The sequence below is a fragment of the Leucopleurus acutus genome (assembly GCF_964270905.1).
Source record: "Leucopleurus acutus genome assembly, chromosome: 4".
In the NCBI taxonomy this organism is placed as follows: domain Eukaryota; kingdom Metazoa; phylum Chordata; class Mammalia; order Artiodactyla; family Delphinidae; genus Leucopleurus; species Leucopleurus acutus.
In genome coordinates this window covers 91094109-91382466 of record NC_139146.1, presented here as the reverse complement: position 1 = coordinate 91382466, position 288358 = coordinate 91094109, and positions in this window count along the sequence as shown.

Genomic DNA, 288358 nt, shown 5'->3' with positions numbered 1-288358 from the left:
GGTCCTATAGCTTAGGGAAATTGAAATCAAAAAGACACAGCCACCCCAAAGTTTGGGACGGCTCTGTTTACAAGAACCCCGTTTACGGTACAAGTTCAATATCACAGAAAGCGAAAAATGGATAAAGAAGTTGTGGTACTTACGTACAATGCAATATCACTCAGCAATGAAATCTATGTCATCAGGCCCGTAGCAGCATAATGAGTGGATTCAGGTACGATGATTCTAAGTGAAATAAGTCACACAGAAAAAGAAACATCATAAGATATCACTACTACACGGAATGTAAACTTGGCTACACATGAACTGAATTACAAAACAGAACAGGGAGTCAAATGTAGAAAACCAACTTATGCTTGCGTAAGGGGAAAGGTGAGTTGGGGTGCTGCATAAAACCAGAGATTGAAATTAGCACAGATACCGTTCCATAAGCCAAATATGTAATAGACAAGAGCTACTCCTTGCTCAACGAAGTGGACTCAACACCCCATATTAAATGCCTAACAATATACCTGACTAGTAAGAATCTTAAAACCTATGGATTTATATGTCTCCGAAAGAGAATCACGCGTGTGTACAGCGGCATAAACGCAGCAGTGATAGGATTGGTGAGGTTCGGTGAGCAAATGCAGACCCTTTGAAGTCATATTGCATGGTACCCATTCCATGGGTCTCAACTCTCCATGTTTAAGGGATTCTTCCTTCAGCTAAAACATTCATGTAGAACCCAGAGTATGATCCACCATGTGATTGGGAAACGTGTTCAAATGTGTCTCAGTTTTCGTCCCATGGTACTCGGGTGCAACATTCCAGACGCTTTCCTAACACTCTCCCCACTTGGACAGTCAGTGCCTTTAACCTCCTGTTTGGCCCAGTTTGCAATTTCTGTGGAAAATGAACAGGAATAGGGAGAACCAATGAGAGACTAGGTGGAGGTGTCTGGACGGGCAAATTTAACTCTCATTTCCCACCAGGAAGAGGAATTAACCAAAGGCTCAGCATGCCGTGCCGGAACCAAACTAGGGCCTGAAGCAATCCTGCGGTGTTGCGGCCAGCTCACAAGAAAGCGAGTTGAAGAAAGGAGCTCAGGGGCACTGTAATTCACAAACCTGCAGAGTTATAATGACAGCTATCTTTCAAAAATATATTGAAGTAAGGCGGCCAATAGTAGTTGAAAGCGGGGCAGAATTGCAGGAAACCGATTTCAGGAGGTACACTGGAATTACATGTAAAGCATAGGAAAAGAGGCAGAACGTCCACAATGATGCACTTGGCCAAAAAGTGCGTATGCGTTTTTTCCTGAATATATTCAGGAAAAAACGCATACGCCCTTTTTGGCCAACCAAGCAAGCTTGCAAAGGAAATCTGCACTACAATGAACCCTCACTGCCCCCCGGTCAAAAGGGACATCTGAAAAACGTGTAAAATCCAGAAAGGCAGGACAGGCCATGGAGAACTGGGAGCCTTGTTATGCTGATGGGCGGGATGTAAATTGCCAGCAGCCACTCTGGAGAAGTGTATGGTGTTTCCTGAAACATCCAAAAAACAAAGCAACAGAGCCTAGGGCACTTCCACTTATGGTCCTATAGCTTAGGGAAATTAAAATCAAAAAGACACAGCCACCCCAAAGTTTCGGCCGGCTCTGTTTACAAGAACCTTGTTTACGGTACAAGTTCAATATCACAGAAAGCGAAAAATGGATAAAGAAGTTGTGGTACTTACGTACACTGCAATATCACTCAGCAATGAAATCTATGTCATCAGGCCCGTAGCAGCATAATGAGTGGATTCAGGTACGATGATTCTAAGTGAAATAAGTCACACAGAAAAAGAAACATCATAAGATATCACTAATACACGGAATGTAAACTTGGCTACACAGGAACAGAATTACCAAACAGAACAGGGTGTCAAATGTAGAAAACCAACTCATGCTTGCTTAAGGGGAAAGGTGAGTTGGGGTGCTGCATACAACAAGAGATTGAAATTAGCACAGATACCGTTCCATAAGCCAAATATGTAATAGACAAGAGCTACTCCTTGCTCAACGAAGTGGACTCAACACCCAATATTAAACGCCTAAGAATATACCTGACTAGTAAAAATCTTAAAACCTATGGATTTATATGTCTCCGAAAGAGAATCAAGGGTGTGTACAGCGGCATAAGCGCAGCAGTGATAGGATTGGTGAGGTTCCGTGAGCAAATGCAGACCCTTTGAAGTCATATTGCATGGTACCCATTCCATGGGTCTCAACTCTCCATGATAAAGGGATTTTTCCTTCAGCTAAAACATGCATGTGGAACCCAGAGTATGATCCACCGTGTGATCGGGAAACGTGTTCAAATGTGTCTCAGTTTTCGTCCCCTGGTACTCGGGTGCAACATTCCAGACGCTTTACTAACACTCTCCCCACTTGGAGAGTCAGTGCCTTTAACCTCTTGTTTGGCCCAGTTTGCAATTTCTGCGTAACATAAACAGGAAGAGGGAGAACCAATGAGAGACTAGGTGGAGGTGTCTGGACGGGCAAATTTAACTCTCATTTCCCACCAGGAAGAGGAATTAACCAAAGGCTCAGCATGCCGTGCCGGAAACAAACTAGGGCCGGAAGCAATCCTGCGGTGTTGCGGCCAGCTCACAAGAAAGCGAGTTGAAGAAAGGAGCTCAGGGGCACTGTAATTCACAAACCTACAGAGTTATAAATGACAGCTATCTTCCAAAAATATATTGCAGTAAGGCTGCCAAGAGGAGTTGAATGCGGGGCAGAATTGCAGGGAACCGATTTCAGGAGGTAGACTGGAATTGTATGTAAAGCATAGGAAAAGAGGCAGAACGTCCACAATGATGCACTTGGCCAAAAAGGGCGTATGCGTTCTTTCCTGAATATATTCAGGAAAATACGCATACGCCCTTTTTGGCCAACCAAGCAAGCTTGCAAAGGAAATCTGCACTACAATGAAGTCTCACTGCCCCCCGGTCAAAAGGGCTACCTGAAAAAAGTGTAAAATCCAGAAAGGCAGGACAGGCCATGGAGAACTGGGAGCCTTGTTATGCTGATGGGCGGCATGTAAATTGCCAACAGCCACTCTGGAGAAGTGTATGGTGTTTCCTGAAACATCCAAAAAACAAAGCAACAGAGCCTAGGGCACTTCCACTTATGGTCCTATAGCTTAGGGAAATTAAAATCCAAAAGACACAGCCACCCCAAACTTTGGGCCGGCTCTGTTTACAAGAACCTCGTTTACGGTACAAGTTCAATATCACAGAAAGCGAAAAATGGATAAAGAAGTTGTGGTACTTACGTACAATGCAATATCACTCAGCAATGAAATCTATGTCATCAGGCCCGTAGCAGCATAATGAGTGGATTCAGGTACGATGATTCTAAGTGAAATAAGTCACACAGAAAAAGAAACATCATAAGATATCACTACTACACGGAATGTAAACTTGGCTACACAGGAACAGAATTACCAAACAGAACAGGGTGTCAAATGTAGAAAACCAACTTATGCTTGCTTACGGGGAAAGGTGAGTTGGGGTGCGGCATAAAATCAGAGATTGAAATTAGCACAGATACTGTTCCATAAGCCAAATATGTAATAGACAAGAGCTACTCCTTGCTCAACGAAGTGGACTCAACACCCCATATTAAACGCCTAAGAATATACCTGACTAGTAAGAATCTTAAAACCTATGGATTTATATGTCTCCGAAAGAGAATCAAGCGTGTGTACAGTGTCATAAACGCAGCAGTGATAGGATTGGTGAGGTTCGGTTAGCAAATGTAGACTCTTTGAAGTCATATTGCATGGTACCCATTCCATGGGTCTCAACTCTCCATGTTTAAGGGATTCTTCCTTCAGCTAAAACATGCATGTGGAACCCAGAGTATAATCCACCGTGTGATCGGGATACGTGTTCAAATGTGTCTCAGTTTTCGTCCCCTGGTACTCGGGTGCAACATTCCAGACGCTTTACTAACACTCTCCCCACTTGGACAGTCAGTGCCTTTAACCTCCTGTTTGGCCCAGTTTGCAATTTCTGTGGAAAATGAACAGGAATAGGGAGAACCAATGAGAGACTAGGTGGAGGTGTCCGGACGGGCAAATTTAACTCTCATATCCCACCAGGAAGAGGAATTAACCAAAGGCTCAGCGAGCCATGCCAGAACCACAGTAGGGCCAGAAGCAATCCTGCGGTGTTGCGGCCAGCTCACAAGAAAGCGAGTTGAAGAAAGGAGCTCAGGGGCACTGTAATTCACAAACCTGCAGAGTTATAAATGACAGCTATCTTCCAAAAATATATTGAAGTAAGGCTGCCAAGAGGAGTTGAAACCGGGGCAGAATTGCAGTAAACCCGATTTCAGGAGGTAGACTGGAATTGCATGTAAAGCATAGGAAAAGAGGCAGAACGTCCACAATGATGCACTTGGCCAAAAAGGGCGTATGCGTTTTTTCCTGAATATATTCAGGAAAAAACGCATACGCCCTTTTTGGCCAACCAAGCAAGCTTGCAAAGGAAATCTGCACTACAATGAAGTCTCACTGCCCCCCGGTCAAAAGGGCCATCTGAAAAAAGTGTAAAATCCAGAAAGGCAGGACAGGCCATGGAGGACTGGGAGCCTTGTTATGCTGATGGGCGGGATGTAAATTGCCAGCAGTCACTCTGGAGAAGTGTATGGTGTTTCCTGAAACATCCAAAAAACAAAGCAACAGAGCCTAGGGCACTTCCACTTATGGTCCTATAGATTAGGGTAATTAAAATCAAAAAGACACAGCCACCCCAAAGTTTGGGATGGCTCTGTTTACAAGAACCTCGTTTACGGTACAAGTTCAATATCACAGAAAGCGAAAAATGGATAAAGAAGTTGTGGTACTTACGTACAATGCAATATCACTCAGCAATGAAATCTATGTCATCAGGCCCGTAGCAGCATAATGAGTGGATTCAGGTACGATGATTCTAAGTGAAATAAGTCACACAGAAAAAGAAACATCATAAGATATCACTAATACACGGAATGTAAACTTGGCTACACAGGAACGGAATTACCAAACAGAACAGGGTGTCAAATGTAGAAAACCAACTCATGCTTGCTTAATGGGAAAGGTGAGTTGGGGTGCTGCATGAAACCAGAGATTGAAATTAGCACAGACACCGTTCCATAAGCCAAATATGTAATAGACAAGAGCTACTCCTTGCTCAACGAAGTGGACTCAACACCCAATATTAAACGCCTAAGAATATACCTAACTAGTAAGAATCTTAAAACCTATGGATTTATATGTCTCCGAAAGAGAATCAAGTGTGTGTACAGCGGCATAAACGCAGCAGTGATAGGATTGGTGAGGTTCGGTGAGCAAATGCAGACCCTTTGAAGTCATATTGCATGGTACCCATTCCATGGGTCTCAACTCTCCATGTTTAAGGGATTTTTCCTTCAGCTAAAACATGCATGTGGAACCCAGAGTATGATCCACCGTGTGATCGGGAAACGTGTTCAAATGTGTCTCAGTTTTCGTCCCCTGGTACTCGGGTGCAACATTACAGACGCTTCACTAACACTCTCCCCACTTGGAGAGTCAGTGCCTTTAACCTCTTGTTTGGCACAGTTTGCAATTTCTGCGTAACATAAACAGGAAGAGGGAGAACCAATGAGAGACTAGGTGGAGGTGTGTGGACGGGCAAATTTAACTCTCATTTCCCACCAGGAAGAGGAATTAACCAAAGGCTCAGCATGCCGTGCCGGAAACAAACTAGGGCTGGAAGCAATCCTGCGGTGTTGCGGCCAGCTCACAAGAAAGCGAGTTGAAGAAAGGAGCTCAGGGGCACTGTAATTCACAAACCTACAGAGTTATAAATGACAGCTATCTTCCAAAAATATATTGCAGTAAGGCTGCCAAGAGGAGTTGAATGCGGGGCAGAATTGCAGGGAACCGATTTCAGGAGGTAGACTGGAATTGTATGTAAAGCATAGGAAAAGAGGCAGAACGTCCACAATGATGCACTTGGCCAAAAAGGGCGTATGCGTTTTTTCCTGAATATATTCAGGAAAAAACGCATACGCCCTTTTTGGCCAACCAAGCAAGCTTGCAAAGGAAATCTGCACTACAATGAAGTCTCACTGACCCCCGGTCAAAAGGGCTACCTGAAAAAAGTGTAAAATCCAGAAAGGCAGGACAGGCCATGGAGAACTGGGAGCCTTGTTATGCTGATGGGCGGCATGTAAATTGCCAACAGCCACTCTGGAGAAGTGTATGGTGTTTCCTGAAACATCCAAAAAACAAAGCAACAGAGCCTAGGGCACTTCCACTTATGGTCCTATAGCTTAGGGAAATTGAAATCAAAAAGACACAGCCACCCCAAAGTTTGGGACGGCTCTGTTTACAAGAACCCCGTTTACGGTACAAGTTCAATATCACAGAAAGCGAAAAATGGATAAAGAAGTTGTGGTACTTACGTACAATGCAATATCACTCAGCAATGAAATCTATGTCATCAGGCCCGTAGCAGCATAATGAGTGGATTCAGGTACGATGATTCTAAGTGAAATAAGTCACACAGAAAAAGAAACATCATAAGATATCACTACTACACGGAATGTAAACTTGGCTACACATGAACTGAATTACAAAACAGAACAGGGAGTCAAATGTAGAAAACCAACTTATGCTTGCGTAAGGGGAAAGGTGAGTTGGGGTGCTGCATAAAACCAGAGATTGAAATTAGCACAGATACCGTTCCATAAGCCAAATATGTAATAGACAAGAGCTACTCCTTGCTCAACGAAGTGGACTCAACACCCCATATTAAATGCCTAACAATATACCTGACTAGTAAGAATCTTAAAACCTATGGATTTATATGTCTCCGAAAGAGAATCAAGCGTGTGTACAGCGGCATAAACGCAGCAGTGATAGGATTGGTGAGGTTCGGTGAGCAAATGCAGACCCTTTGAAGTCATATTGCATGGTACCCATTCCATGGGTCTCAACTCTCCATGTTTAAGGGATTCTTCCTTCAGCTAAAACATTCATGTAGAACCCAGAGTATGATCCACCGTGTGATTGGGAAACGTGTTCAAATGTGTCTCAGTTTTCGTCCCATGGTACTCGGGTGCAACATTCCAGACGCTTTCCTAACACTCTCCCCACTTGGACAGTCAGTGCCTTTAACCTCCTGTTTGGCCCAGTTTGCAATTTCTGTGGAAAATGAACAGGAATAGGGAGAACCAATGAGAGACTAGGTGGAGGTGTCTGGACGGGCAAATTTAACTCTCATTTCCCACCAGGAAGAGGAATTAACCAAAGGCTCAGCATGCCGTGCCGGAACCAAACTAGGGCCTGAAGCAATCCTGCGGTGTTGCGGCCAGCTCACAAGAAAGCGAGTTGAAGAAAGGAGCTCAGGGGCACTGTAATTCACAAACCTGCAGAGTTATAATGACAGCTATCTTTCAAAAATATATTGAAGTAAGGCGGCCAATAGTAGTTGAAAGCGGGGCAGAATTGCAGGAAACCGATTTCAGGAGGTACACTGGAATTACATGTAAAGCATAGGAAAAGAGGCAGAACGTCCACAATGATGCACTTGGCCAAAAAGGGCGTATGCGTTCTTTCCTGAATATATTCAGGAAAAAACGCATACGCCCTTTTTGGCCAACCAAGCAAGCTTGCAAAGGAAATCTGCACTACAATGAACCCTCACTGCCCCCCGGTCAAAAGGGACATCTGAAAAACGTGTAAAATCCAGAAAGGCAGGACAGGCCATGGAGAACTGGGAGCCTTGTTATGCTGATGGGCAGGATGTAAATTGCCAGCAGCCACTCTGGAGAAGTGTATGGTGTTTCCTGAAACATCCAAAAAACAAAGCAACAGAGCCTAGGGCACTTCCACTTATGGTCCTATAGCTTAGGGAAATTAAAATCAAAAAGACACAGCCACCCCAAAGTTTCGGCCGGCTCTGTTTACAAGAACCTTGTTTACGGTACAAGTTCAATATCACAGAAAGCGAAAAATGGATAAAGAAGTTGTGGTACTTACGTACAATGCAATATCACTCAGCAATGAAATCTATGTCATCAGGCCCGTAGCAGCATAATGAGTGGATTCAGGTACGATGATTCTAAGTGAAATAAGTCACACAGAAAAAGAAACATCATAAGATATCACTAATACACGGAATGTAAACTTGGCTACACAGGAACAGAATTACCAAACAGAACAGGGTGTCAAATGTAGAAAACCAACTCATGCTTGCTTAAGGGGAAAGGTGAGTTGGGGTGCTGCATACAACAAGAGATTGAAATTAGCACAGATACCGTTCCATAAGCCAAATATGTAATAGACAAGAGCTACTCATTGCTCAACGAAGTGGACTCAACACCCAATATTAAACGCCTAAGAATATACCTGACTAGTAAAAATCTTAAAACCTATGGATTTATATGTCTCCGAAAGAGAATCAAGGGTGTGTACAGCGGCATAAGCGCAGCAGTGATAGGATTGGTGAGGTTCCGTGAGCAAATGCAGACCCTTTGAAGTCATATTGCATGGTACCCATTCCATGGGTCTCAACTCTCCATGATAAAGGGATTTTTCCTTCAGCTAAAACATGCATGTGGAACCCAGAGTATGATCCACCGTGTGATCGGGAAACGTGTTCAAATGTGTCTCAGTTTTCGTCCCCTGGTACTCGGGTGCAACATTCCAGACGCTTTACTAACACTCTCCCCACTTGGAGAGTCAGTGCCTTTAACCTCTTGTTTGGCCCAGTTTGCAATTTCTGCGTAACATAAACAGGAAGAGGGAGAACCAATGAGAGACTAGGTGGAGGTGTCTGGACGGGCAAATTTAACTCTCATTTCCCACCAGGAAGAGGAATTAACCAAAGGCTCAGCATGCCGTGCCGGAAACAAACTAGTGCCGGAAGCAATCCTGCGGTGTTGCGGCCAGCTCACAAGAAAGCGAGTTGAAGAAAGGAGCTCAGGGGCACTGTAATTCACAAACCTACAGAGTTATAAATGACAGCTATCTTCCAAAAATATATTGCAGTAAGGCTGCCAAGAGGAGTTGAATGCGGGGCAGAATTGCAGGGAACCGATTTCAGGAGGTAGACTGGAATTGTATGTAAAGCATAGGAAAAGAGGCAGAACGTCCACAATGATGCACTTGGCCAAAAAGGGCGTATGCGTTCTTTCCTGAATATATTCAGGAAAATACGCATACGCCCTTTTTGGCCAACCAAGCAAGCTTGCAAAGGAAATCTGCACTACAATGAAGTCTCACTGCCCCCCGGTCAAAAGGGCTACCTGAAAAAAGTGTAAAATCCAGAAAGGCAGGACAGGCCATGGAGAACTGGGAGCCTTGTTATGCTGATGGGCGGCATGTAAATTGCCAACAGCCACTCTGGAGAAGTGTATGGTGTTTCCTGAAACATCCAAAAAACAAAGCAACAGAGCCTAGGGCACTTCCACTTATGGTCCTATAGCTTAGGGAAATTAAAATCCAAAAGACACAGCCACCCCAAAGTTTGGGCCGGCTCTGTTTACAAGAACCTCGTTTACGGTACAAGTTCAATATCACAGAAAGCGAAAAATGGATAAAGAAGTTGTGGTACTTACGTACAATGCAATATCACTCAGCAATGAAATCTATGTCATCAGGCCCGTAGCAGCATAATGAGTGGATTCAGGTACGATGATTCTAAGTGAAATAAGTCACACAGAAAAAGAAACATCATAAGATATCACTACTACACGGAATGTAAACTTGGCTACACAAGAACTGAATTACAAAACAGAACAGGGCCTCAAATGTAGAAAACCAACTTATGCTTGCTTAAGGGGAAAGGTGAGTTGGGGTGCTGCATAAAACCAGAGATTGAAATTAGCACAGATACCGTTCCATAAGCCAAATATGTAATAGACAAGAGCTACTCCTTGCTCAACGAAGTGGACTCAACACCCCATATTAAACGACTAAGAATATACCTGACTAGTAAGAATCTTAAAACCTATGGATTTATATGTCTCCGAAAGAGAATCAAGCGTGTGTACAGCGGCATAAGCGCAGCAGTGATAGGATTGGTGAGGTTCGGTGAGCAAATGCAGACCCTTTGAAGTCATATTGCATGGTACCCATTCCATGGGTCTCAACTCTCCAGGTTTAAAGGATTCTTCCTTCAGCTAAAACATGCATGTGGAACCCAGAGTATGATCCACCTTGTGATCGGAAAACGTGTTCAAATGTGTCTCAGTTTTCGTCCCCTGGTACTCGGGTGCAACATTCCAGATGCTTTACTAACACTCTCCCCACTTGGAGTGTCAGTGCCTTTAAACTCCTGTTTGGCTCAGTTTGCAATTTCTGTGGAAAATGAACAGGAATAGGGAGAACCAATGAGAGACTAGGTGGAGGTGTCCGGACGGGCAAATTTAACTCTCATTTCCCACCAGGAAGAGGAATTAACCAAAGGCTCAGCGTGCCATGCCGGAACCACACTAGGGCCCGAAGCAATCCTGCGGTGTTGCGGCCAGCTCACAAGAAAGCGAGTTGAAGAAAGGAGCTCAGGGGCACTGTAATTCACAAACCTGCAGAGTTATAAATAACAGCCATCTTCCAAAAATATATTAAAGTGAGGCTGCCAAGAGGTGTTGAAAGCGGGGCAGAATTGCAGGAAACCGATTTCAGGAGGTAGAATGGAATTGCATGTAAAGCATACGAAAAGAGGCACAACGTCCACAATGATGCACTTGGCCAAAAAGGGCATATGCGTTTTTTCCTGAATATATTCAGGAAAAAACGCATATGCCCTTTTTGGCCAACCAAGCAAGCTTGCAAAGGAAATCTGCACTACAATGAAGTCTCACTGCCCCCCGGTCAAAAGGGCCATCTGAAAAAAGTGTAAAATCCAGAAAGGCAGGACAGGCCATGGAGAACTGGGAGCCTTGTTGTGCTGATGGGCGGGATGTAAATTGCCAACAGCCACTCTGGAGAAGTGTATGGTGTTTCCTGAAACATCCAAAAAACCAAGCAACAGAGCCTAGGGCATTTCCACTTATGGTCCTTTAGCTTAGGGAAATAATAATCAAAAAGACACAGCCTCCCCAAAGTTTGGGACGGCTCTGTTTACAAGAACCTCGTTTACGGTACAGGTTCAATATCGCAGAAAGCGAAAAATGGATAAAGAAATTGTGGTACTTACGTACAATGCAATATCACTCAGCAATGAAATCTATGTCATCAGGCCCGTAGCAGCATAATGAGTGGATTCAGGTACGATGATTCTAAGTGAAATAAGTCACACAGAAAAAGAAACATCATAAGATATCACTACTACACGGAATGTAAACTTGGCTGCACAGGAACTGAATTACAAAACAGTACAGGGTCTCAAATGTAGAAAACCAACTTATGCTTGCTTAAGGGGAAAGGTGAGTTGGGGTGCGGCATAAAACCAGAGATTGAAATTAGCACAGATACCGTTCCATAAACCAAATATGTAATAGACAAGAGCTACTCCTTGCTCAACGAAGTGGACTCAACACCCCACATTAAATGCCTAAGAATATACCTGACTAGTAAGAATCTTAAAACCTATGGATTTATATGTCTCCGAAAGAGAATCAAGCGTGTGTACAGTGGCATAAACGCAGCAGTGATAGGATTGGTGAGGTTTGGTGAGCAAATGCAGACTCTTTGAAGTCATATTGCATGGTACCCATTCCATGGTTCTCAACTCTCCATGTTTAAGGGATTCTTCGTTCAGCTAAAACATGCATGTGGAACCCAGAGTACGATCCACTGTGTGATCGGAAAACGTGTTCAAATGTGTCTCAGTTTTTGTCCCCTGGTACTCGGGTGCAACATTCCAGATGCTTTACTAACACTCTCCCCACTTGGAGAGTTAGTGCCTTTAACCTCCTGTTTGGCCCAGTTTGCAATTTCTGTGGAAAATGAACAGGAATAGGGAGAACCAATGAGAGACTAGGTGGAGGTGTCTGGACGGGCAAATTTAACTCTCATTTCCCACCAGGAAGAGGAATTAACCAAAGGCTCAGCATGCCGTGCCAGAACCAAACTAGGGCCTGAAGCAATCCTGCGGTGTTGCGGCCAGCTCACAAGAAAGCGAGTTGAAGAAAGGAGCTCAGGGGCACTGTAATTCACAAACATGCAGAGTTATAAATGACAGTTATCTTCCAAAAATATATTGCAGTAAGGCTGCCAAGTGGAGTTGAATGCGGGGCAGAATTGCAGGGAACCGATTTCAGGAGGTACACTGGAATTGCATGTAAAGCATAGGAAAAGAGGCAGAACGTCCACAATGATGCACTTGGCCAAAAAGGGCGTATGCGTTTTTTCCTGAATATATTCAGGAAAAAACGCATACGCCCTTTTTGGCCAACCAAGCAAGCTTGCAAAGGAAATCTGCACTACAATGAAGTCTCACTGCCCCCCGGTCAAAAGGGCTATCTGAAAAAAGTGTAAAATCCAGAAAGGCAGGACAGGCCATGGAAAACTGGAAGCCTTGTTATGCTGATGGGCGGGATGTAAATTGCCAACAGCCACTCTGGAGAAGTGTATGGTGTTTCCTGAAACATCCAAAAAACCAAGCAACAGAGCCTAGGGCATTTCCACTTATGGTCGTATAGCTTAGGGAAATAATAATCAAAAAGACACAGCCTCCCCAAAGTTTGGGATGGCTCTGTTTACAAGAACCTCGTTTACGGTACAGGTTCAATATCGCAGAAAGCGAAAAATGGATAAAGAAATTGTGGTACTTACGTACAATGCAATATCACTCAGCAAAGAAATCTATGTCATCAGGCCCGTGACAGCATAATGAGTGGATTCAGGTATGATGATTCTAAGAGAAATAAGTCACACAGAAAAAGAAACATCATAAGATATCACTACTACACGGAATGTAAACTTGGCTACACAGGAACTGAATTACAAAACAGAACAGGGTGTCAAATGTAGAAAACCAACTTATGCTTGCTTACGGGGAAAGGTGAGTTGGGGTGCGGCATAAAATCAGAGATTGAAATTAGCACAGATACTGTTCCATAAGCCAAATATGTAATAGACAAGAGCTACTCCTTGCTCAACGAAGTGGACTCAACACCCCATATTAAACGCCTAAGAATATACCTGACTAGTAAGAATCTTAAAACCTATGGATTTATATGTCTCCGAAAGAGAATCAAGCGTGTGTACAGTGTCATAAACGCAGCAGTGATAGGATTGGTGAGGTTCGGTTAGCAAATGTAGACTCTTTGAAGTCATATTGCATGGTACCCATTCCATGGGTCTCAACTCTCCAGGTTTAAGGGATTCTTCCTTCAGCTAAAACATGCATGTGGAACCCAGAGTATGATCCACCGTGTGATCGGGAAACGTGTTCAAATGTGTCTCAGTTTTCGTCCCCTGGTACTCGGGTGCAACATTCCAGACGCTTTACTAACACTCTCCCCACTTGGAGAGTCAGTGCCTTTAACCTCCTGTTTGGCCCAGTTTGCAATTTCTTCGGAAGATGAACAGGAATAAGGAGAAGCAATGGGAGACTATCTGTAGGTGTCTGGACGGGCAAATTTAACTCTCATTTCCCACCAGGAAGATAAATGAACCAAAGGCTCCGTGTGCCATGCTGGAACTAGATTAGGGCCTGAGGAGATCCTGCGGTGTTGCGGCCAGCTCACAAGAAAGCGAGTTGAAGAAAGGAGCTCAGGGACACTGTAATTCAGAAACCTGCGGAGTTATAAATGACAGCTATCATCCAAAATTATACTGAAGTAAGGCTGCGAAGAGGACTTGAATGCGGGGCAGAATTGCTGGAAACTGATTTCAGAACGTACACGGGAGTAGCTCTTAAAGCATAGGAAAAGAGACAGAACTTGGAAAATAATGCACTTGGCAAAAAAGGGCATATGTGTTTTATCCAGAGCTCTCATAACTGAGGGGAGGAGATTCCCAGCAGGCTCCAAGTGCCACCTGAGGGCTCACATTGCCAAGGCAACGTGAGCATGCCAGGCAGGAGTTACCTCACAGCAGAGGTCCCACCTCACAGAAGGGTGAGAAACCCAGCCAACATCAGACTCTCACCAGAGGGCCCACATCACCAAGGGGATGGGAACCAGGCAGGAGTGTCTTCACATCAGTGGGGCCACATCATCGAAAGCTGAGGTACTCAGCACATGTGTCCTCAAACCAGAGGACCCACATCACCAAGGACCTCGGAGTGAGGCAGGCAGGAGTAGCCTCACAACACTGGGCACATAGAATAAAAAAGTGAGGAATCCAGCAGTTGGAACCTCCCAGCAGGCGGCCCAGAGCACCGAGGCTATGGGATCCAGGCCACAGTGAACTCACAGAAGAGGGCCCATGTCATGAAACTGAGCAACCCAGCCATTGGGACCTCAGAGCAGGAGGCCCACATCCCCATGGGGATGGAATTCTGGTAGGAGTGTCCTCGCACCACTGAGAACGTATCAGAAAATTTTGGGCGATCAGCAGTTAGGGCCTGACGCCAGAGGACCCTCATCACCAAGGGAAAGAGGAAAGAGGCTCCCAGCAGGCTCCAACTGCCACCAGAGGGCTGACGTCGCCAAGGCGATGTGTGCCAACCAGGCACGAATGACCTCACAGCAGAGGGCCCACCTCACAGAAGGGTGAGGAACACAGCCAGGATCAGACTCTCACCAGAGGGCCCACATCACCAAGGGGATGGGAACCAGGCAGGAGTGTCCCCACACCAGTGGGACAACATCATCGAAAGGTGAGGATCCCAGCACATGTGTCCTCAAACCAGAGGAACCACATCACCAAGGGGTTCGGAATGAGGCTGGCAGGACTGGCCTCACAACACAGGGTCCATAGAATATAAAAGTTGAGGAATCCAGCAGTTGGAACCTCCCAGCAAGTGGCCCAGAGCACCGAGGCTATGGGATCCAGGCCGCAGTGAACTCACAGCAGAGGGCCCACATCATGAACCTGTGAGCAGCCCAGCTGTTGGGACCTCAGAACAGAAGGCCCACATCCCCATTGGGATGGGAACCTGGCAGGAGTGGCTTTGCACCACTTAGCACATATCAGAAAATGTTAGGAGCCCAGCAGTTAGGGCCTGATGCCAGGGGGCCCTCATAACTGAGGGGAGGAGACTCCCAGCAGGTTCCAACTGCCAACAGAGGGACCACGTCTACAAGGTGGCATGCGCCAGCCAGGCAGTAGTGACCTCACAGCAGAGGGCCTATCTCACAGAAGGGTGAGGAACCGAGGCAGGATGAGACTCTCACCAGAGGGCCCACAACACCAAGGGGATGGGAACCAGTCAGGACTGTCCTCCCACCAGTGGGGCCACATCATCGAAAGGTGAGGAACCCAGCACATGTGGCCTCATATCAGAGGACATACATCACAAAGGGGATGGGAGTGAGGCAGGTAGGAGTAGCCTAAAAACAGAGGGCCCAAAGAATAAAAAAAGTGAGGAATCCAGCATTTGGAACCTCCCAGCAGGCGGCCGAGAGCACAGAAGCTATGGGATGCAGGCAGGAGTTAACTAACACCAGAGAGCCCACATCATGAAACTGTGAGCAACCCAGGCATTGGGACCTCAGAGCAGAAAGCCCACATCCCCATGGGGATGGGAACCTGACAGGAGTGTCCTGGCATCACTGGGCTCACATCAGAAAACGTGGGGAGCCCAGCAGTTAGAGCCTGATGCTAGAGGGCCGTCATCACCGAGGGCAGGAGGCTCCCAGCAGGTTCCATGTGCCAACAGAGGGCCCACGTCGCCAAGGTGATGTGTGCAAGTCAGGCAGGATTGACCTCACAGCAGAGGGCCTACCTCACAGAAGAGTGAGGAACCCAGCCAGGATAAGACTGTCACCAGAAGGCCCACATCACCAAGGGGATGGGAACCAGGCAGGAGTGTCCTCACACCAGTGGGGCCACATCATTGAAAGTTGCCTAACCCAGCACATGTGACCTCAAACCAGAAGACCCACACCACGAAGGGGTTGCGAGTGAGGCAGGCAGGAGGAACATCACAACACAGGACCCATAGAATACAAAAGTTGAGGAATCGAGCAGTTGGAACCTCCCAGCAGGCAGCCAAGACCACAGAGGCTATGGGATCCAGGCCACAGTGAACTAACACCAGAGAGCCCACATCATGAAATTGTGATCAACCCAGCCGTTGGAACCTCAGAGCAGAAGGCCCACATCCCCATGGGGATGGGAACCTAAGAGGAGTGCTTGAGCAACACTGGGCTCACTAAGAAAAGTTGGGGAGCCCAGCAGTTAGGGCCTGACGTCAGAGGGCCCTCATCACAGAGCTGAGGAGGCTCCCAGCAGGGTCCAATTGCCACCAGAGGGCTCATGTCAACAAGGCGAGGTGAGCAACCCAGGCAAGAGTTACCTGATAGTAGAGGGCCCACCTCACAGATGGGTGAGGAACCCAGCCAGGATCAGACTCTCACCAGAGGGCCCACATCACAAAGGGGATGGGACCCAGTCAGGATTATCCTCACACCAGTGGGGCCTCATCATCTTAAGGTGAGGAACCCAGCACATGTGTCCTCAAACCAGAGGACCCACATCACCAAGGGCCTTGGAGTGAGGCAGGCAGGAGTAGCCTCACAACACAGGGCACATAATATAAAAAACGTGAGGATTCCAGCATTTAGACCTTCCAGCAGGCGGCCCAGAACACCGAGGCTATGGGATCCAGGCCACAGTGAACTCACAGCAGAGGGCCCACATCACAAAACTGTGAGCAACCCAGGAGTTGAGACCTCAGCGCAGAAGGACCACATCCCCATGGGAATGGGAACCTGGCTGGAGTGTCCTCGCACCACTGGGCGCACATCAGAAAATGTGGGGAGCCCACCATTTAGGGCCTGACGCCAGAGGGCCGTCATCACCGAGAGGAGGAGGCGCCCTGCACGCTCCAACTGCCACCAGAGGGCTCACGTCTCCAAGGTGACGTGTGCCAGCCAGGCAGGAGTGACCTCACAGCAGAGGGCCTACCTCACAGAACGTTGAGGAACCCAGCCAGGATTAGACTCTCGCCAGAGGGCCCACCTCACCAAGGGGATGGGAACCAGGCAGGAGTGTCCTCACACGAGTGGGGTCACATCATCGAAAGGAGGAACGCAGCACATGTGGCCTCAAGCCATAGGACAGTCATCACCAAGGGGCTGGCAGTGAGGCAGGCAGGAGGAGCCTCACAACAGAGGGCACATAGAATAAAAAAGTTGAGGAATCCAGCAGTTGGAACCTCCCAGCAGGCGGCTCAGAGCACCGATGATAAGGGATCCTTGCCGGAGTGAACTCACAGCAGAGGGCCCACATCTTGGTACTGTGAGCAAGCCAGCCGTTTTGACCTCAGAGCAGAAGGCCCATATCGCCATGGGGATGGGAACCTGGCAAGAGTGTCCTCACTCACTTGGCGCACATCAGAAAATGTGGGGAGCCCAGCAGTTATGGCCTAAGGCAAGAGGGCCCTCATCACCGAGGGGAGGAGGATCCCAGCACACTCCAACTGCCACCAGAGGGCCCACGTCGCCAAGGTGACGTGTGCCAGACAGGCATGATTGACCTCACAGCAGAGGGCCCACCTCACAGAAGGGTGAGGAACCCAGCCAGGATCAGACTCTCACCTGAGGGCCCACATCAGCAAGGGGATGGGAACCAGTCAGGACTGTCTTCCCTCCAGTGGGGTCACATCATCGAAAGGTGCGGAACCCAGCACATGTGGCCTCAAATCAGAGGACACATATCACAAAGGGAATGGGAGTGAGGCAGGCAGGAGTAGCCTAAAAACAGAGGGCCCAAAGAATAAGAAAGGTGAGGAATCCAGCAGTTGGAACCTCCCAGCAGGCGGCCCAGAGCACAGAAGCTATGGGATGCAGGCAGGAGTGAACTAATACCAGAGAGCCCACATCATGAAACTGTGAGCAACCCAGGCTTTGGGACCTCAGAGCAGAAGGCCCACATCCCAATGGGGATGTGAACCTGGCTGGAGTGTCCTCACACCACTGGGCGCACATCACAAAATGTGGGGAGCCCAGCAGTTAGGGCCTGACGCCAGAGGGCCCTCATCACCCAGGAGAGGAGGCTCCCAGCAGGCTCCAAGTGCCACCAGAGGGCTCATGTCCACAAGGCGAGGTGAGCAAGCCAGGCAGGAGTTACCTCACAGCAGACGGCCCACCTCACAGATGGGTGAGGAACCCAGCCAGGATCAGACTCTCAACAGAGGGCCCACATCACCAAGGGGATGTGAACCAGGCAGGAGTGTCCTCACACGAGTGGGGTCACATCATCGAAAGGAGGAACACAGCACATGTGGCCTCAAGCCATAGGACAGTCATCACCAAGGGGCTGGCAGTGAGGCAGGCAGGAGGAGCCTCACAACAGAGGGCACATAGAATAAAAAAGTTGAGGAATCCAGCAGTTGGAACCTCCCAGCAGGCGGCTCAGAGCACCGATGATAAGGGATCCTTGCCGGAGTGAACTCACAGCAGAGGGCCCACATCTTGGTACTGTGAGCAAGCCAGCCGTTTTGACCTCAGAGCAGAAGGCCCATATCGCCATGGGGATGGGAACCTGGCAAGAGTGTCCTCACTCACTTGGCGCACATCAGAAAATGTGGGGAGCCCAGCAGTTATGGCCTAAGGCAAGAGGGCCCTCATCACCGAGGGGAGGAGGATCCCAGCACACTCCAACTGCCACCAGAGGGCCCACGTCGCCAAGGTGACGTGTGCCAGACAGGCATGATTGACCTCACAGCAGAGGGCCCACCTCACAGAAGGGTGAGGAACCCAGCCAGGATCAGACTCTCACCTGAGGGCCCACATCAGCAAGGGGATGGGAACCAGTCAGGACTGTCTTCCCTCCAGTGGGGTCACATCATCGAAAGGTGCGGAACCCAGCACATGTGGCCTCAAATCAGAGGACACATATCACAAAGGGAATGGGAGTGAGGCAGGCAGGAGTAGCCTAAAAACAGAGGGCCCAAAGAATAAGAAAGGTGAGGAATCCAGCAGTTGGAACCTCCCAGCAGGCGGCCCAGAGCACAGAAGCTATGGGATGCAGGCAGGAGTGAACTAATACCAGAGAGCCCACATCATGAAACTGTGAGCAACCCAGGCTTTGGGACCTCAGAGCAGAAGGCCCACATCCCAATGGGGATGTGAACCTGGCTGGAGTGTCCTCGCACCACTGGGCGCACATCACAAAATGTGGGGAGCCCAGCAGTTAGGGCCTGACGCCAGAGGGCCCTCATCACCCAGGAGAGGAGGCTCCCAGCAGGCTCCAAGTGCCACCAGAGGGCTCATGTCCACAAGGCGAGGTGAGCAAGCCAGGCAGGAGTTACCTCACAGCAGACGGCCCACCTCACAGATGGGTGAGGAACCCAGCCAGGATCAGACTCTCAACAGAGGGCCCACATCACCAAGGGGATGTGAACCAGGCAGGAGTCTCCTAAGACCATTGGTCCCACATCATCGAAAGGTGAGGAACCCAGCACATGTGACCTCAAACCAGACGACACACATCACGAAGGGGCTGGGAGTGAGGCAGGCAGGAGGATCCTCACAACAGAGGGCCCAAAAAATTAAAAAAGTGAGGAATCCAGCAGTTGGAACCTCCCAGCAGGCGGCCAAGAGCACAGAGGCTATGGGATCCAGGCCTCTGTGAACACCAGAGAGCCCACATCATGAAAATGTGAACAACCCAGCCGTTGGGACCTCAGAGCAGAAGGCCCACATCTCCATGGAGATGGGATCCTAAGAGGAGTGCCAAAGCATCACTGGGCTCCCTAAGAAAAGTTGGTGAGCCCAGCAGTTAGGGCCTGACGCAAGAGGGCCCTCATCACCGGGGGGAGGAGATTCCCAGCACGCTCCAACTGCCACCACACGGCTGACTTCACCAAGGCAATGTGTGCCAGCCATGCAGGAGTGACCTATCAGCAGAGGGTCTCCCTCACAGGTGGGTGAGGAACAAAGCCAGGAACAGACTCTCACCAGGGGGTCCACATAACCACGTGGATGAGAACCAGGCAGGAGTGTCCTCACACTAGTGGGGCCACATCATCGAAAGGTGAGGAACCCAGAAAAGGTGGCCACAAACCAGAGGACCCACATCACCAAGGGGTTGAGAGTGAGGTAGGTGTCTGGACGGGCATATTTAACACTCATTTCCCACCAGGAAGAGAAATTAACCAAAGGCTCAGCGTGCCCTGCCAGAAGCAGATTAGGGCCTGAAGCAGTCTTGCGGGTTTGCGGCAAGCTCACAAGAAAGCGAGTTGAAGAAAGGAGCTCAGGGGCCCTGTAATTCACAAACCTGGAGAGTTATAAATGACAGATAACGTCCAAAAATATATTGAAGTAAGGCTGCGAAGAGGACTTGAAAGCAGGGCAGAATTTCAGGAAACCGATTTCAGGAGGTAGACTGGATTTGCATTTAAAGCATAGGAAAAGAGACAGAACATCGACAATGATGCACTTGGCCAAAAAGGGCGTATGCGTTTTTTCCTGAATATATTCAGGAAAAAACGCATACGCCCTTTTTGGCCAACCAAGCAAGCTTGCAAAGGAAATCTGCACTACAATGAAGTCTCACTGCCCCCCGGTCAAAAGGGCTATCTGAAAAAAGTGTAAAATCCAGAAAGGCAGGACAGGCCATGGAGAACTGGGAGCCTTGTTATGCTGATGGGCGGGATGTAAATTGCCAACAGCCACTCTGGAGAAGTGTATGGTGTTTCCTGAAACATCCAAAAAACAAAGCAACAGAGCCTAGGGCACTTCCACTTATGGTCCTATAGCTTAGGGAAATTAAAATCCAAAAGACACAGCCACCCCAAAGTTTGGGCCGGCTCTGTTTACAAGAACCTCGTTTACGGTACAAGTTCAATATCACAGAAAGCGAAAAATGGATAAAGAAGTTGTGGTACTTACGTACAATGCAATATCACTCAGCAATGAAATCTATGTCATCAGGCCCGTAGCAGCATAATGAGTGGATTCAGGTACGATGATTCTAAGTGAAATAAGTCACACAGAAAAAGAAACATCATAAGATATCACTACTACACGGAATGTAAACTAGGCCAGACAAGAACTGAATTACAAAACAGAACAGGGCCTCAAATGTAGAAAACCAACTTATGCTGGCTTAAGGGGAAAGGTGAGTTGGGGTGCTTCATAAAACCAGAGATTGAAATTAGCACAGATACCGTTCCATAAGCCAAATATGTAATAGACAAGAGCTACTCCTTGCTCAACGAAGTGGACTCAACACCCCATATTAAACGCCTAAGAATATACCTGACTAGTAAGAATCTTAAAACCTATGGATTTATATGTCTCCGAAAGAGAATCAAGCGTGTGTACAGCGGCATAAGCGCAGCAGTGATAGGATTGGTGAGGTTCGGTGAGCAAATGCAGACCCTTTGAAGTCATATTGCATGGTACCCATTCCATGGGTCTCAACTCTCCATGTTTAAGGGATTCTTCCTTCAGCTAAAACATGCATGTGGAACCCAGAGTATGATCCACCGTGTGATCGGAAAACGTGTTCAAATGTGTCTCAGTTTTCGTCCCCTGATACTCGGGTGCAACATTCCAGATGCTTTACTAACACTCTCCCCACTTGGAGTGTCAGTGACTTTAACCTCCTGTTTGGCCCAGTTTGCAATTTCTGTGGAAAATGAACAGGAATAGGGAGAACCAATGAGAGACTAGGTGGAGGTGTCTGGACGGGCAAATTTAACTCTCATTTCCCACCAGGAAGAGGAATTAACCAAAGGCTCAGCATGCCATGCCAGAACCACACTAGGGTCCGAAGCAATCCTGCGGTGTTGCGGCCAGCTCACAAGAAAGCGAGTTGAAGAAAGGAGCTCAGGGGCACTGTAATTCACAAACCTGCAGAGTTATAAATGACAGCCATCTTCCAAAAATATCTTAAAGTAAGGCTGCCAAGAGGAGTTGAAAGCGGGGCAGAATTGCAGGAAACCGATTTCAGGAGGTAGACTGGAATTGCATGTAAAGCATAGGAAAAGAGGCAGAATGTCCACAATGATGCACTTGGCCAAAAAGGGCGTATGCGTTTTTTCCTGAATATATTCAGGAAAAAACGCATACGCCCTTTTTGGCCAACCAAGCAAGCTTGCAAAGGAAATCTGCACTACAATGAAGTCTCACTGCCCCCTGGTCAAAAGGGCCATCTGAAAAAAGTGTAAAATCCAGAAAGGCAGGACAGGCCATGGAGAACTGGGAGCCTTGTTATGCTGATGGGCGGGATGTAAATTGCCAACAGCCACTCTGGAGAAGTGTATGGTGTTTCCTGAAACATCCAAAAAACCAAGCAACAGAGCCTAGGGCATTTCCACTTATGGTCGTATAGCTTAGGGAAATAATAATCAAAAAGACACAGCCTCCCCAAAGTTTGGGATGGCTCTGTTTACAAGAACCTCGTTTACGGTACAGGTTCAATATCGCAGAAAGCGAAAAATGGATAAAGAAATTGTGGTACTTACGTACAATGCAATATCACTCAGCAAAGAAATCTATGTCATCAGGCCCGTGACAGCATAATGAGTGGATTCAGGTATGATGATTCTAAGAGAAATAAGTCACACAGAAAAAGAAACATCATAAGATATCACTACTACACGGAATGTAAACTTGGCTACACAGGAACTGAATTACAAAACAGAACAGGGTGTCAAATGTAGAAAACCAACTTATGCTTGCTTAAGGGGAAAGGTGAGTTGGGGTGCGGCATAAAATCAGAGATTGAAATTAGCACAGATACCGTTCCATAAGCCAAATATGTAATAGACAAGAGCTACTCCTTGCTCAACGAAGTGGACTCAACACCCCATATTAAACGCCTAAGAATATACCTAAGTAGTAAGAATCTTAAAACCTATGGATTTATATGTCTCCGAAAGAGAATCAAGCGTGTGTACAGTGGCATAAGCGCAGCAGTGATAGGATTGGTGAGGTTTGGTGAGCAAATGCAGACCCTTTGAAGTCATATTGCATGGTACCCATTCCATGGGTCTCAACTCTCCATGTTTAAGGGATTCTTCCTTCAGCTAAAACATGCATGTGGAACCCAGAGTATGATCCACCGTGTGATCGGGAAACGTGTTCAAATGTGTCTCAGTTTTCGTCCCCTGGTACTCGGGTGCAACATTCCAGACACTTTCCTAACACTCTCCCCACTTGGAGAGTCAGTGCCTTTAACCTCCTGTTTGGCCCAGTTTGCAATTTCTGTGGAAAATGAACAGGAATAGGGAGAACCAATGAGAGACTAGGTGGAGGTGTCTGGACGTGCAAATTTAACTCTCATTTCCCACCAGGAAGAGGAATTAACCTAAGGCTCAGCATGCCGTGCCGGAACCAAACTAGGGCCTGAAGCAATCCTGCGGTGTTGCGACCAGCTCACAAGAAAGCGAGTTGAAGAAAGGACCTCAGGGGCACTGTAATTCACAAACCTGCAGAGTTATAAATGACAGCTATCTTCCAAAAATATATTGAAGTAAGGCTGCCAAGAGGAGTTGAAAGCGGGGCAGAATTGCAGGAAACCGATTTCAGGAGGTAGACTGGAATTGCATGTAAAGCATAGGAAAAGAGGCAGAACGTCCACAATGATGCACTTGGCCAAAAAGGGCGTATGCGTTTTTTCCTGAATATATTCAGGAAAAAACGCATACGCCCTTTTTGGCCAACCAAGCAAGCTTGCAAAGGAAATCTGCACTACAATGAAGTCTCACTGCCCCCCGGTCAAAAGGGCCATCTGAAAAAAGTGTAAAATCCAGAAAGGCAGGACAGGCCATGGAGAACTGGGAGCCTTGTTATGCTGATGGGCGGGATGTAAATTGCCAGCAGCCACTCTGGAGAAGTGTATGGTGTTTCCTGAAACATCCAAAAAACAAAGCAACAGAGCCTAGGGCACTTCCACTTATGGTCCTATAGCTTAGGGAAATTGAAATCAAAAAGACACAGCCACCACAAAGTTTGGGACGGCTCTGTTTACAAGAACCTCGTTTACGGTACAAGTTCAATATCACAGAAAGCGAAAAATGGATAAAGAAGTTGTGGTACTTACGTACAATGCAATATCACTCAGCAATGAAATCTATGTCATCAGGCCCGTAGCAGCATAATGAGTGGATTCAGGTACGATGATTCTAAGTGAAATAAGTCACACAGAAAAAGAAACATCATAAGATATCACTACTACACGGAATGTAAACTTGGCTACACATGAACTGAATTACAAAACAGAACAGGGTGTCAAATGTAGAAAACCAACTTATGCTTGCTTAAGGGGAAAGTTGAGTTGGGGTGCTGCATAAAACCAGAGATTGAAATTAGCACAGATACCGTTCCATAAGCCAAATATGTAATAGACAAGAGCTACTCCTTGCTCAACGAAGTGGACTCAACACCCCATATTAAATGCCTAACAATATATCTGACTAGTAAGAATCTTAAAACCTATGGATTTATATGTCTCCGAAAGAGAATCAAGCATGTGTACAGCGGCATAAACGCAGTAGTGATAGGATTGGTGAGGTTCGGTGAGCAAATGCAGACCCTTTGAAGTCATATTGCATGGTACCCATTCCATGGGTCTCAACTCTGCATGTTTAAGGGATTCTTCCTTCAGCTAAAACATTCATGTGGAACCCAGAGTATGATCCACCGTGTGATCGGGAAACGTGTTCAAATGTGTCTCAGTTTTCGTCCCCTGGTACTCGGGTGCAACATTCCAGACGCTTTACTAACACTCTCCCCTCTTGGAGATCAGTGCCTTTAACCTCCTGTTTGGCCCAGTTTGCAATTTCTGTGGAAAATGAACAGGAATAGGGAGAACCAATGAGAGACTAGGTGGAGGTGTCTGGACGGGCAAATTTAACTCTCATTTCCCACCAGGAAGAGGAATTAACCAAAGGCTCAGCATACGAACCCGGAACCAAACTAGGGCCTGAAGCAATCCTGCGGTGTTGCGGCCAGCTCACAAGAAAGCGAGTTGAAGAAAGGAGCTCAGGGGCACTGTAATTCACAAACCTGCAGTTATAAATGACAACTATCGTCCAAAATATATTGAAGGAAGGCTTCCAAGAGGAGTTGAAAGCGGGGCAGAATTGCAGGAAACCGATTTCAGGAGGTAGACTGGAATTGCATGTAAAGCATAGGAAAAGAGGCAGAACGTCCACAATGATGCACTTGGCCAAAAAGGGCGTATGCGTTTTTTCCTGAATATATTCAGGAAAAAACGCATACGCCCTTTTTGGCCAACCAAGCAAGCTTGCAAAGGAAATCTGCACTACAATGAACCCTCACTGCCCCCTGGTCAAAAGGGCCATCTGAAAAAAGTGTAAAATCCAGAAAGGCAGGACAGGCCATGGAGAACTGGGAGCCTTGTTATGCTGATGGGCGGGATGTAAATTGCCAACAGCCACTCTGGAGAAGTGTATGGTGTTTCCTGAAACATCCAAAAAACAAAGCAACAGAGCCTAGGGCACTTCCACTTATGGTCCTATAGCTTAGGGAAATTAAAATCAAAAAGACACAGCCACCCCAAAGTTTCGGCCGGCTCTGTTTACAAGAACCTTGTTTACGGTACAAGTTGAATATCACAGAAAGCGAAAAATGGATAAAGAAGTTGTGGTACTTACGTACACTGCAATATCACTCAGCAATGAAATCTATGTCATCAGGCCCGTAGCAGCATAATGAGTGGATTCAGGTACGATGATTCTAAGTGAAATAAGTCACACAGAAAAAGAAACATCATAAGATATCACTACTACACGGAATGTAAACTTGGCTACACAGGAACAGAATTACCAAACAGAACAGGGTGTCAAATGTAGAAAACCAACTCATGCTTGCTTAAGGGGAAAGGTGAGTTGGGGTGCTGCATACAACAAGAGATTGAAATTAGCACAGATACCGTTCCATAAGCCAAATATGTAATAGACAAGAGCTACTCCTTGCTCAACGAAGTGGACTCAACACCCCACATTAAACGCCTAAGAATATACCTGACTAGTAAGAATCTTAAAACCTATGGATTTATATGTCTCCGAAAGAGAATCAAGCGTGTGTACAGCGGCATAAACGCAGCAGTGATAGGATTGGTGAGGTTCGGTGAGCAAATGCAGACCCTTTGAAGTCATATTGCATGGTACCCATTCCATGGGTCTCAACTCTCCATGTTTAAGGGATTCTTCCTTCAGCTAAAACATGCATGTGGAACCCAGAGTATAATCCACCGTGTGATCGGGATACGTGTTCAAATGTGTCTCAGTTTTCGTCCCCTGGTACTCGGGTGCAACATTCCAGACGCTTTACTAACACTCTCCCCACTTGGACAGTCAGTGCCTTTAACCTCCTGTTTGGCCCAGTTTGCAATTTCTGTGGAAAATGAACAGGAATAGGGAGAACCAATGAGAGACTAGGTGGAGGTGTCCGGACGGGCAAATTTAACTCTCATATCCCACCAGGAAGAGGAATTAACCAAAGGCTCAGCGAGCCATGCCAGAACCACAGTAGGGCCAGAAGCAATCCTGCGGTGTTGCGGCCAGCTCACAAGAAAGCGAGTTGAAGAAAGGAGCTCAGGGGCACTGTAATTCACAAACCTGCAGAGTTATAAATGACAGCTATCTTCCAAAAATATATTGAAGTAAGGCTGCCAAGAGGAGTTGAAACCGGGGCAGAATTGCAGTAAACCCGATTTCAGGAGGTAGACTGGAATTGCATGTAAAGCATAGGAAAAGAGGCAGAACGTCCACAATGATGCACTTGGCCAAAAAGGGCGTATGCGTTTTTTCCTGAATATATTCAGGAAAAAACGCATACGCCCTTTTTGGCCAACCAAGCAAGCTTGCAAAGGAAATCTGCACTACAATGAAGTCTCACTGCCCCCCGGTCAAAAGGGCCATCTGAAAAAAGTGTAAAATCCAGAAAGGCAGGACAGGCCATGGAGGACTGGGAGCCTTGTTATGCTGATGGGCGGGATGTAAATTGCCAGCAGCCACTCTGGAGAAGTGTATGGTGTTTCCTGAAACATCCAAAAAACAAAGCAACAGAGCCTAGGGCACTTCCACTTATGGTCCTATAGCTTAGGGTAATTAAAATCAAAAAGACACAGCCACCCCAAAGTTTGGGCCGGCTCTGTTTACAAGAACCTCGTTTACGGTACAAGTTCAATATCACAGAAAGCGAAAAATGGATAAAGAAGTTGTGGTACTTACGTACAATGCAATATCACTCAGCAATGAAATCTATGTCATCAGGCCCGTAGCAGCATAATGAGTGGATTCAGGTACGATGATTCTAAGTGAAATAAGTCACACAGAAAAAGAAACATCATAAGATATCACTACTACACGGAATGTAAACTTGGCTACACAGGAACTGAATTACAAAACAGAACAGGGTGTCAAATGTAGAAAACCAACTTATGCTTGCGTAAGGGGAAAGGTGAGTTGGGGTGCTGCATAAAACCAGAGATTGAAATTAGCACAGATACCGTTCCATAAGCCAAATATGTAATAGACAAGAGCTACTCCTTGCTCAACGAAGTGGACTCAACACCCCATATTAAATGCCTAACAATATACCTGACTAGTAAGAATCTTAAAACCTATGGATTTATATGTCTCCGAAAGAGAATGAAGCGTGTGTACAGCGGCATAAACGCAGCAGTGATAGGATTGGTGAGGTTCGGTGAGCAAATGCAGACCCTTTGAAGTCATATTGCATGGTACCCATTCCATGGGTCTCAACTCTCCATGTTTAAGGGATTCTTCCTTCAGCTAAAACATGCATGTGGAACCCAGAGTATGATCCACCGTGTGATCGGGAAATGTGTTCAACTGTGTCTCAGTTTTCGTCCCCTGGTACTCGGGTGCAACATTCCAGACGCTTTACTAACACTCTCCCCACTTGGACAGTCAGTGCCTTTAACCTCCTGTTTGGCCCAGTTTGCAATTTCTGTGGAAAATGAACAGGAATAGTGAGAACCAATGAGAGACTAGGTGGAGGTGTCCGGACGGGCAAATTTAACTCTCATATCCCACCAGGAAGAGGAATTAACCAAAGGCTCAGCGAGCCATGCCAGAACCACAGTAGGGCCAGAAGCAATCCTGCGGTGTTGCGGCCAGCTCACTAGAAAGCGAGTTGAAGAAAGGAGCTCAGGGGCACTGTAATTCACAAACCTGCAGAGTTATAAATGACAGCTATCTTCCAAAAATATATTGAAGTAAGGCTGCCAAGAGGAGTTGAAACCGGGGCAGAATTGCAGTAAACCCGATTTCAGGAGGTAGACTGGAATTGCATGTAAAGCATAGGAAAAGAGGCAGAACGTCCACAATGATGCACTTGGCCAAAAAGGGCGTATGCGTTTTTTCCTGAGGAAAAAACGCATACGCCCTTTTTGGCCAACCAAGCAAGCTTGCAAAGGAAATCTGCACTACAATGAAGTCTCACTGCCCCCCGGTCAAAAGGGCCATCTGAAAAAAGTGTAAAATCCAGAAAGGCAGGACAGGCCATGGAGGACTGGGAGCCTTGTTATGCTGATGGGCGGGATATAAATTGCCAGCAGCCACTCTGGAGAAGTGTATGGTGTTTCCTGAAACATCCAAAAAACAAAGCAACAGAGCCTAGGGCACTTCCACTTATGGTCCTATAGCTTAGGGTAATTAAAATCAAAAAGACACAGCCACCCCAAAGTTTGGGACGGCTCTGTTTACAAGAACCTCGTTTACGGTACAAGTTCAATATCACAGAAAGCGAAAAATGGATAAAGAAGTTGTGGTACTTACGTACAATGCAATATCACTCAGCAATGAAATCTATGTCATCAGGCCCGTAGCAGCATAATGAGTGGATTCAGGTACGATGATTCTAAGTGAAATAAGTCACACAGAAAAAGAAACATCATAAGATATCACTAATACACGGAATGTAAACTTGGCTACACAGGAACAGAATTACCAAACAGAACAGGGTGTCAAATGTAGAAAACCAACTCATGCTTGCTTAATGGGAAAGGTGAGTTGGGGTGCTACATGAAACCAGAGATTGAAATTAGCACAGACACCGTTCCATAAGCCAAATATGTAATAGACAAGAGCTACTCCTTGCTCAACGAAGTGGACTCAACACCCAATATTAAACGCCTAAGAATATACCTGACTAGTAAAAATCTTAAAACCTATGGATTTATATGTCTCCGAAATAGAATCAAGGGTGTGTACAGCGGCATAAGCGCAGCAGTGATAGGATTGGTGAGGTTCCGTGAGCAAATGCAGACCCTTTGAAGTCATATTGCATGGTACCCATTCCATGGGTCTCAACTCTCCATGATAAAGGGATTTTTCCTTCAGCTAAAACATGCATGTGGAACCCAGAGTATGATCCACCGTGTGATCGGGAAACGTGTTCAAATGTGTCTCAGTTTTCGTCCCCTGGTACTCGGGTGCAACATTCCAGACGCTTTACTAACACTCTCCCCACTTGGAGAGTCAGTGCCTTTAACCTCTTGTTTGGCCCAGTTTGCAATTTCTGCGTAAGATAAACAGGAATAGGGAGAACCAATGAGAGACTAGGTGGAGGTGTCTGGACGGGCAAATTTAACTCTCATTTCCCACCAGGAAGAGGAATTAACCAAAGGCTCAGCATGCCGTGCCGGAACCAAACTAGGGCCTGAAGCAATCCTGCGGTGTTGCGGCCAGCTCACAAGAAAGCGAGTTGAAGAAAGGAGCTCAGGGGCACTGTAATTCACAAACCTGCAGAGTTATAATGACAGCTATCTTTCAAAAATATATTGAAGTAAGGCGGCCAATAGTAGTTGAAGCGGGGCAGAATTGCAGGAAACCGATTTCAGGAGGTACACTGGAATTACATGTAAAGCATAGGAAAAGAGGCAGAACGTCCACAATGATGCACTTGGCCAAAAAGGGCGTATGCGTTTTTTCCTGAATATATTCAGGAAAAAACGCATACGCCCTTTTTGGCCAACCAAGCAAGCTTGCAAAGGAAATCTGCACTACAATGAGCCCTCACTGCCCCCCGGTCAAAAGGGCCATCTGAAAAAAGTGTAAAATCCAGAAAGGCAGGACAGGCCATGGAGAACTGGGAGCCTTGTTATGCTGATGGGCGGGATGTAAATTGCCAGCAGCCACTCTGGAGAAGTGTATGGTGTTTCCTGAAACATCCAAAAAACAAAGCAACAGAGCCTAGGGCACTTCCACTTATGGTCCTATAGCTTAGGGAAATTAAAATCAAAAAGACACAGCCACCCCAAAGTTTCGGCCGGCTCTGTTTACAAGAACCTAGTTTACGGTACAAGTTCAATATCACAGAAAGCGAAAAATGGATAAAGAAGTTGTGGTACTTACGTACACTGCAATATCACTCAGCAATGAAATCTATGTCATCAGGCCCGTAGCAACATAATGAGTGGATTCAGGTACGATGATTCTAAGTGAAATAAGTCACACAGAAAAAGAAACATCATAAGATATCACTACTACACGGAATGTAAACTTGGCTACACAGGAACAGAATTACCAAACAGAACAGGGTGTCAAATGTAGAAAACCAACTCATGCTTGCTTAAGGGGAAAGGTGAGTTGGGGTGCTGCATACAACAAGAGATTGAAATTAGCACAGATACCGTTCCATAAGCCAAATATGTAATAGACAAGAGCTACTCCTTGCTCAACGAAGTGGACTCAACACCCCACATTAAACGCCTAAGAATATACCTGACTAGTAAGAATCTTAAAACCTATGGATTTATATGTCTCCGAAAGAGAATGAAGCGTGTGTACAGCGGCATAAACGCAGCAGTGATAGGATTGGTGAGGTTCGGTGAGCAAATGCAGACCCTTTGAAGTCATATTGCATGGTACCCATTCCATGGGTCTCAACTCTCCATGTTTAAGGGATTCTTCCTTCAGCTAAAACATGCATGTGGAACCCAGAGTATGATCCACCGTGTGATCGGGAAACGTGTTCAACTGTGTCTCAGTTTTCGTCCCCTGGTACTCGGGTGCAACATTCCAGACGCTTTAGTAACACTCTCCCCACTTGGACAGTCAGTGCCTTTAACCTCCTGTTTGGCCCAGTTTGCAATTTCTGTGGAAAATGAACAGGAATAGTGAGAACCAATGAGAGACTAGGTGGAGGTGTCCGGACGGGCAAATTTAACTCTCATATCCCACCAGGAAGAGGAATTAACCAAAGGCTCAGCGAGCCATGCCAGAACCACAGTAGGGCCAGAAGCAATCCTGCGGTGTTGCGGCCAGCTCACAAGAAAGCGAGTTAAAGAAAGGAGCTCAGGGGCACTGTAATTCACAAACCTGCAGAGTTATAATGACAGCTATCTTTCAAAAATATATTGAAGTAAGGCTGCCAAGAGGAGTTGAAAGCGGGGCAGAATTGCAGGAAACCGATTTCAGGAGGTACACTGGAATTACATGTAAAGCATAGGAAAAGAGGCAGAACGTCCACAATGATGCACTTGGCCAAAAAGGGCGTATGCGTTTTTTCCTGAGGAAAAAACGCATATGCCCTTTTTGGCCAACCAAGCAAGCTTGCAAAGGAAATCTGCACTACAATGAAGTCTCACTGCCCCCCGGTCAAAAGGGCCATCTGAAAAAAGTGTAAAATCCAGAAAGGCAGGACAGGCCATGGAGGACTGGGAGCCTTGTTATGCTGATGGGCGGGATGTAAATTGCCAGCAGCCACTCTGGAGAAGTGTATGGTGTTTCCTGAAACATCCAAAAAACAAAGCAACAGAGCCTAGGGCACTTCCACTTATGGTCCTATAGCTTAGGGAAATTAAAATCAAAAAGACACAGCCACCCCAAAGTTTCGGCCGGCTCTGTTTACAAGAACCTAGCTTACGGTACAAGTTCAATATCACAGAAAGCGAAAAATGGATAAAGAAGTTGTGGTACTTACGTACACTGCAATATCACTCAGCAATGAAATCTATGTCATCAGGCCCGTAGCAACATAATGAGTGGATTCAGGTACGATGATTCTAAGTGAAATAAGTCACACAGAAAAAGAAACATCATAAGATATCACTACTACACGGAATGTAAACTTGGCTACACAGGAACAGAATTACCAAACAGAACAGGGTGTCAAATGTAGAACACCAACTCATGCTTGCTTAAGGGGAAAGGTGAGTTGGGGTGCTGCATACAACAAGAGATTGAAATTAGCACAGATACCGTTCCATAAGCCAAATATGTAATAGACAAGAGCTACTCCTTGCTCAAAGAAGTGGACTCAACACCCCACATTAAACGCCTAAGAATATACCTGACTAGTAAGAATCTTAAAACCTATGGATTTATATGTCTCCGAAAGAGAATGAAGCGTGTGTACAGCGGCATAAACGCAGCAGTGATAGGATTGGTGAGGTTCGGTGAGCAAATGCAGACCCTTTGAAGTCATATTGCATGGTACCCATTCCATGGGTCTCAACTCTCCATGTTTAAGGGATTCTTCCTTCAGCTAAAACATGCATGTGGAACCCAGAGTATGATCCACCGTGTGATCGGGAAATGTGTTCAACTGTGTCTCAGTTTTCGTCCCCTGGTACTCGGGTGCAACATTCCAGACGCTTTACTAACACTCTCCCCACTTGGACAGTCAGTGCCTTTAACCTCCTGTTTGGCCCAGTTTGCAATTTCTGTGGAAAATGAACAGGAATAGTGAGAACCAATGAGAGACTAGGTGGAGGTGTCCGGACGGGCAAATTTAACTCTCATATCCCACCAGGAAGAGGAATTAACCAAAGGCTCAGCGAGCCATGCCAGAACCACAGTAGGGCCAGAAGCAATCCTGCGGTGTTGCGGCCAGCTCACAAGAAAGCGAGTTAAAGAAAGGAGCTCAGGGGCACTGTAATTCACAAACCTGCAGAGTTATAAATGACAGCTATCTTCCAAAAATATATTGAAGTAAGGCTGCCAAGAGGAGTTGAAACCGGGGCAGAATTGCAGTAAACCCGATTTCAGGAGGTAGACTGGAATTGCATGTAAAGCATAGGAAAAGAGGCAGAACGTCCACAATGATGCACTTGGCCAAAAAGGGCGTATGCGTTTTTTCCTGAGGAAAAAACGCATACGCCCTTTTTGGCCAACCAAGCAAGCTTGCAAAGGAAATCTGCACTACAATGAAGTCTCACTGCCCCCCGGTCAAAAGGGCCATCTGAAAAAAGTGTAAAATCCAGAAAGGCAGGACAGGCCATGGAGGACTGGGAGCCTTGTTATGCTGATGGGCGGGATGTAAATTGCCAGCAGCCACTCTGGAGAAGTGTATGGTGTTTCCTGAAACATCCAAAAAACAAAGCAACAGAGCCTAGGGCACTTCCACTTATGGTCCTATAGCTTAGGGTAATTAAAATCAAAAAGACACAGCCACCCCAAAGTTTGGGACGGCTCTGTTTACAAGAACCTCGTTTACGGTACAAGTTCAATATCACAGAAAGCGAAAAATGGATAAAGAAGTTGTGGTACTTACGTACAATGCAATATCACTCAGCAATGAAATCTATGTCATCAGGCCCGTAGCAGCATAATGAGTGGATTCAGGTACGATGATTCTAAGTGAAATAAGTCACACAGAAAAAGAAACATCATAAGATATCACTACTACACGGAATGTAAACTTGGCTACACAGGAACAGAATTACCAAACAGAACAGGGTGTCAAATGTAGAAAACCAACTCATGCTTGCTTAAGGGGAAAGGTGAGTTGGGGTGCTACATGAAACCAGAGATTGAAATTAGCACAGACACCGTTCCATAAGCCAAATATGTAATAGACAAGAGCTACTCCTTGCTCAACGAAGTGGACTCAACACCCAATATTAAACGCCTAAGAATATACCTGACTAGTAAAAATCTTAAAACCTATGGATTTATATGTCTCCGAAAGAGAATCAAGGGTGTGTACAGCGGCATAAGCGCAGCAGTGATAGGATTGGTGAGGTTCCGTGAGCAAATGCAGACCCTTTGAAGTCATATTGCATGGTACCCATTCCATGGGTCTCAACTCTCCATGATAAAGGGATTTTTCCTTCAGCTAAAACATGCATGTGGAACCCAGAGTATGATCCACCGTGTGATCGGGAAACGTGTTCAAATGTGTCTCAGTTTTCGTCCCCTGGTACTCGGGTGCAACATTCCAGACGCTTTACTAACACTCTCCCCACTTGGAGAGTCAGTGCCTTTAACCTCTTGTTTGGCCCAGTTTGCAATTTCTGCGTAACATAAACAGGAAGAGGGAGAACCAATGAGAGACTAGGTGGAGGTGTCTGGACGGGCAAATTTAACTCTCATTTCCCACCAGGAAGAGGAATTAACCAAAGGCTCAGCATGCCGTGCCGGAAACAAACTAGTGCCGGAAGCAATCCTGCGGTGTTGCGGCCAGCTCACAAGAAAGCGAGTTGAAGAAAGGAGCTCAGGGGCACTGTAATTCACAAACCTACAGAGTTATAAATGACAGCTATCTTCCAAAAATATATTGCAGTAAGGCTGCCAAGAGGAGTTGAATGCGGGGCAGAATTGCAGGGAACCGATTTCAGGAGGTAGACTGGAATTGTATGTAAAGCATAGGAAAAGAGGCAGAACGTCCACAATGATGCACTTGGCCAAAAAGGGCGTATGCGTTTTTTCCTGAATATATTCAGGAAAAAACGCATAAGCCCTTTTTGGCCAACCAAGCAAGCTTGCAAAGGAAATCTGCACTACAATGAAGTCTCACTGCCCCCCGGTCAAAAGGGTTATCTGAAAAAAGTGTAAAATCCAGAAAGGCAGGACAGGCCATGGAGAACTGGGAGCCTTGTTATGCTGATGGGCGGCATGTAAATTGCCAACAGCCACTCTGGAGAAGTGTATGGTGTTTCCTGAAACATCCAAAAAACAAAGCAACAGAGCCTAGGGCACTTCCACTTATGGTCCTATAGCTTAGGGAAATTAAAATCCAAAAGACACAGCCACCCCAAAGTTTGGGCCGGCTCTGTTTACAAGAACCTCGTTTACGGTACAAGTTCAATATCACAGAAAGCGAAAAATGGATAAAGAAGTTGTGGTACTTACGTACAATGCAATATCACTCAGCAATGAAATCTATGTCATCAGGCCCATAGCAGCATAATGAGTGGATTCAGGTACGATGATTCTAAGTGAAATAAGTCACACAGAAAAAGAAACATCATAAGATATCACTACTACACGGAATGTAAACTTGGCTACACAAGAACTGAATTACAAAACAGAACAGGGCCTCAAATGTAGAAAACCAACTTATGCTTGCTTAAGGGGAAAGGTGAGTTGGGGTGCTTCATAAAACCAGAGATTGAAATTAGCACAGATACCGTTCCATAAGCCAAATATGTAATAGACAAGAGCTACTCCTTGCTCAACGAAGTGGACTCAACACCCCATATTAAACGCCTAAGAATATACCTGACTAGTAAGAATCTTAAAACCTATGGATTTATATGTCTCCGAAAGAGAATCAAGCGTGTGTACAGCGGCATAAGCGCAGCAGTGATAGGATTGGTGAGGTTCGGTGAGCAAATGCAGACCCTTTGAAGTCATATTGCATGGTACCCATTCCATGGGTCTCAACTCTCCATGTTTAAGGGATTCTTCCTTCAGCTAAAACATGCATGTGGAACCCAGAGTATGATCCACCGTGTGATCGGGAAACGTGTTCAAATGTGTCTCAGTTTTCGTCCCCTGGTACTCGGGTGCAACATTCCAGACACTTTCCTAACACTCTCCCCACTTGGAGAGTCAGTGCCTTTAACCTCCTGTTTGGCCCAGTTTGCAATTTCTGTGGAAAATGAACAGGAATAGGGAGAACCAATGAGAGACTAGGTGGAGGTGTCTGGACGGGCAAATTTAACTCTCATTTCCCACCAGGAAGAGGAATTAACCTAAGGCTCAGCATGCCGTGCCGGAACCAAACTAGGGCCTGAAGCAATCCTGCGGTGTTGCGGCCAGCTCACAAGAAAGCGAGTTGAAGAAAGGAGCTCAGGGGCACTGTAATTCACAAACCTACAGAGTTATAAATGACAGCCATCTTCCAAAAATATATTGAAGTAAGGCTGCCAAGAGGAGTTGAAAGCGGGGCAGAATTGCAGGAAACCGATTTCAGGAGGTAGACTGGAATTGCATGTAAAGCATAGGAAAAGAGGCAGAACGTCCACAATGATGCACTTGGCCAAAAAGGGCGTATGCGTTTCTTCCTGAATATATACAGGAAAAAACGCATACGCCCTTTTTGGCCAACCAAGCAAGCTTGCAAAGGAAATCTGCACTACAATGAAGTCTCACTGCCCCCCGGTCAAAAGGGCCATCCGAAAAAAGTGTAAAATCCAGAAAGGCAGGACAGGCCATGGAGAACTGGGAGCCTTGTTATGCTGATTGGCGGGATGTAAATTGCCAACAACCACTCTGGAGAAGTGTATGGTGTTTCCTGAAACATCCAAAAAACCAAGCAACAGAGCCTAGGGCATTTACACTTATTGTCGTATAGCTTAGGGAAATAATAATCAAAAAACACAGCCTCCCCAAAGTTTGGGACGGCTCTGTTTACAAGAACCTCGTTTACGGTACAGGTTCAATATCACAGAAAGCGAAAAATGGATAAAGAAATTGTGGTACTTACGTACAATGCAATATCACTCAGCAAAGAAATCTATGTCATCAGGCCCGTGACAGCATAATGAGTGGATTCAGGTACGATGATTCTAAGTGAAATAAGTCACACAGAAAAAGGAACATCATATGATATCACTACTACACGGAATGTAAACTTGGCTACACAGGAACTGAATTCCAAAACAGAACAGTGTGTCAAATGTAGAAAACCAACTTATGCTTGCTTAAGGGGAAAGGTGAGTTGGGGTGCTGCATGAAACCAGAGATTAAAATTAGCACAGACACCGTTCCATAAGCCAAATATGTAATAGACAAGAGCTACTCCTTGCTCAACGAAGTGGACTCAACACCCAATATTAAACGCCTAAGAATATACCTGACTAGTAAGAATCTTAAAACCTATGGATTTATATGTCTCCGAAAGAGAATCAAGGCTGTGTACAGCGGCATAAACGCAGTAGTGATAGGATTGGTGAGGTTCGGTGAGCAAATGCAGACCCTTTGAAGTCATATTGCATGGTACCCATTCCATGGGTCTCAACTCTCCAGGTTTAAGGGATTTTTCCTTCAGCTAAAACATGCATGTGGAACCCAGAGTATAATCCACCGTGTGATCGGGATACGTGTTCAAATGTGTCTCAGTTTTCGTCCCCTGGTACTCGGGTGCAACATTCCAGACGCTTTACTAACACTCTCCCCACTTGGAGAGTCAGTGCCTTTAACCTCTTGTTTGGCCCAGTTTGCAATTTCTGCGTAAGATAAACAGGAAGAGGGAGAACCAATGAGAGACTAGGTGGAGGTGTCTGGACGGGCAAATTTAACTCTCATTTCCCACCAGGAAGAGGAATTAACCAAAGGCTCCGTGTGCCATGCTGGAACTAGATTAGGGCCTGAGGAGATCCTGCGGTGTTGCGGCCAGCTCACAAGAAAGCGAGTTGAAGAAAGGAGCTCAGGGACACTGTAATTCAGAAACCTGCGGAGTTATAAATGACAGCTATCATCCAAAATTATACTGAAGTAAGGCTGCGAAGAGGACTTGAATGCGGGGCAGAATTGCTGGAAACTGATTTCAGAACGTACACGGGAGTAGCTCTTAAAGCATAGGAAAAGAGACAGAACTTGGAAAATAATGCACTTGGCAAAAAAGGGCATATGTGTTTTATCCAGAGCTCTCATAACTGAGGGGAGGAGATTCCCAGCAGGCTCCAAGTGCCACCTGAGGGCTCACATTGCCAAGGCAACGTGAGCATGCCAGGCAGGAGTTACCTCACAGCAGAGGTCCCACCTCACAGAAGGGTGAGAAACCCAGCCAACATCAGACTCTCACCAGAGGGCCCACATCACCAAGGGGATGGGAACCAGGCAGGAGTGTCTTCACATCAGTGGGGCCACATCATCGAAAGCTGAGGTACTCAGCACATGTGTCCTCAAACCAGAGGACCCACATCACCAAGGACCTCGGAGTGAGGCAGGCAGGAGTAGCCTCACAACACTGGGCACATAGAATAAAAAAGTGAGGAATCCAGCAGTTGGAACCTCCCAGCAGGCGGCCCAGAGCACCGAGGCTATGGGATCCAGGCCACAGTGAACTCACAGAAGAGGGCCCATGTCATGAAACTGAGCAACCCAGCCATTGGGACCTCAGAGCAGGAGGCCCACATCCCCATGGGGATGGAATTCTGGTAGGAGTGTCCTCGCACCACTGAGAACGTATCAGAAAATTTTGGGCGATCAGCAGTTAGGGCCTGACGCCAGAGGACCCTCATCACCAAGGGAAAGAGGCTCCCAGCAGGCTCCAACTGCCACCAGAGGGCTGACGTCGCCAAGGCGATGTGTGCCAACCAGGCACGAATGACCTCACAGCAGAGGGCCCACCTCACAGAAGGGTGAGGAACACAGCCAGGATCAGACTCTCACCAGAGGGCCCACATCACCAAGGGGATGGGAACCAGGCAGGAGTGTCCCCACACCAGTGGGACAACATCATCGAAAGGTGAGGATCCCAGCACATGTGTCCTCAAACCAGAGGAACCACATCACCAAGGGGTTCGGAATGAGGCTGGCAGGACTGGCCTCACAACACAGGGTCCATAGAATATAAAAGTTGAGGAATCCAGCAGTTGGAACCTCCCAGCAAGTGGCCCAGAGCACCGAGGCTATGGGATCCAGGCCGCAGTGAACTCACAGCAGAGGGCCCACATCATGAACCTGTGAGCAGCCCAGCTGTTGGGACCTCAGAACAGAAGGCCCACATCCCCATTGGGATGGGAACCTGGCAGGAGTGGCTTTGCACCACTTAGCACATATCAGAAAATGTTAGGAGCCCAGCAGTTAGGGCCTGATGCCAGGGGGCCCTCATAACTGAGGGGAGGAGACTCCCAGCAGGTTCCAACTGCCAACAGAGGGACCACGTCTACAAGGTGGCATGCGCCAGCCAGGCAGTAGTGACCTCACAGCAGAGGGCCTATCTCACAGAAGGGTGAGGAACCGAGGCAGGATGAGACTCTCACCAGAGGGCCCACAACACCAAGGGGATGGGAACCAGTCAGGACTGTCCTCCCACCAGTGGGGCCACATCATCGAAAGGTGAGGAACCCAGCACATGTGGCCTCATATCAGAGGACATACATCACAAAGGGGATGGGAGTGAGGCAGGTAGGAGTAGCCTAAAAACAGAGGGCCCAAAGAATAAAAAAAGTGAGGAATCCAGCATTTGGAACCTCCCAGCAGGCGGCCGAGAGCACAGAAGCTATGGGATGCAGGCAGGAGTTAACTAACACCAGAGAGCCCACATCATGAAACTGTGAGCAACCCAGGCATTGGGACCTCAGAGCAGAAAGCCCACATCCCCATGGGGATGGGAACCTGACAGGAGTGTCCTGGCATCACTGGGCTCACATCAGAAAACGTGGGGAGCCCAGCAGTTAGAGCCTGATGCTAGAGGGCCGTCATCACCGAGGGCAGGAGGCTCCCAGCAGGTTCCATGTGCCAACAGAGGGCCCACGTCGCCAAGGTGATGTGTGCAAGTCAGGCAGGATTGACCTCACAGCAGAGGGCCTACCTCACAGAAGAGTGAGGAACCCAGCCAGGATAAGACTGTCACCAGAAGGCCCACATCACCAAGGGGATGGGAACCAGGCAGGAGTGTCCTCACACCAGTGGGGCCACATCATTGAAAGTTGCCTAACCCAGCACATGTGACCTCAAACCAGAAGACCCACACCACGAAGGGGTTGCGAGTGAGGCAGGCAGGAGGAACATCACAACACAGGACCCATAGAATACAAAAGTTGAGGAATCGAGCAGTTGGAACCTCCCAGCAGGCAGCCAAGACCACAGAGGCTATGGGATCCAGGCCACAGTGAACTAACACCAGAGAGCCCACATCATGAAATTGTGATCAACCCAGCCGTTGGAACCTCAGAGCAGAAGGCCCACATCCCCATGGGGATGGGAACCTAAGAGGAGTGCTTGAGCAACACTGGGCTCACTAAGAAAAGTTGGGGAGCCCAGCAGTTAGGGCCTGACGTCAGAGGGCCCTCATCACAGAGCTGAGGAGGCTCCCAGCAGGGTCCAATTGCCACCAGAGGGCTCATGTCAACAAGGCGAGGTGAGCAACCCAGGCAAGAGTTACCTGATAGTAGAGGGCCCACCTCACAGATGGGTGAGGAACCCAGCCAGGATCAGACTCTCACCAGAGGGCCCACATCACAAAGGGGATGGGACCCAGTCAGGATTATCCTCACACCAGTGGGGCCTCATCATCTTAAGGTGAGGAACCCAGCACATGTGTCCTCAAACCAGAGGACCCACATCACCAAGGGCCTTGGAGTGAGGCAGGCAGGAGTAGCCTCACAACACAGGGCACATAATATAAAAAACGTGAGGATTCCAGCATTTAGACCTTCCAGCAGGCGGCCCAGAACACCGAGGCTATGGGATCCAGGCCACAGTGAACTCACAGCAGAGGGCCCACATCACAAAACTGTGAGCAACCCAGGAGTTGAGACCTCAGCGCAGAAGGACCACATCCCCATGGGAATGGGAACCTGGCTGGAGTGTCCTCGCACCACTGGGCGCACATCAGAAAATGTGGGGAGCCCACCATTTAGGGCCTGACGCCAGAGGGCCGTCATCACCGAGAGGAGGAGGCGCCCTGCACGCTCCAACTGCCACCAGAGGGCTCACGTCTCCAAGGTGACGTGTGCCAGCCAGGCAGGAGTGACCTCACAGCAGAGGGCCTACCTCACAGAACGTTGAGGAACCCAGCCAGGATTAGACTCTCGCCAGAGGGCCCACCTCACCAAGGGGATGGGAACCAGGCAGGAGTGTCCTCACACGAGTGGGGTCACATCATCGAAAGGAGGAACGCAGCACATGTGGCCTCAAGCCATAGGACAGTCATCACCAAGGGGCTGGCAGTGAGGCAGGCAGGAGGAGCCTCACAACAGAGGGCACATAGAATAAAAAAGTTGAGGAATCCAGCAGTTGGAACCTCCCAGCAGGCGGCTCAGAGCACCGATGATAAGGGATCCTTGCCGGAGTGAACTCACAGCAGAGGGCCCACATCTTGGTACTGTGAGCAAGCCAGCCGTTTTGACCTCAGAGCAGAAGGCCCATATCGCCATGGGGATGGGAACCTGGCAAGAGTGTCCTCACTCACTTGGCGCACATCAGAAAATGTGGGGAGCCCAGCAGTTATGGCCTAAGGCAAGAGGGCCCTCATCACCGAGGGGAGGAGGATCCCAGCACACTCCAACTGCCACCAGAGGGCCCACGTCGCCAAGGTGACGTGTGCCAGACAGGCATGATTGACCTCACAGCAGAGGGCCCACCTCACAGAAGGGTGAGGAACCCAGCCAGGATCAGACTCTCACCTGAGGGCCCACATCAGCAAGGGGATGGGAACCAGTCAGGACTGTCTTCCCTCCAGTGGGGTCACATCATCGAAAGGTGCGGAACCCAGCACATGTGGCCTCAAATCAGAGGACACATATCACAAAGGGAATGGGAGTGAGGCAGGCAGGAGTAGCCTAAAAACAGAGGGCCCAAAGAATAAGAAAGGTGAGGAATCCAGCAGTTGGAACCTCCCAGCAGGCGGCCCAGAGCACAGAAGCTATGGGATGCAGGCAGGAGTGAACTAATACCAGAGAGCCCACATCATGAAACTGTGAGCAACCCAGGCTTTGGGACCTCAGAGCAGAAGGCCCACATCCCAATGGGGATGTGAACCTGGCTGGAGTGTCCTCGCACCACTGGGCGCACATCACAAAATGTGGGGAGCCCAGCAGTTAGGGCCTGACGCCAGAGGGCCCTCATCACCCAGGAGAGGAGGCTCCCAGCAGGCTCCAAGTGCCACCAGAGGGCTCATGTCCACAAGGCGAGGTGAGCAAGCCAGGCAGGAGTTACCTCACAGCAGACGGCCCACCTCACAGATGGGTGAGGAACCCAGCCAGGATCAGACTCTCAACAGAGGGCCCACATCACCAAGGGGATGTGAACCAGGCAGGAGTCTCCTAAGACCATTGGTCCCACATCATCGAAAGGTGAGGAACCCAGCACATGTGACCTCAAACCAGACGACACACATCACGAAGGGGCTGGGAGTGAGGCAGGCAGGAGGATCCTCACAACAGAGGGCCCAAAAAATTAAAAAAGTGAGGAATCCAGCAGTTGGAACCTCCCAGCAGGCGGCCAAGAGCACAGAGGCTATGGGATCCAGGCCTCTGTGAACACCAGAGAGCCCACATCATGAAAATGTGAACAACCCAGCCGTTGGGACCTCAGAGCAGAAGGCCCACATCTCCATGGAGATGGGATCCTAAGAGGAGTGCCAAAGCATCACTGGGCTCCCTAAGAAAAGTTGGTGAGCCCAGCAGTTAGGGCCTGACGCAAGAGGGCCCTCATCACCGGGGGGAGGAGATTCCCAGCACGCTCCAACTGCCACCACACGGCTGACTTCACCAAGGCAATGTGTGCCAGCCATGCAGGAGTGACCTATCAGCAGAGGGTCTCCCTCACAGGTGGGTGAGGAACAAAGCCAGGAACAGACTCTCACCAGGGGGTCCACATAACCACGTGGATGAGAACCAGGCAGGAGTGTCCTCACACTAGTGGGGCCACATCATCGAAAGGTGAGGAACCCAGAAAAGGTGGCCACAAACCAGAGGACCCACATCACCAAGGGGTTGAGAGTGAGGTAGGTGTCTGGACGGGCATATTTAACACTCATTTCCCACCAGGAAGAGAAATTAACCAAAGGCTCAGCGTGCCCTGCCAGAAGCAGATTAGGGCCTGAAGCAGTCTTGCGGGTTTGCGGCAAGCTCACAAGAAAGCGAGTTGAAGAAAGGAGCTCAGGGGCCCTGTAATTCACAAACCTGGAGAGTTATAAATGACAGATAACGTCCAAAAATATATTGAAGTAAGGCTGCGAAGAGGACTTGAAAGCAGGGCAGAATTTCAGGAAACCGATTTCAGGAGGTAGACTGGATTTGCATTTAAAGCATAGGAAAAGAGACAGAACATCGACAATGATGCACTTGGCCAAAAAGGGCGTATGCGTTTTTTCCTGAATATATTCAGGAAAAAACGCATACGCCCTTTTTGGCCAACCAAGCAAGCTTGCAAAGGAAATCTGCACTACAATGAAGTCTCACTGCCCCCCGGTCAAAAGGGCTATCTGAAAAAAGTGTAAAATCCAGAAAGGCAGGACAGGCCATGGAGAACTGGGAGCCTTGTTATGCTGATGGGCGGGATGTAAATTGCCAGCAGCCACTCTGGAGAAGTGTATGGTGTTTCCTGAAACATCCAAAAAACAAAGCAACAGAGCCTAGGGCACTTCCACTTATGGTCCTATAGCTTAGGGAAATTAAAATCCAAAAGACACAGCCACCCCAAAGTTTGGGCCGGCTCTGTTTACAAGAACCTCGTTTACGGTACAAGTTCAATATCACAGAAAGCGAAAAATGGATAAAGAAGTTGTGGTACTTACGTACAATGCAATATCACTCAGCAATGAAATCTATGTCATCAGGCCCGTAGCAGCATAATGAGTGGATTCAGGTACGATGATTCTAAGTGAAATAAGTCACACAGAAAAAGAAACATCATAAGATATCACTACTACACGGAATGTAAACTAGGCCAGACAAGAACTGAATTACAAAACAGAACAGGGCCTCAAATGTAGAAAACCAACTTATGCTGGCTTAAGGGGAAAGGTGAGTTGGGGTGCTTCATAAAACCAGAGATTGAAATTAGCACAGATACCGTTCCATAAGCCAAATATGTAATAGACAAGAGCTACTCCTTGCTCAACGAAGTGGACTCAACACCCCATATTAAACGCCTAAGAATATACCTGACTAGTAAGAATCTTAAAACCTATGGATTTATATGTCTCCGAAAGAGAATCAAGCGTGTGTACAGCGGCATAAGCGCAGCAGTGATAGGATTGGTGAGGTTCGGTGAGCAAATGCAGACCCTTTGAAGTCATATTGCATGGTACCCATTCCATGGGTCTCAACTCTCCATGTTTAAGGGATTCTTCCTTCAGCTAAAACATGCATGTGGAACCCAGAGTATGATCCACCGTGTGATCGGAAAACGTGTTCAAATGTGTCTCAGTTTTCGTCCCCTGATACTCGGGTGCAACATTCCAGATGCTTTACTAACACTCTCCCCACTTGGAGTGTCAGTGACTTTAACCTCCTGTTTGGCCCAGTTTGCAATTTCTGTGGAAAATGAACAGGAATAGGGAGAACCAATGAGAGACTAGGTGGAGGTGTCTGGACGGGCAAATTTAACTCTCATTTCCCACCAGGAAGAGGAATTAACCAAAGGCTCAGCATGCCATGCCAGAACCACACTAGGGTCCGAAGCAATCCTGCGGTGTTGCGGCCAGCTCACAAGAAAGCGAGTTGAAGAAAGGAGCTCAGGGGCACTGTAATTCACAAACCTGCAGAGTTATAAATGACAGCCATCTTCCAAAAATATCTTAAAGTAAGGCTGCCAAGAGGAGTTGAAAGCGGGGCAGAATTGCAGGAAACCGATTTCAGGAGGTAGACTGGAATTGCATGTAAAGCATAGGAAAAGAGGCAGAATGTCCACAATGATGCACTTGGCCGAAAAGGGCGTATGCGTTTTTTCCTGAATATATTCAGGAAAAAACGCATACGCCCTTTTTGGCCAACCAAGCAAGCTTGCAAAGGAAATCTGCACTACAATGAAGTCTCACTGCTCCCTGGTCAAAAGGGCCATCTGAAAAAAGTGTAAAATCCAGAAAGGCAGGACAGGCCATGGAGAACTGGGAGCCTTGTTATGCTGATGGGCGGGATGTAAATTGCCAACAGCCACTCTGGAGAAGTGTATGGTGTTTCCTGAAACATCCAAAAAACCAAGCAACAGAGCCTAGGGCATTTCCACTTATGGTCGTATAGCTTAGGGAAATAATAATCAAAAAGACACAGCCTCCCCAAAGTTTGGGATGGCTCTGTTTACAAGAACCTCGTTTACGGTACAGGTTCAATATCGCAGAAAGCGAAAAATGGATAAAGAAATTGTGGTACTTACGTACAATGCAATATCACTCAGCAAAGAAATCTATGTCATCAGGCCCGTGACAGCATAATGAGTGGATTCAGGTATGATGATTCTAAGAGAAATAAGTCACACAGAAAAAGAAACATCATAAGATATCACTACTACACGGAATGTAAACTTGGCTACACAGGAACTGAATTACAAAACAGAACAGGGTGTCAAATGTAGAAAACCAACTTATGCTTGCTTAAGGGGAAAGGTGAGTTGGGGTGCGGCATAAAATCAGAGATTGAAATTAGCACAGATACCGTTCCATAAGCCAAATATGTAATAGACAAGAGCTACTCCTTGCTCAACGAAGTGGACTCAACACCCCATATTAAACGCCTAAGAATATACCTAAGTAGTAAGAATCTTAAAACCTATGGATTTATATGTCTCCGAAAGAGAATCAAGCGTGTGTACAGTGGCATAAGCGCAGCAGTGATAGGATTGGTGAGGTTTGGTGAGCAAATGCAGACCCTTTGAAGTCATATTGCATGGTACCCATTCCATGGGTCTCAACTCTCCATGTTTAAGGGATTCTTCCTTCAGCTAAAACATGCATGTGGAACCCAGAGTATGATCCACCGTGTGATCGGGAAACGTGTTCAAATGTGTCTCAGTTTTCGTCCCCTGGTACTCGGGTGCAACATTCCAGACACTTTCCTAACACTCTCCCCACTTGGAGAGTCAGTGCCTTTAACCTCCTGTTTGGCCCAGTTTGCAATTTCTGTGGAAAATGAACAGGAATAGGGAGAACCAATGAGAGACTAGGTGGAGGTGTCTGGACGTGCAAATTTAACTCTCATTTCCCACCAGGAAGAGGAATTAACCTAAGGCTCAGCATGCCGTGCCGGAACCAAACTAGGGCCTGAAGCAATCCTGCGGTGTTGCGACCAGCTCACAAGAAAGCGAGTTGAAGAAAGGACCTCAGGGGCACTGTAATTCACAAACCTGCAGAGTTATAAATGACAGCTATCTTCCAAAAATATATTGAAGTAAGGCTGCCAAGAGGAGTTGAAAGCGGGGCAGAATTGCAGGAAACCGATTTCAGGAGGTAGACTGGAATTGCATGTAAAGCATAGGAAAAGAGGCAGAACGTCCACAATGATGCACTTGGCCAAAAAGGGCGTATGCGTTTTTTCCTGAATATATTCAGGAAAAAACGCATACGCCCTTTTTGGCCAACCAAGCAAGCTTGCAAAGGAAATCTGCACTACAATGAAGTCTCACTGCCCCCCGGTCAAAAGGGCCATCTGAAAAAAGTGTAAAATCCAGAAAGGCAGGACAGGCCATGGAGAACTGGGAGCCTTGTTATGCTGATGGGCGGGATGTAAATTGCCAGCAGCCACTCTGGAGAAGTGTATGGTGTTTCCTGAAACATCCAAAAAACAAAGCAACAGAGCCTAGGGCACTTCCACTTATGGTCCTATAGCTTAGGGAAATTGAAATCAAAAAGACACAGCCACCACAAAGTTTGGGACGGCTCTGTTTACAAGAACCTCGTTTACGGTACAAGTTCAATATCACAGAAAGCGAAAAATGGATAAAGAAGTTGTGGTACTTACGTACAATGCAATATCACTCAGCAATGAAATCTATGTCATCAGGCCCGTAGCAGCATAATGAGTGGATTCAGGTACGATGATTCTAAGTGAAATAAGTCACACAGAAAAAGAAACATCATAAGATATCACTACTACACGGAATGTAAACTTGGCTACACATGAACTGAATTACAAAACAGAACAGGGTGTCAAATGTAGAAAACCAACTTATGCTTGCTTAAGGGGAAAGTTGAGTTGGGGTGCTGCATAAAACCAGAGATTGAAATTAGCACAGATACCGTTCCATAAGCCAAATATGTAATAGACAAGAGCTACTCCTTGCTCAACGAAGTGGACTCAACACCCCATATTAAATGCCTAACAATATATCTGACTAGTAAGAATCTTAAAACCTATGGATTTATATGTCTCCGAAAGAGAATCAAGCATGTGTACAGCGGCATAAACGCAGTAGTGATAGGATTGGTGAGGTTCGGTGAGCAAATGCAGACCCTTTGAAGTCATATTGCATGGTACCCATTCCATGGGTCTCAACTCTCCATGTTTAAGGGATTCTTCCTTCAGCTAAAACATTCATGTGGAACCCAGAGTATGATCCACCGTGTGATCGGGAAACGTGTTCAAATGTGTCTCAGTTTTCGTCCCCTGGTACTCGGGTGCAACATTCCAGACGCTTTACTAACACTCTCCCCTCTTGGAGATCAGTGCCTTTAACCTCCTGTTTGGCCCAGTTTGCAATTTCTGTGGAAAATGAACAGGAATAGGGAGAACCAATGAGAGACTAGGTGGAGGTGTCCGGACGGGCAAATTTAACTCTCATATCCCACCAGGAAGAGGAATTAACCAAAGGCTCAGCGAGCCATGCCAGAACCACAGTAGGGCCAGAAGCAATCCTGCGGTGTTGCGGCCAGCTCACAAGAAAGCGAGTTGAAGAAAGGAGCTCAGGGGCACTGTAATTCACAAACCTGCAGAGTTATAAATGACAGCTATCTTCCAAAAATATATTGAAGTAAGGCTGCCAAGAGGAGTTGAAACCGGGGCAGAATTGCAGTAAACCCGATTTCAGGAGGTAGACTGGAATTGCATGTAAAGCATAGGAAAAGAGGCAGAACGTCCACAATGATGCACTTGGCCAAAAAGGGCGTATGCGTTTTTTCCTGAATATATTCAGGAAAAAACGCATACGCCCTTTTTGGCCAACCAAGCAAGCTTGCAAAGGAAATCTGCACTACAATGAAGTCTCACTGCCCCCCGGTCAAAAGGGCCATCTGAAAAAAGTGTAAAATCCAGAAAGGCAGGACAGGCCATGGAGGACTGGGAGCCTTGTTATGCTGATGGGCGGGATGTAAATTGCCAGCAGCCACTCTGGAGAAGTGTATGGTGTTTCCTGAAACATCCAAAAAACAAAGCAACAGAGCCTAGGGCACTTCCACTTATGGTCCTATAGCTTAGGGTAATTAAAATCAAAAAGACACAGCCACCCCAAAGTTTGGGCCGGCTCTGTTTACAAGAACCTCGTTTACGGTACAAGTTCAATATCACAGAAAGCGAAAAATGGATAAAGAAGTTGTGGTACTTACGTACAATGCAATATCACTCAGCAATGAAATCTATGTCATCAGGCCCGTAGCAGCATAATGAGTGGATTCAGGTACGATGATTCTAAGTGAAATAAGTCACACAGAAAAAGAAACATCATAAGATATCACTACTACACGGAATGTAAACTTGGCTACACAGGAACTGAATTACAAAACAGAACAGGGTGTCAAATGTAGAAAACCAACTTATGCTTGCGTAAGGGGAAAGGTGAGTTGGGGTGCTGCATAAAACCAGAGATTGAAATTAGCACAGATACCGTTCCATAAGCCAAATATGTAATAGACAAGAGCTACTCCTTGCTCAACGAAGTGGACTCAACACCCCATATTAAATGCCTAACAATATACCTGACTAGTAAGAATCTTAAAACCTATGGATTTATATGTCTCCGAAAGAGAATGAAGCGTGTGTACAGCGGCATAAACGCAGCAGTGATAGGATTGGTGAGGTTCGGTGAGCAAATGCAGACCCTTTGAAGTCATATTGCATGGTACCCATTCCATGGGTCTCAACTCTCCATGTTTAAGGGATTCTTCCTTCAGCTAAAACATGCATGTGGAACCCAGAGTATGATCCACCGTGTGATCGGGAAATGTGTTCAACTGTGTCTCAGTTTTCGTCCCCTGGTACTCGGGTGCAACATTCCAGACGCTTTACTAACACTCTCCCCACTTGGACAGTCAGTGCCTTTAACCTCCTGTTTGGCCCAGTTTGCAATTTCTGTGGAAAATGAACAGGAATAGTGAGAACCAATGAGAGACTAGGTGGAGGTGTCCGGACGGGCAAATTTAACTCTCATATCCCACCAGGAAGAGGAATTAACCAAAGGCTCAGCGAGCCATGCCAGAACCACAGTAGGGCCAGAAGCAATCCTGCGGTGTTGCGGCCAGCTCACTAGAAAGCGAGTTGAAGAAAGGAGCTCAGGGGCACTGTAATTCACAAACCTGCAGAGTTATAAATGACAGCTATCTTCCAAAAATATATTGAAGTAAGGCTGCCAAGAGGAGTTGAAACCGGGGCAGAATTGCAGTAAACCCGATTTCAGGAGGTAGACTGGAATTGCATGTAAAGCATAGGAAAAGAGGCAGAACGTCCACAATGATGCACTTGGCCAAAAAGGGCGTATGCGTTTTTTCCTGAGGAAAAAACGCATACGCCCTTTTTGGCCAACCAAGCAAGCTTGCAAAGGAAATCTGCACTACAATGAAGTCTCACTGCCCCCCGGTCAAAAGGGCCATCTGAAAAAAGTGTAAAATCCAGAAAGGCAGGACAGGCCATGGAGGACTGGGAGCCTTGTTATGCTGATGGGCGGGATATAAATTGCCAGCAGCCACTCTGGAGAAGTGTATGGTGTTTCCTGAAACATCCAAAAAACAAAGCAACAGAGCCTAGGGCACTTCCACTTATGGTCCTATAGCTTAGGGTAATTAAAATCAAAAAGACACAGCCACCCCAAAGTTTGGGACGGCTCTGTTTACAAGAACCTCGTTTACGGTACAAGTTCAATATCACAGAAAGCGAAAAATGGATAAAGAAGTTGTGGTACTTACGTACAATGCAATATCACTCAGCAATGAAATCTATGTCATCAGGCCCGTAGCAGCATAATGAGTGGATTCAGGTACGATGATTCTAAGTGAAATAAGTCACACAGAAAAAGAAACATCATAAGATATCACTAATACACGGAATGTAAACTTGGCTACACAGGAACAGAATTACCAAACAGAACAGGGTGTCAAATGTAGAAAACCAACTCATGCTTGCTTAATGGGAAAGGTGAGTTGGGGTGCTACATGAAACCAGAGATTGAAATTAGCACAGACACCGTTCCATAAGCCAAATATGTAATAGACAAGAGCTACTCCTTGCTCAACGAAGTGGACTCAACACCCAATATTAAACGCCTAAGAATATACCTGACTAGTAAAAATCTTAAAACCTATGGATTTATATGTCTCCGAAATAGAATCAAGGGTGTGTACAGCGGCATAAGCGCAGCAGTGATAGGATTGGTGAGGTTCCGTGAGCAAATGCAGACCCTTTGAAGTCATATTGCATGGTACCCATTCCATGGGTCTCAACTCTCCATGATAAAGGGATTTTTCCTTCAGCTAAAACATGCATGTGGAACCCAGAGTATGATCCACCGTGTGATCGGGAAACGTGTTCAAATGTGTCTCAGTTTTCGTCCCCTGGTACTCGGGTGCAACATTCCAGACGCTTTACTAACACTCTCCCCACTTGGAGAGTCAGTGCCTTTAACCTCTTGTTTGGCCCAGTTTGCAATTTCTGCGTAAGATAAACAGGAATAGGGAGAACCAATGAGAGACTAGGTGGAGGTGTCTGGACGGGCAAATTTAACTCTCATTTCCCACCAGGAAGAGGAATTAACCAAAGGCTCAGCATGCCGTGCCGGAACCAAACTAGGGCCTGAAGCAATCCTGCGGTGTTGCGGCCAGCTCACAAGAAAGCGAGTTGAAGAAAGGAGCTCAGGGGCACTGTAATTCACAAACCTGCAGAGTTATAATGACAGCTATCTTTCAAAAATATATTGAAGTAAGGCGGCCAATAGTAGTTGAAGCGGGGCAGAATTGCAGGAAACCGATTTCAGGAGGTACACTGGAATTACATGTAAAGCATAGGAAAAGAGGCAGAACGTCCACAATGATGCACTTGGCCAAAAAGGGCGTATGCGTTTTTTCCTGAATATATTCAGGAAAAAACGCATACGCCCTTTTTGGCCAACCAAGCAAGCTTGCAAAGGAAATCTGCACTACAATGAGCCCTCACTGCCCCCCGGTCAAAAGGGCCATCTGAAAAAAGTGTAAAATCCAGAAAGGCAGGACAGGCCATGGAGAACTGGGAGCCTTGTTATGCTGATGGGCGGGATGTAAATTGCCAGCAGCCACTCTGGAGAAGTGTATGGTGTTTCCTGAAACATCCAAAAAACAAAGCAACAGAGCCTAGGGCACTTCCACTTATGGTCCTATAGCTTAGGGAAATTAAAATCAAAAAGACACAGCCACCCCAAAGTTTCGGCCGGCTCTGTTTACAAGAACCTAGTTTACGGTACAAGTTCAATATCACAGAAAGCGAAAAATGGATAAAGAAGTTGTGGTACTTACGTACACTGCAATATCACTCAGCAATGAAATCTATGTCATCAGGCCCGTAGCAACATAATGAGTGGATTCAGGTACGATGATTCTAAGTGAAATAAGTCACACAGAAAAAGAAACATCATAAGATATCACTACTACACGGAATGTAAACTTGGCTACACAGGAACAGAATTACCAAACAGAACAGGGTGTCAAATGTAGAAAACCAACTCATGCTTGCTTAAGGGGAAAGGTGAGTTGGGGTGCTGCATACAACAAGAGATTGAAATTAGCACAGATACCGTTCCATAAGCCAAATATGTAATAGACAAGAGCTACTCCTTGCTCAACGAAGTGGACTCAACACCCCACATTAAACGCCTAAGAATATACCTGACTAGTAAGAATCTTAAAACCTATGGATTTATATGTCTCCGAAAGAGAATGAAGCGTGTGTACAGCGGCATAAACGCAGCAGTGATAGGATTGGTGAGGTTCGGTGAGCAAATGCAGACCCTTTGAAGTCATATTGCATGGTACCCATTCCATGGGTCTCAACTCTCCATGTTTAAGGGATTCTTCCTTCAGCTAAAACATGCATGTGGAACCCAGAGTATGATCCACCGTGTGATCGGGAAACGTGTTCAACTGTGTCTCAGTTTTCGTCCCCTGGTACTCGGGTGCAACATTCCAGACGCTTTAGTAACACTCTCCCCACTTGGACAGTCAGTGCCTTTAACCTCCTGTTTGGCCCAGTTTGCAATTTCTGTGGAAAATGAACAGGAATAGTGAGAACCAATGAGAGACTAGGTGGAGGTGTCCGGACGGGCAAATTTAACTCTCATATCCCACCAGGAAGAGGAATTAACCAAAGGCTCAGCGAGCCATGCCAGAACCACAGTAGGGCCAGAAGCAATCCTGCGGTGTTGCGGCCAGCTCACAAGAAAGCGAGTTAAAGAAAGGAGCTCAGGGGCACTGTAATTCACAAACCTGCAGAGTTATAATGACAGCTATCTTTCAAAAATATATTGAAGTAAGGCTGCCAAGAGGAGTTGAAAGCGGGGCAGAATTGCAGGAAACCGATTTCAGGAGGTACACTGGAATTACATGTAAAGCATAGGAAAAGAGGCAGAACGTCCACAATGATGCACTTGGCCAAAAAGGGCGTATGCGTTTTTTCCTGAGGAAAAAACGCATATGCCCTTTTTGGCCAACCAAGCAAGCTTGCAAAGGAAATCTGCACTACAATGAAGTCTCACTGCCCCCCGGTCAAAAGGGCCATCTGAAAAAAGTGTAAAATCCAGAAAGGCAGGACAGGCCATGGAGGACTGGGAGCCTTGTTATGCTGATGGGCGGGATGTAAATTGCCAGCAGCCACTCTGGAGAAGTGTATGGTGTTTCCTGAAACATCCAAAAAACAAAGCAACAGAGCCTAGGGCACTTCCACTTATGGTCCTATAGCTTAGGGAAATTAAAATCAAAAAGACACAGCCACCCCAAAGTTTCGGCCGGCTCTGTTTACAAGAACCTAGCTTACGGTACAAGTTCAATATCACAGAAAGCGAAAAATGGATAAAGAAGTTGTGGTACTTACGTACACTGCAATATCACTCAGCAATGAAATCTATGTCATCAGGCCCGTAGCAACATAATGAGTGGATTCAGGTACGATGATTCTAAGTGAAATAAGTCACACAGAAAAAGAAACATCATAAGATATCACTACTACACGGAATGTAAACTTGGCTACACAGGAACAGAATTACCAAACAGAACAGGGTGTCAAATGTAGAACACCAACTCATGCTTGCTTAAGGGGAAAGGTGAGTTGGGGTGCTGCATACAACAAGAGATTGAAATTAGCACAGATACCGTTCCATAAGCCAAATATGTAATAGACAAGAGCTACTCCTTGCTCAAAGAAGTGGACTCAACACCCCACATTAAACGCCTAAGAATATACCTGACTAGTAAGAATCTTAAAACCTATGGATTTATATGTCTCCGAAAGAGAATGAAGCGTGTGTACAGCGGCATAAACGCAGCAGTGATAGGATTGGTGAGGTTCGGTGAGCAAATGCAGACCCTTTGAAGTCATATTGCATGGTACCCATTCCATGGGTCTCAACTCTCCATGTTTAAGGGATTCTTCCTTCAGCTAAAACATGCATGTGGAACCCAGAGTATGATCCACCGTGTGATCGGGAAATGTGTTCAACTGTGTCTCAGTTTTCGTCCCCTGGTACTCGGGTGCAACATTCCAGACGCTTTACTAACACTCTCCCCACTTGGACAGTCAGTGCCTTTAACCTCCTGTTTGGCCCAGTTTGCAATTTCTGTGGAAAATGAACAGGAATAGTGAGAACCAATGAGAGACTAGGTGGAGGTGTCCGGACGGGCAAATTTAACTCTCATATCCCACCAGGAAGAGGAATTAACCAAAGGCTCAGCGAGCCATGCCAGAACCACAGTAGGGCCAGAAGCAATCCTGCGGTGTTGCGGCCAGCTCACAAGAAAGCGAGTTAAAGAAAGGAGCTCAGGGGCACTGTAATTCACAAACCTGCAGAGTTATAAATGACAGCTATCTTCCAAAAATATATTGAAGTAAGGCTGCCAAGAGGAGTTGAAACCGGGGCAGAATTGCAGTAAACCCGATTTCAGGAGGTAGACTGGAATTGCATGTAAAGCATAGGAAAAGAGGCAGAACGTCCACAATGATGCACTTGGCCAAAAAGGGCGTATGCGTTTTTTCCTGAGGAAAAAACGCATACGCCCTTTTTGGCCAACCAAGCAAGCTTGCAAAGGAAATCTGCACTACAATGAAGTCTCACTGCCCCCCGGTCAAAAGGGCCATCTGAAAAAAGTGTAAAATCCAGAAAGGCAGGACAGGCCATGGAGGACTGGGAGCCTTGTTATGCTGATGGGCGGGATGTAAATTGCCAGCAGCCACTCTGGAGAAGTGTATGGTGTTTCCTGAAACATCCAAAAAACAAAGCAACAGAGCCTAGGGCACTTCCACTTATGGTCCTATAGCTTAGGGTAATTAAAATCAAAAAGACACAGCCACCCCAAAGTTTGGGACGGCTCTGTTTACAAGAACCTCGTTTACGGTACAAGTTCAATATCACAGAAAGCGAAAAATGGATAAAGAAGTTGTGGTACTTACGTACAATGCAATATCACTCAGCAATGAAATCTATGTCATCAGGCCCGTAGCAGCATAATGAGTGGATTCAGGTACGATGATTCTAAGTGAAATAAGTCACACAGAAAAAGAAACATCATAAGATATCACTACTACACGGAATGTAAACTTGGCTACACAGGAACAGAATTACCAAACAGAACAGGGTGTCAAATGTAGAAAACCAACTCATGGTTGCTTAAGGGGAAAGGTGAGTTGGGGTGCTACATGAAACCAGAGATTGAAATTAGCACAGACACCGTTCCATAAGCCAAATATGTAATAGACAAGAGCTACTCCTTGCTCAACGAAGTGGACTCAACACCCAATATTAAACGCCTAAGAATATACCTGACTAGTAAAAATCTTAAAACCTATGGATTTATATGTCTCCGAAAGAGAATCAAGGGTGTGTACAGCGGCATAAGCGCAGCAGTGATAGGATTGGTGAGGTTCCGTGAGCAAATGCAGACCCTTTGAAGTCATATTGCATGGTACCCATTCCATGGGTCTCAACTCTCCATGATAAAGGGATTTTTCCTTCAGCTAAAACATGCATGTGGAACCCAGAGTATGATCCACCGTGTGATCGGGAAACGTGTTCAAATGTGTCTCAGTTTTCGTCCCCTGGTACTCGGGTGCAACATTCCAGACGCTTTACTAACACTCTCCCCACTTGGAGAGTCAGTGCCTTTAACCTCTTGTTTGGCCCAGTTTGCAATTTCTGCGTAACATAAACAGGAAGAGGGAGAACCAATGAGAGACTAGGTGGAGGTGTCTGGACGGGCAAATTTAACTCTCATTTCCCACCAGGAAGAGGAATTAACCAAAGGCTCAGCATGCCGTGCCGGAAACAAACTAGTGCCGGAAGCAATCCTGCGGTGTTGCGGCCAGCTCACAAGAAAGCGAGTTGAAGAAAGGAGCTCAGGGGCACTGTAATTCACAAACCTACAGAGTTATAAATGACAGCTATCTTCCAAAAATATATTGCAGTAAGGCTGCCAAGAGGAGTTGAATGCGGGGCAGAATTGCAGGGAACCGATTTCAGGAGGTAGACTGGAATTGTATGTAAAGCATAGGAAAAGAGGCAGAACGTCCACAATGATGCACTTGGCCAAAAAGGGCGTATGCGTTTTTTCCTGAATATATTCAGGAAAAAACGCATAAGCCCTTTTTGGCCAACCAAGCAAGCTTGCAAAGGAAATCTGCACTACAATGAAGTCTCACTGCCCCCCGGTCAAAAGGGTTATCTGAAAAAAGTGTAAAATCCAGAAAGGCAGGACAGGCCATGGAGAACTGGGAGCCTTGTTATGCTGATGGGCGGCATGTAAATTGCCAACAGCCACTCTGGAGAAGTGTATGGTGTTTCCTGAAACATCCAAAAAACAAAGCAACAGAGCCTAGGGCACTTCCACTTATGGTCCTATAGCTTAGGGAAATTAAAATCCAAAAGACACAGCCACCCCAAAGTTTGGGCCGGCTCTGTTTACAAGAACCTCGTTTACGGTACAAGTTCAATATCACAGAAAGCGAAAAATGGATAAAGAAGTTGTGGTACTTACGTACAATGCAATATCACTCAGCAATGAAATCTATGTCATCAGGCCCATAGCAGCATAATGAGGGGATTCAGGTACGATGATTCTAAGTGAAATAAGTCACACAGAAAAAGAAACATCATAAGATATCACTACTACACGGAATGTAAACTTGGCTACACAAGAACTGAATTACAAAACAGAACAGGGCCTCAAATGTAGAAAACCAACTTATGCTTGCTTAAGGGGAAAGGTGAGTTGGGGTGCTTCATAAAACCAGAGATTGAAATTAGCACAGATACCGTTCCATAAGCCAAATATGTAATAGACAAGAGCTACTCCTTGCTCAACGAAGTGGACTCAACACCCCATATTAAACGCCTAAGAATATACCTGACTAGTAAGAATCTTAAAACCTATGGATTTATATGTCTCCGAAAGAGAATCAAGCGTGTGTACAGCGGCATAAGCGCAGCAGTGATAGGATTGGTGAGGTTCGGTGAGCAAATGCAGACCCTTTGAAGTCATATTGCATGGTACCCATTCCATGGGTCTCAACTCTCCATGTTTAAGGGATTCTTCCTTCAGCTAAAACATGCATGTGGAACCCAGAGTATGATCCACCGTGTGATCGGGAAACGTGTTCAAATGTGTCTCAGTTTTCGTCCCCTGGTACTCGGGTGCAACATTCCAGACACTTTCCTAACACTCTCCCCACTTGGAGAGTCAGTGCCTTTAACCTCCTGTTTGGCCCAGTTTGCAATTTCTGTGGAAAATGAACAGGAATAGGGAGAACCAATGAGAGACTAGGTGGAGGTGTCTGGACGGGCAAATTTAACTCTCATTTCCCACCAGGAAGAGGAATTAACCTAAGGCTCAGCATGCCGTGCCAGAACCAAACTAGGGCCTGAAGCAATCCTGCGGTGTTGCGGCCAGCTCACAAGAAAGCGAGTTGAAGAAAGGAGCTCAGGGGCACTGTAATTCACAAACCTACAGAGTTATAAATGACAGCCATCTTCCAAAAATATATTGAAGTAAGGCTGCCAAGAGGAGTTGAAAGCGGGGCAGAATTGCAGGAAACCGATTTCAGGAGGTAGACTGGAATTGCATGTAAAGCATAGGAAAAGAGGCAGAACGTCCACAATGATGCACTTGGCCAAAAAGGGCGTATGCGTTTCTTCCTGAATATATACAGGAAAAAACGCATACGCCCTTTTTGGCCAACCAAGCAAGCTTGCAAAGGAAATCTGCACTACAATGAAGTCTCACTGCCCCCCGGTCAAAAGGGCCATCCGAAAAAAGTGTAAAATCCAGAAAGGCAGGACAGGCCATGGAGAACTGGGAGCCTTGTTATGCTGATTGGCGGGATGTAAATTGCCAACAACCACTCTGGAGAAGTGTATGGTGTTTCCTGAAACATCCAAAAAACCAAGCAACAGAGCCTAGGGCATTTACACTTATTGTCGTATAGCTTAGGGAAATAATAATCAAAAAACACAGCCTCCCCAAAGTTTGGGACGGCTCTGTTTACAAGAACCTCGTTTACGGTACAGGTTCAATATCACAGAAAGCGAAAAATGGATAAAGAAATTGTGGTACTTACGTACAATGCAATATCACTCAGCAAAGAAATCTATGTCATCAGGCCCGTGACAGCATAATGAGTGGATTCAGGTACGATGATTCTAAGTGAAATAAGTCACACAGAAAAAGGAACATCATATGATATCACTACTACACGGAATGTAAACTTGGCTACACAGGAACTGAATTCCAAAACAGAACAGTGTGTCAAATGTAGAAAACCAACTTATGCTTGCTTAAGGGGAAAGGTGAGTTGGGGTGCTGCATGAAACCAGAGATTAAAATTAGCACAGACACCGTTCCATAAGCCAAATATGTAATAGACAAGAGCTACTCCTTGCTCAACGAAGTGGACTCAACACCCAATATTAAACGCCTAAGAATATACCTGACTAGTAAGAATCTTAAAACCTATGGATTTATATGTCTCCGAAAGAGAATCAAGGCTGTGTACAGCGGCATAAACGCAGTAGTGATAGGATTGGTGAGGTTCGGTGAGCAAATGCAGACCCTTTGAAGTCATATTGCATGGTACCCATTCCATGGGTCTCAACTCTCCAGGTTTAAGGGATTTTTCCTTCAGCTAAAACATGCATGTGGAACCCAGAGTATAATCCACCGTGTGATCGGGATACGTGTTCAAATGTGTCTCAGTTTTCGTCCCCTGGTACTCGGGTGCAACATTCCAGACGCTTTACTAACACTCTCCCCACTTGGAGAGTCAGTGCCTTTAACCTCTTGTTTGGCCCAGTTTGCAATTTCTGCGTAAGATAAACAGGAAGAGGGAGAACCAATGAGAGACTAGGTGGAGGTGTCTGGACGGGCAAATTTAACTCTCATTTCCCACCAGGAAGAGGAATTAACCAAAGGCTCCGTGTGCCATGCTGGAACTAGATTAGGGCCTGAGGAGATCCTGCGGTGTTGCGGCCAGCTCACAAGAAAGCGAGTTGAAGAAAGGAGCTCAGGGGCACTGTAATTCACAAACCTGCAGAGTTATAAATGACAGCTATCTTCCAAAAATATATTGCAGTAAGGCTGCCAAGAGGAGTTGAATGCGGGGCATAATTGCAGGGAACCGATTTCAGGAGGTAGACTGGAATTGTATGTAAAGCATAGGAAAAGAGGCAGAACGTCCACAATGATGCACTTGGCCAAAAAGGGCGTATGCGTTTTTCCCTGAATATATTCAGGAAAAAACGCATACACACTTTTTGGCCAACCAAGCAAGCTTGCAAAGGAAATCTGCACTACAATGAAGTCTCACTGCCCCCCGGTCAAAAGGGCTATCTGAAAAAAGTGTAAAATCCAGAAAGGCAGGACAGGCCATGGAGAACTGGGAGCCTTGTTATGCTGATGGGCGGCATGTAAATTGCCAACAGCCACTCTGGAGAAGTGTATGGTGTTTCCTGAAACATCCAAAAAACAAAGCAACAGAGCCTAGGGCACTTCCACTTATGGTCCTATAGCTTAGGGAAATTAAAATCAAAAAGACACAGCCACCACAAAGTTTGGGACGGCTCTGTTTACAAGAACCTCGTTTACCGTACAAGTTCAATATCACAGAAAGCGAAAAATGGATAAAGAAGTTGTGGTACTTACGTACAATGCAATATCACTCAGCAATGAAATCTATGTCATCAGGTCCCTAGCAGCATAATGAGTGGATTCAGGTACGATGATTCTAAGTGAAATAAGTCACACAGAAAAAGGAACATCATATGATATCACTACTACACGGAATGTAAACTTGGCTACACAAGATCTGAATTACAAAACAGAGCAGGCTGTCAAATGTAGAAAACCAACTTATGCTTGCTTAAGGGGAAAGGTGAGTTGGGGTGCTGCATAAAACCAGAGATTGAAATTAGAACAGATACCGTTCCATAAGCCAAATATGTAATAGACAAGAGCTACTCCTTGCTCAACGAAGTGGACTCAACACCCCATATTAAACGCCTAAGAATATACCTGACTAGTAAGAATCTTAAAACCTATGGATTTATATGTCTCCGAAAGAGAATCAAGCGTGTGTACAGCGGCATAAGCGCAGCAGTGATAGGATTGGTGAGGTTCGGTGAGCAAATGCAGACCCTTTGAAGTCATATTGCATGGTACCCATTCCATGGGTCTCAACTCTCCATGTTTAAGGGATTCTTCCTTCAGCTAAAACATGCATGTGGAACTCAGAGTATGATCCACCGTGTGATCGGGAAATGTGTTCAACTGTGTCTCAGTTTTCGTCCCCTGGTACTCGGGTGCAACATTCCAGACGCTTTACTAACACTCTCCCCACTTGGACAGTCAGTGCCTTTAACCTCCTGTTTGGCCCAGTTTGCAATTTCTGTGGAAAATGAACAGGAATAGGGAGAACCAATGAGAGACTAGGTGGAGGTGTCCAGACGGGCAAATTTAACTCTCATATCCCACCAGGAAGAGGAATTAACCAAAGGCTCAGCGAGCCATGCCAGAACCACAGTAGGGCCAGAAGCAATCCTGCGGTGTTGCGGCCAGCTCACAAGAAAGCGAGTTGAAGAAAGGAGCTCAGGGGCACTGTAATTCACAAACCTGCAGAGTTATAAATGACAGCTATCTTCCAAAAATATATTGAAGTAAGGCTGCCAAGAGGAGTTGAAACCGGGGCAGAATTGCAGTAAACCCGATTTCAGGAGGTAGACTGGAATTGCATGTAAAGCATAGGAAAAGAGGCAGAACGTCCACAATGATGCACTTGGCCAAAAAGGGCGTATGCGTTTTTTCCTGAATATATTCAGGAAAAAACGCATACGCCCTTTTTGGCCAACCAAGCAAGCTTGCAAAGGAAATCTGCACTACAATGAAGTCTCACTGCCCCCCGGTCAAAAGGGCCATCTGAAAAAAGTGTAAAATCCAGAAAGGCAGGACAGGCCATGGAGAACTGGGAGCCTTGTTATGCTGATGGGCGGGATGTAAATTGCCAGCAGCCACTCTGGAGAAGTGTATGGTGTTTCCTGAAACATCCAAAAAACAAAGCAACAGAGCCTAGGGCACTTCCACTTATGGTCCTATAGCTTAGGGAAATTGAAATCAAAAAGACACAGCCACCCCATAGTTTGGGACGGCTCTGTTTACAAGAACCTCGTTTACGGTACAAGTTCAATATCACAGAAAGCGAAAAATGGATAAAGAAGTTGTGGTACTTACGTACAATGCAATATCACTCAGCAATGAAATCTATGTCATCAGGCCCGTAGCAGCATAATGAGTGGATTCAGGTACGATGATTCTAAGTGAAATAAGTCACACAGAAAAAGAAACATCATAAGATATCACTACTACACGGAATGTAAACTTGGCTACACATGAACTGAATTACAAAACAGAACAGGGTGTCAAATGTAGAAAACCAACTTATGCTTGCTTAAGGGGAAAGGTGAGTTGGGGTGCTGCATAAAACCAGAGATTGAAATTAGCACAGATACCGTTCCATAAGCCAAATATGTAATAGACAAGAGCTACTCCTTGCTCAACGAAGTGGACTCAACACCCCATATTAAATGCCTAACAATATACCTGACTAGTAAGAATCTTAAAACCTATGGATTTATATGTCTCCGAAAGAGAATCAAGCATGTGTACAGCGGCTTAAACGCAGCAGTGATAGGATTGGTGAGGTTCGGTGAGCAAATGCGGACCCTTTGAAGTCATATTGCATGGTACCCATTCCATGGGTCTCAACTCTCCAGGTTTAAGGGATTTTTCCTTCAGCTAAAACATGCATGTGGAACCCAGAGTATAATCCACCATGTGATCGGGATACGTGTTCAAATCTGTCTCAGTTTTCGTCCCCTGGTACTCGGGTGCAACATTCCAGACGCTTTACTAACACTCTCCCCACTTGGAGAGTCAGTGCCTTTAACCTCTTGTTTGGCCCAGTTTGCAATTTCTGCGTAAGATAAACAGGAAGAGGGAGAACCAATGAGAGACTAGGTGGAGGTGTCTGGACGGGCAAATTTAACTCTCATTTCCCACCAGGAAGAGGAATTAACCAAAGGCTCCCTGTGCCATGCCGGAACCAAACTAGAGCCGGAAGCAATCCTGCGGTGTTGCGGCCAGCTCACAAGAAAGCGAGTTGAAGAAAGGAGCTCAGGGGCACTGTAATTCACAAATCTGCAGAGTTATAAATGACAGCTATCTTCCAAAAATATATTGCAGTAAGGCTGCCAAGAGGAGTTGAATGCGGGGCATAATTGCAGGGAACCGATTTCAGGAGGTAGACTGGAATTACATGTAAAGCATAGGAAAAGAGGCAGAACGTCCACAATGATGCACTTGGCCAAAAAGGGCGTATGCGTTTTTTCCTGAATATATTCAGGAAAAAACGCATACGCCCTTTTTGGCCAACCAAGCAAGCTTGCAAAGGAAATCTGCACTACAATGAACCCTCACTGCCCCCCGGTCAAAAGGGCCATCTGAAAAAAGTGTAAAATCCAGAAAGGCAGGACAGGCCATGGAGAACTGGGAGCCTTGTTATGCTGATGGGCGGGATGTAAATTGCCAGCAGCCACTCTGGAGAAGTGTATGGTGTTTCCTGAAACATCCAAAAAACAAAGCAACAGAGCCTAGGGAACTTCCACTTATGGTCCTATAGCTTAGGGAAATTAAAATCAAAAAGACACAGCCACCCCAAAGTTTCGGCCGGCTCTGTTTACAAGAACCTTGTTTACGGTACAAGTTCAATATCACAGAAAGCGAAAAATGGATAAAGAAGTTGTGGTACTTACGTACACTGCAATATCACTCAGCAATGAAATCTATGTCATCAGGCCCGTAGCAGCATAATGAGTGGATTCAGGTACGATGATTCTAAGTGAAATAAGTCACACAGAAAAAGAAACATCATAAGATATCACTACTACACGGAATGTAAACTTGGCTACACAGGAACAGAATTACCAAACAGAACAGGGTGTCAAATGTAGAAAACCAACTTATGCTTGCTTACGGGGAAAGGTGAGTTGGGGTGCGGCATAAAATCAGAGATTGAAATTAGCACAGATACTGTTCCATAAGCCAAATATGTAATAGACAAGAGCTACTCCTTGCTCAACGAAGTGGACTCAACACCCCATATTAAACGCCTAAGAATATACCTGACTAGTAAGAATCTTAAAACCTATGGATTTATATGTCTCCGAAAGAGAATCAAGCGTGTGTACAGTGTCATAAACGCAGCAGTGATAGGATTGGTGAGGTTCGGTTAGCAAATGTAGACTCTTTGAAGTCATATTGCATGGTACCCATTCCATGGGTCTCAACTCTCCATGTTTAAGGGATTCTTCCTTCAGCTAAAACATGCATGTGGAACCCAGAGTATAATCCACCGTGTGATCGGGATACGTGTTCAAATGTGTCTCAGTTTTCGTCCCCTGGTACTCGGGTGCAACATTCCAGACGCTTTACTAACACTCTCCCCACTTGGACAGTCAGTGCCTTTAACCTCCTGTTTGGCCCAGTTTGCAATTTCTGTGGAAAATGAACAGGAATAGGGAGAACCAATGAGAGACTAGGTGGAGGTGTCCGGACGGGCAAATTTAACTCTCATATCCCACCAGGAAGAGGAATTAACCAAAGGCTCAGCGAGCCATGCCAGAACCACAGTAGGGCCAGAAGCAATCCTGCGGTGTTGCGGCCAGCTCACAAGAAAGCGAGTTGAAGAAAGGAGCTCAGGGGCACTGTAATTCACAAACCTGCAGAGTTATAAATGACAGCTATCTTCCAAAAATATATTGAAGTAAGGCTGCCAAGAGGAGTTGAAACCGGGGCAGAATTGCAGTAAACCCGATTTCAGGAGGTAGACTGGAATTGCATGTAAAGCATAGGAAAAGAGGCAGAACGTCCACAATGATGCACTTGGCCAAAAAGGGCGTATGCGTTTTTTCCTGAATATATTCAGGAAAAAACGCATACGCCCTTTTTGGCCAACCAAGCAAGCTTGCAAAGGAAATCTGCACTACAATGAAGTCTCACTGCCCCCCGGTCAAAAGGGCCATCTGAAAAAAGTGTAAAATCCAGAAAGGCAGGACAGGCCATGGAGGACTGGGAGCCTTGTTATGCTGATGGGCGGGATGTAAATTGCCAGCAGTCACTCTGGAGAAGTGTATGGTGTTTCCTGAAACATCCAAAAAACAAAGCAACAGAGCCTAGGGCACTTCCACTTATGGTCCTATAGATTAGGGTAATTAAAATCAAAAAGACACAGCCACCCCAAAGTTTGGGATGGCTCTGTTTACAAGAACCTCGTTTACGGTACAAGTTCAATATCACAGAAAGCGAAAAATGGATAAAGAAGTTGTGGTACTTACGTACAATGCAATATCACTCAGCAATGAAATCTATGTCATCAGGCCCGTAGCAGCATAATGAGTGGATTCAGGTACGATGATTCTAAGTGAAATAAGTCACACAGAAAAAGAAACATCATAAGATATCACTAATACACGGAATGTAAACTTGGCTACACAGGAACGGAATTACCAAACAGAACAGGGTGTCAAATGTAGAAAACCAACTCATGCTTGCTTAATGGGAAAGGTGAGTTGGGGTGCTGCATGAAACCAGAGATTGAAATTAGCACAGACACCGTTCCATAAGCCAAATATGTAATAGACAAGAGCTACTCCTTGCTCAACGAAGTGGACTCAACACCCAATATTAAACGCCTAAGAATATACCTAACTAGTAAGAATCTTAAAACCTATGGATTTATATGTCTCCGAAAGAGAATCAAGTGTGTGTACAGCGGCATAAACGCAGCAGTGATAGGATTGGTGAGGTTCGGTGAGCAAATGCAGACCCTTTGAAGTCATATTGCATGGTACCCATTCCATGGGTCTCAACTCTCCATGTTTAAGGGATTTTTCCTTCAGCTAAAACATGCATGTGGAACCCAGAGTATGATCCACCGTGTGATCGGGAAACGTGTTCAAATGTGTCTCAGTTTTCGTCCCCTGGTACTCGGGTGCAACATTACAGACGCTTCACTAACACTCTCCCCACTTGGAGAGTCAGTGCCTTTAACCTCTTGTTTGGCACAGTTTGCAATTTCTGCGTAACATAAACAGGAAGAGGGAGAACCAATGAGAGACTAGGTGGAGGTGTGTGGACGGGCAAATTTAACTCTCATTTCCCACCAGGAAGAGGAATTAACCAAAGGCTCAGCATGCCGTGCCGGAAACAAAGTAGGGCCGGAAGCAATCCTGCGGTGTTGCGGCCAGCTCACAAGAAAGCGAGTTGAAGAAAGGAGCTCAGGGGCACTGTAATTCACAAACCTACAGAGTTATAAATGACAGCTATCTTCCAAAAATATATTGCAGTAAGGCTGCCAAGAGGAGTTGAATGCGGGGCAGAATTGCAGGGAACCGATTTCAGGAGGTAGACTGGAATTGTATGTAAAGCATAGGAAAAGAGGCAGAACGTCCACAATGATGCACTTGGCCAAAAAGGGCGTATGCGTTTTTTCCTGAATATATTCAGGAAAAAACGCATACGCCCTTTTTGGCCAACCAAGCAAGCTTGCAAAGGAAATCTGCACTACAATGAAGTCTCACTGACCCCCGGTCAAAAGGGCTACCTGAAAAAAGTGTAAAATCCAGAAAGGCAGGACAGGCCATGGAGAACTGGGAGCCTTGTTATGCTGATGGGCGGCATGTAAATTGCCAACAGCCACTCTGGAGAAGTGTATGGTGTTTCCTGAAACATCCAAAAAACAAAGCAACAGAGCCTAGGGCACTTCCACTTATGGTCCTATAGCTTAGGGAAATTGAAATCAAAAAGACACAGCCACCCCAAAGTTTGGGACGGCTCTGTTTACAAGAACCCCGTTTACGGTACAAGTTCAATATCACAGAAAGCGAAAAATGGATAAAGAAGTTGTGGTACTTACGTACAATGCAATATCACTCAGCAATGAAATCTATGTCATCAGGCCCGTAGCAGCATAATGAGTGGATTCAGGTACGATGATTCTAAGTGAAATAAGTCACACAGAAAAAGAAACATCATAAGATATCACTACTACACGGAATGTAAACTTGGCTACACATGAACTGAATTACAAAACAGAACAGGGAGTCAAATGTAGAAAACCAACTTATGCTTGCGTAAGGGGAAAGGTGAGTTGGGGTGCTGCATAAAACCAGAGATTGAAATTAGCACAGATACCGTTCCATAAGCCAAATATGTAATAGACAAGAGCTACTCCTTGCTCAACGAAGTGGACTCAACACCCCATATTAAACGCCTAAGAATATACCTGACTAGTAAAAATCTTAAAACCTATGGATTTATATGTCTCCGAAAGAGAATCAAGGGTGTGTACAGCGGCATAAGCGCAGCAGTGATAGGATTGGTGAGGTTCCGTGAGCAAATGCAGACCCTTTGAAGTCATATTGCATGGTACCCATTCCATGGGTCTCAACTCTCCATGATAAAGGGATTTTTCCTTCAGCTAAAACATGCATGTGGAACCCAGAGTATGATCCACCGTGTGATCGGGAAACGTGTTCAAATGTGTCTCAGTTTTCGTCCCCTGGTACTCGGGTGCAACATTCCAGACGCTTTACTAACACTCTCCCCACTTGGAGAGTCAGTGCCTTTAACCTCTTGTTTGGCCCAGTTTGCAATTTCTGCGTAACATAAACAGGAAGAGGGAGAACCAATGAGAGACTAGGTGGAGGTGTCTGGACGGGCAAATTTAACTCTCATTTCCCACCAGGAAGAGGAATTAACCAAAGGCTCAGCATGCCGTGCCGGAAACAAACTAGTGCCGGAAGCAATCCTGCGGTGTTGCGGCCAGCTCACAAGAAAGCGAGTTGAAGAAAGGAGCTCAGGGGCACTGTAATTCACAAACCTACAGAGTTATAAATGACAGCTATCTTCCAAAAATATATTGCAGTAAGGCTGCCAAGAGGAGTTGAATGCGGGGCAGAATTGCAGGGAACCGATTTCAGGAGGTAGACTGGAATTGTATGTAAAGCATAGGAAAAGAGGCAGAACGTCCACAATGATGCACTTGGCCAAAAAGGGCGTATGCGTTCTTTCCTGAATATATTCAGGAAAATACGCATACGCCCTTTTTGGGCAACCAAGCAAGCTTGCAAAGGAAATCTGCACTACAATGAAGTCTCACTGCCCCCCGGTCAAAAGGGCTACCTGAAAAAAGTGTAAAATCCAGAAAGGCAGGACAGGCCATGGAGAACTGGGAGCCTTGTTATGCTGATGGGCGGCATGTAAATTGCCAACAGCCACTCTGGAGAAGTGTATGGTGTTTCCTGAAACATCCAAAAAACAAAGCAACAGAGCCTAGGGCACTTCCACTTATGGTCCTATAGCTTAGGGAAATTAAAATCCAAAAGACACAGCCACCCCAAACTTTGGGCCGGCTCTGTTTACAAGAACCTCGTTTACGGTACAAGTTCAATATCACAGAAAGCGAAAAATGGATAAAGAAGTTGTGGTACTTACGTACAATGCAATATCACTCAGCAATGAAATCTATGTCATCAGGCCCGTAGCAGCATAATGAGTGGATTCAGGTACGATGATTCTAAGTGAAATAAGTCACACAGAAAAAGAAACATCATAAGATATCACTACTACACGGAATGTAAACTTGGCTACACAAGAACTGAATTACAAAACAGAACAGGGCCTCAAATGTAGAAAACCAACTTATGCTTGCTTAAGGGGAAAGGTGAGTTGGGGTGCTGCATAAAACCAGAGATTGAAATTAGCACAGATACCGTTCCATAAGCCAAATATGTAATAGACAAGAGCTACTCCTTGCTCAACGAAGTGGACTCAACACCCCATATTAAACGACTAAGAATATACCTGACTAGTAAGAATCTTAAAACCTATGGATTTATATGTCTCCGAAAGAGAATCAAGCGTGTGTACAGCGGCATAAGCGCAGCAGTGATAGGATTGGTGAGGTTCGGTGAGCAAATGCAGACCCTTTGAAGTCATATTGCATGGTACCCATTCCATGGGTCTCAACTCTCCAGGTTTAACGGATTCTTCCTTCAGCTAAAACATGCATGTGGAACCCAGAGTATGATCCACCTTGTGATCGGAAAACGTGTTCAAATGTGTCTCAGTTTTCGTCCCCTGGTACTCGGGTGCAACATTCCAGATGCTTTACTAACACTCTCCCCACTTGGAGAGTCAGTGCCTTTAAACTCCTGTTTGGCTCAGTTTGCAATTTCTGTGGAAAATGAACAGGAATAGGGAGAACCAATGAGAGACTAGGTGGAGGTGTCCGGACGGGCAAATTTAACTCTCATTTCCCACCAGGAAGAGGAATTAACCAAAGGCTCAGCGTGCCATGCCGGAACCACACTAGGGCCCGAAGCAATCCTGCGGTGTTGCGGCCAGCTCACAAGAAAGCGAGTTGAAGAAAGGAGCTCAGGGGCACTGTAATTCACAAACCTGCAGAGTTATAAATAACAGCCATCTTCCAAAAATATATTAAAGTGAGGCTGCCAAGAGGTGTTGAAAGCGGGGCAGAATTGCAGGAAACCGATTTCAGGAGGTAGAATGGAATTGCATGTAAAGCATACGAAAAGAGGCACAACGTCCACAATGATGCACTTGGCCAAAAAGGGCATATGCGTTTTTTCCTGAATATATTCAGGAAAAAACGCATATGCCCTTTTTGGCCAACCAAGCAAGCTTGCAAAGGAAATCTGCACTACAATGAAGTCTCACTGCCCCCCGGTCAAAAGGGCCATCTGAAAAAAGTGTAAAATCCAGAAAGGCAGGACAGGCCATGGAGAACTGGGAGCCTTGTTGTGCTGATGGGCGGGATGTAAATTGCCAACAGCCACTCTGGAGAAGTGTATGGTGTTTCCTGAAACATCCAAAAAACCAAGCAACAGAGCCTAGGGCATTTCCACTTATGGTCCTTTAGCTTAGGGAAATAATAATCAAAAAGACACAGCCTCCCCAAAGTTTGGGACGGCTCTGTTTACAAGAACCTCGTTTACGGTACAGGTTCAATATCGCAGAAAGCGAAAAATGGATAAAGAAATTGTGGTACTTACGTACAATGCAATATCACTCAGCAATGAAATCTATGTCATCAGGCCCGTAGCAGCATAATGAGTGGATTCAGGTACGATGATTCTAAGTGAAATAAGTCACACAGAAAAAGAAACATCATAAGATATCACTACTACACGGAATGTAAACTTGGCTGCACAGGAACTGAATTACAAAACAGAACAGGGTCTCAAATGTAGAAAACCAACTTATGCTTGCTTAAGGGGAAAGGTGAGTTGGGGTGCGGCATAAAACCAGAGATTGAAATTAGCACAGATACCGTTCCATAAACCAAATATGTAATAGACAAGAGCTACTCCTTGCTCAACGAAGTGGACTCAACACCCCACATTAAACGCCTAAGAATATACCTGACTAGTAAGAATCTTAAAACCTATGGATTTATATGTCTCCGAAAGAGAATCAAGCGTGTGTACAGTGGCATAAACGCAGCAGTGATAGGATTGGTGAGGTTTGGTGAGCAAATGCAGACTCTTTGAAGTCATATTGCATGGTACCCATTCCATGGTTCTCAACTCTCCATGTTTAAGGGATTCTTCCTTCAGCTAAAACATGCATGTGGAACCCAGAGTACGATCCACTGTGTGATCGGAAAACGTGTTCAAATGTGTCTCAGTTTTTGTCCCCTGGTACTCGGGTGCAACATTCCAGATGCTTTACTAACACTCTCCCCACTTGGAGAGTTAGTGCCTTTAACCTCCTGTTTGGCCCAGTTTGCAATTTCTGTGGAAAATGAACAGGAATAGGGAGAACCAATGAGAGACTAGGTGGAGGTGTCTGGACGGGCAAATTTAACTCTCATTTCCCACCAGGAAGAGGAATTAACCAAAGGCTCAGCATGCCGTGCCAGAACCAAACTAGGGCCTGAAGCAATCCTGCGGTGTTGCGGCCAGCTCACAAGAAAGCGAGTTGAAGAAAGGAGCTCAGGGGCACTGTAATTCACAAACATGCAGAGTTATAAATGACAGTTATCTTCCAAAAATATATTGCAGTAAGGCTGCCAAGTGGAGTTGAATGCGGGGCAGAATTGCAGGGAACCGATTTCAGGAGGTACACTGGAATTGCATGTAAAGCATAGGAAAAGAGGCAGAACGTCCACAATGATGCACTTGGCCAAAAAGGGCGTATGCGTTTTTTCCTGAATATATTCAGGAAAAAACGCATACGCCCTTTTTGGCCAACCAAGCAAGCTTGCAAAGGAAATCTGCACTACAATGAAGTCTCACTGCCCCCCGGTCAAAAGGGCTATCTGAAAAAAGTGTAAAATCCAGAAAGTCAGGACAGGCCATGGAAAACTGGAAGCCTTGTTATGCTGATGGGCGGGATGTAAATTGCCAACAGCCACTCTGGAGAAGTGTATGGTGTTTCCTGAAACATCCAAAAAACCAAGCAACAGAGCCTAGGGCATTTCCACTTATGGTCGTATAGCTTAGGGAAATAATAATCAAAAAGACACAGCCTCCCCAAAGTTTGGGATGGCTCTGTTTACAAGAACCTCGTTTACGGTACAGGTTCAATATCGCAGAAAGCGAAAAATGGATAAAGAAATTGTGGTACTTACGTACAATGCAATATCACTCAGCAAAGAAATCTATGTCATCAGGCCCGTGACAGCATAATGAGTGGATTCAGGTATGATGATTCTAAGAGAAATAAGTCACACAGAAAAAGAAACATCATAAGATATCACTACTACACGGAATGTAAACTTGGCTACACAGGAACTGAATTACAAAACAGAACAGGGTGTCAAATGTAGAAAACCAACTTATGCTTGCTTACGGGGAAAGGTGAGTTGGGGTGCGGCATAAAATCAGAGATTGAAATTAGCACAGATACTGTTCCATAAGCCAAATATGTAATAGACAAGAGCTACTCCTTGCTCAACGAAGTGGACTCAACACCCCATATTAAACGCCTAAGAATGTACCTGACTAGTAAGAATCTTAAAACCTATGGATTTATATGTCTCCGAAAGAGAATCAAGCGTGTGTACAGTGTCATAAACGCAGCAGTGATAGGATTGGTGAGGTTCGGTTAGCAAATGTAGACTCTTTGAAGTCATATTGCATGGTACCCATTCCATGGGTCTCAACTCTCCAGGTTTAAGGGATTCTTCCTTCAGTTAAAACATGCATGTGGAACCCAGAGTATGATCCACCGTGTGATCGGGAAACGTGTTCAAATGTGTCTCAGTTTTCGTCCCCTGGTACTCGGGTGCAACATTCCAGACGCTTTACTAACACTCTCCCCACTTGGAGAGTCAGTGCCTTTAACCTCCTGTTTGGCCCAGTTTGCAATTTCTTCGGAAGATGAACAGGAATAAGGAGAAGCAATGGGAGACTATCTGTAGGTGTCTGGACGGGCAAATTTAACTCTCATTTCCCACCAGGAAGATAAATGAACCAAAGGCTCCGTGTGCCATGCTGGAACTAGATTAGGGCCTGAGGAGATCCTGCGGTGTTGCGGCCAGCTCACAAGAAAGCGAGTTGAAGAAAGGAGCTCAGGGACACTGTAATTCAGAAACCTGCGGAGTTATAAATGACAGCTATCATCCAAAATTATACTGAAGTAAGGCTGCGAAGAGGACTTGAATGCGGGGCAGAATTGCTGGAAACTGATTTCAGAACGTACACGGGAGTAGCTCTTAAAGCATAGGAAAAGAGACAGAACTTGGAAAATAATGCACTTGGCAAAAAAGGGCATATGTGTTTTATCCAGAGCTCTCATAACTGAGGGGAGGAGATTCCCAGCAGGCTCCAAGTGCCACCTGAGGGCTCACATTGCCAAGGCAACGTGAGCATGCCAGGCAGGAGTTACCTCACAGCAGAGGTCCCACCTCACAGAAGGGTGAGAAACCCAGCCAACATCAGACTCTCACCAGAGGGCCCACATCACCAAGGGGATGGGAACCAGGCAGGAGTGTCTTCACATCAGTGGGGCCACATCATCGAAAGCTGAGGTACTCAGCACATGTGTCCTCAAACCAGAGGACCCACATCACCAAGGACCTCGGAGTGAGGCAGGCAGGAGTAGCCTCACAACACTGGGCACATAGAATAAAAAAGTGAGGAATCCAGCAGTTGGAACCTCCCAGCAGGCGGCCCAGAGCACCGAGGCTATGGGATCCAGGCCACAGTGAACTCACAGAAGAGGGCCCATGTCATGAAACTGAGCAACCCAGCCATTGGGACCTCAGAGCAGGAGGCCCACATCCCCATGGGGATGGAATTCTGGTAGGAGTGTCCTCGCACCACTGAGAACGTATCAGAAAATTTTGGGCGATCAGCAGTTAGGGCCTGACGCCAGAGGACCCTCATCACCAAGGGAAAGAGGCTCCCAGCAGGCTCCAACTGCCACCAGAGGGCTGACGTCGCCAAGGCGATGTGTGCCAACCAGGCACGAATGACCTCACAGCAGAGGGCCCACCTCACAGAAGGGTGAGGAACCCAGCCAGGATCAGACTCTCACCAGAGGGCCCACATCACCAAGGGGATGGGAACCAGGCAGGAGTGTCCCCACACCAGTGGGACAACATCATCGAAAGGTGAGGATCCCAGCACATGTGTCCTCAAACCAGAGGAACCACATCACCAAGGGGTTCGGAATGAGGCTGGCAGGACTGGCCTCACAACACAGGGTCCATAGAATATAAAAGTTGAGGAATCCAGCAGTTGGAACCTCCCAGCAAGTGGCCCAGAGCACCGAGGCTATGGGATCCAGGCCGCAGTGAACTCACAGCAGAGGGCCCACATCATGAACCTGTGAGCAGCCCAGCTGTTGGGACCTCAGAACAGAAGGCCCACATCCCCATTGGGATGGGAACCTGGCAGGAGTGGCTTTGCACCACTTAGCACATATCAGAAAATGTTAGGAGCCCAGCAGTTAGGGCCTGATGCCAGGGGGCCCTCATAACTGAGGGGAGGAGACTCCCAGCAGGTTCCAACTGCCAACAGAGGGACCACGTCTACAAGGTGGCATGCGCCAGCCAGGCAGTAGTGACCTCACAGCAGAGGGCCTATCTCACAGAAGGGTGAGGAACCGAGGCAGGATGAGACTCTCACCAGAGGGCCCACAACACCAAGGGGATGGGAACCAGTCAGGACTGTCCTCCCACCAGTGGGGCCACATCATCGAAAGGTGAGGAACCCAGCACATGTGGCCTCATATCAGAGGACATACATCACAAAGGGGATGGGAGTGAGGCAGGTAGGAGTAGCCTAAAAACAGAGGGCCCAAAGAATAAAAAAAGTGAGGAATCCAGCATTTGGAACCTCCCAGCAGGCGGCCGAGAGCACAGAAGCTATGGGATGCAGGCAGGAGTTAACTAACACCAGAGAGCCCACATCATGAAACTGTGAGCAACCCAGGCATTGGGACCTCAGAGCAGAAAGCCCACATCCCCATGGGGATGGGAACCTGACAGGAGTGTCCTGGCATCACTGGGCTCACATCAGAAAACGTGGGGAGCCCAGCAGTTAGAGCCTGATGCTAGAGGGCCGTCATCACCGAGGGCAGGAGGCTCCCAGCAGGTTCCATGTGCCAACAGAGGGCCCACGTCGCCAAGGTGATGTGTGCAAGTCAGGCAGGATTGACCTCACAGCAGAGGGCCTACCTCACAGAAGAGTGAGGAACCCAGCCAGGATAAGACTGTCACCAGAAGGCCCACATCACCAAGGGGATGGGAACCAGGCAGGAGTGTCCTCACACCAGTGGGGCCACATCATTGAAAGTTGCCTAACCCAGCACATGTGACCTCAAACCAGAAGACCCACACCACGAAGGGGTTGCGAGTGAGGCAGGCAGGAGGAACATCACAACACAGGACCCATAGAATACAAAAGTTGAGGAATCGAGCAGTTGGAACCTCCCAGCAGGCAGCCAAGACCACAGAGGCTATGGGATCCAGGCCACAGTGAACTAACACCAGAGAGCCCACATCATGAAATTGTGATCAACCCAGCCGTTGGAACCTCAGAGCAGAAGGCCCACATCCCCATGGGGATGGGAACCTAAGAGGAGTGCTTGAGCAACACTGGGCTCACTAAGAAAAGTTGGGGAGCCCAGCAGTTAGGGCCTGACGTCAGAGGGCCCTCATCACAGAGCTGAGGAGGCTCCCAGCAGGGTCCAATTGCCACCAGAGGGCTCATGTCAACAAGGCGAGGTGAGCAACCCAGGCAAGAGTTACCTGATAGTAGAGGGCCCACCTCACAGATGGGTGAGGAACCCAGCCAGGATCAGACTCTCACCAGAGGGCCCACATCACAAAGGGGATGGGACCCAGTCAGGATTATCCTCACACCAGTGGGGCCTCATCATCTTAAGGTGAGGAACCCAGCACATGTGTCCTCAAACCAGAGGACCCACATCACCAAGGGCCTTGGAGTGAGGCAGGCAGGAGTAGCCTCACAACACAGGGCACATAATATAAAAAACGTGAGGATTCCAGCATTTAGACCTTCCAGCAGGCGGCCCAGAACACCGAGGCTATGGGATCCAGGCCACAGTGAACTCACAGCAGAGGGCCCACATCACAAAACTGTGAGCAACCCAGGAGTTGAGACCTCAGCGCAGAAGGACCACATCCCCATGGGAATGGGAACCTGGCTGGAGTGTCCTCGCACCACTGGGCGCACATCAGAAAATGTGGGGAGCCCACCATTTAGGGCCTGACGCCAGAGGGCCGTCATCACCGAGAGGAGGAGGCGCCCTGCACGCTCCAACTGCCACCAGAGGGCTCACGTCTCCAAGGTGACGTGTGCCAGCCAGGCAGGAGTGACCTCACAGCAGAGGGCCTACCTCACAGAACGTTGAGGAACCCAGCCAGGATTAGACTCTCGCCAGAGGGCCCACCTCACCAAGGGGATGGGAACCAGGCAGGAGTGTCCTCACACGAGTGGGGTCACATCATCGAAAGGAGGAACGCAGCACATGTGGCCTCAAGCCATAGGACAGTCATCACCAAGGGGCTGGCAGTGAGGCAGGCAGGAGGAGCCTCACAACAGAGGGCACATAGAATAAAAAAGTTGAGGAATCCAGCAGTTGGAACCTCCCAGCAGGCGGCTCAGAGCATCGATGATAAGGGATCCTTGCCGGAGTGAACTCACAGCAGAGGGCCCACATCTTGGTACTGTGAGCAAGCCAGCCGTTTTGACCTCAGAGCAGAAGGCCCATATCGCCATGGGGATGGGAACCTGGCAAGAGTGTCCTCACTCACTTGGCGCACATCAGAAAATGTGGGGAGCCCAGCAGTTATGGCCTAAGGCAAGAGGGCCCTCATCACCGAGGGGAGGAGGATCCCAGCACACTCCAACTGCCACCAGAGGGCCCACGTCGCCAAGGTGACGTGTGCCAGACAGGCATGATTGACCTCACAGCAGAGGGCCCACCTCACAGAAGGGTGAGGAACCCAGCCAGGATCAGACTCTCACCTGAGGGCCCACATCAGCAAGGGGATGGGAACCAGTCAGGACTGTCTTCCCTCCAGTGGGGTCACATCATCGAAAGGTGCGGAACCCAGCACATGTGGCCTCAAATCAGAGGACACATATCACAAAGGGAATGGGAGTGAGGCAGGCAGGAGTAGCCTAAAAACAGAGGGCCCAAAGAATAAGAAAGGTGAGGAATCCAGCAGTTGGAACCTCCCAGCAGGCGGCCCAGAGCACAGAAGCTATGGGATGCAGGCAGGAGTGAACTAATACCAGAGAGCCCACATCATGAAACTGTGAGCAACCCAGGCTTTGGGACCTCAGAGCAGAAGGCCCACATCCCAATGGGGATGTGAACCTGGCTGGAGTGTCCTCGCACCACTGGGCGCACATCACAAAATGTGGGGAGCCCAGCAGTTAGGGCCTGACGCCAGAGGGCCCTCATCACCCAGGAGAGGAGGCTCCCAGCAGGCTCCAAGTGCCACCAGAGGGCTCATGTCCACAAGGCGAGGTGAGCAAGCCAGGCAGGAGTTACCTCACAGCAGACGGCCCACCTCACAGATGGGTGAGGAACCCAGCCAGGATCAGACTCTCAACAGAGGGCCCACATCACCAAGGGGATGTGAACCAGGCAGGAGTGTCCTCACACGAGTGGGGTCACATCATCGAAAGGAGGAACGCAGCACATGTGGCCTCAAGCCATAGGACAGTCATCACCAAGGGGCTGGCAGTGAGGCAGGCAGGAGGAGCCTCACAACAGAGGGCACATAGAATAAAAAAGTTGAGGAATCCAGCAGTTGGAACCTCCCAGCAGGCGGCTCAGAGCACCGATGATAAGGGATCCTTGCCGGAGTGAACTCACAGCAGAGGGCCCACATCTTGGTACTGTGAGCAAGCCAGCCGTTTTGACCTCAGAGCAGAAGGCCCATATCGCCATGGGGATGGGAACCTGGCAAGAGTGTCCTCACTCACTTGGCGCACATCAGAAAATGTGGGGAGCCCAGCAGTTATGGCCTAAGGCAAGAGGGCCCTCATCACCGAGGGGAGGAGGATCCCAGCACACTCCAACTGCCACCAGAGGGCCCACGTCGCCAAGGTGACGTGTGCCAGACAGGCATGATTGACCTCACAGCAGAGGGCCCACCTCACAGAAGGGTGAGGAACCCAGCCAGGATCAGACTCTCACCTGAGGGCCCACATCAGCAAGGGGATGGGAACCAGTCAGGACTGTCTTCCCTCCAGTGGGGTCACATCATCGAAAGGTGCGGAACCCAGCACATGTGGCCTCAAATCAGAGGACACATATCACAAAGGGAATGGGAGTGAGGCAGGCAGGAGTAGCCTAAAAACAGAGGGCCCAAAGAATAAGAAAGGTGAGGAATCCAGCAGTTGGAACCTCCCAGCAGGCGGCCCAGAGCACAGAAGCTATGGGATGCAGGCAGGAGTGAACTAATACCAGAGAGCCCACATCATGAAACTGTGAGCAACCCAGGCTTTGGGACCTCAGAGCAGAAGGCCCACATCCCAATGGGGATGTGAACCTGGCTGGAGTGTCCTCGCACCACTGGGCGCACATCACAAAATGTGGGGAGCCCAGCAGTTAGGGCCTGACGCCAGAGGGCCCTCATCACCCAGGAGAGGAGGCTCCCAGCAGGCTCCAAGTGCCACCAGAGGGCTCATGTCCACAAGGCGAGGTGAGCAAGCCAGGCAGGAGTTACCTCACAGCAGACGGCCCACCTCACAGATGGGTGAGGAACCCAGCCAGGATCAGACTCTCAACAGAGGGCCCACATCACCAAGGGGATGTGAACCAGGCAGGAGTCTCCTAAGACCATTGGTCCCACATCATCGAAAGGTGAGGAACCCAGCACATGTGACCTCAAACCAGACGACACACATCACGAAGGGGCTGGGAGTGAGGCAGGCAGGAGGATCCTCACAACAGAGGGCCCAAAAAATTAAAAAAGTGAGGAATCCAGCAGTTGGAACCTCCCAGCAGGCGGCCAAGAGCACAGAGGCTATGGGATCCAGGCCTCTGTGAACACCAGAGAGCCCACATCATGAAAATGTGAACAACCCAGCCGTTGGGACCTCAGAGCAGAAGGCCCACATCTCCATGGAGATGGGATCCTAAGAGGAGTGCCAAAGCATCACTGGGCTCCCTAAGAAAAGTTGGTGAGCCCAGCAGTTAGGGCCTGACGCAAGAGGGCCCTCATCACCGGGGGGAGGAGATTCCCAGCACGCTCCAACTGCCACCACACGGCTGACTTCACCAAGGCAATGTGTGCCAGCCATGCAGGAGTGACCTATCAGCAGAGGGTCTCCCTCACAGGTGGGTGAGGAACAAAGCCAGGAACAGACTCTCACCAGGGGGTCCACATAACCACGTGGATGAGAACCAGGCAGGAGTGTCCTCACACTAGTGGGGCCACATCATCGAAAGGTGAGGAACCCAGAAAAGGTGGCCACAAACCAGAGGACCCACATCACCAAGGGGTTGAGAGTGAGGTAGGTGTCTGGACGGGCATATTTAACACTCATTTCCCACCAGGAAGAGAAATTAACCAAAGGCTCAGCGTGCCCTGCCAGAAGCAGATTAGGGCCTGAAGCAGTCTTGCGGGTTTGCGGCAAGCTCACAAGAAAGCGAGTTGAAGAAAGGAGCTCAGGGGCCCTGTAATTCACAAACCTGGAGAGTTATAAATGACAGATAACGTCCAAAAATATATTGAAGTAAGGCTGCGAAGAGGACTTGAAAGCAGGGCAGAATTTCAGGAAACCGATTTCAGGAGGTAGACTGGATTTGCATTTAAAGCATAGGAAAAGAGACAGAACATCGACAATGATGCACTTGGCCAAAAAGGGCGTATGCGTTTTTTCCTGAATATATTCAGGAAAAAACGCATACGCCCTTTTTGGCCAACCAAGCAAGCTTGCAAAGGAAATCTGCACTACAATGAAGTCTCACTGCCCCCCGGTCAAAAGGGCTATCTGAAAAAAGTGTAAAATCCAGAAAGGCAGGACAGGCCATGGAGAACTGGGAGCCTTGTTATGCTGATGGGCGGGATGTAAATTGCCAACAGCCACTCTGGAGAAGTGTATGGTGTTTCCTGAAACATCCAAAAAACAAAGCAACAGAGCCTAGGGCACTTCCACTTATGGTCCTATAGCTTAGGGAAATTAAAATCCAAAAGACACAGCCACCCCAAAGTTTGGGCCGGCTCTGTTTACAAGAACCTCGTTTACGGTACAAGTTCAATATCACAGAAAGCGAAAAATGGATAAAGAAGTTGTGGTACTTACGTACAATGCAATATCACTCAGCAATGAAATCTATGTCATCAGGCCCGTAGCAGCATAATGAGTGGATTCAGGTACGATGATTCTAAGTGAAATAAGTCACACAGAAAAAGAAACATCATAAGATATCACTACTACACGGAATGTAAACTAGGCCAGACAAGAACTGAATTACAAAACAGAACAGGGCCTCAAATGTAGAAAACCAACTTATGCTTGCTTAAGGGGAAAGGTGAGTTGGGGTGCTTCATAAAACCAGAGATTGAAATTAGCACAGATACCGTTCCATAAGCCAAATATGTAATAGACAAGAGCTACTCCTTGCTCAACGAAGTGGACTCAACACCCCATATTAAACGCCTAAGAATATACCTGACTAGTAAGAATCTTAAAACCTATGGATTTATATGTCTCCGAAAGAGAATCAAGCGTGTGTACAGCGGCATAAGCGCAGCAGTGATAGGATTGGTGAGGTTCGGTGAGCAAATGCAGACCCTTTGAAGTCATATTGCATGGTACCCATTCCATGGGTCTCAACTCTCCAGGTTTAAGGGATTCTTCCTTCAGCTAAAACATGCATGTGGAACCCAGAGTATGATCCACCGTGTGATCGGAAAACGTGTTCAAATGTGTCTCAGTTTTCGTCCCCTGATACTCGGGTGCAACATTCCAGATGCTTTACTAACACTCTCCCCACTTGGAGTGTCAGTGACTTTAACCTCCTGTTTGGCCCAGTTTGCAATTTCTGTGGAAAATGAACAGGAATAGGGAGAACCAATGAGAGACTAGGTGGAGGTGTCTGGACGGGCAAATTTAACTCTCATTTCCCACCAGGAAGAGGAATTAACCAAAGGCTCAGCATGCCATGCCAGAACCACACTAGGGTCCGAAGCAATCCTGCGGTGTTGCGGCCAGCTCACAAGAAAGCGAGTTGAAGAAAGGAGCTCAGGGGCACTGTAATTCACAAACCTGCAGAGTTATAAATGACAGCCATCTTCCAAAAATATCTTAAAGTAAGGCTGCCAAGAGGAGTTGAAAGCGGGGCAGAATTGCAGGAAACCGATTTCAGGAGGTAGACTGGAATTGCATGTAAAGCATAGGAAAAGAGGCAGAATGTCCACAATGATGCACTTGGCCAAAAAGGGCGTATGCGTTTTTTCCTGAATATATTCAGGAAAAAACGCATACGCCCTTTTTGGCCAACCAAGCAAGCTTGCAAAGGAAATCTGCACTACAATGAAGTCTCACTGCCCCCTGGTCAAAAGGGCCATCTGAAAAAAGTGTAAAATCCAGAAAGGCAGGACAGGCCATGGAGGACTGGGAGCCTTGTTATGCTGATGGGCGGGATGTAAATTGCCAACAGCCACTCTGGAGAAGTGTATGGTGTTTCCTGAAACATCCAAAAAACCAAGCAACAGAGCCTAGGGCATTTCCACTTATGGTCGTATAGCTTAGGGAAATAATAATCAAAAAGACACAGCCTCCCCAAAGTTTGGGATGGCTCTGTTTACAAGAACCTCGTTTACGGTACAGGTTCAATATCGCAGAAAGCGAAAAATGGATAAAGAAATTGTGGTACTTACGTACAATGCAATATCACTCAGCAAAGAAATCTATGTCATCAGGCCCGTGACAGCATAATGAGTGGATTCAGGTATGATGATTCTAAGAGAAATAAGTCACACAGAAAAAGAAACATCATAAGATATCACTACTACACGGAATGTAAACTTGGCTACACAGGAACTGAATTACAAAACAGAACAGGGTGTCAAATGTAGAAAACCAACTTATGCTTGCTTAAGGGGAAAGGTGAGTTGGGGTGCGGCATAAAATCAGAGATTGAAATTAGCACAGATACTGTTCCATAAGCCAAATATGTAATAGACAAGAGCTACTCCTTGCTCAACGAAGTGGACTCAACACCCCATATTAAACGCCTAAGAATATACCTGACTAGTAAGAATCTTAAAACCTATGGATTTATATGTCTCCGAAAGAGAATCAAGCATGTGTACAGTGTCATAAACGCAGCAGTGATAGGATTGGTGAGGTTCGGTTAGCAAATGCAGACTCTTTGAAGTCATATTGCATGGTACCCATTCCATGGGTCTCAACTCTCCAGGTTTAAGGGATTCTTCCTTCAGCTAAAACATGCATGTGGAACCCAGAGTATGATCCACCGTGTGATCGGGAAACGTGTTCAAATGTGTCTCAGTTTTCGTCCCCTGGTACTTGGGAGCAACATTCCAGACGCTTTACTAACACTCTCCCCACTCGGAGAGTCAGTGCCTTTAACCTCCTGTTTGGCCCAGTTTGCAATTTCTTCGGAAGATGAACAGGAATAAGGAGAAGCAATGGGAGACTATCTGTAGGTGTCTGGACGGGCAAATTTAACTCTCATTTCCCACCAGGAAGATAAATGAACCAAAGGTTCCGTGTGCCATGCTGGAACTAGATTAGGGCCTGAGGAGATCCTGCGGTGTTGCGGCCAGCTCACAAGAAAGTGAGTTGAAGAAAGGAGCTCAGGGGCACTGTAATTCAGAAACCTGCGGAGTTATAAATGACAGCTATCATCCAAAATTATACTGAAGTAAGGCTGCGAAGAGGAGTTGAATGCGGGGCAGAATTGCTGGAAACTGATTTCAGAACGTACACGGGAGTAGCTCTTAAAGCATAGGAAAAGAGACAGAACTTGGAAAATAATGCACTTGGCAAAAAAGGGCATATGTGTTTTATCCAGAGCTCTCATAACTGAGGGGAGGAGATTCCCAGCAGGCTCCAAGTGCCACCTGAGGGCTCACATTGCCAAGGCAACGTGAGCATGCCAGGCAGGAGTTACCTCACAGCAGAGGTCCCACCTCACAGAAGGGTGAGAAACCCAGCCAACATCAGACTCTCACCAGAGGGCCCACATCACCAAGGGGATGGGAACCAGGCAGGAGTGTCTTCACATCAGTGGGGCCACATCATTGAAAGCTGAGGTACTCAGCACATGTGTCCTCAAACCAGAGGACCCACATCACCAAGGACCTCGGAGTGAGGCAGGCAGGAGTAGCCTCACAACACTGGGCACATAGAATAAAAAAGTGAGGAATCCAGCAGTTGGAACCTCCCAGCAGGCGGCCCAGAGCACTGAGGCTATGGGATCCAGGCCACAGTGAACTCACAGAACAGGGCCCATGTCATGAAACTGAGCAACCCAGCCATTGGGACCTCAGAGCAGGAGGCCCACATCCCCATGGGGATGGAATTCTGGTAGGAGTGTCCTCGCACCACTGAGAACATATCAGAAAATTTTGGGCGACCAGCAGTTAGGGCCTGACGCCAGAGGGCACTCATCACCGAGAAGAGGAGGCTCCCAGCAGGCTCCAACTGCCACCAGAGGGCTGACGTCGCCAAGGCGATGTGTGCCAACCAGGCACGAATGACCTCACAGCAGAGGGCCCACCTCACAGAAGGGTGAGGAACCCAGCCAGGATCAGACTCTCACCAGAGGGCCCACATCACCAAGGGGATGGGAACCAGGCAGGAGTGTCCCCACACCAGTGGGACAACATCATCGAAAGGTGAGGATCCCAGCACATGTGTCCTCAAACCAGAGGAACCACATCACCAAGGGGTTCGGAATGAGGCTGGCAGGACTGGCCTCACAACACAGGGTCCATAGAATATAAAAGTTGAGGAATCCAGCAGTTGGAACCTCCCAGCAAGTGGCCCAGAGCACCGAGGCTATGGGATCCAGGCCGCAGTGAACTCACAGCAGAGGGCCCACATCATGAACCTGTGAGCAGCCCAGCTGTTGGGACCTCAGAACAGAAGGCCCACATCCCCATTGGGATGGGAACCTGGCAGGAGTGGCTTTGCACCACTTAGCACATATCAGAAAATGTTAGGAGCCCAGCAGTTAGGGCCTGATGCCAGGGGGCCCTCATAACTGAGGGGAGGAGACTCCCAGCAGGTTCCAACTGCCAACAGAGGGACCACGTCTACAAGGTGGCATGCGCCAGCCAGGCAGTAGTGACCTCACAGCAGAGGGCCTATCTCACAGAAGGGTGAGGAACCGAGGCAGGATGAGACTCTCACCAGAGGGCCCACAACACCAAGGGGATGGGAACCAGTCAGGACTGTCCTCCCACCAGTGGGGCCACATCATCGAAAGGTGAGGAACCCAGCACATGTGGCCTCATATCAGAGGACATACATCACAAAGGGGATGGGAGTGAGGCAGGTAGGAGTAGCCTAAAAACAGAGGGCCCAAAGAATAAAAAAAGTGAGGAATCCAGCATTTGGAACCTCCCAGCAGGCGGCCGAGAGCACAGAAGCTATGGGATGCAGGCAGGAGTTAACTAACACCAGAGAGCCCACATCATGAAACTGTGAGCAACCCAGGCATTGGGACCTCAGAGCAGAAAGCCCACATCCCCATGGGGATGGGAACCTGACAGGAGTGTCCTGGCATCACTGGGCTCACATCAGAAAACGTGGGGAGCCCAGCAGTTAGAGCCTGATGCTAGAGGGCCGTCATCACCGAGGGCAGGAGGCTCCCAGCAGGTTCCATGTGCCAACAGAGGGCCCACGTTGCCAAGGTGATGTGTGCAAGTCAGGCAGGATTGACCTCACAGCAGAGGGCCTACCTCACAGAAGAGTGAGGAACCCAGCCAGGATAAGACTGTCACCAGAAGGCCCACATCACCAAGGGGATGGGAACCAGGCAGGAGTGTCCTCACACCAGTGGGGCCACATCATTGAAAGTTGCCTAACCCAGCACATGTGGCCTCAAACCAGAAGACCCACACCACGAAGGGGTTGCGAGTGAGGCAGGCAGGAGGAACATCACAACACAGGACCCATAGAATACAAAAGTTGAGGAATCGAGCAGTTGGAACCTCCCAGCAGGCAGCCAAGACCACAGAGGCTATGGGATCCAGGCCACAGTGAACTAACACCAGAGAGCCCACATCATGAAATTGTGATCAACCCAGCCGTTGGAACCTCAGAGCAGAAGGCCCACATCCCCATGGGGATGGGAACCTAAGAGGAGTGCTTGAGCAACACTGGGCTCACTAAGAAAAGTTGGGGAGCCCAGCAGTTAGGGCCTGACGTCAGAGGGCCCTCATCACAGAGCTGAGGAGGCTCCCAGCAGGGTCCAATTGCCACCAGAGGGCTCATGTCAACAAGGCGAGGTGAGCAACCCAGGCAAGAGTTACCTGATAGTAGAGGGCCCACCTCACAGATGGGTGAGGAACCCAGCCAGGATCAGACTCTCACCAGAGGGCCCACATCACAAAGGGGATGGGACCCAGTCAGGATTATCCTCACACCAGTGGGGCCTCATCATCTTAAGGTGAGGAACCCAGCACATGTGTCCTCAAACCAGAGGACCCACATCACCAAGGGCCTTGGAGTGAGGCAGGCAGGAGTAGCCTCACAACACAGGGCACATAATATAAAAAACGTGAGGATTCCAGCATTTAGACCTTCCAGCAGGCGGCCCAGAACACCGAGGCTATGGGATCCAGGCCACAGTGAACTCACAGCAGAGGGCCCACATCACAAAACTGTGAGCAACCCAGGAGTTGAGACCTCAGCGCAGAAGGACCACATCCCCATGGGAATGGGAACCTGGCTGGAGTGTCCTCGCACCACTGGGCGCACATCAGAAAATGTGGGGAGCCCACCATTTAGGGCCTGACGCCAGAGGGCCGTCATCACCGAGAGGAGGAGGCGCCCTGCACGCTCCAACTGCCACCAGAGGGCTCACGTCTCCAAGGTGACGTGTGCCAGCCAGGCAGGAGTGACCTCACAGCAGAGGGCCTACCTCACAGAACGTTGAGGAACCCAGCCAGGATTAGACTCTCAACAGAGGGCCCACATCACCAAGGGGATGTGAACCAGGCAGGAGTCTCCTAAGACCATTGGTCCCACATCATCGAAAGGTGAGGAACCCAGCACATGTGACCTCAAACCAGACGACACACATCACGAAGGGGCTGGGAGTGAGGCAGGCAGGAGGATCCTCACAACAGAGGGCCCAAAAAATTAAAAAAGTGAGGAATCCAGCAGTTGGAACCTCCCAGCAGGCGGCCAAGAGCACAGAGGCTATGGGATCCAGGCCTCTGTGAACACCAGAGAGCCCACATCATGAAAATGTGAACAACCCAGCCGTTGGGACCTCAGAGCAGAAGGCCCACATCTCCATGGAGATGGGATCCTAAGAGGAGTGCCAAAGCATCACTGGGCTCCCTAAGAAAAGTTGGTGAGCCCAGCAGTTAGGGCCTGACGCAAGAGGGCCCTCATCACCGGGGGGAGGAGATTCCCAGCACGCTCCAACTGCCACCACACGGCTGACTTCACCAAGGCAATGTGTGCCAGCCATGCAGGAGTGACCTATCAGCAGAGGGTCTCCCTCACAGGTGGGTGAGGAACAAAGCCAGGAACAGACTCTCACCAGGGGCTCCACATAACCACGTGGATGAGAACCAGGCAGGAGTGTCCTCACACTAGTGGGGCCACATCATCGAAAGGTGAGGAACCCAGAAAAGGTGGCCACAAACCAGAGGACCCACATCACCAAGGGGTTGAGAGTGAGGTAGGTGTCTGGACGGGCATATTTAACACTCATTTCCCACCAGGAAGAGAAATTAACCAAAGGCTCAGCGTGCCCTGCCAGAAGCAGATTAGGGCCTGAAGCAGTCTTGCGGGTTTGCGGCAAGCTCACAAGAAAGCGAGTTGAAGAAAGGAGCTCAGGGGCCCTGTAATTCACAAACCTGGAGAGTTATAAATGACAGATAACGTCCAAAAATATATTGAAGTAAGGCTGCGAAGAGGACTTGAAAGCAGGGCAGAATTTCAGGAAACCGATTTCAGGAGGTAGACTGGATTTGCATTTAAAGCATAGGAAAAGAGACAGAACATCGACAATGATGCACTTGGCCAAAAAGGGCGTATGCGTTTTTTCCTGAATATATTCAGGAAAAAACGCATACGCCCTTTTTGGCCAACCAAGCAAGCTTGCAAAGGAAATCTGCACTACAATGAAGTCTCACTGCCCCCCGGTCAAAAGGGCTATCTGAAAAAAGTGTAAAATCCAGAAAGGCAGGACAGGCCATGGAGAACTGGGAGCCTTGTTATGCTGATGGGCGGGATGTAAATTGCCAACAGCCACTCTGGAGAAGTGTATGGTGTTTCCTGAAACATCCAAAAAACAAAGCAACAGAGCCTAGGGCACTTCCACTTATGGTCCTATAGCTTAGGGAAATTAAAATCCAAAAGACACAGCCACCCCAAAGTTTGGGCCGGCTCTGTTTACAAGAACCTCGTTTACGGTACAAGTTCAATATCACAGAAAGCGAAAAATGGATAAAGAAGTTGTGGTACTTACGTACAATGCAATATCACTCAGCAATGAAATCTATGTCATCAGGCCCGTAGCAGCATAATGAGTGGATTCAGGTACGATGATTCTAAGTGAAATAAGTCACACAGAAAAAGAAACATCATAAGATATCACTACTACACGGAATGTAAACTAGGCCAGACAAGAACTGAATTACAAAACAGAACAGGGCCTCAAATGTAGAAAACCAACTTATGCTTGCTTAAGGGGAAAGGTGAGTTGGGGTGCTTCATAAAACCAGAGATTGAAATTAGCACAGATACCGTTCCATAAGCCAAATATGTAATAGACAAGAGCTACTCCTTGCTCAACGAAGTGGACTCAACACCCCATATTAAACGCCTAAGAATATACCTGACTAGTAAGAATCTTAAAACCTATGGATTTATATGTCTCCGAAAGAGAATCAAGCGTGTGTACAGCGGCATAAGCGCAGCAGTGATAGGATTGGTGAGGTTCGGTGAGCAAATGCAGACCCTTTGAAGTCATATTGCATGGTACCCATTCCATGGGTCTCAACTCTCCAGGTTTAAGGGATTCTTCCTTCAGCTAAAACATGCATGTGGAACCCAGAGTATGATCCACCGTGTGATCGGAAAACGTGTTCAAATGTGTCTCAGTTTTCGTCCCCTGATACTCGGGTGCAACATTCCAGATGCTTTACTAACACTCTCCCCACTTGGAGTGTCAGTGACTTTAACCTCCTGTTTGGCCCAGTTTGCAATTTCTGTGGAAAATGAACAGGAATAGGGAGAACCAATGAGAGACTAGGTGGAGGTGTCTGGACGGGCAAATTTAACTCTCATTTCCCACCAGGAAGAGGAATTAACCAAAGGCTCAGCATGCCATGCCAGAACCACACTAGGGTCCGAAGCAATCCTGCGGTGTTGCGGCCAGCTCACAAGAAAGCGAGTTGAAGAAAGGAGCTCAGGGGCACTGTAATTCACAAACCTGCAGAGTTATAAATGACAGCCATCTTCCAAAAATATCTTAAAGTAAGGCTGCCAAGAGGAGTTGAAAGCGGGGCAGAATTGCAGGAAACCGATTTCAGGAGGTAGACTGGAATTGCATGTAAAGCATAGGAAAAGAGGCAGAATGTCCACAATGATGCACTTGGCCTAAAAGGGCGTATGCATTTTTTCCTGAATATATTCAGGAAAAAACGCATACGCCCTTTTTGGCCAACCAAGCAAGCTTGCAAAGGAAATCTGCACTACAATGAAGTCTCACTGCCCCCTGGTCAAAAGGGCCATCTGAAAAAAGTGTAAAATCCAGAAAGGCAGGACAGGCCATGGAGAACTGGGAGCCTTGTTATGCTGATGGGCGGGATGTAAATTGCCAACAGCCACTCTGGAGAAGTGTATGGTGTTTCCTGAAACATCCAAAAAACCAAGCAACAGAGCCTAGGGCATTTCCACTTATGGTCGTATAGCTTAGGGAAATAATAATCAAAAAGACACAGCCTCCCCAAAGTTTGGGATGGCTCTGTTTACAAGAACCTCGTTTACGGTACAGGTTCAATATCGCAGAAAGCGAAAAATGGATAAAGAAATTGTGGTACTTACGTACAATGCAATATCACTCAGCAAAGAAATCTATGTCATCAGGCCCGTGACAGCATAATGAGTGGATTCAGGTATGATGATTCTAAGAGAAATAAGTCACACAGAAAAAGAAACATCATAAGATATCACTACTACACGGAATGTAAACTTGGCTACACAGGAACTGAATTACAAAACAGAACAGGGTGTCAAATGTAGAAAACCAACTTATGCTTGCTTAAGGGGAAAGGTGAGTTGGGGTGCGGCATAAAATCAGAGATTGAAATTAGCACAGATACTGTTCCATAAGCCAAATATGTAATAGACAAGAGCTACTCCTTGCTCAACGAAGTGGACTCAACACCCCATATTAAACGCCTAAGAATATACCTGACTAGTAAGAATCTTAAAACCTATGGATTTATATGTCTCCGAAAGAGAATCAAGCATGTGTACAGTGTCATAAACGCAGCAGTGATAGGATTGGTGAGGTTCGGTTAGCAAATGCAGACTCTTTGAAGTCATATTGCATGGTACCCATTCCATGGGTCTCAACTCTCCAGGTTTAAGGGATTCTTCCTTCAGCTAAAACATGCATGTGGAACCCAGAGTATGATCCACCATGTGATCGGGAAACGTGTTCAAATGTGTCTCAGTTTTCGTCCCCTGGTACTTGGGAGCAACATTCCAGACGCTTTACTAACACTCTCCCCACTCGGAGAGTCAGTGCCTTTAACCTCCTGTTTGGCCCAGTTTGCAATTTCTTCGGAAGATGAACAGGAATAAGGAGAAGCAATGGGAGACTATCTGTAGGTGTCTGGACGGGCAAATTTAACTCTCATTTCCCACCAGGAAGATAAATGAACCAAAGGCTCCGTGTGCCATGCTGGAACTAGATTAGGGCCTGAGGAGATCCTGCGGTGTTGCGGCCAGCTCACAAGAAAGTGAGTTGAAGAAAGGAGCTCAGGGGCACTGTAATTCAGAAACCTGCGGAGTTATAAATGACAGCTATCATCCAAAATTATACTGAAGTAAGGCTGCGAAGAGGAGTTGAATGCGGGGCAGAATTGCTGGAAACTGATTTCAGAACGTACACGGGAGTAGCTCTTAAAGCATAGGAAAAGAGACAGAACTTGGAAAATAATGCACTTGGCAAAAAAGGGCATATGTGTTTTATCCAGAGCTCTCATAACTGAGGGGAGGAGATTCCCAGCAGGCTCCAAGTGCCACCTGAGGGCTCACATTGCCAAGGCAACGTGAGCATGCCAGGCAGGAGTTACCTCACAGCAGAGGTCCCACCTCACAGAAGGGTGAGAAACCCAGCCAACATCAGACTCTCACCAGAGGGCCCACATCACCAAGGGGATGGGAACCAGGCAGGAGTGTCTTCACATCAGTGGGGCCACATCATTGAAAGCTGAGGTACTCAGCACATGTGTCCTCAAACCAGAGGACCCACATCACCAAGGACCTCGGAGTGAGGCAGGCAGGAGTAGCCTCACAACACTGGGCACATAGAATAAAAAAGTGAGGAATCCAGCAGTTGGAACCTCCCAGCAGGCGGCCCAGAGCACTGAGGCTATGGGATCCAGGCCACAGTGAACTCACAGAACAGGGCCCATGTCATGAAACTGAGCAACCCAGCCATTGGGACCTCAGAGCAGGAGGCCCACATCCCCATGGGGATGGAATTCTGATAGGAGTGTCCTCGCACCACTGAGAACATATCAGAAAATTTTGGGCGACCAGCAGTTAGGGCCTGACGCCAGAGGGCACTCATCACCGAGAAGAGGAGGCTCCCAGCAGGCTCCAACTGCCACCAGAGGGCTGACGTCGCCAAGGCGATGTGTGCCAACCAGGCACGAATGACCTCACAGCAGAGGGCCCACCTCACAGAAGGGTGAGGAACCCAGCCAGGATCAGACTCTCACCAGAGGGCCCACATCACCAAGGGGATGGGAACCAGGCAGGAGTGTCCCCACACCAGTGGGACAACATCATTGAAAGGTGAGGATCCCAGCACATGTGTCCTCAAACCAGAGGAACCACATCACCAAGGGGTTCGGAATGAGGCTGGCAGGACTGGCCTCACAACACAGGGTCCATAGAATATAAAAGTTGAGGAATCCAGCAGTTGGAACCTCCCAGCAAGTGGCCCAGAGCACCGAGGCTATGGGATCCAGGCCGCAGTGAACTCACAGCAGAGGGCCCACATCATGAACCTGTGAGCAGCCCAGCTGTTGGGACCTCAGAACAGAAGGCCCACATCCCCATTGGGATGGGAACCTGGCAGGAGTGGCTTTGCACCACTTAGCACATATCAGAAAATGTTAGGAGCCCAGCAGTTAGGGCCTGATGCCAGGGGGCCCTCATAACTGAGGGGAGGAGACTCCCAGCAGGTTCCAACTGCCAACAGAGGGACCACGTCTACAAGGTGGCATGCGCCAGCCAGGCAGTAGTGACCTCACAGCAGAGGGCCTATCTCACAGAAGGGTGAGGAACCGAGGCAGGATGAGACTCTCACCAGAGGGCCCACAACACCAAGGGGATGGGAACCAGTCAGGACTGTCCTCCCACCAGTGGGGCCACATCATCGAAAGGTGAGGAACCCAGCACATGTGGCCTCATATCAGAGGACATACATCACAAAGGGGATGGGAGTGAGGCAGGTAGGAGTAGCCTAAAAACAGAGGGCCCAAAGAATAAAAAAAGTGAGGAATCCAGCATTTGGAACCTCCCAGCAGGCGGCCGAGAGCACAGAAGCTATGGGATGCAGGCAGGAGTTAACTAACACCAGAGAGCCCACATCATGAAACTGTGAGCAACCCAGGCATTGGGACCTCAGAGCAGAAAGCCCACATCCCCATGGGGATGGGAACCTGACAGGAGTGTCCTGGCATCACTGGGCTCACATCAGAAAACGTGGGGAGCCCAGCAGTTAGAGCCTGATGCTAGAGGGCCGTCATCACCGAGGGCAGGAGGCTCCCAGCAGGTTCCATGTGCCAACAGAGGGCCCACGTCGCCAAGGTGATGTGTGCAAGTCAGGCAGGATTGACCTCACAGCAGAGGGCCTACCTCACAGAAGAGTGAGGAACCCAGCCAGGATAAGACTGTCACCAGAAGGCCCACATCACCAAGGGGATGGGAACCAGGCAGGAGTGTCCTCACACCAGTGGGGCCACATCATTGAAAGTTGCCTAACCCAGCACATGTGGCCTCAAACCAGAAGACCCACATCACGAAGGGGTTGCGAGTGAGGCAGGCAGGAGGAGCATCACAACACAGGACCCATAGAATACAAAAGTTGAGGAATCGAGCAGTTGGAACCTCCCAGCAGGCAGCCAAGACCACAGAGGCTATGGGATCCAGGCCACAGTGAACTAACACCAGAGAGCCCACATCATGAAATTGTGATCAACCCAGCCGTTGGAACCTCAGAGCAGAAGGCCCACATCCCCATGGGGATGGGAACCTAAGAGGAGTGCTTGAGCAACACTGGGCTCACTAAGAAAAGTTGGGGAGCCCAGCAGTTAGGGCCTGACGTCAGAGGGCCCTCATCACAGAGCTGAGGAGGCTCCCAGCAGGGTCCAATTGCCACCAGAGGGCTCATGTCAACAAGGCGAGGTGAGCAACCCAGGCAAGAGTTACCTGATAGTAGAGGGCCCACCTCACAGATGGGTGAGGAACCCAGCCAGGATCAGACTCTCACCAGAGGGCCCACATCACAAAGGGGATGGGACCCAGTCAGGATTATCCTCACACCAGTGGGGCCTCATCATCTTAAGGTGAGGACCCCAGCACATGTGTCCTCAAACCAGAGGACCCACATCACCAAGGGCCTTGGAGTGAGGCAGGCAGGAGTAGCCTCACAACACAGGGCACATAATATAAAAAACGTGAGGATTCCAGCATTTAGACCTTCCAGCAGGCGGCCCAGAACACCGAGGCTATGGGATCCAGGCCACAGTGAACTCACAGCAGAGGGCCCACATCACAAAACTGTGAGCAACCCAGGAGTTGAGACCTCAGCGCAGAAGGACCACATCCCCATGGGAATGGGAACCTGGCTGGAGTGTCCTCGCACCACTGGGCGCACATCAGAAAATGTGGGGAGCCCACCATTTAGGGCCTGACGCCAGAGGGCCGTCATCACCGAGAGGAGGAGGCGCCCTGCACGCTCCAACTGCCACCAGAGGGCTCACGTCTCCAAGGTGACGTGTGCCAGCCAGGCAGGAGTGACCTCACAGCAGAGGGCCTACCTCACAGAACGTTGAGGAACCCAGCCAGGATTAGACTCTCGCCAGAGGGCCCACCTCACCAAGGGGATGGGAACCAGGCAGGAGTGTCCTCACACGAGTGGGGTCACATCATCGAAAGGTGAGGAACGCAGCACATGTGGCCTCAAGCCATAGGACAGTCATCACCAAGGGGCTGGCAGTGAGGCAGGCAGGAGGAGCCTCACAACAGAGGGCACATAGAATAAAAAAGTTGAAGAATCCAGCAGTTGGAACCTCCCAGCAGGCGGCTCAGAGCACCGATGATAAGGGATCCTTGCCGGAGTGAACTCACAGCAGAGGGCCCACATCTTGGTACTGTGAGCAAGCCAGCCGTTTTGACCTCAGAGCAGAAGGCCCATATCGCCATGGGGATGGGAACCTGGCAAGAGTCTCCTCACTCACTTGGCGCACATCAGAAAATGTGGGGAGCCCAGCAGTTATGGCCTAAGGCAAGAGGGCCCTCATCACCGAGGGGAGGAGGATCCCAGCACACTCCAACTGCCACCAGAGGGCCCACGTCGTCAAGGTGACGTGTGCCAGACAGGCATGATTGACCTCACAGCAGAGGGCCCACCTCACAGAAGGGTGAGGAACCCAGCCAGGATCAGACTCTCACCTGAGGGCCCACATCAGCAAGGGGATGGGAACCAGTCAGGACTGTCTTCCCTCCAGTGGGGTCACATCATCGAAAGGTGCGGAACCCAGCACATGTGGCCTCAAATCAGAGGACACATATCACAAAGGGAATGGGAGTGAGGCAGGCAGGAGTAGCCTAAAAACAGAGGGCCCAAAGAATAAGAAAGGTGAGGAATCCAGCAGTTGGAACCTCCCAGCAGGCAGCCCAGAGCACAGAAGCTATGGGATGCAGGCAGGAGTGAACTAATACCAGAGAGCCCACATCATGAAACTGTGAGCAACCCAGGCTTTGGGACCTCAGAGCAGAAGGCCCACATCCCAATGGGGATGTGAACCTGGCTGGAGTGTCCTCGCACCACTGGGCGCACATCACAAAATGTGGGGAGCCCAGCAGTTAGGGCCTGACGCCAGAGGGCCCTCATCACCGAGGAGAGGAGGCTCCCAGCAGGCTCCAAGTGCCACCAGAGGGCTCATGTCCACAAGGCGAGGTGAGCAAGCCAGGCAGGAGTGACCTCACAGCAGACGGCCCACCTCACAGATGGGTGAGGAACCCAGCCAGGATCAGACTCTCAACAGAGGGCCCACATCACCAAGGGGATGTGAACCAGGCAGGAGTCTCCTAAGACCATTGGTCCCACATCATCGAAAGGTGAGGAACCCAGCACATGTGGCCTCAAACCAGACGACACACATCACGAAGGGGCTGGGGGTGAGGCAGGCAGGAGGATCCTCACAACAGAGGGCCCAAAAAATTAAAAAAGTGAGGAATCCAGCAGTTGGAACCTCCCAGCAGGCGGCCAAGAGCACAGAGGCTATGGGATCCAGGCCTCTGTGAACACCAGAGAGCCCACATCATGAAAATGTGAACAACCCAGCCGTTGGGACCTCAGAGCAGAAGGCCCACATCTCCATGGAGATGGGATCCTAAGAGGAGTGTCAAAGCATCACTGGGCTCCCTAAGAAAAGTTGGTGAGCCCAGCAGTTAGGGCCTGACGCAAGAGGGCCCTCATCACCGGGGGGAGGAGATTCCCAGCACGCTCCAACTGCCACCACACGGCTGACTTCACCAAGGCAATGTGTGCCAGCCATGCAGGAGTGACCTATCAGCAGAGGGTCTCCCTCACAGGTGGGTGAGGAACAAAGCCAGGAACAGACTCTCACCAGGGGGTCCACATAACCACGTGGATGAGAACCAGGCAGGAGTGTCCTCACACTAGTGGGGCCACATCATCGAAAGGTGAGGAACCCAGAAAAGGTGGCCACAAACCAGAGGACCCACATCACCAAGGGGTTGAGAGTGAGGTAGGTGTCTGGACGGGCATATTTAACACTCATTTCCCACCAGGAAGAGAAATTAACCAAAGGCTCAGCGTGCCCTGCCAGAAGCAGATTAGGGCCTGAAGCAGTCTTGCGGGTTTGCGGCCAGCTCACAAGAAAGCGAGTTGAAGAAAGGAGCTCAGGGGCCCTGTAATTCACAAACCTGGAGAGTTATAAATGACAGATAACGTCCAAAAATATATTGAAGTAAGGCTGCGAAGAGGACTTGAAAGCAGGGCAGAATTTCAGGAAACCGATTTCAGGAGGTAGACTGGATTTGCATTTAAAGCATAGGAAAAGAGACAGAACATCGACAATGATGCACTTGGCCAAAAAGGGCGTATGCGTTTTTTCCTGAATATATTCAGGAAAAAACGCATACGCCCTTTTTGGCCAACCAAGCAAGCTTGCAAAGGAAATCTGCACTACAATGAAGTCTCACTGCCCCCCGGTCAAAAGGGCTATCTGAAAAAAGTGTAAAATCCAGAAAGGCAGGACAGGCCATGGAGAACTGGGAGCCTTGTTATGCTGATGGGCGGCATGTAAATTGCCAACAGCCACTCTGGAGAAGTGTATGGTGTTTCCTGAAACATCCAAAAAACAAAGCAACAGAGCCTAGGGCACTTCCACTTATGGTCCTATAGCTTAGGGAAATTAAAATCCAAAAGACACAGCCACCCCAAAGTTTGGGCCGGCTCTGTTTACAAGAACCTCGTTTACGGTACAAGTTCAATATCACAGAAAGCGAAAAATGGATAAAGAAGTTGTGGTACTTACGTACAATGCAATATCACTCAGCAATGAAATCTATGTCATCAGGCCCGTAGCAGCATAATGAGTGGATTCAGGTACGACGATTCTAAGTGAAATAAGTCACACAGAAAAAGAAACATCATAAGATATCACTACTACACGGAATGTAAACTTGGCCAGACAAGAACTGAATTACAAAACAGAACAGGGCCTCAAATGTAGAAAACCAACTTATGCTTGCTTAAGGGGAAAGGTGAGTTGGGGTGCTTCATAAAACCAGAGATTGAAATTAGCACAGATACCGTTCCATAAGCCAAATATGTAATAGACAAGAGCTACTCCTTGCTCAACGAAGTGGACTCAACACCCCATATTAAACGCCTAAGAATATACCTGACTAGTAAGAATCTTAAAACCTATGGATTTATATGTCTCCGAAAGAGAATCAAGCGTGTGTACAGCGGCATAATCGCAGCAGTGATAGGATTGGTGAGGTTCGGTGAGCAAATGCAGACCCTTTGAAGTCATATTGCATGGTACCCATTCCATGGGTCTCAACTCTCCAGGTTTAAGGGATTCTTCCTTCAGCTAAAACATGCATGTGGAACCCAGAGTATGATCCACCGTGTGATCGGAAAACGTGTTCAAATGTGTCTCAGTTTTCGTCCCCTGGTACTCGGGTGCAACATTCCAGATGCTTTACTAACACTCTCCCCACTTGGAGTGTCAGTGACTTTAACCTCCTGTTTGGCCCAGTTTGCAATTTCTGTGGAAAATGAACAGGAATAGGGAGAACCAATGAGAGACTAGGTGGAGGTGTCTGGACGGGCAAATTTAACTCTCATTTCCCACCAGGAAGAGGAATTAACCAAAGGCTCAGCGTGCCATGCCGGAACCACACTAGGGCCCGAAGCAATCCTGCGGTGTTGCGGCCAGCTCACAAGAAAGCGAGTTGAAGAAAGGAGCTCAGGGGCACTGTAATTCACAAACCTGCAGAGTTATAAATGACAGCCATCTTCCAAAAATATATTAAAGTAAGGCTGCCAAGAGGAGTTGAAAGCGGGGCAGAATTGCAGGAAACCGATTTCAGGAGGTAGACTGGAATTGCATGTAAAGCATAGGAAAAGAGGCAGAACGTCCACAATGATGCACTTGGCCAAAAAGGGCGTATGCGTTTTTTCCTGAATATATTCAGGAAAAAACGCATACGCCCTTTTTGGCCAACCAAGCAAGCTTGCAAAGGAAATCTGCACTACAATGAAGTCTCCCTGCCCCCCGGTCAAAAGGGCCATCTGAAAAAAGTGTAAAATCCAGAAAGGCAGGACAGGCCATGGAGAACAGGGAGCCTTGTTATGCTGATGGGCGGGATGTAAATTGCCAACAGCCACTCTGGAGAAGTGTATGGTGTTTCCTGAAACATCCAAAAAACCAAGCAACAGAGCCTAGGGCATTTCCACTTATGGTCGTATAGCTTAGGGAAATAATAATCAAAAAGACACAGCCTCCCCAAAGTTTGGGATGGCTCTGTTTACAAGAACCTCGTTTACGGTACAGGTTCAATATCGCAGAAAGCGAAAAATGGATAAAGAAATTGTGGTACTTACGTACAATGCAATATCACTCAGCAAAGAAATCTATGTCATCAGGCCCGTGACAGCATAATGAGTGGATTCAGGTATGATGATTCTAAGAGAAATAAGTCACACAGAAAAAGAAACATCATAAGATATCACTACTACACGGAATGTAAACTTGGCTACACAGGAACTGAATTACAAAACAGAACAGGGTGTCAAATGTAGAAAACCAACTTATGCTTGCTTAAGGGGAAAGGTGAGTTGGGGTGCGGCATAAAATCAGAGATTGAAATTAGCACAGATACTGTTCCATAAGCCAAATATGTAATAGACAAGAGCTACTCCTTGCTCAACGAAGTGGACTCAACACCCCATATTAAACGACTAAGAATATACCTGACTAGTAAGAATCTTAAAACCTATGGATTTATATGTCTCCGAAAGAGAATCAAGCGTGTGTACAGTGTCATAAACGCAGCAGTGATAGGATTGGTGAGGTTCGGTGAGCAAATGCAGACTCTTTGAAGTCATATTGCATGGTACCCATTCCATGGGTCTCAACTCTCCAGGTTTAAGGGATTCTTCCTTCAGCTAAAACATGCATGTGGAACCCAGAGTATGATCCACCGTGTGATCGGGAAACGTGTTCAAATGTGTCTCAGTTTTCGTCCCCTGGTACTCGGGTGCAACATTCCAGATGCTTTACTAACACTCTCCCCACTTGGAGAGTCAGTGCCTTTAACCTCCTGTTTGGCCCAGTTTGCAATTTCTTCGGAAGATGAACAGGAATAAGGAGAAGCAATGGGAGACTATCTGTAGGTGTCTGGACGGGCAAATTTAACTCTCATTTCCCACCAGGAAGATAAATGAACCAAAGGCTCCGTGTGCCATGCTGGAACTAGATTAGGGCCTGAGGAGATCCTGCGGTGTTGCGGCCAGCTCACAAGAAAGAGAGTTGAAGAAAGGAGCTCAGGGGCACTGTAATTCAGAAACCTGCGGAGTTATAAATGACAGCTATCATCCAAAATTATACTGAAGTAAGGCTGCGAAGAGGACTTGAATGCGGGGCAGAATTGCTGGAAACTGATTTCAGAACGTACACGGGAGTAGCTCTTAAAGCATAGGAAAAGAGACAGAACTTGGAAAATAATGCACTTGGCAAAAAAGGGCATATGTGTTTTATCCAGAGCTCTCATAACTGAGGGGAGGAGATTCCCAGCAGGCTCCAAGTGCCACCTGAGGGCTCACATTGCCAAGGCAACGTGAGCATGCCAGGCAGGAGTTACCTCACAGCAGAGGTCCCACCTCACAGAAGGGTGAGAAACCCAGCCAACATCAGACTCTCACCAGAGGGCCCACATCACCAAGGGGATGGGAACCAGGCAGGAGTGTCTTCACATCAGTGGGGCCACATCATTGAAAGCTGAGGTACTCAGCACATGTGTCCTCAAACCAGAGGACCCACATCACCAAGGACCTCGGAGTGAGGCAGGCAGGAGTAGCCTCACAACACTGGGCACATAGAATAAAAAAGTGAGGAATCCAGCAGTTGGAACCTCCCAGCAGGCAGCCCAGAGCACCGAGGCTATGGGATCCAGGCCACAGTGAACTCACAGAACAGGGCCCATGTCATGAAACTGAGCAACCCAGCCATTGGGACCTCAGAGCAGGAGGCCCACATCCCCATGGGGATGGAATTCTGGTAGGAGTGTCCTCGCACCACTGAGAACATATCAGAAAATTTTGGGCGACCAGCAGTTAGGGCCTGACGCCAGAGGGCACTCATCACCGAGAAGAGGAGGCTCCCAGCAGGCTCCAACTGCCACCAGAGGGCTGACGTCGCCAAGGCGATGTGTGCCAACCAGGCACGAATGACCTCACAGCAGAGGGCCCACCTCACAGAAGGGTGAGGAACACAGCCAGGATCAGACTCTCACCAGAGGGCCCACATCACCAAGGGGATGGGAACCAGGCAGGAGTGTCTCCACACCAGTGGGACAACATCATCGAAAGGTGAGGATCCCAGCACATGTGTCCTCAAACCAGAGGAACCACATCACCAAGGGGTTCGGAATGAGGCTGGCAGGACTGGCCTCACAACACAGGGTCCATAGAATATAAAAGTTGAGGAATCCAGCAGTTGGAACCTCCCAGCAAGTGGCCCAGAGCACCGAGGCTATGGGATCCAGGCCGCAGTGAACTCACAGCAGAGGGCCCACATCATGAACCTGTGAGCAGCCCAGCTGTTGGGACCTCAGAACAGAAGGCCCACATCCCCATTGGGATGGGAACCTGGCAGGAGTGGCTTTGCACCACTTAGCACATATCAGAAAATGTTAGGAGCCCAGCAGTTAGGGCCTGATGCCAGGGGGCCCTCATAACTGAGGGGAGGAGACTCCCAGCAGGTTCCAACTGCCAACAGAGGGACCACGTCTACAAGGTGGCATGCGCCAGCCAGGCAGTAGTGACCTCACAGCAGAGGGCCTATCTCACAGAAGGGTGAGGAACCGAGGCAGGATGAGACTCTCACCAGAGGGCCCACAACACCAAGGGGATGGGAACCAGTCAGGACTGTCCTCCCACCAGTGGGGCCACATCATCGAAAGGTGAGGAACCCAGCACATGTGGCCTCATATCAGAGGACATACATCACAAAGGGGATGGGAGTGAGGCAGGTAGGAGTAGCCTAAAAACAGAGGGCCCAAAGAATAAAAAAAGTGAGGAATCCAGCATTTGGAACCTCCCAGCAGGCGGCCGAGAGCACAGAAGCTATGGGATGCAGGCAGGAGTTAACTAACACCAGAGAGCCCACATCATGAAACTGTGAGCAACCCAGGCATTGGGACCTCAGAGCAGAAAGCCCACATCCCCATGGGGATGGGAACCTGACAGGAGTGTCCTGGCATCACTGGGCTCACATCAGAAAATGTGGGGAGCCCAGCAGTTAGAGCCTGATGCTAGAGGGCCGTCATCACCGAGGGCAGGAGGCTCCCAGCAGGTTCCATGTGCCAACAGAGGGCCCACGTCGCCAAGGTGATGTGTGCAAGTCAGGCAGGATTGACCTCACAGCAGAGGGCCTACCTCACAGAAGAGTGAGGAACCCAGCCAGGATAAGACTGTCACCAGAAGGCCCACATCACCAAGGGGATGGGAACCAGACAGGAGTGTCCTCACACCAGTGGGGCCACATCATTGAAAGTTGCCTAACCCAGCACATGTGGCCTCAAACCAGAAGACCCACATCACGAAGGGGTTGCGAGTGAGGCAGGCAGGAGGAGCATCACAACACAGGACCCATAGAATACAAAAGTTGAGGAATCGAGCAGTTGGAACCTCCCAGCAGGCAGCCAAGACCACAGAGGCTATGGGATCCAGGCCACAGTGAACTAACACCAGAGAGCCCACATCATGAAATTGTGATCAACCCAGCCGTTGGAACCTCAGAGCAGAAGGCCCACATCCCCATGGGGATGGGAACCTAAGAGGAGTGCTTGAGCAACACTGGGCTCACTAAGAAAAGTTGGGGAGCCCAGCAGTTAGGGCCTGACGTCAGAGGGCCCTCATCACAGAGCTGAGGAGGCTCCCAGCAGGGTCCAATTGCCACCAGAGGGCTCATGTCAACAAGGCGAGGTGAGCAACCCAAGCAAGAGTTACCTGATAGTAGAGGGCCCACCTCACAGATGGGTGAGGAACCCAGCCAGGATCAGACTCTCACCAGAGGGCCCACATCACAAAGGGGATGGGACCCAGTCAGGATTATCCTCACACCAGTGGGGCCTCATCATCTTAAGGTGAGGAACCCAGCACATGTGTCCTCAAACCAGAGGACCCACATCACCAAGGGCCTTGGAGTGAGGCAGGCAGGAGTAGCCTCACAACACAGGGCACATAATATAAAAAACGTGAGGATTCCAGCATTTAGACCTTCCAGCAGGCGGCCCAGAACACCGAGGCTATGGGATCCAGGCCACAGTGAACTCACAGCAGAGGGCCCACATCACAAAACTGTGAGCAACCCAGCAGTTGAGACCTCAGCGCAGAAGGACCACATCCCCATGGGAATGGGAACCTGGCTGGAGTGTCCTCGCACCACTGGGCGCACATCAGAAAATGTGGGGAGCCCACCATTTAGGGCCTGACGCCAGAGGGCCGTCATCACCGAGAGGAGGAGGCGCCCTGCACGCTCCAACTGCCACCAGAGGGCTCACGTCTCCAAGGTGACGTGTGCCAGCCAGGCAGGAGTGACCTCACAGCAGAGGGCCCACCTCACAGAAGGGTGAGGAACCCAGCCAGGATCAGACTCTCACCTGAGGGCCCACATCAGCAAGGGGATGGGAACCAGTCAGGACTGTCTTCCCTCCAGTGGGGTCACATCATCGAAAGGTGCGGAACCCAGCACATGTGGCCTCAAATCAGAGGACACATATCACAAAGGGAATGGGAGTGAGGCAGGCAGGAGTAACCTAAAAACAGAGGGCCCAAAGAATAAGAAAGGTGAGGAATCCAGCAGTTGGAACCTCCCAGCAGGCGGCCCAGAGCACAGAAGCTATGGGATGCAGGCAGGAGTGAACTAATACCAGAGAGCCCACATCATGAAACTGTGAGCAACCCAGGCTTTGGGACCTCAGAGCAGAAGGCCCACATCCCAATGGGGATGTGAACCTGGCTGGAGTGTCCTCGCACCACTGGGCGCACATCACAAAATGTGGGGAGCCCAGCAGTTAGGGCCTGACGCCAGAGGGCCCTCATCACCGAGGAGAGGAGGCTCCCAGCAGGCTCCAAGTGCCACCAGAGGGCTCATGTCCACAAGGCGAGGTGAGCAAGCCAGGCAGGAGTGACCTCACAGCAGACGGCCCACCTCACAGATGGGTGAGGAACCCAGCCAGGATCAGACTCTCAACAGAGGGCCCACATCACCAAGGGGATGTGAACCAGGCAGGAGTCTCCTAAGACCATTGGTCCCACATCATCGAAAGGTGAGGAACCCAGCACATGTGGCCTCAAACCAGACGACACACATCACGAAGGGGCTGGGAGTGAGGCAGGCAGGAGGATCCTCACAACAGAGGGCCCAAAAAATTAAAAAAGTGAGGAATCCAGCAGTTGGAACCTTCCAGCAGGCGGCCAAGAGCACAGAGGTTATGGGATCCAGGCCTCTGTGAACACCAGAGAGCCCACATCATGAAAATGTGAACAACCCAGCCGTTGGGACCTCAGAGCAGAAGGCCCACATCTCCATGGAGATGGGATCCTAAGAGGAGTGCCAAAGCATCACTGGGCTCCCTAAGAAAAGTTGGTGAGCCCAGCAGTTAGGGCCTGACGCAAGAGGGCCCTCATCACCGGGGGGAGGAGATTCCCAGCACGCTCCAACTGCCACCACACGGCTGACTTCACCAAGGCAATGTGTGCCAGCCATGCAGGAGTGACCTATCAGCAGAGGGTCTCCCTCACAGGTGGGTGAGGAACAAAGCCAGGAACAGACTCTCACCAGGGGGTCCACATAACCACGTGGATGAGAACCAGGCAGGAGTGTCCTCACACTAGTGGGGCCACATCATCGAAAGGTGAGGAACCCAGAAAAGGTGGCCACAAACCAGAGGACCCACATCACCAAGGGGTTGAGAGTGAGGTAGGTGTCTGGACGGGCATATTTAACACTCATTTCCCACCAGGAAGAGAAATTAACCAAAGGCTCAGCGTGCCCTGCCAGAAGCAGATTAGGGCCTGAAGCAGTCTTGCGGGTTTGCGGCCAGCTCACAAGAAAGCGAGTTGAAGAAAGGAGCTCAGGGGCCCTGTAATTCACAAACCTGGAGAGTTATAAATGACAGATAACGTCCAAAAATATATTGAAGTAAGGCTGCGAAGAGGACTTGAAAGCGGGGCAGAATTTCAGGAAACCGATTTCAGGAGGTAGACTGGATTTGCATTTAAAGCATAGGAAAAGAGGCAGAACATCGACAATGATGCACTTGGCAACAAAGGGCGTATGAGTTTGTTCCTGAATATATTCAGGAAAAAACACATACGCCCTTTTTGGCAAACCAAGCAAGCTTGCAATGGAAATCCGAACTACTATGAAGTGTCACTTCCCCCCGGTCTAAAGGGCCATCTGAGAAAAGTGTAAAATCCAGAAAGGCAAGACAGGCCATGGGGAAAAAGGAGCCTTGTTATGCTGATGGGCGGGATGTACATTGCCAACAGCCACTCTGGAGAAGTGTATGGTGTTTCCTGATACATCTGAAAAACCAAGCAACAGAGTCTAGGGCATTTCCACTTATGGTCCTATAGCTTAGGGAAATTAAAATCAAAAAGACACAGCCACCCCAAAATTTGGGACGGCTCTGTTTACAGGAACCTCTTCTACAGTACGAGTTAAATATCCCAGAGAACAAATAATTGATAAAGAAGTTGCGGTACTTACGTACAACAGAATACCACTCAGCAATGAAATCTGTGTCACCAGGCCTGTACCAGCATAATGAGTGGATTGAAGCATGATGATTCTAAGTGAAATAAGTCACACAGAAAAAGAAACATCATAAGGTATCACTAATGCACGGAATGTAAACTTGGCTACACATGAACTGAATTACAAAACAGAACAGGGTCTCAAGATTAGAAAACCAACTTATGCTTGCTTAAGGGGAAAGGTGAGTTAAGGGGGTGCTGCATAAAACCAGAGTTTGAAATTAGCACAGATACCGTTCCATAAGCCAAATATGTAATAGACAAGACCTACCCCCTGCTCAACGAAATGGACTCAACAATGAGGTATCACCTCACACCTGTTAGAATGGGCATCATCTGAAAATCTACAAACAACAAATGCTGGAAAGGGTGTGGAGAAAAGGAACCCTCTTCCACTATTGTTGGGAATATAAATTGATACATTCACTATGGAGAACAATATGGAGTTTCTTAAGAAACTAATAATAGAATTACCATATGATACAGCAATCCCAGGACTGGACATATACCCAGACAAAACCATAAATCAAAAAGAGACATTCACCGCAATGTTCATTGCATCACTATTTACAATATCGAGGTAATGGAAGCAACCTAAATGCCCACAGACAGACGAATGCATAAAGCTGTGGTACATATATAAAATGGAATATTACTAAGCCATGAAAGGAATGAAATTGGGTCATTTGTAGAGACGTCGATGGATCTAGAGACTGTCATACAGAGTGAAGTAAGTCAGAAAGAGAAAAACAAATCTTGTATATTCATGCATATATGTGGAACCTAGAAAAACTGTACAGATTAACCGTTTTGCAAGGCATAAATAGAGCAACAGATGTAGACAACAATCGTATGGACAACAAGGGGGGAAAGCTCTTGGAGGGGTGGTGGTGGGAGGAATTGAGAGATTGGGATTGGCATGTAAACATTTATATGTATAAAATAGATAACCAATGAGAACCTGCTGTATAAAAATATAAAATAAAATTCAAAATTAAAAAGAAATAAAATTTAAAAAATAAAACAGAAAAAACAATTATTCCCTTCACATACATGTATTTATATGAATAAATTATTTCCATGCTTATATCTGTAAATACAAAAAAGAGGAATAAAATCTACCTTGAACCAAAAACAAAAAAGAGAAAAAATAAAAACAGAACCCACCAGTTACTCAGAGGAAAACCGTATCAGGGCACTTGCTCCAGTTGTAAACAATTCTGAAGTTGGTCAGTGGTGGGGAATCGTCTCCCATTCAGCCAGCAGCCCCCACACAACAAGCGTCCTCATTGCAAAGCTGGGGCACTGTGCCGAGGCATCTGTGAGTAAACGTGAGCTGAGCCCCAGGCCAGTTGCTGCTGAACTGTTCCCGCCCTTCCCAGGTAAAACACCTGAATATATACAAGGACTTGAAAGCCTAGAGGAAGGGCCATGGAGCCACACGAGTGACAGCATGCCAGCTGACTTGGTGCCTGCAGGCCAGCCAGGATGGTCCTGGCCCTGGGTGCTCTTCTGGAAGATTTCCATTTCCCTGCCTGAGATACCCGTCCTGTCCCTGCCCCCACTGCTTTTTTCCTTCCTCACCTCTGCCCAGGGAGAAATTCCAGCAGCAGGTATGGGTGACACATCCTCTTCTTTAGCAGGTGGCAGCCTGGCAACTGCTGCAGAAAGTCCAGCAGAGCCCCACTCACACTGGGCCACCCACAAAGCCGTGGCCTCTCACTCCCTCCCACCAGCCCAGCCCCGAGACTGCTGACAGGGCAGAGAAAATGGCGTCAGGCACAGCTGCAGGGGCTTTTGCTGCCTGGAGTGGTATTTATATTGATCTCAACCCAGGCACACCTGGGGAGGGCTGGCCGGCATGGTAAGGCTGCCCAGGTAGCCAATCATCACCCCTCAGGGGCTCACAGTTGCAGAAAATGGAACTTGCTGAACCGGCCAGGTCCAAGGAACAGGTGTGGGCTCCTGAGAGTCAGGATAGACAAGGGGCTGCAGCTTTGGCTTGTTTTCTAATCATTTTATCTGGCCCATGAGTGGGAGACAACTTCAAGAAAACCCTCTCCTAATGAGAGGAACCCAGGAGTCAGGGAGAGGAGGGGTGGGTGGTGGTTGGAGACAGAGGCCTGGTGCCCTGGGTGCAGTGGAAGTCTCTGGAAGACCAGGTGGAGGGAGGCCACACAGAGTGATGCCCAGGGTCACAGACCTGTCGGAGCTGCTGTTTGTTAGTTCAAGTCCTGCTCTGAGGTGCTCTGTGTCAGCTCTGAGCGACAGGTGAGCTGGGGGTGCTCTTCAATGAGGGCTATGTGCACGGTTCCTGTGTGCCCAGCCCTGCCACGGTACCTGCAAGGGTAGCTCTGTATCCTGGGAGGGGCCTGACCATGAGAGCCCCGTGGGCTGGCTTGGGGGTGGGGTACCTGCCCAGGAGAGCTCCATATCCTGGGATTGGCCTGACCACGAGAGCCCCATGGGCTGCTGGGGACCTGGTAAAGGATGTCAGGACAGTCAGTGAAGCCACCGAGGATATACCTCCAGTTACTCCTGATTCCTACACCCTGCTGGTCATTCTACCAACCACCAGGACATGGTATTCTGTATTAGTCTTCAATGATGCCTTCTTTTGTATTCCATTAGTCCCAGAGTCACAAGAAATTTTGGCTTGTGAGTGGCAGGACTCAACATACAACTAAAACAATACTTCCGGGCCGTCTTGCCCCAAGGGTTCAAAAATTCCCACACCATCTTTGGGGAAAGCTTAGCTAACGACCGAAAAGTTCTACCTCTGGAAAAGGAAACCCTCCTTCAATATGCAGACGACATTCTGATCGCCAGCCCTACTAAGGAGGCCTCTGAACTACCAAGCCAATAAAGGATAGAAGTTGTCCAAGAAAAAGCTCAAATATCACAGACTGCAGTGACCTGCCTGGGCTTCATTCTCACACAAGGTCAGAGAAGCCCATCCCAGGAAAGGGAAGAAACCATTTGCAGCCTTACCCCTTTCTAAAACTAGAAGACAGCTTAGGGGTTCCTGGGGAGGCCAGGGTTTGCTGCTTCTGGATCCCTAACTACAGTCTACTAGCTGGGCCTCTATATGAAACACTGAAAGGAAAAGATGATGATCCTTTTGAACAGAATCCAGAAGTGGCCTTTCAAGAATGGAAAGAGCAGTCAATTCAGACCCTTGCCCTGGAACTCCCTAATTGAGCTAAACCCTTTGACCTTTCCATTCCCGGTGAAAGGTGAATCGCCATTGGAGAATTAGTGCAAAAACTGGGACCACTTGAAATGGAACAACGCAAGAATGCCATCCAGGTAGGATAAACTACAGTCACCAAGGGGCTTGGCCCACTGCCACATCTGGCCAAGATACTGGCGGTATCTAAAAACCTGGAAATCAGCAGCCCAAAAGGCCACCTCCCTCCTAAGGGAAAAGGACCCCACGTGGTGATCCTAATCACCAACCATGCCCTGAAGTTGCAGGGTTCGCTCCGTGGGCACACCGACCTCGAGTGAGGAGGCCCTCCAACTCCAACATCGAGAGAGATAACCGGGGGCAACAGGGCACCATGACGACTCGTGTGAACATCACTTGACCTGGAGTTTCTCTCATAAAACAACAATAGTGTGTCCCGAAGGAGTAGACTACTGCTTGCAGGACTTCCTGCACCCAGAGGGGAGCTAATAATCTTGGCGGGGGAACCGTATATCACACTGTCACCATAGAAAAGCCTACAGACACCGTGATGATGGTGGCCAATAAGACCGGCTGGACTCCTGTTTACTTCAAAAGGCTGTTAACTCAGTGGCCATCATGGTCCTTGATCACCACTGACCCTGGACTGTCTGGGAGTTGAGCGGGCAGGGCTCTGACACCTGGTGCTGTTTTTACGTTAATTCAGGGGCCTAATTGAAGAAAGAGCAGACTACTGGTCAGAGCATCTAGGCTGGCAGAAACGGTCAGCCTAAGGTGGCCGAACAAATGTGGGGCGGGGTGAAACCGGCCCCCACAGTGTCTCTGCACATCTCTTTCCTGGACCCTTAAAGGTCATTAGAATCTATAACACTTCCAATGCTGGTGCTCAGGCGGACGAGCAGGGAGGCAGGGGTCCTGGGGCCAATCAACGTCACCTGGAGGCTGCTGGGGAGAAGTTCTGACCCTCGTCCCCTGTTATGAGGGCTCCCAACTCAGCACTCAGCAGTTACAGAAGAAGGGTCTGCACCCTCAGCACTCCAAGAATGAGGAACGGGACAAAAGGCAGAGGAGGGGTTTGTCCCCAGCAAAGCCCATTAAAAATCCCTGGGAGATAAAAATAGAATGTGGGCAATAAAGTCAAGTCTGACCTTTTTTATCCTTTGTGCTTTGTCTAATTTCACGTGCTCCTAGGGTCCCGCATGCAGAGGTTCCACACCCGGCACTTCAGACCAGATTTCCTGGTGCAGAATGGCTGGGTCGACACCTCAGCTCCTGGGGCCCAGTGCAGACTCCGAGATATAGAGCCTGAGCTGCAGCCAACCCGGCCCTTGAGAGCTCCGCCCCCTCCCTCCCACTGACTCTGACAGGATCTCTACACAGCAGCCCAGCCCACAGCCCACGGGGTAGTGCATGCTCTCACCTCTCCATTCTCTGATGAAAATATAAAGTTTCCTTTGCTTGGGAACCAAACTCAGTCTCGATCTGTTGGCCCCAATGACACTGGGCAGGGGGACCCTTGTTGGGGTCCACTCTGGAGGATCAGTAACAGAAATTGAGACTATTGTAACTTCAATGAACAGATGTGTGAGCCAAAATGTAGTTAACATAGAACAGTTTATAAGGCTCGGGTAAAATAAGATGTTTCTAACACTTCCATTTGATATTTCCATCACTTTATTATAAGCAAGTTCAGTGAAAAGGTTTGTCTTATTTGTCAGGTCAATATTAGAGAAATGAAGTGATTTCTTTCCAAGGATGTACATCTAATAATCTTGGTTAAAGCTTCAATCTTGTTTTAAATGCTTTTCCATTGAAAATGATACCTCTCTTTCAGCTCCCCCATTTCTGAGAAGTATAAAATCTTATAATTTATTATTACCAAAGGGGAAAGGTGGGAGGAGGGATAAATTAACAGTTTGGAATTAACACATACACACTGCTATGTATAAAATAGATCATCAACAAGGAACTACTGTATAGCACAGGGAACTACACTCAATATTGTGCAATAACCTATAAGGGGAAATAATCGGAAAAAGAACAGATATTTTTATTGACATCATCTATCAATGACAGTTAAAGTGTAACCTAAGGGAAGCCAGTGGTGAGTGCTTCTGACCCTGAAGACTTCAGTCATCTAAAGTTTGCACTCTGCCTACTTCCCAAGGCCCTTAATGAACATATGTGTAGCCGTAGCTTAAAAAACTCCCCAGTTTGGGTTTCGGGGAGACACTGATTTTGAAAAAGCCCTGGTGTTCTCCTTACATGAATGGGACTCTTCCTACTGCTAAAACATGTCTGTCACATCCAGAGGATGGTATACCGTCTGATCGGGAAGAGTTTGGAAAAGGCATCTCATCTCCTCATCTCCTGGTGCTCGGGTTCACCCCTCCAGCGTCTTTACTAACAGTCTCCCCACTTGGAGATGTCAACACTGTCAACATCCCGTTGCGTACAGTTTGGAATTTGTCCAGAGGATGAAGCGGAAGGATGAGAAACAATGAGAGACAAGTCCTAGGTGTTCAGACAGGCACATGTCACTCTAATTTCCAATCAGGAAGATGAATTGACCAAAGGCTAGGGTTGCCCATGGAAACAGTATAGGGCTTGAGGAAATCCCACTGCTTTGTGGCCAGTTCCCATAAACACAAGTTGAACAATGGAACTCAGGGGCAGTAAAATTCACGAAACTGCAGAGTTGAAAATATCTATCACTGAAAAATGTCTTGAGGAAAGTCAGAGAAAAGGATTGGCAAGCAAGGGAGAATGGCAGGAAAGGGATTTGAGGAGGTAGAAAGGACTCGCCATTAAGCACAAGAAAAGGGGCTGAACATTGCCGACATTGCAGTTGGCCAAAAAGGCTGTATGTGTTTTTTTCTGTATATATTCAAGAAAAGGGCATACACTTTTTTAGCCAACCAAACAGGTGGGCACTGGAAATCAATACTACAAAAGATATCACTTCGCATCAGTCAGAAGAGCCATCCTCATAAAGTGTAAACGCCAGAAATGCAGGACAGGGCAAGGAGAAGAGGGAGCCCTGTGAGGCTTATAGTGGAAATGTATATTGCCAACGGCCATTCTGGAGAAGTGTATTGTGTTTACTAAAGCATCTAAAAAATGAGCTACAGAGCATAGGGCACTTGCACTCATGGGCGTATATCTTGGGAAAAACAAAAATCGAGAGGACACAGGCACCCCAATGTTTACTGCCCCTCTGTTTAAAAGATCCTCGACTAGGATATAACTTAAATGTCTCTGGAGGGAAAAAATAGATAGAGATGTGGTACTTATGTAGAGTGGAATATTACTCAGCCTGGAAATCAATGAAATATGGCCAGTTGTAACAACTCCGGAGGAGTTACGTATGATCATTCTAAGTGACATAATTCAAAAAGAAAAAGACACATATCATAAGATATCACTTAAAGGTGGAATCCAAAATGGCTACACATGAAATAAATTACAAAACAAAAACATAGTCAAATATGTAGAAAATACGCATGAGGCTGCTAAACGGGAAAGGTGGGGAGGGGTGAGGCATCATCCAGGAGGTTGAAATTAGCAAAGATACCATTCCAAATACCAAACTGATAATCAACAAGGCCTACACGGTAGCTAAAAGAACTGCACTCAGCACACTCAAGTCACCGGAAAAGAATATCTATGACTGGTAAGAATCTGAAAAAGAATTTATTGATGTCTCTCTGTACGTGAATCAAGTGGATGTACAGCAGCAAGAAACAGAGCTTTGAAAATCAGCTGTAACCAATATAGTAATAAATTGAAAAAAATAAACGACAGAGAGACAGAGAAAACCTCTTACAACTTTTCCTCAGGGACGGTGATGCAACATGGATTGAACACATCTAGACCCACAGCAGGATGAGACATAAGGCTGGAAACTGTTCGCGCTAAGAGAAATGTGAGGTTGGGTGAGGAAATGCACACCCTTTAAAGTAATACTACCTGGTACCCATTCAATGGGTCCCAAATCTGCAGGTTCAAGGAATCTTCCTACAGCTAAAACATGCATGGAAAACCCAGAGGACTGTACACCATGTGATCGGGAGATGTGTCTAAAATGCACCTCATTTATCCTCTCCTGGTGCTCCTGTTCATCATTCCAGCCACGTTACTTAGAATCTCCCCACTTAGAGAATCAGCACATTTAAACTTCTGTTTCACACATTTTGCAAATTGTGAGGAGGATGAACGGGAACAGGGGGAACCAATGAGAGAATAGTTGTAGGGGTTTTGACGGGTACATGTCACTCTAATTTCCCATTAAGAATAAGAATTAAAAAAAGGCTCAGCCCGCCTCGCCGGAGCCAAAATAGGGCCTGAAGCAATCCTGCGGTTTTGAGGCCAGCTCACAAAAGAGCAACTTAAAAAATGGAGCTCAGGGTCACTGCAATTCACAAACCTGCAGAGTTATAAATGAAAACTAACGTCCAAAAATATGTTGAGGTAAGGCAAAGAAGAGGATCTGAATGCAAGACAGAATTGCAAGAAACAGATTTCAAGAGATAGATTGGACTCGCCTTTAAAGCACATGAAAAGCGACAGAATTTTGACAATGATGCGGTTGGCCCAAAAGGGAGTATGCGTTTTTTCCTGAATATATCCAGGAAAAAACGCATACGCACTTTATGGGCAACCAAGCAAGCAAGCAATGCAAATGTGCACAATAAAGAAGTCTCATTTCCCACTGGTCAAAAGGGCCATCCGAAAAAATTGTAAAAACCAGAAATGCAGGACAGGCCATGGAGAACAGGAAGCCTTTATACACTGATGGACAGTGTGTGAACTGCCGAGAGCCACTCTGGAGAAGTGTATGGTGGTTCCTAAATCATCTAAAAAACAGAGCGACAGAGCATAGGGCACTTCCAATCACGGGAGTATATCTAGGGAAGTCTAAAAATCAACAAGACACAAGCACACCACAGTTTAGGGCTACTCTGTTTACAAGAACCTCAACTTCAGTACACCTTAAATATCCCAGGAAAGAGAACAATGGATAAAGAAAATGTGGTACTTATGTACAATGGAATATCTCTTCACCATGAAATCAATGTAATAAGGCTAGTAGAAGGATAAAGAGTGGATTGAGGTCCGATAATACTACTTGAAATAAGTCAAACAGAAAAAGAAACATATCATCAGATATCACTTATAGAGGGAGGATAAATATGGCTGCACAAAAAATGAATTACAAAACAGAACAGTGTCTCACATTTAGAAAACACACTTATGTCAGCTTAAGGGGAAAGGAGAGGTGGGGTGATGCATAAAACCAGAGTTTGAAATTAGCACAGATACCGTTCAATAAACCAAAATAGGTATCAGAAAAGATCTACACCTTGCTCAATGAACTGGCCTCAACACACCCTATACACCGCAGAGAAATATATCTGAGTAATAAGAATCTTAAAACCCATGTATTGATATATCTCCATAAGGGAATCAAGTGTGCGCAGAGCGGCACAAACACAGCAGTGAAAATGAGCTAAACCCCTTTATAGAAATAAATTTTAAAACCAAAACGCAGAAACAATGAAAGAGAGAAAAATTCTTACAAAATTCGCTCAGGGGCTGTGATGCAACCTGGAATGACCACATATAAACCCACAGCTGGATAAGACATAAGGCTGGACACTTGGGGCTGAAAGGATTGGTGAGCTTTGGTGAGCAACTGCCGAAAGTTTAATGCAATACTTCATGCTACTCATTCCAAGGGTCCCAACACTCCAGGTTGAAGGGAATCTTCCTACAGCTAAACCATGCATGGGAAATCCAGCGGATGGTATACCATATGATCGGGAAAGGTTTCTAAAATGCACCTCATTTTCCTCTCCTGGGGCTCCGGATCAACATTCCAGCCACTTTACTAACAACATCTCCACATGGAGAGTCAATGCCTTTAAGTTCCGGTATCGCACAGTCTGCAGTTAGTGCGGAGGATGAATGGGAATAGGGGGAACCAGTGAGAAAATAGCTGTAGCGGTTTCAATGGGCACATGTCACTCTAATTTCACATCAGGAAGAAGAATTAACCAAAGGCAGAGCAAGGCGTCCCAGAAGAAGAATAGGGCCTGAAGAAATCCTGTGGATATGAGGCAAGATCACAAAAATAAGAGCAGAAAAATGGAGCTAAGGGCCACTGCAATTCAAAAACCTGCAGAGTTATAAAGGCCAACTATTTTCCAAACGTATATTGAGGTAAGGCTATGAAGAGGCACTGAGAGCAAGGCAGAACTGCAGGAAACCGATTTCAGGAGGTAGACTGGAATTGCATGTAAATCATAGGAAAAGAGGCTGAACGTCCAAAATGATGCACTTGGCCAAAAAGGGCGTATGCGTTCTTTCCTGAATATATTCAGGAAAAAACGCATACGCCCTTTTTGGCCAACCAAGCAAGCTTGCAAAGGAAATCTGCACTACAATGAAGTCTCACTGCCCCCCTGGTCAAAAGGGCCATCTAAAAAAAGTGTAAAATCCAGAAAGGCAGGACAGGCCATGGAGAACTGGGAGCCTTGTTATGCTGATGGGCGGGATGTAAGTTGCCAGCAGCCACTCTGGAGAAGTGTATGGTGTTTCCTGAAACATCCAAAAAACAAAGCAAAAGAGCCTAGGGCACTTCCACTTATGGTCCTATAGCTTAGGGAAATTAAAATCAAAAAGACACAGCCAACCCAAAGTTTGGGACGGCTCTGTTTACAAGAACCTCGTTTATGGTACAAGTTGAATATCGCAGAAAGCGAAAAATGGATAAAGAAGTTGTGGTACTTACGTACAATGCAATATCACTCAGCAATGAATTCTATGTCATCAGGCCCGTAGCAGCATAATGAGTGGATTCAGGTACGATGATTCTATGTGAAATAAGTCACACAGAAAAAGAAACATCATAAGATATCACTACTACACGGAATGTAAACTTGGCTACACAGGAACTGAATTACAAAACAGAACAGGGTCTCTAATGTAGAAAACCAACTTATTCTTGCTTAAGGGGAAAGGTGAGTTGGGGTGCGACATAAAACCAGAGATTGAAATTAGCACAGATACCGTTCCATAAGCCAAATATGTAATAGACAAGAGCTACTCCTTGCTCAACGAAGAGGACACAACAACCCATATTAAACGCCTAAGAATATACCTGACTAGTAAGAATCTTAAAACCTATGGATTTATATGTCTCCGAAAGAGAATCAAGCGTGTGTACAGCGGCATAAGCGCAGCAGTGATAGGATTGTTGAGGTTCGGTGAGCAAATGGAGACCCTTTGAAGTCATATTGCATGGTACCCATTCCATGGGTCTCAACTCTCCAGGTTTAGGGGATTCTTCCTTCAGCTAAAACATGCATGTGGAACCCAGAGTATGATCCACCGTGTGATCGGGAAACGTGTTCAAATGTGTCTCAGTTTTCGTCCCCTGTTACTCGGGTGCAACATTCCAGACGCTTTACTAACACTCTCCCCACTTGGAGAGTCAGTGCCTTTAACCTCCTGTTTGGCCCAGTTTGCAATTTCTGCGTAAGATGAACAGGAATAGGGAGAACCAATGAGAGACTAGGTGGAGGTGTCTGGACGGGCAAATTTAACTCTCATTTCCTACCAGGAAGAGGAATTAACCAAAGGCTCAGCGTGGCATGCCAGAAGCACACTAGGGCCTGAAGCAATCCTGCGGCGTTGCGGCCAGCTCACAAGAAAGCAAGTTGAAGGAAGGAACTCAGGGGCACTGTAATTCACAAACCTGCAGAGTTATAAATGACAGCTTTCGTCCAAAAATATATTGTAGGAAGGCTGCCAAGAGGACTTGAAAGCGGGTCAGAATTGCAGGAAACCGATTTCATGAGGTAGACTGGAATTGCATGAAAAGCATAGGAAAAGAGGCAGAACGTCCACAATGATGCACTTGGCCAAAAAGGTCGTATGCGTTTTTTCCGGACTATATTCAGGAAAAAACGCATACGCCATTTTTGGCCAACCAAGCAAGCTTGCAAAGGAAATCTGCACTACAATGAAGTCTCACTGCCCCCTGGTCAAAAGGGCTATCTGAATAAAGTGTAAAATCCAGAAAGGCAGGACAGGCCATGGAGAACTGGGAGCCTTGTTATGCTGATGGGCGGGATGTAAATTGCCAACACCCACTCTGGAGAAGTGTATGTTGTTTCCTGAAACATCCAAAAAACAAAGCAACAGAGCCTTGGGCACTTCCACTTATGGTCCTATAGCTTAGGGAAATTAAAATCAAAAAGACACAGCCACCCCAAAGTTTGGGACGGCTCTGTTTACAAGAACCTCGTTTACGGTACAAGTTGAATATCACAGAAAGCGAAAAATGGATAAAGAAGTTGTGGTACTTACGTACAATACAGTATCACACAGCAATGAAATCTATGTCATCAGGGCCGTAGCAGCATAATGAGTGGATTCAGGTAAGATGATTCTAAGTGAAATAATTCACACAGAAAAAGAAACATCATAAGATATCACTAACACACGGAATGTAAACTTGGCTACACAGGAACTGAATTACAAAACAGAACAGGGTCTCAAATGTAGAAAACCAACTTATGCTTGCTTAGGGGGAATGGTGAGTTGGGGTGCTGCATGAAACCAGAGATTGAAATTGGCACAGATACCGTTCCATAAGCCAAATATGTAATAGACAAGAGCTACTCTTTGCTCAACGAAGTGGACTCAACACCCCATATAAAACGCCTAAGAATATACCTGACTAGTAAGAATCTTAAAACCTATGGATTTATATGTCTCCGAAAGAGAATCAAGCGTGTGTACAGCGGCATAAACGCAGCAGTGATAGGATTGGTGAGGTTCGGTGAGCAAATGCAGACCCTTTAAAGTCATATTTCATGGTACCCATTCCATGGGTCTCAACTCTCCAGGTTTAAAGGATTCTTCCTTCAGCTAAAACATGCATGTGGAACCCAGAGTATGATCCACCATGTGATCAAGAAACGTGTTCAAATGTGTCTCAGTTTTCGTCCCCTGGTACTCGGGTGCAACATTCCAGACGCTTTATTAACACTCTCCCCACTTGGAGAGTGAGTGCCTTTAACCTCCTGTTTGGCCCAGTTTGCAATTTCTGTGGAAAATGAACAGGAATAGGGAGAACCAATGAGACACTAGGTGGAGGTGTCTGGACGGGCAAATTTAACTCTCATTTCCCACCAGGAAGAGGAATTAACCAAAGGCTCAGCATGCCATGCCGGAACCAAACTAGGGTCTGAAGCAATCCTGCGGTGTTGCAGCCAGCTCACAAGAAAGCGAGTTGAAGAAAGGAGCTCAGGGGCACTGTAATTCATAAACCTGCAGAGTTATAAATGACAGCTATCTTCCAAAAATATATTGAAGGATGGCTGCAAAGAGGAGTTGAAAGCGGGGCAGAATTGCAGGAAACAAATTTCAGGAGGTAGACTGGAATTGCATGTAAAGCATAGGAAAAGAGGCAGAATGTCCACAATGATGCACTTGGCCAAAAAGGGCGTATGCGTTTTTTCCGGAATATATTCAGGAAAAAAAGCATACGCCCTTTTTGGCCAACCAAGCAAGCTTGCAAAGGAAATCTGCACTACAATGAAGTCTCACTGCCCCTTGTTCAAAAGGGCTATCTGAAAAAAGTGTAAAATCCAGAAAGGCAGGACAGGCCATGGAGAACTGGGAGCCTTGTTATGCTGATGGGCGGGATGTAAATTGCCAGCAGCCACTCTGGAGTAGTGTATGGTGTTTCCAGAAACATCCATAAATCAAAGCAACAGAGCCTAGGGCATTTCCACATATGGTCCTATAACTTAGGGAAATTAAAATCAAAAAGACACAGCCACCCCAAAGTTTGGGCCGGCTCTGTTTACAAGAACCTCGTTTACGGTACAAGTTGAATATCACAGAAAGCGAAAAATGGATAAAGAAGTTGTGGTACTTACGTACAATGCAGTATCACACAGCAATGAAATCTATGTCATCAGGGCCGTAGCAGCATAATGAGTGGATTCAGGTAAGATGATTCTAAGTCACACTGAAAAAGAAACATCATAAGGTATCACTAACACACGGAATGTAAACTTGGCTACACAGGAACTGAATTACAAAACAGAACAGGGTCTCAAATGTAGAAAACCAACTTATGCTTGCTTAAGGGGAATGGTGAGTTGGGGTGCTGCATGAAACCAGAGATTGAAATTGGCACAGATACCGTTCCATAAGCCAAATATGTAATAGACAAGAGCTACTCCTTGCTCAACGAAGAGGACACAACACCCAATATTAAACGCCTAAGAATATACCTGACTAGAAAGAATCTTAAAACCTATGGATTTATATGTCTCCGAAAGAGAATCAAGCGTGTGTACAGCGGCATAAACGCAGCAGTGATAGGATTGGTGAGGTTCGGTGAGCAAATGCAGACCGTTTGAAGTCATATTGCATGGTACCCATTCCATGGGTCTCAACTCTCCAGGTTTAAAGGATTCTTCCTTCAGCTAAAACATGCATGTGGAACCCAGAGTATGATCCACCGTGTGATCAGGAAACGTGTTCAAATGTGTCTCAGTTTTCGTCCCCTCGTACTCGGGTGCAACATTCCAGACGCTTTATTAACACTCTCCCCACTTGGAGAGTGAGTGCCTTTAACCTCCTGTTTGGCCCAGTTTGCAATTTCTGTGGAAAATGAACAGGAATAGGGAGAACCAATGAGAGACTAGGTGGAGGTGTCTGGACGGGCAAATTTAACTCTCATTTCCCACCAGGAAGAGGAATTAACCAAAGGCTCAGCATGCCATGCCGGAACCAAACTAGGGTCTGAAGCAATCCTGCGGTGTTGCGGCCAGCTCACAAGAAAGCGAGTTGAAGAAAGGAGCTCAGGGGCACTGTAATTCACAAACCTGCAGAGTTATAAATGACAGCTATCTTCCAAAAATATATTGAAGGAAGGCTGCCAAGAGGAGTTGAAAGCGAGGCAGAATTGCAGGAAACAGATTTCAGGAGGTAGACTGGAATTGCATGTAAAGCATAGGAAAAGAGGCAGAACGTCCACAATGATGCACTTGGCCAAAAAGGGCGTATGCGTTTTTTCCGGAATATATTCAGGAAAAAACGCATACGCCCTTTTTGGCCAACCAAGCAAGCTTGCAAAGGAAATCTGCACTACAATGAAGTCTCACTGCCCCTTGTTCAAAAGGGCTATCTGAAAAAAGTGTAAAATCCAGAAAGGTAGGACAGGCCATGGAGAACTGGGAGCCTTGTTATGCTGATGGGCGGGATGTAAATTGCCAGCAGCCACTCTGGAGTAGTGTATGGTGTTTCCAGAAACATCCATAAAACAAAGCAACAGAGCCTAGGGCATTTCCACATATGGTCCTATAGCTTAGGGAAATTAAAACCAAAAAGACACAGCCACCCCAAAGTTTGGGCCGGCTCTGTTTACAAGAACCTCATTTACGGTACAAGTTGAATATCACAGAAAGCGAAAAATGGATAAAGAAGTTGTGGTACTTACATACAATGCAGTATCACACAGCAATGAAATCTATGTCATCAGGGCCGTAGCAGCATAATGAGTGGATTCAGGTAAGATGATTCTAAGTCACACTGAAAAAGAAACATCATAAGGTATCACTAACACACGGAATGTAAACTTGGCTACACAGAAACTGAATTACAAAACAGAACAGGGTCTCAAATGTAGAAAACCAACTTATGCTTGCTTAAGGGGAAAGGTGAGCTGGGGTGCTGCATAAAACCAGAGATTGAAATTAGCACAGATACCGTTCCGTAAGCCAAATTAGTAATAGACAAGAAGTACTCCTTGCTCAACGAAGTGAACTCAACACCCCATAATAAACGCCTAAGAATATACCTGACTAGTAAGAATCTTAAAACCTATGGATTTATATGTCTCCAAAAGAGAATCAATCGTGTGTACAGCGGCATAAACGCAGCAGTGATAGGATTGGTGAGGTTCGGTGAGCAAATGCAGACCCTTTGAAGTCATATTGCATGGTACCCATTCCATGGGTCTCAACTCTCCAGGTTTAAGGGATTCTTCCTTCAGCTAAACATGCATGTGGAACACAGAGTATGATCCACCATGTGATCGGGAAACGTGTTCAAATGTGTCTCAGTTTTCGTCCCCTGGTACTCGGGTGCAACATTCCATACGCTTTACTAACACTCTCCCCACTTGGAGAGTCAGTGCCTTTAACCTCCTGTTTGGCCCAGTTTGCAATTTCTGCGTAAGATGAACAGGAATAGGGAGAACCAATGAGAGACTAGGTGGAGGTGTCTGGACGGGCAAATTTAACTCTCATTTCCCACCAGGAAGAGGAATTAACCAAAGGCTCAGCGTAGCATGCCAGAAGCACACTAGGGCCTGAAGCAATCCTGCGGTGTTGCGGCCAGCTCACAAGAAAGCGAGTTGAAGGAAGGAACTCAGGGGCACTGTAATTCACAAACCTGCAGAGTTATAAATGACAGCTTTCGTCCAAAAATATATTGAAGGAAGGCTGCCAAGAGGACTTGAAAGCGGGGCAGAATTGCAGGAAACCGATTTCAGGAGGTAGACTGGAATTGCATGTAAAGCATAGGAAAAGAGGCAGAACGTCCACAATGATGCACTTGGCCAAAAAGGGCATATGCGTTTTTTCCGGAATATATTCAGGAAAAAACGCATACGCCCTTTTTGGCCAACCAAGAAAGCTTGCAAAGGAAATCTGCACTACAATGAAGTCTCACTGCCCCTTGTTCAAAAGGGCTATCTGAAAAAAGTGTAAAATCCAGAAAGGCAGGACAGGCCATGGAGAACTGGGAGCCTTGTTATGCTGATGGGCGGGATGTAAATTGCCAGCAGCCACTCTGGAGTAGTGTATGGTGTTTCCAGAAACATCCATAAAACAAAGCAACAGAGCCTAGGGCATTTCCACATATGGTCCTATAGCTTAGGGAAATTAAAATCAAAAAGACACAGCCACCCCAAAGTTTGGGCCGGCTCTGTTTACAAGAACCTCGTTTACGGTACAAGTTGAATATCACAGAAAGCGAAAAATGGATAAAGAAGTTGTGGTACTTACGTACAATGCAGTATCACACAGCAATGAAATCTATGTCATCAGGGCCGTAGCAGCATAATGAGTGGATTCAGGTAAGATGATTCTAAGTCACACTGAAAAAGAAACATCATAAGGTATCACTAACACACGGAATGTAAACTTGGCTACACAGGAACTGAATTACAAAACAGAACAGGGTCTCAAATGTAGAAAACCAACTTATGCTTGCTTAAGGGGAATGGTGAGTTGGGGTGCTGCATGAAACCAGAGATTGAAATTGGCACAGATACCGTTCCATAAGCCAAATATGTAATAGACAAGAGCTACTCCTTACTCAACGAAGAGGACACAACACCCAATATTAAACGCCTAAGAATATACCTGACTAGTAAGAATCTTAAAACCTATGGATTTATATGTCTCCAAAAGAGAATCAATCGTGTGTACAGCGGCATAAACGCAGCAGTGATAGGATTGGTGAGGTTCGGTGAGCAAATGCAGACCCTTTGAAGTCATATTGCATGGTACCCATTCCATGGGTCTCAACTCTCCAGGTTTAAAGGATTCTTCCTTCAGATAAAACATGCATGTGGAACCCAGAGTATGATCCACCGTGTGATCAGGAAACGTGTTCAAATGTGTCTCAGTTTTCGTCCCCTGGTACTCGGGTGCAACATTCCAGACGCTTTATTAACACTCTCCCCACTTGGAGAGTGAGTGCCTTTAACCTCCTGTTTGGCCCAGTTTGCAATTTCTGTGGAAAATGAACAGGAATAGGGAGAACCAATGAGAGACTAGGTGGAGGTGTCTGGACGGGCAAATTTAACTATCATTTCCCACCAGGAAGAGGAATTAACCAAAGGCTCAGCATGCCATGCCGGAACCAAACTAGGGTCTGAAGCAATCCTGCGGTGTTGCGGCCAGCTCACAAGAAAGCGAGTTGAAGAAAGGAGCTCAGGGGCACTGTAATTCACAAACCTGCAGAGTTATAAATGACAGCTATCTTCCAAAAATATATTGAAGGAAGGCTGCCAAGAGGAGTTGAAAGCGAGGCAGAATTGCAGGAAACAGATTTCAGGAGGTAGACTGGAATTGCATGTAAAGCATAGGAAAAGAGGCAGAACGTCCACAATGATGCACTTGGCCAAAAAGGGCGTATGCGTTTTTTCCGGAATATATTCAGGAAAAAACGCATACGCCCTTTTTGGCCAACCAAGCAAGCTTGCAAAGGAAATCTGCACTACAATGAAGTCTCACTGCCCCTTGTTCAAAAGGGCTATCTGAAAAAAGTGTAAAATCCAGAAAGGTAGGACAGGCCATGGAGAACTGGGAGCCTTGTTATGCTGATGGGCGGGATGTAAATTGCCAGCAGCCACTCTGGAGTAGTGTATGGTGTTTCCAGAAACATCCAAAAAACAAAGCAACAGAGCCTAGGGCATTTCCACATATGGTCCTATAGCTTAGGGAAATTAAAACCGAAAAGACACAGCCACCCCAAAGTTTGGGCCGGCTCTGTTTACAAGAACCTCGTTTACGGTACATGTTGAATATCACAGAAAGCGAAAAATGGATAAAGAAGTTGTGGTACTTACATACAATGCAGTATAACACAGCAATGAAATCTATGTCATCAGGGCCGTAGCAGCATAATGAGTGGATTCAGGTAAGATGATTCTAAGTCACACTGAAAAAGAAACATCATAAGGTATCACTAACACACGGAATGTAAACTTGGCTACACAGGAACTGAATTACAAAACAGAACAGGGTCTCAAATGTAGAAAACCAACTTATGCTTGCTTAAGGGGAAAGGTGAGCTGGGGTGCTGCATAAAACCAGAGATTGAAATTAGCACAGATACCGTTCCGTAAGCCAAATTAGTAATAGACAAGAAGTACTCCTTGCTCAACGAAGTGAACTCAACACCCCATAATAAACGCCTAAGAATATACCTGACTAGTAAGAATCTTAAAACCTATGGATTTATATGTCTCCAAAAGAGAATCAATCGTGTGTACAGCGGCATAAACGCAGCAGTGATAGGATTGGTGAGGTTCGGTGAGCAAATGCAGACCCTTTGAAGTCATATTGCATGGTACCCATTCCATGGGTCTCAACTCTCCAGGTTTAAGGGATTCTTCCTTCAGCTAAACATGCATGTGGAACACAGAGTATGATCCACCGTGTGATCGGGAAACGTGTTCAAATGTGTCTCAGTTTTCGTCCCCTGGTACTCGGGTGCAACATTCCATACGCTTTACTAACACTCTCCCCACTTGGAGAGTCAGTGCCTTTAACCTCCTGTTTGGCCCAGTTTGCAATTTCTGCGTAAAATGAACAGGAATAGGGAGAACCAATGAGAGACTAGGTGGAGGTGTCTGGACGGGCAAATTTAACTCTCATTTCCCACCAGGAAGAGGAATTAACCAAAGGCTCAGCGTAGCATGCCAGAAGCACACTAGGGCCTGAAGCAATCCTGCGGTGTTGCGGACAGCTCACAAGAAAGCGAGTTGAAGGAAGGAACTCAGGGGCACTGTAATTCACAAACCTGCAGAGTTATAAATGACAGTTTTCGTCCAAAAATATATTGAAGGAAGGCTGCCAAGAGGACTTGAAAGCGGGGCAGAATTGCAGGAAACCGATTCCAAGAGGTAGACTGGAATTGCATGTAAAGCATAGGAAAAGAGGCAGAACATCCACAATGATGCACTTGGCCAAAAAGGTCGTATGCGTTTTTTCCGGAATATATTCAGGAAAAAACGCATACGCCCTTTTTGGCCAACCAAGCAAGCTTGCAAAGGAAATCTGCACTACAATGAAGTCTCACTGCCCCCCGGTCAAAAGGGACATCTGAAAAAAGTGTAAAATCCAGAAAGGCAGGACAGGCCAAGGAGAACTAGGAGCCTTCTTATGCTGATGGGCGGGATGTAAATTGCCAGCAGCCACTCTGGAGAAGTGTATGGTGTTTCCTGAAACATCCAAAAAACAAAGCAACAGAGCCTAGGGCACTTCCACTTATGGTCCTATAGCTTAGGGAAATTAAAATCAAAAAGACACAGCCACCCCAAAGATTGGGACGGCTCTGTTTACAAGAACCTCGTTTACAGTACAAGTTCAATATCACAGAAAGCGAAAAATGGATAAAGAAGTTGTGGTACTTACGTACAATGCAATATCACTCAGCAATGAAATCTATGTCATCAGGCCCGTAGCAGCATAATGAGTGGATTCAGGTACGATGATTCTAAGTGAAATAAGTCACACAGAAAAAGAAACATCATAAGATATCACTACTACACGAAATGTAAACTTGGCTACAGAATAACTGAATTACAAAACAGAACAGGGTGTCAAATGTAGAAAACCAACTTATGCTTGCTTAAGGGGAAAGGTGAGTTGGGGTGCTGCATACAACAAGAGATTGAAATTAGCACAGATACCGTTCCATAAGCCAAATATGTAATAGACAAGAGCTACTCCTTGCTCAACGAAGTGGACTCAACACCCCATATTAAACGCCTAAGAATATACCTGACTAGTAAGAATCTTAAAACCTATGGATTTATATGTCTCCGAAAGAGAATCAAGCGTGTGTACAGTGGAATAAACGCAGCAGTGATAGGATTGGTGAGGTTCGGTGAGCAAATGCAGACCCTTTGAAGTCATATTGCATGGTACCCATTCCATGGGTCTCAACTCTCCATGTTTAAGGGATTCTTCCTTCAGCTAAAACATGCATGTGGAACCCAGAGTATGATCCACCGTGTGATCGGAAAACGTGTTCAAATGTGTCTCAGTTTTCGTCCCCTGGTACTCGGGTGCAACATTCCAGACGCTTTACTAACACTCTCCCCACTTGGAGAGTCGGTGCCTTTAACCTCCTGTTTGGCCCAGTTTGCAATTTCTGCGGAAGATGAACAGGAAGAGGGAGAACCAAGGAGAGACTAGCTGGAGGTGTCTGGACGGGCAAATTTAACTCTCATTTTCCACCAGGAAGAGGAATTAACCAAAGGCTCAGCGTGCCATGCCTGAAACAAACTAGGGCCTGAAGCAATCCTGCGGTGTTGCGGCCAGCTCACAAGAAAGCGAGTTGAAGAAAGGAGCTCAGGGGCACTGTAATTCACAAACCTGCAGAGATATAAATGACAGCTATCTTCCAAAAATATATTGAAGTAAGGCAGCCAAGAGGAGTTGAAAGCGGGGCAGAATTGCAAGAAACCGATTTCAGGAGGTAGACTGGAATTGCATGTAAAGCATAGGAAAAGAGGTAGAACGTCCACAATGATGCACTTGGCCAAAAAGGGCGTATGCGTTTTTTCCGGAATATATTCAGGAAAAAACGCATACGCCCTTTTTGGCCAACCAAGCAAGCTTGCAAAGGAAATCTGCACTACAATGAAGTCTCACTGCCCCCTGGTCAAAAGGGCCATCTGAAAAAAGTGTAAAATCCAGAAAGGCAGGACAGGCCATGGAGAATGGGAGCCTTGTTATGCTGATGGGCGGGATATAAATTGCCAGCAGCCACTCTGAAGAAGTGTATGGTGTTTCCTGAAACATCCAAAAAACAAAGCAACAGAGCCTAGGGCACTTCCACTTATGGTCCTATAGCTTAGGGAAATTAAAATCAAAAAGACACAGCCACCCCAAAGTTTGGGACGGCTCTGTTTACAAGAACCTCGTTTACGGTACAAGTTCAATATCACAGAAAGCGAAAAATGGATAAAGAAGTTGTGGTACTTACGTACAATGCAATATCACTCAGCAATGAAATCTATGTCATCAGGCCCGTAGCAGCATAATGAGTGGATTCAGGTACGATGATTCTAAGTGAAATAAGTCACACAGAGAAAGAAACATCATAAGATATCACTAATACACGGAATGTAAACTTGGCTACACAGGAACTGAATTACAAAACAGAACAGGGTGTCAAATGTAGAAAACCAACTTATGCTTGCTTAAGGGGAAAGTTGAGTTGGGGTGCTGCATAAAACAAGAGATTGAAATTAGAACAGATACCGTTCCATAAGCCAAATATGTAATAGACTAGAGCTACTCCTTGCTCAGCGAAGTGGACTCAACACCCCATATTAAACGCCTAAGAATATACCTGACTAGTAAGAATCTTAAAACCTATGGATTTATATGTCTCCGAAAGAGAATCAAGTGTGTGTACAGCGGCATAAACGCAGCAGTGATAGGACTGGTGAGGTTCGGTGAGCAAATGCAGACCCTTTGAAGTCATATTGCATGGTACCCATTCCATGGGTCTCAACTCTCCATGTTTAAGGGATTCTTCCTTCAGCTAAAACATGCATGTGGAACCCAGAGTATGATCCACCGTGTGATCGGGAAACGTGTTCAAATGTGTCTCAGTTTTCGTCCCCTGGTACTCGGGTGCAACATTCCAGACGCTTTACTAACACTTTCCCCACTTGGAGAGTCAGTGCCTTTAACCTCCTGTTTGGCCCAGTTTGCAATTTCTGTGGAAAATGAACAGGAATAGGGAGAACCAATGAGAGACTAGGTGAAGGTGTCTGCACGGGCAAATTTAACTCTCATTTCCCACCAGGAAGAAGAATTAACCAAGAGCTCAAGATGCCATGCCGGAACCAAACTAGGGCCCGAAGCAATCCTGCGGTGTTGCGGCCAGCTCACAAGAAAGCGAGTTGAAGAAAGGAGCTCAGGGGCACTGTAATTCACAAACCTGCAGAGTTATAAATGACAGCTATCTTCCAAAAATATATTGAAGTAAGGCAGCGAAGAGGAGTTGAAAGCGAGACAGAATTGCAGGAAACCGATTTCAGGAGGTAGACTGGAATTGCATGTAAAGCATAGGAAAAGAGGTAGAACGTCCACAATGATGCACTTGGCCAAAAAGGGCGTATGCGTTTTTTCCGGAATATATTCAGGAAAAAACGCATACGCCCTTTTTGGCCAACCAAGCAAGCTTGCAAAGGAAATCTGCACTACAATGAAGTCTCACTGCCCCCTGGTCAAAAGGGCTATCTGAAAAAAGTGTAAAATCCAGAAAGGCAGGACAGGCCATGGAGAACTGGGAGCCTTGTTATGCTGATGGGCGGGATGTAAATTGCCAACACCCACTCTGGAGAAGTGTATGTTGTTTCCTGAAACATCCAAAAAACAAAGCAACAGAGCCTAGGGCACTTCCACTTATGGTCCTATAGCTTAGGGAAATTAAAATCAAAAAGACACAGCCACCCCAAAGTTTGGGCCGGCTCTGTTTACAAGAACCTCGTTTACCATACAAGTTGAATATCACAGAAAGCGAAAAATGGATAAAGAAGTTGTGGTACTTACGTACAATGCAGTATCACACAGCAATGAAATCTATGTCATCAGGGCCGTAGCAGCATAATGAGTGGATTCAGGTACGATGATTCTAAGTGAAATAAGTCACACAGAAAAAGAAACATCATAAGGTATCACTAACACACGGAATGTAAACTTGGCTACACAGGAACTGAATTCCAAAACAGAACAGGGTCTCAAATGTAGAAAACCAACTTATGCTTGCTTAAGGGGAAAGGTGAGCTGGGGTGCTGCATAAAACCAGAGATTGAAATTAGCACAGATACCGTTCCGTAAGCCAAATTAGTTATAGACAAGAAGTACTCCTTGCTCAACGAAGTGAACTCAACACCCCATAATAAACGCCTAAGAATATACCTGACTAGTAAGAATCTTAAAACCTATGGATTTATATGTCTCCAAAAGAGAATCAATCGTGTGTACAGCGGCATAAACGCAGCAGTGATAGGATTGGTGAGGTTCGGTGAGCAAATGCAGACCCTTTGAAGTCATATTGCATGGTACCCATTCCATGGGTCTCAACTCTCCAGGTTTAAGGGATTCTTCCTTCAGCTAAAACATGCATGTGGAACCCAGAGTATGATCCACCGTGTGATCGGAAAACGTGTTCAAATGTGTCTCAGTTTTCGTCCCCTGGTACTCGGGTGCAACATTCCATACGCTTTACTAACACTCTCCCCACTTGGAGAGTCAGTGCCTTTAACCTCCTGTTTCGCCCAGTTTGCAATTTCTGTGGAAAATGAACAGGAATAGGGAGAACCAATGAGAGACTAGGTGGAGGTGTCTGGACGGGCAAATTTAACTCTCATTTCCCACCAGGAAGAGGAATAAACAAAAGGCTCAGCATGCCTTGCCGGAACCAATCTAGGGCCTGAAGCAATCCTGCGGTGTTGCGGCCAGCTCACAAGAAAGCGAGTTGAAGAAAGGAGCTCAGGGGCACTGTAATTCACATACCTGCAGAGTTATAAATGACAGCTATCTTCCAAAAATATATTGAAGTAAGGCAGCCAAGAGGAGTTGAAAGCGGGGCAGAAGTGCAGGAAACCGATTTCAGGAGGTAGACTGGAATTGCATGTAAAGCATAGGAAAAGAGGCAGAACGTCCACAATGATGCACTTGGCCAAAAAGGGCGTATGCGTTTTTTCCGGAATATATTCAGGAAAAATCGCATACGCCCTTTTTGGCCAACCAAGCAAGCTTGCAAAGGAAATCTGCACTACAATGAAGTCTCACTGCCCCTTGTTCAAAAGGGCTATCTGAAAAAAGTGTAAAATCCAGAAAGGCAGGACAGGCCATGGAGAACTGGGAGCCTTGTTATGCTGATGGGCGGGATGTAAATTGCCAGCAGCCACTCTGGACTAGTGTATGGTGTTTCCAGAAACATCCATAAAACAAAGCAACAGAGCCTAGGGCATTTCCACATATGGTCCTATAGCTTAGGGAAATTAAAATCAAAAAGACACAGCCACCCCAAAGTTTGGGCCGGCTCTGTTTACAAGAACCTCGTTTACGGTACAAGTTGAATATCACAGAAAGCGAAAAATGGATAAAGAAGTTGTGGTACTTACGTACAATGCAGTATCACACAGCAATGAAATCTATGTCATCAGGGCCGTAGCAGCATAATGAGTGGATTCAGGTACGATGATTCTAAGTGAAATAAGTCACACAGAAAAAGAAACATCATAAGGTATCACTAACACACGGAATGTAAACTTGGCTACACAGGAACTGAATTCCAAAACAGAACAGGGTCTCAAATGTAGAAAACCAACTTATGCTTGCTTAAGGGGAATGGTGAGTTGGGGTGCTGTATGAAACCAGAGATTGAAATTGGCACAGATACCGTTCCATAAGCCAAATATGTAATAGACAAGAGCTACTCCTTGCTCAACGAAGTGGACTCAACACCCCATATTAAACGCCTAAGAATATACCTGACTAGTAAGAATCTTAAAACCTATGGATTTATATGTCTCCGAAAGAGAATCAAGCGTGTGTACAGCGGCATAAGCGCAGCAGTGATAGGATTGGTGAGGTTCGAGAGCAAACGCAGACCCTTTGAAGTCATATTGCATGGTACCCATTCCATGGGTCTCAACTCTCCATGTTTAAGGGATTCTTCCTTCAGCTAAAACATGCATGTGGAACCCAGAGTATGATTCACGGTGTGATCGGGAAACGTGTTCAAATGTGTCTCAGTTTTCGTCCCCTTGTACTCGGGTGCAACATTCCAGACGCTTTACTAACACTCTCCCCACTTGGAGAGTCAGTGTCTTTAACCTCCTGTTTGGCCCAGTTTGCAATTTCTGTGGAAAATGAACAGGAATAGGGAGAACCAATGAGAGACTAGGTGGAGGTGTATGGACGGGCAAATTTAACTCTCATTTCCCACCAGGAAGTGGAATTAACCAAAGGTTCAGCATGCCGTGCCGGAACCAAACTAGGGCCTGAAGCAATCCTGCAGTGTTGCGGCCAGCTCACAAGAAAGCGAGCTGAAGAAAGGAGCTCAGGGGCACTGTAATTCACAAACCTGCAGAGTTATAAATGACAGTTTTCGTCCAAAAATATATTGAAGGAAGGCTGCCAAGAGGACTTGAAAGCGGGGCAGAATTGCAGGAAACCGATTCCAAGAGGTAGACTGGAATTGCATGTAAAGCATAGGAAAAGAGGCAGAACGTCCACAATGATGCACTTGGCCAAAAAGGTCGTATGCGTTTTTTCCGGAATATATTCAGGAAAAAACGCATACGCCCTTTTTGGCCAACCAAGCAAGCTTGCAAAGGAAATCTGCACTACAATGAAGTCTCACTGCCCCCCGGTCAAAAGGGACATCTGAAAAAATTGTAAAATCCAGAAAGGCAGGACAGGCCAAGGAGAACTAGGAGCCTTCTTATGCTGATGGGCGGGATGTAAATTGCCAGCAGCCACTCTGGAGAAGTGTATGGTGTTTCCTGAAACATCCAAAAAACAAAGCAACAGAGCCTAGGGCACTTCCACTTATGGTCCTATAGCTTAGGGAAATTAAAATCAAAAAGACACAGCCACCCCAAAGTTTCGGACGGCTCTGTTTACAAGAACCTCGTTTACAGTACAAGTTCAATATCACAGAAAGCGAAAAATGGATAAAGAAGTTGTGGTACTTACGTACAATGCAATATCACTCAGCAATGAAATCTATGTCATCAGGCCCGTAGCAGCATAATGAGTGGATTCAGGTACGATGATTCTAAGTGAAATAAGTCACACAGAAAAAGAAACATCATAAGATATCACTAACACACGGAATGTAAACTTGGCTACACAGGAACTGAATTACAAATCAGAACAGGGTGTCAAATGTAGAAAACCAACTTATGCTTGCTTAAGGGGAAAGGTGAGTTGGGGTGCTGCATACAACAAGAGATTGAAATTAGCACAGATACCGTTCCATAAGCCAAATATGTAATAGACAAGAGCTACTCCTTGCTCAACGAAGTGGACTCAACACCCCATATTAAACGCCTAAGAATATACCTGACTAGTAAGAATCTTAAAACCTATGGATTTATATGTCTCCGAAAGAGAATCAAGCGTGTGTACAGTGGAATAAACGCAGCAGTGATAGGATTGGTGAGGTTCGGTGAGCAAATGCAGACCCTTTGAAGTCATATTGCATGGTACCCATTCCATGGGTCTCAACTCTCCATGTTTAAGGGATTCTTCCTTCAGCTAAAACATGCATGTGGAACCCAGAGTATGATCCACCGTGTGATCGGGAAACGTGTTCAAATGTGTCTCAGTTTTCGTCCCCTGGTACTCGGGTGCAACATTCCAGACGCTTTACTAACACTTTCCCCACTTGGAGAGTCAGTGCCTTTAACCTCCTGTTTGGCCCAGTTTGCAATTTCTGTGGAAAATGAACAGGAATAGGGAGAACCAATGAGAGACTAGGTGAAGGTGTCTGCACGGGCAAATTTAACTCTCATTTCCCACCAGGAAGAAGAATTAACCAAGAGCTCAAGATGCCATGCCGGAACCAAACTAGGGCCTGAAGCAATCCTGCGGTGTTGCGGCCAGCTCACAAGAAAGCGAGTTGAAGAAAGGAGCTCAGGGGCACTGTAATTCACAAACCTGCAGAGTTATAAATGACAGCTATCTTCCAAAAATATATTGAAGTAAGGCAGCCAAGAGGAGTTGAAAGCGAGACAGAATTGCAGGAAACCGATTTCAGGAGGTAGACTGGAATTGCATGTAAAGCATAGGAAAAGAGGCAGAACGTCCACAATGATGCACTTGGCCAAAAAGAGCGTATGCGTTTTTTCCGGAATATATTCAGGAAAAAACGCATACGCCCTTTTTGGCCAACCAAGCAAGCTTGCAAAGGAAATCTGCACTACAATGAAGTCTCACTGCCCCCTGGTCAAAAGGGCTATCTGAAAAAAGTGTAAAATCCAGAAAGGCAGGACAGGCCATGGAGAACTGGGAGCCTTGTTATGCTGATGGGCGGGATGTAAATTGCCAACACCCACTCTGGAGAAGTGTATGTTGTTTCCTGAAACATCCAAAAAACAAAGCAACAGAGCCTAGGGCACTTCCACTTATGGTCCTATAGCTTAGGGAAATTAAAATCAAAAAGACACAGCCACCCCAAAGTTTGGGCCGGCTCTGTTTACAAGAACCTCGTTTACAGTACAAGTTCAATATCACAGAAAGCGAAAAATGGATAAAGAAGTTGTGGTACTTACGTACAATGCAATATCACTCAGCAATGAAATCTATGTCATCAGGCCCGTAGCAGCATAATGAGTGGATTCAGGTACGATGATTCTAAGTGAAATAAGTCACACAGAAAAAGAAACATCATAAGATATCACTACTACACGAAATGTAAACTTGGCTACAGAATAACTGAATTACAAAACAGAACAGGGTGTCAAATGTAGAAAACCAACTTATGCTTGCTTAAGGGGAAAGGTGAGTTGGGGTGCTGCATACAACAAGAGATTGAAATTAGCACAGATACCGTTCCATAAGCCAAATATGTAATAGACAAGAGCTACTCCTTGCTCAACGAAGTGGACTCAACACCCCATATTAAACGCCTAAGAATATACCTGACTAGTAAGAATCTTAAAACCTATGGATTTATATGTCTCCGAAAGAGAATCAAGCGTGTGTACAGTGGAATAAACGCAGCAGTGATAGGATTGGTGAGGTTCGGTGAGCAAATGCAGACCCTTTGAAGTCATATTGCATGGTACCCATTCCATGGGTCTCAACTCTCCATGTTTAAGGGATTCTTCCTTCAGCTAAAACATGCATGTGGAACCCAGAGTATGATCCACCGTGTGATCGGAAAACGTGTTCAAATGTGTCTCAGTTTTCGTCCCCTGGTACTCGGGTGCAACATTCCAGACGCTTTACTAACACTCTCCCCACTTGGAGAGTCGGTGCCTTTAACCTCCTGTTTGGCCCAGTTTGCAATTTCTGCGGAAGATGAACAGGAAGAGGGAGAACCAAGGAGAGACTAGCTGGAGGTGTCTGGACGGGCAAATTTAACTCTCATTTTCCACCAGGAAGAGGAATTAACCAAAGGCTCAGCGTGCCATGCCTGAAACAAACTAGGGCCTGAAGCAATCCTGCGGTGTTGCGGCCAGCTCACAAGAAAGCGAGTTGAAGAAAGGAGCTCAGGGGCACTGTAATTCACAAACCTGCAGAGTTATAAATGACAGCTATCTTCCAAAAATATATTGAAGTAAGGCAGCCAAGAGGAGTTGAAAGCGGGGCAGAATTGCAAGAAACCGATTTCAGGAGGTAGACTGGAATTGCATGTAAAGCATAGGAAAAGAGACAGAACGTCGACAATGATGCACTTGGCCAAAAAGGGCGTATGCGTTTTTTCCGGAATATATTCAGGAAAAAACGCATACGCCCTTTTTGGCCAACCAAGCAAGCTTGCAAAGGAAATCTGCACTACAATGAAGTCTCACTGCCCCCTGGTCAAAAGGGCCATCTGAAAAAAGTGTAAAATCCAGAAAGGCAGGACAGGCCATGGAGAATGGGAGCCTTGTTATGCTGATGGGCGGGATATAAATTGCCAGCAGCCACTCTGAAGAAGTGTATGGTGTTTCCTGAAACATCCAAAAAACAAAGCAACAGAGCCTAGGGCACTTCCACTTATGGTCCTATAGCTTAGGGAAATTAAAATCAAAAAGACACAGCCACCCCAAAGTTTGGGACGGCTCTGTTTACAAGAACCTCGTTTACGGTACAAGTTCAATATCACAGAAAGCGAAAAATGGATAAAGAAGTTGTGGTACTTACGTACAATGCAATATCACTCAGCAATGAAATCTATGTCATCAGGCCCGTAGCAGCATAATGAGTGGATTCAGGTACGATGATTCTAAGTGAAATAAGTCACACAGAGAAAGAAACATCATAAGATATCACTAATACACGGAATGTAAACTTGGCTACACAGGAACTGAATTACAAAACAGAACAGGGTGTCAAATGTAGAAAACCAACTTATGCTTGCTTAAGGGGAAAGTTGAGTTGGGGTGCTGCATAAAACAAGAGATTGAAATTAGAACAGATACCGTTCCATAAGCCAAATATGTAATAGACTAGAGCTACTCCTTGCTCAGCGAAGTGGACTCAACACCCCATATTAAACGCCTAAGAATATACCTGACTAGTAAGAATCTTAAAACCTATGGATTTATATGTCTCCGAAAGAGAATCAAGTGTGTGTACAGCGGCATAAACGCAGCAGTGATAGGACTGGTGAGGTTCGGTGAGCAAATGCAGACCCTTTGAAGTCATATTGCATGGTACCCATTCCATGGGTCTCAACTCTCCATGTTTAAGGGATTCTTCCTTCAGCTAAAACATGCATGTGGAACCCAGAGTATGATCCACCGTGTGATCGGGAAACGTGTTCAAATGTGTCTCAGTTTTCGTCCCCTGGTACTCGGGTGCAACATTCCAGACGCTTTACTAACACTTTCCCCACTTGGAGAGTCAGTGCCTTTAACCTCCTGTTTGGCCCAGTTTGCAATTTCTGTGGAAAATGAACAGGAATAGGGAGAACCAATGAGAGACTAGGTGAAGGTGTCTGCACGGGCAAATTTAACTCTCATTTCCCACCAGGAAGAAGAATTAACCAAGAGCTCAAGATGCCATGCCGGAACCAAACTAGGGCCTGAAGCAATCCTGCGGTGTTGCGGCCAGCTCACAAGAAAGCGAGTTGAAGAAAGGAGCTCAGGGGCACTGTAATTCACAAACCTGCAGAGTTATAAATGACAGCTATCTTCCAAAAATATATTGAAGTAAGGCAGCGAAGAGGAGTTGAAAGCGAGACAGAATTGCAGGAAACCGATTTCAGGAGGTAGACTGGAATTGCATGTAAAGCATAGGAAAAGAGGTAGAACGTCCACAATGATGCACTTGGCCAAAAAGGGCGTATGCGTTTTTTCCGGAATATATTCAGGAAAAAACGCATACGCCCTTTTTGGCCAACCAAGCAAGCTTGCAAAGGAAATCTGCACTACAATGAAGTCTCACTGCCCCCTGGTCAAAAGGGCTATCTGAAAAAAGTGTAAAATCCAGAAAGGCAGGACAGGCCATGGAGAACTGGGAGCCTTGTTATGCTGATGGGCGGGATGTAAATTGCCAACACCCACTCTGGAGAAGTGTATGTTGTTTCCTGAAACATCCAAAAAACAAAGCAACAGAGCCTAGGGCACTTCCACTTATGGTCCTATAGCTTAGGGAAATTAAAATCAAAAAGACACAGCCACCCCAAAGTTTGGGCCGGCTCTGTTTACAAGAACCTCGTTTACCGTACAAGTTGAATATCACAGAAAGCGAAAAATGGATAAAGAAGTTGTGGTACTTACGTACAATGCAGTATCACACAGCAATGAAATCTATGTCATCAGGGCCGTAGCAGCATAATGAGTGGATTCAGGTACGATGATTCTAAGTGAAATAAGTCACACAGAAAAAGAAACATCATAAGGTATCACTAACACACGGAATGTAAACTTGGCTACACAGGAACTGAATTCCAAAACAGAACAGGGTCTCAAATGTAGAAAACCAACTTATGCTTGCTTAAGGGGAAAGGTGAGCTGGGGTGCTGCATAAAACCAGAGATTGAAATTAGCACAGATACCGTTCCGTAAGCCAAATTAGTAATAGACAAGAAGTACTCCTTGCTCAACGAAGTGAACTCAACACCCCATAATAAACGCCTAAGAATATACCTGACTAGTAAGAATCTTAAAACCTATGGATTTATATGTCTCCAAAAGAGAATCAATCGTGTGTACAGCGGCATAAACGCAGCAGTGATAGGATTGGTGAGGTTCGGTGAGCAAATGCAGACCCTTTGAAGTCATATTGCATGGTACCCATTCCATGGGTCTCAACTCTCCAGGTTTAAGGGATTCTTCCTTCAGCTAAAACATGCATGTGGAACCCAGAGTATGATCCACCGTGTGATCGGAAAACGTGTTCAAATGTGTCTCAGTTTTCGTCCCCTTGTACTCGGGTGCAACATTCCATACGCTTTACTAACACTCTCCCCACTTGGAGAGTCAGTGCCTTTAACCTCCTGTTTCGCCCAGTTTGCAATTTCTGTGGAAAATGAACAGGAATAGGGAGAACCAATGAGAGACTAGGTGGAGGTGTCTGGACGGGCAAATTTAACTCTCATTTCCCACCAGGAAGAGGAATAAACAAAAGGCTCAGCATGCCTTGCCGGAACCAATCTAGGGCCTGAAGCAATCCTGCGGTGTTGCAGCCAGCTCACAAGAAAGCGAGTTGAAGAAAGAAGCTCAGGGGCACTGTAATTCACAAACCTGCAGAGTTATAAATGACAGCTATCTTCCAAAAATATATTGAAGTAAGGCAGCCAAGAGGAGTTGAAAGCGGGGCAGAAGTGCAGGAAACCGATTTCAGGAGGTAGACTGGAATTGCATGTAAAGCATAGGAAAAGAGGCAGAACGTCCACAATGATGCACTTGGCCAAAAAGGGCGTATGCGTTTTTTCCGGAATATATTCAGGAAAAAACGCATACGCCCTTTTTGGCCAACCAAGCAAGCTTGCAAAGGAAATCTGCACTACAATGAAGTCTCACTGCCCCTTGTTCAAACGGGCTATCTGAAAAAAGTGTAAAATCCAGAAAGGCAGGACAGGCCATGGAGAACTGGGAGCCTTGTTATGCTGATGGGCGGGATGTAAATTGCCAGCAGCCACTCTGGACTAGTGTATGGTGTTTCCAGAAACATCCATAAAACAAAGCAACGGAGCCTAGGGCACTTCCACATATGGTCCTATAGCTTAGGGAAATTAAAATCAAAAAGACACAGCCACCCCAAAGTTTGGGCCGGCTCTGTTTACAAGAACCTCGTTTACCGTACAAGTTGAATATCACAGAAAGCGAAAAATGGATAAAGAAGTTGTGGTACTTACGTACAATGCAGTATCACACAGCAATGAAATCTATGTCATCAGGGCCGTAGCAGCATAATGAGTGGATTCAGGTACGATGATTCTAAGTGAAATAAGTCACACAGAAAAAGAAACATCATAAGGTATCACTAACACACGGAATGTAAACTTGGCTACACAGGAACTGAATTCCAAAACAGAACAGGGTCTCAAATGTAGAAAACCAACTTATGCTTGCTTAAGGGGAATGGTGAGTTGGGGTGCTGTATGAAACCAGAGATTGAAATTGGCACAGATACCGTTCCATAAGCCAAATATGTAATAGACAAGAGCTACTCCTTGCTCAACGAAGTGGACTCAACACCCCATATTAAACGCCTAAGAATATACCTGACTAGTAAGAATCTTAAAACCTATGGATTTATATGTCTCCGAAAGAGAATCAAGCGTGTGTACAGCGGCATAAGCGCAGCAGTGATAGGATTGGTGAGGTTCGATGAGCAAACGCAGACCCTTTGAAGTCATATTGCATGGTACCCATTCCATGGGTCTCAACTCTCCATGTTTAAGGGATTCTTCCTTCAGCTAAAACATGCATGTGGAACCCAGAGTATGATTCACGGTGTGATCGGGAAACGTGTTCAAATGTGTCTCAGTTTTCGTCCCCTGTTACTCGGGTGCAACATTCCAGACGCTTTACTAACACTCTCCCCACTTGGAGAGTCAGTGTCTTTAACCTCCTGTTTGGCCCAGTTTGCAATTTCTGTGGAAAATGAACAGGAATAGGGAGAACCAATGAGAGACTAGGTGGAGGTGTATGGACGGGCAAATTTAACTCTCATTTCCCACCAGGAAGTGGAATTAACCAAAGGTTCAGCATGCCGTGCCGGAACCAAACTAGGGCCTGAAGCAATCCTGCAGTGTTGCGGCCAGCTCACAAGAAAGCGAGCTGAAGAAAGGAGCTCAGGGGCACTGTAATTCACAAACCTGCAGAGTTATAAATGACAGTTTTCGTCCAAAAATATATTGAAGGAAGGCTGCCAAGAGGACTTGAAAGCGGGGCAGAATTGCAGGAAACCGATTCCAAGAGGTAGACTGGAATTGCATGTAAAGCATAGGAAAAGAGGCAGAACGTCCACAATGATGCACTTGGCCAAAAAGGTCGTATGCGTTTTTTCCGGAATATATTCAGGAAAAAACGCATACACACTTTTGGGCCAACCAAGCAAGCTTGCAAAGGAAATCTGCACTACAATGAACTCTAAATGCCCCCCGGTCAAAAGGGACATCTGAAAAAAGTGTAAAATCCAGGAAGGCAGGACAGGCCAAGGAGAACTAGGAGCCTTCTTATGCTGATGGGCGGGATGTAAATTGCCAGCAGCCACTCTGGAGAAGTGTATGGTGTTTCCTGAAACATCCAAAAAACAAAGCAACAGAGCCTAGGGCACTTCCACTTATGGTCCTATAGCTTAGGGAAATTAAAATCAAAAAGACACAGCCACCCCAAAGTTTCGGACGGCTCTGTTTACAAGAACCTCGTTTACAGTACAAGTTCAATATCACAGAAAGCGAAAAATGGATAAAGAAGTTGTGGTACTTACGTACAATGCAATATCACTCAGCAATGAAATCTATGTCATCAGGCCCGTAGCAGCATAATGAGTGGATTCAGGTACGATGATTCTAAGTGAAATAAGTCACACAGAAAAAGAAACATCATAAGATATCACTAACACACGGAATGTAAACTTGGCTACACAGGAACTGAATTACAAAACAGAACAGGGTGTCAAATGTAGAAAACCAACTTATGCTTGCTTAAGGGGAAAGGTGAGTTGGGGTGCTGCATACAACAAGAGATTGAAATTAGCACAGATACCGTTCCATAAGCCAAATATGTAATAGACAAGAGCTACTCCTTGCTCAACGAAGTGGACTCAACACCCCATATTAAACGCCTAAGAATATACCTGACTAGTAAGAATCTTAAAACCTATGGATTTATATGTCTCCGAAAGAGAATCAAGCGTGTGTACAGTGGAATAAACGCAGCAGTGATAGGATTGGTGAGGTTCGGTGAGCAAATGCAGACCCTTTGAAGTCATATTGCATGGTACCCATTCCATGGGTCTCAACTCTCCATGTTTAAGGGATTCTTCCTTCAGCTAAAACATGCATGTGGAACCCAGAGTATGATCCACCGTGTGATCGGGAAACGTGTTCAAATGTGTCTCAGTTTTCGTCCCCTGGTACTCGGGTGCAACATTCCAGACGCTTTACTAACACTTTCCCCACTTGGAGAGTCAGTGCCTTTAACCTCCTGTTTGGCCCAGTTTGCAATTTCTGTGGAAAATGAACAGGAATAGGGAGAACCAATGAGAGACTAGGTGAAGGTGTCTGCACGGGCAAATTTAACTCTCATTTCCCACCAGGAAGAAGAATTAACCAAGAGCTCAAGATGCCATGCCGGAACCAAACTAGGGCCTGAAGCAATCCTGCGGTGTTGCGGCCAGCTCACAAGAAAGCGAGTTGAAGAAAGGAGCTCAGGGGCACTGTAATTCACAAACCTGCAGAGTTATAAATGACAGCTATCTTCCAAAAATATATTGAAGTAAGGCAGCCAAGAGGAGTTGAAAGCGAGACAGAATTGCAGGAAACCGATTTCAGGAGGTAGACTGGAATTGCATGTAAAGCATAGGAAAAGAGGCAGAACGTCCACAATGATGCACTTGGCCAAAAAGAGCGTATGCGTTTTTTCCGGAATATATTCAGGAAAAAACGCATACGCCCTTTTTGGCCAACCAAGCAAGCTTGCAAAGGAAATCTGCACTACAATGAAGTCTCACTGCCCCCTGGTCAAAAGGGCTATCTGAAAAAAGTGTAAAATCCAGAAAGGCAGGACAGGCCATGGAGAACTGGGAGCCTTGTTATGCTGATGGGCGGGATGTAAATTGCCAACACCCACTCTGGAGAAGTGTATGTTGTTTCCTGAAACATCCAAAAAACAAAGCAACAGAGCCTAGGGCACTTCCACTTATGGTCCTATAGCTTAGGGAAATTAAAATCAAAAAGACACAGCCACCCCAAAGTTTGGGCCGGCTCTGTTTACAAGAACCTCGTTTACCGTACAAGTTGAATATCACAGAAAGCGAAAAATGGATAAAGAAGTTGTGGTACTTACGTACAATGCAGTATCACACAGCAATGAAATCTATGTCATCAGGGCCGTAGCAGCATAATGAGTGGATTCAGGTACGATGATTCTAAGTGAAATAAGTCACACAGAAAAAGAAACATCATAAGGTATCACTAACACACGGAATGTAAACTTGGCTACACAGGAACTGAATTCCAAAACAGAACAGGGTCTCAAATGTAGAAAACCAACTTATGCTTGCTTAAGGGGAATGGTGAGTTGGGGTGCTGTATGAAACCAGAGATTGAAATTGGCACAGATACCGTTCCATAAGCCAAATATGTAATAGACAAGAGCTACTCCTTGCTCAACGAAGTGGACTCAACACCCCATATTAAACGCCTAAGAATATACCTGACTAGTAAGAATCTTAAAACCTATGGATTTATATGTCTCCGAAAGAGAATCAAGCGTGTGTACAGCGGCATAAGCGCAGCAGTGATAGGATTGGTGAGGTTCGATGAGCAAACGCAGACCCTTTGAAGTCATATTGCATGGTACCCATTCCATGGGTCTCAACTCTCCATGTTTAAGGGATTCTTCCTTCAGCTAAAACATGCATGTGGAACCCAGAGTATGATTCACGGTGTGATCGGGAAACGTGTTCAAATGTGTCTCAGTTTTCGTCCCCTGTTACTCGGGTGCAACATTCCAGACGCTTTACTAACACTCTCCCCACTTGGAGAGTCAGTGTCTTTAACCTCCTGTTTGGCCCAGTTTGCAATTTCTGTGGAAAATGAACAGGAATAGGGAGAACCAATGAGAGACTAGGTGGAGGTGTATGGACGGGCAAATTTAACTCTCATTTCCCACCAGGAAGTGGAATTAACCAAAGGTTCAGCATGCCGTGCCGGAACCAAACTAGGGCCTGAAGCAATCCTGCAGTGTTGCGGCCAGCTCACAAGAAAGCGAGCTGAAGAAAGGAGCTCAGGGGCACTGTAATTCACAAACCTGCAGAGTTATAAATGACAGTTTTCGTCCAAAAATATATTGAAGGAAGGCTGCCAAGAGGACTTGAAAGCGGGGCAGAATTGCAGGAAACCGATTCCAAGAGGTAGACTGGAATTGCATGTAAAGCATAGGAAAAGAGGCAGAACGTCCACAATGATGCACTTGGCCAAAAAGGGCGTATGCGTTTTTTCCGGAATATATTCAGGAAAAAACGCATACGCCCTTTTTGGCCAACCAAGCAAGCTTGCAAAGGAAATCTGCACTACAATGAAGTCTCACTGCCCCTTGTTCAAAAGGGCTATCTGAAAAAAGTGTAAAATCCAGAAAGGTAGGACAGGCCATGGAGAACTGGGAGCCTTGTTATGCTGATGGGCGGGATGTAAATTGCCAGCAGCCACTCTGGAGTAGTGTATGGTGTTTCCAGAAACATCCAAAAAACAAAGCAACAGAGCCTAGGGCATTTCCACATATGGTCCTATAGCTTAGGGAAATTAAAACCAAAAAGACACAGCCACCCCAAAGTTTGGGCCGGCTCTGTTTACAAGAACCTCGTTTACGGTACAAGTTGAATATCACAGAAAGCGAAAAATGGATAAAGAAGTTGTGGTACTTACATACAATGCAGTATCACACAGCAATGAAATCTATGTCATCAGGGCCGTAGCAGCATAATGAGTGGATTCAGGTAAGATGATTCTAAGTCACACTGAAAAAGAAACATCATAAGGTATCACTAACACACGGAATGTAAACTTGGCTACACAGGAACTGAATTACAAAACAGAACAGGGTCTCAAATGTAGAAAACCAACTTATGCTTGCTTAAGGGGAAAGGTGAGCTGCGGTGCTGCATAAAACCAGAGATTGAAATTAGCACAGATACCGTTCCGTAAGCCAAATTAGTAATAGACAAGAAGTACTCCTTGCTCAACGAAGTGAACTCAACACCCCATAATAAACGCCTAAGAATATACCTGACTAGTAAGAATCTTAAAACCTATGGATTTATATGTCTCCAAAAGAGAATCAATCGTGTGTACAGCGGCATAAACGCAGCAGTGATAGGATTGGTGAGGTTCGGTGAGCAAATGCAGACCCTTTGAAGTCATATTGCATGGTACCCATTCCATGGGTCTCAACTCTCCAGGTTTAAGGGATTCTTCCTTCAGCTAAACATGCATGTGGAACACAGAGTATGATCCACCGTGTGATCGGGAAACGTGTTCAAATGTGTCTCAGTTTTCGTCCCCTGGTACTCGGGTGCAACATTCCATACGCTTTACTAACACTCTCCCCACTTGGAGAGCCAGTGCCTTTAACCTCCTGTTTGGCCCAGTTTGCAATTTCTGCGTAAGATGAACAGGAATAGGGAGAACCAATGAGAGACTAGGTGGAGGTGTCTGGACGGGCAAATTTAACTCTCATTTCCCACCAGGAAGAGGAATTAACCAAAGGCTCAGCGTAGCATGCCAGAAGCACACTAGGGCCTGAAGCAATCCTGCGGTGTTGCGGCCAGCTCACAAGAAAGCGAGTTGAAGGAAGGAACTCAGGGGCACTGTAATTCACAAACCTGCAGAGTTATAAATGACAGCTTTCGTCCAAAAATATATTGAAGGAAGGCTGCCAAGAGGACTTGAAAGCGGGGCAGAATTGCAGGAAACCGATTTCAGGAGGTAGACTGGAATTGCATGTAAAGCATAGGAAAAGAGGCAGAACGTCCACAATGATGCACTTGGCCAAAAAGGGCGTATGCGTTTTTTCCGGAATATATTCAGGAAAAAACGCATACGCCCTTTTTGGCCAACCAAGCAAGCTTGCAAAGGAAATCTGCACTACAATGAAGTCTCACTGCCCCCTGGTCAAAAGGGCTATCTGAAAAAAGTGTAAAATCCAGAAAGGCAGGACAGGCCATGGAGAACTGGGAGCCTTGTTATGCTGATGGGCGGGATGTAAATTGCCAACACCCACTCTGGAGAAGTGTATGTTGTTTCCTGAAACATCCAAAAAACAAAGCAACAGAGCCTAGGGCACTTCCACTTATGGTCCTATAGCTTAGGGAAATTAAAATCAAAAAGACACAGCCACCCCAAAGTTTGGGCCGGCTCTGTTTACAAGAACCTCGTTTACCGTACAAGTTGAATATCACAGAAAGCGAAAAATGGATAAAGAAGTTGTGGTACTTACGTACAATGCAGTATCACACAGCAATGAAATCTATGTCATCAGGGCCGTAGCAGCATAATGAGTGGATTCAGGTACGATGATTCTAAGTGAAATAAGTCACACAGAAAAAGAAACATCATAAGGTATCACTAACACACGGAATGTAAACTTGGCTACACAGGAACTGAATTACAAAACAGAACAGGGTCTCAAATGTAGAAAACCAACTTATGCTTGCTTAAGGGGAATGGTGAGTTGGGGTGCTGTATGAAACCAGAGATTGAAATTGGCACAGATACCGTTCCATAAGCCAAATATGTAATAGACAAGAGCTACTCCTTGCTCAACGAAGTGGACTCAACACCCCATATTAAACGCCTAAGAATATACCTGACTAGTAAGAATCTTAAAACCTATGGATTTATATGTCTCCGAAAGAGAATCAAGCGTGTGTACAGCGGCATAAGCGCAGCAGTGATAGGATTGGTGAGGTTCGATGAGCAAACGCAGACCCTTTGAAGTCATATTGCATGGTACCCATTCCATGGGTCTCAACTCTCCATGTTTAAGGGATTGTTCCTTCAGCTAAAACATGCATGTGGAACCCAGAGTATGATTCACGGTGTGATCGGGAAACGTGTTCAAATGTGTCTCAGTTTTCGTCCCCTGTTACTCGGGTGCAACATTCCAGACGCTTTACTAACACTCTCCCCACTTGGAGAGTCAGTGTCTTTAACCTCCTGTTTGGCCCAGTTTGCAATTTCTGTGGAAAATGAACAGGAATAGGGAGAACCAATGAGAGACTAGGTGGAGGTGTATGGACGGGCAAATTTAACTCTCATTTCCCACCAGGAAGTGGAATTAACCAAAGGTTCAGCATGCCGTGCCGGAACCAAACTAGGGCCTGAAGCAATCCTGCAGTGTTGCGGCCAGCTCACAAGAAAGCGAGCTGAAGAAAGGAGCTCAGGGGCACTGTAATTCACAAACCTGCAGAGTTATAAATGACAGTTTTCGTCCAAAAATATATTGAAGGAAGGCTGCCAAGAGGACTTGAAAGCGGGGCAGAATTGCAGGAAACCGATTCCAAGAGGTAGACTGGAATTGCATGTAAAGCATAGGAAAAGAGGCAGAACGTCCACAATGATGCACTTGGCCAAAAAGGTCGTATGCGTTTTTTCCGGAATATATTCAGGAAAAAACGCATACGCCCTTTTTGGCCAACCAAGCAAGCTTGCAAAGGAAATCTGCACTACAATGAAGTCTCACTGCCCCCCGGTCAAAAGGGACATCTGAAAAAAGTGTAAAATCCAGAAAGGCAGGACAGGCCAAGGAGAACTAGGAGCCTTCTTATGCTGATGGGCGGGATGTAAATTGCCAGCAGCCACTCTGGAGAAGTGTATGGTGTTTCCTGAAACATCCAAAAAACAAAGCAACAGAGCCTAGGGCACTTCCACTTATGGTCCTATAGCTTAGGGAAATTAAAATCAAAAAGACACAGCCACCCCAAAGATTGGGACGGCTCTGTTTACAAGAACCTCGTTTACAGTACAAGTTCAATATCACAGAAAGCGAAAAATGGATAAAGAAGTTGTGGTACTTACGTACAATGCAATATCACTCAGCAATGAAATCTATGTCATCAGGCCCGTAGCAGCATAATGAGTGGATTCAGGTACGATGATTCTAAGTGAAATAAGTCACACAGAAAAAGAAACATCATAAGATATCACTACTACACGAAATGTAAACTTGGCTACAGAATAACTGAATTACAAAACAGAACAGGGTGTCAAATGTAGAAAACCAACTTATGCTTGCTTAAGGGTAAAGGTGAGTTGGGGTGCTGCATACAACAAGAGATTGAAATTAGCACAGATACCGTTCCATAAGCCAAATATGTAATAGACAAGAGCTACTCCTTGCTCAACGAAGTGGACTCAACACCCCATATTAAACGCCTAAGAATATACCTGACTAGTAAGAATCTTAAAACCTATGGATTTATATGTCTCCGAAAGAGAATCAAGCGTGTGTACAGTGGAATAAACGCAGCAGTGATAGGATTGGTGAGGTTCGGTGAGCAAATGCAGACCCTTTGAAGTCATATTGCATGGTACCCATTCCATGGGTCTCAACTCTCCATGTTTAAGGGATTCTTCCTTCAGCTAAAACATGCATGTGGAACCCAGAGTATGATCCACCGTGTGATCGGAAAACGTGTTCAAATGTGTCTCAGTTTTCGTCCCCTGGTACTCGGGTGCAACATTCCAGACGCTTTACTAACACTCTCCCCACTTGGAGAGTCGGTGCCTTTAACCTCCTGTTTGGCCCAGTTTGCAATTTCTGCGGAAGATGAACAGGAAGAGGGAGAACCAAGGAGAGACTAGCTGGAGGTGTCTGGACGGGCAAATTTAACTCTCATTTCCCACCAGGAAGATAAATGAACCAAGAGCTCAAGATGCCATGCCGGAACCAAACTAGGGCCTGAAGCAATCCTGCGGTGTTGCGGCCAGCTCACAAGAAAGCGAGTTGAAGAAAGGAGCTCAGGGGCACTGTAATTCACAAACCTGCAGAGTTATAAATGACAGCTATCTTCCAAAAATATATTGAAGTAAGGCAGCCAAGAGGAGTTGAAAGCGAGACAGAATTGCAGGAAACCGATTTCAGGAGGTAGACTGGAATTGCATGTAAAGCATAGGAAAAGAGGCAGAACGTCCACAATGATGCACTTGGCCAAAAAGGGCGTATGCGTTTTTTCCGGAATATATTCAGGAAAAAACGCATACGCCCTTTTTGGCCAACCAAGCAAGCTTGCAAAGGAAATCTGCACTACAATGAAGTCTCACTGCCCCCTGGTCAAAAGGGCTATCTGAAAAAAGTGTAAAATCCAGAAAGGCAGGACAGGCCATGGAGAACTGGGAGCCTTGTTATGCTGATGGGCGGGATGTAAATTGCCAACACCCACTCTGGAGAAGTGTATGTTTTTTCCTGAAACATCCAAAAAACAAAGCAACAGAGCCTAGGGCACTTCCACTTATGGTCCTATAGCTTAGGGAAATTAAAATCAAAAAGACACAGCCACCCCAAAGTTTGGGCCGGCTCTGTTTACAAGAACCTCGTTTACCGTACAAGTTGAATATCACAGAAAGCGAAAAATGGATAAAGAAGTTGTGGTACTTACGTACAATGCAGTATCACACAGCAATGAAATCTATGTCATCAGGGCCGTAGCAGCATAATGAGTGGATTCAGGTACGATGATTCTAAGTGAAATAAGTCACACAGAAAAAGAAACATCATAAGGTATCACTAACACACGGAATGTAAACTTGGCTACACAGGAACTGAATTACAAAACAGAACAGGGTCTCAAATGTAGAAAACCAACTTATGCTTGCTTAAGGGGAATGGTGAGTTGGGGTGCTGTATGAAACCAGAGATTGAAATTGGCACAGATACAGTTCCATAAGCCAAATATGTAATAGACAAGAGCTACTCCTTGCTCAACGAAGTGGACTCAACACCCCATATTAAACGCCTAAGAATATACCTGACTAGTAAGAATCTTAAAACCTATGGATTTATATGTCTCCGAAAGAGAATCAAGCGTGTGTACAGCGGCATAAGCGCAGCAGTGATAGGATTGGTGAGGTTCGATGAGCAAACGCAGACCCTTTGAAGTCATATTGCATGGTACCCATTCCATGGGTCTCAACTCTCCATGTTTAAGGGATTCTTCCTTCAGCTAAAACATGCATGTGGAACCCAGAGTATGATTCACGGTGTGATCGGGAAACGTGTTCAAATGTGTCTCAGTTTTCGTCCCCTGTTACTCGGGTGCAACATTCCAGACGCTTTACTAACACTCTCCCCACTTGGAGAGTCAGTGTCTTTAACCTCCTGTTTGGCCCAGTTTGCAATTTCTGTGGAAAATGAACAGGAATAGGGAGAACCAATGAGAGACTAGGTGGAGGTGTATGGACGGGCAAATTTAACTCTCATTTCCCACCAGGAAGTGGAATTAACCAAAGGTTCAGCATGCCGTGCCGGAACCAAACTAGGGCCTGAAGCAATCCTGCAGTGTTGCGGCCAGCTCACAAGAAAGCGAGCTGAAGAAAGGAGCTCAGGGGCACTGTAATTCACAAACCTGCAGAGTTATAAATGACAGTTTTCGTCCAAAAATATATTGAAGGAAGGCTGCCAAGAGGACTTGAAAGCGGGGCAGAATTGCAGGAAACCGATTCCAAGAGGTAGACTGGAATTGCATGTAAAGCATAGGAAAAGAGGCAGAACGTCCACAATGATGCACTTGGCCAAAAAGGTCGTATGCGTTTTTTCCGGAATATATTCAGGAAAAAACGCATACGCCCTTTTTGGCCAACCAAGCAAGCTTCCAAAGGAAATCTGCACTACAATGAAGTCTCACTGCCCCTGGTCAAAAGGGCTATCTGAAAAAAGTGTAAAATCCAGAAAGGCAAGACAGGCCATGGAGAACTGGGAGCCTTGTTATGCTGATGGGCGGGATGTAAATTGCCAACACCCACTCTGGAGAAGTGTATGTTGTTTCCTGAAACATCCAAAAAACAAAGCAACAGAGCCTAGGGCACTTCCACTTATGGTCCTATAGCTTAGGGAAATTAAAATCAAAAAGACACAGCCACCCCAAAGTTTGGGCCGGCTCTGTTTACAAGAACCTCGTTTACGGTACAAGTTGAATATCACAGAAAGCGAAAAATGGATAAAGAAGTTGTGGTACTTACGTACAATGCAGTATCACACAGCAATGAAATCTATGTCATCAGGGCCGTAGCAGCATAATGAGTGGATTCAGGTACGATGACTCTAAGTGAAATAAGTCACACAGAAAAAGAAACATCATAAGGTATCACTAACACAGGGAATGTAAACTTGGCTACACAGGAACTGAATTACAAAACAGAACAGGGTCTCAAATGTAGAAAACAAACTTATGCTTGCTTAAGGGGAAGGGTGAGTTGGGGTGCGGCATAAAACCAGAGATTGAAATTAGCACAGATACCGTTCCATAAGCCAAATATGTAATAGACAAGAGCTACTCCTTGCTCAACGAAGTGGACTCAACACCCCATATTAAACGCCTAAGAATATACCTGACTAGTAAGAATCATAAAATCTATGCATTTATATGTCTCCGAAAGAGAATCAAGCATGTGTACAGCGGCATAAACGCAGCAGTGATAGGACTGGTGAGGTTCGGTGAGCAAATGCAGACTCTTTGAAGTCATATTGCATGGTACCCATTCCATGGGTCTCAACTCTCCATGTTTAAGGGATTCTTCCTTCAGCTAAAACATGCATGTGGAACCCAGAGTATGATCCACCGTGTGATCGGGAAACGTGTTCAAATGTGTCTCAGTTTTCGTCCCCTGGTACTCGGGTGCAACATTCCAGACGCTTTACTAACACTCTCCCCACTTCGAGAGTCAGTGCCTTTAACCTCCTGTTTGGCCCAGTTTGCAATTTCTGCAGAAAATGAACAGGAATAGGGAGAACCAATGAGAGACTAGCTGGAGGTGTCTGGACGGGCAAATTTAACTCTCATTTCCCACCAGGAAGAGGAATTAACCAAAAGCTCAGCGTGCCATGCCGGAACCACACTAGGGCCAGAAGCAATCCTGCGGTGTTGCGGCCAGCTCACAAGAAAGCGAGTTGAAGAAAGGAGCTCAGGGGCACTGTAATTCACAAACCTGCAGAGTTATAAATGACAGCTATCTTCCAAAAATATATTGAAGGAAGGCTGCCAAGAGGAGTTGAAAGCGGGGCAGAATTGCAGGAAACCGATTTCAGGAGGTAGACTGGAATTGCATGTAAATCATAGGAAAAGAGGCAGAACGTCCACAATGATGCACTTGGCCAAAAAGGGCGTATGCGTTTTTTCCCAGGAAAAAACGCATACGCCCTTTTTGGCCAACGAAGCAAGCTTGCAAAGGAAATCTGCACTACAATGAAGTCTCACTGCCCCCGGTCAAAAGGGCCATCTGAAAAAAGTGTAAAATCCAGAAAGGCAGGACAGGCCATGGAGAACTGGGAGCCTTGTTATGCTGATGGGCGGGATGTAAATTGCCAACAGCCACTCTGGAGAAGTGTATGGTGTTTCCTGAAACATCCAAAAAACAAAGCAACAGAGCCTAGGGCACTTCCACTTATGGTCCTATAGCTTAGGGAAATTAAAATCAAAAAGACACAGCCACCCAAAAGTTTCGGCCGGCTCTGGTTACAAGAACCTCCTTTACGGTACAAGTTCAATATCACAGAAAGCGAAAAATGGATAAAGAAGTTGTGGTACTTACGTACAATGCAATATCACTCAGCAATGAAATCTATGTCATCAGGCCCGTAGCAGCATAATGAGTGGATTCAGGTACGATGATTCTAACTGAAATAAGTCACACAGAAAAAGAAACATCATAAGATGTCACTACTACACGGAATGTAAACTTGGCTACACAGGAACTGAATTACAAAACAGAACAGGGTCTCAAATGTAGAAAACCAACTTATGCTTTCTTAAGGTGAAAGGTGACTTGGGGTGCGGCATAAAACCAGAGATTGAAATTAGCACAGATACCGTTCCATAAGCCAAATATGTAATAGACAAGAGCTACTCCTTGCTCAACGAAGTGGACTCAACACCCCATATTAAACGCCTAACAATATACCTGACTAGTAAGAATCTTAAAACCTATGGATTTATATGTCTCCGAAAGAGAATCAAGCCTGTGTACAGCGGCATAAATGCAGCAGTGATAGGATTGGTGAGGTTCGGTGAGCAAATGCAGACCCTTTGAAGTCATATTTCATGGTACCCATTCCATGGGTCACAACTCTCCATGTTTAAGGGATTCTTCCTTCAGCTAAAACATGCATGTGGAACCCAGAGTACGATCCACCGTGTGATCGGAAAACGTGTTCAAATGTGTCTCATTTTTCGTACCCTGGTACTCCGGTGCAACATTCCAGACGCTTTAGTAACACTATCGCCACTTGGAGAGTCAATGCCTTTAACCTCCTGTTTGGCCCATTTTGCAATTTCTGCGTAAGATGAACAGGAATAGGGAGAACCAATGAGAGACTAGGTGGAGGTGTCTGGACGGGCAAATTTAACTCTCATTTCCCACCAGGAACAGGAATTAATCAAAGGCTCAGCGTGGCATTCCAGAAGCACACTACGGTCTGAAGCAATCTTGTGGTGTTGCGGCCAGCTCACAAGAAAGCGAGTTGAAGAAAGGAACTCAGGGGCACTGTAATTCACAAACCTGCAGAGTTATAAATGACAGCTATCTTCCAAAAATATATTGAAGTAAGGCTGCCAAGAGGACTTGAAAGCGGGGCAGAATTGCAGGAAACCGATTTCAGGAGGTAGACTGGAATTGCATGTAAAGCATAGGAAAAGAGGCAGAACGTCCACAATGATGCACTTGGCCAAAAAGGGCGTATGCGTTTTTTCCTGAATATATTCAGGAAAAAACGCATACGCCCTTTTTGGCCAACCAAGCAAGGTTGCAAAGGAAATCTGCACTACAATGAAGTCTCACTGCCCCCCGGTCAAAAGGGCTATCTGAAAAAAGTGTAAAATCCAGAAAGGCAGGACAGGCCATGGAGAACTGGGAGCCTTGTTATGCTGATGGGCGGGATGTAAATTGCCAACAGCCACTCTGGAGAAGTGTATGGTGTTTCCTGAAACATCAAAAAAACAAAGCAACAGAGCCTAGGGCACTTCCACTTATGGTTCTATAGCTTAGGGAAATTAAAATCAAAAAGACACAACCACCCCAAAGTTTGGGCCGGCTGTGTTTACAAGAACCTTGTTTACTGTAGAAGTTCAATATCACAGAAAGTGAAAAATGGATAAAGAAGTTGTGGTACTTACGTACAATGCAATATCACTCAGCAATGAAATCTATGTCATCAGGCCCATAGCAGCATAATGAGTGGATTCAGGTATGATGATTCTAAGTGAAATAAGTCACACAGAAAAAGAAACATTATAAGATATCACTAATACACGGAATGTAAACTTGGCTACACAGGAACTGAATTACAAAACAGAACAGGGTCTCAAATGTAGAAAACCAACTTATGCTTGCTTAAGGGCAAAGGTGAGTTGGGGTGGGGCATAAAACCAGAGATTGAAATTAGCACAGATACCGTTCCATAAGCCAAATATGTAATAGACAAGAGCTACTCCTTGCTCAACGAAGTGGACTCAACACCCCATATTAAACGCCTAAGAATATAACTGACTAGTAAGAATCTTATAACCTACGGATTTATATGTCTTCGAAAGAGAATCAAGAGTGTGTACAGTGGCATAAATGCAGCAGTGATAGGATTGGTGAGGTTCGGTGAGCAAATGCAGACCCTTTGAAGTCATATTGCATGGTACCCATTCCATGGGTCTCAACTCTCCATGTTAAAGGGATTCTTCCTTCAGCTAAAACATGCATGTGGAACCCAGAGTACGATCCACCGTGTGATCGGAAAACGTGTTCAAATGTGTCTCAGTTTTCGTCCCCTGGTACTCGGGTTCAACATTCCAGATGATTTACTAACAATCGCCCCATTTGGAGAGTCAGTGCCTTTAACCTCCTGTTTGGCCCAGTTTGCAATTTCTGCGCAAGATGAACAGGAAGAGCGAGAACGAATGACAGACTAGCTGGAGGTGTCTGGACGGGCAAATTTAACTCTCATTTCCCACCAGGAAGAGGAATTAACCAAAGGCTCAGCATACGATGCCGGAACCACACTAAGGCCTGAAGCAATCCTGCGGTGTTGCGGCCAGCTCACAAGAAAGCGAGTTGAAGAAAGGAGCTCAGGGGCACTGTAATTCACAAACCTGCAGAGTTATAAATGACAGCTATCGTCCAAAAATATATTGAAGGAAGGCTGCCAAGAGGACTTGAAACCAGGGCAGAATTGCAGGAAACCGATTTCAGGAGGTAGACTGGAATTGCATGTAAAGCATAGGAAAAGAGGCAGAACGTCCAGAATGATGCACTTGGCCAAAAAGGGCGTATGCGTTTTTTCCTGAATATATTCAGGAAAAAACGCATACGCCCTTTTTGGCCAACCAAGCAAGCTTGCAAAGGAAATCTGCACTACAATGAAGTCTCACTGCCCCCCAGTCAAAAGGGCTATCTGAAAAAAGTGTAAAATCCAGAAAGGCAGGACAGGCCATGGAGAACTGGGAGCCTTGTTATGCTGATGGGCGGGATGTAAATTGCCAACAGCCACTCTGGAGAAGTGTATGTTGTTTCCTGAAACATCCAAAAAACAAAGCAACAGAGACTAGGTCACTTCCACATATGGTCCTATAGCTTAGGGAAATTAAAATCAAAACGACACAGCCACCCCAAAGTTTGGGCCGGCTCTGTTTACAAGAACGTCATTTACGGTACAAGTTGAATATCACAGAAAGCGAAAAATGGATAAAGAAGTTGTGGTACTTACGTACAATGCAATATCACTCAGCAATGAAATCTATGTCATCAGGCCCGTAGCAGCATAATGAGTGAATTCAGGTACGATGATTCTAAGTGAAATAAGTCACACAGAAAAAGAAACATCATAAGATATCACTACTACACGGAATGTAAACTTGGCTACACAGGAACTGAATTACAAAACAGAACAGGGTGTCAAATGTAGAAACGCAACTTATGCTTGCTTAAGGGGAAAGGTGAGTTGGGGTGCTGCATAAAACGAGAGATTGAAATTAGCACAGATACCGTTCTGTAAGCCAAATATATAATAGACAAGATCTACTCCTTGCTCAACGAAGTGGACTCAACACCCCATAATAAATGCCTAAGAATATATCTGACTAGAAAGAATCTTAAAACCTATGGATTTATATGTCTCCAAAAGAGAATCAAGCGTGTGTACAGCGGCATAAACGCAGCAGTGATAGGATTGGTGAGGTTCGGTGAGCAAATGCAGACCCTTTGAAGTCATATTGCATGGTACCCATTCCATGGGTCTCAACTCTCCATGTTTAAGGGATTCTTCCTTCAGCTAAAACATGCATGTGGAACCCAGAGTATGATCCACCGTGTGATCGGAAAACGTGTTCAAATGTGTCTCAGTTTTCGTCACCTGGTACTCGGGTGCAACATTCCAGACGCTTTACTAACACTCTCCCCACTTGGAGAGTCGTTGCCTTTAACCTCCTGTTTGGCCCAGTTTGCAATTTCTGTGGAACATGAACAGGAATAGGGAGAACCAATGAGAGACTAGGTGGAGGTGTCTGGACGGGCAAATTTAACTATCATTTCCCACCAGGAAGAGGAATTAACCAAAGGCTCAACATGCCATGCCGGAACCAAACTAGGGCCTGAAGCAATCCTGCGGTGTTGCGGCCAGCTCACAAGAAAGCGAGTTGAAGAAAGGAGCTCAGGGGCACTGTAATTCACAAACCTGCAGAGTTATAAATGACAGCTATCTTCCAAAAATATATTGAAGTAAGGCAGCCAAGAATACTTGAAAGCGGGGCAGAATTGCAGGAAACCGATTTCAGGAGGTAGACTGGAATTGCATGTAAAGCATAGGAAAAGAGGCAGAACGTCCAGAATGATGCACTTGGCCAAAAAGGGCGTATGCGTTTTTTCCTGAATATATTCAGGAAAAAACGCATACGCCCTTTTTGGCCAACCAAGCAAGTTTGCAAAGGAAATCTGCACTACAATGAAGTCTCACTGCCCCCTGGTCAAAAGGGCCATCTGAAAAAAGTGTAAAATCCAGAAAGGCAGGACAGGCCATGGAGAACTGGGAGCCTTGTTATGCTGATGGGCGGGATGTAAATTGCCAGCAGCCACTCTGGAGAAGTGTATGGTGTTTCCTGAAACATCCAAAAAACAAAGCAACAGAGCCTAGGGCACTTCCACTTATGGTCCTATAGCTTAGGGAAATTAAAATCAAAAAGACACAGCCACCCCAAAGTTTGGGACGGCTCTGTTTACAAGAACCTCGTTTACAGTACAAGTTGAATATCACAGAAAGCGAAAAATGGATAAAGAAGTTGTGGTACTTACGTACAATGCAATATCACTCAGCAATGAAATCTATGTCATCAGGCCCGTAGCAGCATAATGAGTGGATTCAGGTACGATGATTCTAAGTGAAATAAGTCACACAGAAAAAGAAACATCATAAGATATCACTACTACACGGAATGTAAACTTGGCTACACAGGAACTGAATTACAAAACAGAACAGGGTCTCAAATGTAGAAAACCAACTTATGCTTGCTTAAGGGGAATGGTGAGTTGGGGTGCTGTATGAAACCAGAGATTAAAATTGGCACAGATATCGTTCCATAAGCCAAATATGTAATAGACAAGAGCTACTCCTTGCTCAACGAAGTGGACTCAACACCCCATATTAAACGCCTAAGAATATACCTGACTAGTAAGAATCTTAAAACCTATGGATTTATATGTCTCCGAAAGAGAATCAAGCGTGTGTACAGCGGCATAAGCGCAGCAGTGATAGGATTGGTGAGGTTCGATGAGCAAACGCAGACCCTTTGAAGTCATATTGCATGGTACCCATTCCATGGGTCTCAACTCTCCATGTTTAAGGGATTCTTCCTTCAGCTAAAACATGCATGTGGAACCCAGAGTATGATTCACGGTGTGATCGGGAAACGTGTTCAAATGTGTCTCAGTTTTCGTCCCCTGTTACTCGGGTGCAACATTCCAGACGCTTTACTAACACTCTCCCCACTTGGAGAGTCAGTGTCTTTAACCTCCTGTTTGGCCCAGTTTGCAATTTCTGTGGAAAATGAACAGGAATAGGGAGAACCAATGAGAGACTAGGTGGAGGTGTATGGACGGGCAAATTTAACTCTCATTTCCCACCAGGAAGTGGAATTAACCAAAGGTTCAGCATGCCGTGACGGAACCAAACTAGGGCCTGAAGCAATCCTGCAGTGTTGCGGCCAGCTCACAAGAAAGCGAGCTGAAGAAAGGAGCTCAGGGGCACTGTAATTCACAAACCTGCAGAGTTATAAATGACAGTTTTCGTCCAAAAATATATTGAAGGAAGGCTGCCAAGAGGACTTGAAAGCGGGGCAGAATTGCAGGAAACCGATTCCAAGAGGTAGACTGGAATTGCATGTAAAGCATAGGAAAAGAGGCAGAACGTCCACAATGATGCACTTGGCCAAAAAGGTCGTATGCGTTTTTTCCGGAATATATTCAGGAAAAAACGCATACGCCCTTTTTGGCCAACCAAGAAAGCTTGCAAAGGAAATCTGCACTACAATGAAGTCTCACTGCCCCTTGTTCAAAAGGGCTATCTGAAAAAAGTGTAAAATCCAGAAAGGTAGGACAGGCCATGGAGAACTGGGAGCCTTGTTATGCTGATGGGCGGGATGTAAATTGCCAGCAGCCACTCTGGAGTAGTGTATGGTGTTTCCAGAAACATCCAAAAAACAAAGCAACAGAGCCTAGGGCATTTCCACATATGGTCCTATAGCTTAGGGAAATTAAAACCAAAAAGACACAGCCACCCCAAAGTTTGGGCCGGCTCTGTTTACAAGAACCTCGTTTACGGTACAAGTTGAATATCACAGAAAGCGAAAAATGGATAAAGAAGTTGTGGTACTTACATACAATGCAGTATCACACAGCAATGAAATCTATGTCATCAGGGCCGTAGCAGCATAATGAGTGGATTCAGGTAAGATGATTCTAAGTCACACTGAAAAAGAAACATCATAAGGTATCACTAACACACGGAATGTAAACTTGGCTACACAGGAACTGAATTACAAAACAGAACAGGGTCTCAAATGTAGAAAACCAACTTATGCTTGCTTAAGGGGAAAGGTGAGCTGGGGTGCTGCATAAAACCAGAGATTGAAATTAGCACAGATACCGTTCCGTAAGCCAAATTAGTAATAGACAAGAAGTACTCCTTGCTCAACGAAGTGAACTCAACACCCCATAATAAACGCCTAAGAATATACCTGACTAGTAAGAATCTTAAAACCTATGGATTTATATGTCTCCAAAAGAGAATCAATCGTGTGTACAGCGGCATAAACGCAGCAGTGATAGGATTGGTGAGGTTCGGTGAGCAAATGCAGACCCTTTGAAGTCATATTGCATGGTACCCATTCCATGGGTCTCAACTCTCCAGGTTTAAGGGATTCTTCCTTCAGCTAAACATGCATGTGGAACACAGAGTATGATCCACCGTGTGATCGGGAAACGTGTTCAAATGTGTCTCAGTTTTCGTCCCCTGGTACTCGGGTGCAACATTCCATACGCTTTACTAACACTCTCCCCACTTGGAGAGTCAGTGCCTTTAACCTCCTGTTTGGCCCAGTTTGCAATTTCTGCGTAAGATGAACAGGAATAGGGAGAACCAATGAGAGACTAGGTGGAGGTGTCTGGACGGGCAAATTTAACTCTCATTTCCCACCGGGAAGAGGAATTAACCAAAGGCTCAGCGTAGCATGCCAGAAGCACACTAGGGCCTGAAGCAATCCTGCGGTGTTGCGGCCAGCTCACAAGAAAGCGAGTTGAAGGAAGGAACTCAGGGGCACTGTAATTCACAAACCTGCAGAGTTATAAATGACAGCTTTCGTCCAAAAATATATTGAAGGAAGGCTGCCAAGAGGACTTGAAAGCGGGGCAGAATTGCAGGAAACCGATTTCAGGAGGTAGACTGGAATTGCATGTAAAGCATAGGAAAAGAGGCAGAACGTCCACAATGATGCACTTGGCCAAAAAGGGCGTATGCGTTTTTTCCGGAATATATTCAGGAAAAAACGCATACGCCCTTTTTGGCCAACCAAGCAAGCTTGCAAAGGAAATCTGCACTACAATGAAGTCTCACTGCCCCCTGGTCAAAAGGGCTATCTGAAAAAAGTGTAAAATCCAGAAAGGCAGGACAGGCCATGGAGAACTGGGAGCCTTGTTATGCTGATGGGCGGGATGTAAATTGCCAACACCCACTCTGGAGAAGTGTATGTTGTTTCCTGAAACATCCAAAAAACAAAGCAACAGAGCCTAGGGCACTTCCACTTATGGTCCTATAGCTTAGGGAAATTAAAATCAAAAAGACACAGCCACCCCAAAGTTTGGGCCGGCTCTGTTTACAAGAACCTCGTTTACCGTACAAGTTGAATATCACAGAAAGCGAAAAATGGATAAAGAAGTTGTGGTACTTACGTACAATGCAGTATCACACAGCAATGAAATCTATGTCATCAGGGCCGTAGCAGCATAATGAGTGGATTCAGGTACGATGATTCTAAGTGAAATAAGTCACACAGAAAAAGAAACATCATAAGGTATCACTAACACACGGAATGTAAACTTGGCTACACAGGAACTGAATTACAAAACAGAACAGGGTCTCAAATGTAGAAAACCAACTTATGCTTGCTTAAGGGGAATGGTGAGTTGGGGTGCTGTATGAAACCAGAGATTGAAATTGGCACAGATACCGTTCCATAAGCCAAATATGTAATAGACAAGAGCTACTCCTTGCTCAACGAAGTGGACTCAACACCCCATATTAAACGCCTAAGAATATACCTGACTAGTAAGAATCTTAAAACCTATGGATTTATATGTCTCCGAAAGAGAATCAAGCGTGTGTACAGCGGCATAAGCGCAGCAGTGATAGGATTGGTGAGGTTCTATGAGCAAACGCAGACCCTTTGAAGTCATATTGCATGGTACCCATTCCATGGGTCTCAACTCTCCATGTTTAAGGGATTCTTCCTTCAGCTAAAACATGCATGTGGAACCCAGAGTATGATTCACGGTGTGATCGGGAAACGTGTTCAAATGTGTCTCAGTTTTCGTCCCCTGTTACTCGGGTGCAACATTCCAGACGCTTTACTAACACTCTCCCCACTTGGAGAGTCAGTGTCTTTAACCTCCTGTTTGGCCCAGTTTGCAATTTCTGTGGAAAATGAACAGGAATAGGGAGAACCAATGAGAGACTAGGTGGAGGTGTATGGACGGGCAAATTTAACTCTCATTTCCCACCAGGAAGTGGAATTAACCAAAGGTTCAGCATGCCGTGCCGGAACCAAACTAGGGCCTGAAGCAATCCTGCAGTGTTGCGGCCAGCTCACAAGAAAGCGAGCTGAAGAAAGGAGCTCAGGGGCACTGTAATTCACAAACCTGCAGAGTTATAAATGACAGTTTTCGTCCAAAAATATATTGAAGGAAGGCTGCCAAGAGGACTTGAAAGCGGGGCAGAATTGCAGGAAACCGATTCCAAGAGGTAGACTGGAATTGCATGTAAAGCATAGGAAAAGAGGCAGAACGTCCACAATGATGCACTTGGCCAAAAAGGTCGTATGCGTTTTTTCCGGAATATATTCAGGAAAAAACGCATACGCCCTTTTTAGCCAACCAAGCAAGCTTGCAAAGGAAATCTGCACTACAATGAAGTCTCACTGCCCCCCGGTCAAAAGGGACATCTGAAAAAAGTGTAAAATCCAGAAAGGCAGGACAGGCCAAGGAGAACTAGGAGCCTTCTTATGCTGATGGGCGGGATGTAAATTGCCAGCAGCCACTCTGGAGAAGTGTATGGTGTTTCCTGAAACATCCAAAAAACAAAGCAACAGAGCCTAGGGCACTTCCACTTATGGTCCTATAGCTTAGGGAAATTAAAATCAAAAAGACACAGCCACCCCAAAGATTGGGACGGCTCTGTTTACAAGAACCTCGTTTACAGTACAAGTTCAATATCACAGAAAGCGAAAAATGGATAAAGAAGTTGTGGTACTTACGTACAATGCAATATCACTCAGCAATGAAATCTATGTCATCAGGCCCGTAGCAGCATAATGAGTGGATTCAGGTACGATGATTCTAAGTGAAATAAGTCACACAGAAAAAGAAACATCATAAGATATCACTACTACACGAAATGTAAACTTGGCTACAGAATAACTGAATTACAAAACAGAACAGGGTGTCAAATGTAGAAAACCAACTTATGCTTGCTTAAGGGTAAAGGTGAGTTGGGGTGCTGCATACAACAAGAGATTGAAATTAGCACAGATACCATTCCATAAGCCAAATATGTAATAGACAAGAGCTACTCCTTGCTCAACGAAGTGGACTCAACACCCCATATTAAACGCCTAACAATATACCTGACTAGTAAGAATCTTAAAACCTATGGATTTATATGTCTCCGAAAGAGAATCAAGCCTGTGTACAGCGGCATAAATGCAGCAGTGATAGGATTGGTGAGGTTCGGTGAGCAAATGCAGACCCTTTGAAGTCATATTTCATGGTACCCATTCCATGGGTCACAACTCTCCATGTTTAAGGGATTCTTCCTTCAGCTAAAACATGCATGTGGAACCCAGAGTACGATCCACCGTGTGATCGGAAAACGTGTTCAAATGTGTCTCATTTTTCGTACCCTGGTACTCCGGTGCAACATTCCAGACGCTTTAGTAACACTATCGCCACTTGGAGAGTCAGTGCCTTTAACCTCCTGTTTGGCCCATTTTGCAATTTCTGCGTAAGATGAACAGGAATAGGGAGAACCAATGAGAGACTAGGTGGAGGTGTCTGGACGGGCAAATTTAACTCTCATTTCCCACCAGGAACAGGAATTAATCAAAGGCTCAGCGTGGCATTCCAGAAGCACACTACGGTCTGAAGCAATCTTGTGGTGTTGCGGCCAGCTCACAAGAAAGCGAGTTGAAGAAAGGAACTCAGGGGCACTGTAATTCACAAACCTGCAGAGTTATAAATGACAGCTATCTTCCAAAAATATATTGAAGTAAGGCTGCCAAGAGGACTTGAAAGCGGGGCAGAATTGCAGGAAACCGATTTCAGGAGGTAGACTGGAATTGCATGTAAAGCATAGGAAAAGAGGCAGAACGTCCACAATGATGCACTTGGCCAAAAAGGGCATATGCGTTTTTTCCTGAATATATTCAGGAAAAAACGCATACGCCCTTTTTAGCCAACCAAGCAAGGTTGCAAAGGAAATCTGCACTACAATGAAGTCTCACTGCCCCCCGGTCAAAAGGGCTATCTGAAAAAAGTGTAAAATCCAGAAAGGCAGGACAGGCCATGGAGAACTGGGAGCCTTGTTATGCTGATGGGCGGGATGTAAATTGCCAACAGCCACTCTGGAGAAGTGTATGGTGTTTCCTGAAACATCAAAAAAACAAAGCAACAGAGCCTAGGGCACTTCCACTTATGGTTCTATAGCTTAGGGAAATTAAAATCAAAAAGACACAACCACCCCAAAGTTTGGGCCGGCTGTGTTTACAAGAACCTTGTTTACTGTAGAAGTTCAATATCACAGAAAGCGAAAAATGGATAAAGAAGTTGTGGTACTTACGTACAATGCAATATCACTCAGCAATGAAATCTATGTCATCAGGCCCATAGCAGCATAATGAGTGGATTCAGGTATGATGATTCTAAGTGAAATAAGTCACACAGAAAAAGAAACATTATAAGATATCACTAATACACGGAATGTAAACTTGGCTACACAGGAACTGAATTACAAAACAGAACAGGGTCTCAAATGTAGAAAACCAACTTATGCTTGCTTAAGGGCAAAGGTGAGTTGGGGTGGGGCATAAAACCAGAGATTGAAATTAGCACAGATACCGTTCCATAAGCCAAATATGTAATAGACAAGAGCTACTCCTTGCTCAACGAAGTGGACTCAACACCCCATATTAAACGCCTAAGAATATAACTGACTAGTAAGAATCTTATAACCTACGGATTTATATGTCTTCGAAAGAGAATCAAGAGTGTGTACAGTGGCATAAATGCAGCAGTGATAGGATTGGTGAGGTTCGGTGAGCAAATGCAGACCCTTTGAAGTCATATTGCATGGTACCCATTCCATGGGTCTCAACTCTCCATGTTTAAGGGATTCTTCCTTCAGCTAAAACATGCATGTGGAACCCAGAGTACGATCCACCGTGTGATCGGAAAACGTGTTCAAATGTGTCTCAGTTTTCGTCCCCTGGTACTCGGGTTCAACATTCCAGATGATTTACTAACAATCGCCCCATTTGGAGAGTCAGTGCCTTTAACCTCCTGTTTGGCCCAGTTTGCAATTTCTGCGCAAGATGAACAGGAAGAGCGAGAACGAATGACAGACTAGCTGGAGGTGTCTGGACGGGCAAATTTAACTCTCATTTCCCACCAGGAAGAGGAATTAACCAAAGGCTCAGCATACGATGCCGGAACCACACTAAGGCCTGAAGCAATCCTGCGGTGTTGCGGCCAGCTCACAAGAAAGCGAGTTGAAGAAAGGAGCTCAGGGGCACTGTAATTCACAAACCTGCAGAGTTATAAATGACAGCTATCGTCCAAAAATATATTGAAGGAAGGCTGCCAAGAGGACTTGAAACCAGGGCAGAATTGCAGGAAACCGATTTCAGGAGGTAGACTGGAATTGCATGTAAAGCATAGGAAAAGAGGCAGAACGTCCAGAATGATGCACTTGGCCAAAAAGGGCGTATGCGTTTTTTCCTGAATATATTCAGGAAAAGACGCATACGCCCTTTTTGGCCAACCAAGCAAGCTTGCAAAGGAAATCTGCACTACAATGAAGTCTCACTGCCCCCCAGTCAAAAGGGCTATCTGAAAAAAGTGTAAAATCCAGAAAGGCAGGACAGGCCATGGAGAACTGGGAGCCTTGTTATGCTGATGGGCGGGATGTAAATTGCCAACAGCCACTCTGGAGAAGTGTATGTTGTTTCCTGAAACATCCAAAAAACAAAGCAACAGAGACTAGGTCACTTCCACATATGGTCTTATAGCTTAGGGAAATTAAAATCAAAAAGACACAGCCACCCCAAAGTTTGGGCCGGCTCTGTTTACAAGAACGTCATTTACGGTACAAGTTGAATATCACAGAAAGCAAAAAATGGATAAAGAAGTTGTGGTACTTACGTACAATGCAATATCACTCAGCAATGAAATCTATGTCATCAGGCCCGTAGCAGCATAATGAGTGAATTCAGGTACGATGATTCTAAGTGAAATAAGTCACACAGAAAAAGAAACATCATAAGATATCACTACTACACGGAATGTAAACTTGGCTACACAGGAACTGAATTACAAAACAGAACAGGGTCTCAAATGTAGAAACGCAACTTATGCTTGCTTAAGGGGAAAGGTGAGTTGGGGTGCTGCATAAAACGAGAGATTGAAATTAGCACAGATACCGTTCTGTAAGCCAAATATATAATAGACAAGATCTACTCCTTGCTCAACGAAGTGGACTCAACACCCCATAATAAATGCCTAAGAATATATCTGACTAGAAAGAATCTTAAAACCTATGGATTTATATGTCTCCAAAAGAGAATCAATCGTGTGTACAGCGGCATAAACGCAGCAGTGATAGGATTGGTGAGGTTCGGTGAGCAAATGCAGAATCTTTGAAATCATATTGTACGGTACCCATTCCATGGGTCTCAACTCTCCACGTTTAAGGGATTCTTCCTTCAGCTAAAACATGCATGTGGAACCCAGAGTATGATCCACCGTGTGATCGGGAAACGTGTTCAAATGTGTCTCAGTTTTCGTTCCCTGGTACTCGGGTGAAACATTCCAGACGCTTTACTAACACTCTCCCCACTTGGAGAGTCAGTGCCTTTAACCTCCTGTTTGGCCCAGTTTGCAATTTCTGTGGAACATGAACAGGAATAGGGAGAACCATTGAGAGACTAGGTGGAGGTGTCTGGACGGGCAAATTTAACTATCATTTCCCACCAGGAAGAGGAATTAACCAAAGGCTCAACATGCCATGCCGGAACCAAACTAGGGCCTGAAGCAATCCTGCGGTGTTGCGGCCAGCTCACAAGAAAGCGAGTTGAAGAAAGGAGCTCAGGGGCACTGTAATTCACAAACCTGCAGAGTTATAAATGACAGCTATCTTCCAAAAATATATTGAAGTAAGGCAGCCAAGAATAGTTGAAAGCGGGGCAGAATTGCAGGAAACCGATTTCAGGAGGTAGACTGGAATTGCATGTAAAGCATAGGAAAAGAGGCAGAACGTCCAGAATGATGCACTTGGCCAAAAAGGGCGTATGCGTTTTTTCCTGAATATATTCAGGAAAAAACGCATACGCCCTTTTTGGCCAACCAAGCAAGCTTGCAAAGGAAATCTGCACTACAATGAAGTCTCACTGCTCCCCGGTCAAAAGGGCCATCTCAAAAAACTGTAAAACCCAGAAAGGCAGGACAGGCCATGGAGAACTGGGAGCCTTGTTATGCTGATGGGCGGGATGTAAATTGCCAGCAGCCACTCTGGAGAAGTGTATGGTGTTTCCTGAAACATCCAAAAAACAAAGCAACAGAGCCTAGGGCACTTCCACTTATGGTCCTATAGCTTAGGGAAATTAAAATCAAAAAGACACAGCCTCCCCAAAGTTTGGCACGGCTCTGTTTACAAGAACCTCGTTTACGGTACAAGTTGAATATCACAGAAAGCGAAAAATGGATAAAGAAGTTGTGGTACTTACGTACAATGCAATATCACTCAGCAATGAAATCTATGTCATCAGGCCCGTAGCAGCATAATGAGTGGATTCAGGTACGATGATTCTAAGTGAAATAAATCACACAGAAAAAGAAACATCATAAGATATCACTACTACACGGAATGTAAACTTGGCTACACAAGAACTGAATTACAAAACAGAACAGGGTGTCAAATGTAGAAAACCAACTTATGCTTGCTTAAGGGGAAAGGTGAGTTGGGGTGCTGCATACAACAAGAGATTGAAATTAGCACAGATACCGTTCCATAAGCCAAATATGTAATAGACAAGAGCTACTCCTTGCTCAACGAAGTGGACTCAACACCCCATATTAAACGCCTAAGAATATACCTGACTAGTAAGAATCTTAAAACCTATGGATTTATATGTCTCCGAAAGAGAATCAAGCGTGTGTACAGTGGCATAAACGCAGCAGTGATAGGATTGGTGAGGTTCGGTGAGCAAATGCAGACCCTTTGAAGTCATATTGCATGGTACCCATCCATGGGTCTCAACTCTCCATGTTTAAGGGATTCTTCCTTCAGCTAAAACATGCATGTGGAACCCAGAGTATGATCCACCGTGTGATCGGAAAACGTGTTCAAATGTGTCTCAGTTTTCGTCCCCTGGTACTCGGGTGCAACATTCCAGACGCTTTACTAACACTCTCCCCACTTGGAGAGTCGGTGCCTTTAACCTCCTGTTTGGCCCAGTTTGCAATTTCTGTGGAAAATGAACAGGAATAGGGAGAACCAATGAGAGACTAGGTGGAGGTGTCTGGACGGGCAAATTTAACTCTCATTTCCCACCAGGAAGAGGAATTAACCAAAGGCTCAACATGCCATGCCGGAACCAAACTAGGGCCTGAAGCAATCCTGCGGTGTTGCGGCCAGCTCACAAGAAAGCGAGTTGAAGAAAGGAGCTCAGGGGCACTGTAATTCACAAACCTTCAGAGTTATAAATGACAGCTATCTTCCAAAAATATATTGAAGTAAGGCAGCCAAGAATACTTGAAAGCGGGGCAGAATTGCAGGAAACCGATTTCAGGAGGTAGACTGGAATTGCATGTAAAGCATAGAAAAAGAGGCAGAACGTCCACAATGATGCACTTGGCCAAAAAGGGCGTATGCGTTTTTTCCTGAATATATTCAGGAAAAAACGCATACGCCCTTTTTGGCCAAGCAAGCAAGCTTGCAAAGGAAATCTGCACTACAATGAAGTCTCACTGCCCCCCGGTCAAAAGGGCCATCTGAAAAAAGTGTAAAATCCAGAAAGGCAGGACAGGCCATGGAGAACTGGGAGACTTGTTATGCTGATGGGCAGGATTTAAATTGCCAGCAGCCACTCTGGAGAAGTGTATGGTGTTTCCTGAAACATCCAAAAAACAAAGCAACAGAGCCTAGGGCACTTCCACTTATAGTCCTATAGCTTAGGGAAATTAAAATCAAAAACACACAGCCACCCCAAAGTTTGGGACGGCTCTGTTTACAAGAACCTCGTTTACGGTACAAGTTGAATATCACAGAAAGCGAAAAATGGATAAAGAAGTTGTGGTACTTACGTACAATGCAATATCACTCAGCAATGAAATCTATGTCATCAGGCCCGTGACAGCATAATGAGTGGATTCAGGTACGATGATTCTAAGTGAAATAAATCACACAGAAAAAGAAACATCATAAGATATCACTACTAAACGGAATGTAAACTTGGCTACACAGGAACTGAATTCCAAAACAGAACAGGGTGTCAAATGTAGAAAACCAACTTATGCTTGCTTAAGGGGAAAGGTGAGTTGGGGTGCTGCATACAACAAGAGATTGAAATTAGCACAGATACCGTTCCATAAGCCAAATATGTAATAGACAAGAGCTACTCCTTGCTCAACGAAGTGGACTCAACACCCCATATTAAACGCCTAAGAATATACCTGACTAGTAAGAATCTTAAAACCTATGGATTTATATGTCTCCGAAAGAGAATCAAGCGTGTGTACAGTGGAATAAACGCAGCAGTGATAGGATTGGTGAGGTTCGGTGAGCAAATGCAGACCCTTTGAAGTCATATTGCATTGTACCCATTCCATGGGTCTCAACTCTCCATGTTTAAGGGATTCTTCCTTCAGCTAAAACATGCATGTGGAACCCAGAGTATGATCCACCGTGTGATCGGAAAACGTGTTCAAATGTGTCTCAGTTTTCGTCCCCTGGTACTCGGGTGCAACATTCCAGACGCTTTACTAACACTCTCCCCACTTGGAGAGTCGGTGCCTTTAACCTCCTGTTTGGCCCAGTTTGCAATTTCTGTGGAAAATGAACAGGAATAGGGAGAACCAATGAGAGACTAGGTGGAGGTGTCTGGATGGGCAAATTTAACTCTCATTTCCCACCAGGAAGAGGAATTAACCAAAGGCTCAACATGCCATGCCGGAACCAAACTAGGGCCTGAAGCAATCCTGCGGTGTTGCGGCCAGCTCACAAGAAAGCGAGTTGAAGAAAGGAGCTCAGGGGCACTGTAATTCACAAACCTGCAGAGTTATAAATGACAGCTATCTTCCAAAAATATATTGAAGTAAGGCAGCCAAGAATAGTTGAAAGTGGGGCAGAATTGCAGGAAACCGATTTCAGGAGGTAGACTGGAATTGCATGTAAAGCATAGGAAAAGAGGCAGAACGTCCACAATGATGCACTTGGCCAAAAAGGGCGTATGCGTTTTTTCCTGAATATATTCAGGAAAAAACGCATACGCCCTTTTTGGCCAACCAAGCAAGCTTGCAAAGGAAATCTGCACTACAATGAAGTCTCACTGCCCCCCGGTCAAAAGGGCTATCTGAAAAAAGTGTAAAATCCAGAAAGGCAGGACAGGCCAAGGAGAACTAGGAGCCTTCTTATGCTGATGGGCGGGATGTAAATTGCCAGCAGCCACTCTGGAGAAGTGTATGGTGTTTCCTGAAACATCCAAAAAACAAAGCAACAGAGCCTAGGGTATTTCCACTTATGGTCCTATAGCTTAGGAAAATTAAAATCAAAAAGACACAGCCACCCCAAATTTTGGGACAGCTCTGTTTACAAGAACCTCGTTTACGGTACAAGTTCAATATCACAGAAAGCGAAAAATGGATAAAGAAGTTGTGGTACTTACGTACAATGCAATATCACTCAGCAATGAAATCTATGTCATCAGGCCCGTAGCAGCATAATGAGTGGATTCAGGTACGATGATTCTAAGTGAAATGAGTCAAACAGAAAAAGAAACATCATGAGATATCACTACTACACGGAATGTAAACTTGGCTACACAGGAACTGAATTACAAAACAGAACAGGGTGTCAAATGTAGAAAACCCACTTATGCTTGCTTAAGGGGAAAGGTGAGTTGGGGTGCTACATACAACAAGAGATTGAAATTAGCACAGATACCGTTCCATAAGCCAAATATGTAATAGACAAGAGCTACTCCTTGCTCAACGAAGTGGACTCAACACCCCATATTAAACGCCTAACAATATACATGACTAGTAAGACTCCTAAATCCTATGGATTTATATGTCTCCGAAAGAGAATCAAGCGTGTGTACAGTGGCATAAACGCAGCAGTGATAGGATTGGTGAGGTTCGGTGAGCAAATGCAGACCCTTTGAAGTCATATTGCATGGTACCCATTCCATGGGTCTCAACTCTCCATGTTTAAGGGATTCTTCCTTCAGCTAAAACATGCATGTGGAACCCAGGGTATGATCCACCGTGTGATCGGAAAACGTGTTCAAATGTGTCTCAGTTTTCGTCCCCTGGTACTCGGGTGCAACATTCCAGATGCTTTACTAACACTCTCCCCAATTGGAGAGTCAGTGCCTTTAACCTCCTGTTTGGCCCAGTTTGCAATTTCTGTGGAAAATGAACAGGAATATGGAGAACCAATGAGAGACTAGGTGGAGGTGTCTGGACGGGCAAATTTAACTCTCATTTCCCACCAGGAAGAGGAATTAACCAAAGGCTCAGCATGCCGTGCCGGAACCAAACTAGGGCCTGAAGCAATCCTGCGGTGTTGCGGCCAGCTCACAAGAAAGCGAGTTGAAGAAAGGAGCTCAGGGGCACTGTCATTCACAAACCTGCAGAGTTATAAATGACAGCTATCTTCCAAAAATATATTGAAGGAAGGCTGCCAAGAGGAGTTGAAAGTGGTGCAGAATTGCAGGAAACCGATTTCAGGAGGTAGACTGGAATTGCAAGTAAAGCATAGGAAAAGAGGCAGAACGTCCACAATGATGCACTTGGCCAAAAAGGGCGTATGCGTTTTTTCCTGAATATATTCAGGAAAAGACGCATACGCCCTTTTTGGCCAACCAAGCAAGCTTGCAAAGGAAATCTGCACTACAATGAAGTCTCACTGCCCCCCGGTCAAAAGGGCCATCTGAAAAAAGTGTAAAATCCAGAAAGGCAGGACAGGCCATGGAGAACTGGGAGCCTTGTTATGCTGATGGGCGGGATGTAAATTGTCAGCAGCCACTCTGGAGAAGTGTATGGTGTTTCCTGAAACATCCAAAAAACAAAGCAACAGAGCCTAGGGCACTTCCACTTATGGTCCTATAGCTTAGGGAAATTAAATCAAAAAGACACAGCCACCGGAAAGTTTGGGACGGCTCTGTTTACAAGAACCTCGTTTACGGTACAAGTTGAATATCACAGAAAGCGAAAAATGGATAAAGAAGTTGTGGGACTTACGTACAATGCAATATCACACAGCAATGAAATCTATGTCATCAGGCCCATAGCAGCATAATGAGTGGATTCAGGTACGATGATTCTAAGTGAAATAAGTCACACAGAAAAAGAAACATCATAAGATATCACTACTACACGGAATGTAAACTTGGCTACACAGGAACTGAATTACAAAACAGAACAGGGTGTCAAATGTAGAAAACCAACTTATGCTTGCTTAAGGGGAAAGGTGAGTTGGGGTGCTGCATACAACAAGAGATTGAAATTAGCACAGATACCGTTCCATAAGCCAAATATGTAATAGACAAGAGCTACTCCTTGCTCAACGAAGTGGACTCAACACCCCATATTAAACGCCTAAGAATATACCTGACTAGTAAGAATCTTAAAACCTATGGATTTATATGTCTCCGAAAGAGAATCAAGCGTGTGTACAGTGGCATAAACACAGCAGTAATAGTATTGATGAGGTTCGGTGAGCAAATGCAGACCCTTTGAAGTCATATTGCATGGTACCCATCCATGGGTCTCAACTCTCCATGTTTAAGGGATTCTTCCTTCAGCTAAAACATGCATGTGGAACCCAGAGTATGATCCACCGTGTGATCGGAAAACGTGTTCAAATGTGTCTCAGTTTTCGTCCCCTGGTACTCGGGTGCAACATTCCAGACGCTTTACTAACACTCTCCCCACTTGGAGAGTCGGTGCCTTTAACCTCCTGTTTGGCCCAGTTTGCAATTTCTGTGGAAAATGAACAGGAATAGGGAGAACCAATGAGAGACTAGGTGGAGGTGTCTGGACGGGCAAATTTAACTCTCATTTCCCACCAGGAAGAGGAATTAACCAAAGGCTCAACATGCCATGCCGGAACCAAACTAGGGCCTGAAGCAATCCTGCGGTGTTGCGGCCAGCTCACAAGAAAGGGAGTTGAAGAAAGGAGCTCAGAGTCACTGTAATTCACAAACCTGCAGAGTTATAAATGACAGCTATCTTCCAAAAATATATTGAAGTAAGGCAGCCAAGAATAGTTGAAAGCGGGGCAGAATTGCAGGAAACCGATTTCAGGAGGTAGACTGGAATTGCATGTAAAGCATAGGAAAAGAGGCAGAACGTCCACAATGATGCACTTGGCCAAAAAGGGCGTATGCGTTGTTTCCTGAATATATTCAGGAAAAAACGCATACACCCTTTTTGGCCAACCAAGCAAGCTTCCAAAGGAAATCTGCAGTACAATGAAGTCTCACTGCCCCCGGGTCAAAAGGGCCATCTGAAAAAAGTGTAAAATCCAGAAAGGCAGGACAGGCCATGGAGAACTGGGAGCCTAGTTATGCTGATGGGCGTGATGTAAATTGCCAGCAGCCACTGTGGAGAAGTGTATGGTGTTTCCTGAAACATCCAAAAAACAAAGCAACAGAGCCTAGGGCACTTCCACTTATGGTCCTATAGCTTAGGGAAATTAAAATCAAAAAGACACAGCCACCCCAAAGTTTGGGACGGCTCTGTTTACAAGAACCTCGTTTACGGTACAAGTTGAATATCACAGAAAGCGAAAAATGGATAAAGAAGTTGTGGTACTTACGTACAATGCAATATCACTCAGCAAAGAAATCTATGTCATCAGGCCCGTGACAGCTTAATGAGTGGATTCAGGTATGATGATTCTAAGAGAAATAAGTCACACAGAAAAAGAAATATCATAAGATATCACTACTACACGGAATGTAAACTTGGCTACACAGGAACTGAATTACAAAACAGAACAGGGTGTCAAATGTAGAAAACCAACTTATGCTTGCTTAAGGGGAAAGGTGAGTTGGGGTGCTGCATGAAACCAGAGATTGAAATTAGCACAGACACCGTTCAATAAGCCAAATATGTAATAGACAAGAGCTACTCCTTGCTCAACGAAGTGGACTCAACACCCCATATTAAACGCCTAAGAATATACCTGACTAGTAAGAATCTTAAAACCTATGGATTTATATGTCTCCGAAAGAGAATCAAGCGTGTGTACAGCGGCATAAGCGCAGCAGTGATAGGATTGGTGAGGTTCGGTGAGTAACTGCAGACCCTTTGAAGTCATATTGCATGGTACCCATTCCATGGGTCTCAACTCTCCATGTTTAAGGGATTCTTCCTTCAGCTAAAACATGCATGTGGAACCCAGAGTATGATCCACCGTGTGATCGGGAAACGTGTTCAAATGTGTCTCAGTTTTCGTCCCCTGGTACTCGGGTGCAACATTCCAGATGCTTTACTAACACTCTCCCCACTTGGATAGTCAGTGCCTTTAACCTCCTGTTTGGCCCAGTTTGCAATTTCTGTGGAAAATGAACAGGAATAGGGAGAACCAATGAGAGACTAGGTGGAGGTGTCTGGACGGGCAAATTTAACTCTCATTTCCCACCAGGAAGAGGAATTAACCAAAGGCTCAGCATGCCGTGCCGGAACCAAACTAGGGCCTGAAGCAATCCTGTGGTGTTGCGGCCAGCTCACAAGAAAGCGAGTTGAAGAAAGGAGCTCAGGGGCACTGTAATTCACAAACCTGCAGAGTTATAAATGACAGCTATCTTCCAAAAATATATTGAAGGAAGGCTGCCAAGAGGAGTTGAAAGCGGTGCAGAATTGCAGGAAACCGATTTCAGGAGGTAGACTGGAATTGCAAGTAAAGCATAGGAAAAGAGGCAGAACGTCCACAATGATGCACTTGGCCAAATTCAGGAAAAAACGCATACGCCCTTTTTGGCCAACCAAGCAAGCTTGCAAAGGAAATCTGCACTACAATGAAGTCTCACTGCCCCCCGGTCAAAAGGGCTATCTGAAAAAAGTGTAAAATCCAGAAAGGCAGGACAGGCCATGGAGAACTGGGAGCCCTGTTATGCTGACGGGCGGGATGTAAATTGCCAGCAGCCACTGTGGAGAAGTGTATGGTGTTTCCTGAAACATCCAAAAAACCAAGCAACAGAGCCTAGGGCCTTTCCACTTATGGTCGTATAGCTTAGGGAAATAATAATCAAAAAGACACAGCCTCCCCAAAGTTTGGGACGGCTCTGTTTACAAGAACCTCGTTTACGGTACAGGTTCAATATCGCAGAAAGCGAAAAATGGATAAAGAAATTGTGGTACTTACGTACAATGCAATATCACTCAGCAAAGAAATCTATGTCATCAGGCCCGTGACAGCATAATGAGTGGATTCAGGTATGATGATTCTAAGAGAAATAAGTCACACAGAAAAAGAAATATCATAAGATATCACTACTACACGGAATGTAAACTTGGCTACACAGGAACTGAATTACAAAACAGAACAGGGTGTCAAATGTAGAAAACCAACTTATGCTTGCTTAAGGGGAAAGGTGAGTTGGGGTGCTGCATGAAACCAGAGATTGAAATTAGCACAGACACCGTTCCATAAGCCAAATATGTAATAGACAAGAGCTACTCCTTGCTCAACGAAGTGGACTCAACACCCCATATTAAACGCCTAAGAATATACCTGACTAGTAAGAATCTTAAAACCTATGGATTTATATGTCTCCGAAAGAGAATCAAGCGTGTGTACAGCGGCATAAGCGCAGCAGTGATAGGATTGGTGAGGTTCGGTGAGCAAATGCAGACCCTTTGAAGTCATATTGCATGGTACCCATTCCATGGGTCTCAAGTCTTCATGCTTAAGGGATTCTTCCTTCAGCTAAAACATGCATGTGGAACCCAGAGTATGATCCACCGTGTGATCGGAAAACGTGTTCAAATGTGTCTCAGTTATCGTCCCCTGGTACTCGGGTGCAACATTCCAGACGCTTTACTAACACTCTCCCCACTTGGAGAGTCAGTGCCTTTAACCTCCTGTTTGGCCCAGTTTGCAATTTCTGTGGAAAATGAACAGGAATAGGGAGAACCAATGAGAGACTAGGTGGAGGTGTCTGGACGGGCAAATTTAACTCTCATTTCCCACCAGGAAGAGGAATTAACCAAAGGCTCAGCATGCCGTGCCAGAACCAAACTAGGGCCTGAAGCAATCCTGTGGTGTTGCGGCCAGCTCACAAGAAAGCGAGTTGAAGAAAGGAGCTCAGGGGCACTGTAATTCACAAACCTGCAGAGTTATAAATGACAGCTATCTTCCAAAAATATATTGAAGGAAGGCTGCCAAGAGGAGTTGAAAGCGGTGCAGAATTGCAGGAAACCGATTTCAGGAGGTAGATTGGAATTGCAAGTAAAGCATAGGAAAAGAGGCAGAACGTCCACAATGATGCACTTGGCCAAAAAGGGCGTATGCGTTTTTTCCTGAATATATTCAGGAAAAAACGCATACGCCCTTTTTGGCCAACCAAGCAAGCTTGCAAAGGAAATCTGCACTACAATGAAGTCTCACTGCCCCCCGGTCAAAAGGGCTATCTGAAAAAAGTGTAAAATCCAGAAAGGCAGGACAGGCCATGGAGAACTGGGAGCCCTGTTATGCTGACGGGCGGGATGTAAATTGCCAGAAGCCACTCTGGAGAAGTGTATGGTGTTTCCTGAAACATCCAAAAAACCAAGCAACAGAGCCTAGGGCATTTCCACTTATGGTCGTATAGCTTAGGGAAATAATAATCAAAAAGACACAGCCTCCCCAAAGTTTGGGACGGCTCTGTTTACAGGAACCTCGTTTACGGTACAGGTTCAATATCGCAGAAAGCGAAAAATGGATAAAGAAGTTGTAGTACTTACGTACAATGCAATATCACTCAGCAAAGAAATCTATGTCATCAGGCCCGTGACAGCATAATGAGTGGATTCAGGTATGATGATTCTAAGAGAAATAAGTCACACAGAAAAAGAAATATCATAAGATATCACTACTACACGGAATGTAAACTTGGCTACACAGAAACTGAATTACAAAACAGAACAGGGTGTCAAATGTAGAAAACCAACTTATGCTTGCTTAAGGGGAAAGGTGAGTTGGGGTGCTGCATGAAACCAGAGATTGAAATTAGCACAGGCACCGTTCCATAAGCCAAATATGTAATAGACAAGAGCTACTCCTTGCTCAACGAAGTGGACTCAACACCCCATATTAAACGCCTAAGAATATACCTGACTAGTAAGAATCTTAAAACCTATGGATTTATATGTCTCCGAAAGAGAATCAAGCGTGTGTACAGCGGCATAAGCGCAGCAGTGATAGGATTGGTGAGGTTCGGTGAGCAAATACAGACCCTTTGAAGTCATATTGCATGGTACCCATTCCATGGGTCTCAACTCTCCATGTTTAAGGGATTCTTCCTTCAGCTAAAACATGCATGTGGAACCCAGAGTATGATCCACCGTGTGATCGGAAAACGTGTTCAAATGTGTCTCAGTTTTCGTCCCCTGGTACTCGGGTGCAACATTCCAGATGCTTTACTAACACTCTCCCCACTTGGAGAGTCAGTGCCTTTAACCTCCTGTTTGGCCCAGTTTGCAATTTCTGTGAAAAATGAACAGGAATAGGGAGAACCAATGAGAGACTAGGTGGAGGTGTCTGGACAGGCAAATTTAACTCTCATTTCCCACCAGGAAGAGGAATTAACCAAAGGCTCAGCATGCCGTGCCGGAACCAAACTAGGGCCTGAAGCAATCCTGTGGTGTTGCGGCCAGCTCACAAGAAAGCGAGGTGAAGAAAGGAGCTCAGGGGCACTGTAATTCACAAACCTGCAGAGTTATAAATGACAGCTATCTTCCAAAAATATATTGAAGGAAGGCTGCCAAGAGGAGTTGAAAGCGGTGCAGAATTGCAGGAAACCGATTTCAGGAGGTAGACTGGAATTGCAAGTAAAGCATAGGAAAAGAGGCAGAACGTCCACAATGATGCACTTGGCCAAAAAGGGCGTATGCGTTTTTTCCTGAATATATTCAGGAAAAAACGCATATGCCCTTTTTGGCCAACCAAGCAAGCTTGCAAAGGAAATCTGCACTACAATGAAGTCTCACTGCCCCCCGGTCAAAAGGGCTATCTGGAAAAAGTGTAAAATCCAGAAAGGCAGGACAGGCCATGGAGAACTGGGAGCCCTGTTATGCTGACGGGCGGGATGTAAATTGCCAGAAGCCACTCTGGAGAAGTGTATGGTGTTTCCTGAAACATCCAAAAAACCAAGCAACAGAGCCTAGGGCATTTCCACTTATGGTCGTATAGCTTAGGGAAATAATAATCAAAAAGACACAGCCTCCCCAAAGTTTGGGACGGCTCTGTTTACAAGAACCTCGTTTACGGTACAGGTTCAATATCGCAGAAAGCGAAAAATGGATAAAGAAATTGTGGTACTTACGTACAATGCAATATCACTCAGCAAAGAAATCTATGTCATCAGGCCCGTGACAGCATAATGAGTGGATTCAGGTATGATGATTCTAAGAGAAATAAGTCACACAGAAAAAGAAATATCATAAGATATCACTACTACACGGAATGTAAACTTGGCTACACAGGAACTGAATTACAAAACAGAACAGGGTGTCAAATGTAGAAAACCAACTTATGCTTGCTTAAGGGGAAAGGTGAGTTGGGGTGCTGCATACAACAAGAGATTGAAATTAGCACAGACACCGTTCAATAAGCCAAATATGTAATAGACAAGAGCTACTCCTTGCTCAACGAAGTGGACTCAACACCCCATATTAAACGCCTAAGAATATACCTGACTAGTAAGAATCTTAAAACCTATGGATTTATATGTCTCCGAAAGAGAATCAAGCGTGTGTACAGCGGCATAAGCGCAGCAGTGATAGGATTGGTGAGGTTCGGTGAGCAAATGCAGACCCTTTGAAGTCATATTGCATGGTACCCATTCCATGGGTCTCAACTCTCCATGTTTAAGGGATTCTTCCTTCAGCTAAAACATGCATGTGGAACCCAGAGTATGATCCACCGTGTGATCGGAAAACGTGTTCAAATGTGTCTCAGTTTTCGTCCCCTGGTACTCGGGTGCAACATTCCAGATGCTTTACTAACACTCTCCCCACTTGGAGAGTCAGTGCCTTTAACCTCCTGTTTGGCCCAGTTTGCAATTTCTGTGGAAAATGAACAGGAATAGGGAGAACCAATGAGAGACTAGGTGGAGGTGTCTGGACGGGCAAATTTAACTCTCATTTCCCACCAGGAAGAGGAATTAACCAAAGGCTCAGCATGCCGTGCCGGAACCAAACTAGGGCCTGAAGCAATCCTGTGGTGTTGCGGCCAGCTCACAAGAAAGCGAGTTGAAGAAAGGAGCTCAGGGGCACTGTAATTCACAAACCTGCAGAGTTATAAATGACAGCTATCTTCCAAAAATATATTGAAGGAAGGCTGCCAAGAGGAGTTGAAAGCGGTGCAGAATTGCAGGAAACCGATTTCAGGAGGTAGACTGGAATTGCAAGTAAAGCATAGGAAAAGAGGCAGAACGTCCACAATGATGCACTTGGCCAAATTCAGGAAAAAACGCATACGCCCTTTTTGGCCAACCAAGCAAGCTTGCAAAGGAAATCTGCACTAAAATGAAGTCTCACTGCCCCCCGGTCAAAAGGGCCATCTGAAAAAAGTGTAAAATCCAGAAAGGCAGTATAGTCCATGGAGAACTGGGAGCCTTGTTATGCTGATGGGCGGGATGTAAATTGCCAACAGCCACTGAGGAGAAGTGTATGGTGTTTCCTGAAACATCCAAAAAACAAAGCAACAGAGCCTAGGGCACTTCCACTTATGGTCCTATAGCTTAGGGAAATTAAAATCCAAAAGACACAGCCACCCCAAAGTTTGGGCCGGCTCTGTTTACAAGAACCTCGTTTATGGTACAAGTTCAATATCACAGAAAGCGAAAAATGGATAAAGAAGTTGTGGTACTTACGTACAATGCAATATCACTCAGCAATGAAATCTATGTCATCAGGCCCGTAGCAGCATAATGAGTAGATTCAGGTACGATGATTCTAAGTGAAATAAGTCACACAGAAAAAGAAACATCATAAGATATCACTACTACACGGAATGTAAATTTGGCCAGACAAGAACTGAATTACAAAACAGAACAGGGCCTCAAATGTAGAAAACCAACTTATGCTTGCTTAAGGGGAAAGGTGAGTTGGGGTGCTTCATAAAACCAGAGATTGAAATTAGCACAGATACCGTTCCATAAGCCAAATATGTAATAGACAAGAGCTACTCCTTGCTCAACGAAGTGGACTCAACACCCCATATTAAACGACTAAGAATATACCTGACTAGTAAGAATCTTAAAACCTATGGATTTATATGTCTCCGAAAGAGAATCAAGCGTGTGTACAGCGGCATAAGCGCAGCAGTGATAGGATTGGTGAGGTTCGGTGAGCAAATGCAGACCCTTTGAAGTCATATTGCATGGTACCCATTCCATGGGTCTCAACTCTCCAGGTTTAAGGGATTCTTCCTTCAGCTAAAACATGCATGTGGAACCCAGAGTATGATCCACTGTGTGATCGGAAAACGTGTTCAAATGTGTCTCAGTTTTCGTCCCCTGGTACTCGGGTGCAACATTCCAGATGCTTTACTAACACTCTCCCCACTTGGAATGTCAGTGACTTTAACCTCCTGTTTGGCCCAGTTTGCAATTTCTGTGGAAAATGAACAGGAATAGGGAGAACCAATGACAGACTAGGTGGAGGTGTCCGGACGGGCAAATTTAACTCTCATTTCCCACCAGGAAGAGGTATTAACCAAAGGCTCAGCGTGCCATGCCGGAACCACACTAGGGCCCGAAGCAATCCTGCGGTGTTGCGGCCAGCTCACAAGAAAGCGAGTTGAAGAAAGGAGCTCAGGGGCACTGTAATTCACAAACCTGCAGAGTTATAAATGACAGCTATCTTCCAAAAATATATTGAAGGAAGGCTGCCAAGAGGACTTGAAAGCGGGGCAGAATTGCAGGAAACCGATTTCAGGAGGTAGACTGGAATTGCATGTAAAGCATAGGAAAAGAGGCAGAACTTCGACAATGATGCACTTGGCCAAAAAGGGCGTATGCGTTCTTTCCTGAATATATTCAGGAAAAAACGCATATGCCCTTTTTGGCCAACCAAGCAAGCTTGCAAAGGAAATCTGCACTACAATGAAGTCTCACTGCCCCCCGGTCAAAAGGGCCATCTGAAAAAAGTGTAAAATCCAGAAAGGCAGGACAGGCCATGGAGAACTGGGAGCCTTGTTATGCTGATGGGCGGCATGTAAATTGCCAACAGCCACTCTGGAGAAGTGTATGGTGTTTCCTGAAACATCCAAAAAACAAAGCAACAGAGCCTAGGGCATTTCCACTTATGGTCCTTTAGCTTAGGGAAATAATAATCAAAAAGACACAGCCTCCCCAAAGTTTGGGATGGCTCTGTTTACAAGAACCTCGTTTACGGTACAGGTTCAATATCACAGAAAGCGAAAAATGAATAAAGAAGTTGTGGTACTTACGTACAATGCAATATCACTCAGCAATGAAATCTATGTCATCAGGCCCGTAGCAGCATAATGAGTGGATTCAGTTACAATGATTCTAAGTGAAATAAGTCACACAGAAAAAGAAACATCATAAGATATCACTACTACACGGAATGTAAACTTGGCCAGACAAGAACTGAATTACAAAACAGAACAGGGCCTCAAATGTAGAATACCAACTTATGCTTGCTTAAGGGGAAAGGTGAGTTGGGGTGCTTCATAAAACCAGAGATTGAAATTAGCACAGATACCGTTCCATAAGCCAAATATGTAATAGACAAGAGCTACTCCTTGCTCAACGAAGTGGACTCAACACCCCATATTAAACGACTAAGAATATACCTGACTAGTAAGAATCTTAAAACCTATGGATTTATATGTCTCCGAAAGAGAATCAAGCATGTGTACAGTGGCATAAACGCAGCAGTGATAGGATTGGTGAGGTTCGGTGAGCAAATGCAGACCCTTTGAAGTCATATTGCATGGTACCCATTCCATGGGTCTCAACTCTCCATGTTTAAGGGATTCTTCCTTCAGCTAAAACATGCATGTGGAACCCAGAGTATGATCCACCGTGTGATCGGAAAACGTGTTCAAATGTGTCTCAGTTTTCGTCCCCTGGTACTCGGGTGCAACATTCCAGACGCTTTACTAACACTCTCCCCACTTGGAGAGTTGGTGCCTTTAACCTCCTGTTTGGCCCAGTTTGCAATTTCTGTGGAAAATGAACAGGAATAGGGAGAACCAATGAGAGACTAGGTGGAGGTGTGTGGACGGGCAAATTTAACTATCATTTCCCACCAGGAAGAGGAATTAACCAAAGGCTCAACATGCCATGCCGGAACCAAACTAGGGCCTGAAGCAATCCTGCGGTGTTGCGGCCAGCTCACAAGAAAGCGAGTTGAAGAAAGGAGCTCAGGGGCACTGTAATTCACAAACCTGCAGAGTTATAAATGACAGCTATCTTCCAAAAATATATTGAAGTAAGGCAGCCAAGAATAGTTGAAAGCGGGGCAGAATTGCAGGAAACCGATTTCAGGAGGTAGACTGGAATTGCATGTAAAGCATAGGAAAAGAGGCAGAACGTCCAGAATGATGCACTTGGCCAAAAATGGCGTATGCGTTTTTTCCTGAATATATTCAGGAAAAAACGCATACGCCCTTTTTGGCCAACCAAGCAAGCTTGCAAAGGAAATCTGCACTACAATGAAGTCTCACTGCCCCCCGGTCAAAAGGGCCATCTGAAAAAAGTGTAAAACCCAGAAAGGCAGGACAGGCCATGGAGAACTGGGAGCCTTGTTATGCTGATGGGTGGTATGTAAATTGCGAGCAGCCACTCTGGAGAAGTGTATGGTGTTTCCTGAAACATCCAAAAAACAAAGCAACAGAGCCTAGGGCACTTCCACTTATGGTCCTATAGCTTAGGGAAATTAAAATCAAAAAGACACAGCCACCGGAAAGTTTGGGACGGCTCTGTTTACAAGAACCTCGTTTACGGTACAATTTGAATATCACAGAAAGCGAAAAATGGATAAAGAAGTTGTGGTACTTACGTACAATGCAATATCACTCAGCAATGAAATCTATGTCATCAGGCCCATAGCAGCATAATGAGTGGATGCAGGTACGATGATTCTAAGTGAAATAAATCACACAGAAAAAGAAACATCATAAGATATCACTACTACACGGAATGTAAACTTGGCTACACAGGAACTGAATTACAAAACAAAACAGAGTGTCAAATGTAGAAAACCAACTTATGCTTGCTTAAGGGGAAAGGTGAGTTGGGGTGCTGCATAAAACCAGAGATTCAAATTAGCACAGATACCGTTCCATAAGCCAAATATGTAATAGACAAGAGCTACTCCTTGCTCAACGAAGTGGACTCAACACCCCATATTAAACGCCTAAGAATATACCTGACTAGTAAGAATCTTAAAACCTATGGATTTATATGTCTCCGAAAGAGAATCAAGCGTGTGTACAGTGGCATAAACGCAGCAGTAATAGTATTGGTGAGGTTCGGTGAGCAAATGCAGACCCTTTGAAGTCATATTGCATGGTACCCATTCCATGGGTCTCAACTCTCCATGTTTAAGGGATTCTTCCTTCAGCTAAAACATGCATGTGGAACCCAGAGTATGATCCACCGTGTGATCGGAAAACGTGTTCAAATGTGTCTCAGTTTTCGTCCCCTGGTACTCGGGTGCAACATTCCAGACGCTTTACTAACACTCTCCCCACTTGGAGAGTCGGTGCCTTTAACCTCCTGTTTGGCCCAGTTTGCAATTTCTGTGGAAAATGAACAGGAATAGGGAGAACCAATGAGAGACTAGGTGGAGGTGTCTGGACGGGCAAATTTAACTCTCATTTCCCACCAGGAAGAGGAATTAACCAAAGGCTCAGCATGCCGTGCCGGAACCAAACTAGGGCCTGAAGCAATCCTGCGGTGTTGCGGCCTGCTCACAAGAAAGCGAGTTGAAGAAAGGAGCTCAGGGGCACTGTAATTCACAAACCTGCAGAGTTATAAATGACAGCTATCTTCCAAAAATATATTGAAGTAAGGCAGCCAAGAATAGTTGAAAGCGGGGCAGAATTGCAGGAAACCGATTTCAGGAGGTAGACTGGAATTGCATGTAAAGCATAGGAAAAGAGGCAGAACGTCTACAATGATGCACTTGGCCAAAAAGGGCATATGCGTTTTTTCCTGAATATATTCAGGAAAAAACGCATATGCCCTTTTTGGCCAACCAAGCAAGCTTGCAAAGGAAATCTGCACTACAATGAAGTCTCACTGCCCCCCGGTCAAAAGGGCCATCTGAAAAAAGTGTAAAACCCAGAAAGGCAGGACAGGCCATGGAGAACTGGGAGCCTTGTTATGCTGATGGGCGGGATGTAAATTGCCAGCAGCCACTCTGGAGAAGTGTATGGTGTTTCCTGAAACATCCAAAAAACAAAGCAACAGAGCCTAGGGCACTTCCACTTATGGTCCTATAGCTTAGGAAAATTAAAATCAAAAAGACACAGCCACCCCAAAGTTTGGGACGGCTCTGTTTACAAGAACCTCGTTTACGGTACAAGTTGAATATCACAGAAAGCGAAAAATGGATAAAGAAGTTGTGGTACTTACGTACAATGCAATATCACTCAGCAATGAAATCTATGTCATCAGGCCCGTAGCAGCATAATGAGTGGATTCAGGTACGATGATTCTAAGTGAAATAAGTCACACAGAAAAAGAAACATCATAAGATATCACTAACACACGGAATGTAAACTTGGCTACACAGGAACTAAATTACAAAACAGAACAGGGTGTCAAATGTAGAAAACCAACTTATGCTTGCTTAAGGGGAAAGGTGAGTTGGGGGGCTGCATACAACAAGAGATTGAAATTAGCACAGATACCGTTCCATAAGCCAAATATGTAATAGACAAGAGCTACTCCTTGCTCAACGAAGTGGACTCAACACCCCATATTAAACGCCTAAGAATATACCTGACTAGTAAGAATCTTAAAACCTATGGATTTATATGTCTCCGAAAGAGAATCAAGCGTGTGTACAGTGGCATAAACGCAGCAGTGATAGGATTGGTGAGGTTCGGTGAGCAAATGCAGACCCTTTGAAGTCATATTGCATGGTACCCATTCCATGGGTCTCAACTCTCCATGTTTAAGGGATTCTTCCTTCAGCTAAAACATGCATGTGGAACCCAGAGTATGAACCACCGTGTGATCGGAAAACGTGTTCAAATGTGTCTCAGTTTTCGTCCCCTGGTACTCGGGTGCAATATTCCAGACGCTTTACTAACACTCTCCCCACTTGGAGAGTCGGTGCCTTTAACCTCCTGTTTGGCCCAGTTTGCAATTTCTGTGGAAAATGAACAGGAATAGGGAGAACCAATGAGAGACTAGGTGGAGGTGTCTGGACGGGCAAATTTAACTATCATTTCCCACCAGGAAGAGGAATTAACCAAAGGCTCAACATGCAATGCCGGAACCAAACTAGGGCCTGAAGCAATCCTGCGGTGTTGTGGCCAGCTCACAAGAAAGCGAGTTGAAGAAAGGAGCTCAGGGGCACTGTAATTCACAAACCTGCAGAGTTATAAATGACAGCTATCTTCCAAAAATATATTGAAGTAAGGCAGCCAAGAATAGTTGAAAGCGGGGCAGAATTGCAGGAAACCGATTTCAGGAGGTAGACTGGAATTGCATGTAAAGCATAGGAGAAGAGGCAGAACGTCCAGAATGATGCACTTGGACAAAAAGGGCGTATGCGTTTTTTCCGGAATATATTCAGGAAAAAACGCATACGCCCTTTTTGGCCAACCAAGCAAGCTTGCAAAGGAAATCTGCACTACAATGAAGTCTCACTGCCCCCCGGTCAAAAGGGCCATCTGAAAAAAGTGTAAAATCCAGAAAGGCAGGACAGGCCAAGGAGAACTAGGAGCCTTCTTATGCTGATGGGCGGGATGTAAATTGCCAGCAGCCACTGTGGAGAAGTGTATGGTGTTTCCTGAAACATCCAAAAAACAAAGCAACAGAGCCTAGGGTATTTCCACTTATGGTCCTATAGCTTAGGGAAAGTAAAATCAAAAAGACACAGCCACCCCAAAGTTTGGGACGGCTCTGTTTACAAGAACCTCTTTTACGGTACAAGTTGAATATCACAGAAAGCGAAAAATGGATAAAGAAGTTGTGGTACTTACGTACAATGCAATATCACTCAGCAATGAAATCTATGTCATCAGGCCCGTAGCAGCATAATGAGTGGATTCAGGTACGATGATTCTAAGTGAAATGAGTCACACAGAAAAAGAAACATCATAAGTTATCACTACTACACGGAATGTAAACTTGGCTACACAGGAACTGAATTACAAAACAGAACAGGGTGTCAAATGTAGAAAACCCACTTATGCTTGCTTAAGGGGAAAGGTGAGTTGGGGTGCTAAATACAACAAGAGATTGAAATTAGCACAGATACCGTTCCATAAGCCAAATATGTAATAGACAAGAGCTACTCCTTGCTCAACGAAGTGGACTCAACACCCCATATTAAACGCCTAACAATATACATGACTAGTAAGACTCTTAAAACCTATGGATTTATATGTCTCCGAAAGAGAATCTAGCGTGTGTACAGTGGCATAAACGCAGCAGTGATAGGATTGGTGAGGTTCGGTGAGCAAATGCAGACCCTTTGAAGTCATATTGCATGGTACCCATTCCATGGGTCTCAACTCTCCATGTTTAAGGGATTCTTCCTTCAGCTAAAACATGCATGTGGAACCCAGAGTATGATCCACCGTGTGATCGGAAAACGTGTTCAAATGTGTCTCAGTTTTCGTCCCCTGGTACTCGGGTGCAACATTCCAGACGCTTTACTAACACTCTCCCCAATTGGAGAGTCAGTGCCTTTAACCTCCTGTTTGGCCCAGTTTGCAATTTCTGTGGAAAATGAACAGGAATAGGGAGAACCAATGAGAGACTAGGTGGACGTGTCTGGACGGGCAAATTTAACTCTCATTTCCCACCAGGAAGAGGAATTAACCAAAGGCTCAGCATGCCGTGCCGGAACCAAACTAGGGCCTGAAGCAATCCTGCGGTGTTGCGGCCAGCTCACAAGAAAGCGAGTTGAAGAAAGGAGCTCAGGGGCACTGTAATTCACAAACCTGCAGAGTTATAAATGACAGCTATCTTCCAAAAATATATTGAAGGAAGGCTGCCAAGAGGACTTGAAAGCGGGGCAGAATTGCAGGAAACCAATTTCAGGAGGTAGACTGGAATTGCATGTAAAGCATAGGAAAAGAGGCAGAACGTCCAGAATGATGCACTTGGCCAAAAAGGGCGTATGCGTTTTTTCCTGAATATATTCAGGAAAAAACGCATACGCCCTTTTTGGCCAACCAAGCAAGGTTGCAAAGGAAATCTGCACTACAATGAACCCTCACTGCCCCCCGGTCAAAAGGGCCATCTGAAACAAGTGTAAAACCCAGAAAGGCAGGACAGGCCATGGAGAACTGGGAGCCTTGTTATGCTGATGGGCGGGATGTAAATTGCCAGCAGCCACTCTGGAGAAGTGTATGGTGTTTCCTGAAACATCCAAAAAACAAAGCAACAGAGCCTAGGGCACTTCCACTTATGGTCCTATAGCTTAGGGAAATTAAAATCAAAAAGACACAGCCACCCCAAAGTTTGGGACGGCTCTGTTTACAAGAACCTCGTTTAAGGTTCAAGTTGAATATAACAGAAAGCGAAAAATGGATAAAGAAGTTGTGGTACTTACGTACAATGCAATATCACTCAGCAATGAAATCTATGTCATCAGGCACGTAGCAGCATAATGAGTGGATTCAGGTGCGATGATTCTAAGTGAAATAAGTCACACAGAAAAAGAAACATCATAAGATATCACTACTACACGGAATGTAAACTTGGCTACACAGGAACAGAATTACAAAACAGAACAGGGTCTCAAATGTAGAAAACCAACTTATGCTTGCTTAAGGGGAAAGGTGAGTTGGGGTGCTGCATACAACAAGGGATTGAAATTAGCACAGATACCGTTCCATAAGCCAAATATGTAATAGACAAGAGCTACTCCTTGCTCAACGAAGTGGACTCAACACCCCATATTAAACGCCTAAGAATATACCTGACTAGTAAGAATCTTAAAACCTATGGATTTATATGTCTCCGAAAGAGAATCAAGCGTGTGTACAGTGGCATAAATGCAGCAGTAATAGTATTGGTGAGGTTCGGTGAGCAAATGCAGACCCTTTCAAGTCATATTGCATGGTACCCATCCATGGGTCTCAACTCTCCATGTTTAAGGGATTCTTCCTTCACCTAAAACATGCATGTGGAACCCAGAGTATGATCCACCGTGTGATCGGAAAACGTGTTCAAATGTGTCTCAGTTTTCGTCCCCTGGTACTCGGGTGCAACATTCCAGACGCTTTACTAACACTCTCCCCACTTGGAGAGTCGGTGCCTTTAACCTCCTGTTTGGCCCAGTTTGCAATTTCTATGGAAAATGAACAGGAATAGGGAGAACCAATGAGAGACTAGGTGGAGGTGTCTGGACGGGCAAACTGAACTCTCATTTCCCACCAGGAAGAGGAATTAACCAAAGGCTCAGCATGCCGTGCCGGAACCAAACTAGGGCCTGAAGCAATCCTGCGGTGTTGCGGCCAGCTCACAAGAAAGCGAGTTGAAGAAAGGAGCTCAGGGGCACTGTAATTCACAAACCTGCAGAGTTATAAATGACAGCTATATTCCAAAAATATATTGAAGTAACGCAGCCAAGAATAGTTCAAAGCGGGGCAGAATTGCAGGAAACCGATTTCAGGAGGTAGACTGGAATTGCATGTAAAGCATAGGAAAAGAGGCAGAACGTCCACAATGATGCACTTGGCCAAAAAGGGCGTATGCGTTTTTTCCTGGATATATTCAGGAAAAAACGCATACGCCCTTTTTGGCCAACCAAGCAAGCTTGCAAAGGAAATCTGCACTACAATGAAGTCTCACTGCCCCCCGGTCAAAAGGGCCATCTGAAAAAAGTGTAAAACCCAGAAAAGCAGGACAGGCCATGGAGAACTGGGAGCCTAGTTATGCTGATGGGCGGCATGTAAATTGCCAACAGCCACTCTGGAGAAGTGTATGGTGTTTCCTGAAACATCCAAAAAACAAAGGAACAGAGCCTAGGGCACTTCCACTTATGGTCCTATAGCTTAGGGAAATTAAAATCAAAAAGACACAGCCACCCCAAAGTTTGGGACGGCTGTGTTTACAAGAACCCCGTTTACGGTACAAGTTCAATATCACAGAAAGCGAAAAATGGATAAAGAAGTTGTGGTACTTACGTACAATGCAATATCACTCAGCAATGAAATCTATGTCATCAGGCCCGTAGCAGCATAATGAGTGGATTCAGGTACGATGATTCTAAGTGAAATAAGTCACACAGAAAAAGAAACATCATAAGATATCACTACTACACGGAATGTAAGCTTGGCTACACATGAACTGAATTACAAAACAGAACAGGGTGTCAAATGTAGAAAACCAACTTATGCTTGCTTAAGGGGAAAGGTGAGTTGGGGTGCTAAATACAACAAGAGATTGAAATTAGCACAGATACCGTTCCATAAGCCAAATATGTAATAGACAAGAGCTACTCCTTGCTCAACGAAGTGGACTCAACACCCCATATTAAACGCCTAAGAATATACCTGACTAGTAAGAATCTTAAAACCTATGGATTTATATGTCTCCGAAAGAGAATCAAGCGTGTGTACAGTGGCATAAACGCAGCAGTAATAGTATTGGTGAGGTTCGGTGAGCAAATGCAGACCCTTTGAAGTCATATTGCATGGTACCCATCCATGGGTCTCAACTCTCCATGTTTAAGGGATTCTTCCTTCAGCTAAAACATGCATGTGGAACCCAGAGTATGATCCACCGTGTGATCGGAAAACGTGTTCAAATGTGTCTCAGTTTTCGTCCCCTGGTACTCGGGTGCAACATTCCAGACGCTTTACTAACACTCTCCCCACTTGGAGAGTCGGTGCCTTTAACCTCCTGTTTGGCCCAGTTTGCAATTTCTGTGGAAAATGAACAGGAATAGGGAGAACCAATGAGAGACTAGGTGGAGGTGTCTGGACGGGCAAATTTAACTCTCATTTCCCAACCAGGAAGAGGAATTAACCAAAGGCTCAACATGCCATGCCGGAACCAAACTAGGGCCTGAAGCAATCCTGCGGTGTTGCGGCCACCTCACAAGAAAGCGAGTTGAAGAAAGGAACTCAGGGACACTGTAATTCACAAACCTGCAGAGTTATAAATGACAGCTATCTTCCAAAAATATATTGAAGTAAGGCAGCCAAGAATAGTTGAAAGCGGGGCAGAATTGCAGGAAACCGATTTCAGGAGGTAGACTGGAATTGCATGTAAAGCATAGGAAAAGAGGCAGAACGTCCACAATGATGCACTTGGCCAAAAAGGGCGTATGCGTTTTTTCCTGAATATATTCAGGAAAAAACGCATACGCACTTTTTGGCCAACCAAGCAAGCTTGCAAAGGAAATCTGCACTACAATGAAGTCTCACTGCCCCCCGGTCAAAAGGGCCATCTGAAAAAAGTGTAAAATCCAGAAAGGCAGGACAGGCCATGGAGAACTGGGAGCCTTGTTATGCTGATGGGCGGGATGTAAATTGCCAGCAGCCACTCTGGAGAAGTGTATGGTGTTTCCTGAAACATCCAAAAAACAAAGCAACAGAGCCTAGGGCACTTCCACTTATGGTCCTATAGCTTAGGGAAATTAAAATCAAAAAGACACAGCCACCCCAAAGTTTGGGACGGCTCTGTTTACAAGAACCTCGTTTACGGTACAAGTTGAATATCACAGAAAGCGAAAAATGGATAAAGAAGTTGTGGTACTTACGTACAATGCAATATCACTCAGCAATGAAATCTATGTCATCAGGCCCGTAGCAGCATAATGAGTGGATTCAGGTACGATGATTCTAAGTGAAATAAGTCACACAGAAAAAGAAACATCATAAGATATCACTACTACACGGAATGTAAACTTGGCTACACAAGAACTGAATTACAAAACAGAACAGGGTGTCAAATGTAGAAAACCAACTTATGCTTGCTTAAGGGGAAAGGTGAGTTGGGGTGCTGCATAAAACCAGAGATTGAAATTAGCACAGATACCGTTCCATAAGCCAAATATGTAATAGACAAGAGCTACTCCTTGCTCAATGAAGTGGACTCAACACCCCATATTAAACGCCTAAGAATATACCTTACTAGTAAGAATCTTAAAACCTATGGATTTATATGTCTCCGAAAGAGAATCAAGCGTGTGTCCAGCGGCATATATGCAGCAGTGATAGAACTAGTGAGGTTCGGTGAGCAAATGCAGACCCTTTGAAGTCATATTGCATGGTACCCATTCCATGAGTCTCAACTCTCCATGTTTAAGGGATTCTTCCTTTAGCTAAAACATGCATGTGGAACCCAGAGTATGATCCACCGTGTGATCGGAAAACGTGTTCAAATGTGTCTCAGTTTTCGTCCCCTGGTACTCGGGTGCAACATTCCAGACGCTTTACTAACACTCTCCCCAATTGGAGAGTCAGTGCCTTTAACCTCCTGTTTTCCCAGTTTGCAATTTCTGTGGAAAATGAACAGGAATAGGGAGAACCAATGAGAGACTAGGTGGAGGTGTCTGGACGGGCAAATTTAACTCTCATTTCCCACCAGGAAGAGGAATTAACCAAAGGCTCAGCATGCCGTGCCGGAACCAAACTAGGGCCTGAAGCAATCCTGCGGTGTTGCGGCCAGCTCACAAGAAAGCGAGTTGAAGAAAGGAGCTCAGAGGCACTGTAATTCACAAACCTGCAGAGTTATAAATGACAGCTATCTTCCAAAAATATATTGAAGTAAGGCAGCCAAGAATAGTTGAAGGCGGGAAAGAATTGCAGGAAACTGATTTCAGGAGGTAGACTGGAATTGCATGTAAAGCATAGGAAAAGAGGCAGAACGTCCACAATGATGCACTTGGCCAAAAAGGGCGTATGCGTTTTTTCCTGAATATATTCAGGAAAAAACACATATGCCCTTTTTGGCCAACCAAGCAAGCTTCCAAAGGAAATCTGCACTACATTGAAGTCTCACTGCCCCCGGGTCAAAAGGGCCATCTGAAAACAGTGTAAAATCCAGAAAGGCAGGACAGGCCATGGAGAACTGGGAGCCTAGTTATGCTGATGGGCGGCATGTAAATTGCCAACAGCCACTGTGGAGAAGTGTATGGTGTTTCCTGAAACATCCAAAAAACAAAGCAACAGAGCCTAGGGCACTTCCACTTATGGTCCTATAGCTTAGGGAAATTAAAATCAAAAAGACACAGCCACCCCAAAGTTTGGGACGGCTCTGTTTACAAGAACCTCGTTTACGGTACAAGTTGAATATCACAGAAAGCGAAAAATGGATAAAGAAGTTGTGGTACTTACGTACAATGCAATATCACGCAGCAATGAAATCTATGTCATCAGGCCCGTAGCAGCATAATGAGTGGATTCAGGTACGATGATTCTAAGTGAAATAAGTCACACAGAAAAAGAAACATCATAAGATATCACTACTACACGGAATGTAAACTTGGCTACACAAGAACTGAATTACAAAACAGAACAGGGTGTCAAATGTAGAAAACCAACTTATGCTTGCTTAAGGGGAATGGTGAGTTGGGGAGCTGCATAAAACCAGAGATTGAAATTAGCACAGATACCGTTCCATAAGCCAAATATGTAATAGACAAGAGCTACTCCTTGCTCAACGAAGTGGACTCAACACCCCATATTAAACGCCTAACAATATACATGACTAGTAAGACTCTTAAAACCTATGGATTTATATGTCTCCGAAAGAGAATCAAGGGTGTGTACAGTGGCATAAACGCAGCAGTGATAAGATTGGTGACGTTCGGTGAGCAAATGCAGACCCTTTGAAGTCATATTGCATGGTACCCATTCCATGGGTCTCAACTCTCTATGTTTAAGGGATTCTTCCTTCAGCTAAAACATGCATGTGGAACCCAGAGTATGATCCACCGTGTGATCAGAAAACGTGTTCAAATGTGTCTCAGTTTTCATCCCCTGGTACTCGGGTGCAACATTCCAGACGCTTTACTAACACTCTCCCCAATTGGAGAGTCAGTGCCTTTAACCTCCTGTTTGGCCCAGTTTGCAATTTCTGTGGAAAATGAACAGGAATAGGGAGAACCAATGAGAGACTAGGTGGAGGTGTCTGGACGGGCAAATTTAACTCTCATTTCCCACCAGGAAGAGGAATTAACCAAAGGCTCAGCATGCCGTGCCGGAACCAAACTAGGGCCTGAAGCAATCCTGTGGAGTTGCGGCCAGCTCACAAGAAAGCGAGTTGAAGAAAGGAGCTCAGGGGCACTGTAATTCACAAACCTGCAGAGTTATAAATGACAGCTATCTTCCAAAAATATATTGAAGGAAGGCTGCCAAGAGGAGTTGAAAGCGGTGCAGAATTGCAGGAAACCGATTTCAGGAGGTAGACTGGAATTGTATGTAAAGCATAGGAAAAGAGGCAGAACGTCCACAATGATGCACTTGGCCAAAAAGGGCGTATGCGTTTCTTCCTGAATATATTCAGGAAAAAACGCATACGCCCTTTTTGGCCAACCAAGCAAGCTTGCAAAGGAAATCTGCACTACAATGAAGTCTCACTGCCCCCCGGTCAAAAGGGCCATCTGAAAACAGTGTAAAATCCAGAAAGGCAGGACAGGCCATGGAGAACTGGGAGCCTAGTTATGCTGATGGGCGTGATGTAAATTGCCAGCAGCCACTGTGGAGAAGTGTATGGTGTTTCCTGAAACATCCAAAAAACAAAGCAACAGAGCCTAGGGCACTTCCACTTATGGTCCTATAACTTAGGGAAATTAAAATCAAAAAGACACAGCCACCCCAAAGTTTGGGACGGCTCTGTTTACAAGAACCTCGTTTACGGTACAAGTTGAATATCACAGAAAGCGAAAAATGGATAAAGAAGTTGTGGTACTTACGTACAATGCAATATCACGCAGCAATGAAATCTATGTCATCAGGCCCGTAGCAGCATAATGAGTGGATTCAGGTACGATGATTCTAAGTGAAATAAGTCACACAGAAAAAGAAACATCATAAGATATCACTACTACACGGAATGTAAACTTGGCTACACAAGAACTGAATTACAAAACAGAACAGGGTGTCAAATGTAGAAAACCAACTTATGCTTGCTTAAGGGGAAAGGTGAGTTGGGGAGCTGCATAAAACCAGAGATTGAAATTAGCACAGATACCGTTCCATAAGCCAAATATGTAATAGACAAGAGCTACTCCTTGCTCAACGAAGTGGACTCAACACCCCATATTAAACGCCTAACAATATACATGACTAGTAAGACTCTTAAAACCTATGGATTTATATGTCTCTGAAAGAGAATCAAGGGTGTGTACAGTGGCATAAACGCAGCAGTGATAAGATTGGTGAGGTTCGGTGAGCAAATGCATACCCTTTGAAGTCATATTGCATGGTACCCATTCCATGGGTCTCAACTCTCTATGTTTAAGGGATTCTTCCTTCAGCTAAAACATGCATGTGGAACCCAGAGTATGATCCACCGTGTGATCGGGAAACGTGTTCAAATGTGTCTCAGTTTTCGTCCCCTGGTACTCGGGTGCAACATTCCAGACGCTTTACTAACACTCTCCCCACTTGGAGAGTCAGTGCCTTTAACCTCCTGTTTGGCCCAGTTTGCAATTTCTTCGGAAGATGAACAGGAATAAGGAGAAGCAATGGGAGACTATCTGTAGGTGTCTGGACGGGCAAATTTAACTCTCATTTCCCACCAGGAAGATAAATGAACCAAAGGCTCCGTGTGCCATGCTGGAACTAGATTAGGGCCTGAGGAGATCCTGCGGTGTTGCGGCCAGCTCACAAGAAAGCGAGTTGAAGAAAGGAGCTCAGGGACACTGTAATTCAGAAACCTGCGGAGTTATAAATGACAGCTATCATCCAAAATTATACTGAAGTAAGGCTGCGAAGAGGACTTGAATGCGGGGCAGAATTGCTGGAAACTGATTTCAGAACGTACACGGGAGTAGCTCTTAAAGCATAGGAAAAGAGACAGAACTTGGAAAATAATGCACTTGGCAAAAAAGGGCATATGTGTTTTATCCAGAGCTCTCATAACTGAGGGGAGGAGATTCCCAGCAGGCTCCAAGTGCCACCTGAGGGCTCACATTGCCAAGGCAACGTGAGCATGCCAGGCAGGAGTTACCTCACAGCAGAGGTCCCACCTCACAGAAGGGTGAGAAACCCAGCCAACATCAGACTCTCACCAGAGGGCCCACATCACCAAGGGGATGGGAACCAGGCAGGAGTGTCTTCACATCAGTGGGGCCACATCATCGAAAGCTGAGGTACTCAGCACATGTGTCCTCAAACCAGAGGACCCACATCACCAAGGACCTCGGAGTGAGGCAGGCAGGAGTAGCCTCACAACACTGGGCACATAGAATAAAAAAGTGAGGAATCCAGCAGTTGGAACCTCCCAGCAGGCGGCCCAGAGCACCGAGGCTATGGGATCCAGGCCACAGTGAACTCACAGAACAGGGCCCATGTCATGAAACTGAGCAACCCAGCCATTGGGACCTCAGAGCAGGAGGCCCACATCCCCATGGGGATGGAATTCTGGTAGGAGTGTCCTCGCACCACTGAGAACGTATCAGAAAATTTTGGGCGACCAGCAGTTAGGGCCTGACGCCAGAGGGCACTCATCACCAAGGGAAGGAGGCTCCCAGCAGGCTCCAACTGCCACCAGAGGGCTGACGTCGCCAAGGCGATGTGTGCCAACCAGGCACGAATGACCTCACAGCAGAGGGCCCACCTCACAGAAGGGTGAGGAACACAGCCAGGATCAGACTCTCACCAGAGGGCCCACATCACCAAGGGGATGGGAACCAGGCAGGAGTGTCCCCACACCAGTGGGACAACATCATCGAAAGGTGAGGATCCCAGCACATGTGTCCTCAAACCAGAGGAACCACATCACCAAGGGGTTCGGAATGAGGCTGGCAGGACTGGCCTCACAACACAGGGTCCATAGAATATAAAAGTTGAGGAATCCAGCAGTTGGAACCTCCCAGCAAGTGGCCCAGAGCACCGAGGCTATGGGATCCAGGCCGCAGTGAACTCACAGCAGAGGGCCCACATCATGAACCTGTGAGCAGCCCAGCTGTTGGGACCTCAGAACAGAAGGCCCACATCCCCATTGGGATGGGAACCTGGCAGGAGTGGCTTTGCACCACTTAGCACATATCAGAAAATGTTAGGAGCCCAGCAGTTAGGGCCTGATGCCAGGGGGCCCTCATAACTGAGGGGAGGAGACTCCCAGCAGGTTCCAACTGCCAACAGAGGGACCACGTCTACAAGGTGGCATGCGCCAGCCAGGCAGTAGTGACCTCACAGCAGAGGGCCTATCTCACAGAAGGGTGAGGAACCGAGGCAGGATGAGACTCTCACCAGAGGGCCCACAACACCAAGGGGATGGGAACCAGTCAGGACTGTCCTCCCACCAGTGGGGCCACATCATCAAAAGGTGAGGAACCCAGCACATGTGGCCTCATATCAGAGGACATACATCACAAAGGGGATGGGAGTGAGGCAGGTAGGAGTAGCCTAAAAACAGAGGGCCCAAAGAATAAAAAAAGTGAGGAATCCAGCATTTGGAACCTCCCAGCAGGCGGCCGAGAGCACAGAAGCTATGGGATGCAGGCAGGAGTTAACTAACACCAGAGAGCCCACATCATGAAACTGTGAGCAACCCAGGCATTGGGACCTCAGAGCAGAAAGCCCACATCCCCATGGGGATGGGAACCTGACAGGAGTGTCCTGGCATCACTGGGCTCACATCAGAAAACGTGGGGAGCCCAGCAGTTAGAGCCTGATGCTAGAGGGCCGTCATCACCGAGGGCAGGAGGCTCCCAGCAGGTTCCATGTGCCAACAGAGGGCCCACGTCGCCAAGGTGATGTGTGCAAGTCAGGCAGGATTGACCTCACAGGAGAGGGCCTACCTCACAGAAGAGTGAGGAACCCAGCCAGGATAAGACTGTCACCAGAAGGCCCACATCACCAAGGGGATGGGAACCAGGCAGGAGTGTCCTCACACCAGTGGGGCCACATCATTGAAAGTTGCCTAACCCAGCACATGTGGCCTCAAACCAGAAGACCCACATCACGAAGGGGTTGCGAGTGAGGCAGGCAGGAGGAGCATCACAACACAGGACCCATAGAATACAAAAGTTGAGGAATCGAGCAGTTGGAACCTCCCAGCAGGCAGCCAAGACCACAGAGGCTATGGGATCCAGGCCACAGTGAACTAACACCAGAGAGCCCACATCATGAAATTGTGATCAACCCAGCCGTTGGAACCTCAGAGCAGAAGGCCCACATCCCCATGGGGATGGGAACCTAAGAGGAGTGCTTGAGCAACACTGGGCTCACTAAGAAAAGTTGGGGAGCCCAGCAGTTAGGGCCTGACGTCAGAGGGCCCTCATCACAGAGCTGAGGAGGCTCCCAGCAGGGTCCAATTGCCACCAGAGGGCTCATGTCAACAAGGCGAGGTGAGCAACCCAGGCAAGAGTTACCTGATAGTAGAGGGCCCACCTCACAGATGGGTGAGGAACCCAGCCAGGATCAGACTCTCACCAGAGGGCCCACATCACAAAGGGGATGGGACCCAGTCAGGATTATCCTCACACCAGTGGGGCCTCATCATCTTAAGGTGAGGAACCCAGCACATGTGTCCTCAAACCAGAGGACCCACATCACCAAGGGCCTTGGAGTGAGGCAGGCAGGAGTAGCCTCACAACACAGGGCACATAATATAAAAAACGTGAGGATTCCAGCATTTAGACCTTCCAGCAGGCGGCCCAGAACACCGAGGCTATGGGATCCAGGCCACAGTGAACTCACAGCAGAGGGCCCACATCACAAAACTGTGAGCAACCCAGGAGTTGAGACCTCAGCGCAGAAGGACCACATCCCCATGGGAATGGGAACCTGGCTGGAGTGTCCTCGCACCACTGGGCGCACATCAGAAAATGTGGGGAGCCCACCATTTAGGGCCTGACGCCAAAGGGCCGTCATCACCGAGAGGAGGAGGCGCCCTGCACGCTCCAACTGCCACCAGAGGGCTCACGTCTCCAAGGTGACGTGTGCCAGCCAGGCAGGAGTGACCTCACAGCAGAGGGCCTACCTCACAGAACGTTGAGGAACCCAGCCAGGATTAGACTCTCGCCAGAGGGCCCACCTCACCAAGGGGATGGGAACCAGGCAGGAGTGTCCTCACACGAGTGGGGTCACATCATCGAAAGGTGAGGAACGCAGCACATGTGGCCTCAAGCCATAGGACAGTCATCACCAAGGGGCTGGCAGTGAGGCAGGCAGGAGGAGCCTCACAACAGAGGGCACATAGAATAAAAAAGTTGAGGAATCCAGCAGTTGGAACCTCCCAGCAGGCGGCTCAGAGCACCGATGATAAGGGATCCTTGCCGGAGTGAACTCACAGCAGAGGGCCCACATCTTGGTACTGTGAGCAAGCCAGCCGTTTTGACCTCAGAGCAGAAGGCCCATATCGCCATGGGGATGGGAACCTGGCAAGAGTCTCCTCACTCACTTGGCGCACATCAGAAAATGTGGGGAGCCCAGCAGTTATGGCCTAAGGCAAGAGGGCCCTCATCACCGAGGGGAGGAGGATCCCAGCACACTCCAACTGCCACCAGAGGGCCCACGTCGCCAAGGTGACGTGTGCCAGACAGGCATGATTGACCTCACAGCAGAGGGCCCACCTCACAGAAGGGTGAGGAACCCAGCCAGGATCAGACTCTCACCTGAGGGCCCACATCAGCAAGGGGATGGGAACCAGTCAGGACTGTCTTCCCTCCAGTGGGGTCACATCATCGAAAGGTGCGGAACCCAGCACATGTGGCCTCAAATCAGAGGACACATATCACAAAGGGAATGGGAGTGAGGCAGGCAGGAGTAGCCTAAATACAGAGGGCCCAAAGAATAAGAAAGGTGAGGAATCCAGCAGTTGGAACCTCCCAGCAGGCGGCCCAGAGCACAGAAGCTATGGGATGCAGGCAGGAGTGAACTAATACCAGAGAGCCCACATCATGAAACTGTGAGCAACCCAGGCTTTGGGACCTCAGAGCAGAAGGCCCACATCCCAATGGGGATGTGAACCTGGCTGGAGTGTCCTCGCACCACTGGGCGCACATCACAAAATGTGGGGAGCCCAGCAGTTAGGGCCTGACGCCAGAGGGCCCTCATCACCGAGGAGAGGAGGCTCCCAGCAGGCTCCAAGTGCCACCAGAGGGCTCATGTCCACAAGGCGAGGTGAGCAAGCCAGGCAGGAGTGACCTCACAGCAGACGGCCCACCTCACAGATGGGTGAGGAACCCAGCCAGGATCAGACTCTCAACAGAGGGCCCACATCACCAAGGGGATGTGAACCAGGCAGGAGTCTCCTAAGACCATTGGTCCCACATCATCGAAAGGTGAGGAACCCAGCACATGTGGCCTCAAACCAGACGACACACATCACGAAGGGGCTGGGAGTGAGGCAGGCAGGAGGATCCTCACAACAGAGGGCCCAAAAAATTAAAAAAGTGAGGAATCCAGCAGTTGGAACCTCCCAGCAGGCGGCCAAGAGCACAGAGGCTATGGGATCCAGGCCTCTGTGAACACCAGAGAGCCCACATCATGAAAATGTGAACAACCCAGCCGTTGGGACCTCAGAGCAGAAGGCCCACATCTCCATGGAGATGGGATCCTAAGAGGAGTGCCAAAGCATCACTGGGCTCCCTAAGAAAAGTTGGTGAGCCCAGCAGTTAGAGCCTGATGCTAGAGGGCCCTCATCACCGGGGGGAGGAGATTCCCAGCAGGTTCCATGTGCCAACAGAGGGCCCACGTCGCCAAGGTGATGTGTGCAAGTCAGGCAGGATTGACCTCACAGCAGAGGGCCTACCTCACAGAAGAGTGAGGAACCCAGCCAGGATAAGACTGTCACCAGAAGGTCCACATCACCAAGGGGATGGGAACCAGGCAGGAGTGTCCTCACACCAGTGGGGCCACATCATTGAAAGTTGCCTAACCCAGCACATGTGGCCTCAAACAAGAAGACCCACACCACGAAGGGGTTGCGAGTGAGGCAGGCAGGAGGAGCATCACAACACAGGACCCATAGAATACAAAAGTTGAGGAATCGAGCAGTTGGAACCTCCCAGCAGGCAGCCAAGACCACAGAGGCTATGGGATCCAGGCCACAGTGAACTAACACCAGAGAGCCCACATCATGAAATTGTGATCAACCCAGCCGTTGGAACCTCAGAGCAGAAGGCCCACATCCCCATGGGGATGGGAACCTAAGAGGAGTGCTTGAGCAACACTGGGCTCACTAAGAAAAGTTGGGGAGCCCAGCAGTTAGGGCCTGACGTCAGAGGGCCCTCATCACAGAGCTGAGGAGGCTCCCAGCAGGGTCCAATTGCCACCAGAGGGCTCATGTCAACAAGGCGAGGTGAGCAACCCAGGCAAGAGTTACCTGATAGTAGAGGGCCCACCTCACAGATGGGTGAGGAACCCAGCCAGGATCAGACTCTCACCAGAGGGCCCACATCACAAAGGGGATGGGACCCAGTCAGGATTATCCTCACACCAGTGGGGCCTCATCATCTTAAGGTGAGGAACCCAGCACATGTGTCCTCAAACCAGAGGACCCACATCACCAAGGGCCTTGGAGTGAGGCAGGCAGGAGTAGCCTCACAACACAGGGCACATAATATAAAAAACGTGAGGATTCCAGCATTTAGACCTTCCAGCAGGCGGCCCAGAACACCGAGGCTATGGGATCCAGGCCACAGTGAACTCACAGCAGAGGGCCCACATCACAAAACTGTGAGCAACCCAGCAGTTGAGACCTCAGCGCAGAAGGACCACATCCCCATGGGAATGGGAACCTGGCTGGAGTGTCCTCGCACCACTGGGCGCACATCAGAAAATGTGGGGAGCCCACCATTTAGGGCCTGACGCCAGAGGGCCGTCATCACCGAGAGGAGGAGGCGCCCTGCACGCTCCAACTGCCACCAGAGGGCTCACGTCTCCAAGGTGACGTGTGCCAGCCAGGCAGGAGTGACCTCACAGCAGAGGGCCTACCTCACAGAACGTTGAGGAACCCAGCCAGGATTAGACTCTCGCCAGAGGGCCCACCTCACCAAGGGGATGGGAACCAGGCAGGAGTGTCCTCACACGAGTGGGGTCACATCATCGAAAGGTGAGGAACGCAGCACATGTGGCCTCAAGCCATAGGACAGTCATCACCAAGGGGCTGGCAGTGAGGCAGGCAGGAGGAGCCTCACAACAGAGGGCACATAGAATAAAAAAGTTGAGGAATCCAGCAGTTGGAACCTCCCAGCAGGCGGCTCAGAGCACCGATGATAAGGGATCCTTGCCGGAGTGAACTCACAGCAGAGGGCCCACATCTTGGTACTGTGAGCAAGCCAGCCGTTTTGACCTCAGAGCAGAAGGCCCATATCGCCATGGGGATGGGAACCTGGCAAGAGTCTCCTCACTCACTTGGCGCACATCAGAAAATGTGGGGAGCCCAGCAGTTATGGCCTAAGGCAAGAGGGCCCTCATCACCGAGGGGAGGAGGATCCCAGCACACTCCAACTGCCACCAGAGGGCCCACGTCGCCAAGGTGACGTGTGCCAGACAGGCATGATTGACCTCACAGCAGAGGGCCCACCTCACAGAAGGGTGAGGAACCCAGCCAGGATCAGACTCTCACCTGAGGGCCCACATCAGCAAGGGGATGGGAACCAGTCAGGACTGTCTTCCCTCCAGTGGGGTCACATCATCGAAAGGTGCGGAACCCAGCACATGTGGCCTCAAATCAGAGGACACATATCACAAAGGGAATGGGAGTGAGGCAGGCAGGAGTAGCCTAAATACAGAGGGCCCAAAGAATAAGAAAGGTGAGGAATCCAGCAGTTGGAACCTCCCAGCAGGCGGCCCAGAGCACAGAAGCTATGGGATGCAGGCAGGAGTGAACTAATACCAGAGAGCCCACATCATGAAACTGTGAGCAACCCAGGCTTTGGGACCTCAGAGCAGAAGGCCCACATCCCAATGGGGATGTGAACCTGGCTGGAGTGTCCTCGCACCACTGGGCGCACATCACAAAATGTGGGGAGCCCAGCAGTTAGGGCCTGACGCCAGAGGGCCCTCATCACCGAGGAGAGGAGGCTCCCAGCAGGCTCCAAGTGCCACCAGAGGGCTCATGTCCACAAGGCGAGGTGAGCAAGCCAGGCAGGAGTGACCTCACAGCAGACGGCCCACCTCACAGATGGGTGAGGAACCCAGCCAGGATCAGACTCTCAACAGAGGGCCCACATCACCAAGGGGATGTGAACCAGGCAGGAGTCTCCTAAGACCATTGGTCCCACATCATCGAAAGGTGAGGAACCCAGCACATGTGGCCTCAAACCAGACGACACACATCACGAAGGGGCTGGGAGTGAGGCAGGCAGGAGGATCCTCACAACAGAGGGCCCAAAAAATTAAAAAAGTGAGGAATCCAGCAGTTGGAACCTCCCAGCAGGCGGCCAAGAGCACAGAGGCTATGGGATCCAGGCCTCTGTGAACACCAGAGAGCCCACATCATGAAAATGTGAACAACCCAGCCGTTGGGACCTCAGAGCAGAAGGCCCACATCTCCATGGAGATGGGATCCTAAGAGGAGTGCCAAAGCATCACTGGGCTCCCTAAGAAAAGTTGGTGAGCCCAGCAGTTAGGGCCTGACGCAAGAGGGCCCTCATCACCGGGGGGAGGAGATTCCCAGCACGCTCCAACTGCCACCACACGGCTGACTTCACCAAGGCAATGTGTGCCAGCCATGCAGGAGTGACCTATCAGCAGAGGGTCTCCCTCACAGGTGGGTGAGGAACAAAGCCAGGAACAGACTCTCACCAGGGGCTCCACATAACCACGTGGATGAGAACCAGGCAGGAGTGTCCTCACACTAGTGGGGCCACATCATCGAAAGGTGAGGAACCCAGAAAAGGTGGCCACAAACCAGAGGACCCACATCACCAAGGGGTTGAGAGTGAGGTAGGTGTCTGGACGGGCATATTTAACACTCATTTCCCACCAGGAAGAGAAATTAACCAAAGGCTCAGCGTGCCCTGCCAGAAGCAGATTAGGGCCTGAAGCAGTCTTGCGGGTTTGCGGCCAGCTCACAAGAAAGCGAGTTGAAGAAAGGAGCTCAGGGGCCCTGTAATTCACAAACCTGGAGAGTTATAAATGACAGATAACGTCCAAAAATATATTGAAGTAAGGCTGCGAAGAGGACTTGAAAGCGGGGCAGAATTTCAGGAAACCGATTTCAGGAGGTAGACTGGATTTGCATTTAAAGCATAGGAAAAGAGGCAGAACATCGACAATGATGCACTTGGCAACAAAGGGCGTATGAGTTTGTTCCTGAATATATTCAGGAAAAAACACATACGCCCTTTTTGGCAAACCAAGCAAGCTTGCAATGGAAATCCGAACTATGAGTGTCACTTCCCCCCGGTCTAAAGGGCCATCTGAGAAAAGTGTAAAATCCAGAAAGGCAAGACAGGCCATGGGGAAAAAGGAGCCTTGTTATGCTGATGGGCGGGATGTAAATTGCCAACAGCCACTCTGGAGAAGTGTATGGTGTTTCCTGATACATCTGAAAAACCAAGCAACAGAGTCTAGGGCATTTCCACTTATGGTCCTATAGCTTAGGGAAATTAAAATCAAAAAGACACAGCCACCCCAAAATTTGGGACGGCTCTGTTTACAGGAACCTCTTCTACAGTACGAGTTAAATATCCCAGAGAACAAATAATTGATAAAGAAGTTGCGGTACTTACGTACAACAGAATACCACTCAGCAATGAAATCTGTGTCACCAGGCCTGTACCAGCATAATGAGTGGATTGAGGCATGATGATTCTAAGTGAAATAAGTCACACAGAAAAAGAAACATCATAAGGTATCACTAATGCACGGAATGTAAACTTGGCTACACATGAACTGAATTACAAAACAGAACAGGGTCTCAAGATTAGAAAACCAACTTATGCTTGCTTAAGGGGAAAGGTGAGTTAAGGGGGTGCTGCATAAAACCAGAGTTTGAAATTAGCACAGATACCGTTCCATAAGCCAAATATGTAATAGACAAGACCTACCCCCTGCTCAACGAAATGGACTCAACAATGAGGTATCACCTCACACCTGTTAGAATGGGCATCATCTGAAAATCTACAAACAACAAATGCTGGAAAGGGTGTGGAGAAAAGGAACCCTCTTCCACTATTGTTGGGAATATAAATTGATACATTCACTATGGAGAACAATATGGAGTTTCTTAAGAAACTAATAATAGAATTACCATATGATACAGCAATCCCAGGACTGGACATATACCCAGACAAAACCATAAATCAAAAAGAGACATTCACCGCAATGTTCATTGCATCACTATTTACAATATCGAGGTAATGGAAGCAACCTAAATGCCCACAGACAGACGAATGCATAAAGCTGTGGTACATATATAAAATGGAATATTACTAAGCCATGAAAGGAATGAAATTGGGTCATTTGTAGAGACGTCGATGGATCTAGAGACTGTCATACAGAGTGAAGTAAGTCAGAAAGAGAAAAACAAATCTTGTATATTCATGCATATATGTGGAACCTAGAAAAACTGTACAGATTAACCGTTTTGCAAGGCATAAATAGAGCAACAGATATAGACAACAATGTATGGACAACAAGGGGGGAAAGCTCTTGGAGGGGTGGTGGTGGGAGGAGTTGAGAGATTGGGATTGGCATGTAAACATTTATATGTATAAAATAGATAACCAATGAGAACCTGCTGTATAAAAATATAAAATAAAATTCAAAATTAAAAAGAAATAAAATTTAAAAAATAAAACAGAAAAAACAATTATTCCCTTCACATACATGTATTTATATGAATAAATTATTTCCATGCTTATATCTGTAAATACAAAAAAGAGGAATAAAATCTACCTTGAACCAAAAACGAAAAAGAGAAAAAAAAAAAACAGAACCCACCAGTTACTCAGAGGAAAACCGTATCAGGGCACTTGCTCCAGTTGTAAACAATTCTGAAGTTGGTCAGTGGTGGGGAATCGTCTCCCATTCAGCCAGCAGCCCCCACACAACAAGCGTCCTCATTGCAAAGCTGGGGCACCGTGCCGAGGCATCTGTGAGTAAACGTGAGCTGAGCCCCAGGCCAGTTGCTGCTGAACTGTTCCCGCCCTTCCCAGGTAAAACACCTGAATATATACAAGGACTTGAAAGCCTAGAGGAAGGGCCATGGAGCCACACGAGTGACAGCATGCCAGCTGACTTGGTGCCTGCAGGCCAGCCAGGATGGTCCTGGCCCTGGGTGCTCTTCTGGAAGATTTCCATTTCCCTGCCTGAGATACCCGTCCTGTCCCTGCCCCCACTGCTTTTTTCCTTCCTCACCTCTGCCCAGGGAGAAATTCCAGCAGCAGGTATGGGTGACACATCCTCTTCTTTAGCAGGTGGCAGCCTGGCAACTGCTGCAGAAAGTCCAGCAGAGCCCCACTCACACTGGGCCACCCACAAAGCCGTGGCCTCTCACTCCCTCCCACCAGCCCAGCCCCGAGACTGCTGACAGGGCAGAGAAAATGGCGTCAGGCACAGCTGCAGGGGCTTTTGCTGCCTGGAGTGGTATTTATATTGATCTCAACCCAGGCACACCTGGGGAGGGCTGGCCGGCATGGTAAGGCTGCCCAGGTAGCCAATCATCACCCCTCAGGGGCTCACAGTTGCAGAAAATGGAACTTGCTGAACCGGCCAGGTCCAAGGAACAGGTGTGGGCTCCTGAGAGTCAGGATAGACAAGGGGCTGCAGCTTTGGCTTGTTTTCTAATCATTTTATCTGGCCCATGAGTGGGAGACAACTTCAAGAAAACCCTCTCCTAATGAGAGGAACCCAGGAGTCAGGGAGAGGAGGGGTGGGTGGTGGTTGGAGACAGAGGCCTGGTGCCCTGGGTGCAGTGGAAGTCTCTGGAAGACCAGGTGGAGGGAGGCCACACAGAGTGATGCCCAGGGTCACAGACCTGTCGGAGCTGCTGTTTGTTAGTTCAAGTCCTGCTCTGAGGTGCTCTGTGTCAGCTCTGAGCGACAGGTGAGCTGGGGGTGCTCTTCAATGAGGGCTATGTGCACGGTTCCTGTGTGCCCAGTCCTGCCACGGTACCTGCAAGGGTAGCTCTGTATCCTGGGAGGGGCCTGACCATGAGAGCCCCGTGGGCTGGCTTGGGGGTGGGGTACCTGCCCAGGAGAGCTCCATATCCTGGGATTGGCCTGACCACGAGAGCCCCATGGGCTGCTGGGGACCTGGTAAAGGATGTCAGGACAGTCAGTGAAGCCACCGAGGATATACCTCCAGTTACTCCTGATTCCTACACCCTGCTGGTCATTCTACCAACCACCAGGACATGGTATTCTGTATTAGTCTTCAATGATGCCTTCTTTTGTATTCCATTAGTCCCAGAGTCACAAGAAATTTTGGCTTGTGAGTGGCAGGACTCAACATACAACTAAAACAATACTTCCGGGCCGTCTTGCCCCAAGGGTTCAAAAATTCCCACACCATCTTTGGGGAAAGCTTAGCTAACGACCGAAAAGTTCTACCTCTGGAAAAGGAAACCCTCCTTCAATATGCAGACGACATTCTGATCGCCAGCCCTACTAAGGAGGCCTCTGAACTACCAAGCCAATAAAGGATAGAAGTTGTCCAAGAAAAAGCTCAAATATCACAGACTGCAGTGACCTGCCTGGGCTTCATTCTCACACAAGGTCAGAGAAGCCCATCCCAGGAAAGGGAAGAAACCATTTGCAGCCTTACCCCTTTCTAAAACTAGAAGACAGCTTAGGGGTTCCTGGGGAGACCAGGGTTTGCTGCTTCTGGATCCCTAACTACAGTCTACTAGCTGGGCCTCTATATGAAACACTGAAAGGAAAAGATGATGATCCTTTTGAACAGAATCCAGAAGTGGCCTTTCAAGAATGGAAAGAGCAGTCAATTCAGACCCTTGCCCTGGAACTCCCTAATTGAGCTAAACCCTTTGACCTTTCCATTCCCGGTGAAAGGTGAATCGCCATTGGAGAATTAGTGCAAAAACTGGGACCACTTGAAATGGAACAACGCAAGAATGCCATCCAGGTAGGATAAACTACAGTCACCAAGGGGCTTGGCCCACTGCCACATCTGGCCAAGATACTGGCGGTATCTAAAAACCTGGAAATCAGCAGCCCAAAAGGCCACCTCCCTCCTAAGGGAAAAGGACCCCACATGGTGATCCTAATCACCAACCATGCCCTGAAGTTGCAGGGTTCGCTCCGTGGGCACACCGACCTCGAGTGAGGAGGCCCTCCAACTCCAACATCCAGAGAGATAACCGGGGGCAACAGGGCACCATGACGACTCGTGTGAACATCACTTGACCTGGAGTTTCTCTCATAAAACAACAATAGTGTGTCCCGAAGGAGTAGACTACTGCTTGCAGGACTTCCTGCACCCAGAGGGGAGCTAATAATCTTGGCGGGGGAACCGTATATCACACTGTCACCATAGAAAAGCCTACAGACACCGTGATGATGGTGGCCAATAAGACCGGCTGGACTCCTGTTTACTTCAAAAGGCTGTTAACTCAGTGGCCATCATGGTCCTTGATCACCACTGACCCTGGACTGTCTGGGAGTTGAGCGGGCAGGGCTCTGACACCTGGTGCTGTTTTTACGTTAATTCAGGGGCCTAATTGAAGAAAGAGCAGACTACTGGTCAGAGCATCTAGGCTGGCAGAAACGGTCAGCCTAAGGTGGCCGAACAAATGTGGGGCGGGGTGAAACCGGCCCCCACAGCGTCTCTGCACATCTCTTTCCTGGACCCTTAAAGGTCATTAGAATCTATAACACTTCCAATGCTGGTGCTCAGGCGGACGAGCAGGGAGGCAGGGGTCCTGGGGCCAATCAACGTCACCTGGAGGCTGCTGGGGAGAAGTTCTGACCCTCGTCCCCTGGTATGAGGGCTCCCAACTCAGCACTCAGCAGTTACAGAAGAAGGGTCTGCACCCTCAGCACTCCAAGAATGAGGAACGGGACAAAAGGCAGAGGAGGGGTTTGTCCCCAGCAAAGCCCATTAAAAATCCCTGGGAGATAAAAATAGAATGTGGGCAATAAAGTCAAGTCTGACCTTTTTTATCCTTTGTGCTTTGTCTAATTTCACGTGCTCCTAGGGTCCCGCATGCAGAGGTTCCACACCCGGCACTTCAGACCAGATTTCCTGGTGCAGAATGGCTGGGTCGACACCTCAGCTCCTGGGGCCCAGTGCAGACTCCGAGATATAGAGCCTGAGCTGCAGCCAACCCGGCCCTTGAGAGCTCCGCCCCCTCCCTCCCACTGACTCTGACAGGATCTCTACACAGCAGCCCAGCCCACAGCCCACGGGGTAGTGCATGCTCTCACCTCTCCATTCTCTGATGAAAATATAAAGTTTCCTTTGCTTGGGAACCAAACTCAGTCTCGATCTGTTGGCCCCAATGACACTGGGCAGGGGGACCCTTGTTGGGGTCCACTCTGGAGGATCAGTAACAGAAATTGAGACTATTGTAACTTCAATGAACAGATGTGTGAGCCAAAATGTAGTTAACATAGAACAGTTTATAAGGCTCGGGTAAAATAAGATGTTTCTAACACTTCCATTTGATATTTCCATCACTTTATTATAAGCAAGTTCAGTGAAAAGGTTTGTCTTATTTGTCAGGTCAATATTAGAGAAATGAAGTGATTTCTTTCCAAGGATGTACATCTAATAATCTTGGTTAAAGCTTCAATCTTGTTTTAAATGCTTTTCCATTGAAAATGATACCTCTCTTTCAGCTCCCCCATTTCTGAGAAGTATAAAATCTTATAATTTATTATTACCAAAGGGGAAAGGTGGGAGGAGGGATAAATTAACAGTTTGGAATTAACACATACACACTGCTATGTATAAAATAGATCATCAACAAGGAACTACTGTATAGCACAGGGAACTACACTCAATATTGTGCAATAACCTATAAGGGGAAATAATCGGAAAAAGAACAGATATTTTTATTGACATCATCTATCAATGACAGTTAAAGTGTAACCTAAGGGAAGCCAGTGGTGAGTGCTTCTGACCCTGAAGACTTCAGTCATCTAAAGTTTGCACTCTGCCTACTTCCCAAGGCCCTTAATGAACATATGTGTAGCCGTAGCTTAAAAAACTCCCCAGTTTGGGTTTCGGGGAGACACTGATTTTGAAAAAGCCCTGGTGTTCTCCTTACATGAATGGGACTCTTCCTACTGCTAAAACATGTCTGTCACATCCAGAGGATGGTATACCGTCTGATCGGGAAGAGTTTGGAAAAGGCATCTCATCTCCTCATCTCCTGGTGCTCGGGTTCACCCCTCCAGCGTCTTTACTAACAGTCTCCCCACTTGGAGATGTCAACACTGTCAACATCCTGTTGCGTACAGTTTGGAATTTGTCCAGAGGATGAAGCGGAAGGATGAGGAACAATGAGAGACAAGTCCTAGGTGTTCAGACAGGCACATGTCACTCTAATTTCCCATCAGGAAGATGAATTGACCAAAGGCTAGGGTTGCCCATGGAAACAGTATAGGGCTTGAGGAAATCCCACTGCTTTGTGGCCAGTTCCCATAAACACAAGTTGAACAATGGAACTCAGGGGCAGTAAAATTCACGAAACTGCAGAGTTGAAAATATCTATCACTGAAAAATGTCTTGAGGAAAGTCAGAGAAAAGGATTGGCAAGCAAGGGAGAATGGCAGGAAAGGGATTTGAGGAGGTAGAAAGGACTCGCCATTAAGCACAAGAAAAGGGGCTGAACATTGCCGACATTGCAGTTGGCCAAAAAGGCTGTATGTGTTTTTTTCTGTATATATTCAAGAAAAGGGCATACACTTTTTTAGCCAACCAAACAGGTGGGCACTGGAAATCAATACTACAAAAGATATCACTTCGCATCAGTCAGAAGAGCCATCCTCATAAAGTGTAAACGCCAGAAATGCAGGACAGGGCAAGGAGAAGAGGGAGCCCTGTGAGGCTTATAGTGGAAATGTATATTGCCAACGGCCATTCTGGAGAAGTGTATTGTGTTTACTAAAGCATCTAAAAAATGAGCTACAGAGCATAGGGCACTTGCACTCATGGGCATATATCTTGGGAAAAACAAAAATCGAGAGGACACAGGCACCCCAATGTTTACTGCCCCTCTGTTTAAAAGATCCTCGACTAGGATATAACTTAAATGTCTCTGGAGGGAAAAAATAGATAGAGATGTGGTACTTATGTAGAGTGGAATATTACTCAGCCTGGAAATCAATGAAATATGGCCAGTTGTAACAACTCCGGAGGAGTTACGTATGATCATTCTAAGTGACATAATTCAAAAAGAAAAAGACACATATCATAAGATATCACTTAAAGGTGGAATCCAAAATGGCTACACATGAAATAAATTACAAAACAAAAACATAGTCAAATATGTAGAAAATACGCGTGAGGCTGCTAAACGGGAAAGGTGGGGAGGGGTGAGGCATCATCCAGGAGGTTGAAATTAGCAAAGATACCATTCCAAATACCAAACTGATAATCAACAAGGCCTACACGGTAGCTAAAAGAACTGCACTCAGCACACTCAAGTCACCGGAAAAGAATATCTATGACTGGTAAGAATCTGAAAAAGAATTTATTGATGTCTCTCTGTACGTGAATCAAGTGGATGTACAGCAGCAAGAAACAGAGCTTTGAAAATCAGCTGTAACCAATATAGTAATAAATTGAAAAAAATAAACGACAGAGAGACAGAGAAAACCTCTTACAACTTTTCCTCAGGGACGGTGATGCAACATGGATTGAACACATCTAGACCCACAGCAGGATGAGACATAAGGCTGGAAACTGTTCGCGCTAAGAGAAATGTGAGGTTGGGTGAGGAAATGCACACCCTTTAAAGTAATACTACCTGGTACCCATTCAATGGGTCCCAAATCTGCAGGTTCAAGGAATCTTCCTACAGCTAAAACATGCATGGAAAACCCAGAGGACTGTACACCATGTGATCGGGAGATGTGTCTAAAATGCACCTCATTTATCCTCTCCTGGTGCTCCTGTTCATCATTCCAGCCACGTTACTTAGAATCTCCCCACTTAGAGAATCAGCACATTTAAACTTCTGTTTCACACATTTTGCAAATTGTGAGGAGGATGAACGGGAACAGGGGGAACCAATGAGAGAATAGTTGTAGGGGTTTGGACGGGCACATGTCACTCTAATTTCCCATTAAGAATAAGAATTAAAAAAAGGCTCAGCCCGCCTCGCCGGAGCCAAAATAGGGCCTGAAGCAATCCTGCGGTTTTGAGGCCAGCTCACAAAAGAGCAACTTAAAAAATGGAGCTCAGGGTCACTGCAATTCACAAACCTGCAGAGTTATAAATGAAAACTAACGTCCAAAAATATGTTGAGGTAAGGCAAAGAAGAGGATCTGAATGCAAGACAGAATTGCAAGAAACAGATTTCAAGAGATAGATTGGACTCGCCTTTAAAGCACATGAAAAGCGGCAGAATTTCGACAACGATGCAGTTGGCCCAAAAGGGAGTATGCGTTTTTTCCTGAATATATCCAGGAAAAAACGCATACGCACTTTATGGGCAACCAAGCAAGCAAGCAATGCAAATGTGCACAACAAAGAAGTCTCATTTCCCACCGGTCAAAAGGGCCATCCGAAAAAATTGTAAACACCAGAAATGCAGGACAGGCCATGGAGAACAGGGAGCCTTTATACGCTGATGGACAGTGTGTGAACTGCCGAGAGCCACTCTGGAGAAGTGTATGGTGGTTCCTAAATCATCTAAAAAACAGAGCGACAGAGCATAGGGCACTTCCAATCACGGGAGTATATCTAGGGAAGTCTAAAAATCAACAAGACACAAGCACACCACAGTTTAGGGCTACTCTGTTTACAAGAACCTCAACTTCAGTACACCTTAAATATCCCAGGAAAGAGAACAATGGATAAAGAAAATGTGGTACTTATGTACAATGGAATATCTCTTCACCATGAAATCAATGTAATAAGGCTAGTAGAAGGATAAAGAGTGGATTGAGGTCCGATAATACTACTTGAAATAAGTCAAACAGAAAAAGAAACATATCATAAGATATCACTTATAGAGGGAGGATAAATATGGCTGCACAAAAAATGAATTACAAAACAGAACAGTGTCTCACATTTAGAAAACACACTTATGTCAGCTTAAGGGGAAAGGAGAGGTGGGGTGATGCATAAAACCAGAGTTTGAAATTAGCACAGATACCGTTCAATAAACCAAATAGGTATCAGACAAGATCTACACCTTGCTCAATGAACTGGCCTCAACACACCCTATACACCGCAGAGAAATATATCTGAGTAATAAGAATCTTAAAACCCATGTATTGATATCTCTCCATAAGGGAATCAAGTGTGCACAGAGCGGCACAAACACAGTAGTGAAAATGAGCTAAACCCCATTATAGAAATAAATTTTAAAACCAAAACGCAGAAACAATGAAAGAGAGAAAAATTCTTACAAAATTCGCTCAGGGGCTGTGATGCAACCTGGAATGACCACATATAAACCCACAGCTGGATAAGACATAAGGCTGGACACTTGGGGCTGAAAGGATTGGTGAGCTTTGGTGAGCAACTGCCGAAAGTTTAATGCAATACTTCATGCTACTTATTCCAAGGGTCCCAACACTCCAAGTTGAAGGGAATCTTCCTAGAGCTAAACCATGCATGGGAAATCCAGCGGATGGTATACCATATGATCGGGAAAGGTTTCTAAAATGCACCTCATTTTCCTCTCCTGGGGCTCCGGATCAACATTCCAGCCACTTTACTAACAACATCTCCACATGGAGAGTCAATGCCTTTAAGTTCCGGAATCGCACAGTCTGCAGTTAGTGCGGAAAATGAATGGGAATAGGGGGAACAAGTGAGTAAATAGCTGTAGCGGTTTCAATGGGCACATGTCACTCTAATTTCACATCAGGAAGAAGAATTAACCAAAGGCAGAGCAAGGCGCCCCAGAAGAAGAATAGGGCCTGAAGAAATCCTGTGGATATGAGGCAAGATCACAAAAATAAGAGCTGAAAAATGGAGCTAAGGGCCATTGCAATTCAAAAACCTGCAGAGTTATGAAGGCCAACTATTTTCCAAAAGTATATTGAGATAAGGCTATGAAGAGGCACTGAGAGCAAGGCAGAACTGCAGGAAACCGATTGCAGGAGGTAGACTGGAATTGCATGTAAAGCATAGGAAAAGAGGCAGAACGTCCACAATGATGCACTTGGCCAAAAAGGGCGTATGCGTTTTTTCCTGAATATATTCAGGAAGAAACGCATACGCCCTTTCTGGCCAACCAAGCAAACTCGCAAACAAAATCTGCACTACAATGAAGTCTCACTTCACCCCGGTCAAAGGGCCATCTGAAAAAAGTGTAAAATCCAGAAAGGCAGGACAGGCCATGGAGAACTGGGAGCCTTGTTATGCTGATGGGCGGCATGTAAATTGCCAAAAGCCACTCTGGAGAAGTGTATGGTGTTTCCTGAAACATCCAAAAAACAAAGCAACAGAGCTGAGGGCACTTCCACTTATGGTCCTATAGCTTAGGGAAATTAAAATCAAAAAGACACAGCTACCCCAAAGTTTGGGACGGCTCTGTTTACAAGAACCTCGTTTACGGTACAGGTTCAATATCGCAGAAAGCGAAAAATGGATAAAGAAGTTGTGGTACTTACGTACAATGCAATATCACTCAGCAATGAAATCTATGTCATCAGGCCCGTGACAGCATAATGAGTGGATTCAGGTATGATGATTCTAAGAGAAATAAGTCACACAGAAAAAGAAACATCATAAGATATCACTACTACATGGAATGTAAACTTGGCTACACAGAAACTGAATTACAAAACAGAACAGCGTCTCAAATGTAGAAAACCAACTTATGCTTGCTTAAGGGGAAAGGTGAGTTGGGGTGCGGCATAAAACCACAGATTGAAATTAGCACAGATACCGTTCCATAAGCCAAATATGTAATAGACAAGAGCTACTCCTTGCTCAACGATGTGGACTCAACACCCCATATTAAACGCCTAAGAATATACCTGACTAGTAAGAATCTTAAAACCTATGGATTTATATGTCTCTGAAAGAGAATCAAGCGTGTATACAGCGGCATAAACGCAGCAGTGATAGGATTGGTGAGGTTCGGTGAGCAAATGCAGACCCTTTGAAGTCATATTGCATGGTACCCATTCCATGGGTCTCAACTCTCCAGGTTTAAGGGATTCTTCCTTCAGCAAAAACATGCATGTGGAACCCAGAGTATGATCCACCGTGTGATCGGGAAACGTGTTCAAATGTGTCTCAGTTTTCGTCCCCTGGTACTCGGGTGCAACATTCCAGACGCTTTACTAACACTCTCCCCACTTGGAGAGTCAGTGCCTTTAACCTCTTGTTTGGCCCAGTTTGCAATTTCTGCGTAAGATAAACAGGAAGAGGGAGAACCAATGGGAGACTAGGTGGAGGTGTCTGGACGGGCAAATTTAACTCTCATTTCCCACCAGGAAGAGGAATTAACCAAAGGCTCAGCATACGATGCCGGAACCAAACTAGGGCCTGAAGCAATCCTGCGGTGTTGCGGCCAGCTCACAAGAAAGCGAGTTGAAGAAAGGAGCTCAGGGGCACTGTAATTCACAAACCTGCAGTTATAAATGACAGCTATCGTCCAAAATAAATTAAAGGAAGGCTGCCAAGAGGAGTTGAAAGCGGGGCAGAATTGCAGGAAACCGATTTCAGGAGGTAGACTGGAATTGCATGTAAAGCATAGGAAAAGAGGCAGAACGTCCACAATGATGCACTTGGCCAAAAAGGGCGTATGCGTTTTTTCCTGAATATATTCAGGAAAAAACGCATACGCACTTTTTGGACAACCAAGCAAGCTTGCAAAGGAAATCTGCACTACAATGAAGTCTCACTGCCCCCCGGTCAAAAGGGCCATCTGAAAAAAGTGTAAAATCCAGAAAGGCAGGACAGGCCATGGAGAACTCGGAGCCTTGTTATGCTGATGGGCGGGATGTAAATTGCCAGCAGCCACTCTGGAGAAGTGTATGGTGTTTCCTGAAACATCCAAAAAACCAAGCAACAGAGCCTAGGGCACTTCCACTTATGGTCCTATAGCTTAGGGAAATTAAAATCAAAAAGACACAGCCACCCCAAATTTGGGACGGCTTTGTTTACAAGAATCTCGTTAACGGTACAAGTTCAATATCACAGAAAGCGAAAAATGGATAAAGAAGTTGTGGTACTTACGTACAATGCAATATCACTCAGCAATGAAATCTATGTCATCAGGTCCGTAGCAATATAATGAGTGGATTCAGGTACGATGATTCTAAGGGAAATATAAGTCACACAGAAAAAGAAACATCATAAGATATCACTACTACACGGAATGTAAACTTGGCTACACAAGAACTGAATTACAAAACAGAACAGGGTGTCAAATGTAGAAAACCAACTAATGCTTGCTTAAGGGGAAGGGTGAGTTGGGGTGCTGCATAAAACCAGAGATTGAAATTAGCACAGATACCGTTCCATAAGCCAAATATATAATAGACAAGAGCTACTCCTTGCTCAACGAAGTGGACTCAACACCACATATTAAACCCCTAAGAATATACCTGACTAGTAAGAATCTACCTGACTAGTCAGAATCGCAAAACCTATGGATTTATATGTCTCCGAAAGAGAATCAAGTGTGTGTACGGTGGCATAAACGCAGCAGTGATAGGATTGGTGAGGTTCGGTGAGCAAATGCAGGCCCTTTGAAGTCATATTGCATGGTACCCATTCCATGGGTCTCAACTCTCCAGGTTTAAGGGATTCTTCCTTCAGCTAAAACATGCATGTGGAACCCGAGTATGATCCACCGTGTGATCGGGAAACGTGTTCAAATGTGTCTCAGTTTTCGTCCCCTGGTACTCGGGTGCAACATTCCAGACGCTTTACTAACACTCTCCCCACTTGGAGAGTCAGTGCCTTTAACCTCCTGTTTGGCCCAGTTTGCAATTTCTGTGGAAAATGAACAGGAATAGGGAGAACCAATGAGAGACTAGGTGGTGTCCAGACGGGGAAATTTAACTCTCATTTCCCACCAGGAAGAGGAATTAACCAAAGGCTCAGCGTGCCATGCCAGAACCACAGTAGGGCCAGAAGCAATCCTGCAGTGTTGCGGCCAGCTCACAAGAAAGCGAGTTAAAGAAAGGAGCTCAGGGGCACTGTAATTCACAAACCCGCAGAGTTATAAATGACAGCTATCTTCCAAAAATATATTGAAGTAAGGCAGCCAAGAGGAGTTGAAAGCGGGGCAGAATTACAGGAAAGCGATTTCAGGAGGTAGACTGGAATTGCATGTAAAGCATAGGAAAAGAGGTAGAACGTCCACAATGATGCACTTGGCCAAAAAGGGCGTATGCATTTTTTCCTGAATATATTCAGGAAAAAACGCATACGCCCTTTTTGGCCAACCAAGCAACCTTGCAAAGGAAATCTGCACTACAATGAAGTCTCACTGCCCCCCGGTCAAAAGGGCCATCCGAAAAAAGTGTAAAATCCAGAAAGGCAGGACAGGCCAAGGAGAACTAGGAGCCTTCTTATGCTGATGGACGGGATGTAAATTGCCAGCAGCCACTCTGGAGAAGTGTATGGTGTTTCCTGAAACATCCAAAAAATAAAGCAACAGAGTCTAGGGCACTTCCACTTATGGTCCTATAGCTTAGGGAAATTAAAATCAAAAAGACACAGCCACCCCAATGTTTGGGACGGCTCTGTTTACAAGAACCTCGTTTACAGTACAAGTTCAATATCACAGAAAGCGAAAAATGGATAAAGAAGTTGTGGTACTTACGTACAATGCAATATCACTCAGCAATGAAATCTATGTCATCAGGCCCGTAGCAGCATAATGAGTGGATTCAGGTACGATGATTCTAAGTGAAATAAGTCACACAGAAAAAGAAACATCATAAGATATCACTACTACACGGAATGTAAACTTGGCTACACAAGAACTGAATTACAAAACAGAAAAGGGTCTCAAATGTAGAAAACCAACTTATGCTTGCTTAAGGGGAAAGGTGAGTTGGGGTGCTGCATAAAACCAGAGATTGAAAGTAGCACAGATACCGTTCCATAAGCCAAATATGTAATAGACAAGAGCTACTCCTTGCTCAACGAAGTGGACTCAACACCCCATATTAAACGCCTAAGAATATACCTGACTAGTAAGAGTCTACCTGACTAGTAAGAATCTTAAAACCTATGGATTTATATGTCTCCGAAAGAGAATCAAGCGTGTGTACAGCGGCATAAACGCAGCAGTGATAGGATTGTTGAGGTTCGGTGAGCAAATGCAGACCCTTTGAAGTCATATTTCATGGTACCCATTCCATGGGTCTCAACTCTCCAGTTTTAAGGATTCTTCCTTCAGCTAAAACATGCATGTGGATCCCAGAGTATGATCCACCGTGTGATCGGGAAACATGTTCAAATGTGTCTCAGTTTCGTCCCCTGGTACTCGGGTGCAACATTCCAGACGCTTTACTAACACTCTCCCCACTTGGAGAGTCAGTGCCTTTAACCTCCTGTTTGGCCCAGTTTGCAATTTCTGTGGAAAATGAACAGGAATAGGGAGAACCAATGAGAGACTAGGTGGAGGTGTGTGAACGGGCAAATTTAACTCTCATTTCCCACCAGGAAGAGGAATTAACCAAAGGCTCAGCATGCGAAGCCGGAACCAAACTAGGGCCTGAAGCAATCCTGCGGTGTTGCGGCCAGCTCACAAGAAAGCGAGTTGAAGAAAGGAGCTCAGGGGCACTGTAATTCACAAACCTGCAGAGTTATAAATGACAGCTATCTTCCAAAAATATATTGAAGTAAGGCAGCCAAGAGGAGTTGAAATCGGGGCAGAATTGCAGAAAACCGATTTCAGGAGGTAGACTGGAATTGCATGTAAAGCATAGGAAAAGAGGCAGAACGTCCACAATGATGCACTTGGACTAAAAGGGCGTATGCGTTTTTCCCTGAATATATTCAGGAAAAAACGCATACGCACTTTTTGGCCAACCAAGCAAGCTTGCAAAGGAAATCTGCACTACAATGAAGTCTCACAGCCCGCCGATCAAAAGGGCCATCTGAAAAAAGTGTAAAATCCAGAAAGGCAGCAGAGGCCAAGGAGAACTAGGAGCCTTCTTATGCTGATGGGCGGGATGTAAATTGCCAGCAGCCACTGTGGAGAAGTGTATGGTGTTTCCTGAAACATCCAAAAAACAAAGCAACAGAGCCTAGGGCACTTCCACTTATGGTCCTATAGCTTAGGGAAATTAAAATCAAAAAGACACAGCCACCCCAAAGTTTGGGATGGCTCTGATTACAAGAACCTCGTTTACGGTAAAAGTTCAATATCACAGAAAGCGAAAAATGGATAAAGAAGTTGTGGTACTTACGTACAATGCAATATCACTCAGCAATGAAATCTATGTCATCAGGCCCGTAGCAGCATAATGAGTGGATTCAGGTATGATGATTCTAAGTGAAATTAGTCACACAGAAAAAGAAACATCATAAGATATCACTAATACACAGAATGTAAAATGGCTACACAAGAACTGAATTACAAAACAGAACAGGGTGTCAAATGTAGAAAACCAACTTATGCTTGCTTAAGGGGACGGGTGAGTTGGGGTGCTGCATAAAACCAGAGATTGAAATTAGCACAGATACCGTTCCATAAGCCAAATATGTAATAGACAAGAGCTACTCCTTGCTCAACGAAGTGGACTCAACACCCCATATTAAATGCCTAAGAATATACCTGACTAGTAAGAATCTACCTGACTAGTAAGAATCTTAAAACCGATGGATTCATATGTCTCCGAAAGAGAATCAAGCGTGTGTACAACGGCATAAACGCAGCAGTGATAGGATTGGTGAGGTTCGGTGAGCAAATGCAGACCCTTTGAAGTCATACTGCATGGTACCCATTCCATGGGTCTCAACTCTCCAGGTTTAAGGGATTCTTCCTTCAGCTAAAACATGCATGTGGAACCCAGAGTATGATCCACCATGTGATCAGGAAACGTCTTCAAATGTGTCTCAGTTTTCGTCCCCTGGTACTGAGGTGCAACATTCCAGACGCTTTACTAACACTCTCCCCACTTGGAGAGTCAGTGCCTTTAACCTCCTGTTTGGCCCAGTTTGCAATTTCTGTGGAAAATGAACAGGAATAGGGAGAAGCAATGAGAGACTAGGTGGAGGTGTCTGGACGGGCAAATTTAACTCTCATTTCCCACCAGGAAGAGGAATTAACCAAAGGCTCAGCATGCCATGCCGGAACAAAACTAGGGCCTGAAGCAATCCTGCGGTGTTGCGGCCAGCTCACAAGAAAGCGAGTTGAAGAAAGGAGCTCAGGGGCACTCTAATTCACAAACCTGCAGAGTTATAAATGACAGCTATCTTCCAAAAATATATTGAAGTAAGGCAGGCAAGAGGAGTTGAAAGCAGGGCAAAATTGCAGGAAACCGATTTCAGGAGGTAGACTGGAATTGCATGTAAAGCATAGGAAAAGAAGCAGAACGTCCACAATGATGCACTTGGCCAAAAAGGGCGTATGCGTTCTTTCCTGAATATATTCAGGAAAAAACGCATATGCACTTTTTTGACAACCAAGCAAGCTTGCAAAGGAAATCGGCACTACAATGAAGTCTCACTGCCCCCCGGTCAAAAGGGCCATCTGAAAAAAGTGTAAAATCCAGAAAGGCAAGACAGGCCATGGAGAACTGGGAGCCTTGTTATGCTGATGGGCGGGATGTAAATTGCCAGCAGCCACTCTGGAGAAGTGTATGGTGTTTCCTGAAACATCCAAAAACAAAGCAACAGAGCCTAGGGCACTTCCACTTATGGTCCAATAGCTTAGGGAAATTAAAATCAAAAAGACACAGCCACCCCAAAGTTTGGGACGGCTCTGTTTACAAGAACCTCGTTTACGGTACAAGTTCAATATCACAGAAAGCGAAAAATGGATAAAGAAGTTGTGGTACTTACGTACAATGCAATATCACTCAGCAATGAAATCTATGTCATCAGGCCCGTAGCAGCATAATGAGTGGATTCAGGTACGATGATTCTAAGTGAAATAAGTCACACAGAAAAAGAAACATCATAAGATATCACTACTACACGGAATGTAAACTTGGCTACACAGAAACAGAATTACAAAACAGAACAGGGTGTCAAATGTAGAAAACCAACTCATGCTTGCTTAAAGGGAAAGGTGAGTTGGGGTGCTGCATACAACAAGAGATTGAAATTAGCACAGATACCGTTCCATAAGCCAAATATGTAATAGACAAGAGCTACTCCTTGCTCAACGAAGTGGACTCAACACCCCATATTAAACGCCTAAGAATATACCTAACTAGTAAGAATCTTAAAACCTATGGATTTATATGTCTCCGAAAGAGAATCAAGCGTGTGTACAGTGGCATAAACGCAGCAGTGATAGGATTGTTGAGGTTCGGTGAGCAAATGCAGGCCCTTTGAAGTCATATTGCATGGTACCCATTCCATGGGTCTCAACTCTCCAGGTTTAAGGGATTCTTCCTTCAGCTAAAACATGCATGTGGAACCCAGAGTATGATCCACCGTGTGATCGGGAAACGTGTTCAAATGTGTCTCAGATTTTGTTCCCTGGTACTCGGGTGCAACATTCCAGATGCTTTACTAACACTCTCCCCACTTGGAGAGTCAGTGCCTTTAACCTCCTCTTTGGCCCAGTGTGCAATTTCTATGGAAAATGAACAGGAATAGGGAGAGCCAATGAGAGACTAGCTGGAGGTGTCCGGACGGGCAAATTTAACTCTCATTTCCCACCAGGAAGAGGAATTAACCAAAGGCTCAGCGTGCCATGCCGGAACCACACTACGGCCAGACGGAATCCTGCGGTGTTGCGGCCAGCTCACAAGAAAGCGAGTTGAAGAAAGGAGCTCAGGGGCACTGTAATTCACAAACCTGCAGAGTTATAAATGACAGCTATCTTCCAAAAATATATTGAAGTAAGGCTGCCAAGAGGAGTTGAAAGCGGGGCAGAATTGCAGGAAACCGATTTCAGGAGGTAGACTGGAATTGCATGTAAAGCAAAGGAAAAGAGGCAGAACGTCCACAATGATGCACTTGGCCAAAAAGGGCGTATGCGTTTTTTCCTGAATATATTCAGGAAAAAACGCATACGCCCTTTTTGGCCAACCAAGCAAGATTGCAAAGGAAATCTGCACTACAATGAAGTCTCACTGCCCCCCGGTCAAAAGGGCCATCTGAAAAAAGTGTAAAATCCAGAAAGGCAGGACAGGCCATGGAGAACTGGGAGCCTTCTTATGCTGATGGACGGGAAGTAAATTGCCAGCAGCCACTCTGGAGAAGTGTATGGTGTTTCCTGAAACATCCAAAAAAGAAAGCATCAGAGCCTAGGGCACTTCCACTTATGGTCCTATAGATTAGGGAAATTAAAATCAAAAAGACACAGCCACCCCAAAGTTTGGGACGGCTCTGTTTACAAGAACCTCGTTTACGGTACAAGTTCAATATCACAGAAAGCGAAAAATGGATAAAGAAGTTGTGGTACTTACGTACAATGCAATATCACTCAGCAATGAAATCTATGTCATCAGGCCCGTAGCAGCATAATGAGTGGATTCAGGTACGATGATTCTAAGTGAAATAAGTCACACAGAAAAAGAAACATCATAAGATATCACTAATACACGGAATGTAAACTTGGCTACACAGGAACTGAATTACAAAACAGAACAGGGTGTCAAATGTAGAAAACCAACTTATGCTTGCTTAAGGGGAAAGGTGAGTTGGGGTGCTGCATAAAACCAGAGATTGAAATTAGCACACATACCGTTCCATAAGCCAAATATGTAATAGACAAGAGCTACTCCTTGCTCAACGAAGTGGACTCAACACCCCATATTAAACGCCTAAGAATATACCTGACTAGTAAGAATCTTAAAACCTATGGATTTATATGTCTCCGAAAGAGAATCAAGCGTGTGTACAGCGGCATAAACGCAGCAGTGATAGGATTGGTGAGGTTCGGTGAGCAAATGCAGACCCTTTGAAGTCATATTGCATGATACCCATTCCATGGGTCTCAACTCTCCAGTTTTAAGGATTCTTCCTTCAGCTAAAACATGCATGTGGATCCCAGAGTATGATCCACCGTGTGATCGGGAAACGTGTTCAAATGTGTCTCAGTTTCGTCCCCTGGTACTCGGGTGCAACATTCCAGACGCTTTACTAACACTCTCCCCACTTGGAGAGTCAGTGCCTTTAACCTCCTGTTTGGCCCAGTTTGCAATTTCTGTGGAAAATGAACAGGAATAGGGAGAACCAATGAGAGACTAGGTGGAGGTGTCTGAACGGGCAAATTTAACTCTCATTTCCCACCAGGAAGAGGAATTAACCAAAGGCTCAGCATGCGAAGCCGGAACCAAACTAGGGCCTGAAGCAATCCTGCGGTGTTGCGGCCAGCTCACAAGAAAGCGAGTTGAAGAACGGAGCTCAGGGGCACTGTAATTCACAAACCTGCAGAGTTATAAATGACAGCTATCTTCCAAAAATATATTGAAGTAAGGCAGCCAAGAGGAGTTGAAATCGGGGCAGAATTGCAGAAAACCGATTTCAGGAGGTAGACTGGAATTGCATGTAAAGCATAGGAAAAGAAGCAGAACGTCCACAATGATGCACTTGGCCAAAAAGGGCGTATGCGTTCTTTCCTGAATATATTCAGGAAAGAACGCATACGCACTTTTTTGACAACCAAGCAAGCTTGCAAAGGAAATCGGCACTACAATGAAGTCTCACTGCCCCCCGGTCAAAAGGGCCATCTGAAAAAAGTGTAAAATCCAGAAAGGCAGGACAGGCCATGGAGAACTGGGAGCCTTGTTATGCTGATGGGCGGGATGTAAATTGCCAGCAGCCACTCTGGAGAAGTGTATGGTGTTTCCTGAAACATCCAAAAAACAAAGCAACAGAGCCTAGGGCATTTCCACTTATGGTCCTATAGCTTAGGGAAATTAAAATCAAAAAGACACAGCCACCCCAAAGTTTGGGCCGGCTCTGTTTACAAGAATCTCGTTTACGGTACAAGTTCAATATCACAGAAAGCAAAAAATGGATAAAGAAGTTGTGGTAATTACGTACAATGCAATATCACTCAGCAATGAAATCTATGTCATCAGGCCCGTAGCAGCATAATGAGTGGATTCAGGTAGGATGATTCTAAGTGAAATAAGTCACACAGAAAAAGAAACATCATAAGATATCACTACTACACGGAATGTAAACTTGGCTACACGGGAACTGAATTACAAAACAGAACAGGGTGTCAAATGTAGAAAACCAACTCATGCTTGCTTAAGGGGAAAGGTGAGTTGGGGTGCTGCATAAAACCAGAGATTCAAATTAGCACAGATACCATTCCGTAAGCCAAATATGTAATAGACAAGAATTACTCCTTGCTCAACGAAATGGACTCAACACCCCATAATAAACGCCTAAGAATATACGTGACTAGTAAGAATCTTAAAACCTATGGATTTATATGTCTCCAAAAGAGAATCAATCGTGTGTACAGCGGCATAAACGCAGCACTGATAGGATTGGTGAGGTTCGGTGAGCAAATGCAGACCCTTTGAAGTCATATTGCATGGTACCCATCCATGGGTCTCAACTCTCCAGGTTTAAGGGATTCTTCCTTCAGCTAAACATGCATGTGGAACACAGAGTATGATCCACCGTGTGATCGGGAAACGTGTTCAAATGTGTCTCAGTTTTCGTCCCCTGGTACTCGGGTGCAACATTCCAGACGCTTTACTAACACTCTCCCCACTTGGAGAGTCAGTGCCTTTAACCTCCTGTTTGGCCCAGTTTGCAATATCTGCGTAAGATGAACAGGAATAGGGAGAACCAATGAGAGACTAGGTGGAGGTGTCTGGACGGGCAAATTTAACTCTCATTTCCCACCAGGAAGAGGAATTAACCAAAGGCTCAGTGTGGCATGCCAGAAGCACACTAGGGCCTGAAGCAATCCTGCGGTGTTGCGGCCAGCTCACAAGAAAGCGAGTTGAAGGAAGGAACTCAGGGGCACTGTAATTCACAAACCTGCAGAGTTATAAATGACAGCTTTCGTCCAAAAATATATTGAAGGAAGGCTGCCAAGAGGACTTGAAAGCGGGGCAGAATTGCAGGAAACCGATTTCAGGAGGTAGACTGGAATTGCATGTAAAGCATAGGAAAAGAGGCAGAACGTCCACAATGATGCACTTGGCCAAAAAGGGCGTATGCGTTTTTTCCTGAATATATTCAGGAAAAAACACATAGGCCCTTTTTGGCCAACCAAGCAAGCTTGCAAAGGAAATCTGCACTACAATGAAGTCTCACTGCCCCCGGTCAAAAGGGCCATCTGAAAAAAGTGTAAAATCCAGAAAGGCAGGACAGGCCCTGGAGAACTGGGAGACTTGTTATGCTGATGGGCGGGATGTAAATTGCCAGAAGCCACTCTGGAGAAGTGTATGGTGTTTCCTGAAACATCCAAAAAACAAAGCAACAGAGCCTAGGGCACTTCAACTTATGGTCCTATAGCTTAGGGAAATTAAAATCAAAAAGACACAGCCACCCCAAAATTTGGGCCGGCTCCGTTTACAAGAACCTCGTTTACGGTACAAGTTGAATATCACAGAAAGCGAAAAATGGATAAAGAAGTTGTGGTACTTACGTACAATGCAGTATCACACAGCAATGAAATCTATGTCATCAGGGCCGTAGCAGCATAATGAGTGGATTCAGGTACGATGATTCTAAGTGAAATAAGTCACACAGAAAATGAAACATCATAAGGTATCACTAACACAGGGAATGTAAACATGGCTACACAGGAACTGAATTACAAAACAGAACAGTGTCTCAAATGTAGAAAACCAACTTATGCTTGCTTAAGGGGAATGGTGAGTTGGGGTGCTGCATGAAACCAGAGATTGAAATTGGTACAGATACTGTTCCAAAAGCCAAATATGTAATAGACAAGAGCTACTCCTTGCTCAACGAAGTGGACTCAACACCCCATATTAAACGCCTAAGAATATACCTGACTAGTAAGAATCTTAAAACCTATGGATTTATATGTCTCCGAAAGAGAATCAAGCGTGTGTACAGCGGCATAAGCGCAGCAGTGATACGACTGGTGAGGTTCGATGAGCAAACGCAGACCCTTTGAATTCATATTGCATGGTACCCATTCCATGGGTCTCAACTCTCCATGTTTAAGGGATTCTTCCTTCAGCTAAAACATGCATGTGGAACCCAGAGTATGATTCACGGTGTGATCGGGAAACGTGTTCAAATGTGTCTCAGTTTTCGTCCCCTGGTACTCGGGTGCAACATTCCAGACGCTTTACTAACACTCTCCCCACTTGGAGAGTCAGTGCCTTTAACCTCCTGTTTGGCCCAGTTTGCAATTTCTGTGGAAGATGAACAGGAATAGGGAGAACCAATGAGAGACTAGGTGGACGTGTCTGGACGGGCAAATTTAACTCTCATTTCCCACCAGGAAGAGGAATTAACCAAAGGCTCAGCATGCCGTGCCGGAACCAAACTAGGGCCTGAAGCAATACTGCGGTGTTGCGGCCAGCTCACAAGAAAGCGAGTTGAAGAAAGGAGCTCAGGGGCACTGTAATTCAGAAACATGCAGAGTTATAAATGACAGCTATCTTCCAAAAATATATTGAAGTAAGGCCGCCAAGAGGAGTTGAAAGCGGGGCAGAATTGCAGGAAACTGATTTCAGGCGGTACACTGGAATTGGATGTAAAGCATAGGAAAAGAGGCAGAACGTTGACAATGATGCACTTGGCCAAAAAGGGCGTATGCGTTCTTTCCTGAATATATTCAGGAAAAAACGCATACGCCCTTTTTGGCCAACCAAGCAAGCTTGCAAATGAAATCTGCACTAAAATGAAGTCTCACTGCCCCCCGGTCAAAAGGGCTATCTGAAAAAAGTGTAAAATCCAGAAAGGCAGGACAGGCCATGGAGAACTGGGAGCCTTGTTATGCTGATGGGCGGGATGTAAATTGCCAACAGCCACTGTGGAGAAGTGTATGGTGTTTCCTGAAACATCCAAAAAACAAAGCAACAGAGCCTAGGGCACTTCCACTTATGGTCCTATAGCTTAGGGAAATTAAAATCCAAAAGACACAGCCACCCCAAAGTTTGGGCCGGCTCTGTTTACAAGAACCTCGTTTATGGTACAAGTTCAATATCACAGAAAGTGAAAAATGGATAAAGAAATTGTGGTACTTACGTACAATGCAATATCACTCAGCAATGAAATCTATGTCATCAGGCCCGTAGCAGCATAATGAGTGGATTCAGGTAGGATGATTCTAAGTGAAATAAGTCACACAGAAAAAGAAACATCATAAGATATCACTACTACACGGAATGTAAACTTGGCCAGACAAGAACTGAATTACAAAACAGAACAGGGCCTCAAATGTAGAAAACCAACTTATGCTTGCTTAAGGGGAAAGGTGAGTTGGGGTGCTTCATAAAACCAGAGATTGAAATTAGCACAGATACCGTTCCATAAGCCAAATATGTAATAGACAAGAGCTACTCCTTGCTCAACGAAGTGGACTCAACACCCCATATTAAACGACTAAGAATATACCTGACTAGTAAGAATCTTAAAACCTATGGATTTATATGTCTCCGAAAGAGAATCAAGCGTGTGTACAGCGGCATAAGCGCAGCAGTGATAGGATTGGTGAGGTTCGGTGAGCAAATGCAGACCCTTTGAAGTCATATTGCATGGTACCCATTCCATGGGTCTCAACTCTCCAGGTTTAAGGGATTCTTCCTTCAGCTAAAACATGCATGTGGAACCCAGAGTATGATCCACCGTGTGATCGGAAAACGTGTTCAAATGTGTCTCAGTTTTCGTCCCCTGGTACTCGGGTGCAACATTCCAGATGCTTTACTAACACTCTCCCCACTTGGAGAGTCAGTGCCTTTAACCTCCTGTTTGGCCCAGTTTGCAATTTCTGTGGAAAATGAACAGGAATAGGGAGAACCAATGAGAGACTAGGTGGAGGTGTCCGGACGGGCAAATTTAACTCTCATTTCCCACCAGGAAGAGGAATTAACCAAAGGCTCACCGTGCCATGCCGGAACCACACTAGGGCCCGAAGCAATCCTGCGGTGTTGCGGCCAGCTCACAAGAAAGCGAGTTGAAGAAAGGAGCTCAGGGGAACTGTAATTCACAAACCTGCAGAGTTATAAATGACAGCCATCTTCCAAAAATATATTAAAGTAAGGCTGCCAAGAGGTGTTGAAAGCGGGGCAGAATTGCAGGAAACCGATTTCAGGAGGTAGACTGGAATTGCATGTAAAGCATAGGAAAAGAGGCAGAACGTCCACAATGATGCACTTGGCCAAAAAGGGTGCATGCGTTTTTTCCTGAATATATTCAGGAAAAAACGCATACGCCCTTTTTGGCCAACCAAGCAAGCTTGCAAAGGAAATCTGCACTACAATGAAGTCTCACTGCCCCCTGGTCAAAAGGGCTATCTGAAAAAAGTGTAAAATCCAGAAAGGCAGGACAGGCCATGGAGAACTGGGAGCCTTGTTATGCTGATGGGCGGCATGTAAATTGCCAACAGCTACTCTGGAGAAGTGTATGGTGTTTCCTGAAACATCCAAAAAACAAAGCAACAGAGCCTAGGGCACTTCCACTTATGGTCCTATAGCTTAGGGAAATTAAAATCAAAAAGACACAGCCACCCCAAAGTTTGGGACGGATCTGTTTAAAAGAACCTCGTTTACGGTACAAGTTGAATATCACAGAAAGCGAAAAATGGATAAAGAAGTTGTGGTACTTACGTACAATGCAGTATCACACAGCAATGAAATCTATGTCATCAGGGCCGTAGCAGCATAATGAGTGGATTCAGGTACGATGATTCTAAGTGAAATAAGTCACACAGAAAAAGAAACATCATAAGGTATCACTAACACAGGGAATGTAAACATGGCTACACAGGAACTGAATTACAAAACAGAACAGTGTCTCAAATGTAGAAAACCAACTTATGCTTGCTTAAGGGGAATGGTGAGTTGGGGTGCTGCATGAAACCAGAGATTGAAATTGGTACAGATACTGTTCCAAAAGCCAAATATGTAATAGACAAGAGCTACTCCTTGCTCAACGAAGTGGACTCAACACCCCATATTAAACGCCTAAGAATATACCTGACTAGTAAGAATCTTAAAACCTATGGATTTATATGTCTCCGAAAGAGAATCAAGCGTGTGTACAGCGGCATAAGCGCAGCAGTGATACGACTGGTGAGGTTCGATGAGCAAACGCAGACCCTTTGAATTCATATTGCATGGTACCCATTCCATGGGTCTCAACTCTCCATGTTTAAGGGATTCTTCCTTCAGCTAAAACATGCATGTGGAACCCAGAGTATGATTCACGGTGTGATCGGGAAACCTGTTCAAATGTGTCTCAGTTTTCGTCCCCTGGTACTCGGGTGCAACATTCCAGACGCTTTACTAACACTCTCCCCACTTGGAGAGTCAGTGCCTTTAACCTCCTGTTTGGCCCAGTTTGCAATTTCTGTGGAAGATGAACAGGAATAGGGAGAACCAATGAGAGACTAGGTGGACGTGTCTGGACGGGCAAATTTAACTCTCATTTCCCACCAGGAAGAGGAATTAACCAAAGGCTCAGCATGCCGTGCCGGAACCAAACTAGGGCCTGAAGCAATACTGCGGTGTTGCGGCCAGCTCACAAGAAAGCGAGTTGAAGAAAGGAGCTCAGGGGCACTGTAATTCAGAAACATGCAGAGTTATAAATGACAGCTATCTTCCAAAAATATATTGAAGTAAGGCCGCCAAGAGGAGTTGAAAGCGGGGCAGAATTGCAGGAAACTGATTTCAGGCGGTACAGTGGAATTGCATGTAAAGCATAGGAAAAGAGGCAGAACGTTGACAATGATGCACTTGGCCAAAAAGGGCGTATGCGTTCTTTCCTGAATATATTCAGGAAAAAACGCATACGCCCTTTTTGGCCAACCAAGCAAGCTTGCAAAGGAAATCTGCACTAAAATGAAGTCTCACTGCCCCCCGGTCAAAAGGGCTATCTGAAAAAAGTGTAAAATCCAGAAAGGCAGGACAGGCCATGGAGAACTGGGAGCCTTGTTATGCTGATGGGCGGGATGTAAATTGCCAGCAGCCACTCTGGAGAAGTGTATGGTGTTTCCTGAAACATCCAAAAAACAAAGCAACAGAGCCTAGGGCACTTCCACTTATGGTCCTATAGCTTAGGGAAATTAAAATCCAAAAGACACAGCCACCCCAAAGTTTGGGCCGGCTCTGTTTACAAGAACCTCGTTTATGGTACAAGTTCAATATCACAGAAAGCGAAAAATGGATAAAGAAATTGTGGTACTTACGTACAATGCAATATCACTCAGCAATGAAATCTATGTCATCAGGCCCGTAGCAGCATAATGAGTGGATTCAGGTAGGATGATTCTAAGTGAAATAAGTCACACAGAAAAAGAAACATCATAAGATATCACTACTACACGGAATGTAAACTTGGCCAGACAAGAACTGAATTACAAAACAGAACAGGGCCTCAAATGTAGAAAACCAACTTATGCTTGCTTAAGGGGAAAGGTGAGTTGGGGTGCTTCATAAAACCAGAGATTGAAATTAGCACAGATACCGTTCCATAAGCCAAATATGTAATAGACAAGAGCTACTCCTTGCTCAACGAAGTGGACTCAACACCCCATATTAAACGACTAAGAATATACCTGACTAGTAAGAATCTTAAAACCTATGGATTTATATGTCTCCGAAAGAGAATCAAGCGTGTGTACAGCGGCATAAGCGCAGCAGTGATAGGATTGGTGAGGTTCGGTGAGCAAATGCAGACCCTTTGAAGTCATATTGCATGGTACCCATTCCATGGGTCTCAACTCTCCAGGTTTAAGGGATTCTTCCTTCAGCTAAAACATGCATGTGGAACCCAGAGTATGATCCACCGTGTGATCGGAAAACGTGTTCAAATGTGTCTCAGTTTTCGTCCCCTGGTACTCGGGTGCAACATTCCAGATGCTTTACTAACACTCTCCCCACTTGGAGAGTCAGTGCCTTTAACCTCCTGTTTGGCCCAGTTTGCAATTTCTGTGGAAAATGAACAGGAATAGGGAGAACCAATGAGAGACTAGGTGGAGGTGTCCGGACGGGCAAATTTAACTCTCATTTCCCACCAGGAAGAGGAATTAACCAAAGGCTCACCGTGCCATGCCGGAACCACACTAGGGCCCGAAGCAATCCTGCGGTGTTGCGGCCAGCTCACAAGAAAGCGAGTTGAAGAAAGGAGCTCAGGGGAACTGTAATTCACAAACCTGCAGAGTTATAAATGACAGCCATCTTCCAAAAATATATTAAAGTAAGGCTGCCAAGAGGTGTTGAAAGCGGGGCAGAATTGCAGGAAACCGATTTCAGGAGGTAGACTGGAATTGCATGTAAAGCATAGGAAAAGAGGCAGAACGTCCACAATGATGCACTTGGCCAAAAAGGGTGCATGCGTTTTTTCCTGAATATATTCAGGAAAAAACGCATACGCCCTTTTTGGCCAACCAAGCAAGCTTGCAAAGGAAATCTGCACTACAATGAAGTCTCACTGCCCCCTGGTCAAAAGGGCTATCTGAAAAAAGTGTAAAATCCAGAAAGGCAGGACAGGCCATGGAGAACTGGGAGCCTTGTTATGCTGATGGGCGGCATGTAAATTGCCAACAGCTACTCTGGAGAAGTGTATGGTGTTTCCTGAAACATCCAAAAAACAAAGCAACAGAGCCTAGGGCACTTCCACTTATGGTCCTATAGCTTAGGGAAATTAAAATCAAAAAGACACAGCCACCCCAAAGTTTGGGACGGATCTGTTTAAAAGAACCTCGTTTACGGTACAAGTTGAATATCACAGAAAGCGAAAAATGGATAAAGAAGTTGTGGTACTTACGTACAATGCAGTATCACACAGCAATGAAATCTATGTCATCAGGGCCGTAGCAGCATAATGAGTGGATTCAGGTACGATGATTCTAAGTGAAATAAGTCACACAGAAAAAGAAACATCATAAGGTATCACTAACACAGGGAATGTAAACATGGCTACACAGGAACTGAATTACAAAACAGAACAGTGTCTCAAATGTAGAAAACCAACTTATGCTTGCTTAAGGGGAATGGTGAGTTGGGGTACTGCATGAAACCAGAGATTGAAATTGGTACAGATACTGTTCCAAAAGCCAAATATGTAATAGACAAGAGCTACTCCTTGCTCAACGAAGTGGACTCAACACCCCATATTAAACGCCTAAGAATATACCTGACTAGTAAGAATCTTAAAACCTATGGATTTATATGTCTCCGAAAGAGAATCAAGCGTGTGTACAGCGGCATAAGCGCAGCAGTGATACGACTGGTGAGGTTCGATGAGCAAACGCAGACCCTTTGAATTCATATTGCATGGTACCCATTCCATGGGTCTCAACTCTCCATGTTTAAGGGATTCTTCCTTCAGCTAAAACATGCATGTGGAACCCAGAGTATGATTCACGGTGTGATCGGGAAACCTGTTCAAATGTGTCTCAGTTTTCGTCCCCTGGTACTCGGGTGCAACATTCCAGACGCTTTACTAACACTCTCCCCACTTGGAGAGTCAGTGCCTTTAACCTCCTGTTTGGCCCAGTTTGCAATTTCTGTGGAAGATGAACAGGAATAGGGAGAACCAATGAGAGACTAGGTGGACGTGTCTGGACGGGCAAATTTAACTCTCATTTCCCACCAGGAAGAGGAATTAACCAAAGGCTCAGCATGCCGTGCCGGAACCAAACTAGGGCCTGAAGCAATACTGCGGTGTTGCGGCCAGCTCACAAGAAAGCGAGTTGAAGAAAGGAGCTCAGGGGCACTGTAATTCAGAAACATGCAGAGTTATAAATGACAGCTATCTTCCAAAAATATATTGAAGTAAGGCCGCCAAGAGGAGTTGCAAGCGGGGCAGAATTGCAGGAAACTGATTTCAGGCGGTACAGTGGAATTGCATGTAAAGCATAGGAAAAGAGGCAGAACGTTGACAATGATGCACTTGGCCAAAAAGGGCGTATGCGTTCTTTCCTGAATATATTCAGGAAAAAACGCATACGCCCTTTTTGGCCAACCAAGCAAGCTTGCAAAGGAAATCTGCTCTACAATAAAGTCTCACTGCCCCCCGGTCAAAAGGGTCATCTGAAAAAAGTGTAAAATCCAGAAAGGCAGGACAGGCCATGGAGAACTGGGAGCCTTGTTATGCTGATGGGCGGGATGTAAATTGCCAGCAGCCACTCTGGAGAAGTGTATGGTGTTTCCTGAAACATCCAAAAACAAAGCAACAGAGCCTAGGGCACTTCCACTTATGGTCCTATAGCTTAGGGAAATTAAAATCAAAAAGACACAGCCACCCGAAAGTTTGGGACGGATCTGTTTACAAGAACCTCGTTTACCGTACAAGTTCAATATCACAGAAAGCGAAAAATGGATAAAGAAGTTGTGGTACTTACGTACAATGCAATATCACTCAGCAATGAAATCTATGTCATCAGGCCCGTAGCAGCATAATGAGTGGATTCAGGTACGATGATTCTAAGTGAAATAAGTCACACAGAAAAAGAAACATCATAAGATATCACTACTACACGGAATGTAAACTTAGCTACACAGGAACTGAATTACAAAACAGAACAGGGTCTCTAATGTAGAAAACCAACTTATGCTTGCTTAAGGGGAAAGGTGAGTTGGGGTGCTGCATAAAACCAGAGATTGAAATTAGCACACATACCGTTCCATAAGCCAAATATGTAATAGACAAGAGCTACTCCTTGCTCAACGAAGTGGACTCAACACCCCATATTAAACGACTAAGAATATACCTGACTAGTAAGAATCTTAAAACCTATGGATTTATATGTCTCCGAAAGAGAATCAAGCGTGTGTACAGCGGCATAAGTGCAGCAGTGATAGGATTGGTGAGGTTTGGTGAGCAAATGCAGACCCTTTGAAGTCATATTGCATGGTACCCATTCCATGGGTCTCAACTCTCCAGGTTTAAGGGATTCTTCCTTCAGCTAAAACATTCATGTGGAACCCAGAGTATGATCCACCGTGTGATCGGGAAACGTGTTCAAATGTGTCTCAGTTTTTGTCCCCTGGTACTCGGGTGCAACATTCCAGACGCTTTACTAACACTCTCCCCAGTTGGAGAGTCAGTGCCTTTAACCTCCTGTTAGGCCCAGTTTGCAATTTCTGCGGAAAATGAACAGTAATAGGGAGAACCAATGAGAGACTAGGTGGAGGTGTCTGGACGGGCAAATTTAACTCTCATTTCCCACCATGAAGAGGAATTAACCAAAGGCTCAGCGTGGCATGCCGGAACCACACTAGGGCCTGAAGCAATCCTGTGGTGTTGCGGCCAGCTCACAAGAAAGCGAGTTGAAGAAAGGAGCTCAGAGGCACTGTAATACACAAACTTGCAGAGTTAAAAATGACAGCTATCGTCCAAAAATATATTGAAGGAAGGCTGCCAAGAGGACTTGAAAGCGGGGCAGAATTGCAGGAAACCGATTTCAGGAGGTAGACTGGAATTGCATGTAAAGCATAGGAAAAGAGGCAGAACGTCCACAATGATGCACTTGGCCAAAAAGGGTGCATGCGTTTTTTCCTGAATATATTCAGGAAAAAACGCATACGCCCTTTTTGGCCAACCAAGCAAGCTTGCAAAGGAAATCTGCACTACAATGAAGTCTCACTGCCCCCTGGTCAAAAGGGCTATCTGAAAAAAGTGTAAAATCCAGAAAGGCAGGACAGGCCATGGAGAACTGGGAGCCTTGTTATGCTGATGGGCGGCATGTAAATTGCCAACAGCTACTCTGGAGAAGTGTATGGTGTTTCCTGAAACATCCAAAAAACAAAGCAACAGAGCCTAGGGCACTTCCACTTATGGTCCTATAGCTTAGGGAAATTAAAATCAAAAAGACACAGCCACCCCAAAGTTTGGGACGGATCTGTTTAAAAGAACCTCGTTTACGGTACAAGTTGAATATCACAGAAAGCGAAAAATGGATAAAGAAGTTGTGGTACTTACGTACAATGCAGTATCACACAGCAATGAAATCTATGTCATCAGGGCCGTAGCAGCATAATGAGTGGATTCAGGTACGATGATTCTAAGTGAAATAAGTCACACAGAAAAAGAAACATCATAAGGTATCACTAACACAGGGAATGTAAACATGGCTACACAGGAACTGAATTACAAAACAGAACAGTGTCTCAAATGTAGAAAACCAACTTATGCTTGCTTAAGGGGAATGGTGAGTTGGGGTGCTGCATGAAACCAGAGATTGAAATTGGTACAGATACTGTTCCAAAAGCCAAATATGTAATAGACAAGAGCTACTCCTTGCTCAACGAAGTGGACTCAACACCCCATATTAAACGCCTAAGAATATACCTGACTAGTAAGAATCTTAAAACCTATGGATTTATATGTCTCCGAAAGAGAATCAAGCGTGTGTACAGCGGCATAAGCGCAGCAGTGATACGACTGGTGAGGTTCGATGAGCAAACGCAGACCCTTTGAATTCATATTGCATGGTACCCATTCCATGGGTCTCAACTCTCCATGTTTAAGGGATTCTTCCTTCAGCTAAAACATGCATGTGGAACCCAGAGTATGATTCACGGTGTGATCGGGAAACCTGTTCAAATGTGTCTCAGTTTTCGTCCCCTGGTACTCGGGTGCAACATTCCAGACGCTTTACTAACACTCTCCCCACTTGGAGAGTCAGTGCCTTTAACCTCCTGTTTGGCCCAGTTTGCAATTTCTGTGGAAGATGAACAGGAATAGGGAGAACCAATGAGAGACTAGGTGGACGTGTCTGGACGGGCAAATTTAACTCTCATTTCCCACCAGGAAGAGGAATTAACCAAAGGCTCAGCATGCCGTGCCGGAACCAAACTAGGGCCTGAAGCAATACTGCGGTGTTGCGGCCAGCTCACAAGAAAGCGAGTTGAAGAAAGGAGCTCAGGGGCACTGTAATTCAGAAACATGCAGAGTTATAAATGACAGCTATCTTCCAAAAATATATTGAAGTAAGGCCGCCAAGAGGAGTTGCAAGCGGGGCAGAATTGCAGGAAACTGATTTCAGGCGGTACAGTGGAATTGCATGTAAAGCATAGGAAAAGAGGCAGAACGTTGACAATGATGCACTTGGCCAAAAAGGGCGTATGCGTTCTTTCCTGAATATATTCAGGAAAAAACGCATACGCCCTTTTTGGCCAACCAAGCAAGCTTGCAAAGGAAATCTGCTCTACAATAAAGTCTCACTGCCCCCCGGTCAAAAGGGTCATCTGAAAAAAGTGTAAAATCCAGAAAGGCAGGACAGGCCATGGAGAACTGGGAGCCTTGTTATGCTGATGGGCGGGATGTAAATTGCCAGCAGCCACTCTGGAGAAGTGTATGGTGTTTCCTGAAACATCCAAAAACAAAGCAACAGAGCCTAGGGCACTTCCACTTATGGTCCTATAGCTTAGGGAAATTAAAATCAAAAAGACACAGCCACCCGAAAGTTTGGGACGGATCTGTTTACAAGAACCTCGTTTACCGTACAAGTTCAATATCACAGAAAGCGAAAAATGGATAAAGAAGTTGTGGTACTTACGTACAATGCAATATCACTCAGCAATGAAATCTATGTCATCAGGCCCGTAGCAGCATAATGAGTGGATTCAGGTACGATGATTCTAAGTGAAATAAGTCACACAGAAAAAGAAACATCATAAGATATCACTACTACACGGAATGTAAACTTAGCTACACAGGAACTGAATTACAAAACAGAACAGGGTCTCTAATGTAGAAAACCAACTTATGCTTGCTTAAGGGGAAAGGTGAGTTGGGGTGCTGCATAAAACCAGAGATTGAAATTAGCACACATACCGTTCCATAAGCCAAATATGTAATAGACAAGAGCTACTCCTTGCTCAACGAAGTGGACTCAACACCCCATATTAAACGACTAAGAATATACCTGACTAGTAAGAATCTTAAAACCTATGGATTTATATGTCTCCGAAAGAGAATCAAGCGTGTGTACAGCGGCATAAGTGCAGCAGTGATAGGATTGGTGAGGTTCGGTGAGCAAATGCAGACTCTTTGAAGTCATATTGCATGGTACCCATTCCATGGGTCTCAACTCTCCAGGTTTAAGGGATTCTTCCTTCAGCTAAAACATTCATGTGGAACCCAGAGTATGATCCACCGTGTGATCGGGAAACGTGTTCAAATGTGTCTCAGTTTTTGTCCCCTGGTACTCGGGTGCAACATTCCAGACGCTTTACTAACACTCTCCCCAGTTGGAGAGTCAGTGCCTTTAACCTCCTGTTAGGCCCAGTTTGCAATTTCTGCGGAAAATGAACAGTAATAGGGAGAACCAATGAGAGACTAGGTGGAGGTGTCTGGACGGGCAAATTTAACTCTCATTTCCCACCATGAAGAGGAATTAACCAAAGGCTCAGCGTGGCATGCCGGAACCACACTAGGGCCTGAAGCAATCCTGTGGTGTTGCGGCCAGCTCACAAGAAAGCGAGTTGAAGAAAGGAGCTCAGAGGCACTGTAATACACAAACTTGCAGAGTTAAAAATGACAGCTATCGTCCAAAAATATATTGAAGGAAGGCTGCCAAGAGGACTTGAAAGCGAGGCAGAATTGCAGGAAACCGATTTCAGGAGGTAGACTGGAATTGCATGTAAAGCATAGGAAAAGAGGCAGAACGTCTACAATGATGCACTTGGCCAAAAAGGGCGTATGCGTTCTTTCCTGAATATATTCAGGAAAAAACGCATACGCCCTTTTTGGCCAACCAAGCAAGCTTGCAAAGGAAATCTGCACTACAATGAAGTCTCACTGCCCCCCGGTCAAAAGGGCCATCTGAAAAAAGTGTAAAATCCAGAAAGGCAGGACAGGCCATGGAGAACTGGGAGCCTTGTTATGCTGATGGGCGGCATGTAAATTGCCAACAGCCACTCTGGAGAAGTGTATGGTGTTTCCTGAAACATCCAAAAACAAAGCAACAGAGCCTAGGGCACTTCCACTTATGGTCCTTTAGCTTAGGGAAATTAAAATCAAAAAGACACAGCCACCCGAAAGTTTGGGACGGATCTGTTTACAAGAACCTCGTTTACCGTACAAGTTCAATATCACAGAAAGCGAAAAATGGATAAAGAAGTTGTGGTACTTACGTACAATGCAATATCACTCAGCAATGAAATCTATGTCATCAGGCCCGTAGCAGCATAATGAGTGGATTCAGGTACGATGATTCTAAGTGAAATAAGTCACACAGAAAAAGAAATATCATAAGATATCACTACTACACGGAATGTAAACTTAGCTACACAGGAACTGAATTACAAAACAGAACAGGGTCTCTAATGTAGAAAACCAACTTATGCTTGCTTAAGGGGAAAGGTGAGTTGGGGTGCTGCATAAAACCAGAGATTGAAATTAGCACACATACCGTTCCATAAGCCAAATATGTAATAGACAAGAGCTACTCCTTGCTCAACGATGTGGACTCAACACCCCATATTAAACGACTAAGAATATACCTGACTAGTAAGAATCTTAAAACCTATGGATTTATATGTCTCCGAAAGAGAATCAAGCGTGTGTACAGCGGCATAAGTGCAGCAGTGATAGGATTGGTGAGGTTTGGTGAGCAAATGCAGACCCTTTGAAGTCATATTGCATGGTACCCATTCCATGGGTCTCAACTCTCCAGGTTTAAGGGATTCTTCCTTCAGCTAAAACATTCATGTGGAACCCAGAGTATGATCCACCGTGTGATCGGGAAACGTGTTCAAATGTGTCTCAGTTTTTGTCCCCTAGTACTCGGGTGCAACATTCCAGACGCTTTACTAACACTCTCCCCAGTTGGAGAGTCAGTGCCTTTAACCTCCTGTTAGGCCCAGTTTGCAATTTCTGCGGAAAATGAACAGTAATAGGGAGAACCAATGAGAGACTAGGTGGAGGTGTCTGGACGGGCAAATTTAACTCTCATTTCCCACCATGAAGAGGAATTAACCAAAGGCTCAGCGTGGCATGCCGGAACCACACTAGGGCCTGAAGCAATCCTGTGGTGTTGCGGCCAGCTCACAAGAAAGCGAGTTGAAGAAAGGAGCTCAGAGGCACTGTAATACACAAACTTGCAGAGTTAAAAATGACAGCTATCGTCCAAAAATATATTGAAGGAAGGCTGCCAAGAGGACTTGAAAGCGAGGCAGAATTGCAGGAAACCGATTTCAGGAGGTAGACTGGAATTGCATGTAAAGCATAGGAAAAGAGGCAGAACGTCGACAATGATGCACTTGGCCAAAAAGGGCGTATGCGTTCTTTCCTGAATATATTCAGGAAAAAACGCATACGCCCTTTTTGGCCAACCAAGCAAGCTTGCAAAGGAAATCTGCACTACAATGAAGTCTCACTGCCCCCCGGTCAAAAGGGCCATCTGAAAAAAGTGTAAAATCCAGAAAGGCAGGACAGGCCATGGAGAACTGGGAGCCTTGTTATGCTGATGGGCGGCATGTAAATTGCCAACAGCCACTCTGGAGAAGTGTATGGTGTTTCCTGAAACATCCAAAAAACAAAGCAACAGAGCCTAGGGCATTTCCACTTATGGTCCTTTAGCTTAGGGAAATAATAATCAAAAAGACACAGCCTCCCCAAAGTTTGGGATGGCTCTGTTTACAAGAACCTCGTTTACGGTACAGGTTCAATATCGCAGAAAGCGAAAAATGGATAAAGAAATTGTGGTACTTACGTACAATGCAATATCACTCAGCAAAGAAATCTATGTCATCAGGCCTGTAGCAGCATAATGAGTGGATTCAGGTACGATGATTCTAAGTGAAATAAGTCACACAGAAAAAGAAACATCATAAGATATCACTACTACACGGAATGTAAACTTGGCCAGACAAGAACTGAATTACAAAACAGAACAGGGCCTCAAATGTAGAAAACCAACTTATGCTTGCTTAAGGGGAAAGGTGAGTTGGGGTGCTTCATAAAACCAGAGATTGAAATTAGCACAGATACCGTTCCATAAGCCAAATATGTAATAGACAAGAGCTACTCCTTGCTCAACGAAGTGGACTCAACACCCCATATTAAACGACTAAGAATATACCTGACTAGTAAGAATCTTAAAACCTATGGATTTATATGTCTCCGAAAGAGAATCAAGCGTGTGTACAGCGGCATAAGCGCAGCAGTGATAGGATTGGTGAGGTTCGGTGAGCAAATGCAGACCCTTTGAAGTCATATTGCATGGTACCCATTCCATGGGTCTCAACTCTCCAGGTTTAAGGGATTCTTCCTTCAGCTAAAACATGCATGTGGAACCCAGAGTATGATCCACCGTGTGATCGGGAAACGTGTTCAAATGTGTCTCAGTTTTTGTCCCCTGGTACTCGGGTGCAACATTCCAGACGCTTTACTAACACTCTCCCCAGTTGGAGAGTCAGTGCCTTTAACCTCCTGTTAGGCCCAGTTTGCAATTTCTGCGGAAAATGAACAGGAATAGGGAGAACCAATGAGAGACTAGGTGGAGGTGTCTGGACGGGCAAATTTAACTCTCATTTCCCACCATGAAGAGGAATTAACCAAAGGCTCAGCGTGGCATGCCGGAACCACACTAGGGCCTGAAGCAATCCTGTGGTGTTGCGGCCAGCTCACAAGAAAGCGAGTTGAAGAAAGGAGCTCAGAGGCACTGTAATACACAAACTTGCAGAGTTAAAAATGACAGCTATCGTCCAAAAATATATTGAAGGAAGGCTGCCAAGAGGACTTGAAAGCGAGGCAGAATTGCAGGAAACCGATTTCAGGAGGTAGACTGGAATTGCATGTAAAGCATAGGAAAAGAGGCAGAACGTCCACAATGATGCACTTGGCCAAAAAGGGCGTATGCGTTTTTTCCTGAATATATTCAGGAAAAAACGCATACGCCCTTTTTGGCCAACCAAGCAAGCTTGCAAAGGAAATCTGCACTAAAATGAAGTCTCACTGCCCCCCGGTCAAAAGGGCCATCTGAAAAAAGTGTAAAATCCAGAAAGGCAGTACAGTCCATGGAGAACTGGGAGCCTTGTTATGCTGATGGGCGGGATGTAAATTGCCAACAGCCACTCTGGAGAAGTGTATGGTGTTTCCTGAAACATCCAAAAAACAAAGCAACAGAGCCTAGGGCACTTCCACTTATGGTCCTATAGCTTAGGGAAATTAAAATCCAAAAGACACAGTCACCCCAAAGTTTGGGACGGCTCTGTTTACAAGAACCTCGTTTATGGTACAAGTTCAATATCACAGAAAGCGAAAAATGGATAAAGAAGTTGTGGTACTTACGTACAATGCAATATCACTCAGCAATGAAATCTATGTCATCAGGCCCGTAGCAGCATAATGAGTGGATTCAGGTACGATGATTCTAAGTGAAATAAGTCACACAGAAAAAGAAACATCATAAGATATCACTACTACACGGAATGTAAATTTGGCCAGACAAGAACTGAATTACAAAACAGAACAGGGCCTCAAATGTAGAAAACCAACTTATGCTTGCTTAAGGGGAAAGGTGAGTTGGGGTGCTTCATAAAACCAGAGATTGAAATTAGCACAGATACCGTTCCATAAGCCAAATATGTAATAGACAAGAGCTACTCCTTGCTCAACGAAGTGGACTCAACACCCCATATTAAACGACTAAGAATATACCTGACTAGTAAGAATCTTAAAACCTATGGATTTATATGTCTCCGAAAGAGAATCAAGCGTGTGTACAGCGGCATAAGCGCAGCAGTGATAGGATTGGTGAGGTTCGGTGAGCAAATGCAGACCCTTTGAAGTCATATTGCATGGTACCCATTCCATGGGTCTCAACTCTCCAGGTTTAAGGGATTCTTCCTTCAGCTAAAACATGCATGTGGAACCCAGAGTATGATCCACTGTGTGATCGGAAAACGTGTTCAAATGTGTCTCAGTTTTCGTCCCCTGATACTCGGGTGCAACATTCCAGATGCTTTACTAACACTCTCCCCACTTGGAGAGTCAGTGCCTTTAACCTCCTGTTTGGCCCAGTTTGCAATTTCTGTGGAAAATGAACAGGAATAGGGAGAACAAATGAGAGACTAGGTGGAGGTGTCCGGACGGGCAAATTTAACTCTCATTTCCCACCAGGAAGAGGTATTAACCAAAGGCTCAGCGTGCCATGCCGGAACCACACTAGGGCCCGAAGCAATCCTGCGGTGTTGCGGCCAGCTCACAAGAAAGCGAGTTGAAGAAAAGAGCTCAGGGGCACTGTAATTCACAAACCTGCAGAGTTATAAATGACAGCTATCTTCCAAAAATATATTGAAGGAAGTCTGCCAAGAGGACTTGAAAGCGGGGCAGAATTGCAGGAAACCGATTTCAGGAGGTAGACTGGAATTGCATGTAAAGCATAGGAAAAGAGGCAGAACGTCGACAATGATGCACTTGGCCAAAAAGGGCGTATGCGTTCTTTCCTGAATATATTCAGGAAAAAACGCATACGCCCTTTTTGGCCAACCAAGCAAGCTTGCAAAGGAAATCTGCACTACAATGAAGTCTCACTGCCCCCCGGTCAAAAGGGCCATCTGAAAAAAGTGTAAAATCCAGAAAGGCAGGACAGGCCATGGAGAACTGGGAGCCTTGTTATGCTGATGGGCGGCATGTAAATTGCCAACAGCCACTCTGGAGAAGTGTATGGTGTTTCCTGAAACATCCAAAAAACAAAGCAACAGAGCCTAGGGCATTTCCACTTATGGTCCTTTAGCTTAGGGAAATAATAATCAAAAAGACACAGCCTCCCCAAAGTTTGGGATGGCTCTGTTTACAAGAACCTCGTTTACGGTACAGGTTCAATATCGCAGAAAGCGAAAAATGGATAAAGAAATTGTGGTACTTACGTACAATGCAATATCACTCAGCAAAGAAATCTATGTCATCAGGCCTGTAGCAGCATAATGAGTGGATTCAGGTACGATGATTCTAAGTGAAATAAGTCACACAGAAAAAGAAACATCATAAGATATCACTACTACACGGAATGTAAACTTGGCCAGACAAGAACTGAATTACAAAACAGAACAGGGCCTCAAATGCAGAAAACCAACTTATGCTTGCTTAAGGGGAAAGGTGAGTTGGGGTGCTTCATAAAACCAGAGATTGAAATTAGCACAGATACCGTTCCATAAGCCAAATATGTAATAGACAAGAGCTACTCCTTGCTCAACGAAGTGGACTCAACACCCCATATTAAACGACTAAGAATATACCTGACTAGTAAGAATCTTAAAACCTATGGATTTATATGTCTCCGAAAGAGAATCAAGCGTGTGTAGAGAGGCATAAGCGCAGCAGTGATAGGATTGGTGAGGTTCGGTGAGCAAATGCAGACCCTTTGAAGTCATATTGCATGGTACCCATTCCATGGGTCTCAACTCTCCAGGTTTAAGGGATTTTCCTTCAGCTAAAACATGCATGTGGAACCCAGAGTATGATCCACCGTGTGATCGGAAAACGTGTTCAAATGTGTCTCAGTTTTCGTCCCCTGGTACTCGGGTGCAACATTCCAGATGCTTTACTAACACTCTCCCCACTTGGAATGTCAGTGACTTTAACCTCCTGTTTGGCCCAGTTTGCAATTTCTGTGGAAAATGAACAGGAATAGGGAGAACCAATGAGAGACTAGGTGGAGGTGTCCGGACGGGCAAATTTAACTCTCATTTCCCACCAGGAAGAGGAATTAACCAAAGGCTCAGCGTGCCATGCCGGAACCAAACTAGGGCCCGAAGCAATCCTGCGGTGTTGCGGCCAGCTCACAAGAAAGCGAGTTGAAGAAAGGAGCTCAGGGGCACTGTAATTCACAAACCTGCAGAGTTATAAATGACAGCCATCTTCCAAAAATATATTAAAGTAAGGCTGCCAAGAGGTGTTGAAAGCGGGGCAGAATTGCAGGAAACCGATTTCAGGAGGTAGACTGGAATTGCATGTAAAGCATAGGAAAAGAGGCAGAACGTCCACAATGATGCACTTGGCCAAAAAGGGCGTATGCGTTTTTTCCTGAATATATTCAGGAAAAAACGCATACGCCCTTTTTGGCCAACCAAGCAAGCTTGCAAAGGAAATCTGCACTACAATGAAGTCTCACTGCCCCCCGGTCAAAAGGGCCATCTGAAAAAAGTGTAAAATCCAGAAAGGCAGGACAGGCCATGGAGAACTGGGAGCCTTGTTGTGCTGATGGGCGGGATGTAAATTGCCAACAGCCACTCTGGAGAAGTGTATGGTGTTTCCTGAAACATCCAAAAAACCAAGCAACAGAGCCTAGGGCATTTCCACTTATGGTCCTTTAGCTTAGGGAAATAATAATCAAAAAGACACAGCCTCCCCAAAGTTTGGGACGGCTCTGTTTACAAGAACCTCGTTTACGGTACAGGTTCAATATGGCAGAAAGCGAAAAATGGATAAAGAAATTGTGGTACTTACGTACAATGCAATATCACTCAGCAATGAAATCTATGTCATCAGGCCCATGACAGCATAATGAGTGGATTCAGGTATGATGATTCTAAGAGAAATAAGTCACACAGAAAAAGAAACATCATAAGATATCACTACTACACGGAATGTAAACTTGGCTACACAGAAACTGAATTACAAAACAGAACAGCGTCTCAAATGTAGAAAACCAACTTATGCTTGCTTAAGGGGAAAGGTGAGTTGCGGTGCGGCATAAAGCCACAGATTGAAATTAGCACAGATACCGTTCCATAAACCAAATATGTAATAGACAAGAGCTACTCCTTTCTCAACGATGTGGACTCAACACCCAATATTAAACGCCTAAGAATATACCTGACTAGTAAGAATCTTAAAACCTAAGGATTTATATGTCTCCGAAAGAGAATCAAGCGTGTGTACAGCGGCATAAGCGCAGCAGTGATAGGATTGGTGAGGTTCGGTGAGCAAATGCAGACCCTTTGAAGTCATATTGCATGGTACCCATTCCATGGGTCTCAACTCTCCAGGTTTAAGGGATTCTTCCTTCAGCTAAAACATGCATGTGGAACCCAGAGTATGATCCACCGTGTGATCGGGAAACGTGTTCAAATGTGTCTCAGTTTTCGTCCCCTGGTACTCGGGTGCAACATTCCAGACGCTTTACTAACACTCTCCCCACTTGGAGAGTGAGTGCCTTTAACCTCCTGTTTGGCCCAGTTTTCAATTTCTTCGGAAGATGAACAGGAATAAGGAGAAGCAATGGGAGACTATCTGTAGGTGTCTGGACGGGCAAATTTAACTCTCATTTCCCACCAGGAAGATAAATGAACCAAAGGCTCCCTGTGCCATGCTGGAACTAGATTAGGGCCTGAGGAGATCCTGCGGTGTTGCGGCCAGCTCACAAGAAAGCGAGTTGAAGAAAGGAGCTCAGGGACACTGTAATTCAGAAACCTGCAGAGTTATAAATGACAGCTATCATCCAAAATTATACTGAAGTAAGGCTGCGAAGAGGACTTGAATGCGGGGCAGAATTGCTGGAAACTGATTTCAGAACGTACACGGGAGTAGCTCTTAAAGCATAGGAAAAGAGACAGAACTTGGAAAATAATGCACTTGGCAAAAAAGGGCATATGTGTTTTATCCAGAGCTCTCATAACTGAGGGGAGGAGATTCCCAGCAGGCTCCAAGTGCCACCTGAGGGCTCACATTGCCAAGGCAACGTGAGCATGCCAGGCAGGAGTTACCTCACAGCAGAGGTCCCACCTCACAGAAGGGTGAGAAACCCAGCCAACATCAGACTCTCACCAGAGGGCCCACATCACCAAGGGGATGGGAACCAGGCAGGAGTGTCTTCACATCAGTGGGGCCACATCATCGAAAGCTGAGGTACTCAGCACATGTGTCCTCAAACCAGAGGACCCACATCACCAAGGACCTCGGAGTGAGGCAGGCAGGAGTAGCCTCACAACACTGGGCACATAGAATAAAAAAGTGAGGAATCCAGCAGTTGGAACCTCCCAGCAGGCGGCCCAGAGCACCGAGGCTATGGGATCCAGGCCACAGTGAACTCACAGAACAGGGCCCATGTCATGAAACTGAGCAACCCAGCCATTGGGACCTCAGAGCAGGAGGCCCACATCCCCATGGGGATGGAATTCTGGTAGGAGTGTCCTCGCACCACTGAGAACGTATCAGAAAATTTTGGGCAACCAGCAGTTAGGGCCTGACGCCAGAGGACCCTCATCACCAAGGGAAGGAGGCTCCCAGCAGGCTCCAACTGCCACCAGAGGGCTGACGTCGCCAAGGCGATGTGTGCCAACCAGGCACGAATGACCTCACAGCAGAGGGCCCACCTCACAGAAGGGTGAGGAACACAGCCAGGATCAGACTCTCACCAGAGGGCCCACATCACCAAGGGGATGGGAACCAGGCAGGAGTGTCCCCACACCAGTGGGACAACATCATCGAAAGGTGAGGATCCCAGCACATGTGTCCTCAAACCAGAGGAACCACATCACCAAGGGGTTCGGAATGAGGCTGGCAGGACTGGCCTCACAACACAGGGTCCATAGAATATAAAAGTTGAGGAATCCAGCAGTTGGAACCTCCCAGCAAGTGGCCCAGAGCACCGAGGCTATGGGATCCAGGCCGCAGTGAACTCACAGCAGAGGGCCCACATCATGAACCTGTGAGCAGCCCAGCTGTTGGGACCTCAGAACAGAAGGCCCACATCCCCATTGGGATGGGAACCTGGCAGGAGTGGCTTTGCACCACTTAGCACATATCAGAAAATGTTAGGAGCCCAGCAGTTAGGGCCTGATGCCAGGGGGCCCTCATAACTGAGGGGAGGAGACTCCCAGCAGGTTCCAACTGCCAACAGAGGGACCACGTCTACAAGGTGGCATGCGCCAGCCAGGCAGTAGTGACCTCACAGCAGAGGGCCTATCTCACAGAAGGGTGAGGAACCGAGGCAGGATGAGACTCTCACCAGAGGGCCCACAACACCAAGGGGATGGGAACCAGTCAGGACTGTCCTCCCACCAGTGGGGCCACATCATCGAAAGGTGAGGAACCCAGCACATGTGGCCTCATATCAGAGGACATACATCACAAAGGGGATGGGAGTGAGGCAGGTAGGAGTAGCCTAAAAACAGAGGGCCCAAAGAATAAAAAAAGTGAGGAATCCAGCATTTGGAACCTCCCAGCAGGCGGCCAAGAGCACAGAAGCTATGGGATGCAGGCAGGAGTTAACTAACACCAGAGAGCCCACATCATGAAACTGTGAGCAACCCAGGCATTGGGACCTCAGAGCAGAAAGCCCACATCCCCATGGGGATGGGAACCTGACAGGAGTGTCCTGGCATCACTGGGCTCACATCAGAAAACGTGGGGAGCCCAGCAGTTAGAGCCTGATGCTAGAGGGCCGTCATCACCGAGGGCAGGAGGCTCCCAGCAGGTTCCATGTGCCAACAGAGGGCCCACGTCGCCAAGGTGATGTGTGCAAGTCAGGCAGGATTGACCTCACAGCAGAGGGCCTACCTCACAGAAGAGTGAGGAACCCAGCCAGGATAAGACTGTCACCAGAAGGCCCACATCACCAAGGGGATGGGAACCAGACAGGAGTGTCCTCACACCAGTGGGGCCACATCATTGAAAGTTGCCTAACCCAGCACATGTGGCCTCAAACCAGAAGACCCACATCACGAAGGGGTTGCGAGTGAGGCAGGCAGGAGGAGCATCACAACACAGGACCCATAGAATACAAAAGTTGAGGAATCGAGCAGTTGGAACCTCCCAGCAGGCAGCCAAGACCACAGAGGCTATGGGATCCAGGCCACAGTGAACTAACACCAGAGAGCCCACATCATGAAATTGTGATCAACCCAGCCGTTGGAACCTCAGAGCAGAAGGCCCACATCCCCATGGGGATGGGAACCTAAGAGGAGTGCTTGAGCAACACTGGGCTCACTAAGAAAAGTTGGGGAGCCCAGCAGTTAGGGCCTGACGTCAGAGGGCCCTCATCACAGAGCTGAGGAGGCTCCCAGCAGGGTCCAATTGCCACCAGAGGGCTCATGTCAACAAGGCGAGGTGAGCAACCCAGGCAAGAGTTACCTGATAGTAGAGGGCCCACCTCACAGATGGGTGAGGAACCCAGCCAGGATCAGACTCTCACCAGAGGGCCCACATCACAAAGGGGATGGGACCCAGTCAGGATTATCCTCACACCAGTGGGGCCTCATCATCTTAAGGTGAGGAACCCAGCACATGTGTCCTCAAACCAGAGGACCCACATCACCAAGGGCCTTGGAGTGAGGCAGGCAGGAGTAACCTCACAACACAGGGCACATAATATAAAAAACGTGAGGATTCCAGCATTTAGACCTTCCAGCAGGCGGCCCAGAACACCGAGGCTATGGGATCCAGGCCACAGTGAACTCACAGCAGAGGGCCCACATCACAAAACTGTGAGCAACCCAGGAGTTGAGACCTCAGCGCAGAAGGACCACATCCCCATGGGAATGGGAACCTGGCTGGAGTGTCCTCGCACCACTGGGCGCACATCAGAAAATGTGGGGAGCCCACCATTTAGGGCCTGACGCCAGAGGGCCGTCATCACCGAGAGGAGGAGGCGCCCTGCACGCTCCAACTGCCACCAGAGGGCTCACGTCTCCAAGGTGACGTGTGCCAGCCAGGCAGGAGTGACCTCACAGCAGAGGGCCTACCTCACAGAACGTTGAGGAACCCAGCCAGGATTAGACTCTCGCCAGAGGGCCCACCTCACCAAGGGGATGGGAACCAGGCAGGAGTGTCCTCACACGAGTGGGGTCACATCATCGAAAGGTGAGGAACGCAGCACATGTGGCCTCAAGCCATAGGACAGTCATCACCAAGGGGCTGGCAGTGAGGCAGGCAGGAGGAGCCTCACAACAGAGGGCACATAGAATAAAAAAGTTGAGGAATCCAGCAGTTGGAACCTCCCAGCAGGCGGCTCAGAGCACCGATGATAAGGGATCCTTGCCGGAGTGAACTCACAGCAGAGGGCCCACATCTTGGTACTGTGAGCAAGCCAGCCGTTTTGACCTCAGAGCAGAAGGCCCATATCGCCATGGGGATGGGAACCTGGCAAGAGTCTCCTCACTCACTTGGCGCACATCAGAAAATGTGGGGAGCCCAGCAGTTATGGCCTAAGGCAAGAGGGCCCTCATCACCGAGGGGAGGAGGATCCCAGCACACTCCAACTGCCACCAGAGGGCCCACGTCGCCAAGGTGACGTGTGCCAGACAGGCATGACTGACCTCACAGCAGAGGGCCCACCTCACAGAAGGGTGAGGAACCCAGCCAGGATCAGACTCTCACCTGAGGGCCCACATCAGCAAGGGGATGGGAACCAGTCAGGACTGTCTTCCCTCCAGTGGGGTCACATCATCGAAAGGTGCGGAACCCAGCACATGTGGCCTCAAATCAGAGGACACATATCACAAAGGGAATGGGAGTGAGGCAGGCAGGAGTAGCCTAAATACAGAGGGCCCAAAGAATAAGAAAGGTGAGGAATCCAGCAGTTGGAACCTCCCAGCAGGCGGCCCAGAGCACAGAAGCTATGGGATGCAGGCAGGAGTGAACTAATACCAGAGAGCCCACATCATGAAACTGTGAGCAACCCAGGCTTTGGGACCTCAGAGCAGAAGGCCCACATCCCAATGGGGATGTGAACCTGGCTGGAGTGTCCTCGCACCACTGGGCGCACATCACAAAATGTGGGGAGCCCAGCAGTTAGGGCCTGACGCCAGAGGGCCCTCATCACCGAGGAGAGGAGGCTCCCAGCAGGCTCCAAGTGCCACCAGAGGGCTCATGTCCACAAGGCGAGGTGAGCAAGCCAGGCAGGAGTGACCTCACAGCAGACGGCCCACCTCACAGATGGGTGAGGAACCCAGCCAGGATCAGACTCTCAACAGAGGGCCCACATCACCAAGGGGATGTGAACCAGGCAGGAGTCTCCTAAGACCATTGGTCCCACATCATCGAAAGGTGAGGAACCCAGCACATGTGGCCTCAAACCAGACGACACACATCACGAAGGGGCTGGGAGTGAGGCAGGCAGGAGGATCCTCACAACAGAGGGCCCAAAAAATTAAAAAAGTGAGGAATCCAGCAGTTGGAACCTCCCAGCAGGCGGCCAAGAGCACAGAGGCTATGGGATCCAGGCCTCTGTGAACACCAGAGAGCCCACATCATGAAAATGTGAACAACCCAGCCGTTGGGACCTCAGAGCAGAAGGCCCACATCTCCATGGAGATGGGATCCTAAGAGGAGTGCCAAAGCATCACTGGGCTCCCTAAGAAAAGTTGGTGAGCCCAGCAGTTAGGGCCTGACGCAAGAGGGCCCTCATCACCGGGGGGAGGAGATTCCCAGCACGCTCCAACTGCCACCACACGGCTGACTTCACCAAGGCAATGTGTGCCAGCCATGCAGGAGTGACCTATCAGCAGAGGGTCTCCCTCACAGGTGGGTGAGGAACAAAGCCAGGAACAGACTCTCACCAGGGGGTCCACATAACCACGTGGATGAGAACCAGGCAGGAGTGTCCTCACACTAGTGGGGCCACATCATCGAAAGGTGAGGAACCCAGAAAAGGTGGCCACAAACCAGAGGACCCACATCACCAAGGGGTTGAGAGTGAGGTAGGTGTCTGGACGGGCATATTTAACACTCATTTCCCACCAGGAAGAGAAATTAACCAAAGGCTCAGCGTGCCCTGCCAGAAGCAGATTAGGGCCTGAAGCAGTCTTGCGGGTTTGCGGCCAGCTCACAAGAAAGCGAGTTGAAGAAAGGAGCTCAGGGGCCCTGTAATTCACAAACCTGGAGAGTTATAAATGACAGATAACGTCCAAAAATATATTGAAGTAAGGCTGCGAAGAGGACTTGAAAGCGGGGCAGAATTTCAGGAAACCGATTTCAGGAGGTAGACTGGATTTGCATTTAAAGCATAGGAAAAGAGGCAGAACATCGACAATGATGCACTTGGCAACAAAGGGCGTATGATTTTGTTCCTGAATATATTCAGGAAAAAACACATACGCCCTTTTTGGCAAACCAAGCAAGCTTGCAATGGAAATCCGAACTATGAGTGTCACTTCCCCCCGGTCTAAAGGGCCATCTGAGAAAAGTGTAAAATCCAGAAAGGCAAGACAGGCCATGGGGAAAAAGGAGCCTTGTTATGCTGATGGGCGGGATGTAAATTGCCAACAGCCACTCTGGAGAAGTGTATGGTGTTTCCTGATACATCTGAAAAACCAAGCAACAGAGTCTAGGGCATTTCCACTTATGGTCCTATAGCTTAGGGAAATTAAAATCAAAAAGACACAGCCACCCCAAAATTTGGGACGGCTCTGTTTACAGGAACCTCTTCTACAGTACGAGTTAAATATCCCAGAGAACAAATAATTGATAAAGAAGTTGCGGTACTTACGTACAACAGAATACCACTCAGCAATGAAATCTGTGTCACCAGGCCTGTACCAGCATAATGAGTGGATTGAGGCATGATGATTCTAAGTGAAATAAGTCACACAGAAAAAGAAACATCATAAGGTATCACTAATGCACGGAATGTAAACTTGGCTACACATGAACTGAATTACAAAACAGAACAGGGTCTCAAGATTAGAAAACCAACTTATGCTTGCTTAAGGGGAAAGGTGAGTTAAGGGGGTGCTGCATAAAACCAGAGTTTGAAATTAGCACAGATACCGTTCCATAAGCCAAATATGTAATAGACAAGACCTACCCCCTGCTCAACGAAATGGACTCAACAATGAGGTATCACCTCACACCTGTTAGAATGGGCATCATCTGAAAATCTACAAACAACAAATGCTGGAAAGGGTGTGGAGAAAAGGAACCCTCTTCCACTATTGTTGGGAATATAAATTGATACATTCACTATGGAGAACAATATGGAGTTTCTTAAGAAACTAATAATAGAATTACCATATGATACAGCAATCCCAGGACTGGACATATACCCAGACAAAACCATAAATCAAAAAGAGACATTCACCGCAATGTTCATTGCATCACTATTTACAATATCGAGGTAATGGAAGCAACCTAAATGCCCACAGACAGACGAATGCATAAAGCTGTGGTACATATATAAAATGGAATATTACTAAGCCATGAAAGGAATGAAATTGGGTCATTTGTAGAGACGTCGATGGATCTAGAGACTGTCATACAGAGTGAAGTAAGTCAGAAAGAGAAAAACAAATCTTGTATATTCATGCATATATGTGGAACCTAGAAAAACTGTACAGATTAACCGTTTTGCAAGGCATAAATAGAGCAACAGATATAGACAACAATCGTATGGACAACAAGGGGGGAAAGCTCTTGGAGGGGTGGTGGTGGGAGGAGTTGAGAGATTGGGATTGGCATGTAAACATTTATATGTATAAAATAGATAACCAATGAGAACCTGCTGTATAAAAATATAAAATAAAATTCAAAATTAAAAAGAAATAAAATTTAAAAAATAAAACAGAAAAAACAATTATTCCCTTCACATACATGTATTTATATGAATAAATTATTTCCATGCTTATATCTGTAAATACAAAAAAGAGGAATAAAATCTACCTTGAACCAAAAACGAAAAAGAGAAAAAAAAAAAAACAGAACCCACCAGTTACTCAGAGGAAAACCGTATCAGGGCACTTGCTCCAGTTGTAAACAATTCTGAAGTTGGTCAGTGGTGGGGAATCGTCTCCCATTCAGCCAGCAGCCCCCACACAACAAGCGTCCTCATTGCAAAGCTGGGGCACCGTGCCGAGGCATCTGTGAGTAAACGTGAGCTGAGCCCCAGGCCAGTTGCTGCTGAACTGTTCCCGCCCTTCCCAGGTAAAACACCTGAATATATACAAGGACTTGAAAGCCTAGAGGAAGGGCCATGGAGCCACACGAGTGACAGCATGCCAGCTGACTTGGTGCCTGCAGGCCAGCCAGGATGGTCCTGGCCCTGGGTGCTCTTCTGGAAGATTTCCATTTCCCTGCCTGAGATACCCGTCCTGTCCCTGCCCCCACTGCTTTTTTCCTTCCTCACCTCTGCCCAGGGAGAAATTCCAGCAGCAGGTATGGGTGACACATCCTCTTCTTTAGCAGGTGGCAGCCTGGCAACTGCTGCAGAAAGTCCAGCAGAGCCCCACTCACACTGGGCCACCCACAAAGCCGTGGCCTCTCACTCCCTCCCACCAGCCCAGCCCCGAGACTGCTGACAGGGCAGAGAAAATGGCGTCAGGCACAGCTGCAGGGGCTTTTGCTGCCTGGAGTGGTATTTATATTGATCTCAACCCAGGCACACCTGGGGAGGGCTGGCCGGCATGGTAAGGCTGCCCAGGTAGCCAATCATCACCCCTCAGGGGCTCACAGTTGCAGAAAATGGAACTTGCTGAACCGGCCAGGTCCAAGGAACAGGTGTGGGCTCCTGAGAGTCAGGATAGACAAGGGGCTGCAGCTTTGGCTTGTTTTCTAATCATTTTATCTGGCCCATGAGTGGGAGACAACTTCAAGAAAACCCTCTCCTAATGAGAGGAACCCAGGAGTCAGGGAGAGGAGGGGTGGGTGGTGGTTGGAGACAGAGGCCTGGTGCCCTGGGTGCAGTGGAAGTCTCTGGAAGACCAGGTGGAGGGAGGCCACACAGAGTGATGCCCAGGGTCACAGACCTGTCGGAGCTGCTGTTTGTTAGTTCAAGTCCTGCTCTGAGGTGCTCTGTGTCAGCTCTGAGCGACAGGTGAGCTGGGGGTGCTCTTCAATGAGGGCTATGTGCACGGTTCCTGTGTGCCCAGCCCTGCCACGGTACCTGCAAGGGTAGCTCTGTATCCTGGGAGGGGCCTGACCATGAGAGCCCCGTGGGCTGGCTTGGGGGTGGGGTACCTGCCCAGGAGAGCTCCATATCCTGGGATTGGCCTGACCACGAGAGCCCCATGGGCTGCTGGGGACCTGGTAAAGGATGTCAGGACAGTCAGTGAAGCCACCGAGGATATACCTCCAGTTACTCCTGATTCCTACACCCTGCTGGTCATTCTACCAACCACCAGGACATGGTATTCTGTATTAGTCTTCAATGATGCCTTCTTTTGTATTCCATTAGTCCCAGAGTCACAAGAAATTTTGGCTTGTGAGTGGCAGGACTCAACATACAACTAAAACAATACTTCCGGGCCGTCTTGCCCCAAGGGTTCAAAAATTCCCACACCATCTTTGGGGAAAGCTTAGCTAACGACCGAAAAGTTCTACCTCTGGAAAAGGAAACCCTCCTTCAATATGCAGACGACATTCTGATCGCCAGCCCTACTAAGGAGGCCTCTGAACTACCAAGCCAATAAAGGATAGAAGTTGTCCAAGAAAAAGCTCAAATATCACAGACTGCAGTGACCTGCCTGGGCTTCATTCTCACACAAGGTCAGAGAAGCCCATCCCAGGAAAGGGAAGAAACCATTTGCAGCCTTACCCCTTTCTAAAACTAGAAGACAGCTTAGGGGTTCCTGGGGAGGCCAGGGTTTGCTGCTTCTGGATCCCTAACTACAGTCTACTAGCTGGGCCTCTATATGAAACACTGAAAGGAAAAGATGATGATCCTTTTGAACAGAATCCAGAAGTGGCCTTTCAAGAATGGAAAGAGCAGTCAATTCAGACCCTTGCCCTGGAACTCCCTAATTGAGCTAAACCCTTTGACCTTTCCATTCCCGGTGAAAGGTGAATCGCCATTGGAGAATTAGTGCAAAAACTGGGACCACTTGAAATGGAACAACGCAAGAATGCCATCCAGGTAGGATAAACTACAGTCACCAAGGGGCTTGGCCCACTGCCACATCTGGCCAAGATACTGGCGGTATCTAAAAACCTGGAAATCAGCAGCCCAAAAGGCCACCTCCCTCCTAAGGGAAAAGGACCCCACGTGGTGATCCTAATCACCAACCATGCCCTGAAGTTGCAGGGTTCGCTCCGTGGGCACACCGACCTCGAGTGAGGAGGCCCTCCAACTCCAACATCCAGAGAGATAACCGGGGGCAACAGGGCACCATGACGACTCGTGTGAACATCACTTGACCTGGAGTTTCTCTCATAAAACAACAATAGTGTGTCCCGAAGGAGTAGACTACTGCTTGCAGGACTTCCTGCACCCAGAGGGGAGCTAATAATCTTGGCGGGGGAACCGTATATCACACTGTCACCATAGAAAAGCCTACAGACACCGTGATGATGGTGGCCAATAAGACCGGCTGGACTCCTGTTTACTTCAAAAGGCTGTTGACTCAGTGGCCATCATGGTCCTTGATCACCACTGACCCTGGACTGTCTGGGAGTTGAGCGGGCAGGGCTCTGACACCTGGTGCTGTTTTTACGTTAATTCAGGGGCCTAATTGAAGAAAGAGCAGACTACTGGTCAGAGCATCTAGGCTGGCAGAAACGGTCAGCCTAAGGTGGCCGAACAAATGTGGGGCGGGGTGAAACCGGCCCCCACAGCGTCTCTGCACATCTCTTTCCTGGACCCTTAAAGGTCATTAGAATCTATAACACTTCCAATGCTGGTGCTCAGGCGGACGAGCAGGGAGGCAGGGGTCCTGGGGCCAATCAACGTCACCTGGAGGCTGCTGGGGAGAAGTTCTGACCCTCGTCCCCTGGTATGAGGGCTCCCAACTCAGCACTCAGCAGTTACAGAAGAAGGGTCTGCACCCTCAGCACTCCAAGAATGAGGAACGGGACAAAAGGCAGAGGAGGGGTTTGTCCCCAGCAAAGCCCATTAAAAATCCCTGGGAGATAAAAATAGAATGTGGGCAATAAAGTCAAGTCTGACCTTTTTTATCCTTTGTGCTTTGTCTAATTTCACGTGCTCCTAGGGTCCCGCATGCAGAGGTTCCACACCCGGCACTTCAGACCAGATTTCCTGGTGCAGAATGGCTGGGTCGACACCTCAGCTCCTGGGGCCCAGTGCAGACTCCGAGATATAGAGCCTGAGCTGCAGCCAACCCGGCCCTTGAGAGCTCCGCCCCCTCCCTCCCACTGACTCTGACAGGATCTCTACACAGCAGCCCAGCCCACAGCCCACGGGGTAGTGCATGCTCTCACCTCTCCATTCTCTGATGAAAATATAAAGTTTCCTTTGCTTGGGAACCAAACTCAGTCTCGATCTGTTGGCCCCAATGACACTGGGCAGGGGGACCCTTGTTGGGGTCCACTCTGGAGGATCAGTAACAGAAATTGAGACTATTGTAACTTCAATGAACAGATGTGTGAGCCAAACTGTAGTTAACATAGAACAGTTTATAAGGCTCGGGTAAAATAAGATGTTTCTAACACTTCCATTTGATATTTCCATCACTTTATTATAAGCAAGTTCAGTGAAAAGGTTTGTCTTATTTGTCAGGTCAATATTAGAGAAATGAAGTGATTTCTTTCCAAGGATGTACATCTAATAATCTTGGTTAAAGCTTCAATCTTGTTTTAAATGCTTTTCCATTGAAAATGATACCTCTCTTTCAGCTCCCCCATTTCTGAGAAGTATAAAATCTTATAATTTATTATTACCAAAGGGGAAAGGTGGGAGGAGGGATAAATTAACAGTTTGGAATTAACACATACACACTGCTATGTATAAAATAGATCATCAACAAGGAACTACTGTATAGCACAGGGAACTACACTCAATATTGTGCAATAACCTATAAGGGGAAATAATCGGAAAAAGAACAGATATTTTTATTGACATCATCTATCAATGACAGTTAAAGTGTAACCTAAGGGAAGCCAGTGGTGAGTGCTTCTGACCCTGAAGACTTCAGTCATCTAAAGTTTGCACTCTGCCTACTTCCCAAGGCCCTTAATGAACATATGTGTAGCCGTAGCTTAAAAAACTCCCCAGTTTGGGTTTCGGGGAGACACTGATTTTGAAAAAGCCCTGGTGTTCTCCTTACATGAATGGGACTCTTCCTACTGCTAAAACATGTCTGTCACATCCAGAGGATGGTATACCGTCTGATCGGGAAGAGTTTGGAAAAGGCATCTCATCTCCTCATCTCCTGGTGCTCGGGTTCACCCCTCCAGCGTCTTTACTAACAGTCTCCCCACTTGGAGATGTCAACACTGTCAACATCCCGTTGCGTACAGTTTGGAATTTGTCCAGAGGATGAAGCGGAAGGATGAGGAACAATGAGAGACAAGTCCTAGGTGTTCAGACAGGCACATGTCACTCTAATTTCCCATCAGGAAGATGAATTGACCAAAGGCTAGGGTTGCCCATGGAAACAGTATAGGGCTTGAGGAAATCCCACTGCTTTGTGGCCAGTTCCCATAAACACAAGTTGAACAATGGAACTCAGGGGCAGTAAAATTCACGAAACTGCAGAGTTGAAAATATCTATCACTGAAAAATGTCTTGAGGAAAGTCAGAGAAAAGGATTGGCAAGCAAGGGAGAATGGCAGGAAAGGGATTTGAGGAGGTAGAAAGGACTCGCCATTAAGCACAAGAAAAGGGGCTGAACATTGCCGACATTGCAGTTGGCCAAAAAGGCTGTATGCGTTTTTTTCTGTATATATTCAAGAAAAGGGCATACACTTTTTTAGCCAACCAAACAGGTGGGCACTGGAAATCAATACTACAAAAGATATCACTTCGCATCAGTCAGAAGAGCCATCCTCATAAAGGGTAAACGCCAGAAATGCAGGACAGGGCAAGGAGAAGAGGGAGCCCTGTGAGGCTTATAGTGGAAATGTATATTGCCAACGGCCATTCTGGAGAAGTGTATTGTGTTTACTAAAGCATCTAAAAAATGAGCTACAGAGCATAGGGCACTTGCACTCATGGGCGTATATCTTGGGAAAAACAAAAATCGAGAGGACACAGGCACCCCAATGTTTACTGCCTCTCTGTTTAAAAGATCCTCGACTAGGATATAACTTAAATGTCTCTGGAGGGAAAAAATGAATAGAGATGTGGTACTTATGTAGAGTGGAATATTACTCAGCCTGGAAATCAATGAAATATGGCCAGTTGTAACAACTCCGGAGGAGTTACGTATGATCATTCTAAGTGACATAATTCAAAAAGAAAAAGACACATATCATAAGATATCACTTAAAGGTGGAATCCAAAATGGCTACACATGAAATAAATTACAAAACAAAAACATAGTCAAATATGTAGAAAACACGCGTGAGGCTGCTAAACGGGAAAGGTGGGGAGGGGTGAGGCATCATCCAGGAGGTTGAAATTAGCAAAGATACCATTCCAAATACCAAACTGATAATCAACAAGGCCTACACGGTAGCTAAAAGAACTGCACTCAGCACACTCAAGTCACCGGAAAAGAATATCTATGACTGGTAAGAATCTGAAAAAGAATTTATTGATGTCTCTCTGTACGTGAATCAAGTGGATGTACAGCAGCAAGAAACAGAGCTTTGAAAATCAGCTGTAACCAATAGAGTAATAAATTGAAAAAAATAAACGACAGAGAGACAGAGAAAACCTCTTACAACTTTTCCTCAGGGACGGTGATGCAACATGGATTGAACACATCTAGACCCACAGCAGGATGAGACATAAGGCTGGAAACTGTTCGCGCTAAGAGAAATGTGAGGTTGGGTGAGGAAATGCACACCCTTTAAAGTAATACTACCTGGTACCCATTCAATGGGTCCCAAATCTGCAGGTTCAAGGAATCTTCCTACAGCTAAAACATGCATGGAAAACCCAGAGGACTGTACACCATGTGATCGGGAGATGTGTCTAAAATGCACCTCATTTATCCTCTCCTGGTGCTCCTGTTCATCATTCCAGCCACGTTACTTAGAATCTCCCCACTTAGAGAATCAGCACATTTAAACTTCTGTTTCACACATTTTGCAAATTGTGAGGAGGATGAACGGGAACAGGGGGAACCAATGAGAGAATAGTTGTAGGGGTTTGGACGGGTACATGTCACTCTAATTTCCCATTAAGAATAAGAATTAAAAAAAGGCTCAGCCCGCCTCACCAGAGCCAAAATAGGGCCTGAAGCAATCCTGCGGTTTTGAGGCCAGCTCACAAAAGAGCAACTTAAAAAATGGAGCTCAGGGTCACTGCAATTCACAAACCTGCAGAGTTATAAATGAAAACTAACGTCCAAAAATATGTTGAGGTAAGGCAAAGAAGAGGATCTGAATGCAAGACAGAATTGCAAGAAACAGATTTCAAGAGATAGATTGGACTCGCCTTTAAAGCACATGAAAAGCGACAGAATTTTGACAATGATGCGGTTGGCCCAAAAGGGAGTATGCGTTTTTTCCTGAATATATCCAGGAAAAAACGCATACGCACTTTATGGGCAACCAAGCAAGCAAGCAATGCAAATGTGCACAATAAAGAAGTCTCATTTCCCACTGGTCAAAAGGGCCATCCGAAAAAATTGTAAAAACCAGAAATGCAGGACAGGCCATGGAGAACAGGAAGCCTTTATACGCTGATGGACAGTGTGTGAACTGCCGAGAGCCACTCTGGAGAAGTGTATGGTGGTTCCTAAATCATCTAAAAAACAGAGCGACAGAGCATAGGGCACTTCCAATCACGGGAGTATATCTAGGGAAGTCTAAAAATCAACAAGACACAAGCACACCACAGTTTAGGGCTACTCTGTTTACAAGAACCTCAACTTCAGTACACCTTAAATATCCCAGGAAAGAGAACAATGGATAAAGAAAATGTGGTACTTATGTACAATGGAATATCTCTTCACCATGAAATCAATGTAATAAGGCTAGTAGAAGGATAAAGAGTGGATTGAGGTCCGATAATACTACTTGAAATAAGTCAAACAGAAAAAGAAACATATCATCAGATATCACTTATAGAGGGAGGATAAATATGGCTGCACAAAAAATGAATTACAAAACAGAACAGTGTCTCACATTTAGAAAACACACTTATGTCAGCTTAAGGGGAAAGGAGAGGTGGGGTGATGCATAAAACCAGAGTTTGAAATTAGCACAGATACCGTTCAATAAACCAAAATAGGTATCAGAAAAGATCTACACCTTGCTCAATGAACTGGCCTCAACACACCCTATACACCGCAGAGAAATATATCTGAGTAATAAGAATCTTAAAACCCATGTATTGATATATCTCCATAAGGGAATCAAGTGTGCGCAGAGCGGCACAAACACAGCAGTGAAAATGAGCTAAACCCCTTTATAGAAATAAATTTTAAAACCAAAACGCAGAAACAATGAAAGAGAGAAAAATTCTTACAAAATTCGCTCAGGGGCTGTGATGCAACCTGGAATGACCACATATAAACCCACAGCTGGATAAGACATAAGGCTGGACACTTGGGGCTGAAAGGATTGGTGAGCTTTGGTGAGCAACTGCCGAAAGTTTAATGCAATACTTCATGCTACTCATTCCAAGGGTCCCAACACTCCAGGTTGAAGGGAATCTTCCTACAGCTAAACCATGCATGGGAAATCCAGCGGATGGTATACCATATGATCGGGAAAGGTTTCTAAAATGCACCTCATTTTCCTCTCCTGGGGCTCCGGATCAACATTCCAGCCACTTTACTAACAACATCTCCACATGGAGAGTCAATGCCTTTAAGTTCCGGTATCGCACAGTCTGCAGTTAGTGCGGAGGATGAATGGGAATAGGGGGAACCAGTGAGAAAATAGCTGTAGCGGTTTCAATGGGCACATGTCACTCTAATTTCACATCAGGAAGAAGAATTAACCAAAGGCAGAGCAAGGCGTCCCAGAAGAAGAATAGGGCCTGAAGAAATCCTGTGGATATGAGGCAAGATCACAAAAATAAGAGCAGAAAAATGGAGCTAAGGGCCACTGCAATTCAAAAACCTGCAGAGTTATAAAGGCCAACTATTTTCCAAAGGTATATTGAGGTAAGGCTATGAAGAGGCACTGAGAGCAAGGCAGAACTGCAGGAAACCGATTTCAGGAGGTAGACTGGAATTGCATGTAAAGCATAGGAAAAGAGGCAGAACGTCCACAATGATGCACTTGGCCAAAAAGGGCGTATGCGTTTTTTCCTGAATATATTCAGGAAAAAACGCATACGCCCTTTTTGGCCAAACAAGCAAGCTTGCAAAGGAAATATGCACTACAATGAAGTCTCACTTCCCCCCGGTCAAAAGGGACATCTGAAAAAAGTGTAAAATCCAGAAAGGCAGGACAGGCCATGGAGAACTGGGAGCCTTGTTATGCTGATGGGCGGGATGTAAATTGCCAAAAGCCACTCTGGAGAAGTGTATGGTGTTTCCTGAAACATCTAAAAAACAAAGCAACAGAGCCTAGGGCACTTCCACTTATGGTCCTATAGCTTAGGGAAATTAAATCAAAAAGACACAGCCACCACGAAGTTTGGGCCGGCTCTGTTTACAAGCACCTCCTTTAAGGTATAAATTCAATATCACAGAAAGCGAAAAATGGATAAAGAAGTTTTGGTACTTACGTACAATGCAATATCACTCAGCAATGAATTCTATGTCATCAGGCCCGTAGCAGCATAATGAGTGGATTCAGGTACGATGATTCTATGTGAAATAAGTCACACAGAAAAAGAAACATCATGAGATATCACTACTACACGGAATGTAAACTTGGCTACACAGGAACTGAATTACAAAACAGAACAGGGTCTCTAATGTAGAAAACCAACTTATTCTTGCTTAAGGGGAAAGGTGAGTTGGGGTGCGACATAAAACCAGAGATTGAAATTAGCACAGATACCGTTCCATAAGCCAAATATGTAATAGACAAGAGCTACTCCTTGCTCAACGAAGAGGACACAACAACCCATATTAAACGCCTAAGAATATACCTGACTAGTAAGAATCTTAAAACCTATGGATTTATATGTCTCCGAAAGAGAATCAAGCGTGTGTACAGCGGCATCAGCGCAGCAGTGATAGCATTGGTGAGGTTCGGTGAGCAAATGCAGACCCTTTGAAGTCATATTGCATGGTACCCATTCCATGGGTCTCAACTCTCCAGGTTTAAAGGATTCTTCCTTCAGCTAAAACATGCATGTGGAACCCAGAGTATGATCCACCGTGTGATCAGGAAACGTGTTCAAATGTGTCTCAGTTTTCGTCCCCTGGTACTCGGGTGCAACATTCCAGACACTTTATTAACACTCTCCCCACTTGGAGAGTCGGTGCCTTTAACCTCCTGTTTGGCCCAGTTTGCAATTTCTGTGGAAAATGAACAGGAATAGGGAGAACCAATGAGAGACTAGGTGGAGGTGTCTGGACGGGCAAATTTAACTCTCATTTCCCACCAGGAAGAGGAATTAACCAAAGTCTCAGCATGCCATGCCGGAACCAAACTAGGGTCTGAAGCAATCCTGCGGTGTTGCGGCCAGCTCACATGAAAGCGAGTTGAAGAAAGGAGCTCAGGGGCACTGTAATTCACAAACCTGCAGAGTTATAAATGACAGCTATCTTCCAAAAATATATTGAAGTAAGGCTGCCAAGAGGAGTTGAAAGCGGGGCAGAATTGCAAGAAACCGATTTCAGGAGGTAGACTGGAATTGCATGTAAAGCATAGGAAAAGAGGCAGAACGTCCACAATGATGCAGTTGGCTAAAAAGTGCGAATGCGTTTTTTCCGGAATATATTCAGGAAAAAATGCATACGCACTTTTTGGCCAACCAAGCAAGCTTGCAAAGGAAATCTGCACTACAATGTAGTCTCAATGCCCCTTGCTAAAAAGGGCTATCTGAAAAAAGTGTAAAATCCAGAAAGGCAGGACAGGCCATGGAGAACTAGGAGCCTTGTTATGCTGACGGGCGGGATGTAAATTGCCAGCAGCCACTCTGGAGTAGTGTATGGTGTTTCCAGAAACATCCAAAAAACAAAGCAACAGAGCCTAGGGCATTTCCACTTATGGTCCTATAGATTAGGGAAATTAAAATCAAAAAGACACAGCCACCCCAAAGTTTGGGCCGGCTGTGTTTACAAGAACCTCGTTTACGGTACAAGTTCAATATCACAGAAAGCGAAAAATGGATAAAGAAGTTGTGGTACTTACGTACAATGCAGTATCACACAGCAATAAAATCTATGTCATCAGGCCCGTAGCAGTATAATGAGTGGATTCAGGTACGATGATTCTACGTGAAATCAGTCACACAGAAAAAGAAACATCATAAGGTATCACTAACACACGGAATGTAAACTTGGCTACACAGGAACTGAATTACAAAACAGAACAGGGTCTCAAATGTAGAAAACCAACTTATGCTTGCTTAAGGGGAATGGTGAGTTGGGGTGCTGCATGAAACCAGAGATTGAAATTGGCACAGATACTGTTCCATAAGCCAAATATGTAATAGACAAGAGCTACTCCTTTCTCCACGAAGTGGACTCAACACCCCATATTAAACGCCTAAGAATATACCTGACTAGTAAGAATCTTAAAACCTATGGATTTATATGTCTCCGAAAGAGAATCAAGCGTGTGTACAGCGGCATAAGCGCACCAGTGATAGGATTGTTGAGGTTCGGTGAGCAAATGGAGACCCTTTGAAGTCATATTGCATGGTACCCATTCCATGGGTCTCAACTCTCCAGGTTTAAGGGATTCTTCCTTCAGCTAAAACATGCATGTGGAACCCAGAGTATGATCCACCGTGTGATCGGGAAACGTGTTCAAATGTGTCTCAGATTTCGTCCCGTGGTACTCGGGTGCAACATTCCACACGCTTTACTAACACTCTCCCCACTTGGAGAGTCAGTGCCTTTAACCTCCTGTTTGGCCCAGGTTGCAATTTCTGTGGAAAATGAACAGGAATAGGGAGAACCAATGAGAGACTAGGTGGAGTTGTCTGAACGGGCAAATTTAACTCTCATTTCCACCAGGAAGAGGAATTAACCAAAGGCTCAACATGCCATGCCGGAACCAAACTAGGGCCTGAAGCAATCCTGCGGTGTTGCGGCCAGCTCACAAGAAAGCGAGTTGAAGAAAGGAGCTCAGGGGCACTGTAATTCACAAACCTGCAGAGTTATAAATGACATCTATCTTCCAAAAATATATTGAAGTAAGGCAGCCAAGAATAGTTGAAAGCGGGGCAGAATTGCAGGAAACCGATTTCAGGAGGTAGACTGGAATTGCATGTAAAGCATAGGAAAAGAGGCAGAACGTCCACAATGATGCACTTGGCCAAAAAGAGCGTATGCGTTTTTTCCTGAATATATTCAGGAAAAAACGCATACGCCCTTTTTGGCCAACCAAGCAAGCTTGCAAAGGAAATCTGCACTACAATGAAGTCTCACTGCCCCCTGGTCAAAAGGGCCATCTGAAAAAAGTGTAAAACCCAGAAAGGCAGGACAGGCCATGGAGAACTGGGAGCCTTGTTATGCTGATGGGCGGGATGTAAATTGCCAGCAGCCACTCTGGAGAAGTGTATGGTGTTTCCTGAAACATCCAAAAAACAAAGCAACAGAGCCTAGGGCACTTCCACTTATGGTCCTATAGCTTAGGGAAATTAAAATCAAAAAGACACAGCCACCCCAAAGTTTGGGACGGCTCTGTTTACAAGAACCTCGTTTACGGTACAAGTTGAATATCACAGAAAGCGAAAAATGGATAAAGAAGTTGTGGTACTTACGTACAATGCAATATCACTCAGCAATGAAATCTATGTCATCAGGCCCGTAGCAGCATAATGAGTGGATTCAGGTACGATGATTCTAAGTGAAATAAGTCACACAGAAAAAGAAACATCATAAGATATCACTAACACACGGAATGTAAACTTGGCTACACAGGAACTGAATTACAAAACAGAACAGGGTCTCAAATGTAGAAAACCAACTTATGCTTGCTTAAGGGGAAAGGTGAGTTGGGGTGCTGCATACAACAAGAGATTGAAATTAGCACAGATACCGTTCCATAAGCCAAATATGTAATAGACAAGAGCTACTCCTTGCTCAACGAAGTGGACTCAACACCCCATATTAAACGACTAAGAATATACCTGACTAGTAAGAATCTTAAAACCTATGGATTTATATGTCTCCGAAAGAGAATCAAGGGTGTGTACAGCGGCATAAGCGCAGCAGTGATAGGATTGGTGAGGTTCGGTGAGCAAATGCAGACCCTTTGAAGTCATATTGCATGGTACCCATTCCATGGGTCTCAACTCTCCATGTTTAAGGGATTCTTCCTTCAGCTAAAACATGCATGTGGAACCCAGAGTATGATCCACCGTGTGATCGGAAAACGTGTTCAAATGTGTCTCAGTTTTCGTCCCCTGGTACTCGGGTGCAACATTCCAGACGCTTTACTAACACTCTCCCCACTTGGAGAGTCGGTGCCTTTAACCTCCTGTTTGGCCCAGTTTGCAATTTCTGTGGAAAATGAACAGGAATAGGGAGAAGCAATGAGAGACTATGTGGAGGTGTCTGGACGGGCAAATTTAACTATCATTTCCCACCAGGAAGAGGAATTAACCAAAGGCTCAACATGCCATGCCGGAACCAAACTAGGGCCCGAAGCAATCCTGCGGTGTTGCGGTTAGCTCACAAGAAAGCGAGTTGAAGAAAGGAGCTCAGGGGCACTGTAATTCACAAACCTGCAGAGTTATAAATGACAGCCATCTTCCAAAAATATATTAAAGTAAGGCTGCCAAGAGGTGTTGAAAGCGGGGCAGAATTGCAGGAAACCGATTTCAGGAGGTAGACTGGAATTGCATGTAAAGCATAGGAAAAGAGGCAGAACGTCCACAATGATGCACTTGGCCAAAAAGGGCGTATGCGTTTTTTCCTGAATATATTCAGGAAAAAACGCATACGCCCTTTTTGGCCAACCAAGCAAGCTTGCAAAGGAAATCTGCACTACAATGAAGTCTCACTGCCCCCCGGTCAAAAGGGCTATCTGAAAAAAGTGTAAAATCCAGAAAGGCAGGACAGGCCATGGAGAACTGGGAGCCTTGTTGTGCTGATGGGCGGGATGTAAATTGCCAACAGCCACTCTGGAGAAGTGTATGGTGTTTCCTGAAACATCCAAAAAACCAAGCAACAGAGCCTAGGGCATTTCCACTTATGGTCCTTTAGCTTAGGGAAATAATAATCAAAAAGACACAGCCTCCCCAAAGTTTGGGACGGCTCTGTTTACAAGAACCTCGTTTACGGTACAGGTTCAATATCACAGAAAGCGAAAAATGGATAAAGAAATTTTGGTACTTACGTACAATGCAATATCACTAAGCAATGAAATCTATGTCATCAGACCCATGACAGCATAATGAGTGGATTCAGGTATGATGATTCTAAGAGAAATAAGTCACACAGAAAAAGAAACATCATAAGATATCACTACTACACGGAATGTAAACTTGGCTACACAGAAACTGAATTACAAAACAGAACAGCGTCTCAAATGTAGAAAACCAACTATGCTTGCTTAAGGGGAAAGGTGAGTTGGGGTGCGGCATAAAACCACAGATTGAAATTAGCACAGATACCGTTCCATAAGCCAAATATGTAATAGACAAGAGCTACTCCTTTCTCAAGGATGTGGACTCAACACCCAATATTAAACGCCTAAGAATATACCTGACTAGTAAGAATCTTAAAACCTATGGATTTATATGTCTCCGAAAGAGAATCAAGCGTGTGTACAGTGGCATAAATGCAGCAGTGATAGGATTGGTGAGGTTCGCTGAGGAAATTCAGACTCTTTGAAGTCATATTTCATGGTACCCATTCCATGGGTCTCAACTCTCCATTTTTAAGGGATTCTTCCTTCAGCTAAAACATGCATGTGTAACACAGAGTACGATCCACCGTGTGATCGGGAAACGTGTTCAAATATGTCTCAGTTTTCGTCCCCTGGTACTCGGGTGCAACATTCCAGTCACTTTACTAACACTCTCCCCACTTGGAGAGTCAGTGCCTTTAACCTCCTGTTTGGCCCAGTTTGCAATTTCTGTGGAAAATGAACAGGAATAGGGAGAACCAATGAGAGACTAGGTGGAGTTGTCTGGACGGGCAAATTTAACTCTCATTTCCCACCAGGAAGAGGAATTAACCAAAGGCTCAGCATGCCGTGCCAGAACCAAACTAGGGCCTGAAGCAATCCTGCGGTGTTGCGGCCAGCTCACAAGAAAGCGAGTTGAAGAAAGGAGCTCAGGGGCACTGTAATTCACAAACCTGCAGAGTTATAAATGACAGCTATCTTCCAAAAATATATTGAAGTAAGGCTGTCAAGAGGAGTTGAATGCGGGGCAGAATTGCAGGGAACCGATTTCAGGAGGTAGACTGGAATTGCATGTAAAGCATAGGAAAAGAGGCAGAACGTCCACAATGATGCACTTGGCCAAAAAGGGCGTATGCGTTTTTTCCTGAATATATTCAGGAAAAAACGCATACGCCCTTTTTGGCCAAGCAAGCAAGCTTGCAAAGGAAATCTGCACTACAATGAAGTCTCACTGCCCCCCGGTCAAAAGGGCTATCTGAAAAAAGTGTAAAATCCAGAAAGGCAGGACAGGCCATGGAGAACAGGGAGCCTTGTTATGCTGATGGGCGGCATGTAAATTGCCAGCAGCCACTCCGGAGAAGTGTATGGTGTTTCCTGAAACATCCAAAAAACAAAGCAACAGAGCCTAGGGCACTTCCACTTATGGTCCTATAGCTTAGGGAAATTAAAATCAAAAAGACACAGCCACCCAAATGTTTCGGCCGGCTCTGGTTACAAGAACCTCCTTTATGGTACAAGTTCAATATCACAGAAAGCGAAAAATGGATAAAGAAGTTGTGGTACTTACGTACAATGCAATATCACTCAGCAATGAAATCTATGTCATCAGGCCCGTAGCAGCATAATGAGTGGATTCAGGTACGATGATTCTAACTGAAATAAGTCACACAGAAAAAGAAACATCATAAGATATCACTACTACACGGAATGTAAACTTGGCTACACAGGAACTGAATTACAAAACAGAACAGGGTCTCAAATGAAGAAAACCAACTTATGCTTTCTTAAGGGGAAAGGTGACTTGGGGTGCGGCATAAAACCAGAGATTGAAATTAGCACAGATACCGTTCCATAAGCCAAATATGTAATAGACAAGAGCTACTCCTTGCTCAACGAAGTGGACTCAACACCCCATATTAAACGCCTAACAATATACCTGACTAGTAAGAATCTTAAAACCTATGGATTTATATGTCTTCGAAAGAGAATCAAGCGTGTGTACAGTGGCATAAATGCAGCAGTGATAGGATTGGTGAGGTTCGGTGAGCAAATGCAGACCCTTTGAAGTCATATTGCATGGTACCCATTCCATGGGTCTCAACTCTCCATGTTTAAGGGATTCTTCCTTCAGCTAAAACATGCATGTGGAACCCAGAGTACGATCCACCGTGTGATCGGAAAACGTGTTCAAATGTGTCTCAGTTTTCGTCCCCTGGTACTCGGGTGCAACATTCCAGATGATTTACTAACAATCTCCCCATTTGGAGAGTCAGTGCCTTTAACCTCCTGTTTGGCCCAGTTTGCAATTTCTGCGCAAGATGAACAGGAAGAGCGAGAACGAATGACAGACTAGCTGGAGGTGTCTGGACGGGCAAATTTAACTCTCATTTCCCACCAGGAAGAGGAATTAACCAAAGGCTCAGCATACGATGCCGGAACCACACTAAGGCCTGAAGCAATCCTGCGGTGTTGCGGCCAGCTCACAAGAAAGCGAGTTGAAGAAAGGAGCTCAGGGGCACTGTAATTCACAAACCTGCAGAGTTATAAATGACAGCTATCGTCCAAAAATATATTGAAGGAAGGCTGCCAAGAGGTGTTGAAAGCGGGGCAGAATTGCAGGTAACCGATTTCAGGAGGTAGACTGGAATTGCATGTAAAGCATAGGAAAAGAGGCAGAACGTCCACAATGATGCACTTGGCCAAAAAGGGCATATGCGTTTTTTCCTGAATATATTCAGGAAAAAACGCATATGCCCTTTTTGGCCAACCAAGCAAGCTTGCAAAGGAAATCTGCACTACAATGAAGTCTCACTGCCCCCCGGTCAAAAGAGCTATCTGAAAAAAGTGTAAAATCCAGAAAGGCAGGACAGGCCATGGAGAACTGGGAGCCTTGTTATGCTGATGGGCGGGATGTAAATTGCCAGCAGCCACTCTGGAGAAGTGTATGTTGTTTCCTGAAACATCCAAAAAACAAAGCAACAGAGACTAGGGCACTTCCACATATGGTCTTATAGCTTAGGGAAATTAAAATCAAAAAGACACAGCCACCCCAAAGTTTGGGACGGCTCTGTTTACAAGAACGTCATTTATGGTACAAGTTGAATATCACAGAAAGCAAAAAATGGATAAAGAAGTTGTGGTACTTACGTACAATGCAATATCACTCAGCAATGAAATCTATGTCATCAGGCCCGTAGCAGCATAATGAGTGAATTCAGGTACGATGATTCTAAGTGAAATAAGTGACACAGAAAAAGAAACATCATAAGATATCACTACTACACGGAATGTAAACTTGGCTACACAGGAACTGAATTACAAAACAGAACAGGGTCTCAAATGTAGAAACGCAACTTATGCTTGCTTAAGGGGAAAGGTGAGTTGGGGTGCTGCATAAAACGAGAGATTGAAATTAGCACAGATACCGTTCTGTAAGCCAAATATGTAATAGACAAGAGCTACTCCTTGCTCAACGAAGTGGACTCAACACCCCATAATAAATGCCTAAGAATATATCTGACTAGAAAGAATCTTAAAACCTATGGATTTATATGTCTCCAAAAGAGAATCAATCGTGTGTACAGCGGCATAAACGCAGCAGTGATAGGATTGGTGAGGTTCGGTGAGCAAATGCAGACTCTTTGAGGTCATATTGTACGGTACCCATTCCATGGGTCTCAACTCTCCACGTTTAAGGGATTCTTCCTTCAGCTAAAACATGCATGTGGTACCCAGAGTATGATCCACCGTGTGATCGGGAAACGTGTTCAAATGTGTCTCAGTTTTCGTTCCCTGGTACTCGGGTGAAACATTCCAGACGCTTTACTAACAGTCTCCCCACTTGGAGAGTCAGTGCCTTTAACCTCCTGTTTGGCCCAGTTTGCAATTTCTGCGTAAGATAAAGAGGAAGAGGGAGAACCAATGAGAGACTAGCTGGAGCTGTTAGGACGGGCAAATTTAACTCTCATTTCCCACCAGGAAGAGGAATTAACCAAAGGCTCAGCATGCGATGCCAGAACCAAACTAGGCCCTGAAGCAATCCTGCGGTGTTGCGGCCAGCTCACAAGAAAGCGATTTGAAGAAAGGAGCTCAGGGGCACTGTAATTCACAATCCTGCAGAGTTATAAATGACAGCTATCGTCCAAAAATATATTGAAGGAAGGCTGCCAAGAGGACTTGAAAGCGGGGCAGAATTGCAGGAAACCTATTTCAGGAGGTAGACTGGAATTGCATGTAAAGCATAGGAAAAGAGGCAGAACGTCCACAATGATGCACTTGGCCAAAAAGGGCATATGCGTTTTTTCGTGAATATATACAGGAAAAAACGCATACGCCCGTTTTGGCCAACCAAGCAAGCTTGCAAAGGAAATCTGCACTACAATGAAGTCTCACTGCTCCCCGGTCAAAAGGGCAATCCGGAGAAAAGTGTAAAATCCAGAAAGGCAGGACAGGCCATGGAGAACTGGGAACTTTGTTATGCTGATGGACGGGATGTAAATTGCCAACAGGCACTCTGGAGAAGTGTATGGTGTTTCCTGAAACATCCAAAAAACAAAGCAACAGAGCCTAGGGCACTTCCACTTATGGTCCTATAGCTTAGGGAAATTAAAATCAAAACGACACAGCCACCCCAAAGTTTGGGCCGGCTCGGTTTACAACAACCTCGTTTACGGTACAAGTTCAATATCACAGAAAGCGAAAAATGGATAAAGAAGTTGTGGTACTTACGTACAATGCAATATCACTCAGCAATGAAATCTATGTCATCAGGCCCGTAGCAGCATAATGAGTGGATTCAGGTACGATGATTCTAAGTGAAATAAGTCACACAGAAAAAGAAACATCATAAGATATCACTACTACACGGAATGTAAACTTGGCTACACAGGAACTGAATTACAAAACAGAACAGGGTCTCAAATGTAGAAAACCAACTTATGCTTGCTTAAGGGGAAAGGTGAGTTGGGGTGCTGCATAAAACCAGAGATTGAAATTAGCACAGATACCGTTCCATAAGCCAAATATGTAATAGACAAGAGCTACTCCTTGCTCAACGAAGTGGACTCAACACCCCATATTAAACGCCTAAGAATATACCTGACCAGTAAGAATCTTAAAACCTATGGATTTATATGTCTCCGAAAGTGAATCAAGCGTGTGTACAGTGTCATAAACACAGCAGTGATAGGATTGGTGAGGTTCGGTGAGCAAATGCAGACTCTTTGAAGTCATATTGCATGGTACCCATTCCATGGGTCTCAACTCTCCATGTTTAAGGGATTCTTCCTTCAGCTAAAACATGCATGTGGAACCCAGAGTATGATCCACCGTGTGATCCAGAAACGTGTTCAAATGTGTCTCAGTTTTCGTCCCCTGGTACTCGGGTGCAACATTCCAGATGCTTTACTAACACTCTCCCCACTTGGAGAGTCAGTGCCTTTAACCTCCTGTTTGGCCCAGTTTGCAATTTCTGCGTAAGATGAACAGGAAGAGGGAGAACCAATGAGAGACTAGCTGGAGGTGTCTGGACGGACAAATTTAACTCTCATTTCCTACCAGGAAGAGGAATTAACCAAAGGCTCAGCATGCGATGCCAGAAGCACACTAGGGCCTGAAGCAATCCTGCAGTGTTGCGGCCAGCTCACCAGAAAGCGAGTTGAAGAAAGGAGCTCAGGGCCAATGTAATTCACAACCTGCAGAGTTATAAATGACAGCTGTCGTCCAAAAATATATTGAAGGAAGGCTGCCAAGAGGACTTGAAAGCGGGGCAGAATTGCAGGAAACCGATTTCAGGAGGTAGACTGGAATTGCATGTAAAGCATAGGAAAAGAGGCAGAACGTCCACAATGATGCTCTTGGCCAAAAAGGGCGTATGTGTTTTTTCCTGAATATATTCAGGAAAAAACGCATACGCCCTTTTTGGCCAACCAAACAAGCTTGCAAAGGAAATCTGCACTACAATGAAGTCTCACTGCACCCGGTCAAAAGGGCCATCTGAAAAAAGTGTAAAATCCAGAAAGGCAGGACAGGCCATGGAGAACTGGGAGCCTTGTTATGCTGATGGGCGGGATGTAAATTGCCAACACCCACTCTGGAGAAGTGTATTGTGTTTCCTGAAACATCTAAAAAACAAAGCAACAGATCCTAGGGCACTTCTACTTATGGTCCTATAGCTTAGGGAAATTAAAATCAAAAAGACACAGCCACCCCAAAGTTTGGGCCGGCTCTGTTTACAAGAACCTCGTTTACGGTACAAGTTGAATATCACAGAAAGCAAAAAATGGATAAAGAAGTTGTGGTACTTACGTATAATGCAATATCACTCAGCAATGAAATCTATGTCATCAGGCCCGTAGCAGCATAATGAGTGGATTCAGGTACGATGATTCTAAATGAAATAAGTCACACAGAAAAAGAAACATCATAAGATATCACTAACACACGGAATGTAACTTGGCTACACAGGAACTGAATTACAAAACAGAAAAGTGTCTCAAATGTAGAAAACCAACTTATGCTTGCTTAAGGGGAAAGGTGAGTTGGGGTGCGGCATAAAACCAGAGATTGAAATTAGCACAGATACCGTTCCATAAGCCAAATATGTAATAGACAAGAGCTACTCCTTGCTCAACGAAGTGGACTCAACACCCCATATTAAACGCCTAAGAATATACCTGACTAGTAAGAATCTTAAAACCTATGGATTTATATGTCTCCGAAAGAGAATGAAGTGTGTGTACAGAGGCATAAACGCAGCAGTGATAGGATTGGTGAGGTTCGGTGAGCAAATGCAGACTCTTTGAAGTCATATTGCATGGTACCCATTCCATGGGTCTCAACTCTCCAGGTTTAAGGGATTCTTCCTTCAGCTAAAACATGCATGTGGAACCCAGAGTATGATCCACCGTGTGATCAGGAAACGTGTTCAAATGTGTCTCAGTTTTCATCCCCTGGTACTCGGGTGCAACATTCCAGACGCTTTACTAACACTCTCCCCTCTTGGAGAGTCAGTGCCTTTAACCTCCTGTTTGGCCCAGGTTGCAATTTCTGCGTAAGATGAACAGGAAGAGGGAGAACCAATGAGAGACTAGCTGGAGCTGTTAGGACGGGCAAATTTAACTCTCATTTCCCACCAGGAAGAGGAATTAACCAAAGGCTCAGCATGCGATGCCAGAACCAAACTAGGCCCTGAAGCAATCCTGCGGTGTTGCGGCCAGCTCACAAGAAAGCGATTTGAAGAAAGGAGCTCAGGGGCACTGTAATTCACAATCCTGCAGAGTTATAAATGACAGCTATCGTCCAAAAATATATTGAAGGAAGGCTGCCAAGAGGACTTGAAAGCGGGGCAGAATTGCAGGAAACCTATTTCAGGAGGTAGACTGGAATTGCATGTAAAGCATAGGAAAAGAGGCAGAACGTCCATAATGATGCACTTGGCCAAAAAGGGCATATGCGTTTTTTCGTGAATATATACAGGAAAAAACGCATACGCCCGTTTTGGCCAACCAAGCAAGCTTGCAAAGGAAATCTGCACTACAATGAAGTCTCACTGCTCCCCGGTCAAAAGGGCAATCCAGAGAAAAGTGTAAAATCCAGAAAGGCAGGACAGGCCATGGAGAACTGGGAACTTTGTTATGCTGATGGACGGGATGTAAATTGCCAACAGGCACTCTGGAGAAGTGTATGGTGTTTCCTGAAACATCCAAAAAACAAAGCAACAGAGCCTAGGGCACTTCCACTTATGGTCCTATAGCTTAGGGAAATTAAAATCAAAACGACACAGCCACCCCAAAGTTTGGGCCGGCTCGGTTTACAACAACCTCGTTTACGGTACAAGTTCAATATCACAGAAAGCGAAAAATGGATAAAGAAGTTGTGGTACTTACGTACAATGCAATATCACTCAGCAATGAAATCTATGTCATCAGGCCCGTAGCAGCATAATGAGTGGATTCAGGTACGATGATTCTAAGTGAAATAAGTCACACAGAAAAAGAAACATCATAAGATATCACTACTACACGGAATGTAAACTTGGCTACACAGGAACTGAATTACAAAACAGAACAGGGTCTCAAATGTAGAAAACCAACTTATGCTTGCTTAAGGGGAAAGGTGAGTTGGGGTGCTGCATAAAACCAGAGATTGAAATTAGCACAGATACCGTTCCATAAGCCAAATATGTAATAGACAAGAGCTACTCCTTGCTCAACGAAGTGGACTCAACACCCCATATTAAACGCCTAAGAATATACCTGACCAGTAAGAATCTTAAAACCTATGGATTTATATGTCTCCGAAAGTGAATCAAGCGTGTGTACAGTGTCATAAACACAGCAGTGATAGGATTGGTGAGGTTCGGTGAGCAAATGCAGACTCTTTGAAGTCATATTGCATGGTACCCATTCCATGGGTCTCAACTCTCCATGTTTAAGGGATTCTTCCTTCAGCTAAAACATGCATGTGGAACCCAGAGTATGATCCACCGTGTGATCGGGAAACGTGTTCAAATGTGTCTCAGTTTTCGTCCCCTGGTACTCGGGTGCAACATTCCAGATGCTTTACTAACACTCTCCCCACTTGGAGAGTCAGTGCCTTTAACCTCCTGTTTGGCCCAGTTTGCAATTTCTGCGTAAGATGAACAGGAAGAGGGAGAACCAATGAGAGACTAGCTGGAGGTGTCTGGACGGACAAATTTAACTCTCATTTCCTACCAGGAAGAGGAATTAACCAAAGGCTCAGCATGCGATGCCAGAAGCACACTAGGGCCTGAAGCAATCCTGCAGTGTTGCGGCCAGCTCACCAGAAAGCGAGTTGAAGAAAGGAGCTCAGGGCCAATGTAATTCACAACCTGCAGAGTTATAAATGACAGCTGTCGTCCAAAAATATATTGAAGGAAGGCTGCCAAGAGGACTTGAAAGCGGGGCAGAATTGCAGGAAACCGATTTCAGGAGGTAGACTGGAATTGCATGTAAAGCATAGGAAAAGAGGCAGAACGTCCACAATGATGCTCTTGGCCAAAAAGGGCGTATGCGTTTTTTCCTGAATATATTCAGGAAAAAACGCATACGCCCTTTTTGGCCAACCAAACAAGCTTGCAAAGGAAATCTGCACTACAATGAAGTCTCACTGCACCCGGTCAAAAGGGCCATCTGAAAAAAGTGTAAAATCCAGAAAGGCAGGACAGGCCATGGAGAACTGGGAGCCTTGTTATGCTGATGGGCGGGATGTAAATTGCCAACACCCACTCTGGAGAAGTGTATTGTGTTTCCTGAAACATCTAAAAAACAAAGCAACAGATCCTAGGGCACTTCTACTTATGGTCCTATAGCTTAGGGAAATTAAAATCAAAAAGACACAGCCACCCCAAAGTTTGGGCCGGCTCTGTTTACAAGAACCTCGTTTACGGTACAAGTTGAATATCACAGAAAGCAAAAAATGGATAAAGAAGTTGTGGTACTTACGTATAATGCAATATCACTCAGCAATGAAATCTATGTCATCAGGCCCGTAGCAGCATAATGAGTGGATTCAGGTACGATGATTCTAAATGAAATAAGTCACACAGAAAAAGAAACATCATAAGATATCACTAACACACGGAATGTAACTTGGCTACACAGGAACTGAATTACAAAACAGAAAAGTGTCTCAAATGTAGAAAACCAACTTATGCTTGCTTAAGGGGAAAGGTGAGTTGGGGTGCGGCATAAAACCAGAGATTGAAATTAGCACAGATACCGTTCCATAAGCCAAATATGTAATAGACAAGAGCTACTCCTTGCTCAACGAAGTGGACTCAACACCCCATATTAAACGCCTAAGAATATACCTGACTAGTAAGAATCTTAAAACCTATGGATTTATATGTCTCCGAAAGAGAATGAAGTGTGTATACAGAGGCATAAAAGCAGCAGTGATAGGATTGGTGAGGTTCGGTGAGCAAATGCAGACTCTTTGAAGTCATATTGCATGGTACCCATTCCATGGGTCTCAACTCTCCAGGTTTAAGGGATTCTTCCTTCAGCTAAAACATGCATGTGGAACCCAGAGTATGATCCACCGTGTGATCAGGAAACGTGTTCAAATGTGTCTCAGTTTTCGTCCCCTGGTACTCGGGTGCAACATTCCAGACGCTTTACTAACACTCTCCCCTCTTGGAGAGTCAGTGCCTTTAACCTCCTGTTTAGCCCAGGTTGCAATTTCTGCGTAAGATGAACAGGAAGAGGGAGAACCAATGAGAGACTAGCTGGAGGTGTCTGGACGGACAAATTTAACTCTCATTTCCCACCAGGAAGAGGAATTAACCAAAGGCTCAGCATGCGATGCCGGAACCAAACTGGGCCCTGAAGCAATCCTGCGGTGTTGCGGCCAGCTCACAAGAAAGCGAGTTGAAGAAAGGAGCTTAGGGGCACTGTAATTCACAAACCTGCAGAGTTATAAATGACAGCTATCTTCCAAAAATATATTGAAGGAAGGCTGCCAAGAGGAGTTGAAAGCGGGGCAGAATTGCAGGAAACCGATTTCAGGAGGTAGACTGGAATTGCATGTAAAGCATAGGAAAAGAGGCAGAACGTCCACAATGATGCACTTGGCCAAAAAGGGCGTATGCGTTTTTTCCTGAATATATTCAGGAAAAAACGCATACGCACTTTTTGGCCAACCAAGCAAGCTTGCAAAGGAAATCTGCACTACAATGAAGACTCACTGCCCAACGGTCAAAAGGGCCATCTGAAAAAAGTGTAAAATCCAGAAAGGCAGGACAGGCCATGGAGAACTAGGAGCCTTGTTATGCTGATGGGCGGGATGTAAATTGCAAACAGCCACTCTGGAGAACTGTATGGTGTTTCCTGAAACATCTAAAACACAAAGCAACAGAGCCTCGGGCACTTCCACTTATGGTCCTATAGCTTAGGGAAATTAAAATCAAAAAGACACAGCCACCCCAAAGTTTCGGCCGGCTCTGTTTACAAGAACCTCGTTTACGGTACAAGTTCAATATCACAGAAAGCGAAAAATGGATAAAGAAGTTGTGGTACTTACGTACAATGCAATATCACTCAGCAATGAAATCTATGTCATCAGGCCCATAGCAGCAAAATGAGTGGATTCAGGTACGATGATTCTAACTGAAATAAGTCACACAGAAAAAGAAACATCATAAGATATCACTACTACACGGAATGTAAACTTGGCTACACAGGAACTGAATTACAAAACAGAACAGGGTCTCAAATGTAGAAAACCAACTTATGCTTGCTTAAGGGGAAAGGTGACTTGGGGTGCGGCATAAAACCAGAGATTGAAATTAGCACAGATACTGTTCCATAAGCCAAATATGTAATAGACAAGAGCTACTCCTTGCTCAACGAAGTGGACTCAACACCCCATATTAAACGCCTAAGAATATACCTGACTAGTAAGAATCTTAAAACCTATGGATTTATATGTCTCCGAAAGAGAATCAAGCGTGTGTACAGTGTCATAAACGCAGCAGTGATATGATTGGTAGGGTTCGGTGAGCAAATGCAGACTCTTTGAAGTCATATTGCATGGTACCCATTCCATGGGTCTCAACTCACCAGGTTTAAGGGATTCTTCCTTCAGCTAAAACATGCATGTGGAACCCAGAGTATGATCCACCGTGTGATCGGAAAACGTGTTCAAATGTGTCTCAGTTTTTGTCCCCTGGTACTCGGGTGCAACATTCCAGACGCTTTACTAACACTCTCCCCACTTGGAGAGTCAGTGCCTTTAACCTCCTGTTTGGCCCAGTTTGCAATTTCTGTGGAAAATGAACAGGAATAGGGAGAACCAATGAGAGACTAGGTGGAGGTGTCTGGACGGGCAAATTTAATTCTCATTTCCCACCAGGAAGAGGAATTAACCAAAGGCTCAGCATGCCGTGCCGGAACCAAACTAGGGCCTGAAGCAATCCTGCGGTGTTGCGGCCAGCTCACAAGAAAGCGAGTTGAAGAAAGGAGCTCAGGGGCACTGTAATTCACAAACCTGCAGAGTTATAAATGACAGCTGCCTGCCAAAAATATATTGAAGTAAGGCTGCCAAGAGGACTTGAAACCGGGGCAGAATTGCAGGAAACCCGATTTCAGGAGGTAGACTGGAATTGCATGTAAAGCATAGGAAAAGAGGCAGAACGTCCACAATGATGCACTTGGCCAAAAAGTGCGTATGCGTTTTTTCCTGAATATATTCAGGAAAAAACGCATACGCACTTTTTGGCCAAGCAAGCAAGCTTGCAAAGGAAATCTGCACTACAATGAAGTCTCACTGCCCCCCGGTCAAAAGGGCCATCTGAAAAAAGTGTAAAATTCAGAAAGCAGGACAGGCCATGGAGAACTGGGAGCCTAGTTATGCTGATGGGCAGGATGTAAATTGCCAGCAGCCACTCTGGAGAAGTGTATGGTGTTTCCTGAAACATCCAAAAAACAAAGCAACAAAGCCTAGGGCACTTCCACTTATGGTCCTATAGCTTAGGGAAATTAAAATCAAAAAGACACAGCCACCCCAAAGTTTGGGACGGCTCTGTTTACAAGAACCTCGTTTACGGTACAAGTTGAATATCACAGAAAGCGAAAAATGGATAAAGAAGTTGTGGTACTTACGTACAATGCAATATCACTCAGCAATGAAATCTATGTCATCAGGCCCGTAGCAGCATAATGAGTGGATTCAGGTACGATGATTCTAAGTGAAATAAGTCACACAGAAAAAGAAACATCATAAGATATCACTAACACACGGAATGTAAACTTGGCTACACAGGAACTGAATTACAAAACAGAACAGGGTCTCAAATGTAGAAAACCAACTTATGCTTGCTTAACTGGAAAGGTGAGTTGGGGTGCTTCATAAAACCAGAGATTGAAATTAGCACAGATACCGTTCCATAAGCCAAATATGTAATAGACAAGAGCTACTCCTTGCTCAACGAAGTGGACTCAACACCCCATATTAAACGCCTAAGAATATACCTGACTAGTAAGAATCTTAAAACCTATGGATTTATATGTCTCCGAAAGAGGATCAAGCGTGTGTACAGCAGCATAAACGCAGCAGTGATAGGATTGGTGAGGTTCGGTGAGCAAATGCAGACCCTTTGAAGTCATATTGCATGGTACCCATTCCATGGGTCTCAACTCTCCATGTTTAAGGGATTCTTCCTTCAGCTAAAACATGCATGTGGAACCCAGAGTATGATCCACCGTGTGATCGGAAAACGTGTTCAAATGTGTCTCAGTTTTCGTCCCCTGGTACTCGGGTGCAACATTCCAGACGCTTTACTAACACTCTCCCCACTTGGAGAGTCGTTGCCTTTAACCTCCTGTTTGGCCCAGTTTGCAATTTCTGTGGAAAATGAACAGGAATAGGGAGAACCAATGAGAGACTAGGTGGAGGTGTCTGGACGGGCAAATTTAATTCTCATTTCCCACCAGGAAGAGGAATTAACCAAAGGCTCAGCATGCCGTGCCGGAACCAAACTAGGGCCTGAAGCAATCCTGCGGTGTTGCGGCCAGCTCACAAGAAAGCGAGTTGAAGAAAGGAGCTCAGGGGCACTGTAATTCACAAACCTGCAGAGTTATAAATGACAGCTGCCTGCCAAAAATATATTGAAGTAAGGCTGCCAAGAGGACTTGAAACCGGGGCAGAATTGCAGGAAACCCGATTTCAGGAGGTAGACTGGAATTGCATGTAAAGCATAGGAAAAGAGGCAGAACGTCCACAATGATGCACTTGGCCAAAAAGTGCGTATGCGTTTTTTCCTGAATATATTCAGGAAAAAACGCATACGCACTTTTTGGCCAAGCAAGCAAGCTTGCAAAGGAAATCTGCACTACAATGAAGTCTCACTGCCCCCCGGTCAAAAGGGCCATCTGAAAAAAGTGTAAAATTCAGAAAGCAGGACAGGCCATGGAGAACTGGGAGCCTAGTTATGCTGATGGGCAGGATGTAAATTGCCAGCAGCCACTCTGGAGAAGTGTATGGTGTTTCCTGAAACATCCAAAAAACAAAGCAACAAAGCCTAGGGCACTTCCACTTATGGTCCTATAGCTTAGGGAAATTAAAATCAAAAAGACACAGCCACCCCAAAGTTTGGGACGGCTCTGTTTACAAGAACCTCGTTTACGGTACAAGTTGAATATCACAGAAAGCGAAAAATGGATAAAGAAGTTGTGGTACTTACGTACAATGCAATATCACTCAGCAATGAAATCTATGTCATCAGGCCCGTAGCAGCATAATGAGTGGATTCAGGTACGATGATTCTAAGTGAAATAAGTCACACAGAAAAAGAAACATCATAAGATATCACTAACACACGGAATGTAAACTTGGCTACACAGGAACTGAATTACAAAACAGAACAGGGTCTCAAATGTAGAAAACCAACTTATGCTTGCTTAACTGGAAAGGTGAGTTGGGGTGCTTCATAAAACCAGAGATTGAAATTAGCACAGATACCGTTCCATAAGCCAAATATGTAATAGACAAGAGCTACTCCTTGCTCAACGAAGTGGACTCAACACCCCATATTAAACGCCTAAGAATATACCTGACTAGTAAGAATCTTAAAACCTATGGATTTATATGTCTCCGAAAGAGGATCAAGCGTGTGTACAGCAGCATAAACGCAGCAGTGATAGGATTGGTGAGGTTCGGTGAGCAAATGCAGACCCTTTGAAGTCATATTGCATGGTACCCATTCCATGGGTCTCAACTCTCCATGTTTAAGGGATTCTTCCTTCAGCTAAAACATGCATGTGGAACCCAGAGTATGATCCACCGTGTGATCGGAAAACGTGTTCAAATGTGTCTCACTTTTCGTCCCCTGGTACTCGGGTGCAACATTCCAGACGCTTTACTAACACTCTCCCCAATTGGAGAGTCGGTGCCTTTAACCTCCTGTTTGGCCCAGTTTGCAATTTCTGTGGAAAATGAACAGGAATAGGGAGAAGCAATGAGAGACTAGGTGGAGGTGTCTGGACGGGCAAATTTAACTATCATTTCCCACCAGGAAGAGGAATTAACCAAAGGCTCAACATGCCATGCCGGAACCAAACTAGGGCCTGAAGCAATCCTGCGGGGTTGCGGTTAGCTCACAAGAAAGCGAGTTGAAGAAAGGAGCTCAGGGGCACTGTAATTCACAAACCTGCAGAGTTATAAATGACAGCTATCTTCCAAAAATATATTGAAGTAAGGCAGCCAAGAATAGTTGAAAGCGGGGCAGAATTGCAGGAAACCGATTTCAGGAGGTAGACTGGAATTGCATGTAAAGCATAGGAAAAGAGGCAGAACGTCCAGAATGATGCACTTGGCCAAAAAGGGCGTATGCGTTTTTTCCTGAATATATTCAGGAAAAAACGCATACGCCCTTTTTGGCCAACCAAGCAAGATTGCAAAGGAAATCTGCACTACAATGAAGTCTCACTGCCCCCCGGTCAAAAGGGCCATCTGAAAAAAGTGTAAAATCCAGAAAGGCAGGACAGGCCATGGAGAACTGGGAGACTTGTTATGCTGATGGGCGGGATGTAAATTGCCAACAGCCACTCTGGAGAAGTGTATGGTGTTTCCTGAAACATCCAAAAAACAAAGCAACAGAGCCTAGGGCACTTCCACTTATGGTCCTATAGCTTAGGGAAATTAAAATCAAAAAGACACAGCCACCCCAAAGTTTGGGACGGCTCTGTTTACAAGAACCTCGTTTACGGTACAAGTTCAATATCACAGAAAGCGAAAAATGGATAAAGAAGTTGTGGTACTTACGTACAATGCAATATCACTCAGCAATGAAATCTATGTCATCAGGCCCATAGAAGCATAATGAGTGGATTCAGGTACGATGATTCTAAGTGAAATAAGTCACACAGAAAAAGAAACATCATAAGATATCACTACTACACGGAATGTAAACTTGGCTACACAGGAACTGAATTACAAAACAGAACAGGGTGTCAAATGTAGAAAACCAACTTATGCTTGCTTAAGGGGAAAGGTGAGTTGGGGTGCTGCATAAAACAAGAGATTGAAATTAGCACAGATACCGTTCCATAAGCCAAATATGTAATAGACAAGAGCTACTCCTTGCTCAACGAAGTGGACTCAACACCCCATATTAAACGCCTAAGAATATACCTGACTAGTAAGAATCTTAAAACCTATGGATTTATATGTCTCCGAAAGAGAATCAAGCGTGTGTACAGTGGCATAAACGCAGCAGTCATAGTATTGGTGAGGTTCGGTGAGCAAATGCAGACCCTTTGAAGTCATATTGCATGGTACCATCCATGGGTTTCAACTCTCCATGTTTAAGGGATTCTTCCTTCAGCTAAAACATGCATGTGGAACCCAGAGTATGATCCACCGTGTGATCGGAAAACGTGTTCAAATGTGTCTCAGTTTTCGTCCCCTGGTACTCGGGTGCAACATTCCAGACGCTTTACTAACACTCTCCCCACTTGGAGAGTCGGTGCCTTTAACCTCCTGTTTGGCCCAGTTTGCAATTTCTGTGGAAAATGAACAGGAATAGGGAGAACCAATGAGAGACTAGGTGGAGGTGTCTGGACGGGCAAATTTAACTCTCATTTCCCACCAGGAAGAGGAATTAACCAAAGGCTCAACATGCCATGCCGGAACCAAACTAGGGCCTGAAGCAATCCTGCGGTGTTGCGGCCAGCTCACAAGAAAGCGAGTTGAAGAAAGGAGCTCAGGGGCACTGTAATTCACAAACCTGCAGAGTTATAAATGACAGCTATCTTCCAAAAATATATTGAAGTAAGGCAGCCAAGAATAGTTGAAAGCGGGGCAGAATTGCAGGTAACCGATTTCAGGAGGTAGACTGGAATTGCATGTAAAGCATAGGAAAAGAGGCAGAACGTCCAGAATGATGCACTTGGCCAAAAAGGGCGTATGCGTTTTTTCCTGAATATATTCAGGAAAAAACGCATACGCCCTTTTTGGCCAACCAAGCAAGTTTGCAAAGGAAATCTGCACTACAATGAAGTCTCACTGCCCCCCGGTCAAAAGGGCCATCTGAAAAAAGTGTAAAATCCAGAAAGGCAGGACAGGCCATGGAGAACTGGGAGCCTTGTTATGCTGATGGGCGGGATGTAAATTGCCAACAGCCACTCTGGAGAAGTGTATGGTGTTTCCTGAAACATCCAAAAAACAAAGCAACAGAGACTAGGGCACTTCCACTTATGGTCCTATAGCTTAGGGAAATTAAAATCAAAAAGACACAGCCACCCCAAAGTTTGGGACGGCTCTGTTTACAAGAACCTCGTTTAGGGTACAAGTTCAATATCACAGAAAGCGAAAAATGGATAAAGAAGTTGTGGTACTTACGTACAATGCAATATCACTCAGCAATGAAATCTATGTCATCAGGCCCGTAGCAGCATAATGAGTGGATTCAGGTACGATGATTCTAAGTGAAATAAGTCACACAGAAAAAGAAACATCATAAGATATCACTACTACACGGAATGTAAACTTCGCCAGACAAGAACTGAATTACAAAACAGAACAGGGCCTCAAATGTAGAAAACCAACTTATGCTTGCTTAAGGGGAAAGGTGAGTTGGGGTGCTTCATAAAACCAGAGATTGAAATTAGCACAGATACCGTTCCATAAGCCAAATATGTAATAGACAAGAGCTACTCCTTGCTCAACGAAGTGGACTCAACACCCCATATTAAACGCCTAAGAATATACCTGACTAGTAAGAATCTTAAAACCTATGGATTTATATGTCTCCGAAAGAGAATCAAGCGTGTGTACAGCGGCATAAGCGCAGCAGTGATAGGATTGGTGAGGTTCGGTGAGCAAATGCAGACCCTTTGAAGTCATATTGCATGGTACCCATTCCATGGGTCTCAACTCTCCAGGTTTAAGGGATTCTTCCTTCAGCTAAAACATGCATGTGGAACCCAGAGTATGATCCACCGTGTGATCGGAAAACGTGTTCAAATGTGTCTCAGTTTTCGTCCCCTGGTACTCGGGTGCAACATTCCAGATGCTTTACTAACACTCTCCCCACTTGGAGTGTCAGTGACTTTAACCTCCTGTTTGGCCCAGTTTGCAATTTCTGTGGAAAATGAACAGGAATAGGGAGAACCAATGAGAGACTAGGTGGAGGTGTCCGGACGGGCAAATTTAACTCTCATTTCCGACCAGGAAGAGGAATTAACCAAAGGCTCAGCGTGCCATGCCGGAACCACACTAGGGCCCGAAGCAATCCTGCGGTGTTGCGGCCAGCTCACAAGAAAGCGAGTTGAAGAACGGAGCTCAGGGGCACTGTAATTCACAAACCTGCAGAGTTATAAATGACAGCCATCTTCCAAAAATATATTAAAGTAAGGCTGCCAAGAGGAGTTGAAAGTGGGGCAGAATTGCAGGAAACCGATTTCAGGAGGTAGACTGGAATTGCATGTAAAGCATAGGAAAAGAGGCAGAATGTCCACAATGATGCACTTGGCCAAAAAGGGCGTATGCGTTTTTTCCTGAATATATTCAGGAAAAAACGCATACGCCCTTTTTGGCCAACCAAGCAAGCTTGCAAAGGAAATCTGCACTACAATGAAGTCTCACTGCCCCCTGGTCAAAAGGGCCATCTGAAAAAAGTGTAAAATCCAGAAAGGCAGGACAGGCCATGGAGAACTGGGAGCCTTGTTATGCTGATGGGCGGGATGTAAATTGCCAACAGCCACTCTGGAGAAGTGTATGGTGTTTCCTGAAACATCCAAAAAACCAAGCAACAGAGCCTAGGGCATTTCCACTTATGGTCGTATAGCTTAGGGAAATAATAATCAAAAAGACACAGCCTCCCCAAAGTTTGGGATGGCTCTGTTTACAAGAACCTCGTTTACGGTACAAGTTGAATATCACAGAAAGCGAAAAATGGATAAAGAAATTGTGGTACTTACGTACAATGCAATATCACTCAGCAAAGAAATCTATGTCATCAGGCCCGTGACAGCATAATGAGTGGATTCAGGTATCATGATTCTAAGAGAAATAAGTCACACAGAAAAAGAAACATCATAAGATATCACTACTACACGGAATGTAAACTTGGCTACACAGGAACTGAATTACAAAACAGAACAGGGTGTCAAATGTAGAAAACCAACTTATGCTTGCTTAAGGGGAAAGGTGAGTTGGGGTGCGGCATAAAATCAGAGATTGAAATTAGCACAGATACTGTTCCATAAGCCAAATATGTAATAGACAAGAGCTACTCCTTGCTCAACGAAGTGGACTCAACACCCCATATTAAACGCCTAAGAATATACCTGACTAGTAAGAATCTTAAAACCTATCGATTTATATGTCTCCGAAAGAGAATCAAGTGTGTGTACAGTGTCATAAACGCAGCAGTGATAGGATTGGTGAGGTTCGGTTAGCAAATGCAGACTCTTTGAAGTCATATTGCATGGTACCCATTCCATGGGTCTCAACTCTCCAGGTTTAAGGGATTCTTCCTTCAGCTAAAACATGCATGTGGAACCCAGAGTATGATCCACCGTGTGATCGGGAAACGTGTTCAAATGTGTCTCAGTTTTCGTCCCCTGGTACTCGGGTGCAACATTCCAGACGCTTTACTAACACTCTCCCCACTTGGAGAGTCAGTGCCTTTAACCTCCTGTTTGGCCCAGTTTGCAATTTCTTCGGAAGATGAACAGGAATAAGGAGAAGCAATGGGAGACTATCTGTAGGTGTCTGGACGGGCAAATTTAACTCTCATTTCCCACCAGGAAGATAAATGAACCAAAGGCTTCGTGTGCCATGCTGGAACTAGATTAGGGCCTGAGGAGATCCTGCGGTGTTGCGGCCAGCTCACAAGAAAGTGAGTTGAAGAAAGGAGCTCAGGGGCACTGTAATTCAGAAACCTGCGGAGTTATAAATGACAGCTATCATCCAAAATTATACTGAAGTAAGGCTGCGAAGAGGACTTGAATGTGGGGCAGAATTGCTGGAAACTGATTTCAGAACGTACACGGGAGTAGCTCTTAAAGCATAGGAAAAGAGACAGAACTTGGAAAATAATGCACTTGGCAAAAAAGGGCATATGTGTTTTATCCAGAGCTCTCATAACTGAGGGGAGGAGATTCCCAGCAGGCTCCAAGTGCCACCTGAGGGCTCACATTGCCAAGGCAACTTGAGCATGCCAGGCAGGAGTTACCTCACAGCAGAGGTCCCACCTCACAGAAGGGTGAGAAACCCAGCCAACATCAGACTCTCACCAGAGGGCCCACATCACCAAGGGGATGGGAACCAGGCAGGAGTGTCTTCACATCAGTGGGGCCACATCATCGAAAGCTGAGGTACTCAGCACATGTGTCCTCAAACCAGAGGACCCACATCACCAAGGACCTCGGAGTGAGGCAGGCAGGATTAGCCTCACAACACTGGGCACATAGAATAAAAAAGTGAGGAATCCAGCAGTTGGAACCTCCCAGCAGGCGGCCCAGAGCACCGAGGCTATGGGATCCAGGCCACAGTGAACTCACAGAACAGGGCCCATGTCATGAAACTGAGCAACCCAGCCATTGGGACCTCAGAGCAGGAGGCCCACATCCCCATGGGGATGGAATTCTGGTAGGAGTGTCCTCGCACCACTGAGAATGTATCAGAAAATTTTGGGCGACCAGCAGTTAGGGCCTGACGCCAGAGGGCACTCATCACCGAGAAGAGGAGGCTCCCAGCAGGCTCCAACTGCCACCAGAGGGCTGACGTCACCAAGGCGATGTGTGCCAACCAGGCACGAATGACCTCACAGCACAGGGCCCACCTCACAGAAGGGTGAGGAACCCAGCCAGGATCAGACTCTCACCAGAGGGCCCACATCACCAAGGGGATGGGAACCAGGCAGGAGTGTCCGCACACCAGTGGGACAACATCATCGAAAGGTGAGGATCCCAGCACATGTGTCCTCAAACCAGAGGAACCACATCACCAAGGGGTTCGGAATGAGGCTGGCAGGACTGGCCTCATAACACAGGGTCCATAGAATATAAAAGTTGAGGAATCCAGCAGTTGGAACCTCCCAGCAAGTGGCCCAGAGCACCGAGGCTATGGGATCCAGGCCGCAGTGAACTCACAGCAGAGGGCCCACATCATGAACCTGTGAGCAGCCCAGCTGTTGGGACCTCAGAACAGAAGGCCCACATCCCCATTGGGATGGGAACCTGGCAGGAGTGGCTTTGCACCACTTAGCACATATCAGAAAATGTTAGGAGCCCAGCAGTTAGGGCCTGATGCCAGGGGGCCCTCATAACTGAGGGGAGGAGACTCCCAGCAGGTTCCAACTGCCAACAGAGGGACCACGTCTACAAGGTGGCATGCGCCAGCCAGGCAGTAGTGACCTCACAGCAGAGGGCCTATCTCACAGAAGGGTGAGGAACCGAGGCAGGATGAGACTCTCACCAGAGGGCCCACAACACCAAGGGGATGGGAACCAGTCAGGACTGTCCTCCCACCAGTGGGGCCACATCATTGAAAGGTGAGGAACCCAGCACATGTGGCCTCATATCAGAGGACATACATCACAAAGGGGATGGGAGTGAGGCAGGTAGGAGTAGCCTAAAAACAGAGGGCCCAAAGAATAAAAAAAGTGAGGAATCCAGCATTTGGAACCTCCCAGCAGGCGGCCGAGAGCACAGAAGCTATGGGATGCAGGCAGGAGTTAACTAACACCAGAGAGCCCACATCATGAAACTGTGAGCAACCCAGGCATTGGGACCTCAGAGCAGAAAGCCCACATCCCCATGGGGATGGGAACCTGACAGGAGTGTCCTGGCATCACTGGGCTCACATCAGAAAACGTGGGGAGCCCAGCAGTTAGAGCCTGATGCTAGAGGGCCGTCATCACCGAGGGCAGGAGGCTCCCAGCAGGTTCCATGTGCCAACAGAGGGCCCACGTCGCCAAGGTGATGTGTGCAAGTCAGGCAGGATTGACCTCACAGCAGAGGGCCTACCTCACAGAAGAGTGAGGAACCCAGCCAGGATAAGACTGTCACCAGAAGGCCCACATCACCAAGGGGATGGGAACCAGGCAGGAGTGTCCTCACACCAGTGGGGCCACATCATTGAAAGTTGCCTAACCCAGCACATGTGGCCTCAAACCAGAAGACCCACATCACGAAGGGGTTGCGAGTGAGGCAGGCAGGAGGAGCATCACAACACAGGGCCCATAGAATACAAAAGTTGAGGAATCGAGCAGTTGGAACCTCCCAGCAGGCAGCCAAGACCACAGAGGCTATGGGATCCAGGCCACAGTGAACTAACACCAGAGAGCCCACATCATGAAATTGTGATCAACCCAGCCGTTGGAACCTCAGAGCAGAAGGCCCACATCCCCATGGGGATGGGAACCTAAGAGGAGTGCTTGAGCAACACTGGGCTCACTAAGAAAAGTTGGGGAGCCCAGCAGTTAGGGCCTGACGTCAGAGGGCCCTCATCACAGAGCTGAGGAGGCTCCCAGCAGGGTCCAATTGCCACCAGAGGGCTCATGTCAACAAGGCGAGGTGAGCAACCCAGGCAAGAGTTACCTGATAGTAGAGGGCCCACCTCACAGATGGGTGAGGAACCCAGCCAGGATCAGACTCTCACCAGAGGGCCCACATCACAAAGGGGATGGGACCCAGTCAGGATTATCCTCACACCAGTGGGGCCTCATCATCTTAAGGTGAGGAACCCAGCACATGTGTCCTCAAACCAGAGGACCCACATCACCAAGGGCCTTGGAGTGAGGCAGGCAGGAGTAGCCTCACAACACAGGGCACATAATATAAAAAACGTGAGGATTCCAGCATTTAGACCTTCCAGCAGGCGGCCCAGAACACCGAGGCTATGGGATCCAGGCCACAGTGAACTCACAGCAGAGGGCCCACATCACAAAACTGTGAGCAACCCAGGAGTTGAGACCTCAGCGCAGAAGGACCACATCCCCATGGGAATGGGAACCTGGCTGGAGTGTCCTCGCACCACTGGGCGCACATCAGAAAATGTGGGGAGCCCACCATTTAGGGCCTGACGCCAGAGGGCCGTCATCACCGAGAGGAGGAGGCGCCCTGCACGCTCCAACTGCCACCAGAGGGCTCACGTCTCCAAGGTGACGTGTGCCAGCCAGGCAGGAGTGACCTCACAGCAGAGGGCCTACCTCACAGAACGTTGAGGAACCCAGCCAGGATTAGACTCTCGCCAGAGGGCCCACCTCACCAAGGGGATGGGAACCAGGCAGGAGTGTCCTCACACGAGTGGGGTCACATCATCGAAAGGTGAGGAACGCAGCACATGTGGCCTCAAGCCATAGGACAGTCATCACCAAGGGGCTGGCAGTGAGGCAGGCAGGAGGAGCCTCACAACAGAGGGCACATAGAATAAAAAAGTTGAGGAATCCAGCAGTTGGAACCTCCCAGCAGGCGGCTCAGAGCACCGATGATAAGGGATCCTTGCCGGAGTGAACTCACAGCAGAGGGCCCACATCTTGGTACTGTGAGCAAGCCAGCCGTTTTGACCTCAGAGCAGAAGGCCCATATCGCCATGGGGATGGGAACCTGGCAAGAGTGTCCTCACTCACTTGGCGCACATCAGAAAATGTGGGGAGCCCAGCAGTTATGGCCTAAGGCAAGAGGGCCCTCATCACCGAGGGGAGGAGGATCCCAGCACACTCCAACTGCCACCAGAGGGCCCACGTCGCCAAGGTGACGTGTGCCAGACAGGCATGACTGACCTCACAGCAGAGGGCCCACCTCACAGAAGGGTGAGGAACCCAGCCAGGATCAGACTCTCACCTGAGGGCCCACATCAGCAAGGGGATGGGAACCAGTCAGGACTGTCTTCCCTCCAGTGGGGTCACATCATCGAAAGGTGCGGAACCCAGCACATGTGGCCTCAAATCAGAGGACACATATCACAAAGGGAATGGGAGTGAGGCAGGCAGGAGTAGCCTAAAAACAGAGGGCCCAAAGAATAAGAAAGGTGAGGAATCCAGCAGTTGGAACCTCCCAGCAGGCGGCCCAGAGCACAGAAGCTATGGGATGCAGGCAGGAGTGAACTAATACCAGAGAGCCCACATCATGAAACTGTGAGCAACCCAGGCTTTGGGACCTCAGAGCAGAAGGCCCACATCCCAATGGGGATGTGAACCTGGCTGGAGTGTCCTCGCACCACTGGGCGCACATCACAAAATGTGGGGAGCCCAGCAGTTAGGGCCTGACGCCAGAGGGCCCTCATCACCCAGGAGAGGAGGCTCCCAGCAGGCTCCAAGTGCCACCAGAGGGCTCATGTCCACAAGGCGAGGTGAGCAAGCCAGGCAGGAGTGACCTCACAGCAGACGGCCCACCTCACAGATGGGTGAGGAACCCAGCCAGGATCAGACTCTCAACAGAGGGCCCACATCACCAAGGGGATGTGAACCAGGCAGGAGTCTCCTAAGACCATTGGTCCCACATCATCGAAAGGTGAGGAACCCAGCACATGTGGCCTCAAACCAGACGACACACATCACGAAGGGACTGGGAGTGAGGCAGGCAGGAGGATCCTCACAACAGAGGGCCCAAAAAATTAAAAAAGTGAGGAATCCAGCAGTTGGAACCTCCCAGCAGGCGGCCAAGAGCACAGAGGCTATGGGATCCAGGCCTCTGTGAACACCAGAGAGCCCACATCATGAAAATGTGAACAACCCAGCCGTTGGGACCTCAGAGCAGAAGGCCCACATCTCCATGGAGATGGGATCCTAAGAGGAGTGCCAAAGCATCACTGGGCTCCCTAAGAAAAGTTGGTGAGCCCAGCAGTTAGGGCCTGACGCAAGAGGGCCCTCATCACCGGGGGGAGGAGATTCCCAGCACGCTCCAACTGCCACCACACGGCTGACTTCACCAAGGCAATGTGTGCCAGCCATGCAGGAGTGACCTATCAGCAGAGGGTCTCCCTCACAGGTGGGTGAGGAACAAAGCCAGGAACAGACTCTCACCAGGGGGTCCACATAACCACGTGGATGAGAACCAGGCAGGAGTGTCCTCACACTAGTGGGGCCACATCATCGAAAGGTGAGGAACCCAGAAAAGGTGGCCACAAACCAGAGGACCCACATCACCAAGGGGTTGAGAGTGAGGTAGGTGTCTGGACGGGCATATTTAACACTCATTTCCCACCAGGAAGAGAAATTAACCAAAGGCTCAGCGTGCCCTGCCAGAAGCAGATTAGGGCCTGAAGCAGTCTTGCGGGTTTGCGGCCAGCTCACAAGAAAGCGAGTTGAAGAAAGGAGCTCAGGGGCCCTGTAATTCACAAACCTGGAGAGTTATAAATGACAGATAACGTCCAAAAATATATTGAAGTAAGGCTGCGAAGAGGACTTGAAAGCGGGGCAGAATTTCAGGAAACCGATTTCAGGAGGTAGACTGGATTTGCATTTAAAGCATAGGAAAAGAGGCAGAACATCGACAATGATGCACTTGGCAACAAAGGGCGTATGAGTTTGTTCCTGAATATATTCAGGAAAAAACACATACGCCCTTTTTGGCAAACCAAGCAAGCTTGCAATGGAAATCCGAACTATGAGTGTCACTTCCCCCCGGTCTAAAGGGCCATCTGAGAAAAGTGTAAAATCCAGAAAGGCAAGACAGGCCATGGGGAAAAAGGAGCCTTGTTATGCTGATGGGCGGGATGTAAATTGCCAACAGCCACTCTGGAGAAGTGTATGGTGTTTCCTGATACATCTGAAAAACCAAGCAACAGAGTCTAGGGCATTTCCACTAATGGTCCTATAGCTTAGGGAAATTAAAATCAAAAAGACACAGCCACCCCAAAATTTGGGACGGCTCTGTTTACAGGAACCTCTTCTACAGTACGAGTTAAATATCCCAGAGAACAAATAATTGATAAAGAAGTTGCGGTACTTACGTACAACAGAATACCACTCAGCAATGAAATCTGTGTCACCAGGCCTGTACCAGCATAATGAGTGGATTGAGGGATGATGATTCTAAGTGAAATAAGTCACACAGAAAAAGAAACATCATAAGGTATCACTAATGCACGGAATGTAAACTTGGCTACACATGAACTGAATTACAAAACAGAACAGGGTCTCAAGATTAGAAAACCAACTTATGCTTGCTTAAGGGGAAAGGTGAGTTAAGGGGGTGCTGCATAAAACCAGAGTTTGAAATTAGCACAGATACCGTTCCATAAGCCAAATATGTAATAGACAAGACCTACCCCCTGCTCAACGAAATGGACTCAACAATGAGGTATCACCTCACACCTGTTAGAATGGGCATCATCTGAAAATCTACAAACAACAAATGCTGGAAAGGGTGTGGAGAAAAGGAACCCTCTTCCACTATTGTTGGGAATATAAATTGATACATTCACTATGGAGAACAATATGGAGTTTCTTAAGAAACTAATAATAGAATTACCATATGATACAGCAATCCCAGGACTGGACATATACCCAGACAAAACCATAAATCAAAAAGAGACATTCACCGCAATGTTCATTGCATCACTATTTACAATATCGAGGTAATGGAAGCAACCTAAATACCCACAGACAGACGAATGCATAAAGCTGTGGTACATATATAAAATGGAATATTACTAAGCCATGAAAGGAATGAAATTGGGTCATTTGTAGAGACGTCGATGGATCTAGAGACTGTCATACAGAGTGAAGTAAGTCAGAAAGAGAAAAACAAATCTTGTATATTCATGCATATATGTGGAACCTAGAAAAACTGTACAGATTAACCGTTTTGCAAGGCATAAATAGAGCAACAGATATAGACAACAATCGTATGGACAACAAGGGGGGAAAGCTCTTGGAGGGGTGGTGGTGGGAGGAGTTGAGAGATTGGGATTGGCATGTAAACATTTATATGTATAAAATAGATAACCAATGAGAACCTGCTGTATAAAAATATAAAATAAAATTCAAAATTAAAAAGAAATAAAATTTAAAAAATAAAACAGAAAAAACAATTATTCCCTTCACATACATGTATTTATATGAATAAATTATTTCCATGCTTATATCTGTAAATACAAAAAAGAGGAATAAAATCTACCTTGAACCAAAAACGAAAAAGAGAAAAAAAAAAAACAGAACCCACCAGTTACTCAGAGGAAAACCGTATCAGGGCACTTGCTCCAGTTGTAAACAATTCTGAAGTTGGTCAGTGGTGGGGAATCGTCTCCCATTCAGCCAGCAGCCCCCACACAACAAGCGTCCTCATTGCAAAGCTGGGGCACCGTGCCGAGGCATCTGTGAGTAAACGTGAGCTGAGCCCCAGGCCAGTTGCTGCTGAACTGTTCCCGCCCTTCCCAGGTAAAACACCTGAATATATACAAGGACTTGAAAGCCTAGAGGAAGGGCCATGGAGCCACACGAGTGACAGCATGCCAGCTGACTTGGTGCCTGCAGGCCAGCCAGGATGGTCCTGGCCCTGGGTGCTCTTCTGGAAGATTTCCATTTCCCTGCCTGAGATACCCGTCCTGTCCCTGCCCCCACTGCTTTTTTCCTTCCTCACCTCTGCCCAGGGAGAAATTCCAGCAGCAGGTATGGGTGACACATCCTCTTCTTTAGCAGGTGGCAGCCTGGCAACTGCTGCAGAAAGTCCAGCAGAGCCCCACTCACACTGGGCCACCCACAAAGCCGTGGCCTCTCACTCCCTCCCACCAGCCCAGCCCCGAGACTGCTGACAGGGCAGAGAAAATGGCGTCAGGCACAGCTGCAGGGGCTTTTGCTGCCTGGAGTGGTATTTATATTGATCTCAACCCAGGCACACCTGGGGAGGGCTGGCCGGCATGGTAAGGCTGCCCAGGTAGCCAATCATCACCCCTCAGGGGCTCACAGTTGCAGAAAATGGAACTTGCTGAACCGGCCAGGTCCAAGGAACAGGTGTGGGCTCCTGAGAGTCAGGATAGACAAGGGGCTGCAGCTTTGGCTTGTTTTCTAATCATTTTATCTGGCCCATGAGTGGGAGACAACTTCAAGAAAACCCTCTCCTAATGAGAGGAACCCAGGAGTCAGGGAGAGGAGGGGTGGGTGGTGGTTGGAGACAGAGGCCTGGTGCCCTGGGTGCAGTGGAAGTCTCTGGAAGACCAGGTGGAGGGAGGCCACACAGAGTGATGCCCAGGGTCACAGACCTGTCGGAGCTGCTGTTTGTTAGTTCAAGTCCTGCTC